Source organism: Micrasema longulum, unplaced genomic scaffold, assembly GCF_059751315.1.
Source record: "Micrasema longulum isolate JH-2025_06_02 unplaced genomic scaffold, ASM5975131v1 h1tg000278l, whole genome shotgun sequence".
Classification (NCBI taxonomy): domain Eukaryota; kingdom Metazoa; phylum Arthropoda; class Insecta; order Trichoptera; family Brachycentridae; genus Micrasema; species Micrasema longulum.
In genome coordinates, this window is record NW_028277482.1 from 542726 (window position 1) to 756896 (window position 214171).

Genomic DNA, 214171 nt, shown 5'->3' on the forward strand with positions numbered 1-214171 from the left:
CGATGACAGGTCATAAGCCCTGTAAACGCCTATACTTCCATATTCCCTTCTCAAAAATGTTTTACCTCTTTGTTGAAATAAATTTAAATGTGAATAACTCCCTAGGGCGGAAATCCAGCCAGTCTGCAAGCATTTGGACATAATCAAACATTGTTGGAAGCATTTTAAACTGCTCAAATTTGATGGTATTTTTCCATAAATTCGAGTATAAATAATAATGCCCACAATAATTGTTTAAATTTATTTTTTTAATTACGCTTTTTATTTCTTACTTTTAAGAATAATATTTTGGTTGTAAATATTGAATTTCAACAGTTATGTTTTTGGCAAAAATTGAATGCCGTGCGACGACCGATAAAATGATTGTTTTTATCTCAGAAAGATAAGGCGCCACAGCTCTAGAGCCGCCCATACGGACAAAAATCATTCTAGGATTATCGATCACGAAGTTAGCTATAGTTTACAGCAAAGCAATGGGCCGTAGGTACTCAGATCAGAATCGCAAGCGCAAACCGAAACCGTCCGTTTCGCCAAAACCCAAATAAAAAATTGCATTTTTGTAGTTCTATGAGATAGAGTAAAATGCCGTGCCTACAGCTGTGGTGTTTTATTACCTACTCTGAGGTTTTTATAATACGCGAGCTGAACCCGGCAATGCTTTGCTATTGCTAGTGTCGAAAGTGTAATATCAATCATTGTATTTACTCCAAATACGAAATGTAGGTACATTATCACTCTAGTGTATGGGAACAAAGTATGGAATTGGAAAAATAATGATGAAAGTGGGTTAAATGCTGTCGAAATGCGATCCCTCAGGCGAATATGTGGTAAAACGATGTATAATAGGTGCACAAATGTTGAGATCCATGAACTGTGTAAGGCTGAGGCATGCATTATCGACAGAATCAAGAAAGGGATGCTGCATTGGTTTGGACATATAGAGCGAATGGACCGCGAAACAACGGCTAAAAGGATCTACGATGCGAATGTTGATGGGTGCATAAAACGAGGAAGACCGAGAAAGCCATGGCACGATCAAGTCCATCAAACACTTGAAGATGGACATGTCAAGAGTAGGAATAATCGGCGTGCGTGCATGAGAGAAAAGGAATCGAGGTCTGTATGCAAAGACAGAGTGATATGGCGTTTTATCCTTTCTGCCTTATCCTACGGGGAAACGGCGTGATGGTTTGTTGTATTATTTTTTTGTTTCGGTTTACATCAATGTGAGAACAGGGAATTTCGGTACATAGGTATTCTAACATTGTTTTCCTTTCACTGTCTTGCAGATGCCTCGATGATACTGTGCGAAAAAGAAAACTGCATGTCTGATTGTGCCCAGTGAGGTATTCATATATTTTTTTAAGCTTTATGTAAAAACGTGAAATAATAAATAAATAAATACGTTTTGTTAGAATAGACAAAATCAATGTTTCGTTGTCCCATTTTCCACACCTCAAAACTGAACCGATTTTGTTCTTTTTTGAGACAGAGTATCAGAATAAAAATTTCTGTTACGGTACGTTTTTAAAAATATTTATATTTATATACCGTGCGCCCGAGAACAGTTCTCGCCAACAAGGGTGCACTTAATTTAGAATCGCGATTTTCAGAAATGTATTAAATGTTAATATTATTTTAGTAAATATTACCAAAAATCCAGTAAAAAGAAATAAATGGGTGGAAATTATAAGGAAATAATCTGATTGGGATCCATAAAAACGAATGTTGTTTTTACAACTAAAACAGTGTAAGTCAAGAGTTAGTCTCTTTTTTTGGAGAGTTACAGTGATAACATTTACTAGATGTGTAAAAGTAGATATGTTTAGAATTTTACAAAAACATATACTATTTCAAATAAAATAATTTTCCTATGTAACGTAAAAGCCAACACAATATCTTGTAGAGCAAAAAAATATTTCAAATGACCTTTACCATTTTGTTTTACTTTTGGTTCTCATTTTTGGATTTGAAAAAAACAGACAACTTATTTTAACAAATAATAAATAATATTGTGATAATAAGTCCATATAATTTTTTCAATAAATTAAGAACTTAATATAACAATGTGTATCGACAAACTTCAAGCTTTCCAGATACTGCAGCGCAAGTTTTTTAAAATTATTTTTATTAATTAATATAGTTACGTAAATGATGAATGTTTTTTTTTTTCTATTACAATCCACTTTAATATATTTCGTTAATGTTATAACTGTAATTTTCTAAAAAAAAGACTAGCTCTTGTGCTTGGAGAGTGACTTACACTGTTATAGTTATTTAGAAATTTGAAGTACATGAGAAAAAAAAAATTCTACAAAATAAAAAGAAAAACAGAAAACAGTAATACAGTAGTACGAATTAAAATAGAATGCTGTTTTTACTTGGGTTAAAAAAAATTATTTAAATTTACTTTAAATGCATTTACTGATATATTAGTTTTAATAGTTTTTAGTTCATTGGGGAGATTATTGTAATTTGTTATTCCATTGAAAACAAAACTATTTTGACCATGACTTGTGTGGAATTTAGGTTTTTTTATATTATTTTAGTATCTGAGTAACTTATTCATTTCAAATTCGAATGGAATTGAAATTGAATAAATAATAAACTTGTGTTTTTGATAAAAATTTTATTTATTTTGGTAGGCAAAATATGTTTGTAGAAGGAACATGGTTTCATCGAGTTGTATTTCTGCACTGCTCAGCTTCTTAATCATCTCTCTTATTCTTTCTAGAACCACTTTTTCAGGGGGCGTTACCGTTTCCTCTATCTGCAAAAATAAAATTATTTAATAACTATGAACATTGTATATTGAATAATCAACTAGGTATATAATAAGGCATAATAAACTGATCCGCGCATGTAAATACAACTTACATCTTGGATATTTTCTTCTGGTTCCCCGCGCATTCTCATCCCATGCACAATGGTGTCCACCCTCTGTTGCTTTTCCACCATTCTCTTGTTCGAGAACCTCTCGTGGTCTCTTCTGGTCACGGCGTTGTATAAAGCCTTGTATGTTAGTTCCAGGACCATATTCGCTACCTACATTTAATAATAACAACAATTATTAACCAGTTTGGTGTGAATGTTCCTATTTGGGACTCATCACTATTTATCGAATGGGCATGGCCAATGGAATCACCATTTTGTGGGAATTCAAAATTACAAATTTAAAAGTATTTTTTATGCTACTAATAACTAGCAACAAAATATTCTTTTTTATTGGACAGTATTTCATATACCTTTATTACTTTAAATATGTAAAAAAAAAAAGGGATATTTTACTATTGACCCTTGATTGAACGCGAAAAGAAAGAGGTGTCAAAAATGCTCACATTCGTCTACTTGACATTCCATTTTGAAGGCTTGTAATAAAATAAAATAATATATGGAACGACAACGCAAACACAATACTCTGTAGAGCAGAAAATTTTCTTTCAAATGACATATAACCTTTAGCATTGTTTTAACTTTTGGTAATCATTTTTAAATTTGAGAAAAAAGGGGACACAAATTATGTTAGCACCTAATATAATTTATATCAAATAAAAATACTTACATGATTAAGAACTATATGATATAAGTAGAATGCTTTTGACGGACCGGCGCTTCCGGATGCATTTTTACGTAGAACCTAAAAATAAATTCAAAGAATGTTATTTTGAGTTTGTCCAAATGTTTTTGGACAATCTAAGGCCCAAGAAGAAGTACGAAAATTGGAAAAAGTTTTCAGGTGTTGCCTAGCAAATGAAATAATTCAGTCGGGTGAATCTCACCCAGATCAATAAAAGTTTCAGCCCTTTAGCTTAAAAAAAATCAACAGATGGAAGAAATGAAGAAATATGGTTGCTGAAATACAGACAAATGGTTCATGTTACACAGTGGGTAAAGTGGCCACTTAAATCAACCAATGACAAGTCATAAGCCCTGAAAATGTCTAGACGTCCATATTTCCTTTGCTTAAATATTCACCAGTTCTGTTGTAATATGTTAAGTATAAAGGAATTCAAATTAACAGTATTTTCAGTACATCAAAATCTTTATAGAAAAATACTTGATTTAACCTCAGAAGCTCCCTGTGACCAATCTCAAAAAAGATGTAGAACCTCTTTAAAAAGGGAATATGTCTAGGCACTTACAAGGTTTATGACTTGTCATTGGATTACAAATTGAGGCATTCTACCCGTTTTAATTATAAAATTAATGAGTTTTCTTACTTGCACATCTATAAAATGCTCTTCCAATAATCTGTAAGTGAGCTGTTTGGCTTCTTTGGCGGGAAGCATTGCATTTCTTTGAATGTCCTCTTCTTCGATATACTTCTTGGCCTTAATTAACCTGAAAAAAATTCACACATAAAGTTAAAAATATACAAAAAAAAAATATTCAAATATGTTAATAAAAACAAACTACTTTGAACAATGTATATAAGTTAATAGGTATATAAGTTACATATACAAAAAAAAACTAGTAGATAAACACAAAAAAAATCCACGAAGGCATGGCCTGTGTGTGGGTATACATTTATTTTTAATTGAAATAAAGGCTACTGGAAAAATACCATAGATATCAAAAAGTTTAAAAATGAGTGGTGATATTAGAACACAATTTTTTGTCACTAAAAATGAGAAAGTTATAATAAAAGTATATTCTATTCATTAAAAAAAAAAAGATATTTAAATTTGCTTTTTTATCCACAATTTCAACAAAAATTTTAATCGAAACAAATTCAAATAATTAATCTCTATCATATTGTCCTTATGAAATGCATTGAACAGTTTTGAAGCTATGAAAAATGAGTGTCTTTGCCAGAGTCTGGATTTACAATAAGGGATTTCAAGTAAACTATTCAATCTTTGACTACATCTATTAAAAATTTTAGTAGGCGCTACTCAGAGATGATTTTGTGGGGTTACTAATATTAAACAATACTTATTAAGTGAGAGATAAATTAAAAAACACTTGTGTTTGCAAATCATCCCAAATGCATAACGAGTCAGCTTTTTACGAATATGCATCCAAACTGTGAAAAATTATAAAGGATTACATGCCCTGTAACCCACCGATAACCAGTATTTTATATTTGTATCTGTGACTGTTTTCAGAGCTGTAACAATACCGAAATATTCTAGCAGCTTTGGTCCCCAGCCTCTCCTGCACAATGGAGCAAAGAGTGTCCCACAGCATAAGTTCCACAGCTCGGGAAGCCTTCAGGGTGTATTGACCACCACCGGCTGATCCAGTACAGGATACTACTCCACTAGTACTCTCCTCTGTAACGAGAAAAACACGCATAAAAATCATTTAATTTCATCATTACAATGCCATTTATAAAACTGTTAATTTAAACTAATCTTACCCATAACTTTCAGATATTGTTCTAAATACTGAAGCAGGAGCGGATGATCTGAAGATGACCTCTTGCAATAATCTTTTAATTCTACAAAGGGAATAGGATTAGAGGAAGCTGCCCACGGGTCTGTTCGAAGGTACATCTGCTGGAGAAGTTGGCGCATTAGCTCACCGCCTGCAACAAAAAAGGGAAATAATTATTTTTATTTTAAGCGAGCCGCTTAAAGCTGATATGCTTAAATGTATTTTAGAAAACGTTAATTGTTGACGCGCTTTAACCTTTCCAAAAAAAAAACCTAGTTCATTTTTTAACTTATCGAGACTACGCGTTGAGACCAGCTCTTGTGACAGCTTATTCCAACCATCAACAACCCTATTGCTCAGGAAATGTTTCTGAAGATTTAGATTGAATCTGGTTTTCACCTGCTTGAGACTGTGGCCTCGGAGTCGAGCATCTTGTTTAAGATTGAACATATGATCCAAGTTTGGGCAGCTATAGTGACTGTTGAGTATCTTTTGTGTCTCTATTAGGTCACTTCTTTCTTACCGTTACTGCAGCGTTGTGAGGTATATAAAATTAAAATAATATAAAATTGTTTGTCACTAATTAAATCAAGACCATTCCACAATATATGTATTAACCAATTTATACTTATGTGGGACTCGTCTGCAAACCAATGCCCACTGTAACCTGAACTATTGTCTTAAGGACAGCTGAAGGTGAATTGTGCATTTCCTATACACAAACAAAAACAGAATCATAACATCCAATATACTATTACCTAGCATGGATGTCAAATTTCTGACGGAGATAACCTCAATTTTCCACTCGAAAGTAAAGGAAATACTAGAGACTGATGCAGAGATCTTCTCCAAACGTGTTTGTGTGAATTTTCTCAAACGAACTTACATATTATTTTAATACAGCTAAGGTTAGCAGGACAAAGAATATAATAGTTAGGATTCGGGACATACCACATTCATCTATACATCTTGTCATTGCTGTGACCATCAACTCGTCCCTGAAGTCCTGGTGGAATCGGTCCAAGTTGCACCTCCAGTATGTCACTAAAAATAATATAATATTGAATACCAATACCAGAAGATCATAAAATGTAATTTACCAGCCTTATAAATAACTATAAGATATGGTAAAGAGGACGCCAACGCTGACTATTACATGTTAAAAATAGGCCTAAATCGGGGCTGCAAGTCTTAATCACACGACCCTACGGGCCTCATATGACACATAACCTTTACCATTTTGTTTTACTTTTAGTGCTCATTTTTAAATTTTGAAAAAACTAACATAACAATATGTTACCACCTAATATATTAAAGGTCTCAATCCTCACCATCTTTGATTTCAATCTTTTCGTCGGTATTAATAAATTGTGTAATAGCTCGGATATCCACTTCAGGTAGAACTTGTCTATTTGCTTCGGAAGACACCAGAACAGGAACTTCAGAATCCATGGATTCTTCCGTCGGAATAGGACTTCTATGGATGTACCCAGCTGTCACTAAAGATATCAAATTATCCCTAAGGCTTGTGGGTGTAACATTTCTTTCCTGAAATTAGATATATATTTATAAGTCATGTTTATTGTAATGTATATTGCTAATAATTAGAATAAAGTCTCCAGAATAGGTTTTACAACTCTACGACTCATATTTGTTTATTTTTGGAACAATAACAATTTACTAGCGACACTCACATGTATAACAAAATACAACTTAGCCGGTAACTTATTATAACTGTTTGCAGCATGTGAGTAACAAGAATTACAAGAAAAAAGTAACAAAATAATTAAATAGAACATAAATATTAAGAAAGAAACTTAAAATAAAAGTAAAGGCATTTATAAAAGATGATTTAGGGCAGTGATTGGCAAACTCGTTAGTCAAAAGGGCCAAAGATCAGCAGAACAACTATTAAGATTTCTTTAGAGAGCCAAATTTCTTTTCGTTTTAAAAAAAAAGAAAACCCTATAAAAAGCCCAACTCTCTCTGTGCCACAAAAACAACGAAGACCGGGAAGGCCAAAAATGTGATGGGTAGACTCATCAGTGCAGATAGGACAGTGAAATGTGAAATGACAAGTGAGGAACTAGAGAGAAAGGGCAGCAAACGGGCAAGAGCGGAGGAGACTCCTGGATTCAGCCAAGACCCACTCAGGGCTGTCAAGCTTATGATGATAAAAGATCTACGTATTTACTCTATATTTCAAGTAAAAATTCATTCAATTGGCAATGTTAAAGCGCTTTAGTGACAATTGTGTTGATAACCTTGATCACCAAATACGTTACATTGATTTTTTTATATTCTTTTATTATATTTGCACAAAGCGCTTCTTGATGAATGATGCTATCTACAATCTAAGGCAACAATAATTGCAAAACCCTGCTGCAAAGATATCAATGTTTCTTGCAGTGTCTTTGGTTAACTTGATTTTTTTAAATTTTTAAGTTCAAAAACAAAAAACAGTAAAGCTTGTTTAAACATTTCAAAGTCGATGATCGGCCATGCGGCATTTTTAGCAAACACCAGTTAACAGATGCCATTTTTAAACTTGTTTACCTTGTCATCTTTTGTCTTCAACACAATATTAATTATCAACTGAGTAACTGTGATGGAGCCCTGCTGTAGAATTTCCTCGACAATTAATTCAGATTCAAATCCATATTTATTTTTAATTAGAAAGAGGTATTTTGGATATCTCAAGAGACATAGTACATTATCCTTAATTAATTTGTATTCTGCTATATTTTCGGTTTTTCCCTGGTCAAAAGTGACGAGACCATATTTTATGAGAGACCTCAGCGCTTGAATAATCTAGAATAAAATAAAATACATAAATTAATAGTTTAAGATTTAATTATAACTTAAATATTTCATTTAGTGAGGTGAATAAAGCCACAAAAAAAAAGAAAAACAAAAGTAAATGTTTATTTTTTTGGAGATAATGGGCTAGGCTAACTAGTGTTACATAGGTCAGAAAATTATACAAGATCTTGTGGAAGATTTGACCCAATAAATATTGTGTTGTGCAATACACAAATTGGGTGAAATCTGTGGTCAAATTCATAAAATTAGAACACATCCTAGTTTCCAACAAATATTTCATACTGATAACTGTCAATGCGTTTTTGTCGTTGATTGTGTCACTTTATCCTCAGTCTTTTTCTGTTAAAAGATGGCCATAACAAAGCTTTAAGAATCTTCGAGCTTAAAGAATCATTTTGAAAATAAACCGATACACAAGTGTAAATTTGATGTTAAATAAATTAAAAGTACTAACATATAAGAAAATAATATTTTACAATACAATGTTTCTGAATAATATTATTAATTTTGAAAAAAACACAGATTTTTTTTTAAAAAAAACATCAAATGAACAAGTTTACAATACCAGAGAAAAGGTAAAAATCAGACTCCCATTTAGAAAAAAGGCAAACTCGGAAAATTTTATTTTATATAAGGCGGTAAAAATATATTATGAAACTTGAAAAAACATTTATGAAGAAGAAAAAAACAAAATTCAAACAGATGGTTAAGAAATATGAGTTAAACACCTTATAAATTAAATATTCTATGTACATTGTTATTATTAGAGTACACATAAGAACGTGTTTATATGTGCCCTATTTCAAGATTCAAAATATTTATTTTAAAAAATATGATATGTAATTTTTTGAAAAATCCAAATTATGGTTTACAAGCCTAATTGCCCGTAGATGCATTTATTTATTTTACACTTCATATATATACAATTTATATACATATAAGGGCGGGCATATTGCCTTAAGGCAATTTCTTCCTACCTATCCAAACCTAGTTTGAGAAAATTACAAGTACGTGGACATATTTTAACAAAATCTTATAATTTTATATAACAATTCAAAACAAAGATTAACTAAAAAATTTACACTTTACTATGAGGAGAGGAGAGGTGATAGGATAGAAAGAAGAAGGAGAAGGAACAACTCAAACATTTAGATAGTGACATTTCAATCTTGATTTAAATGTAAATAAAGAAGGGACGTCTCTAACATGAGTGGGTAGATTATTCCACAATCGAGCAGCTACTACTGTGAAAGAGGAGGCAAGAAAATTAGAGCGGCGAATTGAACTTTTTTTTTTTCACCATAACATGTTTACAGGAAATGCTGAAAAATCCGGTGATATAATATAACTCAATATGCATAAAAAGGACACATCAAATTTTCTTTCTTTCTTCAGATTTTCAACAGATTTGTTTCACTGCACTTTTTCACATCACACTTGCCTTTCTTTTCCAAGTAGGTACGGGTAAATAATGATTTTTCAATAAAGTTCACGGTCCATGTTATTTTATAAACCTGATATTGATTGTTGATCGCAGAATAATATATTGTTAGTTTTCATTAGTCGCATCGTCATAAGATGGCTCGTTTTGTCAACTGTGAAACTGCCCGCTTCTACGTACTGCGCATTCTTACGCGTAATTTTCAATCCTAGAAACTGCCCCAAGTAAAACAGTAAATAAAATGGGCCAAGATTTTACACACATTTTACAATAAACTGCATAAAATCTCGTGCCATTTTCTGACCCATGTAACAATATATTTAGCTTGTAACTCCGCTTTTATATCCACTTCAATACAAGCGTCGGGAATTAAACAACATTTATTTCTATAGTTTCAAATTCAAGTTACAATTTAAAATTCAAATTTGAGTTGATGCTTAAATATTCCTCATTACATACTTGCGTTCTAGGTAACGAAATTGTTTTGGCAATAAGCGGAATCGGCTTACTCCCAAATCTACACAAATCACTTCCAACTTTCTGAACTATTTCACCAAAATGATCGAATAAAATTCGTGAAACAAGGCTGCCTAACTGAATAGACATTTTTTTATTTAATATCTAGAACACAAACTGAATGTGAAAATTCAATCACTTTTCGCGAAGAGATTTTAAATTTTAACCATGTTTACATTATTCGGTGTTTGGAATAAGGTAACCTTAAAGTTAAAATTTAAAATTGTGACGTACGATTGACAGAAGCAAGTCTTGCCATAACATTAAAAATAAAAAATAAATACACGTGGTGATTAGTGTTGAACACGGATGATAACTAAATAGCTCCATTTCTACAACAACAACAACAAATCATCACGCCGTTTTCTGTAAGGGTAGGCAGAGAGGATAGAACGCCACGTTACTCTATCTTTGCATACATATATCGCTTCCTCTACATTCATACATCTTCTCATGCACGCGCGCCGATTATTCCGACTTTTAACATGTCGGTCTTCAAGTATTTATTGGATTTGGTCATGCCATGTCTTTCTCGGTCTGCCTCTATTTCTGCATCTGATGATTATGTTTTATTCAAACGTTCATTTTTATTATCAATAGATCCAGAACACCTTTAAATTTATTTATATTAGATACATTTAATTATAATAATAACAATACGTATATAGTTTTATTCCACTTTTATTTGTAATTTTTTATTATTATATTATTATTTATAAATAAAAGTGGAATAAAACTGTGCGTATTTTAATTAGTAAAATAAAAATGCAGTTTCACCAAGAAATGTCAGTGGAAAAACTCAAAATACTTATTATAATATGAAATGAAACCATAAACGTAAAGGTAACAGCTAGAACCTATATATAGGTAGTTTAAGTCCAAATAATATTTGGACTTTGGAAGATATCTTATACTATTATATTTCTGTTTTTATAAGATATGTATTTATCTGTTAAACAAACACATTTCTATTATTTAACGTACATAATATTTCAAAACTAAAATACTTACAGTAAAAAAAATATGTTTTAGGTGATAAGGATTTTAACAGACTCACATTTTCTATTGCCATCCAAATTATAGATTCTCTTCCTTTTTCCCTAAACTATACAAACACTTTCTCCTCTCTGCTTCTTCTTCTACTTTTTGGTGGCATTTTTTACCTCGCTAATGGGGTGTTCTAGCAAGTGTATTTTTTATACACATTTATATATTTATATATATGTTTCTGTTACCAAGTTATATTTATACAAATAAATATGTTAGTATCTTAAATTACACCACCTACAACTTATTTGCAACTTAGTTCCATTAATAACAAGATATAAACTCAAGATTGTGTACACAAGTTTATTGGGTAAGTATCTCTTCCCCATTTACATACAAGGAGAATATTGTGAATTGTTTTTCTTACTAATCCCAATCCTCAATTTCTCTTCAAATCACGCGCATCACTAATTTCATATAATAACAACACTGGTTTATTGTTGTCAAACGTGAGAAATGTCAAAGTCAAAGTTAGCTCGAGTGTTGGAAAATGGATTGCCAGTTTTTGTGCTTTTTAAATAAATTCTAAACAGCATAAATATAACAAAATGAGTGTTGAAAGTGCAGCTAGTGCTCTTTTGCAAAGAGGGGTTCATCTGGACAGTAAAAAACGCTATACAGAATCTCTGATATGCTACCAAGAAGGAATACAACTTTTAGTTGACATGATGAAAGGTAAACAATACTTTGACCAGTTTTAAAAAACGTGTTTTAAACTCCCGTCTGCTTGTTCATCTTGACAGGTATTTCAAGAGGCAGATAACCTTTTTGAGAAGGGATTTTCCACAAAAATTATCATATGGAAGAATTGAGAAAATACAGCTATTAAAACATAAGTGGAATAGTAAATGTTCATAATGTGTAAAGCGATTGCTTAAACCAGCCAATGACAGGCCCTGCTAATGCCAATACTTTTATATCACCTTCTCAAAGGTGTTCTCCATCTGTTGTGTAATATATATATATATATTTATTTTTTTTCCCTTATAAACAAAGATTAATAATAAAATAATGTGACCTCACTAGGGTTACCCGTGCCGAGGACACTTAACAATATACTTTATTTTGAATATTTTTACGTGTGAGAATAAACAAAGAAGACTTAATATACAGAGATACTTAGCAAAATGTTCAGAAAGTTTTTATTTATTTTATGTACACCTATATTATTAATACTATAAAACATTCAATAAAATAACAAAAACAAAACACAAATTTTGCATTTGTGGAGCAGTTTATTTAATATTGGTTTGGGCGAATGAGACAATCCGTTTTACTTCTACCCAGCTCCACTATCCATTTTTTTATAGCCTTTTTAAACATTTTCTTATTTCTAATGGTTTTAAGAGACAGTGGAAGTAGGTTATATATGTTAATTGCATAATACTCAATATATCTTTGTCCGAAAGTGGTATTAGTATGTATGTTATATATCTGTAATAATACTTAAATTGTGTTAATATTGGAATAAACAAACATAATTTTACAGTAGTATCCATTATCATAATTTAAATTAGTTGTGCCCTGAAATGGAATTTGTGTAAGTTTAATAAGCGTTTACTATATCTTAATTAATTTAAAGTAGCTATTAACTTTAAAATAAGCATTATTTTTTGCATGATTATGGAATTAATATTTTGGCGACTTGTATAAAAGGTGTCGGAATGAATTATTCTGTTAAAATAATCCTTTTAATATACAGGCTTGAGAAAAAGTCACATTTAATTTTTGTTTTTCCACGGAGAATCGAACCCGGAACCTTCCGTGCGTGAGTCAGGTGTCTTAGCCATTACACTACGGAGACCACCATGTTGCTGTTAAATTATACGTATATTAAATACCTTAATGGTAATGGATTTTTGTAACTGGATTATACAAGTGCTTTCTTTTTGCTACCATTCATGTAATCGAAATTAGTTTTTTTTTTAAATAATTTTTATTTTATTTATCATATATTTGGCCTAAGCGATAACAACAGTTATATGAAGAAACATATATGCAAGAAACTTAACAAAAATAACATAAAACTATGTAGCAAAGACAAACAAAGGCAATAATATAATGATATATAATAAACACAATCAACATATTATGAAACTTCGAGCTAAAAGCTGGAAGATTTATCCCAAAGTATTCCAAGTTGTGTGATGAATTGACTAATCTACACATTCTGAACATTGAGGCATAAAAGCAAAAGTTGCTCTTAGAAGATTCGATAAATAGCAGATTTTGACTTCTGGTGACAAGGTTGGGAACATGAAAAGAAATTGATTGCAACAGAAATTGGACATCACTAACATTTTTAGCATTAAGTATTTTGAAAATGCATATAAGGTCCATCTCAGTTCTACGTTTCTCCAATGATGACATATTAAGAGATCGCTCTATATTTACCTCTTTGCAATCCGAGCAACCATGCCGCTTTTCTTATAAAACGGTGTTGGACAGACTCGATATGGTCAATATGAGTCCTATAGAATGGAGACCAAATTGGAGAAGCATATTCTAGATGGAGTCGAACTAGTGAGCGGTAAAGAGTTTTGATAGCATTAATATTTTTAAAGTCTGTCGTCATTCTATTAATAAAACCAAGAAGTTTTAGAGATTTGTTTACAATATTATCAATGTGTTAACGATAGGAGAGTTTACTGTCTAATGACAATATCCAACATAAGCCTTCCATACAATTTGCCAAGCTCATCATAAATGGGGCAACTAACGTAGTAGATTTAAATTCAAATAACACATTTGTGGAAACATTATTCTCGTAGGATCCACTTATGGAAACTTAATTTGTTAATCTATTCTATAAGGCGATCCTTGGTCTTTAAAACAGTATTTGAAGTGAGTTCTTTCACTATACCTGTTTGACAGACAAACAGTAACATGTTCGTATCACTTTTAATCAAATTGTCTTTACTACTTTTAGCCGAGCTCGATACAACTAAGCGAAACTATTTGAGAACTAAAATTGAAGGATACATGCAGAGAGCAGAAAATATAAAAAAACATGTATCCGAACAAAAGGAAAGTGGTGTATTTCATGAGCAGTTGCATATAGAAAATAACTCTACAGGGCACAGTTTTAAAACTTTATTTGGAAGATTCCTTGATGAAGATGTAACCAGTGTCCATGTTGAAGATCCTTATATAAGAAGCTTCCATCAGGTTCGAACTATTTATTTTATTTGATAGATATTTCAACAGACATCTGTAGAAAAATTTTGAGAAGGGAATAAGGAGATATATTATTCAGTCAACAGCTACAAAACCAATTTACCAAACTCCTCCAAAGTGGTCCATCGAGCCGGATTCGATTTCTGGCTGGACAATGTAAAATGTGTGTTTAAAAGCAAAAATTTTAATAAAGCATTTTACTACTCAAATGCCGTTCATATAAGTTTTACTAAAAAGAAAAAATATAATCAACACTCACTACATATTGTTCACCGTCTCTAGATAGTAAAGTTTTTATAAATGAATTACAAAAGTTTTTTAGAGGGACTGTCGTTTAGAAAACATAGAGTTTTCATTAATTTGTTCTTTTAAGATTATTTCTTGTATCATATTAAAATATTTGTGCTGAGTATTTTTTACTGTGTATATACATAAAATGTATGTGCTGTAACGTAAAATTGATTAAATCATGTATACCTACGCACAGGCTTTGCCTATGTGGGATTTTCTTTTTTATTATTTTTTACGTTATGTTTGTATGCTACGTAATGTAAGAATTTTTTTTTAACTAATAAAAAAACAATTAAAAGTTCCTGAATTGGAGCATAAGGTCAATCTCCTTGCCTTATAGGGACCTCAGACATAGTAAACAAACCCACGACAAACATTATTTTATGACTTCTAACCAAAAATAATAATTTTATTTCCCTGTCAGCATTTTTACAAAATATTTTAAATTGTTGAAAAAATATTCATTCATTTTTCTCATATTGAAGAACTGTACAGCCACATACTTAGCCTTCTTAATTTTTAAATTGATACCTATTGCTTGTATTTACAGTGATTTTTTATGTATTTTAGTGCCAGAATTTCTTAAGACTTTGTGAGTTGCTGGTTAAGTCTTGTGAAAATCTAAAAAGGATAAGTTTGGTCACATCCTTCGAAACTAATGGTCGAAGTGACAATTGCAAACCGGAAGAACAGTCAGGATGGTTCAGACAATTAGGCAATGATTTGAAGACAAGAAATGTTGAATTTTACGTAGAATTTTCAACAACACTACACGATAGACAAATAAAGTAAGTAAAATATGTATTCAATTTATTTATTTAAAATATCATATACATTACAAACAAAAATTCAAGACGTACATATTATAAAAATAAAAAATACATTGAAGATACTCTTGTCCGAGTAGTAGGAGAATCCTACTCCGGTAAATCCCTTCGAATACATGGAACAGATCGACATCCAGAACGATGTTGTTCAGCATGGCGGTAGCCCTTCCAACAGCATAACCATCAGCAGGTTGGAACAATATATGTTTATGTTACCTTAGTTAATATTCGGAAACATACAAACCAATGCTCGTCATAATCTCAGAATTATCGACCATACCGCCCAACATTATAACATATTAAACATATTAAAGTTTTTTTCGCCTTTCCCATGCACGGATTTTTAATTCAACAATGTTTTGAGTATGTCCAAATGTTTGCAGACTGGCTGGATTTCCTCCCTAGGGAGTTATTTAGATCTAAATTTGTTGCAACAGAGAGGGAAAATATTTTTGAGAAGGGAATATGGAAGTCTAGGCATTTAGCCACTTACGCCACTTAAACCAGGCAATGACAGGTCATAAGCCCTGTAAATGCCTAGACTTTCGTATCTCAAAAATGTTTTCCCTCTCTGTTGCAACAAATTTAGAATACTAAGATTATTCAGATAGTCTGTAACTTTATAAAATTAAGGTTGTTCAAGATAATATAATTTAGTTATAAATAATTATGTAACAAGACTTGTTTTTTATTTGTACTCAAGAGTTTAATATTTATTCATGTATTATCTATACACGCCCAGAGGGCTTTTACATGACAGTTATAAAATTTTAATTAAAGCGTTTTGTCTTTAATATATACATATCTTCTTTTTGCAGGCTAAGTTCAGGCTGGATTATCAAGATAGGCAGAGGTCTAGATATATACAAGCCCCCAGAGAATAAATTCACTTTAGGAATGTATGATTTTGACTTGAGGCCATGCCACGAAACCCAAATTGATATCTTCCATTCAAAAGATGTGAAAACTATTACTTCATAGTCTTAATTTAAGTATGTAAAATATTTTTCTACGTCCGCTTCTAAGCGGACCGAGTGGACATCACCAGGCGCCCCCAGGAGACCCTATCGCTAGTCGCCTCTTCCCACGTCAATTCCACGTCCCTTATTTCTGTCAACTAAAAAAGATCACCATCAAAAGATTTTAAACTTTCCTCCGACATTTATAGTAAAAGGGCACATTATTATTATTATTATTTAACTTTTTGTACATTGGCCGGCTTATTGCCAAATGGCAATTTCTTCCAACCAACCAATAAAATAAAAGTTTTATTTAAATTTATTTCAACAGAGAGGGAAAAAGTTTTTGAGAAGGGAATATGGAAGTCTAGGCATTTACAGGGCTTATGACCTGTCATCGGCTGGTTTAAGTGGCCACTTTACACCCTGTGTAACATTCACCATTCTGCCCATGTTTGAACATCCACATTTCCTCAACTCTTCCATCTGTTGACTTTTGTGAGGTAAGGTTTCCCTTCTCAAAAACTTTTTCCCTCTCTGTTGAAATAAATTTAAATACAAACAACTCCCTAGGGAGGAAATCCAGCCAGTCTGCAAGCATTTGGACATAATCAAACATTGTTGAATTACTACCTGGTAAAAGAAGAAGTATAAAAATTGGAAAATTGTTTCCAGGCGTTGCCTAGTAGGTGATTTGGTTCAGCCGGATGAATCTCACCCACGTGATAAAGGTTTCAGCTCTTTTACTTCACAAAAGTAAACAGATGGAAGAGTTGAGGAAATGTGGATGTTCAAACATGGGCAGAATGGTGAATGTTACACAGTGTGTAAAGTGGCCACTTAAACCAGCCGATGACAGGTCATAAGCCCTGTAAATACCTAGACTTCCATATTCCCTTCTCAAAAACTTTTTCCCTCTCTGTTGAAATAAATTTAAATACAAACAACTCCCTAGGGAAGAAATCCAGCTAGTCTGCAAGCATTTGGACATAATCAAACATTGTTAAAAGTTTTATGTTTATAATTCAAGTTACAGAACATATTCAATAGAAAAAAAAGATTAAAAAGCTAAAGATATATAAAATAGAAATAAACGTTTTTGTTTATAAATTACCTTAAATCAAAACTATTACTCAATGAGAAATTAGTGACTGTCAGTTCTTATAGTCACTTGTTACATCATATTATAAGTTGACTGTCATAAGAAAAGGAACAGAAAGGAATTATTGGAAAGAATAGATCCGCTGTATAGCGGTTATCATTGTGAATGCGGTGCCAGACAATTTTGATGAATAAGTACTTAAACATTGTATTTCTGTCACTCTCGCGCAAATACCTCCCCGATACTGTGCGAAATAGACAACTGCACGTCGGACTCTAACTAAAATATTTTTTTTTAGATGGTTCTAGCTCCCATAATAAACAATTTACCAAAGAACGAAACAATGTGGACACGCCAATAGTAAATATCTATAGTGTGTAAAAAAATCATGATCCAGGGAGAAAATACTAGAATGCGTTTGTATGAAGAAAAGCGAGACCGCATTTCCTCTTAACAACATCTCTTTAAAACAATAATGTATTTTGATGGCATTGTCAATTGCGTATAATTTAATTCACATGTTTCAAGCTTAAAATAGAAGGCACATCAATTCGTCGATAAATTGCCATCCTTGTATTGATATTTAAACACTCACATTGTCATCAAACGGGACAGGACAGGAAAATGTCAAATGGAAAGGCAATTGCGCTACAATTACGAAGAGCGTACAATTACTTATTGTTTTATTTGTAAATATAATCCTGAAAACAATTTAATAAAAAAATATTTTAATTTTTATTAGTACATTTTGCACAAATTCAGTCTCATTTCTTAGATTAAAAAATACTTGAGTCCAGTCTTTGTTCTTACTTTTGATTTGACTTTTTTTTGTTAAATCAAAAATCATTACATTACCGTTTCTTGGTCATTTTAAATAAAAAATAAACAAATGTCATGTGTATATAAATATATAAATATTTGGAAGCCATTTTACCAAAAACTGTTTGTTAAGCTAGGGTTTCCTAGGACAGCGGTGCCCGTATTTTAACGGCCGTAGTGAACGGTGATGCGGTGGATAACCGTCGTAACGGTGACTAGAGTGTGGTTTCCTAGGAAAACGGTGTTATCAACACCATTTAACACCGTTTCACTAGGAAACCACTCTCTAGTCGACGTTACGACGGCTGTCTACCGCATCACCGTTCACTACGGCCGTTAAAATACGGGCACCGTTGTCCTAGGAAACCCTAGCTTTACATTCCCCTAGCTCCCAGTCTGTCATTATGTTTATAACTTTTTTTTAATGATTATTTTTTTACTCACATTTATTGGAATCAATCAACAGAGGAGAATTTAAGGAAGGAAAAAAACGGACTGAATTGTTATAAATATAAAGAATTTTGGTATTTTTGAATAAAATTTTATTTACACGATGAATAAAAATTACATGGAATATAATATTTAAGAGTTTAAAACACTTTTTTTACATTAAAAGTACTGGAGCTATCTTTTACTAACGATACATATAAATAAAATAAATATGGCACTCTTTAAAATGATAATACATACAAATATGTACAGCTTTTTTTGTAAGTTTATGTCAGTGTATCAAAATAATTACTTTATTTTATTCGTCGTATAGAAATATGTTACTCAAATCTTCACGTTGGGAAACAAGGTTCTATGTCGATTCATAATTTTTTTGAGACATGAAAGTTTGAAATGAAGGCAGTATATAATCTATTTTTTAAAATTAATATTGTCTTAATCAATTTAATAATAATTAAGGATTGATTTTGATTTTCTTTAAAATTTTGATGCAGATAGAACCGATATTTAAATATAAATATAATAAAAGTTAAATGTAAAAAACATATTTTGTTAGATAGAACCTTGTTTTCCCAACGCGACAAAATCTTGCTCTTTGAATCAATGTTTCATTTTGACCCAGTCAGGAATTAAACGAGCAAACTTCTGCATAGTTTCACCCTTTCCTAGTCCTTTAGGATTTTTCATATGTAATATTAAACAACTGTTTCTCATGCCTACATATTTTAAAAATTTACAAATAAAACATTGTATTTTTTTATCAATAAATAACCTAAATGACTAGATTGTTTTATTAATAAAACTGATAAAAAATATACATCAATAGTTTAAATTAAAATATTATATTACCTACATTTTTATCAAGGAAAACGTTGAAAAAATATCATAAGGAGTATTGACAAAACTTTTTTTAATTCTCATAATTTAAAAATATTATTTAAGGATTAACTGTTTTTTCAGACAAATAAATCCAATATATTTAAATAAAATAAATTAGTTTTTTTTATGTACCACTTTATTTTTTTATAATTTAATAACCAACTAAAAAACATCACAAACATTTCAAACTAGAGTTAAAGACCGTATGAGATTTATTAAAAACACTAATTTTTCGGAGTTTTCAGAACATACTCTTACAAATAGTCACCCATTTAACTTTGAAGATGGTATTTAAATATTACACATAAACAAAATTAGAAAGGCTGTAAATAACAATTTAAATATTATTAATAATTAAATAAATTTAAGCAGTAGTCCTATTTTGAATATGTTTCCTCCTACTAAATTCACACAGCTAGTGTCTCGGACTCACGGACCAAAGGTCCGTCGTTCGAATCCCACTCTACCCCAACTTGATTCCATTTTCTAATAGTGAGTTATTTACAACTCGTTGAGAATGGCCCTCAAAATTAAATATTTGGGTAAATCATAAGAACGCAAATATTTCTTTTTCTAAAAAAAAAAAAAAAACCCCCAGTTTCTACCCCTCTCTTCTCCCTTAGCCGCACCCACTCTACCCTCACTGTGTAAATTTTATAAATATTATGTTTGTTTGTAATAACCCTGAAGAAGGCAGGGTGTTTTTGCCGAAACTAGTTGGTAATTATCATAAAAAATTAAGTGGTACATTAAAAAAAAACAAAGTTATTTCATTTTAATATATTGAATGATGATGTTCCACAAAGTAAGTGCTTCAAACATTAAAATCGATTATCGTCGGGTTTCTGAAACAAGTTAGTAACTATAAACCAGATTTCTTTATAATTAGCATAAAATAAAATGGTTTGAAAAGTAAATATGAATATTTTATGTGTACAAAAAATAATATTTTATAATATTCAACTTGCTGTTTTATTTGAATTTTTTATTTGGGATAAGCTTTTGACTTTAAAAGTGCAATATCTCACAACTTGTAAAATGTTAGTTATCAACTTATTCCAGAAACCCGACGTTATCATCCACAAGCTAAAAATATTGTAAAAATTTATGCTCAAAATATTTGTAATTGTAATTGGATTCTCTTAGACTAACTGCATAAAATATTTTTTTAAATTTAAATAAGTATGTTAATAAAGCTTACCTACTTTAAAATTAAAGTCAATAATACTGTATCTCCCATATTCAAAATAAATATATTAGATCATAGACACCTTATTCTAAATTATTTTTATATTTTCCATTAATTTGTATACTATCATGTTCTCACTTTTGAAATATAATACTTTTGAAAATAATACACACGTAATCAATGCTATCACTATTTTTAATTTTTAAGAATCCGTTTTCATTAACTAATTAATTGTTTCAAAAAGACTGTTAAGTTTTTTGTAAATACGTAATATCGACTACGATAAATTAATTATTTAAAAAATACATGGTAATCCAAAAAAAATATTTTTTTTCACCCCTTTTGGGATCACTTCTGGAATTTTACTGTCTATATTCTACAAAATATTACTTTCTTAAAACAAACATTAATAATTTTTTAATAACTAAGTAAAATTACAGCAATTTCCATTCAAAATTGTATTCTAATCAGTGCTTTAATTTTTATTTTACGTATTATAAACATTCACCCAATTAAATCTTATTCAAATCTAAGGAAAAATCTGAAATATCTTATTTCGCAATCAATCTTTTAGCACCTGTTAACGTTATATTGAGTTCAATAATTGTAATTATTGTATTTGTCAATATTACATTATAGAGCTCAGCTTTTTGGTAATCAAGTACATACTTCGTAAACACAAGAACCACAATTTATATAGACAATTCAACAATCATCTTCTTTATGTGAAAGATCATTGCTAAATTGTCTACATGCACAGAATAAATTAAAAAAATAAGCTTCAATATAAAAGCTGTTCTTAATAATTGAATCAAGCCAGACAAATGTAGTGAAATGAAGTTGATTTGTATAGCTTCTAGCGCCACGTATAAATTCTGTACTTCTGGACATTATAGGTGCCCTTTCATGATGAATAAATTGATTGTTTAATTCAAAATTATATTAATCATCATTTTACAACTCTTCAATGTGTGACAAAAAATATGTTTGTAAATTTTGTCATTTCGATGGATTATCAATTTCTTATTCTGTTATCCACGAAAAAATTTAAAACAATTTATTATGGATGTGTGTAAAGCTAGGGTTTCCTAGGACAGCGGTGCCCGCATCTTAGCGGCCATAGTGAATGGTGATGCGGTGGACAGCCGTCGTAACGTCGACTAGAGAGTGGTTTCCTAGGGAAGCGGTGTTAAATGGTGTTGATAACACCGTTTCCCTAGGAAACCACACTCTAGTCACCGTTACGACGGCTGTCCACCGCATCACCGTTCACTACGGCCGTTAAAATACGGGCACCGCTGTCCTAGGAAACCCTAGCTTTAGAGGCAGCTAACTTAATACATCAATAAGTTAGCCCTTTGCATTGTTGTGTTCTAAAACTACAATTTTTCACAATTTCATCATTAACATCATCGTGTTCCTTTCCGCACCCTGTGATACATAGGGCACTGCATTGGTACACTTAAAACAACCTATGTTGATCATCAATTACATAAAGGCAAGGTGATCAGTTTTATGTTTCAGGTGCCACTCCAGAAACAATAAAATATTAAGATGGAAAACCACCTTTTAATTCAATATTTCATGGCCACCTTACCATGAATCGAACCCGGGACCTTAAGTATAGCAGGCGAATACCCCAACCACTACACTCCGAGGGAGACTTATTTCCACTCCGTTTTCTTATTCAGAATTTATTTTCATCCACTCGGGCACGAACCAGACAAAATTTATTCGGAATCAATCGTTTTGAAATCATACTCCATGAGAAACATAACTTTACTCTTCATATTATATAAAATAAAATTAAAAGTCGTTTTTCATCAAGTAGTCGTAGATGTGTTTACCGTATTACTATGTATATTTATTTATTTATTTACATACATAAGTTTACTGTAAATTATTTGAGACAGTATGCGTACACAGTTTTTAATAATAGGTCTTAAATTTTACACATAACTCTCTTGTTTAGCTGAGTATATTTTGACGGACTCCATCAATGTAGGCTTTATCATATCCGTGACATCACAGTCTATGTCGTCGAAGCAATCTTTATTTATTTTAGCAACAGCACGTAGAGCTCTTAGACAGTTTGCCAATATCTGATCAGAACATTTTCCATCAGTTTTCAATTGCTTCTGAGCCTGTATCACTCGGACCAAACGACAAACTCCCTCGAGTTGGATTATTTGCAATGTCACTTCAGGTATTGTGCAGACCCTGAAAAAAAAAACAAAAAACATTACTAAAAAATGATATTTTATTATTACCGTTTATAATTTTTGTTTATGAACGAGCAGCCACACTCCATAATCCGTGGCCGATTACCCGTCCACGGCGTTATACAATTGACGGAATTTCTGCTGAGTGTGGTGAATTCCATTAGAAAACATGCAATGCAGAGTTGCCAATTAGACGCCGACCAAACCCGCAAAGATCGGAACAGACGCCGAAGGCGAGCACCTAACCCAGTCTGCCGACAGAACAACCAAACATCCGTGTAGTGTGGCCGATAACAGTAAATCAATGCTATAAAATGTATTGGCGTTCCGCAAGAGAATTTACCCAGCGGAATTTACGCTGAGTGTGACGCTATCCTAGGTGATACGAAAAGTGTAAATCTTACAAGAAATCTATTGATCCGTTCTTAAACTACATTACCGTATGAATTTATTGAAACATGCAGTATATATCGTCAAAATTACTTTATAGATTGAAAAAAATAGAAATTAAAGTATTTAAAGCTTTTGGTTCTAATAATGAATCAGCCCCTCTTTGTTTTTCTGCTTATAATATATATTATCCTGCTTACAGATCCTGGACCTACTATCCTACACTAAACATTTTCCGCTATTTACCTGTACGTCATAGAAGAGTGCTCAGAAAGTGTAACAATATATTTGCGTTTTTTAAGTGTGATATCAATATTCAAAATTCCTCCAAATTAGGCAACAGTTCTATAAATCTACAGTTCACAGTTCAAAACAACCTCTTGTGTATAGCAAATGTACCCATTTGGCACATGACACATGACTAACTAACCGAGGGTTGATGAAAAATTTCCAGTGCAAAATAACTCTGACGTAGGTAATTGACAACAAATAACAATTAATTTTAAATGTTTTGCTTGTCTCAATTAATTCGCATAGTCTGTTTATATCAAGACAAAATATAAATTATGTTTTCAAATAATCTTAGGTAAACAATGGTTTGACTTGGTAAGAAATAGAAAAAAAGACAACTAACGCAGAAACCCCTGTCTCAACTACATCATTAAATGGAGGCGATATGGTTAGCTATGCCACATCATGCTGCTGTCTCCCGCGAGCCTTAACCATGCTTGCCTAATTGACAAACCATTGGGTTTTTTAGTCCTGGACGTCAGCAGTTCAAGTCTGATCTATGAGACTTGTACCTTGTTAACCTTTTAAATATTTCATCTCAACTTTATCAGAAATCGAACTGAAGTGACTTCTTGCATGACAAACGCACTAATCTCCACTCGATTTCCTTTTAACCTAAGTAAATCGAAAATACTCACCCGTGCTGTGGTTCTTTTTCACACACAGTATTTCTCTGTCCTGACATGGCAATAACCAGTAAAATAATACCCTGTAAATTATCAATTGCTTACCTTGCCAAGGCTTCGGCTGCATGATTGACCAGCCTGAACTCGGCCTGGAGCCGGGCGGGGCGAGCTGGCGAAGCTCGAGGGGTCCGCAGGAAGCAGACCAGCGCTACAGGGGCTGCGGGACACGCTGCCAGGAGGAGGCGACCACGAGATGAACTTGACACCGAGTTCAAAAGAGTAGCAGTTTGTTCCTATTTGGTAATTGACATAAAAAATATAATTTTTTTTTTTTCATATCGTCTCCCCTAATTTGAATACAACATAAGTTTTTTTTTTCTGTATTTGAGATTATTATTGAGAAGGAAGTATGGAAGTCTAGGCATTTACAGGACTTAGACCTGTCATTGGCTGGTTTAAGTGGCCACTTTAAACACTGTAACATCCACCATTCTGCCTAAGTGGATGTTTACCACATTTCCTCAACTCTTCCATCTTTTTTTCGTTTTTTGTATTTACTTTTATTTAAGAAGGCAAACATAAACAGAAAATATAAAAGGAAAAATAATGAAACCCACTAAACCGTGAAACCGGCTTGTCAACCAGTTTCTTATTTTTCCTTTACAAAGAAAAAAGTTAAAGAAATCATATAAATTTAAAAAGTAATAGGTATAAACATTATTAAGAACTAAAAGCATACGTATTTTTTACACAAAATTTACTTACAAAAATTTAAATAGATGACTGTTAACATAAAATAATAATCAAAATAAAGTCTCATTACATATTAGCTATTCAATATTTTTTTTCTTAAAATCGTCAACATTTCCTTTTAAGATCTGCTTAGGAATCTTATTAAAAATTTTAGGAGTTGTATAATGAAGTGTTCTTTGGCCATACTTGTTTACAAACCTCGGTACCGACAAGCCTTCACGTTGTGCTAGCCTTGTATTATTTATATGTATATACCGATATCTAGTAACTTTGAGCCATAGAATAGCATTTACGGACAGGCACCCTTGCTTTTTCAATAGTTCAGGTACCTCTTCCTTATCAATTCTAGCTTATCTGTTGATTAATTTAAGAGCCTTAATCTGTTGACTTAAATCATTTTATTACCTGTAAAAAGACAGATGCGTTGGGGCCTCTTGTCTTAACAGCCTGCAATAGTCCCTCTATAGTCTTGTGTTTAGACAGGATCTCTATAATGTCGGGACACTTATCTCGCGAGTCTCGACTGCCCAGAGATTGGCGCTCCCTCTTCTTAACAACGTTAACCAGATTTACTAAACACGCCGTGCAAAGGAGCAGAAGCTGGCAGCATGATGTACGTGAAAGGATTTCTGAAATAGACACATTAAATTGTTATAAAAACAGCGAATTTAAAAAAAACTATTTTAAACTTAAACATAGTTATAATACTATTTTCTTTATTACAGTAGAACTCCGTTTATCTGAACTCCAGTCATCCTGATTGATAAATATCCGGATCGCTATCAGGAAATAAAAAAAGGAGATGTTATAATAATTAATAGATGCTCGTAAACCAGTGCCTTCGTCAAAGCAATTAATTTTGATGGACATGTTTAAGCGAGTTTTTAATGTGATTCCAATCGTTGTATTATTTCAAAAGCAATAAAAAGAGCAAATTTTGTATTTTCTTTCAAAGCATTGCCTTAATTTAATGATTAGTCTAACTGGCACTCATTAATCTGGATAATTGGGAGTTTTACTGTATTATCACTAGCAGAAGGCTGCTGTGTTTAGGCTGTTTCCTATTAAGGATGGAATACGGATCAACCATTTGGAATCCACATTACAATAAGTATATACAGGTGTTCTTTAAACCCTGTCACATTCGAAACCACGATGATCAGTATGAGCAAGAAGACATATTGGCACATTAAAATATTTTTTTAGAATGAATAAAATTTTAAAAAATTAAATATAAAAAAAAGCAAATGGTTGCTTACTTCTACGTGGTGAAACGAGGAGGGGGAAGGGGGGAGTCTGACACTGTGCCGCGCTCCCCTCACTTCTCCCCTGCAGAAGTAAGCAACCATTTGTTTTTTTAAATATTCTATTTTTGTAAATTTTATTCGTTCTAAAAATTAATTTTAATGTGCCAATATGTCTTCTTGGTCATACTGATAATCATGGTTTCGGATGTGACAGGGTTTAAAGAACACACTGTATATGTTGTTGAATCTATACAAAAAAAATTCTTAGACTTTTATCACAGAAATGTCAATTGGGTTCCACACTAAATAGTTATGAAAAGAGACTCCAACACTTTAACTTCAAAACTTTAGAAACTAGAAGAAAGATAAATGATTTGTTATATTTACATAAGATTGTAAATGGTGGTTTGGAAAGTTCAAGCTGTTACTATAAAAATTTGTGTTCCTAATAGTCATACCTTAAGGAACCCAAAAACATTCCACATGGATTCATTTGAGAATAATGTGTCCTTCTTCAATCCAGTGTCAAGAATGTGCAGATTATACAACACCGTTGAAAACGTAGAGATCGACATTTTTGGCCCTGGATTATTTAGGTTTAAGAAGTGTATACAAAATGCCAATTTTTATATTGATATATTAATTTTGATAGATTACATTGCTGGTTTTGTTTTGATGCATATTTTGCTTATTGTTTTTATTAGTATTTTATGAATTGTTTTTATTCGTTTTATATTATTGAATGATTTTTTTGAGTAATTTAATTTTGATAATTTTTATTGTTAATTTGATTTAAATACTTATTTTATTATTAATTCGTACAGTTTTTGCTATTTTTTTTTCAATTTTTACAATAATTTAAATTCAATTTAATCATTTACTTTGCTCATTTTATATAAATATGTATTTAGTTAGTGTTTACATGTAATTGATGAAAAATGAGTAGTCTATTTTTTTATTGTTTCAATACTTATGTGTATTATGTATTATTTTTCATTGTTTGTAAACCAAATGAATAAATTATTCACTTTTGTTTAAGATGTTTTCAACAGAGATGAAGCTTAACAGAGAATATTTAAGAGAAGGAAATATGGAAATCTCGGCATTTACAAAACTCATAACCTATCATTGCCTGGTTTAGATTCTGATTTGATTTCTTGAGAATTTTCAAACTTACCACTTAAATTCTTTATAATCTTGTCTAAATATGTATCCAGTTGTATCAGCTTATAGTCTCCGTGTAACCACGGAGCTGTTATTTGAGTAAGAACTGTCACGGCTTCCCTCATCTGGGGCTCTGGATTAGAATCTTCACTCAAAATATCGGACAAGATTTCAACTCCACCTGCCTTAAAGAAAAGAAAAAATATTTTTTTAATTATTTATTTATTGACTTGGTCTTTATTTTGTTCAACTCCACATTATAATTTTAATATTAAAATCAAACACTGATTTATATCAGGCTTATGTCTCCTTAAAATTGTTTATTTTATTTTTAAACCCAGAAACAAATAACTCGGACAGTTGTTCGGCCATGTTAGAACATTTTCAAACCAATGTCAAGATTAAATGGACTGAAGGTCCTTATACAGGGTGTTCTTTAAACCCTGTCACATCTGAAACGACGATGATCAGTATGGGCAAGAAGACATATTAGCATATTTAAAAAAATATTTAGAATGAAATTTATTTTTTAAAATAAAATATTTACAAAAACAAATGGTTGCTGACTTCTGCAGGGGAGAAGCGAGGGGGGCGTGGCCGCGCGGTTGACAGTGTATCTTATAAATACTGAACTTGCTCATTGCTTAAGACTACTTAAATGAAATGGACTAAAAACCATAGACAAACTGCAATTTGAATATTATAATATTCCAAAATAATTATATTTTACAAAGATCTTGTGGTGTGCAAAACTAGACATTTTCTTTATTATTCAAATATAACTTTATTTTTTGTCATATCTGCCTACCAATATTTTTTACAACATTGCGAAACCCGTAACACTTTTTTTGTTTACCTTATTATGGTAATAAAATAGAAGAATGTTGCCAGTATTTTATTTTACCTCTTCGAATTGTTCCGCTGCTTCTGCTGTGATGCAAATGGTCGCCAAAGCTCTCAACGAAAGTGCTTTAATTGAACTCTTGGCAGTTTCAATTATGACTGTCAACAGCGCTCTGGGGACCCCGCACTCTACGAACGGCAGATCCGTGATGAACTTCATGGCGTCTCCTTCCATTCCCGACATGTCGAAGCTCATGTCGGCTTCGGGTGACATCAGCGCTCCGAGATGGCCGAGGGAAGTCAATGTTGACTTTAGTATCATGTCTGACGGAGGGTCTTCTAACATGGTAACTAATGTCTGAAAAAAAAGAATCAATATTTATAAAAAATAATATTTTAATCACAGAGCTTATGGCAATGTAAAAAACCGTAAAATTACTGTTCTTTGAGTCCGCAACACTAACCACGGGACCACAACCCGATCCAATTGATCTTATATATTAAATTAATATGTTTATAGGCGGATAAATTATCGAGTTAGGAGTGTGCAATAGAATCAGAACCCTTGATGAGTGTTTTCCACTCGATCACCACTCTCAGGTAAAAATCCCGAGAAAAGAAATCTAGCAAAGATAATTCCGCCTCATAGTGTGGTGGTTGGGGCATTCGCCTACCGTGCTTGAGGTCCCAGGTCCCGGGTCCCGTTTCTACACTGACACCTGAAGCGTAAAACTGATCACCTTACCTTCATGTAATGGATAATGGAGATGCGCAGAATTTGATATCAATAACATATCTTTAACTTCCTTTAAAAATGAAATTTCCAAAAATAATTCAAGTTATGATGTTGCGCTTTGAATCCGCAGCCTATATTATGCAGGTTATGTGCAGTTCTGTATGTAGGCACATTATAAATGTACACTGTATGGTCAACTATAGTTGTATTATATATTACAATGTGCAACTGTGTGACCAATATTCAAAAGTAGATATATTTTTAATATTATGTATTACATTTACATTTTTAGTAACATTGTAAGTTTTGTATGATTAGTTATTTTATGTTATGTATAATTTTTATGTGACAACATTTATAATAACAATATTATGTAGAACCCTCTAATTGGACTTTATGATGTGTATTTATAATATAATTGAATCTTATATATTTATAAATGTCTGTTTGCGCTCCAATGAAATAAAATAAAAATAAAAATTGGTGTACCAATACAGTGCCCTATGTACTACCAGGTGCGAATAGAGGAGAGGTATGATGATGCTATATATATTTTTTAAAAATAGAAATTACTTCTTGACCAAAATAATTCAATTTTACATTGTCTCACAGATTCAAACCATGGATGTATAAAAAATATATCAATACCACCATAATAAATAATAAAGACCCCTTCCTCTTTTTTTTTATTTATATGTTCAGACAATGGCCAAGAAAGGATTTAGTAACATGATTATCGCTAAACTGTGTATTAAATCTGTACCTTAAAGCTGAAACGCTGGGAGTCATTTTTTACGTTATGAATGTCATTTTGTTCATTGGGCCGCGATTATGAACGACTATCTTCATCGGTAAATACTGAGACGGTATAAACTAATATCGATATTTATGTACGAAAGTGTGCATATTTGTATGAAAATTCAAAATTTCGTTGGTAACTGGTAATTGAACATGTTTAGAAAAAAAAAATTTGAATAATATTCTATTTTTCCTACAGAAAACTTTATTTTACTTTGTAGATAAAATTAAAGATAAATTTTAACTTCCATCAGAATACGTACGCTGATTCTATTAACGCTAAAAACATTGGAGTCCTCTGGTATACCACTACCTACTGAAATAGCTTGTTCTAAAACACCGGTAGACCAGTAATACTTAAGAGCTGAATACCCTGATGTCCATTTACATGCTTTCGTCTGTTAACTCAAACAAAATTCGAAGGCGCAAAAGCACGGAAGTCCATCATACGGCATTTAAACACTTACAAAAAACTTTTGTAAATTTATTTAAACGGTAATAATTTGACTTTAGTAACTTATCTACATATCTATTATCTTTCTATAGACTGAATTTGTTGTGTTTTTTTGCTATCAATTGAGTTTTATAAGTTCAAAATCGAGAAAAATTGACAATTTAAATTATGTCAAAGCAAATAAAACATATTAAAAAAGCAGTTGATGCTGGTACTATGATTTTCGCAATTACCCTCCTGGGGTGATAGCACCTAGAATAGTCTGAACCACTCTCATGGCACGAAAAAACTGTTTTTCTTGTGTATTTTGTATGTAAATACACGAGATAACACGGCCGCTAGAGTGATTGGAATACCAGCCCTGGTAATTGAGACATCAGTTCTTTGCATTCGTTATTAAACGTATCAGATGAAACACATTGTCACCGAAATAATGCACAGGAAGGCGTATATTTTCCTACCAATATTGCTTTGAAATCAACGATATTACGATTAAAGTAAGTAATTTTAAAATTCTCAAAATGAAAGATAGCTTCTTTCATTCGGCAATATCTAAAAAGATTAACAATTAAGGTGGTATTGTCGCGACTCTACAATACTATTTATATTGAAGTTTGAGGAGGAATTAGGGCGCAGGCCGGGCGGTTAGAACAAAAAACATTGAAGTCCCATAGTTATTTTAACAGTCCACATTTTAAATGTTTTTTTTTCTTATTTTTCGTAAATATCCTTATCAAAACCATATTAACCCAAAAAAACAGCAATAAATTGGTTTTTACTTCGAGAGATACGTTTGAAACTGTTTTACAACTTCGAACCGCTTACCTGAATAATTTACCAAATGCGACTTACAGCATTTCAGCTTTAAGGTACAGATATTATGTGATAATAACCATCTCTACTTACCCTCATTTGTTGAACCAACACAGCTCTCGCCGTTTCAATGAAAATATCAAGCAAAGTCTTCAAATTCCTCTGTAAGACATTTAGCTCCGGATTCGTTTCATTCAGCTCTATTTTCACATCTTCACTCACATCAATGACCTTTTGAATATTGTGTTCCAAAGCGTTTGTTATTTTATTCCACCTATCCGGACTTTCTCTGGGAGGTTTTATTTTCAGTGTAATACTGTGGGCGAGAATGAACTCGTTGATATTTGCAATCATTACATTTACATCACTGTGACACTGTTTGACAAATTGTATGTTCGCAGTTTGAAGGTCCCTAAAAAGAACAACATTTGAACATCACAAATTTTAAACACGGAATCAACTAAAATTATGGTGTTAGTAAGAATCTACTAGATTCAAAAATGTATTCACATTTCAATTGATAGGGTGATAAAAGGGTATGTCTGTCATTTTAAAAACTGCACAGGACAATAATTCCTTCTGTCGCGTAACAAAAAGTGTGAAAAGAACAAATTAACCTCATATTTTAACCCGATATATCCTTTTGTCATATGAAAGAGCATCAGATTTTAGCATGTTTCGGTGTAAAAATGTGTGTTTTGGAAAAAGTGATATATCCTCGATATCGGGAGTTTCATTAAAGAATGCGAAGGAGTTTGTCTACATTGGAAGTAGTAAGATCACCAGGGATTATTGGTTAAAGAACGAGGTTAACAGCCTTATGCATCAGGTAAGTCTTTCGTTTAACAGAAAATCTTTTTTTTTTTAATCAAATAATTTAGACCTGAAACTACACAAGCTTCTTGTACATTAAAACATTCCATACGTATGTCAAGACCTATCATAGAAATGTAAGGCTGCGAGACATGGTGCCTATCCAAAAGAGACAAAAAGTGACTAGAGGCTTTCGAGATGTGATCCTATAGAACAATCCTGGAAATTCCCTGGAGAATACGCATCATGAATAACGAGGTTCTTAGTAGAATCGAAAGAGGAAGGTACCCACTTAAAACCATCTCCGTAACAAACTTAGGGGGGTCCCCTTACTGAGAATACCTCAGGGATTTATGTAAAGATATTTATTTATTACATAATATAAATTTTACATTAGTGAGCTTATTGCTAAATGGCAATTTCTTCCAACCAACCAGCTACAGGTCATATGAAGACCTAAAGAGGGCCGCAAAGGACATATCTGAGTGGTAGAGGAGATGCAAAGCTTTGCTGCAAACCAATCCAAAAGGATTGAAACCAGAGAAAGAGAGATACCATTTTGCCATCACACTACCAAATTCCTCTTTTAAATTAAATGTAGTTAATATTTTGTGCTTATTTCTAAATTTTAGCACATATCAATCATGTTTTACTTTATAAATATTAAGTATTTAACGGACAATTGAACAAAATACTCACGTACAAAAATTATGTAATAATGAAACCAATCAACTATGGAAGCACGTTTTTTTCTATTATAATGAGAAGTTTAAATATAATAATAATATTAAAAGTTTAATTAAATTTTTATATAATCATAAAACATTTTTGATTAATTGAAATATTATGGTATTATTGCAAACATTATAATCAAATTTTTATCAAAGATTTTACCTCACAACTTGTTTAAATTGATGAGCGATGATCTGTCCATGTGTTTGCACTTTCCTAATATTCCCAGTAATGGTAGCGGAACTGTTAGCTACTTTGGTGTCAATTTCCACTCCGATAGCCTTACTTTGCAGTGTTGTCATACACTCCGGCTCATACAACCCAATCAGGTCACACAGCCAATGTTGTACTGAGGCGGGTTGGCCATCGCCAATCTTCTCTAGAGGAGAAAATGGCGCATCACTGTTTGATGTGCTGTTTAAGATCTCCCTTGAAGTTGCTTTGGCAGATCTAAAACAATAAAGGTTCAATCAAATATTCTCGTATTTTCAATTACAATTATAATACTGATAATGGTTTATTAACAAAAATTTCAATTTATTTGTCTACTACATACATACTTAAGTAATGGATTTCTCTGGATTTTGTCTAGTCTGCCTAACTAGGTACAACCTGTTTTAAGGCAGACATTTTTATGCAAAAATAAACAATAACACTACTACCTACTAGTTAATTTATTATAGTTCATAACTTCACGTTACTCTTTTTTCTATTTCCATAACATCATTATACAATATACAAAAATAGATGTACGAGTATCTGTGTACTTTATAAAGAGTAAAAGAGGTTTTCTTTCTTTAAAAGAAAATCAATCTTGATTTTAAAAACCAAAAACCTTTAGTCATTTCTTTTAATATCTTGATAGTTGCATGGCAAAAAGATACAGTATCTATCAAACTGCTCACGACACGCAAATAATTCCTTCTATCTCAGATTCTTAAGGGTGAAAGGAGCAGATGAACCCAATATTTTAACAGCCATTTTGAAAGAAGATTTAGAGAGATAATATTCTTTTGTCATATGAAAGAACTTCAGATTTAAGCATGTTTTATGTAAAAATGAATGTTTTAGAATACTGTCAGATATTTCCTTTTGTCATCACACTACCGATCCAGAATAATAAAAAACCAAATGTTAAACCAATATTATGTATCTTTTTTGGGTGATACCGTGTATGTTGGATTTGATCCGACGTTTCGGCTACCATTGCAGGAGCCATCTTCAGGGAAAACTGTGTGTTTTATAGAGAAATGTATGTGTTTATGTACTAGTAATTTGTACCGTGTCACAGTCAGCAATGTACCTATTGCTGACTGTGACACTGCTGACTGTGACATTTCAGAAATGTACCTACTGCTGACTGTGACACGGTACAAATTACTAGTACATAAACACATACATTTCTCTATAAAACACACAGTTTTCCCTGAAGATGGCTCCTGCAATGGTAGCCAAAACGTCGGATCAAATCCAACATACACGGTATCACCCAAAAAAGATACATAATATTGATAACAGTGACCGTGAAAACCTTCGCACCTATTTAAATGTTAAACCTCTCACAAAAATGAAGCCACTGCGGACATACATTGACTTTCTGAAGACCTTAGTTATATAAATATATATATTTTTAAATTAGGAATTCTAAGACCTAGACCCGTGAAAAATAACTGTTTTACAATATATATATATATATACGAGAATACGAGTATACTAGGAAAGAAAGCTTTGTTTAAAAAGCAATAAATAACCAAAACATAAGAAGAAGAAAACGAAAAAAACATTAAACCTCAGGATCGATTCTTTTGCGACTATTTCATATTGGATTTTCTGATTTTAAAAGAAAGTAAATATGCCAAACAAATTTATATCAATATTGGTACTTACTCGTTAAAATTGGTGAGTAAGTTGACAGGCTTGATTTTACTGTTTTGTCTACCCGGAGTATTGGCTGGTGGCCTCATATAATCCAAAGACATGAAAGACTTAGGAGTAGAGGTACAAGCGGCATTCAATTCTTGCTCACAGAAATGAATATCTTCATTCGAAACTTCCCTTTGTAAAAGAAAACCATTTCCATTTTTACAGTCTAAAATTCCATTGCGCAGAGAAGCGGTTCTTTTAAAATTTTGATGAATTCTGCTTTCTTCTAGATCCTGGAATTGTATTGGTGGAGTTATTTTTCTCGTACTTCCTGGAGTTTTGAGAATTCCTTTAGGACTTTTGGTAGCACTGGCGATGCTTGTGTTCAAACGATTTTCATCTACACTTCGTTCATCGTATGTTTCAATAAAGCTTTCTCGTTTCATGTCTATTATTACCCAGTCGTTTTCAGAGTGTTTCGGTAAACCGAGCGATGGAACTCGATCTATTTCATCAGAGCTTTTGGTGATGTCATAAATTGTTTTGATTGATTCGTTCCTTTTAGGCAGGAAATTAAAGAAGCTCTTGTTGATTTTTGGTGATGTTTTTATCTTGGTTGCTTTATGTTGTATCTTTTGTTTTGTTCGCGATACATTTTTCTTTGGTGTTTTTAAATTAAGGCTATCTGTGATTTTTCTAGACGAGAATGGTTTTACTCCAACTTCGTCAGAAGCATTTTTTTGTATCTGCTCTGTGGTTTCTTGCTGTTTCATAACTTCTATGTAACCCAACGAGTGCGAACCTTCATCTAAAATCTGTTCGTCGATAGTTTGCTTCGCATAGTGAAATGATCTATTTATTCCTTGGCGCTGAAAATATTGCGTAGACATTTTAAAATCGTATTCATCATTTGTATTAAATTCGTTGTTTGGAATATTTGGGTCTGTTTTGGACTTTGACAAAATACCTGGGGTTTTGTCTTTCGAAACAAAATGTACCGGAGGATGATAGTTGATCCTAGTTACTGGTGATCGCATTCTTGGTTGGTTGTTTACGGCAATTTGGTGAGAAGGCGAAACCTGAATATATTCAATATTACTATTATTTCCATTGGGTAAATTATCATTCTCATTACCATTGCATATTTTTCCGCCTTGTTTATTAAATGTGTCAAGTAGATTTTTCTTAGTTTGACATTTTTCAAAAACAATATTGTTATTGTTAATATTTTTATGGGGCGTAACCACAACTTTGACAGCATTATTCCTAAAATGCCCATCATCTTGTTGGACGGTATCGAAGGATGCATGTCCAATATCACAATGTGCTTCCAAATAATCCTTTAAATCTTTTGGCGTTTTGATTATACTTCTGATTGGTGTACCTGTTTGATATTTGCTCATTCCAGATTTGGGGGTTTGTAAATAGTTAAGAACATTATTGCTTAGATCTTTTTTGGCTGGAGTGTGGTTTTCATCTTGTTTGCAGCAATGATTTTGGTTTAGATCTGCGTTTTCTGGTGTTTCTTCGTTTTTCTTTGGTTTGGAGTTGTTTTGTTGCATCGGCGGTGAGCTGTCTGAATCTGAAAACCCAGAGTCTTGGCTTTTGTGGCTTCCCGGGCTATTCTGACGTGGAGACCAGACATTGATGGCGGGGAGAGGAGGAGATTCATCAAGCTCTGGGATTCCATTCTCGAGTGGAGCCCAGTGAGGTAGCTGAGGTTCCCAATCATCAGCAGGCCTATTGACCTGTTGGAATCTTCTGTTCTCCCAGTTAGAGGCCTGCGCAACTGGGCTGCCAATATTGGGAGGAGAATCTCCCCACCAGACCTTACTTCTAGTCCTCTGAAAGTTTGACATTTTCTGTAACAAAAAAGAAAGTTTGATTAGTTTAAGTTAAGTAAGGGCCGGTTGCATGTAAAAAAGTTAACATAAAATTAAGAATATTTTCAGCACTTTTAAATGTTTGTAAACAAGGCCGCATTGTACACCTTAAAGAGTTATCAAGATTGGCACAATTGGATGTTGCTACAGAAATGGAACACATTTTTGAGAAGGGAATATGGGAGTCAAGGAAATATTTTTATGTTTTGCCTAGGCAAGAAGGCTTTCTAGAAAGTTGAATGATTCAGCCAGATGAATTTCACTCACGTCAATAAAGGTTTCAGCTCTTTTACTTCACAAAAGTCAACAAATGGAAGAGTTTAGGAAATGTGGTTGTTTAAAGATAGGTAGGCAGAATGGTGAATGTTGCACTGTATAAAGTGATCAGTGATCACTTGCCAGCTAATGACAAGTCATAATCCCTGTAAATGTTTTTCTTCTGTCGTTATGAGTATCAATTTTATTAAATTTACTTAACGACAAAACGGATTACATTTTTAAAATTCACACATTCCCCCATTTCAAGAAATCAACAAGCCATAAGCAGAGAAAACTTTAGATAGACAAAACTTATAGAAAACAGAAACGCAAAAGTTTTTGTACTAAGAAAAATCCCTTAAAATTGCCTACAAATAGGCACAATTACTTTTCAACGTGTTTTTATTAAATACAGAGAGATATTATGGAAATCTAGACACCTAACGGCAATAAAATAATAGTTTATATAAAAGCTTAATGTTACGAACTCATAAAACAGGGGTTATTAAATATTTAAATGGACTGTACCTATATCTATTTCACATGCATCGCTTTAGATTAGATATTATTTTTCGTCATTATAAAAACACTTATAGTATCTGTCCATATCTTTTGTTAGCTGCCTATAAAAGTATCTATATAAAAAGTAAGTGATGACTCTTCGTAATTACATATTACGTTCGCTGAAAAAGTGCTCACGCTGAGAAAATCCGCTATACAATATATTTTATGATTATAGAAAATCTTAGAGTTTTTTCATAATTTAAAATAACGGCGAAGCGAATTTTAAAAACATGAAAATCGTAATCATCAAAAATAGTTGACAGGAATTAGGTATGATAGGATGGGAAAACGTTTTAATTTTTTTCGGATTATTTATGTAAAAAAGGTAATCGATTTCTTTTAAATACCACAGCGCCAGTACAAGTAGCGATGGAAATTGGCGTTATTTTTTTCGATTTCGATAGCGTGCTAATATAAATAACCCTACGTGATAAACGCTACTGCTAAATGTAGGATTCTTTTCCAAAACCTTAGAGTATTTACATATATACATATATATACTCTAAGTCCAAAACCGACTTATTCTAAATTTGAGTTTTATTACTGATTGATTTTTTTGTTTCAAGAAAATATCAGAAATTTTAACAAAAATAGAACGTTTACAAATAAACCAAAATTATAGACCAATTGGTTGCCCAATTTCAACAAATGCCTAAGTCTATTTTTGCAGTTCTGAGATATTTCAAGTTTAATAGTTTATTTTGTTTCTGAAATTTTAAATGACAGAATTTCGAAAAATTGAAAATACGGATTGTAACGTTATTATTCTTTTTTATTTTACGATTTTTTTATTTTTTTTTACATGTTTAGTTACAAAATTATTGCTTGTAAAAAAGTGGACTTAAGCCTAAGGTCAGGACTTTAAATTTTCTAAAAGTATTTAAAGGACTAAGGGATTTTTCTCAGGGAAAAAACTCTTGGAATATGAGATTTTTAGGATTTGAAATTGAAATAATATGTTTAAATCAATTTTTAAATACAAAGTTCGATATAGGCATTCTTTATTGAAAAATTAATTAGGTTAATGTATAGTTCACAAAATGCTCTACACGGCAGTGTTGCCAACTCAAAACCGATAAAATTGAACTTGGGCATTTTTTTAAATCGGGCATCCAATTTTAATTTTATACATATTACTTAATTCAAAGCAAAAAAAAGAAAGAAAAAGCGAACTTGTGTAAAGTCACTCCGTATCACTCCACTTGTAAAAAGAAAAAAAAACAATAGTAATGAAATAACCAATATGAAAAAAAAATGTTTCACTCAGTCTTGAAAAACCTTTTTGCCAACAGATCCACGCGGAATGACCTCAAATTAGCTTTCCTTTGTTCTTTTTTAAAATAAAATAAAATAAATATATTATGAAAGTACACATACAAAAAATAGATTCATATCGTATTTTTTATTTTTATTTTATTGTAGACAGTTTGAAGTGAGAATTATGTGGATACAGTTAAGTGGGTTAGATAAGTATTTTTAGTTCCAAAAAAAAAACAAATTAAACTGGTCCACCTAATGCACCAAAAAATGTCTGAAAAAACCCTTTTTTTTGTTTTGATTTATTCTAAACCTGACTTTTTTTCAAAACTATATTTTTCTATACACTCAACGTCAGAGCGCTTCGACGAAAATTGAATATTGCAAAATGTTTAACGTTCCTAAATATAAACGACGTGATATAAAACTCGATTTTCCGGATTGTGGAAAAAGTCAACTTTAGAAAGTATTGTTGATAGATAAGTGAAAATTTGCCTTTAAAATGTTTTTTTTCATGTAGACCTAGCCAGGAATTGAACCCGGATCCTTAAACATGGTTGGCGAACGTGCCAACCTCAGGCGGACGAATCACAATTCGATTTTTTTTTGAGATTTTTACCTGAGAGTAGCCATCGAGTCGAAAATGCTCGTCCAGGGTTCTGGTCATAGAAATAGAAATGTGTCTAAACACACATAATTGTATTCTTCATACGCCCGGACACGCAACTACCTCACTTTCGTTCTTTTTTAACAGGCTGTACTTGAAATTTTTCCATTTTACTCAAACAGTATTTTTATGAGAAGTTTTACAAGAAAAAATATTCTCAAATTTATATTAGCAATATTAGTTGATGAAAATTTTTTTTTCTTCAAAAAATCATCATGCTATTGCTAATATAATATCTAGTACTAACAAAGGAGCAGTTTTGAACTTTATAGACATGTAACTTTTCACGGTATGTAAATATCATGACAAATTATTTTAGCGGCACAATGATTTTGCTTTGCGCCATTTTTAACAGTCATGTTTCGATAATGAGAAAGTGAAAAAAACGAAATGCTATCAGCTGTTTTTATGAGTTTTGAAATTGAATCAATAATATAGCGGATTATATTCTAACTGGAATCTAGATTGAAATTACTAAATGGTCATGGCCAATTTATGAAGCGCTGTTTTTATGATACATCGTCTCAAGGGCGCTGTAGAATTCAGTTTACACTTTACACATTTTTCATAGCCTTTAGATACAGATTGGCGTCTAAAAATTTCGCGAATTAACTCAAAAATATATAAAATACAATGGATTATCAAAATTAATATAACTAGAATCGACACTTAGAATGGCACTGATGCCTATGTACTTGCTACGACTTGTAAGGGCTAAGGGCACGTGTTAAAAGAATATTCGTAGAAGAGCGGTTTGATGAATAGGTATTTCAATATTGTTTTCATGACACTCTCTTGCAGACGCCTTCCCGAATACTGTACGAAAACGACAACTGCAGTCCGCGTCGGAATAATCATGCCTAATTAAAATCGACCAAATCGTGGACTCGTTTTCCCGTTTTCCGCACCCCAAAAAACTGAGCCGATTTCGATTTTTTTTATAGAAAAAGTATCCGAACAAAATTTTCTATGTCAACGCGTTTTGCTTTTTTCAAAAATAGTTATCGTATTTGTATGACGTACGTCCGAAAATGGCAGATAAAACTTTTTCATGTTAACGCTTTAAGGAGTTTTAGATGGTCTTAGGAAGAAAAAAAAAACAAGCCATAGGGACACGCCAATAGGGGATGTCTAGAGTATGTAAAAATTCTCGCTTTCGAGCCATACGCCAGGGAAAAAATACGGGTATACGTTTGAATGAAGTAAAGTCAGGTAACTTAAGGCATTATAAAGCATTTAGAAAAAGAGTAAATAATAATTATATTCAAAGAAAATAAAACATAATTATATAAGATATTTACAAATAAACATATATAACTATGTGCTTTCCGTGTCCGGGTTGAACAAGAATACAGTTATGTGTGTGAAATAGAACCAGAACCCTGGAAGAGGATTTTCGATTCTCAGGTAAAAATCCTGAAAAAGAAAATTTACTAGAAAAAAGTCCGCCTCGTAGCGTGGTGGTTGGTGCGTTCGCCTTCCATGTTTAAGGTCTTAGGTTCGTTTCCTGGGAGGGTCGACCTAAATTATTTAATGATAAGGTGGTTTTCACTGTAATATTTTATTGTCCCAAAATGTAAGACGGATCGAAACTCCTTACCCAGCTGTAACCGATGACCGAAATACACTGCATTACATATTACAACAAAGATGGAGATCATTTAAGATAAGATAATATGGAAGTCTAGGCATTTACAGGGCTTATGACCTGTCATTTTTTTTTTGTTTTTTTACAATATACATAAAAGGTAAAAAAGAATTTTAAAAAAGGATAATTACATGGCAATGAAATACATATTAATAGTAAAAATAGTAAACAAAAAATCCCACAAAGGCATGGCCTGTTCGTGGGTATACAAGAAAATATTAATGAATTTTTGCTCCTATAATAAATAGACAGTTATCATATGTTTTTGTAACATAAGAAAGAGAAAATAAAATATTTTGTAAAAAATTATATGGTATTTTTTTTAGAGTAATTAAAAGGAAATAAAAAATATAAAAAAAACATAAAAATTTTCCTTATTTTTAAAGGACAACAAAATATATCATAGAAAAAAGAGTTCATATCTTTTGTTTGAATCCAGGATAGTGCGTGTTTTTTAAAAGAAGGAAAATTTTTAAAGTTTGGAATCAATGAAATGTTATCAGTAAAAAAAGAATTAAAAAATTTTGGGCCTATAAAATATGCATGTCTCTGTGCGAGCCTCGTTTTGCAATGAGGTATGTCTAAAACACGATTCCTTCTTTGACTTGATATATTTGAATTAATTGTAAATAAATTTTGGTTCTTAAATATATATTTTAAACATTGAAAACAATATATTTGTCTTATGTCTAAAAATTTAGCTTCTTGGAACAATTGGACTGGGAGAAAAGTGCGATTTTTGTGAAGCATTATTTTTAATATAAATTTTTGAACAGTTTAATATGGCTGATTTATATGGCCAATTTACACACTATGGAACATTAACCTTGTCTGAACATCCAGATTTATTCAATTCTTCTATTTGTTGATTTTTGTGAAGTTAAAAAGCTGAAACCTCTATCGATGATAATCTTAATAACTCCGCAGGGGGTGAAATCCAGTCTTTTTTTTTATTATTGGAAAATTTATTTATTAACCCTTATGGATTATTAAATCAATTTTACAAAAATAATATATGATTTTTTATTCATACTCTGTTGTTGATGCCCAAAAACTCCTGAATCTGTCAAATCAAATCATCGAAAGGGTCGAGAGTTTCAAATACCTGGGAGTATATGTTACGAAAAATGGCAGCTTTCAAAAACAACTGGGAGTGCGGCTAGGAACAGCAGGCGCCACATTCAACAGTATGAAGGCTGTCTGGAGATCGGATATTTACTCAATGAGAACCAAATTACAAAGCCTATATAACGCCTGCATAACACCTACTCTCCTCTATGGATACGAATCGTGGCACCTCAATAGGGCCCAAAAAAGAAAACTATTGAGTTTTGAGAATAGGTGTCTCAGAAGAATCTTGGGTGTGCGGTGGTTTGACTTTGTGTGGAATGAAGTAATAAGAGAACGGATCCAGCAAACTCCGGTAACAACTGTCATCAAGCGGAGGCGATATGGTTGGCTTGGCCATATACTGCGGATGCCTCCCAAAAGCCTCAACCATGCTTGCCTACTTTTCAAGGCGTCAGTTTCTCGACGTCGTGGACGTCCACTGCTGACTGTTCATCGGCAGTGCATGTCGGAACTACGGGACGCGAACCTGACTTGAGGAGACGCACGGGATCTGGCAGCCGACAGAGACGCCTGGAGGATTTTCATGGACACTATATGCTCCAACTAGGGAGCGGACATGGAATGATGATGATTGTATTTTTTACACCTTTTGAAAAGTTTGTCCGAGTCTTCGTCTACAAACATTTGTACACACTCAAAATACTGTTGATCAATACAATATTACGTACAGATAAGGGTTTGACGATGATGATGATATTTTAGGTATTTCTAATTCCTACACAATGTAAGTAGTAGCGATTGTTTGTCTCGCTTGTTTTCAGCCGAAATTATCATGTATTGGTAAAAGGCTAAATAAAGGGAAAAAATAAAATAGCATTCATTTGTTTGGCTTCTGAATAATAAGTACCTACCTCCATTATACACCCCCTTCATGTCGGTTAAGTAATACCTATTTAATTATGGTCACTGGGGTAGAAATCTTAAGCGCGTTAACGATTTAAAAAAAAAATAGAACAAAAATAAGCCGTGAGAATCACAAAAAGTGCATAGGCCAACGAACGATTATATGTTTTTTATGCAATGGCAATACTACGATTTTTCATGCAGACCGGGAAATTTTACGCATTGACAGCTCTGAATGAAATATGGCGGATATTTCAAAAGTTTTTTTTTTCTTTTTGTTATTTAATACACAAAGGGGCTCAGAATTAAGAATAGTCCAGACAGAGCGTAGAATCATGTTTGAATACATCGGACTGTGTCCAAAAATTCCCTTATTTTGCCCCTCTTTCCCCGCGCGCATGCGTGAAGTCGCCGCGTAATGTTACCAGATCGCGAAAAATACAGTCATAACACAAATGTAAGACAATCATATTTAAAAAAAACCATTTGTTAATTTCTCTAAAATCTTATTGTACACGCGGAAACATTGATTGACACAACAGAGTAGATAAGTAAAGGGTCATTTAATAAGAGTTATTGAATTAATGAACTTTGTACTTAAAAAATAAAACAAAATTTATTTTACATGAAACTGATATTTTTATGTCATGTTAAATAGAGGTCCAATATGCATTAGTTCTCTCATTAGATGAGCAAAGTATCGTAAAAAACTTGACTACCTTGGCAACATTAGCAAAATGTCAATTTTGTTTTCTTTGACAATCCGACAGATGGAACAATAATTTAATTTTTAAGTAATGCATTTACTACTTATACATGAAATGTGATCCCATCCTGTTTCTTTAAGATCCCAGCAGTTTTATATTTCTTCACTTTAAAACGGCACAACACAGCATAGTTAAATTAAAATCGGCAGTTGCGTACTGAGCGACGTCTAAAAATAAATTAATGGGTCAAAACGTAAAACTACTCCTTCAAGAGTAGTTAAGTCGCCTTCTGTTTCATGCGCGTATGCGGTTTCTGGACTATTATTAATTCTATGTCCCAAACATTGTCTGTGGACAGTTGTTCCATAGATAAAAAATGCTTTCTGTAGATTGATCATGGATTTTTTTTTCATTTGTTTTAAAAACATATGAATCCGCTTCAACAATGTAATACATAACTGACTATCATGTAAATATTGTTGTTAATCTCCCACAGCTTTCTCAGCACTAAGACGAATACAGATGTGTGTGAGATGAAATGTCTTTGTGTGAGTTTTCCCGATACTTATTAGCTGACAAAAAACGATAATTAATTAGTATTGTACACGCAGAAACTGAGTTTTTACAAGAAGCGAAATTGCTGCATAGAACACTCTCGATATGCGAGACCCGTGAACGGGAAACTTAACAAATTAAATAATACAATTATGCATTCCTGCACGCACTCACACCCACGTACAACTTCACTATTAATAAACCACTGATAGAATGTTTCGACGTAAGAACTCCTGAAACAATTGAAAAACGTTTTTTTATTATAATGGCGCTCGCGCCGCGCCGTACCTATTACAGATTATACTTATATCTTCAGCAGTTACATATTATTATTGATTAATTTAATAACGGCATTCAATGATTCCGTATTTAAACTATATTTTAAGGATGCCAAACATATTTCGTTGTAATTTAGATTAATTATTAAAGTAATTCAAAAGAAACCCTCAACATTCAATACGGAAAGTCTATTAAAATATTTAAGGTTCATACAGTAGACACACTTATATAAAAAAGAAAAAAGAAAAAAATTTGAGATGAATAAGTCACTCAGATACCAACATAATATTAGAATTCCTAAATTCCACACAAGTCATGGTCAAAATAGCTTTGTCTTCAAAGGTGTAAAAAATCATAATAATCTTCCCAATGAACTAAAAACTATTAAAAATAATATATCAATAAATAAATTTAAAGTTAATCTAAAGAAATTTTTTGAACACGTGTAAAAACTACATTAAATTTTAATTAGTAAGAATATATTATTGTTTTATGTTTTTTCTTTATGTATCCTATGTTTTTATTTTTTTCTCATGTACTCGTATTTAAAACTATATAAACTCTTATAATAAACAATAAACTTTTTCGGAGAGTTACAGTGATAACATTTACTAGATGTTTAAAAGTTAATTTGTATAGAATTATATAAAAACATGTGCCTTTTATGAAATTTATTAATAAAAAAAAATATATAAAAAATTTAAAAAATTAAAACAATCAAGTTTGTTCGTGAAAATTCTTGGTGGAAAGATAGTTCATTTTAATTTATTGTGGAGATAAAAGACGAGTGATACTTAAATCCACAAATTTAGAATAAACTTCGTACAGAAAACATTTTTTTTGTTTCAGTGTCGAAACACAGCGTTTATTGGCAAAAATATTACTTACAATTTACTTGAAATACAAAAAAATAAATGCCAACATAAAAATTTACGATAATGTTCCTAGCATCTTCACTTGTACAAAAATACCTGTTCTGAATCTACTAATAGGTATAGAATATAATAAAAATAATATAATTATGTGATAATAAAAGAAATTATAATAATTAAAAAAAAGAAATTTAATAACACTAATAACGAAATTCATAAGCAACTAAACAATCTTATTTTGAACTTTGATTTTTGTATAAATACATTATTTTTTATGATAAAGATATGTCTTGAAGATGAAGCGAAAGCGATGAAACCGGTCACTGTTTATACTAAATTTGTAGATTTAAATATCACTTGTCTTTTATTTTTATAAGCAAGTAATTTAAATAATTCGTTGAGTTGTATTTGAAGTTTTTTAATAGTTTATTTATTTATTTCAATCTTATTACTTTGAATAGGTACTTTGGCGGATTTATTGATAAAAACAATATCTTCCAGCCAACCAAAAACAGGCTGGTCAAAAGAAGAGTTGGTCAAAAATTTGTATTAAAAAAACATAAATAGATAAGTAAAAAATCATCATAATTTCCTTTTCGCACCGAGTGGTGCATATGGCACTGCATTGGTACACTAATCGCAGCGTATCTTGATCATCTTTTTTTTGTTACATGAAGATAAGATGATTAATCTTACGCTTCAGGTCCAGAGACTATGAAATATGATAATGTGAAATACCCTTTTAAATAAATATTTCATATCAACCATGTCGAGAATCGAACCCGAGACCTCTTGCATGGTAGGCAAACGCGCTGAACATTATAGCACGAGGCCGACATAAAAAATACATACGTTAAAAAACCAAATTAATTAAAAATAACAGCTGTATTTCAATTGGGAGATCAGGCTTGCAATTTTGACTTTAAAAAAGACAAGTATCTACATTATGTTATAAATATTAAAAGATAATGAATGTGGAATCGGGTAATGAGTTTGGAAAGAGGGAGAAAGAGGAACGAAGGAGTGAGAAAGGAATGAAATTAATTATATAAAAAAACAATAAAATGAAGGGAGGTCAGGGTTCTAAGTTTACGGGTAGTTTATTTGAATTTGAGACAGATCTATGCAAGTGTTATCTTAAGATTACTAATTGTAAATCAAAGCCAAGTTTAGGTACCCACATACATAAATGTCGACATATACTACGCGTGAGAGCATACGTAGTTTAAAAAATCCGTTAGATCTAACAATGGTGAGACTTTTCCCCCTCTTTTCGCCATAAACCACCCCATAGGCAGATGTTTCTCAGTCACATAAAATACACCACGCCGCTACCCCTTGATTTGCCATTATTTCGGTACCTACCTTCACAGTACTAGTTATTCTCGAACAAACATTATCTACATACTTGTATTGTGTTTTGCAATTCGTTATTTGTGAGAATTTAATAAATAAAAAATCATGTCAATGGCTGAATCGAGCAGAGCTAATTTCACCAAATAATTACTATTAAATTATTACTAAATTACTAAGTAGGCAAAATTGTTCCAAAAAATAAAAACATTAAATTGGCACAAAGTTAGAGCAAAATCAACTATTGTTATTTTATTTTTTAATTTATTCATACATATATATATACTCGCGTTACAAAAAATAATAACGTGTCCCTAACTCTATGAAGCTAAGAGCCCTGGGCTGGTATTCCGAACGCGTTTACAGCGCGCTATAATGCGTATTTAGTACGTAAAAACGCGCTATACCGCGCTATAATTTCGTTTAGAATACCAGCCCTGTGTTGAGTTGGGATACAATATAATGGAAAGTGGAAGCATGCGTATTATTAAAGAATACTAAAAATAAAAATTGTAACACAAGCATAAATTTGAATTACATCTGGACAACACGCTTAATTGTATATAAATCTATGCAATATCTCGCAACAGTCTCCTGTAAAAGTCTCTTCCCTTAGACAAAATCCAAACTTGTATACTTCTCCTGAAAATAGCTTTCAGTTTGGAGAACTTAATATATTTATCCAGGACATTGAAGAAAAGAAGCATTGACAAAAGGACATCAACACAAGATCTGAACTATTTATTTAGTGCTTGTTATTTTCAAAATAGTGTTGGTTATATCATGCAGTGCCATTATCTTGAAAGCGAAAATCCTTTTCAAAGTTATTATTTCATGCTGTCTATTATGTTGCTCATCGTCATCAGCAGTATTCCCAAATGGTGCATAGAGCACTGCGTTGGTACTGCAATCGTAAACCTGAGACTATGCAAACCAAGGGCTCAAAAGATGTAAGTCATGTTGGGATATTAATTAATTGAACAGCGCTCTTTTAATTATTACTAAAATACCACTAGGTATAAATTAAATATCTATTTTTTTATTAACACTATTGTAATTGGACTCCAATATTACAATTTTGTTAATTTTTTTTCCAATATACATAATTATCAATGCGTTTAGTATGTATTTTGGTTTTTATGTCAAGGTTTTCACTATCTTAAGTGCCTTCAAAGTGTTCCCATTTAAATTACACACGCAGGTAAAATTTAGCTCTGAACACAAGTGATGTCTTGGGTAGGTGTATTAAAAATATACAATTATAAAAACACATGTCTTCGTATGAACTTTATCTTCAATATTCTGATGACTGTATTGGATCAAAAATACTTCAGACTTTTGGCTAATAAAAACGTACCAACGCCTACGTTGCGTCATCATCTTATAAAACGTTCTGATTTTTACATAATTTTTACTCAGATTCTGCAAGATCATACAAATAACGTTTGACAAATTTGAAAACAGTCACCGTGAAACTTTATATTCTCGTAATGATGTAGATTTATTAAGACTAAGTATAAAAAATAAATTAAATGATAAGGCAACATAAAAAACATAACGAAAGAAAAAACTGAACAAAAGTTTTTTTTTTTAAATTCTAACGTAATCTTAAATTTATTTTAAACGTAATTTTTTAAATGATAAAATAAAAATTTGAATTAAAAACCGATTGCAACTTAAATCTACTTATTAATGGTAAAGGTATTTATGCAGATCTACCAATGAACAAAATGACTCGCCTACGGTCTGTAATAAATGCTGCAGCGAGACTTATTTTCGAAATCTCTAAGTTCAGTCATATCACTCCACTACTTCGGGATTTACACTGGCTAAGTTTTCCACAGAGGGTGGAATACAAACTCTGTTGGCTTATGTATAAATCACTGCACAACTCTGCTCCGGATCTAAGGGAACAATGCATTCCAGATAAACAAGCTGACAGGCGTCTTACGCTTAGATCAGCTACGTCTACGGCGAGAGAAAAAGTTATTATACCTCTACGCAAACAGCGCACCGAATTCAGTGAACGCCCATTTGCGGTCGCAGGCCCTATGGCATGGAATGCTCTCCCAGCAGATGTGCGAGTGCGAAGTGATGTTTCGAAAAAAACTTAAAATCCACTTGTTCTTTAAATCATTTGAATAAATCCGGAGCATGTGATAACAAAATAAATTGTTTTATTAAAATTAGAAATTTAAACGCTTAAATTAAATTTATTTGTCCATAGATTTACTATGTCAAACGCCCTTAAGGTATTATATTACGAAATAATAATAATAATTTTGATAGACCAACCTGTTATCCATATTTTTTTATTTTATAAATTACAATGAACTTCCAAATGAGCTGTGAGTAATATAATATACGCAAATCAACTTATAAACCTTAGATAATAAAACGCGGGAGTCCACTTTTTGCCGTTTTGAAGGTTAAAATGCAGAAATTATCTCAATAAGATATTTTATACGTAAATAAAACAAGTCCAGTTTCATTGTAAAAATGCTTTTTTAAGTTGAAATAAAAATCTTAACGCCACTTGTTTTCATGCGAAAAACATCAGTAGTCCCTGATACACTATTTTTAAAAGTTTTTGACAGGTTGAAATCATCTGATTTGGTTAAAAAGTCATGATGTTTTGGAAATTGCACAATAACCAAATCTTGTTTCCTGAACATTTTGTTCAATGTGACTCGGTGGTTTATCTTTTAAGGTACAGATATAAGTGTACATACAAAAAATAAGCATAGTTTAAAACCCGCATACGTGCATCAAACAGAAGGCGACTAACCTACTCTTAAAGGAGTAATTTTACGTTTTGACCCATTAGTTTCTTTGTAGGCGTCGTACAATACGCAACTCCTGATTTGAAGTCAACTATGCAACTATTGCGTCGTTTTAAAGTGCAGAAATACTGCTGGGATCTTAAAGAAATAGGATGGGATCCCATTTTACGTGTAAGTAGCAAATGCATGTGTAAGTAACAAATTCATTGCTTAAAAAATCAATTATTTTTCCATCTCTGTCAAATTGTCAAAGAAAACAAAATGGACATTTTGTTAGTGTTGCCAGGGTAGTCAAATTTTTTACGCCTATTTACTCAGCATATATTATTTAACATGTCATAAAAATATTATTTGTTTCATTTTTTAAGTTTAAAGTTCATTATTTCAGTTACTCTTATAAAATTACCCTGTCCTTATCTACTCTGTCGTGTCAATCATTTTTTCCGCGTGTACAATAAAATGATAGAGAACTTAAAAAATAATTATTATCTTACATTTGTGTTATGATTATATTTTTCGCGATCTGGCAACATTACGCGGCGACTTCACGCATGCGTGCGGCGAAAGTGAGGCAAAGTGGGGGGATTTTTGGACATAGTCCGATTTATTCAAATATGATTCTACGCTTTTTCTGGACAATTCTTAATTCTATGTGTATATATAAAACAACAAAATTGACATTAGAAAAAAAGTACAATAAATGTACAATATTGTTTTAATAAGAATTTACAAATGTAATATTGTGTTGTAAGTATTATATTTGACTGTGGTGAGTCAAAGAACGAAATAAATTCAATAAAAATGTACTTTATGAGTAGTAAACAAAACATTGTAATCTTTTTCTTAATTATGTTAAAAAAATAAATATGTTTTCGTATTAAATGGATTAAGATGAATACGAGTTTATTACAGCGAAAGCCGTTGTACGAGTTTTTCATTAAAAAAAGATTCGCAGTAAATCTTTCAGTTTCTAAGTCATAGATAATTTTGAAATAAGACATATTATTCGCGCTAAAGAATGACAGCGATTTCCCGGGAAAATAAATAGAGAAATGGCAGGAAAAGAACTATCGTCAAGATGGCGGGTTACACATGTTCATAATATCTAATTAAGCATTTTATAATTGGATGGTAAAAACGTACATATTTGTCTTTACGTTTTTGAAATATAAATCTTTATCTAGAAATTTTATACCTACGAGTACAAACAAGAGACCTATTCTCTATATATAGATATTATATCATTCTTCTGTAGGTACCTGTGTATGTCAGTACACGGCTGGACCTGGAAAAAAAATTGTGTGTGTTTGAGTGGGTCCCTGGATGGTTTAGATTTACATTAATTGAACCCGGACAAGATATTACACTCTTATTTTATTTTGCTTTGGGCAACAGTAAATCACAAAATGTCGAAACGAGAAGGTTGAAATGAGAAGGTCGAAAAAAGAAAAAGATCTCAATCTTAATATTTGAATCAAATACGCATTTTTTTAAAAACAATAAATTAAACAATTGTTTCGCCTTGTTAAGGCATTTTCAAACGAATGTATTCGTATGATGAAGAAAGGTGTACGTCTCTAAACCGGTAGATATGGAAAAGTCGGTTAATACACAAGTATTTACTAACATGAAATAAAATGTTTGACCTCAAAGTCAATGCTTCAAGTATTAATGAGTTTTTATATTCTGTTATTTCTTGTCAAAATGTAAAAATTGGACTACGTTCGTTGATTAATGAAGAAATGTTTTAATTTGTGATATTTGAAAAGGAAAACAGTTATCGTTCATAATTCATTACCGTTTCGGCTGTCATTACTAACTGAGTTTTATAACTAGCTGTCAATTATATTATGGACTCAGCAATTTGATTTCCTGTCCTTAAGTTCACGACTGGATAACTGTCATTCGAAATACTTAACTGTCCTCTCACAACATGATTATTATCCACCAAGCATAGTTAAGCGTTCACGGGCACAGCTTAGCGTGGATAGAAACGCGTAGCATAATAAAAATCACGAACAGTCAACTATGTCAACTTTTGTTCCTTACTCGTCATCATGTCAAAAAAATGGACTTCATGTAAATTCAACAAAAACCCAAATTGCACTTGTTGGTAGTAAAAAATGTTTTCAAAATTGATTTTCCCACTCTTCCTCTTTTCAAAATAGATGGCGCAGAAATTCCATTCATGACTTCAGTCAAAAACTTAGGTATTGTCATTGTTAACGGCGGCCTCCGTGGTGTAGTGGTCAAGACGCTTGACTCACGCACGGTAGGTTCCGGGTTCGATTCCCGGTGAAAACACAAAAAAACAAATGTCATTTTTCTCAAGCCGAGTGTTCTGTGATGTAATTCACCACTGTAATTGGGCCTTCTGGCCTGTTGTGGTGCAAAAAAACAGTTACAGTAAACAGTGGCGAAAAGGCGGACTGTTAATGAAAAACAAATTTCATTAAATTTTGTGATAGGGAAATATTTGAAGAAAGGATAGGAACATGGAATGGATACTTACCTTTAATATGATCTGAATGTTCTTCAATTTCGGGCACTGAATGACAAAATAAACTTTTGAATGTAACAATGTTTTCAACGACGCGCGACGATTCTAATCACTTTTTATGTGAAGTCAAAAATGTTTTTTTGGTTTTTGTTTAAAATCCGAATCTTCTAATTTTGAATTTCTTCTATCTTGATTTAAGGTAGGTACCATAAGGATGGGTCAAAGGAAGGATGGGAACGAAAGGTAATCGGCCAGGAATAGTATCGATAAATGCTGTTATTTACTTAACAATCATACATAAGCATTCAGGGTGGCACGCTCAGGTTAACGAAGTTAGTCTACAACTGTATAGCATCTTATGTCAATCAGTCGCTCCGTTGAGACGTGAAGGAAACACAAAAAAGCAAGCAAACACACATTAGCATTTATAATATTAGTATGGATTACGTTCGTATGATTCATTTCAGAGTCAAATTATCATATCTAGATTTTATCAATATTACAGGAATTTATAGAAGAGATTCTACTTTAGTAGCATTCAAAGCAGAAGGTGTTACACCTAGAATAGCTGTTTATTTAGTGACTAAAGCAGTAAAAATTTAAACAGGTGTAGTTTATATTATCAGGCAGAGATAGCGAATTATTTCGTAACCGGTAAAGTAACAAACTAAAAAGTCTTTACATTTCTACCAACCAAACCGTTATTTTATATTGAAATATCATGTTAATTTTACAAATGTTTTTTAATGCCTATTTACACATTACTTTAACTAAGTTTAACCTAAGTATGGACAAAAACAGAATAAAAATTATGATATTCCACAGAAGCCCGAATATAAGGCGATACTTTTTTCTAAAAACGTTTTTCTGAAAAAAGCATTCGCGGTTTAAGAAGTGATTTTTTAAACTTGCAAAATATTTTTTGGGAATATCTATTATTCTTTAGGTTAGCAACTCAAAACTAACCACGTTCTTTTACCTATCACCATGCTATATGTATTTTTTATTTTATTTCTACATGTATTTTAAAATATTTTAATTGTATTTGAGTTTATATTATAATCCAACACAAGAGTTTGCTTCTTTTTTGTTGTGGTATTTTCTTAGGTTTTTTATGTATTTTTCGCCTTAATATATACCAATTAAGTCATAATTGTACTTAAAAAACATATTAAATACGTTAAATATATTTTGCTCATATTTGAAAGGTTGGAAAATTCTCAAGCAACAGAAAAATACAGGAATCAATAAAAACATATTGTACTTGCCTAGTTCTTCGCGTATGATTCGCTAAATAAAACATTGTTTTTTCGTGTCATGTTTCTATATAATGCCAGCCAACCTACCTGACTAGTTTTAAAAATACAATATTCTATAAGGGTTGGTCTTGATTTTTACATTCACGTTTTGCACCCTTCTATAAACGTAAGAATGGGCATACAAGTGAACATAAGATCGACCAATCCTGAGCATCCTAAAATAATTTTCAACCAATGAAAACTATCAACCTAAAATATGTCTATTCTGGGGTTCCATTCTGAATTATTTGAATAATGTTTAACAAATATAAATATGTAGGTAAAAAAGTACCAAACATGCGTTGTGCCTAAATGATATTTTCGTTTGATTTCTTTCATTTATGAGGACACAAAATTATTTTTAAATTACTTAGTTTCGGGTCTGATAAAATTCTAAAATATCTAGTTTTATACGTTATACCTACATAAAATATTTTGTTTTTTTTTATATTTGTGTTAAAAAATGATAATTATGTAACAAATGTGTCATAAAGATTGTTCAATAAACTTCCGAAAACCTTTATTTACAAAGAATATTTCAAATGAAAACAATTATTTTTTTTGTTCGTGTGTTAAAAAAATATGTCCCACCGAAGTCTCTTATGTAGTATGTAACTAAAATAAAATGTGACAATATAATTTATAAACAGTTCCACAGCACTACATACAAAATGTATACACGAGATCCAAAAATATTATTGTACATCTATTTACATAATATACAAATATGTTTTTAAAACATCTAAACTATTTTTTAGTGTTATCAGCGTTTTCTATGGTTGTAAGTACAATCATATAAACTAATCAATTATTCTTATTATAAATATAGTACATATTTTTAGTTTTGAAAGAAACAAACCATCATGCCGTTTCTCCCTAAGGGTTGGCAGAGAGGATAGAACGCCACATCACTATATATATGCATACAGATCTCGCTTCCTTTACATTCATACATCTTCTCGTGCACGCGCACCGATTATTCCGATTTTCAACGTGTCCATCTTCAAGTATTTGTTGGATTTGGTCATGCCATGACTTTCTCGGTCTTTCTCTATTTCTGCATCCATCAACATTCGCATCGTAAATATTTTTAGCCGTTCTTTCGCTGTCCATTCGCTCTACATGTCCAAACCAGCGCAGAGCTCCTTTCTTGATTTTGTCGATAATGCTTATCTCAGCCTTACATAATGTACGGATCTCAACATTTGTGCATCTATCGTACATAGTTTTACCACACATTCGCCATAGAAATCGCATTTCGACAGCATTCAGCCTACTTTCATCCCTGTTTTTCCAGGTCCATACTTCGCTCCCATACATCAGGTTTGGGACCAGGGCTCCATTGTGAACTGCTGAAATTACAACGGGCATGGAGAACATTTTACAGAAGATAATATGGAAGTCTAGGCATTTACGGGGCTTATGGCCTGTCATTGGCTGGTTCAAAAGGATACTTTACAAACTGTGTAATATTTACACATTCTGCCTATGTTTAATCATCCTCATAACTGGTATGAGAAGAAGTATGAAAATTGAAAAATTGTTTTAAGGCGTTGCCTAGTAGGTGAATTGGTTCAGCCGGATGAATCTCACCCACGTGATAAAGGTTTCAACAGATGGAAGAGTTGAGGAAGTATGGACGTTTAAACTAGGCAGAATGATGAAAGTTACACAGTTTGTAAAGAGGCCACTTAAACCAACCAATGACAGTTCATAAGCCCTGTAAAAGCCTAGACTTCCATATTCCCTTCTTAAAATGATTTCCCTCTCTGTTGCAACAAATTTAGAATAGGCAAAGCATTTAAATATTCCATTTAAATAACATGGCCAAAATAATGAATGTTACACAGTGTGTAAAGTGGCCACTTAAACCAGCCAATGACAGGTCATAAGTCCTGTAAATGCCTAGAATTCCATATTCTCTTCTCTAAAATGTTCTCCCCATCCTTGTTGTAATTTGTTAGTTTATTTAAATATTCACTTTATATTTTATTGTCAATACATATATTATCGAAATCCAGACTGTCTACAAACATTTAGGCATAGTCAAAACATTGTTGCTTTGCCTATTTACGATTTGAGTTTGTGTATATGTGTTCAAACGCTTTTTTTTCTTCAATTTTTAAGTAGATACTTGAAGATTCCATGGAAGGTAACAACTGGTAATGGTCGTTCTTCAAATTAGTATGAATATTTATTTTATTAACGTAAATAATTTTGTTTAAATAAAATTTAATTATAATAAATTTATCTATGACATTTTACTCTTCATTCACAAAATATTACTAGTAATTCTTAATTTACCTTTTTTATTTCTCTTGTCGTAGATCATTTAATATATTTTCAACGACTAATTCACGAACATGTCCGTTTCAAATATAAAATAAAATTTAAAAACTTGATACCTGACATCTAGTTAAACAATGCAAAGAAATCGTAAAGCAACTTATTTATTTTTCACCCTCGTCCTGATTCAAACAACCCTTTCAAAGTGTCGATTATTCCCTTATTATGACGCGTTTTTTTCAGACAAAGGAAATGCCTACATACATTATTTATATTACTCAACCTGCAACAAAATAAAAATATGTAGGTGCTTAATTCATATTAATTTTGAAGGGGTAGTTTAACGATTTAGCGGAAATGCATTACGTGTATTTTATTCGCCTTAATGACAATAATTTTAATGCATTTTCGTCTTTACACCTGTTCAAATGTGATTTCAACTATCCAGTGCACTCCGTACAAAATCGAAGATAATGTCATTAATATTTTGGATGTTTTATACAACACCATAATTGTGTTATAAATAAAAAATAAAATGTAATATTTTAGTTATTCAATTTCACAATATGCTCACGGGGCATTTACAAAAATAACACCAAAGTGGTAAATATGTACCAGTAGCGTGCCTAGGGTTTACCAGTAAGGAAAGCCCATAAATATATTTTTTTCATTCACTTGTGGTGTAATTCACCTGATGGCCTCGTAGTATAGTGGTCAACGTGTTTGCCCACCATGCAAGAGGTCTCGGGTTCGATTCCCGACATTTTTGACATAAAAAAAAAATTTAAAGGGGTGTTTTTACTCTAGAATATGTTATAGTCTCTGGACTGGTACCTGAAGCGAAAGACTGATCATCTTACCTTCATGTAACAAAAATGATCAATATACACTGCAATTGGTGTACCAATGCAGTGTTCTATGCACCATTAGATGCGGAAAGGGAATAATGATGTATGCTTTCTTTACTACAGCAGTTGTACAGTCTACAAAGCATCCAGACGGCATATTATAACGAATAACAATATCTTATGAAAATATACATAGGATAATCTTTCTGATTTCGTTTAAATAAACGAAATAAAGAAAACAGAATATTATTGTTTACAAAAGTTATTCCTCAGATATCAACCATTACCAATCAAATGCAACATCAATATAATATAGCATGCGTAGAGTTGGATAATAGTCATCGGAAGCCATAGATACATAAACACAATAATGATAAATTATTATTGATATAGGATATAGGAAAAGGTTCATTGTAGATAGGCAAATAAAAACGGAACGTTGGCCATCTCTGAAATCATTTTATATATGACGTTTGCACAAAAATGCTAGTGAATTATTATAAATCTTAATCAGTACGGGTCTTTTATTAATTCATATAAATAACTGTTTTAAATTATCAAATTCCGTAAAAAAGAGCATAATAAACAATCTTAAAGTACGTTCGATACAAAATAAGAGAGGCGCTCTCTGCTAACTTTACCTCAAAGAAGCTGGCTTCAGTTTCCCATATAAAACTCAACATATACAGACAAACATTTCATGCATTTACTGTTTGCATCACAGCGAAGGTAACCCCGACAGAAAATTCACCAGAGAAGGCGACGGAAAACCACTATGGTCATTTTTTCCCAGGAATCACTACGGCGAGTACATTAATAAGCAGTCGTCCTGGCCTGTTAAATATAAAATTAGCGCAGGACAGATACATATGCTTTCGCTGTAGTGATCGCCAACGTCGGGGGGCCCGGTAAGGCACTAGAAGAAGAAAGAATCACATGCGAATTGCGACGTAAAAGCAGCATAAGAACCCAACATCAGTGAGTGACATAAGAAGGCATATACCCGTATGCAGAGACAAAACTTAAGGTGAGGAAAGTACATTCTAATTTCAAATACAGAGAATAACCCGCAGGTGAAGACAATAGAATGTACTCTCCTCACCTTAAGGTTTGTCTCTGCATACGGGTAATAGTGTCGTTCGCGCACATGAATTTCATACGGTTTGGATCTCGGGATGCAAACAGAACGAACGTCAAACAGGTCTCTTTATGCGGCGCGAAATTTAAACAACGAAATGAATTATTTTTAAGCGTTAGATCCAGATTTGATAATTTTGAAATAAAATTAATAGACAAGTCCGGCTTATGGGTTTCTATGGAAATACCGCCACTGATATGTACATATACCACCCAAATTAAGGTATTTATTTTTTAAATATTTTGTATTTAAGTAATTCTTATGTCACAAGAGAATCGTTATAACGAACACTGGTAGATCAGACTTCCACTCAGATTCTTCTAATGCAATAGGTTTAATATGCAGTACCATGGAATAAACTCTCTTAAAAATCAAAGAATAATGTTAGGCCAGTAAATTTTAAACAAATTAATAAATAATCAAATTGATTCCCCTAATCTACTTGAAAGACTTCCATTCCGTGTGCCATCTAGACCGACAAGACACAATTTTCTGTTTTACACAGACAACGCTCAGCAAATTATTTAAAACAATCTACAATACCTAGAATATGCGAGCAATGTAACAATAGATTTACCGAGGCTGATATTTTTTATAACAATGTAGGGTAAACCAGGGTATTGTCGGCACTTCTCCGATATTTGGCACTCTCTTATTCAAACTCAAAAAAGATGGTTAATAATTTTAGTATTAAAAACAGAGTACTCAAATTTATCAAGTTTAATTATAATTTTAAATACTGACCATAATTAATCGTTAATTATGTTGGTATTCCTATTTAAAACCACATGCAAAATGTGCTCTACTAAATTTTCAAATAGAAAAAGCGTTGCTATCTTCATCTGATTCAGATTGAGTTATACTTTGTCTTTTTGTAATAATATTAAATCCATTCAATAATCATAAAAAATAGCATGTCTTTTATTTTTTCCAAATACACGGAAATTTTAAAGGCACCAATAAATGTCAGAATTTCTGTGCCAATTAATAACTAGAGGTGCCACTAAATGGCTGAAATAGTATATTTTCAATCATCTTTATTTATCTTTAAATATTGTAAGATCCTCTGAATATCAATTATCAACTAACATTTGTTGATGCAATAAATAAACGATTACATTCAAATGATTATTGTTTAATTAAACAATCATCATAAATAAATATTGACTCAATCAATACGCTTAAAGTGCCAATCATTGGTGGTTTTATGTAAATGTAAATTTTAGTCAAAAATCATAGAAATATTGTGAGAACCAGATATTTAATTATTTTTTTACATATTTTTTATTTCTTATCTTTTACATTTGTTATATTTAACCTAATTTAAATTATTGTCTTAAGTGTAAACATTTTTTTCTGGTGTGCATGAGTGTCCTAAATTAATATACTACGAAATTATCGATATTTCTGTACATACTGTTTGTTTACCCTATATAATAAATAAATATCTCAAAAAGGAACATATTTTATAAAGTTCGCAAGACGTAATTCAACAATGAATACGTTTCCTAAAAAGTGCCAAAATATGTGTAGGAACTAAAAAATAATGCTGAAATGCAAATAAAAAATTAAAGTCGGCGTTAGAAAAAAAGAGAAAAAATGTGAGACATTATTATTTACGTACACGGTGATAAAAAACAATGCATAAAGAGAAAAAAATTGGATGACATAGGCAGAATGTTAAACATTACAGTGTGTAAAATGATGACTTAAACCAGCGGCAGATCATTAGCCCTGTAAATTGCCTAGACCTCTATATTTCCTTCTTTAAAATGTTCTCTATCTCTGTTGCAATATGTTGAATAATTATAAGATACACATTCTATAGGCACGCGTGTCACTTAAGAGTACACTCGGTACCCGCATACTTTTAAAAAACACATTTTGATGTAAGAAGTTACTACTTTATTTTATGGTGGTTATCATGTCCGTTCCCTTGACTGAGCGTGAGGCGTCCACAAATAGCCTCAACGCGTCTCTGTCGGCTCTTGCGGGGGTAGAGAACGTTTTGCTGGGGCGTAATTCACGTACTAGCAAAGCGTTCTCTACCCTCGTGAGAGCGTTCAGAATTCTATCCCAGGACTAAGGAACTTGATCCCTTATAAAAGATATTCTGTCCAATTCTTTACTATCTTATAAGCCCACAATATCAAGTTTATTTGTAGCTGCTCGTCAAACTATTATTGACAATTCAATTCCATAAATTAAAAAAATACTTTGTTTATTTTTATTACCATAAACTTGTTTTTTATTTTTTACTATTATATCAAATTGCATTGTAGTATTGGCAAATTCGCATTTCATAGATACATATTTTTATTTCTTATTTTTTCGTGATAATATATGCTTGCTTGTTTATTCATTTAACTTAAAAATGTCTTTCTTGCTTACCGTAACACTTTATTTATTGTTTGCTTTACATAATTTATTTCATAATCTTTGCATTTTTTTTATATGCTTACTGATTTTTCTTGCATACCTTTGTTATAATTGTTTTTTTTTTTTTTACCTTGTAAAACTTTTTATTATATCCTTTTTAACTAATTTCACATATTTTTTCTATATATTCTGTGTTTATTATTTAGTATGTAAGCATGTATTTCATTTTTTGTAAATGCCTTTTGGGCGTTAATGAACAAAATAAATAAATAAATAACTAGGAAAGCATTTGTATAATTAGAGGCAAAGAACACGAACAACCTTAAATTCTAGTTTTAGCATTTTGGTACATATTTGAAATGACTGATTTCAGTAGAAAATTAATCGATTGTCAATTAATTAACGAGTCCGGGCAGGGCCCTATTTGCAATGGGAAGTTAACAGAAATTATGAATAAAGTAAAATGGAAATTTCTGTAGGAAAAAGTTTAGGATCTTCTATTTAAATCGTGCTCATTACATGTTACCGAGGAAGATATTTCAAATTTGTATAGCTACAAATATTTACATTTTCTAAATTTATTGCAACAGAGAGGGAAACACTTTTGAGGAGGGATTAATTCACCCGCGTCAATAAAGATTTCTGCTCTTTAACTTCATAAATATAAAAAAGTAATATTTATTACGAGTATATGGCCAAAAAAAAGTTTAGTTTTAGAATAGTAATTTTAAGGTTGTTTGATTGGTTATAATTTATTTAATTATTTATTTATTTTTGCACCACAACAGGCCAGGAGGCCCAATTACAGTGGTGAATTACATGACAGAACGCCCAGGCTTGAGAAAAATCACATTTTAATTTTTGGGTTCTCACCGGGAATCGAACCCGGAACCTTTCGTGTGTGAGTCAAGCGTCTTGACCACTACACCACGGAGGCCGCCAATAATAAAGTATTTAAATGTGTATTCTAGAAAATACACACTTAAAGGATAGATTTATTCTTTATACCTTCTAAAATTCATTAGTACATTTTTATTTGTGGTAATTAATTTTATTGTACACAACATGTATTTATTTTAGGTTACTCTGATCATTGTTGATATTGAAAGGAGGGGAAAAAAAGTTAAAATTAACTGATTTAATTTATATTTTTGTAATGGTTTTGCAGCAATCAAAAGTTACATACGTTCATAAATAATGGAAAATCTAAGACAAAAGATGAATTAAAGTAATATTGATATTAAAACATTGATTTCAAGACAGAATGGTGAATGTTATGCAGTGTGTAAAGTGGCCACTTAAACCAGCCAATTGCGGATCAAAAACCCTGTAAATGCCTAGACTTATATATTCTCTTATTTAAAATGTTCTTCATCTCTCTTGATATAAATGTACAAGTAAAAGTACTAACATGTAATAAGCAAATATTTTTTTACAATGACATTAGTGTATAATGTTTTTTATTCTAAAAAAACACTGAATTTTGAAAAAAAAATTGATCAAAGCCAACATGAACATGATCACAATACCAGAGAAAAGATAAAAATTAGACTCCCATTTAGAAAACGGGCGAAGTCACAAAATTCAATTTTATAAAAGGCAGTAAAGAAATATTATCGACCTCGTGGTGTTGTGATCAGCGTTTGCCTACCATTCAAGACGTCTTGGGTTCGATTCCCGACATGGTTGATGTGAAATATTTATTAAAAGGGGTGTTTTCACAATAGAATATTTCATAGTCCCTGGACTGGTACCTGAAGCGTAAGACTGATCATCTTACCTTTATGTAACTAAAATGATCAAGGTACGCTGAGATTTGTGTACCAATGCAGTGCCCTAAGCACCATTAGGTGCGGAAAGGAAATAATGAAAAAAATATATATTAAGGTAACAGGAAAAAGCATTTATGATATTTTTTTTATTAAAATTCGTCAAGGATCGTAAAACAACGATGCATATGATTTTTTCAAGTTTACGTGAGAGCAGTTTGATTTTTTTTTTGGGATTTTATGTCACAATAAGTGCAAAAGTTTACTGTTTGATACTCCGGTATATAATATATATATGTATATTTTATTTTTAAACCTGGAAAAAAAACTTTATATAACTTTTTCAATATAAAAGAAAGTCAATGTCCAATTTTTTGCACATCCGTCGTTGTTCTACGATCCCGACGATATGTACATACATTTTTCTTAGTATAAAAATATGTTTATGTGTGCCCAACTGCAACATCAAAAAAAACAATAACAAAATATAAATAAATTAATAAAAATACACTAACTACTGTTCTATTTTCGAATAGTAAATGTTTGTGTCCCCTTTAAAAACATCTGCGATAATGTTATGGAACAATTTCAAATATTGCACCTGGACATAACGGACGTTTGGCGCGTGGCAACACCAAACATCACAAATCCATACTGTTACGCGCTCACATACACATACACCCTCATATCAATTTATCCGAATATCTATGTGTCGGTAAGTGTCACAGTACAAACCCAAAAATATAACAAAGACGACCATTGATCAAATTTGTGCCGAATCTGTAAGAAATCGGTTATATTTTTAGATAATTTTTGAAATTGAGTTTAAATTTCGCACTCCCAGTTAAATTAAATTATTTTTCAACAATTCTTAAGTTTGTCCAAATGTTTGTAGACAAGAGGATCAAAAATAAAAGACTGGAAAAATAAATCAAAACAATGTCCCAGATCTGCCTTATACGAGTATACTCGTATTTATAGAATTAAGAATAGTCCAGAAGGAGCGTAGAATCACATTAGAATACATCGGACTGTGTCTAATAATTCCCCCACTATGCCCTTCTTTCGCAGCTGGCATTCGTGAGGTCGCAGTGTAATGTTGCACGATGGGAAAAAAAATATCATAACACAAATGTAAGGTAAAAAAAAAGCAATCTGTTAATTTCTCTAAAATGTTATTGTGCACGCGGAAATATTGATTGACACAACAGAGTAGATAAGTAAAGAGTCATTTAATAAGAATAATTGAATTAATGAACTTTAAACTTAAAATATAAAACAAATTTTATTTTACATAAAACGGATTTTTTTATCTCATGTTAAGTAATATTTGATGTTTTGAAGATAATGTCGGTCAAATGTCCACCAAAGAGTTTTTTGATCCGAGATCCAATTTTCATTAATTCTCTCATTAGATGAGCTAAATAAGGTAAAAAAAATTACGACCCTGGCAACACTAACGAAATTTCCATTTTGTTTCTTCGACAATCTGACAGATGGAAAAATAATTCAATTTTTATGTAATGCATTTTTTACATACACATTAATTTGCTAATTACTCATGAAATGTGATTGCATAGCAGTATTCCTACACTTTAAAAGGACACAACACGGCATAGTAGAATTCAAATCAGGAATTGCGTACTGAGCGATGTCTACAAAGAAACTAATGGGTCAAAACGTAAACCTACTCATTTATGAGTAGTTGAGTCGCCTTCTGTTTGATGTGCGTATGTGGTTTCTGGACTATTCTTAATTCTATGCTTGTACCATACAAGGAAATAAAGTTATTTGAAGAAATGCCAAAAAACATAAAAAATTTGAAAAGTGTAAATATATTTAAAATTGAAAGTAAAGAGGATTTTATGTAAAAAATACCAGGTGAGGTGTATTGTAAGTAGTGAATATACGTAGGTTTATATATAAAGAAAACACTTTAAATATTATAAATTAAGACAATAAATGCACAATAGTGATAAGTAATGTTAGATTAAGTATAGATGTAAATATTGTTTTAGACTATGTTGATCATAGGAAGCTGTTAATATTGACATATTACAACAGAAATGAAGAACATTATAGAAAAGGGAATATATAAGTCAAAGCATCTACAGGGCTTATGACCTGTCATTGGCTCGTTTAAGTGGTCACTTTACGCACTGTGTAACATTCACCATTCTGCTGCTCCTTGGCCCAGGTAATATTGTAGATAAATCCAACTGGTCCAAGACGAAGTATAAAAAATTTAAAATATTTTTTGCATCCATCAACGTTTGCATCGTAAATATTTTTAGCCGTTCTTTCGCCGTTTATTCGCTCTACATGTCCAAACCAACGCCTTTCTTGATTTGTTCGACATTTATGCACCTATCATGCATAGTTTAACCACACATTTGCCTGGGAGATCGCATTTCGACAACATTTAGTCACATTCATCCTCGTTTTTCCAATTCCAAACTTCGCTCCCACACGTAATATTTAGAACCATGACTCCATTTTAAACGACTAATTTCGACTGTGTGACTAACATTTATTTTCCAAGGTTGATTTTAGTCCACTGTTCACCCTGTTCTTTCTCAGCAATTTCATCCCTAGTAAACATATTTCCCAGACACACAAATACATCTACCTGTTCCAGGACAACAGTGTCCTCTTTGATTAAAAAAAAAAACATTAAATTCATAAAAAAAAGTAAGGCAAATGACTAAACATTTTTAAGGTGGAACAAAAACAAGTGATAAGCAGTTAAACTATGTCAAATGAAGAAAAATTTTATTACAATATATTAATTCTTGCTGATCTAGTAATGTTACGAAATTGTACAATGAGCGATATGTTATGTTTTGACATAAAATGTTGGTTAAACAAAGCGTTATTTAGCATTTTTAAGGCTTCGTTTTGACATTTGGAATCCATATTGAATTACACAATGCTATGTAAAATGATAAAAGGTATTTAAAAATAATTTAGGTAACAAATAGACAATGTTGCCAGCGCTAATATTGCCGTAGATAAGCCTATTAGTCTAGAAGAATTTCGCACGCAAAGCACGAGTAGATACCTGAATATTTTTTTTATTTTTATTAATTTAACTTTTCGTGCATACATATTTGTACATTTGCGGACTTGTAGCCTAATGGCAATTCCTTCCGACCAACCAATAAACTAAAAGACGTTAGGTTTTTACATATTTTTTTATTTATTTTGTATCTTGAAGCAGGACACAAACAAACATATATATCATGCTCTAATAATAACAATGAACATATATTTGATTTATAAGTTGTTTAACAAAAAATTCTTAACCTTGAATTTTTATTTTGATATTTTTATTCTTCATAAATGTTTTCCCCATACCATAATATTTTTTTACTGCCTTAAATAAAATTTGGATCTGATTTTTACATTTTCTCTGGTATTGTAATCATGTTCACGTTGGCTTTGAACATTTTTTTTCTGTGTTTTTTTAGAATCAAAAACATTATACACAAATATCATAATATTGTTGAATATTATTTGCTTTTATGTTAGTGCCTACTTTTAATTCATTTACAAATATAATTTAAATGTCAAGACGTATGCGAGAAAATATAAATTAATAAAACATAATTGATATTATGGGGTTCAAACTGTCAGTAGGGTCTCAGTGAGTCATATCTTGCTGGAGGGTGTGATTTTATAAAATGCTGCGAACGCCCAGTTGCATTCCACCGGCAACACTACTGACTAGTCCTACTCGTTAGCGTCCACGTCGAGAACTTCGGGCAATGGGATCACACTCATAACGGTGTGATCACAGCAGATAATGAGAGGACGAAAGGCGAGTTTCTGGCGCCTCCAAACCAGAACCAACCAGAAGGTGACCCCGACAGAAAAATCCACCAGAGAAGGCAACGGGAAACCACTCTGTTATTTTTTTCCCAGGAATCACTATGGCGAGTACATCCAATAAGCAATTGCCCTGGCTGCGGAATACAAAAGTAACGCAGGACCGAGATGCTTTCGCTGTGGTGATCGCCAACGTCTAGGGGACCTGACAAGGCACCGCAAGAAGAAGAAGAATTGATATAAAAATAGAACTAGAAAGATAAGTAATACATAAATTTATCGATATTAGTCTTTAATGGGAAAAGGAAATAAAGAGAAAGGAAAAAAGAAGAGATTAAGGAAGAAAAGGGAGATTTTTCTTCGGCATAATTTATCAAGATTGGCGAAATTTAAATACTAATAATTATCATACTCTTATCCGGTGCAAAGGGCACTGCATTGATGCACTACATTCAACATCTATCGATCATCTGTTCCTTGAAGGTTAGGTGATCAGTCTTACGCTTCAAATGCCAGTCCAAAATATCAAAGTTTAAAATATTATTTTCATCAAATATTTCACATCGACCTTCACGTCAGAAATCGAACCCAGGACTTCATATTAATGGCAGACGAACACGCCAACCATACACAGCGAGGCGGACTTATATTCACTCGATTTATTTTTAAAAGATGTAAAAATATATTTTTAAAGTTTGAAAATTGCAAAGTTTTAGATGGGCAGCTATTTGCTAAAGAGGCACTTGTGAACTTCTAGAAATCTGTAGATAAAGTCAGGACACAGCGAAATATATAGACGCGATCAGCGGGAAGGATTAATTTCCTTGGCCCTGCGACTCACTAAAAGCTTGCCTAAAGAAACATTACCTTCCTGGCTCCGAAATTTTTTAATCAACTTTCGGCAGCCATAAAAAACTCCACAAGTGCTAATGTATTTAAGAAAAATGTTTGCAATTGGTTGCTGCACATCGATAGGGACGAGGTTGTCAATCTTTTTGATCAGCGAAAATTGACAAATCTGCTTTCCTTCCATACTTTTATTTGCTTTTTATATATCTTAATATTTTTATGTTTTTTCACTACGTATTTTTGTATGATTCAATTAAGTACTCACTGTTATTTGGCATATTATTCATTACTCTCATTTCATACTATAGTAAAAAGTGAGTTTCTAGAAACCAGACCTCAATTATCATTTCAATTATGCTTTTTTTCGATTGATTTCAATGAAACTATTATTTTGTATATTTGATTATGTATGAATCTACATTTGTATAATTTGTATTTTAATATTTATATCTGATTATTTTTTTACATTGTCTTCTTTGGAATTTTATTATTTATTATTTATACTTTGTTTTACTGGATCGTTATTCTATTGCATCACATATCATTATAATTTAATTGAATTAATTTTACAATGTATTTTTTATTGAGTTAATTATTATGGCTTGACACAGGCACAACCTTAATTTTTTAAATTTGTTCATTAATATTTAAACGAGTGTAATTTTGAATGAATAAATAAATAATTTTCTTTTTTAGTAATTCTCTGGCAACACCATCTATCAGCTGTCAAAAATGTTTGAACGCGTTCCATTCTTAATTTTAAAATCCGTTAAAATTACTTGCGGCAGATGTCCATACGGAATACTGCACACACAGTGCAATAAGTCACCCTAAGAAAATTACTAGAGCACAAAAGACGCCGCTCACATTCCCATTGCGATCCCAGTGCAATGTACGATATGTTTCTCACGTGGAATGCGTTTATAACCATCGACTAACATTGAAGTTGTAAAATGATTTAGTGTTGGTAAAAAGGTAGTTTTTCAATGCGTGTTCAGCGATATTACGAACTAAATTTAAATAATACTTTTTGATTAAGTGGTTTTATTTTGCTTGGTCGTACGCGCATTTCTTTTCGTCTACGGCGGGGACAAAGGCAGATGTTCAAAATATTATAAGGGTAGGTAAAAGTGGGAAACGGAACTTTTATTGTTCTATATTTAAATTTAAAATCATTCATCATCATCATCATTCCATGTCCGCTCCGTAGTTGGAGCATATGGTATCCACAAAGAGCCTCCGTGCATCTCTATCGGCTACCAACTCATTTGCGTCCTCCCAAGTCAGGTTCTCGTCCCGAAGTTCTGACATAAACTGCCGACGAACAGTCAGCAGTGGACGTCCAGAACGTCGAAAACCTGATGCAATGTAAATTAGGCGAGCGTGGTTAGGGCTCTCAGGGCCCCGATTACAATAAGAAGTTATCATTTATCTTCAATTTTGTCAACAAAGTAAAATTAAGTTTTCTGTGTGAAAAGCAGAATGCATGCATTTTTTTCTTACAAACATGTTCAATTATAGGTTACCGACGAAGACACTTCAAATATTCATGCAAATATACTCATTTTCGTACAAAAATATCGGGTTTTCTTTATTCGACTACCAGTTAAACTTAACTATACTGAAGGTATGCATACCATGGAATAAACTCTCTTAAAGATCGAAGAATTATGTTAGACTAGTTATTTTTATACAAATTAATAAATAATAAAATTGATTCCCCTAATCTACTTGAAAGACTTCCATTCCGTGTGCCATCTAGACCGACAAGACAAATCTTCTGTTTTACACAGACGATGCGTCAACAAACTATTTGAAACGATCTACAATACCTAGAATATGCGAGCAATATAATAATTGATTTACTGAGGGTGATATTTTTTACGAAAATGTACGTAAATTTAAGTAAAAAATCATTGAAATATTGAGTGAAGCAGATATTTAATTAATTTTATTATTATATACATATTTTTTCATTTCTTATCTTTAACATTTGTTATATTTAACATAATTAAAATTATTGTCTTAAGTGTAAACAATTTTTTTCACTACTCACATGAGTGTCCTATACTAATATACAAAAAAATTGACAATATTTCTGTACATACTGTTTAATAAAATAAATAAATCATAATTAGAGGCGAAGAACTAGAATCCCAACCGTCCATGCGCTCTGTAGCTGCGTAAGACGTGCTGGGATATTTATTTATTGTGCAGCGGCCTTGAGGTGATTTTCACAAAAATGGCGCTATGTAAATTATCCTAATATCAACAATATTTCGAGTTTGTCAAAATTTTTGTGAGACTTCTATATTACCTTCTCTAAAATGTTCTTCATCTCTGTTGCAATATGTTAATTATCCAAATATAATTTGAATAAATAAATAAAATAAATTAAAAAATTATTAATTTAATTATCTGCTCAATAATCAATAATTAAAATATTTTTTTAAAAGCCCTTCAGGTACTCCAGCGTCAAGTTATTTGAGGAATTTGAGATCTTAGATGTTAGACAATTATATATTTTTAGAATAATGATGTTTTTGAAAGCAAATTATTCTATCAAATCCTAAAAGGAACACTCCCACACTACCAGAAGTCAAACTAGAGGATGGGTCATGGGGTCTACCACAAACTCTGAATTCGGGCACAGAAATTTCCGGTTACTGGGCCCTAAAATATTCAATATGTTACCCGAACATTGCAAAACCATGACCCGGATTCAATTTAATTAATTTGTAAAAAAAGTTACTGGGTTTAGCTCGAGAAAAAACGGTAAATTTACTCAAAAACATTCTTAAATAATAAATAGTATAAATTAATATTGTATAACTGTATAGTTAATTAACTAGTATGTAGTAATATTATTGTTTATTTTGCATTAAAATGTCTGCCTTAAAACAGGTTGTATGTACCTAGTTAGGCAGACTAGACATGATCCAGAGAAATCTATTACCCAACTGTGTATTCAGTAGATAAAGTGATTGTTAGTTTTGTTAAAAAAAACCTTATTATTCATTACATATAATTATTATTATACAAAATACACTATAACATAAATAAATCCAACAAGGACGGACATGTTATGTACGTGGGAAGATGACAGCGATATTTTATAACCGCCAACATGTCTGTCTGTAATCATCCCTCCAACTCATCCCTGCCCATTGTAGCTTGTAATGTAATAATGACATAATGCGAAGGCGCGACGCAGCACGTGGGCACACGTGCTTCCGTGCATTATGCCCCGTGTATCAGTTTAGCGAAACACGCGCCAGTTATGGCATATGGCACGCCTACCCGACCGAGAAGTCACAGGTTCGTTATTCACTGCCACAAATTACCATAATAGTTATACTTTTAAAAGCCATTCGATAAAACCACCCTGTTGCAATAGATTCCAACCTTTATAACCTTTTTGGAGATGGAACCTTGCTATGTCTACAAATACTTCAGATTTTTATTATATAATGTATTTTTTATTTACCTACATACTAAAAAAAAATTGGAGTTCTGGTGCTAACTCTTTATTATGGGAACTACTACTACTATCACGCCATTTCTCCGTAGGGGTAGGCAGAGTAGGCACACGTCCATCCTGGCATACATTCCTAGCTTATTTCACATTTATACATATTGTATCTTGTCATACATGACATGACATTTTGACATGAGCAGACTTAAGATTTTGGTTTATCTGATCATGCCACGTCTTCCTTTCCCGTCCTCGTCTCACGTTGCAGTTCATTTTCGCCGTAAATACTTGTTTTACCAGTCTTTCGTCGTCCATTCGTTCTTCATGACCAAACCATCTCAGAGACCCTTTTTTAATCTTATCAATTATACTTGACTCAGATTTACACTCTCGCCTGATTTCATTCGTAACCCTGTCATACATTTATTTCCCACACATTTGTCTAAGAGATCGCATTTCAACCGCGTTCACTTGGCTTTCATCCTTCCTCGCCAGTACCATGTTTCACTTCCATACATAAATGTTGGGACTAAAAATCCGTTGTGCACTGCCAGTTTAGCTTTGGGAGCGAAGTATAGAATAGGGAAATATCATTTTTTTTTGCATTTTTAAAGTAATAAAGGTCTATGAATTACTGTCCAGTAAAAAAAACTTTTTGTTACATAAAAAATATTTTTAAATTTGTAGTTTTTAATCCCCGAATAAACGGTCATTCCATTGGCCACGCCCCTAATACGTCACGATTCATGTTTATTTGTTCCTGCCTATTAAAATTTGTTCAGAATTTTTTTATTTGTTTACTATTTATTTATATATGTATGTGTACATTTCATCATTCCATACGCCCTTCGTAGTTGGAGCATAATATGGTGTCCACGAAGATCCTCCAGGCATCTCTGTCGGCTGTGAGGTCCTGTGCATCCTTTCAAGTCAGGTTCGCGTCCCGTAGTTCTGACATGAACTGCCAACGAACAGTCAGCAGTGGACGTCCAGGACGTCGAGAACCTAAAGCCTTGTAAAGTAGGCAAGCGTGGTTAAGGCTCTCAGAAGGCATTCGCAGTAGATGGCCAACCGCATCGCCTCCGCTTGATGACAGTTGTCACCGAAGTATTACTTCATTCTGCACAAAGTCAAACCACTGCACACTTGAGATTCTTTTGAGACACCTATTCTCAAAACTCAGTATGTTACTGTTTTAAGCCCTAGTGAGGTGCTACGATTTGCACGAAAATAGGTGCTATGCAGGCGTTATAAAATAACTAGCCTGTTTTTGAAAAAAATAAATATGAAAAACAAAGACAAAAAAAACTTAATCTCCTATACATATAAAACAAACACCACATTTTACACACATCACTCCATGAGCCACACTCCACACCGCAGATTTCAAAACAATGGAGATGTCAACACAAATAGAGTCACGTGCACATTTTGTTGTCCTGTTCAGAAATCGTATTATATATTGTGTTGTGAGCGTAATTGGCGCTGTGTTAGGTTTATGTTTTTAGTAATAATATAATAACAACAATAGTATTATAACAACAATAGCACTACATAATATAAATAAATAAATAAAATAAACAAATTTAAATATGAGTTTTTACACTAAAATATTTCATACCGGGGAAAGGGTAAAAATCAGACTCTCATTTAGAAAAGGGGCAAAGTCAAACAATTCGATTTTATATAAGGCAGTAAAAAAATATTATACCATGGGAAAAAACATTTATGTTAAAAAAAAATAACAAAGTTTAAACAGAAGGTTAAGATATGTGTTAAACAACTTATAAATAAAATACATTTGGACATTGTTATTATTGGAGCGCACGTGAGAATTAGTTTATGTGTGCTCTATTTCAAGATTAGAAATAAAATAATTAAAAAATAAATAATCCTAAAACTGCAACCCGAAGCGTAAGACTGATCATCTTACGAATGAAGATACGCTATATACATACATAGGATATCCGTAATTAAAATAATATTGTTACTTACTTGAAAAAAGGGAGACTTCTAAAGACTTTAGAAAAAGGTGACCATCTGCAAAAAAAACATATTTCATTATTGGTTCGGCATCACTTCGGATAATTGGAGTGGATAAAACAAACAAATAAAGACAACATTAAAAGCGTTATACGGTGTGCACATAGGCCAACGACTGGTCATCAGCCCTTTACATGCCTAGACATCCGAATTCCATTCACGAAAATGTTTTACATTACTGTTTTATATAAATATTCCGAATTTTGGAAGCATTTCTTGAAATTTTTATTTAGGTATTAAAACGTGATTGTTATTTTTTTATCATCATCGGCAGAATGGTGAATGTTACGCAGTGTCTGTAAAATAGCCATTTAAACGAGCCAATGATACAAATGAAAGGTTCACTTTTTTTTCTATATATTAGTGTCATTTTGTTTTCTAGAATGAGTTCAGTAAAATGTAATAAAAACTAACATTTGGCTCCCCGTCTCATAAATTGTATGAAATAAATTTGGAGTCGCAGGTACCAAAAATCAGTCAAATCAATTTTTATCAGTTGAAGAAAGTTTTTTTTAATATAAATTAGACGTTTTTTGTATTATTTTCTATAATTGTGTATTATTCTTTTAACATAAAATGATATATGTTTTTTTCTATTACAATCGACTTTTTTTACATTTAGTTAATCTTATAACTTTAACTTTTCAAAAAAGAGCTATCTCTTGTGCTTAGAGAGTGACTAACACTGTTATAGTTATTTAGTTATTTGAAGTTATACAATTTCAAATATACATGAGAATAAAAATAAAATATTATAAAAATAATATAATAAAAAAAAAATAATAACACAGTAATACTAATTAAAATAAAATGCTGTTTTAACTCGGGTTATAAATAAATAGTTTGAATTTATTGATTCATATATTAGTTTTAATATTTTTAGTTCATGAGGGAGATTATTACAATGTTTTATTCCTTTAAAAACAAAACTATTTTAACCATGGCTTGTGTGGAATAATATAAATATAAATTACACTAATTGAAAAAAGTTTCAATTTTATTTGTTCATGTATATATAAATACTACAAAATAGAGATCTTAATTCATACATATGGAAATAATTCAAATAAAATGTCAGTAAAATGACATATTTATAAAAATAGCACGTACGTTAACATAATATCTAGTAACAAAAAACTCCCTCAAAGGCGTGAAAAATGTCAACATCCAAAGTAATATTGTTCAACAAAAAGATAGCCCTTCCAACAAGCATGTCTTGTATATTGAAATGTGAAACAGTCTATGTTATAAAATAAAAGCTAATGCTTCGCATAATTTCAGGGTTACCAACATGAACGCAGTGTCTTACAAATAAGGTTTATTTATCGTTTTGCTCTCCTCTAAAATTTAGCCCATTCTTGCCGTGCCCTTTTATATCATAAGCCCGGTAAATGACTTCACTTGCGTTTTCCCTTATTTAAATTGTTCCCTGTCTACGTTACAATATGCAAGTTAAAAGCAATTATTCCACTTCGTATCTGTAAATCTATAAATAACAGTCATGTCATACTTTATTAAATATATTTAAAGCGGTTATTCAATTGATCGAATTCAATATATTGTGTCAACATACTCCGATACCCTCTTTGATAATCAAATGCCATAAGTCAATATTAATAATAATGAAATAAAAATGCTATTAACTCGGTGCAAACTGTTCCACTTATTTAATCGGAAATTTTAATTTACACGACACAACAGTGTTTTTTAGTTATGGGTGTATGCAGCGCTTCTTCTTCTTCTTTTTTGTGGCTTTTTCTTCCTCGCTACTTGGTCGTTCTAGCCAGCGTTTTGTTATACATTTTTTTTTTCATATTTCCACTTTTTTATGTTAGTAAGTTATAATATATATATGAGGGTAATATAAGCAAACTTAGAAATCTCCATTGAAGGAATAACTGAGATATTTGCGAAAAACTTTGGAAGAAGAATTGTGAGATTTAAAATTTGTGTAAAAACAACATTAAATTTTAATTAGTATGAATGTATTATTGCTTTATGTTTTTCCTTTATATTTCCTATGTTTTTTTTTTCTCATGTATTCGTATTTAAAATTATATAAGCTCCTATAAATAAACAACTCAAACAGTGTAAGTCTAGCACAAGAGTTAGTCTCTTTTTTTGGAGAGTTACAGTAATAACATTTACTAGATGTGTAAAAGTAGATATGTTTAGAATTTCACAAAAACATCTACTTTTTATCAAATTTATTAATATTTCTTTTTTTTTTTATTAAAAAAAAAATCTAATTATGCTTCACTAACTCAATGGAGAATGCTAAGTTTGCGGTGTCAAGTAGCGTAATTGAAAAATTTGAACAATTTGTTTCTTTTTTGGGTGATACCGTGTGTTAGATTTGTTCCGACTTTTCGGCTACCATTGCAGGAGCCATCTTCGGGGTAAATTAAGATTGTGTTTAATTACTAGTAATTTGTACCGTGTCGCAGTCGGCAGTAGGCATATTTCTATTTGTTTTTGTAGTACGTAGAACGTAGTGCTGGGAACCATGTTGAGTTTAATTTAAGCCCGTCGTCTTTGTTTATGTTATTTGGGTGTCTGTGTATTTCAATTGCCTCTTTTATTATTCGTGCACTGTAATTACTGTGTTTATGTAAAATTTTCGGTTCGAAGGAAAAAATGACCGGTATCTATAAAGTGTTCCGCTATTGCGGATTTGTCAGGGTGCCCAAGTTTACACGCTCTTTTGTGTTCGCCAATCACTCGTTTTCCCCTTAAGATGGCTCCTGCAATGGTAGGCGAAACGTCGGAACAAATCCAACAAACACGGTATCACCCTAAAAAGAAACATATTCATAACAGTGACCGTGAAAACCTTCGCACCTATTTAATATATTTTCCAAATTTTCGTAGACAAGAACTGGATTCAACCCACCGGCGAGTTAGTATTATTAATACAGAAATTAAGTATTATTAATACAGAAATTAAGCATTATTAATACAGAAATTAAGTATTATTAATACAGAAATTAAGAACATTACACAGAAAGAAATAGGCAGTTACATGGATTAACCAGCCAATAGCGCGTCATAAGCCCTGTAAATGCCTTCTATGCTATAAATATTCCCTTCTATAAAATGTTTTTTAGATCTGTTTTAATATGTTAATATTAATAACCCCCCAACAGGGTTGAATCCTGGAAAAAATTGAACAAACTCATAATATATTTTTTTAAATATCACCATTCCCCTTTTAAAGCAAAATAATACGTTGCACGTTGATACACATGTCTAATATTGCCTCATGGTGTAATGGTCAGCGCGTTAGCCTGCCATGCAAGAGGTCTCGGGATCGATTCCCGACATGGTTGAAGTAAAATATTAATTTAAATGGGTGTTTTCACACTAGAATATTTCATAGTCCCTGGACTGGTACCTGAAGCGTAAGACTGATCATCTCACCTTCATGTAACAAAAATGATCAAGATACGCTGCGATTGGTGCACCAATGCAGTGTCCTATGCACCATTAGGAGCGGAAAGGGAACGATGATGATGATGATGATATTTAGTTTATTGTACAAACGTAATATGCAGACCTGCATATTTGTTATTCATATAAATTGCATAGTCATAGTAAACATAATATTATTAATTAATAATGTTACATATTCAATTATACCTACTAGCTTACGATTCGCAACGTATTATTGGAAAACCTTGAAAATAATACATTTATGAATAATTAATTGCTAGAAACTGTGTTTATTAATAACATTATTCTAAATTAAAATCATCATATTTGATATCACGTGTTTATGTTTATTCGAGGTTTAATCATTAGTGTTGCCATATATTATATACATATACTCCTCAGAGGGTGGAATACAAAGGCTTATGTATAAATCACTGGACAACTCTGCTCCCGAATAGTGAGTGAACTATCTTATCTGAGAGAGCTCTTCCAACCTCTTTCACAACACGGACTATCTCTTCGTTCTAGTAACTAGAGAACCCTTTTAATACCCTGTCATCGCTCTAATTTTCTTGCCTGCTCTTTCACAGTAGTAGCCACTCGATTGTGGAATAGTCTACCCACTAATGTTAGAGCGCTCCTTCTTTATTTACATTTAAGTCAAGATTGAAATGTCACTATCTAAATATTTAAATTGTTCCTTTATCCCACTTCTTTCCTTCCCATCCCCTCTCCTCTCTTCATAGTATAGTGTTATTTTTTTATATTTGTAGTAAATTGTTAATTTGTTACATATTTTTATTTTGTTGATCTTTGTTTTTAATTTTTGTATAAAATTGTAAGATTTAATATGTCCATGTATTTGTAATTTTCTCAAACTGAACGGTTTAGGTAGGTAGGAAGAAATTGCCTTAAGGCAATATTCCCGCCCTTATATATATAAAGAAATAAATAAACTATGCATTCCAGGTGAACAAGCTGGCAGGCGTCTAACGATTAGATCAGCTACGTCTGTGAGAAAAAGTTATTATACGTCTACGCATACAGCGCACTAAATTCAGTGAACGCGCATTTGCGGTCGCAGGCCCTATAGCATGGAATTCTCTCCCAGCAGAAATGCGAGGCTGTAAGAGTGAAGTGATGTTTAAAAAAAAACTTATAATCCACTTGTTCTTTAGAACATTTGAATAAATCCGTAGCATGCCATAACTAAATAAATTGATTTGATTATATTACAAATGTAAAAGCTTCAATTAAATTAAATTAAATATAGAATCACTTTGTTAAGCGCCTTTGAGGTATAATATTACGAAAATGGCGCTGTATAAAATATCAATATTATTAATAGTAATGAAGCAAAGTGTATTCGCATGCAAAAAATAGAAATTCCTAAATTTCTTTATTCTCTACCTCCGCGATAAAATCCATAATAGCACCCTGGTATTATAAACACAATTTCAACGCGTTATAGCGCGTATTTAGTACGTAAATAAAAAAAAAATGTATATAATAGTATGTACATACGAGTACACATATACATTGACAGACGCCTAGGCGCAGTTGGTTCGAACTGGTGTCGCGGGTTCGATTCCCGCCAGTTGCAAGAAAAAAAATTAAGAAAGATTTTTATCTCAATTGTTTTGGGTGTTGTGGTGTATTTTTCATTACTTTTTTCCATATCCCCTCTATCCTATCTGATGACATGCCTCAAAATAGTGACTTACCGGGTTATTCCTATAATTTTTATTTTATTTTTTAAACATTTCGGTATTTAAAGAAAATTCGATTAAAGGTGCAAGAATTATTTCTTTGGCAAATTGTTATATATGTATATATTTACATACATAAGTTTATTGTACATTATTTGAGACATAAGTCCTAACTCCGTGAGACTAAAAGTCCTGTGTTGAGATGGGACTAGCGATTAGTTGACACAGACAAATGAGTATATCACCACAAATATAGGATCAAAAACATAAAAAACATTTTTACATATATATGGCACATCAATATGGTAAACAGTAAACTCAAACATTCTGACGGAAGGCCTGTTGACTACTGTCAACAGGCCGGCTTCTCCTGAAGAGTTTTCAGTGGTTTCTTTTCCACATGAGCAAATGCTGAGAAGTACCTAATTGGTCCACATTAGAATATCCTTCCTGATCCCAACAGTTTAGCTAAAATAAAGTAATATAATAGCAGAAAAATCCTATTTTTGAAATGTAAACTTGTATATTATAAGCAAGGTAAACAATAATGCAACTCTTTTATATTTTTTTTAAAACTCATACATTTGGAAAATCATCAAGGAGTTTCCTACTCAAATCCCTCCCACTGAGGAAAATCCAGTCCTTAACTACTTTCTTGAAAATAGCTTTTGTCCTTGAGAGCTTAATACGCTCTTCCAAAATATTGAACACTCGCGGTGCGATAAACGAGATATGTCTCTGAGCAAAAGTCGTACGGGTTTTGGGTATGACACAATTCATGCTCTGGGAAAACCTCGTACGGACATTTTGCTGAGACCTCTCCTTATTGTTCGACCAGAAGTGTGTGAGTGCTTCTTTTAGGTACAGTTGTCTCATATCAAGAACCTTCATGCTTCTCAAAGAATTTAATTGATAGAAAACAAAGAATCATCGAAAAAAGAAATCAAAATCTGTCTGAAACTCACTAGCGTAAAAGAAATAAAAAAATGTGTATAAAATAATTGAACACTCTACACATATATACACGCATCTACTATAGTCCTCTTTAGAACAGATAATCGTAGTGAAAAGGACTCTTAAATCGATTTTGTATGCGTTAAAAAAAAAGCAAACAAACGATCTTTCGGTCGGTGCTCTCAAATTGCATTTTATTCATTCTACCAATTAGCGTACAAATACAAATATTTGTTTTGTCTATTTTTAAAGATGCTAAAATTGTTATTAAATAACTTATTGCAATGTGTTTGTTACATATATAAATGCTAGCTTTCATAAATAAATTGACAGACCAATTATCGAAGACGTGTGAATTTTGCTCTCTACTGCGGGTTCAAATTCGAAAGTTTACAAAAAATCGGAATTTGGAATCATAAAATAATTAAATAGGTTTTTACAATGTGCCCACACCTTCACATTTGTTTTATTTTGTAATTAATTTAATAGCACCAGCAAATTAATCTTTTTTGTCGATGGTTAAGAAAAACATATTTTGTGAATCCAAACAAAAAATTAATGATCTCTTTGTTTTATAGTACAAGATTCTATTGATGATTCTGCGTTTAGATATATATTTTTTATTTATTCATTTTTTTCCGTCATATTCGGTATCAAACAATAAAACTTATGTGTCCTCACCGGGTCGACGATCTCCACTCAATTTCTGTCTCCAGGATTTTCACATGAGAGCAGCTAAAAACACTTGTCCATGGTTCTGCTTCCATTTCACACACAGAACAGTATTCTTCACCACCCGGACACAGACATCATACTTCTCTTAAATTATTATAAGTAATTTGCTAAAAAAATCTCTAAGGACGTAAAAAATAAATAAATATATCTGTTTATATTGACGAAATCTTTCTATGGTTAAATCCACTGTCTACAAGGATTCAAACATACTAAAATTATTGAAAATCAGACTTATAGGAGTCGCATAAAATGGGTACTACATTTTGCGCAAAATAGGTAGGAATACAGTTTTAACAAGTCTTATCCGCCATCTTAATTATTATGCGTTTAGACATGTTTATTAATTTCTATAATTACATACTTACATATATTATTCCGTTATAAATATCGATATTACAGACGTGTATTCCTCCGTTATATACACGTTTCTTCGAATTAACCAAGTACCCATTAAAATAATCATGATTAGTAGTGGCGGCTAAGAAAATTGGTCATTTTTATTTGCTTAATTGCAATTTATTAAGGGGGGAAATCCATATATTTTATCATAATATTTAATCTAAATTTATTGCAACTGAGATGGAAAACAGTTTTAGAAGGGATATGGTAGTCTAGGCATTTACAAGGCTTAAAACCTGTCATTGGCTGGTTTTTGTGGCCACTTTACACACTGTAACATTCACTATTCTCCACTTTAAACATCAGTTAGTTTAATCAACGATGTTATGAGTATGCTTAACTGTTTGTAGACATGCTGGCTTTCTTCTCTGGGTATTTATTCTGATAGGAAGTTAAAATTTATCTTTAATTTTATCTACAAAGTAAAATTAAGTTTTCTGTATCAAAGATATAGAATACGCTTACATTTTTTTTCCTAAATGCTTATGACCGTTATTGGCTACTTAAGCAATACACTTTGATCTAAATAACTCCCTAGGGAGGAAATGCAGCCTGTCTACAAACATTTGGACCTACTCAAAACATTGTTAATAATATTTTATGTTTTGTTTCTGGCTAATATTACAACGGGATGGTAAAAGCCATAAAAAGTTCAACATTCATATTATATCAACAATATTTTGTATTTGTCCAAATTTCTGTTGACAAGTACTGGATTCAACTCCCTGGGGAGCTGTAATTCATATTATATTCGGAATATTATAAAAATCATGTTAAATGTAAATGTTTATTTGGTTAGTTCTTTTATTCATCTTTATTCATTTTTATTTGAAATAATTCGTTAGGGTTATTTGAACATATTTTAATACTTAAACTGACATTCTAACTAAGCTAGCACATTACACAGTAGACTAGCTGATATAGTTTTTATGTTTCTGATCCTATATTTGTGGTGATATACTCATGTGTCTGTGTCATATAATTGCTCGTCTCATCTCAACACAGGACTTTTATTCCCATAGAGTTGGGAATTATGTCTCAAATAATGTACAATAAACTTATATTTGTAAATAAATAAAATAAATGGGAACCAAATAAATAAATCAAATTATTTTGGCATTTCATATGGCGGGATGAGTCCGCAACGCTTTGGATCTGTTTATAGTTTGTACAATGTATATAAGCCTGAATACTAATAATAAATTCTACGAAGGAATTCGATACGTCACAGCACGATGAATTAATTATAAAGAGTGTCATAGTGATTACATCGCGCTGCAGGCTCCAAACCTGTTTCTTGCCTATAAGAACTCATAACAATAAAACTGACAAGAACCGCTTGCTGCCCTGCCGCCTAGCCGGCTAATTCTATGTACGCGACTGTCAAGACATTTTTTTAAAAATAATTTTTAAAAAAAATACAGATATTTCAACAGAAACGGGCAACCATTTTAAGAGGGGGAAATGGCATTATTAGTGTGACATTTATATTATTTGATGAAGTTTGGATAGATGATTTCATTGTGATCGAGGCAGTGAGTGAGTATTTTTATTTAATCTCAATTTTTATTACTATCGGTAGATTTTATTTATTTATTTATTTTATTTATTTTATTTATTTTATTTATTTTGATTTATTTTATTTATTTTATTTATTTTATTTATTTTATTTATTTTATTTATTTTATTTATTTTATTTATTTTATTTATTTTATTTATTTTATTTATTTTATTTATTTTATTTATTTTATTTATTTTATTTATTTTATTTATTTTATTTATTTTATTTATTTTTTTTATTTTTTTTATTTTATTTATTTTATTTATTTTATTTTATTTATTTTATTTATTTTATTTATTTTATTTATTTTATTTATTTTATTTATTTTATTTATTTTATTTATTTTATTTATTTTATTTATTTTATTTATTTTATTTATTTTATTTATTTTATTTATTTTATTTATTTTATTTATTTTATTTATTTTATTTATTTTATTTATTTTATTTATTTTATTTATTTTATTTATTTTATTTATTTTATTTATTTTATTTATTTTATTTATTTTATTTATTTTATTTATTTTATTTATTTTATTTATTTTATTTATTTTATTTATTTTATTTATTTTATTTATTTTATTTTATTTATTTTGTTTATTTTGTTTATTTTGTTTATTTTATTTATTTTATTTATTTTATTTATTTTATTTATTTTATTTATTTTATTTATTTTATTTATTTTATTTATTTTATTTATTTTATTTATTTTATTTATTTTATTTATTTTATTTATTTTATTTATTTTATTTATTTTATTTATTTTATTTATTTTATTTATTTTATTTATTTTATTTATTTTATTTATTTTATTTATTTTATTTATTTTATTTATTTTATTTATTTTATTTATTTTATTTATTTTATTTATTTTATTTATTTTATTTATTTTATTTATTTTATTTATTTTATTTATTTTATTTATTTATTATTTATTTGTTTTATTTGTTTTATTTGTTTTATTTGTTTTATTTGTTTTATTTATTTTGTTTATTTTATTTGGGAAATCAACAGTTCTACATACATATTTATAGTAAACAAACAGATATAGTGTATAATCTCAGAACTAATAACAGATTTCCACAAAGTATACAAAGTTAGTAAAGAAAATATATTACATATTTAATAAATGCATATAAGTTTATACATACAATAATGTTATTTTCATGTACTCGTAAATCTTTTCAATAATCAAAGAGTTTTTTATAATTTATTTTAGATTTTTTTAAATCATTATTATTATTTGGATATTTACAGCATCATTTAATTAATAAAAAGGTCATGACTTGTAAAAAAGAAAATTCTGCCTAAACACGAAAATGTCCTAGCTAGTCGGAGCCTGAACAAAAAACCTCTGTACATTTTAAAACTGCGAAATAAATTATATAATATTGTTGGTGCCATCAATTTGATAACAATTATTGGCTACTATTTTTTTTATATATGATGTGTTATTAATATTATTGTACAGCTGTAAATTCTCTCTTTAAATAAATCAATAAAAAAAATATATAAAAAAATGCCATTCGACGACCGACGTGTGTAATATGAGCATTAAAAAATAGCCAAAAACACACTGTTTAGCAACCAAAAGATTATTCATAAATTTTTTAAAAAACTAGATGTATAAAAAAGGGTTAAAACTAAAATATTTTAACTATTTTGTTATTTTTAAGTGCTTATTGTAAACATAATTTAACACAGAATTTTAGGAAATATAGGAGAAAAAAATTGTATGGTTTAAAATGCTTGTATTTCTTTTTAAAACCCAAAATTTAAGCTTATTTTTATATAACTGTCTTGTTCAATCTATTATTTTATATTGTTTTAATCATAAGAACAATTTTTACTTAAGAACTTTGTCTCTGTGTGAGTTTCGAAGTACCTAAGTTTAGTCTAAATTTCAAGAGCCTCTGTCGGTCGAAAAGTAATTAAATTTTAGTAATACAAAACCTAAGGTTTATTTTTTATCAGAAATACCTTTGAAAGTTATTGTTTTTATGTAACGTTTATTTATTTTAATTTTTTAGTAACGCGATTTCGAAAGACCGGCATTTTCAAATGGCATATTCATATAGTTTCCTTACTATCTAAAAATATCGTTTTATGAGTTTGAAATTTAAATTTCACCTATATTTGAAACAAAGCATGGCTAGGAACTAGATACTATTGTGACTCAAGACATTAGAGATAATGTGACTGTTTATTGTCTACAAAATGACTAATTTTGCCCAGGTGTATGGTTTACATTACACATTATCTTTTCTACTCACTACGCTACTCATATAACGCACTACCGTGACCATAGACCCTGACCAAATACAGAAAACTGTGATGTCAATAAGTTCCTGACGTGTAAAATATAAGAAATTCAAAACAATCGGAAAGTTTCTGCCGAGTTTTCACGGGTGAAATAAGAAAATGTAAATTTTTTTCATTTTTCAATCATCGGCCAAACGAGAAAATGCGATCTCTCAGGAGAAAGTGTAATAAAAATATGCACGATAGATGCACAAATGTTGAGATCCGTACGTTACGTAACGCTGAGATAAGCATTATCGACAAAATCAAGCTCAGTGCCTCGATTATGAACGCTATCTTCATCTGTATAAATCGAGACGGTATACTTAACTTCTGTACTATATGTATCTTACCTCGGTATGTTCTATCTACTTGTCATATCGACATCATATGATCGAAACAAGCCAATGGAATGACCCCAAACTATTAGTCCGCGTTCCTTACGTCATTAACATTTAAAATAGTTTTCATTTATATTTTAAATAGGCTTCTGTAATAAAAAGTGCTCACTTCAAAGCGATTATAAACTCCAATAAATCCCTATTTAAGCAAAAAATGCTCGCTTGAACATGAATATTGCACGACTAACTGTGGCATATAGATTTTATTCCGGGAACCTAAAGTTATCGGCTTTGTTTATAATTTTTGGATGGTTTTACAGAATGACAAAGTTTCTAATCCAGTGCGTGTAAACTCGCCTATAGTGGGCAATGAAAGGTTAACGAACAACTAATGGACACGATTTTTTAAACAATGGCACTCTTGAACAAGGCTAATACGACAAATTTAAATTACATAGCAGCTAACCTATGATTACAGAAAAAAAGCCTTGTAGGTTTGATACCACGCAATGAAGCTACAAATTTGGCCAAATACTTGATTTAAAAAATCTTTATTTGGACAAACAATAGCTACAATTACTGTCAAATATAAAAAATCAAAACGAATAAATAAGCCAATTACAGTTTTTCACGAGTAGCTCCATGGTAAGAAAATTAAAAAATACTTTTAAAATCCAAGATTGAAGAAAAGGTCATATTACTCGTAAAGCAAACGCCGCACGATATAATGATTATTCTCAAATAAATCTATGTTTAATGCAATATTTTGAGTTTGCCCAAATGTATGTAGACGAAATACTGGAATTTCAACCAGCCAATGATAGGTCATAAGCCCTGAAAATGCCTAGGCTTCCATATTTCTTTATCTTAAATGTTCTCTGCCGTTGCCTTAATTTATTCATCTGCGTTTAATAATTTCATAATTGCATTAAAGTTAGTGAAAGTTCGCGCTAATACATGTTATTTTCAAAATGTTAATATTATTTATGTCCCGAATTGAGTTATTGTAACTTCTGGGAATGTAATTCAATGTATTATATTTTGTGTTATATGATTTATAAATAATAAAAAAAATATTAAATATTTTTTTTTTAAAAACATTTTTAATGTAAAAAGGGTCCATGAAATACTGTCCAGTAAAAAAAATATTTTTTTGCTACTTATTAGCAGCATAAAAAATAATTTTAAATTTGTTATTTTGAATTCCGGCAAAAACTTTTATTCCACTGACCACGCCCCTAATACGTCACGATTTCTGTTCATTTTAAACTTTAACGTATAGTTTATGTTTTATCTTTGTTTTTTTACTGTGCCTTTTATAATAAAAATAATATTGGTATACAGAAATTAAATATAAACATAAATACGTAGTGTTTGAAACTGTCTTAACATTTTGTAATTGCTTATACTGAGTCTTCTTTGTATATTCTCACATATTAAAAAATAAAAAAAGGGCATTGTTAAGTGTCCTCGGCACGGGAAACCCTAGTGAGGACATATTGTTTTTATTATTTATTATTGTTTACAATGTAAAAAAAAATAACGGGTTTCCCTGAAAATAAGTACAATGTAATATTGTGTTTGTAAGTATGCAAAAAAATCTAATAAAAAATTTAATAAAGACGATAGACGATGGAGTAGAAATTTTGAAATTTCTTTTCCGGGGTCAAGACTCGACCCAACGTGACGTCACGGCGGGCGGCATGCAAGCCAAACCGGATTAGAACCCGCGACCTTCACAACGATGATATTAATCAGAGAATCGGTGGATACTTATGTTTTACCACTCGACCTAGTCACCGGCTGACGTCACCGCATGCGCATTCCTCTAAGCTTATTCAGCAGAGGAAATGCATCAAGAAATGTGTTATGTTGATTCACAACCTACCACGAGGCTACCTGTTGTACCGCACGGGCCCTTATTCTTTTGAATATTTATTTTACACTGATTAATAAAGGTTTCAGCTCTTCAACTTCACAAACATCGACAGAATAGGGTATTATCACTCGGGAGGAATATCGGATTTAACTTACTCTACAAATAAAGGATTTTTAAAGATTCTCTTAGTGTTTACAAAAACCCTTATAATGAACATTTTCATTCATTATTTTCGTTTCGAAAATAAGGTCTTTTGAAAACGATAGTTTTGTAAGTTGGTAACGAGTAATGCATTTATTTTAATGTTGGTAATGCCACAGGTCACAGATAGAAATATAAGCAGAGTTGTATATGCATGTTATCTAAAGCCCCCCCCTTACTCACTCCAGTTCCAGGCACTGACAGATGAAAATGAAAACGGATTACATCTTACATCTCGATTTTTTATTTTTATTTTATGGTTTTTAAACTCTTCTAAATATTAATTTATTATGATAATGATAAATTGAATTATCAATTTATTATGAAAATTATAAATCACAACTCGTAGCGTTTGATAAGTGACAAGACGCCGTAAATGTAAACACACGACCCATAGAAAAAGAAAGCCATCTACAATACTCTATAAAATCAATAGACATTGATGAAAAAAAATCCGGTGACGTCACAAAACATCCGAAGACGTCACACTTGATGACGTCACGAATTGTTTGTTTTTTGCACCATTCAAATAACTAGAATTTAATCATTTTTATCTCCCTAATTTCTCAACAGATTTTAATAAGAACAGAACCGATCGGCTTTTTTAGATTAATTTATTAGCTAATAAAAAAAATCTATAATAATTGCCCATTGAACAAATATGGATATGTTATACAGTGTGTAAAGTGACCACTTAAACCAGCCAATGAGAGGTCATAATCCCCGTAGATGCCTAGACTTCTATATCCCTTCTCTAAAATGTTCTCCGTCTCTGTTGTAAAATGTTATTATTAATTCTTCTTTCTGTGCCATATCAGGTCCCCCCGACGTTGGCTATCTCTCTAAAGTAGGCATTCCGGTCCTATGGCAAATGAAACAGCTCCTCAACCCCGCGCACTCCCGTCTAATCGCGGATGCTTTTCAGCCAAGACATTTGTCGCACTCCAACTCCACGATTTCCCTCGATCTTTCCTATCATGATTAGCTGTAGAAGCGCATATTTTTTTCCGCGCGTGATATGGCCCAGATATGCAAGTTTTCTCTGTTTTATAGAGGACAGTAGTTATTTTTCGGCACTGGCTCGTCTCAGCACCTCTTGGTCACTAAATCTGTCCACGGGATTCTCAGCATTCTCCGGTGCAGCCACATTTTAAAAGCCTCTAATCGGTTCACCTTGAGAGTCCATATTTCAACCTCGTAAAGCAGTATTGACCACACATAGCAGTTGACCATCATCTGTCTCCGTTTTAAATTAAGACTATCCCTGCAAAATAATCATTTCATGCCATCGAATGCTGATCGTGCTATCTCTATTCTGCATCTAATTTCCCTATCTGGGTCCAGATCAGAAGCGATTTGATTTCGGAGATATTTAAAGTTAGTCTCTTTCTCGAATGTTCGATCATTCAGTCACAATACAGCATTATTTTGAGGGTTTTGGCTAAACGCCGTCATCTTTGTTTTAGCCACATTGATCAAGCCTAGTACTCTAACACCTTCGTCAATTATACTAAGGTATTCCTGAAAGACACATGCGTTGTCAGCCAGAATAGCGGAATCGTCAGCATTTATAATTTCTACGTTAATTCTTATTCCCTTGCACTCTTAAAGTTCTTGTCCGAGTATAAGTTAAATAGTAAGGGCGATAGTATGGAGCCTTGTCTCACTCCACGCTTAATTGCAATATCTCTCGTTACATTGTGACCTAATCTTACCACAGCTTTTTGCTGCCAGTAAAGATTCTTTATGAAATTAGCATCCTCGTCATCTAGCTGGCACTCCTGTAATAGTTTCAAGAATTCTGAGTGCTTTACTCTATCGAATGCCTTCTCGTTATCAAAAAATCAAGCAAAAACGCCTTTTTGCTGATCTCGAAATTTTTGTAGGACATTAATTCCAAATAGTACTTCGCGCGTACCAAAGGCCTTCCTAAATTTACTATTAAGTAATAATAAAACACATATATCATAACATTCGTGCTTCTTGTACTCAATTAATTTTTGTAATAGGTGGTTTCCTAGATAATCGATAATTGCTTTCAATATCAAATTTTTTAAATCACCTCAAATAAATTATTACTGATTACCAATTCCACTCAGATTATCACTTCAGGCTTTACGCATACTTTTAAATCACTCATTATCAGCGCTTAGTTTAATGCTTTATAATAAAACGTGAGATGGTTATAGGTGTGCAAGTTAAATAATCATTATTTAAAAACAAAAAATACATTCGTTTTATAAATAGTTAGATCGTGATTTTTATTGGTCAATCAATCAATGTTTATTGGTGTTTATTTATTTGCTCCTTTTGAGTGAAAAAAGAAGATACATGTTTCATACGCGATGAAATATCGTATTTAAGCATTCAATTTTTAAAAAATCATCAAAACAGAAAAATCAATACCAATCAAGTAGAAGTTTTTTTCTTCTGACCGGCCGAAGTTTCAGTTTCGTTTCGGCCAGTTTCGGCCAGTAAAACGAGTTTAGGCCAAAAGTTGGCCGAAACCTGCGTTCGGGATGTGTCGAGTTAAGCTCGGCTTCGCGTTACGTGCATCTTATGCCTCGTGACCTGTGACCTGTGGCCTTTAATTTTTTATTCTTATATGTTTATGATTCTTGTATAGTTAATAAGTTAAAGTTCCTACAGCGTACATTAAAGAATTGTAACAGATACGCTGTATGTATAAAATAAACGAACCAAAAAAGCGCTAAAAATAAACCAATTTACTTAATGAATTTATGCCTTTTATTTCATTGTGTATATTATTTGACACTTTTTTAAAATGAAATTTTGTAAGGTATCAAAAAAAAACACTTTAACTGGATTTAATTCTACTTTTTTTTTAAACTTTGTATCCCAGAGTCGTGTAAACACGTGATTATGTAACCATGCGTTGTGTCCCGGTCCCGGTCCCGTGTTTTCACGTGGTTTACCAGCAGCGTAAAAGTAGGGGAGGGTGGGGCACGATGGGGCCTTTAAGGTAATACGTCAATAAAACGCGTTTCTTTTTTTAAATCCTTTAAAAAAGTTTATTTTTATAAACTTTGATCTTTAATCTAACAAACGTGTTACAAGAAAACTTAAGGTGACTAAATATTTTTTTTTTACGAATTCGCAAACCATCTGATAGAAAATAATCTTAATTTCAATAAATACACTGGATTAAAAGTTCATGTTGAAAATAAAATATTAAAATTAGACAACTTGGAAATTTAAGAAATTAAAAAGGCGATTCATTAAAAGAAAAAACTAATACATGTCCAAATAAACAATATTTCTTTAGTCCACTCCTTTCTTGTTTCGAACGTATCCATCTCACATTACCATCCTTTTAAGACAAAAATACTTGATTTATTAGTTAGATTAGCAGCAAACTGATCAAATAAAATAGGTAAGAATTCATTAGTTAAGTATACCTTGAGAAAGAAGATTGTTTAGCTTTGAAACCGGTCGGTGGAAAAAAAAAGTGGTTAAAAACAAAGTTAAATAGGTGCGAAGGTTTTCACGGTCACTGTTATCAATATTATGTATCTTTTTTGGGTGATACCGTGTATGTTGGATTTGATCTGACGTTTCGGCTACCATTGCAGGAGCCATATTCAGGGAAAACTGTGTGTTTTATAGAGAAATGGATGGTATTATATTTTGGTTTTATGTTTCCCCGTTTTATTTTACGATTTCAAAGCGGGTCCTTAACTGAATGGACTCTTGTGATTCAGAGGCAGAGTGAATCATCTACAGAAAAGGTTTTGTGGGTATATAATTAGAGATTCGGGTCACGTGACTGTTTCCAAAGTATTGTTCACTTACTGCTTCGTATATACGGCATAAATCTTGCAATTTCAGGCTGTAAACAGCATAATTTGACTGCCAAACGGCATGCTGCCGGTTTTGGAATAAATAATCTATCAGGACATAAAATTACTTTAATAAGATGAAACGCGGTCCGACTATTCTTTATACAAACGTATTCCGATATTTACTCTCTGGGTTATGGCGCAGGAGAAATGATTTTTTACACTCTATAGATATTTACCATAGGTGTGTCCCTATTTATATATTTTTATTTATTTATTTATTCATGCAAACACGTATATATTACCAAAAATAATTAATTACGTATCCCTAACTCTATGAGGCTAAGAGCCCTGTGCTGAGTTGGGAAACAACATAATGGAAAGTGGAAGTATGTACATTATTAAATAATAGCAAAAATTAAAATTATTACATAAGCATATATTTTTTTATATTTTTTTATTTATTTACTTAAGTTAGTTAATTATATATTAATTGTATATTAACTAATATATTTACAATTATAACAAATACTTATTAAATATTTCTTACATAACTACATTATTACAATAAACATAACATTTTTTTTTTAAATCCGAAAGTTTTCTTTCATTCTTCATACTTTCAGGCATCTCATCATACAGTTTTAACCCTTTATACATTAAGCTATTTTGTGATTTTGTTTTTTTCTTAAGTGGTAGTCTTATCCTATTTTTATTTCTTGTCATATATTTATGTACATTTCTATTTAATATAATTTCACTTATAAAATACTTTGGCATGAGATTATTAAACACTTTATATATAAATACAAATACATTATACAATAGTCTTTTCTTTATTCCTATCCAGTTCAATTGTTTTCTCATTTTTTCAACACTATTATATTTGCTTTTTTTCAGTATAATTCTCATTGCTCTATTTTGTAGTATTTCAAACTTGTTTATGTCTCCCTCGTTAGCTAAATATAATATAGTAGAGCAATAGTCCCAATGAGGGGCAATCATTGTTTTGTATATAAGTTCTGCACTCTTTTTATTATTTTTTTTTCGAATTCTTCCTAGGAAGAAAATCTTTTTTGAAATTTTCTTATGTATATATTCAAAGTGTGATGTTAAATTTAATCTGGAGTCAAGAATAATTCCTAAGTATTTCATTTCATCAACCCTTTCAATAATTTTACCATCAATATTTACATTCATTGTTATGCCATGTGCTTTATTACCTATTTCCATGTATTTTGTTTTACTAACATTTAATTTCAATTTATTTATCTTTAGCCATGACGATATGTTCTGTAGATCTTCATTCAATTTATTAATTGAGTCTTCATAGTTTTCTCCCGCTATATATTTCAATAAACATCTGGACAACGCGCTTAATAGTATATATATATATAAATCTATGCAATATCTCGCAGCAGTCTCCTGCAATGGTCTCTTTCCTAAGACAAAATTCAAACTTGTACACTTCTGAAAATGGCTTTCGTTTTGGAGAACTTAATGTGTTCATCCCGGAAATCGAACACTCTTGGGGCCACAAAAGATAAATTTCTCCGAGTGAAAGTCGTACATGTTTTTGGTGTTAAATAATTTAAATTACAGGAAAACCTCACATGAGCAATCTGCTGGGATCTTCTCTCTAACCGCAAGACCAGAAATGTGTCAATGACTCTTTTTTTTTTAAAATGTCTAATGCCCAGCACCTTCATGAATTGAAACAATGTCTCAGTTGGGAAAGTGGGAGAACATCGAAGAATTAAAGAGAACATTAAATAATACAATTTTTTGTACTCCCAGGAGTTACAACAAACTCATTTTTGGACAGAAAGATAGTTACATAAAGGTTTAGTAATAAGAAATTATATATTACATTAAACTGAAATAATATACGAGTGGCACGTTAAGTATATATTAGTTTTATAAGTTTTCAATTGTATTTATTTTATTTGGATTGTTATTTTTCATTGAATTGTTGTTTTGAATATTGTATCATGTGTAAATATTAATATCAAAGTATTTAATGTTATTTCTTGTATTTCGATTGTTTTTTTTTTTAAATTTTATCTAATTTTTTTTTAAATAAATATTTGCGTTCTTATAATTTACCCAAATATTTGATTTTGAGGGCCATTTTCAACGAGTTGTAAATAACTCACTATTAGAAAATGGAATCGAGTTGGGGTAGAGTGGGATTCGAACCTAGCCACTAGCCACTAGCCACAGGACCACAACCCGATATTGTTTCATATACCTTATACAAATGTGTTTTTTAAATTTACTTTATATTTTGTTGTTAATTATTATGACTAAACACGGGCACAGCCTGAAAAGCCATAATACTCGTATATTTGGGAATATGTACTAAAATGTCATTTGAAATGAATAAATAAATAAAATAAATATAATGCAACGAGATAAAAACAAAACATAATACATACAGATGAGGTAAAACAAACACTTATGACAAAATTTTGCCTTCCACGTATTTGCTTATGGTGGTTTCAAACAAAAAAATACTATAATAAAATGTTATCATATCAAGGTTAAGGAAAACAATCATGGAAATTTAAGTTACACACCGCTTAACACGACTCAAGCACACGAAATGATAATCTCGGTTTCGTGTTTTCTAATAAAAAATCCTAATGTGTAAAAAATGTTTGCCTTCAAAATTGAGAACCATGTTTAGTGAGTCATTATTCTTGATTTCTCTTGAAGTGCGTCTTATCTCGTATCTACGACATGTTTATTTTATTTTTATTGGACCAAAATAACATTTGAATGAAACAAAACATTTAAGACGAAACGCGGTCTCTCTTTTCTTCGTACAAACGTATTCTCGTGTTTTATTATCTGTGTTGAGGAGTGGACGAAGTGCGACGAATAGCTCGTCCTAGGAGGAAAATTTAGAGTGGACTGTATTGTCAGGGAAGGAAGGTTGCGCAACTCCACTAACCTACCGATGATGAGGCGTGACGTGTGCTGGAACCTGGCTGGTGAAGCTGGCGGTCGTGAGACGCTGGCACAGCTTGTATTGTATAGAGCTGGCAGTCTAAAAGGACACAGGCACAGGTTTTTTTTTCGCTTGAGAAAAGATTAGTTAAGCACCTCACTCGGTTGATGCTAGATTGTGTACTGTTAATATAATGTTGTTTCCGGCATTAACACGTAGAATTATTGTTACATGGAGTGCGCTAGGAAATACGAAGGTGGTTAAGTAACTACAGATTTAGTTGAGAGTTTGTCCGAACAATATGGATTATGGCACTGGAGCAATATTTTTTGACTGAAACAAGATTTTCAGCCGAAACCGAATTTCGTCTTCTGTTCTAGTTTCAGCTAAATAAGCTAAAAGTCACTCCAAAACGCCCAAAATTAGGCGTTTTTATTAAACTTTTTTTAAAACTATTCTGTTAAACTTTATAAGTTCATCTAAATAAAGTGTTAAATAAAATACACAATTAAATAAAAGGCACATATTTGACGTGACTACTAACAACACTAACAGACCGAAAGCCGAAACAAACTTAAGCTCACAGTTCACAGATAACGTCATTCCCGTCATGGGTATGTATTCTGATGGACAGTTGAAATGTATCTTCAATGTTATCTACAAAGTAAAATTAAGATTTTTGTACGAAAAAAATAATATTTAATTTTTCTAAACATGTTCAATGAGGAACTTCAGCCCTACGGGAAATTGGATACTAAAAAAGTTTTCTTGCGCGGGGTAAAAATTAGAGCATTAAATTGTACGGCAAAATTTCTTGAAAATGTACGGAAAAAATAATAAAAAATATTTTGATAAAAACGCACTACTTTAATGACGTCACTGGATCATGTGAATCAACCTATGATCCGAGAGCTATGGAAATTTCCGGTCTGCTTGTCGCTTCTGGACCAATGGGAAGAACCGAATGAGAATAAGCGGAAATGAACCTCTGACGTTACACGCGGAGTTATTTCAGAAATACAAAACTTTAAAAAGTCGTAGCGCTGATAATACGAAATATAAAAATTAAAAAAAAAAATTACTTGGTTTAATAGTCTATTAACAAATAAAAAAATATAAAAAAACCGCTGAACTTCCTCATTACCGGTTATCGTCAAAAATACTTTGAATTTTCATACAAATATACACACTTTCGTACATAAATATCGATATTAGTTTATACCGTCTCAGTATATACCGATGAAGATAGCCGTTCATAATAGTGGCCCTGGTTGACGTAAAATGTTTATTTAAAAAAGTGTTTGTACACATTGATATATATGTATGTATACACGGGATCCAGCACTAAGCACCTATCTTGTGTTTCATCTAACCTAAGTTCCGGAACCTAACTTGTATCCAGTAAACGTGAAACAGCGTAAAAAGACGCGACAGACAGCTTTGAATTCACAGTAAACTAGCATAGACAACAGGGAAATATCACATACTACGAATACCGATAAAAATACTGAATTTAGGATACTTAAGTATTTTCAAAATCAAGATATTGTGTAGAAATATTTTCATATTAATTTATATATATTTTTTTTTTAATACGTCACTAAAAAAACGCGACATGCTTACCCTTATAATTGTGACGTCAAGATTCGTGACAATGTTCTAAACAAATTCGAATGGTCAGAAACAAATAAACATAAATCGTGTCGTATTAGGGGCGTGGCCAATGGAATGACAGTTTTTGCGGAAATTCAAAATTTCAAATTTAAAAAAAAAAATATGCTACTAATAAGTAACAAAAAAAATTTTTTTACTGGACAGTATTTCATAGACCTTTATTACTTTAATTTTTTTTAAAAAACCTGATATTTCCCTATTAGTTTTTTTTACTCTACTACGCGTTTTGTACGGCCTTGTTCAGGCGACAACGCTTATTTTCAGAACATTATTACAAAATATCGTTCTTTGAAGCATCATATCTATTTAATTGCACCTCAGTGTTCGAAAATGCGTTTATTTGTAAGAAATTTAAGGTATCTTCGTCAAATGGTTAGAGCGTTTGCCTAACAAAATCGAATTGAGTAAAGTCGTATATTACAGCAAAATTATAAATCTAGCGACCTGTAATTATTTATTTTTAGAAATTCTCACGTTGCGTTGATACGCAGTACGCACATTTCAAATATTTTTGGAGTGATATATGCTTATATAATACCAGTATTTAGCGGCATAAACCTGCTTTATCCGTGTGATTTCCTTGTAAGGCGGACGTCGAGCATCGGTTGATTTCCAATAAAAAATCTTACTTTTCCGGAAACTTAATAGTAATGTATAAAAAAATACTTTACCACACTACTGTGATTTAATATCTATTTTTTATTAATCTTCTTCTTCTTCCTCTTCTTCTTTCTCTTCTTCTTCCTCTTGGTCTAGGTCGTTCATGATTCGTTTGTAACGATAATACCATTGTAATTCTAGCTTTTTGCTCCGATTAATATAGGAAGTTAACAGAGTTATCTTTTTTTATACATATATATATATTTGGACCCCTGTATTTAGTAGGCTTACGTGTCATGTACAAGGCTAAGGTACTCGGAAAAACACGTTTTTGTTTGTCTTGGAAATGGGATGTTCGATCACTGATTTTGGTTTATTACCTTTATGAGTCCAATCACCATTTTCATTTTATCATTTCATTTTTTTTTTCATTTTATCATTTATTTATTCATATATATGCTGCAAAGTCCAAGAACAATGGCGCGTGATAACTACTTTTAACTACAGTGTGGATATATGTTAAGGATGTTCCATCTTTCCTGCATTCTCCTTCAAGATTATGGCGTTATAAACTGAAAAATGGGCACCGAATTAACAGATGTTCGATACTCTGTGAAGAAATATCATCGCATGGACAATAGTCATTATTCCTTAATTTAAACCTATATAAGTAACTTCTTATACCTCCGTGTCCGGCAAAAATTTGGTTCGTTCCGGAAGTACTTTGGTGATGACGACGGAAGTTTGCTGCATCAGCCAGCGTTGGGTTTAGTGATTTTACCTGTAGAAGAAGCGCGGTAATGATCCTCCCAACGCTGCTGCGTATTTTGTTTTATACAGCGTTTAGCAAAGCTAAGGAGTTTTAAGATAACAGAGTTATCATCAATTATCAAAAAACTAAAATCTATATTTTTAAACGAACATGAGAATAAACGTATAAAAGTTAGAAGTATATTCTTCGGTAACATCTAATTGGACATGTTTTTAATTTTTTTTAAACATTAAAATATACACATTTTAGTATTTTGGATACCCTTACAATAATTATGACTGTCTCTGACTATAACTGTCTCTGTCTATGACTGTCTCTGTCTATGACTGTCTCTGTCTATGACTGTCTCTGTCTATGACTGTCTCTGTCTATGACTGTCTCTGTCTATGACTGTCTCTGTCTATGACTGTCTCTGTCTATGACTGTCTCTGGGCGACATCACCGGCAAAATTTTGCGTATGCATTTGATTTGTTTTAGTCGGTAGAAGCATGAACTTATCGCCTTTTGAGCAATATATGAAATAACATAATTAAATGTATTGATAATGCTTCGTGGCCATCGTGCTAACAACCCAAAGAATAATAATAAAATAATGTAAATTAAATAACATGACTGTGTGTATGGCTTCCTCTTTAAATTCATAACTTAAAAACCTTGCATTTCCTTCGAATAACACGCACACGAATTAGAAACAAAACCAATGTCTGTAAATATCTTTGTTAACCAGTCATGCGAGAAATTATTGTTTCTTGTTTTATATAGATAAGTGCTCTAAATTTTTTTTTTTTATTTGAAAATTTATTTTTAAACCCTTGGGGATTATTACATTCATTTTACATAAAATAATATATACATTTTTCATTCATACTCTGTTGTTCAAAATAATATTTTTTACTTCTTTTGAAAAGTTTGTCTGAGTCTTTTGTTTAGTTTTGTCTGATAGTTTATTGTATAATTTCAGTCCCTGGTTCATTAGTCTTAATTGTCCTTGTCTTGTTTTAGAAAGTTGTTTATAGTATTTGTCTGATATTCTCGTATTATGTCCATGTTGACTACAATTTTTTACAAGTTTTAGTTCTTCGTCTACAATTACATTAGTGGCTAATTTATGGATAAATTTTGATGATTCTAGTTGAAAGAGTTCAGTTATATTTAATTGCTTAGTTTGTTTAAAAAGTTCTCTAGTTGCAGTTAAATAGGGAAGGTCATATACTAACTTTAATATTTTATTTTGTTGTCTTTTGTTGTCTTTGTAGTATGTCATTTTGATATCCTGCTCCCCATAGTAGTTGCGTATAACATATTTCAGTTTTTACATAGGCTTCATACATTAGAATTTTTTCCGTTTTTGGAATAAAATTTTTGATTTTTAAAAAAAGACTCGATAATGTTGCCCCTTTGCTAATTAAATTGTTGATATAAATTGTCCGTGTTAATTGTCTGTCTATTTTTAGTCCTAAGTATTTAACATGTTCAATTTCAGTAAGTCGTTCATTATTTATGTAAGCGTCTACTTTATGACATTTTTTTCTAGATTCAAAATGGATAATATTGGATTTTTTTTCATTAAGTGTAAGTAAGTTTGTGTTTGTCCATTTAGTCAACATAGTTAGGTCTTTGTTTATGTCATTTTTTGTTTATATTTGACCTAAAATCAATCACCCCGCTTTATATTTATTTATTTTTAGGAATAACTCAGTGATCTTTTCTCCGAAGTCAGCGAGCAAACCAATAAATCCTTCGCCATTTCTGGACGACTTCGTAATATTATTTGGAGCAACAAACACATGCGTATAGAAAACTAAGGACGGGTATATTATAAGACATGTATCAGGCCAATCATGACATATGGCGTAGGCGGCCTTCGTGGTGTAGTGGCCAAGACGCTTGACTCACGCACGGAAGGTTCCGGGTTCGATTCCCGGTGAGAACACAAAAATTAAAAATGTGATTTTTCTCAAGCCTGGGTGCTCTGTGATGTAATTCACCACTGTAATTAGGCCTCCTGGCCTGTTTTGGTGCAAAAAATGTAAATGTCATGTAAAATAAAACAAGAGCTAACACAACCAGGACAAATAATCTGCTTAAAACATTGGAAATACAAACTTTAATGGTAATCACAGGGAGAACGCTTTGAGATCGAATCTGCAATGAAGAAATAAGATCAGACCTGCAGCACCGAAGATATTGTGCGATAGAGCAGAGCAAGAAGAAGATTTTAGAGAGACCATGCAAAGATAATAGACAACTCCTGAAGGAAATTCCTTCTGGTAATCATCTTCCTGCTAGATCATCTAAAAGATGTGGGGACAGTTGGATCTCGGCGTCCCAAAAGTAGCAGCTTTCTTCCAAAACGTATCAAACCTATCTGACTGAATGAAGAGGAAAAAGAAAAAGAAATAACCTGCTAAGCCTCTATTTTAGAGGCTTGTTAGCAAATGGGGATACACGACAAAATACCTTGATCTGTAAAAGTCGAATAGAACGTACTGACGTCTATCGATAGTCCGGCTTCTCTTGAATGAGTTTTCTGTGGTTTTCGAATCGAATCCAACATACACGAGATCACCCAAAAAAAGACGATACATATTAAATCTAATGATACCATAAAATGGTCCAAAGTGTCTGGGGTAGGTAAGACACCTAACTCGATTCTTCCTCGTTGATATTCACACAGTATTGCATACCTTCCTTGTAAATTCTCGAGAAGGAGCATGATTGGAATAACGATTTTATTCTAATCCGTTGGTGGCATTTAAATTAATTTATCTGTTGTTAGTGGCCATCTATTCTTCGGCCGCACGTAATGTGCTCGTAACTTGTACGTAAATAATGGCCGTCAGGCAGATGCGGCACCCGCATGAGACAAGCGCCGACATAGCTTACGGAAGAAAATGTCGGACGGACGCAATGAATACACACATTTACATAATATCAGAAGCACCAACTTTTTAGGACACTAGCTGACCCAACAGACGTTGTCCTGCCCGAACGTTGGCTTGCCTTGGAAAAAGACTTTTTATTGATAAGTAGGTACCTATGTACTTGTTTGTGATTGAATTCCAAAACTCAAAAAATTTCATATTCAAATATTAAATTTAAGTAGGTACTTGTTTATGGTTGAATTCCAAAACATAAAATAAATATATTTTCAAATATGGCATTCTTTTTGCAAACGTCAAACTCCGGTCTTCTCACCAACAGAGGAGTGTATTTATGTGGGAATACGATTTTTTAAAATATATTGAATTTAATATCATTTTAGTATTACCAAAAATCTAGTAAAAAGAAATAAATGGGTAGAAATTATAAGGAATTTAAGGAAAGAATCTGATTGAGATCCACAAAAAACCAATGTTGTTTGTAAACATTCAAAAGCAAACTTTTTTGTACATGAAAAAACAAAATCTTTCCATTTTTTTGTCAATGCATTATCCTCGAATGCAACCCTAGTAGATCGATGAATAAAACATTTATGCTCTTTACTTATTTTTCACACATTAGATTGAAGATTTTAATATCTACGAGTACGCACAGCGCAAAGATCTACATTTCTCTAACAACCGCACGTACATCGGTTAAGCCGTTTAGAAGGAGTTCAGTGACATCACACGTACAGAGGAATTATGTATATAAAAATTATAAAGCAATAGATTAAAATAAAATAACTTTGTCTTAAACGCACCACTCTTTTTTTTTATTTATAAATCAAATACTTTAGGCAACACGTTGCCTTCTTCAGGGTTAATTACAAACTAACATATTATAGATTGATAGACTTTTTTTTATGTAAAAAAACATTTTACTTGACATATTAAATTACATATTTTATTTGTACAAAATATTGCCAATCAGTAAAAGTGCTAGTATAAGGGGATCTAATACATTATGACCCCAATAAAAGTAGATAAAATAACATCACATATCACTCGTCACATAGGCTCAAAGAACAGTTTTTAAAGGTGTTTTTAAGTACGTATATGTTTTGTAAAGCTTTTAAATCATTAGAAAGTGAATTGTACAACTTTATTGCTGTATATACAAAACTGTTTCTTTTTCTGTTAGTCCTAGATTGTTCGTAAGTTAAATTATTTGACCCTCTTGTATTTCTTGGATACATATTGTAATTAAAATTTAATTTAATATTCGTCTTTATTTTAATATTTTTCATCTTAAATAGCATCTATACTTTTTCTATGTAAATTAATGATTTTAAAATTTATATAATAAAATATACACACACCATAAAAAAAGTTGACCTTACAATTTGGAAATTAGAATGGCAGTAAATAACAGTTTAAATATTATTAATAATTAAATCAATCCAACCAAAAGGTAGTCCTACTTTTAATATGGTCCCTCTCATTAAACACACACGAAAACTAATCTCTATTTTCCGAGGATATGTAAAATGGGAAGTTAACAGAGTTATCTTTATTTGTCTATAAAGTATTGGCAATCTCCGTGGTGTACTGGTTAAGATGCTTGACTCACAAACGGAAGATTCCGGGCTCAAACCTCGGTGTTCTGTGATGTAATTCAAATACTGTAATTCAGTCTTCTGGTCTGATGTTGTGCAAAAAAAAGTAAAATCGGTCTTACGTACGAAAGTGAGTATACATATTTGTTTGATTTAAAAATCGACAACAACAACTATAAGTTGATAGTATTTTACGTTTTATTATGTAAAATATTGTTTTGACCCGTGGTAATGGTAACCTGTATTTAAGCATACCTGAAAAAAAATATCTCAAAATTTAATTTTTCATGCTTAAAATATCAAAAAGACAAATTTAAAATCAACCTAAAAAGCACATGATGACTACACTAACCAACAACAACAAACCATCACGCCGTTTCCCCGTAAGGGTAGGCAGAACGCATCACATCACATCACTCTATCTTTGCATACAGATCTCGCTTCCTCTACATTCATACATCTTCTCATGCACGCACGCTGATTATTCCGACTTTCTACATGCCCATCTTCAAGTATTTGTTGGATTTGGTCATGCCATGTCTTCTTCCTCTATTTCTGCATCCATCAACCTTCGCATTGTAAATTTTCTTAGCCGTTCTTTCGCTGTTTATTCGCTCTATATGCCCAAACCAGTCTTATTTCATCTTATTTTATTTTATTTTATCTCTAATTCTTAATATTATATATATATATATATGTATATATATATTTATATTTTCGACACTTGACACTTGGGCAATATTAACACACATGTCCACCCTCATTCCAATATAACACCCACTCACTCACCCTCTCACTCACTTACACTCACACAAACACACTAGTATGTATTGTACGTGTATTAAATGTATTTCTGTGGATATCTGTCATTGGTTTTATTCTCTGTATATTTTATTTGTTATATTTTTGTTACATGTATTACTGTTGATATCCCCAATAAATAAAAAATAAAATAAAATAAAAAAAATAATATATATATATATATATACATACATACACATACATACACATACATACACATACATACATACATACATATACATACATGAACATGCATATATATATATATATATATAGTATACACATACATACACACATGAACATATACGCATACACCAATGCACATACATACGCGTACATATGTATAATTAATAATAAAATAATGAACACTAACAAGTAAAACGATAAAAAAATAGTAACTAAAAATGTTGCTCTTATGACGTCTCTATCGCAATTTTGATATATTTTTTAAAACAGTTTTTTCTCGCTAAAAAGAAATATCGCGCTAAAAAGTTTATCATATAACGAGTATACTCGATAAATGTATTCATTTTTACCCAGATTCGATTGTTGAAGAGATGTTGAAAAAAGATGACTGAGTTTACTATTAAACCTGGGTATTCTAAATTTTATTAGTGATATAGTTTAGCAGAATCAATTTCGTTATTTCGGATTTTGTATAAATACACCTACTCTTTAACAATTCTTCGATATTTAAGAGAACTGATTCCAAAGTTTACTTTATGGAAAATTGAAGATTGTTATCTTCCCACTGTAATACGGGTCCTGGATTATGAAGAATGCGTTTAGGGTTCGTATGGTGTTCATATTTCGTGCAAGTACCCCGCACCATGATCTATGGGGATTCGAGGAGAATATTTCCCAATTACATCCTGCTCACGGGTGGGTTCAATGCACACGAAATGATGGGATCTACATGGAATTTTAATAAACACCATTATTATGTTAGGCTCGAGGCTCGACCCTAGAGAACTTAATAAATCTAATCAACTTCACCATAAGCCTTAAAAGGTTTTTAAAAGTAGGTACGTACACTCAGATTAACTTCATTTTTTCAAATAGGTACACCCTCCACGGATAATGCATTGTTGCTCTTAATGCATGATTACCTATATTCTAAATATTAGGTACACACTGCATATACCTGATCTGGTATTCTGAATTTTCTTTCCCCCCTAGAGAGTGGTTAATTTGTGGATTTTTATTTTTTGCATGCGTTTACACTTTACTTTATATATGGCCACACTGATAATTAAACGTCGAACTTACTAAACGATGAAATATTTTCATCTGTGTCTAGCATACGAGAATTAGGTAATATGTATTTATTTTATTTTTTTATAAAAAGAAATATTTGCGTTCTTATAATTTACGCAAATATTTCATTTTGAAGGCAATTTTTAACGAGTTGTTAATAACTCACTATTAGAAAATGGTAATCAAGTTGGGGTAGAGTGGAATTCGAACCACGGACCTTTAATCTGTGAGTCCAAAACACTAGCCACGGGACCACAACCCGATTCACTTGACACTAAACTTTCTTTTCCAATTCACATTGAACATGTTATCAATAAATCCTTAAAACTCCTTGGATTTATTAACAGAAGCACAACTGACTTCAAAAATATCAATACCCTTAAAACTCTCTTCTGTTCCCTAGTTCGCCCGCACCTAGAGTATTTCACTGTTAACTGGTCTGCATATTATGATGTTCACATCAAAAATATTGATTCAGTTCAACATCTATTTTAAAGAAAGATAGGCTGGAGGTTGGGCTTATCCAGAGACCAATATACGTATAGTGAGTTAGAAACTACCTTAAATATATCTTCTCTTCGAGACCGTCGAAATAAATCCGACCTTCTAGTCCTATTTAAAATTCTCAACTCACTATTTGATGCGCCTGAACTACTGAGTTTAATAAAATTAAATATCCCAACTAGAAACCTCAGACAAAACTTACTCTTTCATACCGACAACCATAGTTTTCTATGGTTTTCATTCCCCTATGCCCAGAATTCCTAGGTCTGCCAACAAACATACCAGTCTTGATTTTTTTGATAACAAGTTGTCTTCTTTCATACGATCACTGAATCAAATTTAATTATAAAACAAGTCTACTATTTATATATCATTGTGTCTTTCTCCTTTCCTTTATAATATTTTTTGATTGTGTATAAATATGTCTTTAAAAATGCCTATTGGGCGTTTATATAAATTAAATAAATAAATACGAACACGTGAAACCAAACACGATGATTTTCATTCATTTCAACAGAGAGGGAAAAAAAATTTGAGAAGGGAATATGGAAGTCTAGGCATTTACAGGGCTTATGACCTGTCATTGGCTGGTTTAAGTGGCCACTTTACACACTGTGTAACATTCACCATTCTGCCCATGTTTGAACATCCACATTTCCTCAACTCTTCCATCTGTTGACTTTTGTGAAGTAAAAGAGCTGAAACCTTTATCACGTGGGTGAGATTCATCCGGCTGAACCAAATCACCTACTAGGCAACGCCTGAAAACAATTTTTCAATTTTTATACTTCTTCTTTTACCAGGTAGTAATTCAACAATGTTTGATTATGTCCAAATGCTTGCAGACTGGCTGGATTTCCTCCCTAGGGAGTTGTTCATATTTAAATTCATTTCAACAGAGAGGGAAAAAATTTTTGAGAAGGGAATATGGAAGTCTAGGCATTTACAGGGCTTATGACCTATCATTGGCTGGTTTAAGTAGGTGATTTGGTTCAGCCGGATGAATCTCACCCACGTGATAAAGGTTTCAGCCCTTTTACTTCACAAAAGTCAACAGATGGAAGAGTTGAGGAAATGTGGATGTTCAAACATGGGCAGAATGGTGAATGTTACACAGTGTGTAAAGTGGTCACTTAAACCAGCCAATGACAGGTCATAAGCCCTGTAAATGCCTAGACTTCCATATTCCCTTCTCGAAAACTTTTTTCCCTCTCTGTTGAAATAAATTTAAATACGAACAACTCCCTAGGGAGGAAATCCAGCCAGTCTGCAAGCATTTGGACATAATCAAACATTGTTGAGTAGTTAGGTACCTACGATCTAATAATTTTAATTAATATAAATCCAATACCTTACAAAGCACTTCAAAAATATCTATGGTTTCCTCACATTCGAAAATTCTATGATTAAATTCAAATTTCAAATCAAGTTTTTTGTGTTCTCTTAGTGAGCGTGAACGCGTCCATTTTGAAATAAAAATAAAGTATGACATTTTCTTCGCGGTAGACGAAATTCAATATCTTCTCATAAGTAACAAGTGTCTGTCTAATTAAAATCATACGAATTTGATACTAATCTTCTCACGGTGTCAAAATTTCAATCTCCTGTTTGGTTTTGTGATATGTCAAATTTATGCATATAGATATAATCTACTATCTAATTATTTTTATCTGTTACCGAGCGGTAAAATAATTGTACCTGTAATTGAAACAGAACCAGAATTCTGAACGAATGTTATCGGCTCGAGGGCTACTCTCAATTTTATATTATAATTTTAGTCTTTATTATAATTTTCTTTTTTTTATTGACAAAAAATTGTGTTCTAATATTAGCACTTATTTTTTAATATCTTTGAAATTGAAATTAAACCTTTAACATCGGCCATGCGTTTGTGGGATTTTTTGTCTTAATGTCATAGTATTGTATCATGTAATAGTATCAAAGTATTTCTAGTACCAAATTATCATTTTTTATCGATAATTATAGCTGGTAATATTTTATTTTTTTACACGGTTATCTTTTTTAGACTTTCTTAATTTGTAAATTAATAATATTGTTTTCAATGCTCTGTATTACTTATAATTATACTTACATATATGTATTTTTAACTGTATGTGTAACTTATATGTAAAAGGCACTAAGTGCCGTTCATTTCAATAAAATAAAATAAAAAAATAGTGTTTTTGAAAATGCAAAGAAAAATGTAATTAATAAAAAATAAAAAAAATAGTGACAATATTGAAAATGTAAATTTAATGGTTATAAACTAGCAGGCTACAGTGTGCTATGGTCGACTGTTACATGCTAGAAAATGTAAAAAACACAGAATTTCGAAAAAAAAAAAATATCAAAGCCAACATGAACATGATCACAATATCAGAGAAAATGTAAAAATCAGACTCCCATTTAGAATAAAGGCGAAGTCACTAAATATAAGTTTATACAAGGCAGTGAAAAAATATTATACTATGGAAAAAAACATTAATGAAGAAAAAAAAATCTAAATTCAAACAGGAGGTTAAGAAATTTGTGTTAAACAACTTATAAATAAAATTTATGTAAATTGTTATTATTAGAGCACAAATAAGAATATTTTTATGTGTGCCCTATTTTGAGATTAAAAATAAAAAAAACATCTTAATGGCAGAGTGCGAACGACACACTGCACCCAGAAAAATTGAATTCACAACTGAACGTCCGTAAAAATCCAATAGAATTAGCTTCTTATGGGGAAAAAGTCAGTGTTGTCTACAAAGGTTTTGAATTCAAAATATTTTTAATTATTTCTTACGCTTATTCATACGCATTAGTATATGGATCACCGTAAATTAGAAACATTTACCAGGTGATTAAGCCCAATAATGATATTAGCACGATTCTAGTCAGGTTATTTTCTTTTCTTCGTTATTGGTGCCATGGCAACATTATTAAGTTCAAAATGATGAATACGCTTTATTTGAATTCATTCGAATTTAGACTAAAATATCTTGCACATCACAAAATGGCGGCCGTTGATCGACAAGTCGTGCTACATGAAAGCGAAAACGAGAATTTAAATATCAAGTATCCACCTGACCAACCTTAGCGTGTAATTTTGTCTACTAGCTTTTATCGTATTTTTTATCGAGACAATATGATATTAATCAAATTAAAAAAAAAAACTATTTAAAAATCATAATGGCAAAAACATTTAGTTTTAATTATTTTTGTCTTTTTAATTCATGTTTTATATTTGTTATATTATATTTTAAACTAGCGGACCCGACAGACGTTGCCTGCCCGAACGTTGGCTTGCCTGCTATTATCTTGGAAAAATACTTTTCACCTAGGTACTTGTTAGTGATTAAATTCCAAAACTAAAAATTGTTGATAATAAAAAAATGTTGAATTTAAGTAGGTACTTGTTTATTGTTAAATTCCAGTACATAAAATAAATATTTTTTCAAATGTGGCATTCTTTTTGCAAACGTCAAACTCCGGTCGTCTCACCAACAAAGTGGTGTACTTATGTAGGAATACGATTTTTTAAAATGTATTGAATTTAACATTATTTTAGTGTTACCAAAAATCCAATAAAAAGAAATGAATGGGTAGAAATTAGAAGGAATTGAAGGAAATAATCTGATTGAGATCCACAAAAAACAAATGCTGTTTGTAATTATTCAAAACCAAACTTTTTTTTTACACAAAAAACAACGTTTTTCCATTTTTTTCAAATACATCCTCCTCGAATGCAACCCTGGTAAATCGATGAATAAAAGATTTTTGCTCCTAACTTTTTTCTTACATATTAAATTGAAGATTTTAGTATCTACGAACACGCACAGCGCAAAGATCTATATTTTTCTGAAAACCGCACGTAAATCGGTTAAGCCGTTTAGGAGGAGTACGGTGACATCACACGTACAGAGGAATTTTATATATAAAAGATGCATTCACCAAAATACTTCATATATTATTTACCACGAATCAGCACCGGGATTAAACTAGATTTACCCGAATTTATTGGTAGCATAACCGTCTTATGTCATTGTATCTCTCAGTAAATGAAACAAAAAAAAGATATTAAAAATCTATTTAATCTACCAGGGCGTGTGGTGAGTTTTTCAATTAGTGAAGCAGTCGCTTGATATTAGGTTCATGCATACGTAAAATATGTCCACCACTAGCACAGTAATTCGAATAAAGCGCTTTGAAATAAACGAAAAGCAATTTTATGGCATAATTTCAACAAAGAATACGTATATTTATCAGTTTAGTATTATGATACCATCGTGTCAAAGTGCTAAATCTATAAATATATATATATGATGGAAATGTCTTAAAATTGTCTTTATGTACATTTGTCATATGTCTAGTACTGGAAGTTCTGTAAAAAGTCTGTCTGTAGAGTATTGAGGCTTTTTGTTGGCTACTCTTAGTAAGGCTTTTTGTGCTTTTATTAATGGCTCTAATGTGGTTTTACTTGTTCCTCCCCATCCTATTATTCCGTAACTGATAGTTGATTGTGCTAGAGCATAGTATACAATTATTAAAGTTGTTTTGCTTACGATGTTTCTATTTTTTTAAAATAAATATATTGTTTTTCTTAGTTTGGTTGCTGTCTTATCTACGCGTATGTTCCATCTTAAGTAACTATCAATGTGTATACCTAGATATTTTATATTACCAACTTTTTCTATAGTTTGACAGTCACAGTCTTCTTGCATTATGAATTTTAAGGGTTATTTCTATTTACTTTCGTACACAGTTACTTTTTATACAGTGAATTTTACTTCAACTGGCGGATCCAAATTCAATCTATGGACGGACCATGCGTGGTATCTACCAATTACACACAAACTTCTCTTTTTTAAAAACGTTAATAGGCTTTATAATGGCATTTTTTTCTGTATTAAACGACGTGATTCCACCTTAAGTAATTTTTGTTATATTTTACCAGCCCAAAGGTGAATGCTCCGACTGAATACACTTTCTTCTAGCGAGTCGAGGCAGGTCCATAAATACATTAATGTATTCCTTTGCGTCTTTGCTGTATTGCATACAAATATATTAAACTGACGCTACAGAAGCTCTCCTCGGATCAACCTTTAGATTTTAACTCTCAATACATTCTCATAAGTACCTTGCATATTATTTATAATCGCGGTATTTTCGTTGGGCTGGAATTAGAAGATCAGGTTGAAGAGAAACCGACTTCGTGCCTTGAATCAAATTAATAAGTTGATAATTGCACGGAAATCACTTTAAATGTAACAAGTTCGATAATTTCTTCGTGACCACGGCATGTCGTAAAATATAATAGTTATTTTGATGAGGGGGCATTTGAAAGTAATAGTTACTTTTGTATCGGCTACACTCGTATTTTAGTATTTACATGTTAATGTAGTGACTTTTCTGTGTCCGGGAGGATGAAGAATACAACTCTGTGTATGTAATATAACTAAAACCCTTGGCGAGTGTTTTCGACAGGATGGCTGTTAAAGGTAATAAGAAAAGAATGATATTTTTATTTTTTTTAAATTTGTTTGTTAATAGACTGAAAAAGAATTTCAAGGCTTTTAAAAAGTTTCGTAATCATTTCGGCGAATTGATCATGTCCAATCAATTTAATCCCAGTCAGTGAAAAATTCACTTCCCTCTCTTCTCAATCCAATGAGGTACATATTATGTACTTCTGGATTACTTTCTTTTATCACAAAGATGCTAAAGTTACCAGGTTTCAGAGAGCTTCTTCGGGCATCTTTTCTCGTTTGACAACGAGCAAATTTTCCGTGTATGTGGGCACTACCAAGGAGACTTGTGTCCTCAGATGCGGTGTGCGGTATGTGGTGGACAAGCTGTCAAACAATGCCAAAAAAAAAATTGTTTTTATGTATCGTATTATCATTGCTCCGATTTTAAGTTTTGTAATTTCATTATTACCCCGCAGATGACGTCACTAGTTATCTTCGGTGAGTTGTACGATTGGTGGGTTGGGTTCCCAAAAACTGGAAATCTATCACAACAGTCTATCATTGGTTGATTTAGAAGGACTTGTGACGTCATTTAAAGTAATTCATTTTGAATAAAACCATTATGATATTTTTTTCATGTATTTTGGAGAAACTTCACAGTAGAAATGAATACTCTAATTTTTACCGCGTGTAAGCAAACATTTTTTATATCCAATTTCCTGTAGCACTGAACTTCCCCATTGATTGTAGATAAGTCCCCCTCGTTGTGAAGTGGCTGGCGCGTTTGCCTACCATTCTTAAGATCATGGATTCGATTTCTGGGAGGGTGGACGAGAAATATTGATTTTGATGGTTGTTTGAAATAAAGTTTATTATTATTAAATTTCACCCAATTTGTGTATTTTTTTATTTTTTTTTATTTATTAAGGAAAAACAACAGTAGTTACATAAAAATATAAAATAAAAAAAATAGTACATACATCCAGTTAAAGTTTTTTTACAAATATAATGAGAGAACATGTTACACAGTAAAGAGAAAAATAATATATTATAAGACATGAGAACAAAAAAGAGCTCGTAAGAAGGTTAAGGGATGAGGAAATAAAGTGGAGGAGTAGAGGAGAAGGATTTTCATAATAAAGTTGATCAATTAAAAATTTTGAAATAATAAAATAAACCTATTTAAATGGACATAAACTTATTACTCACTGACAAATGTTTCATTTTACAGTGTTTCAAAAAGTTTTCACTGTAAAACTGTTTCTCGGGAGAACCTTAACCCAAGCTGCCTCTTCTTTAAACCTGCGGCCTCTCGCCGTCCTGGAAGGCCGTCGATGACGATCTATCGACTTTATTAGGCGGAACTAAGGGGCGCTGGACTGACGTGGGAGGAGACGAAAATACTGGCTGGCGATTGGGTCTCCTGAAGGCAACTGGTGATGTCCACATTCTCCACTTAGGAGCGGATGTGGAAAAATGAGAAGAAAATTTTTGAAAATCTGAACGTTTTCTGTTTGATTGTTAGCCTAAATTATTTAAACAAATATATTATTATAGCTCAACTCAAATAAAAGACACAGAGTCATTCTTTTGAAAACTGAATGAAATATTATGCACAATGGCTAAAATATTCTACCGCTCTCTCACAAAGAAATATTTTACCTTCATTAAAATACAATATAATATTTACTACTCAAATAATAATAAATATGTCACAAAATCCATCTCAAGGCATTGAGTCATATTCATAATATAAAAATGCTTTCAAAACCACAAATGGAAATGATTTTTTTAAAATAAGAAAGTCTCAATCATTACAGTTATTGTCATAGTATTTGCAATTAATGTTCGTATCATTAAATAAACGACGAAGCCATTAAATCGTCATTATTATTAAACAATGATTTCTTTCTGTTAATAAAAACAAATACACTTTAAAATAAACATTCCAGTAATTTACTAGTAAGTGAAATAATTCAGAGAATATGAGGAATATAATAATATGATCGAATCCAACCAATGAAAGACCCCAACAATTTAGTCCGCGTTCCTTACATCATTTAAATTTAAAATAGTTCTCATTTATATTTTGAATAAGTTTCTGTGTTAAAAAGTGCCCACTTCAAAGCGTTTATAAACTCCAATAAATCCCAACTCAAGCAAAAAATACTCGCTTGAGCATGATGTTTTATATGACTTTTGACAATTACCAAGACGATATGCTTAACGATCGTCTGTATTTTTCTTCCGAGTGATTATAAAGCCGGCTCCTTTGACGTTTCGATACGTACACGCAGGAAGATAGTAAAAGATGGAAAAAATATAATAACTAAATATACTTTTTATAGTGGCAACATTTTACGCTTAGATGCTTTTACCCATACATATTACTCGTATAATCAAGCAGAATCTAGCCACATTATCTGTGCATCTAGGCGATTCTTTTCAAAACTGACAGTTATGTCAGAATTCAATTCTACTTCAAAATTTATTTATTTCTCTCTCATATTAGTGATAGGCTTTTAAAAAAAAAAGTGCCAACCTCAGAACGATTATAAATTTAAATAAATCAAATTAAAGGAAAAATTGCTCGGTGAAACAAATGTTTCGTCAATTTTAATGCGTAGATAAATATATCGAAGGGTTCTAGACCCATCGGTACAAACCGATGTACTTTCATCTAAACGGGGGGATCGGTAGTGTATCTTCGTAATCACTCGGGAGAATTTAAATTCAACTATAAAGTCATAATGAAGCTATGTCACTTTAGTGCGTAGATATATGTAGCGTGACGTACGATTGCCCTTGTTACATATCGATCTACCTATCCAAAGCTTGAAGGTGGGGGTTCGGTAGTGTATCTTAGTAATCGCTCGAAAGAATTTATCTTCAACTGTTCCGTCGTGGTGAAGGGATGAGGTCCATAGCTTCCCATCATAATCGGGGCCCAGATACGCTATTTTAAAATGTACTTTTACAATCAAAATAATCATCATTTTACATTGAATGTTCTTTTTATATTGAAATTATCTCATTGGTTAAAAAATTTTTTTTTTGGAAATCGCACAATCACAAAATCTTGTTTCCTGAACATTTTGTTTAATCTGACTCTTGTGGTTTATCCTTAAAGGTACAGATATTTTGTGTTGTTCATAACTGTACCAGAATAAAATAAATTGAAAAGTTATTTCTGTTTTTTGCTTTCCGGTTTCATTTTCATTTGCTTATGCATTATTGAAAGATAATTATTTAATAAACTTTAAAGGCAAGTACCTGCTTATACCCAGAAGCGATATAATATGGTAAATGCATACCTATTGCCTTTAACGCAAAGGTGATCGAGTAATTTATCCGCTGTAAAATCATTACCTACAGCAATAAATTTCTCCTTACTTTCACCAAACAATAATATGTAGGTACTTGGGAATCATTTGATTGAAAAAATAATATGAACAAATAATATACTAACAGATTGATGTTTTTTTTAAAATTATTATTACCTATTTTCTCTTTCATTATTACATTTGTATTTCTCATTTGATTTATTAATATATTTCAACAAAAAACGCAAGAAAAACGATTTGTTAAGGAATATTGATAAATCGAAATTGATAGTTTTTGAAAGGGATGAAATTATAATCAAATGTGAGATCAGTGTGAACCTTTGAGTAAAAATACGCCACTGGCTAATAGAGTTGCCCTTACGAACAAAAACAATTATAATTGCAAGCGCAAACCGAAACCGTACGTTCCGGGTTTGTTGTTAAACTAAAAACCAATCCGAAATTTTGGAACGCTTTTGTTCAATGCAACAGAGCTAAAGAGCTTGTCTTTAAACTAGAGCGAATTATTACCCTAAGGTGTGAACGGAGATATTCTGAATCAGGCAGAAGAATTTGTGTATCTGGGAAGTATGCTTACTAGGGGTGGAAACACTGAGAAATATGTTGAAAGGAGTGTGAGTGCCGGGAACAGGGCGAACGGTGCACTTAAATTTACTTTGGCAAACAAATGTTTGTCGCAGGAGGCAAAACTAGCAGTTCACAATAGAGTTCTGGTGCCGACCCTTATGTATGGGAGTGAAATATGGAATCGAAAAACAAAGATGACGAGTGTTACGAGTGATATATGATGTTATTTTATTGACTTTTTATTTTAACTATTGTGTTATTATATATAATATCCCCTCATACCAGGACTTTTGCTGATTGGGAATATTTCGTACAAATAAAATGTGTTATATAATGTAATATGTAAAGTTTAAAAACCTTGTATTTTGTCATAAATAAATAAAAAATAAAATAAAATAAGATGAAAATACACCGAATGCTGTCGAAATAGGATCTCTCGGGCGAATTTGCGGTAAAACGATGAATGATGGGTGCATAAATGTCGATATCCGTGTATTATGCACAGCTGAGACTAGCATTATCGACAAAATCAAGAAAGGGGTGCTGCGTTGGTTTGAAAATGTAGAGCGAATTGACAGCTAAAGAACGGCTAAAATGGTATGTAATGATGATTGGTGCAGAAAACAAGGAAGACTGAGAAACATGTGGCACGAACAAATCAAGATATGCCAAGAGTCGGTATAATCGGCGCGTGCGTGCATGAGAAGAATGCAGATGAAGCGATGTCTGTATGCAAAGACAGAGTGATATTGAGTACTGCCTACCCCTGCGGAGAAACGGCGTGATGGTTTGGTTTGTTTCATTTTTCAACAAAAAATTTTGGTAAATAATTAAACAATATTATTACCCTTCCATAAGTGGTGATGGGCGGGGCGCGCGGAAAGAACGACCAGCAATAGGGCGCTAACAGTTCTCACCTAGCGGGCCCCAACGGAAGCGGCTGAGAGGCGGACCAAGGAAAATATTGTCACATGGAATTATCTTCTTTATATATATAATTCTTCTGTACGTGTGATGTCATTGAACTCCTTCTAAACGGCTGAACCGATTTACGTGCGGTTTTCAGCAAAATGTAGATCTTTTCGCTGCGCGTGTTCGTAGATATTAAAATCTTCAATCAACATGTAAAAAAGAAGTAAGGAGCATAAATGTTTTATTCATCGATCTACCAGGGTTGCATTCGAGGAGAACAAAACATTTTTGAGAAGGGAATATGGAAGTCTAGGCATTTACAGGGATTATGACCTGTCATTGCCTGATTTAAGTGGCCAATTTACACGCTGTGTAACATTCACTATTCTGCCCATGTTTAAGCATCCACATTTACTCAACTCTTCCACCTGTCGACTTTTGTAAAGCAAAGGAGCCGAAACCTTTGTCATGTGGGTGAGATTCATCCGGCTGAACCAAATCATCTACTAGGCAACACCTGAAAACAATTGTGGATGCTTATTTTCATTGTGCGTTTTGTAATATAAATAATATAGATGTACAAATATACCTTGTTTTTAAAATTATGAATATTTTGTTAATTATTAAGTTGGTCTTCTTTGTTTATTTTCTAATGTAAAAACATTTCAAAAAAGTATATTGTTAAGTGTCCTCGGCACGGGTAACCCCAGTGAGGACACATTATTTCTATTATTTATTATAGTTTGTAAGAGAAAAATATGAATATATATTTTTTTTAAATTAAATTTAAAAAAACATGGACCGAATAGAAAATGTTACACATTATGTAAAGTGGTTACTTAAACCAGCCAACGACAGGTCATAAGCCCTGTAAATGCCTAGACTTCCATTTTCCCTTCTCAAAAATGTTTTCCTTCTCTGTTGCAACATATTTAGATATAAATAACTCCCTTGGGTGGAAATCCAACGGGTCTGCAAGCATTTGGACATACTCATTTTTAGGTACATAGTGTCTAAATAATTATTTTAGGGGGTCGGGGATTAGTATGACGTAGTATTTCTTTAAGGTTCGTAAATTATCTATTATGACAAAAATGTTGGTAATTCTTAATTTAAAATTTTTACTCGCCCAGAATGATTTGGATACTTATTTATTTCTGATTAAATTCTTAAAGATAAATAATAAAAATATTTGAATTTCTAAAAATTTTATTTGCCAAATCTAAATAATAAGACTAATTGAATATTAACCGCCCACAATTTCATGTGATGTTCATGTTTAATTTATACGGTTATAATATTTTTAAAGCAATACTGATTCTAAACATATCACATTATATAATTTTGTCCGGGGTAGGTTGTTTCTGTCGTGTCATTAAAGCGTATATTTTTTTACTTTCTTATTTTTGTTTGTAAGAGCCAAAATCACTCGCAAACGAGTTGACACGTATAAAAAAATATTTTAAAAAGATGTTGGGTATTGGAAGTATACGCCTTAATTACAAAGCACCGTTTTCATTCATTCAGAGTAAAGTTGCATGACACATAACAAAAATATAAACGTTAGGTCAGACATCAAACCCGAAACACCTATAATATTTATACTAAATGTAATTAAATATTTGTATGTAACGACTTACCGACTTTTATTTTATTTTATTTCATTGAAAAGCCAACATACATTTATAAATTTATAAGATACAATTATACTATAAATATATATCATAAATTCCGATTAGAGGCTTCCACATAATAGTATTATAGTATATTTTTTTTTGTATTTTTTTTTTGCACCACAACAAGCCAGGAGGCCCAATTACAGTGGTGAATTACATCATAGAACAACCAGGCTTGAGAAAAATCACATTTAATTTTTGTGTTCTCACCGGGAATCGAACCCGGAACCTTCCGTGTGTGAGTCAAGCGCCTTGATCACTACACCACGGAGGCCGCCATAATATAATATTGTTATTGTAAATGTTGTCACATAAAATAAAAAAAACTAATCATACAAAACTTATAATATTACTAGAAATGTAAATGTAATACATATTATCAAAAATATATCAACTTTTGAATATTGGTCACACAGTTGCACATTATAATATATTTTTATTTTATTTTATTTTTTATTTTCTTTTATTCAGGAAACATACAGTACAGTTACAAAGTTTAATATTTTACACAATTGGACTTAATTCTAATGGACCAGTGAAGTTTCCATATTAAAAAGCAATTAAATCTAATGTTAATTATGAAAGTATAAAAAAGAGAAGGAAAAAGAAAACATAAATGAAAGTTATTTAAATATTAAAATTTAAGTGAAAAAAAAATATATTTTAAGGTTTGTAGTTTGTAGTGAGTATTTACAAATGGAAATAATATTAAAAATGAAGAAAACTTGTAAGAGTAATTAAGAATTAAGAATGGAAATAAAGAATGAAAAAAATACTCAGATGTAAAAATAAAATAAAATAGTAATAACATTTTTTTTTTTTTTTTTAAAAAAGGAAAAACATAAACACATATTTATTTTAAGAGATTCAAAGAAACGATGAGAAGAATCTTTAAGTGAAATATAAGACAGTAAATTTAAATTTAGGTCAATTTAAAAAACATCTTCAAAATTAATGACACATTATAGTAAGAGCAGCAATATATTGATTTTATTAACATATATAATATAAGTAATTAAAAGTAGTTTAAAAGTATAACAAGTATAAAAACATGCCAATGGCAGCAGAGAAAAAAGAAAAAATAAAGAAGGAATAACAAGTATGGCAAGTAATTATTTAAAATTTGAAAAAGCAATATAAGGAGAAGATTTTAAACCAAGAAAAGTCGATAAAATTTCATTAAAGCGATTTTAGAAGTAATACAAAATTTCAAAAGAGAAATTTAATTTATAATAATAATATGAATGTATGTAATTTGAGTGATATAAGAGAAAAAGGGACCAACCGGAGTTTTATTCAAAAGTTTTCAATACACTATTTTTAAATAATTGTAATCCTGTATGATATATATCTATATGGTTAAAAAAGCTGTTAAAAGTGGAACACGATCTGTGTAAAAACGAATTCTGGCAATAGTTCGTATTGACACTAGGTATTCTAAAGGTTGGGTGATTTCGTAGGGCACGTGATGGACAGTTAATTTGAATTCTATTTAGGAGCTGGGATGAATCAGCTAGACTGTTAATAATTTTATAGAGGAATGTGAGGTCCATTAATGTTCTCCTTTTTTCGAGGTTAATCAGTTTGTGAAAACGTCCAGATAAGTCATGATTTGGAAATATAAGAGAGCATCGGAAATTCAAATGTTTTAAAAATTTGTTTTGTACTTTCTCCAGCCTGTCAATATAAGTAATGTATTGTGGATTCCAAACGATAGACGCAAATTCAAGATGGGTTCTTACATAACTATAATAAAGATTTTTTATTGTTAGATCATTTTTAAAAGGCTTAGATACTCGTATAATAAAACCTAACATTTTATATGCTTTTTCAATAATTTTATCAATATGTGATTGAAATGTCATTTTTGAGTCCAGAACTACACCTAGATCTCGTATTTCTTGGACACGGTGCAAGACTGTACCCGATAGAGAATACGAATAATCTATCGGATTTTTTATTCTCGTAAAGGTAATTGTTTTGCAACTATAGTATAGTTAATAATACAACTATAGTTGGCTATACAGTGTACATTTATTACGTGCCTACATACAGAACTGCACATAACCTGCATAATATAGGCTGCGGATTCAAGGCGCAACATCGTAACTTGAATTAATTTTGGAAATTTCATTTTTAAAGGAAGATAAAGATATGTTATTAATATCAATACAATTTCATTTCTGGTTACACATATTGCAGGTTAAGTTATAATACCTAGAACAATGTTTGACTACAAAGTTAATGCTTTAAATATTAATAACTATAATATACTTAATATCATCATGATTTCATCATCTTGGGAACATTTCATTCATGACTTCAGTTAAAAACAGTGATGTCTTATGCTTCAGGTACAAGCCCAAGGACAACGAAATATTGAAGTGTTAAACCACCATGAAAACAAATATATATGTTTTACGTCGACCCGCAAGGAATCGAACCCGGGACCCCAAGAACCACAGGCGAGTACGTCAACCACAACATTACGAGCCAGACTTATCCCCACTCGATTCTTTTACTAAGATTTTTACCTGAGAATAGCCATCGAGTCGAAAATGCTCGTTCGGGTATTCTTGTATTCGTAATCCGCCTGAACACAGAATATTATAATGTAGGGACAAAATAATTTGAGTGTTCGTATTATCCTTCACATTTCTGATAATAGGTAATAACTGATATCGGTAAATCCATTAATTGTAGATATTCAGAGTAAAATTAAGCATTTAAAAATAAGAGGGATGATCATTCAAATATGCTGGATAAGAAGACATGCTGGTATTGTAGGAAATGAGAGAGCGGATAAACGAGCAAGAGCCGCAACTTGTAAAAGAACGGCACCTTTCCTCTCAGAATTTCCCCTTAGCTTTAAATATATATAAATTTATAAGACAAAATACGCAGCAGCGTTGGGAGGATCATTACCGCGCTTCTTCTACAGGTAAAATCACTAAATGTTTTTCCCAACGTTGGCTGATGCAGCAAACTTCCGTCATCATCGCCATAGTACTTTCGAAACGACCCAAATTTTTACCGGACACGGAGCTGTGAGAAGTTACCTATATAGGTTTAAATTAAGGAATAATGACTATTGGTCCATGCGATGATATTTCTTCGCAGAGTATCGAACATCTGTTAATTCGGTGCCCATTGTTCAGTTTACAACGCCATAATCTTGAAGCAGAATGCAGGAAAGATGGAATATCCTTAACAGATATTCACACTGTAGTTAAAAGTAGTTATCACGCGCCATTGTTCTTGAACTTTGCAACAATGGTGATTGGACTCATAAAGGTAATAAACCAAAATCAGTGATCGAACATCCCATTTTCAAGACAATCAAAAACGATTTTTTCCGAGTACCTAAGCCTTGTACATGACACGTAAGGCTACTAAATACAGGGGTCCAAATATATATAAAAAAATATTTTTAAAATCAATATGGATATTAAATAAAAGAAATTTAATAAAAATTCGTTGCGAGAAAAATACGACGTGTTTGGCCTTGGTTGTTGTGACGTCAAGATTTGTGATATTGTTTTAAACAAATTTCAATGGCCAGGAACAAATAAACATGAATCGTGACGTATAAGGGGCGTGACCAATAGAATGACAGTTTTTGCGGGAATTCAAAATTACTAATTTAAAAATATTTTGAATGCTACTAATGAGCAAAAAAATATTTTTTTACGGACAGTATTTCATAGACCTTTATTACTATAAAAAAATAAAAAAACGTGATGTTTTCCTATTCAAATGAATTATTTCCTGATTTACAGTAAGCGATACTTACATAATAATAGATCAGATCAAAGGGAAACGTTATTTTTGTTACTGTACGAGACTCAGATATAATCCTTCATAGTTGGAATTTAACTTTTTTCTTCCTTATTGAGGCCTTCTACTAAGACGTGATTAAATCCGTCGAAAACAAGTCAAATGTATTTGTTTACAAATTACTATGAGCATAAAAATACGAAGTACCTAACTATTTTAGAATCTTTTTAAAAATGTTACCAAAACATGATAACATCGACCTGAGACAAGTTACATGCAATTACAAATTAAAATAAGCATACGAGTATAAAAAACAAAAACAGAAAATACAAATTGATTTATTTATTTATTATACAGGGCGTTCTTTAAACACTGTCACATCCGAAATCACGATGATCAGTATGACCAAGAAGACATATTGGCAAATTAATATAAATTTTTAGAACGAATAAAATTTATAAAAATAAAGTATTTAAAAAAACAAATGGTTGCTTACTTCTGCACGAGATAAGCGTTGTTGAAGCTTGTTTGCTTTGAAACCGGTCGGTGGAAATAAAAACAAAGTTGTTTTATTTATTTTATTACAAGAAATATGAATATGTTTATTTTTTGGGTGATACCGTGTGTGTTGGATTTGTTCCGACGTTTCGGCTACCATCGCAGGAGCCATCTTCGGGGTAAGCTAAATGTTTTGTAGAAAAAAGTGTGAGTTTAAGTACTAGTAATTTGTATCGTATCGCAGTCGGCAGTAGGCACATTTCTATTCATTTTGTAGTATGTAGTACTGGGAACCATGTTGATTTTAATTTAAGCCCGTAATCTTTGTTTATGTTATTTGGGTGTCTGTGTATTTCAATTACCTCTTTTATTATTTGTGCACTGTAATTACTGGGTTTATGCAAAACCAACTTAGTTTATAAGGATGTGATAAAGTGTACATAATTTTTTCGCCTTTGAACCGAAAAGTTTACATAAACTCAGCTTACCCTGAAGATGGCTCCTGCAATGGTAGCCGTAACGTCGGAACAAATCCAACACACACGGTATCACCCAAAAAAGAACCATATTCATTACAGTGACCGTGAAAACCTTCGCACCTATTTACAAGAAATATGTTTTTAAAAATAAAGAAATAATTGAAACATATTATTTCAATGAAACAAATATTAAAAATTATAACAAGGAATTGTTTCAAAACAAAAAATATTACTTTATAAAAACGTTAGAACAAAAACCCTCCAAGGAAACATTCCTATTATGATTTCCTATTTTAAAATGACGCAGAACTAGGCGGGTATCATTTTAAGGCTGCTGAATACGGTGAAGTGTGACTCATAATAAATGATGCTTCTATTATCTGTAATGAATTTGAAATAACGTTTCTAAGAATTTCGATACGTATCTTCGTACTATATAGTAATAGAAATTATAGGTATGTCTATTTATTTTACGAATAATTAGGTAATTGTTTAATTTTTAACCCTATTGCCAAATGCTTAGTTATATAATAAATAAATCAAAATAATTCAATTAAACTACACTACAATTACAACTCCCTCGTATATGTGAAACATTTAACAAAAAATTTAATAGTCTTGATATATTTAACACTCCATACAATATGTACATAAGAGAATTAATGGGCTTGATTCATGCTCTTCATTCATAATTCATTTAATCATTAAATCAAATGCAATTTTCCACTCTCACTTTTCTTCAATCATCCTTTACCACTCCTTATCAATTTCCTTCTTTTCCTTTCCACTATCTCCTTGTTTTGTCCATATTTATCTTATTTTAATATAAAGTATATTTTTTATTTATATAGTTTAAACTTCAAGCCGTCGTCGCTTTATTACAGTATTATTTAGTGAATACATATAATTGGATGGCAGGCCCTACTATGTATACATTTTATATAGTTTTTTTTTTTTTAATATTCATTTAACCTGTTTGTATTCGAAATAAATAAAATAAAATAAATCTCTTCCTCGGCACAGGTTTTTATAGCGAGAAATACATTGTTAATATAGTAGCATAATGTATTATTGTGAACTATTAAATAAATAAATAAATATAGTCTACTTTTTCGATTCAAAATGTAGTTTTCCACTGCAATATTTCGTTGACTTTCTTTAATATTTGATCCTAAAAAGGTTTTACAAAGGCTTTATATTTCAGGTTTAAAAATAATTCATAATATAAAACTAACACAAGTATCAAATTATATACTTTTGAACTTATGAACCACGGACCTTTGAGCCATGAGTCCGAGACACTAGCCACGGGACCACAACCCTATGTTGGCATATTAATACCTACGTACCCCTGTAATATCCTAATATAGAAACTTCTCTGGGTCTCTATTACGATGGAAAAATAATTTATCTTCAGTTTTCTGTGTGAAAAATAGAATATGAACACTTACATTTTTTTTCTTAACATGTTCACTTACAGGTTACCGGCGAAGATACTTTAAGTTTTAATAAAAATATACTCATTCTAGTAGATAAATATCGAGTTTACTTTATACCGTCTCAAATTAAGTTGAATATTTGATACCTTCAAATTATGTAATTGTACTTTTTAATTCTCTAAATAAAAAAATAAAAATAAATATACAAAGTAAAAGATGATTAAGGTACGCTAAATTTGGTTTACCAATGCAGTGCCCTAAGCACCATTCAGTGTAGTTATCGACGATGACGGATTTACTATGATGAAGAATATTTTGAATTACCCAATGACGCATGGATTTTGTTCAACGTAAACAATGTTTTGAAGAACAATACTTGTCTACTAAAGCACTTTTTATTTATGATTATGCAATAAATATTATATCTGATTCCGAACGTTCTGTCTTGAAATATGCTATACTGTATTGTTTCCTCTTCCGAAAACTTCATGTCTAAGAAAATAAACATGTGTTTTCTTTGGAATTTTCTTTATGTTTTTTTAATATATATGTAAAACACGATTAATTAAACAATAAAATTCAAAGAAGCAAGCTCTTTTGCTTGATGAGTGATTATTTGTTGCAACAGAGAGGGAAAACATTTTTTGTTGAACTAACTACCTGGTAAAAGAAGAAGTATGAAAAAATTGTTTTCAGACGTTGGTTGCCTAGTAGGTGAATTGGTTCAGCCGGATGAATTGCACCCACATGATAAAGGTTTCATCTCTTTTACTTCACAAAAGTCAACAGTTGAGGAAATGTGAATGTTCAAACATAGGCAGAATGGTGAATGTTACACAGTGTGTAAAGTGGCCACTTAAACCAGCCAATGACAAGTCATAAGCCCTGTAAATACCTAGACTCCCATATTCCCTTCTCAAAAATATTTTCTCTCTCTGTTGCAACAAATTTGAATATTAACAACTCCCTAGGGAGAAAATCCAGCCAGTCTGCAAGCATTTGGACATACTCAAAACATTGTTTGATTATTTATTTATTTATTTAGTTTACGAACAATAAAAAATAATGGATGCGTAGGTTTTCACGGTCACTGTAATCAATATGTATCTTTTTTCGGTGATCCCGCGTAAGTTAGATTCATTCCGACGTTTCTGCTACCATTGCAGGAGCCATTTTGCCCTACAGACCCGGCGTTATCATACACTCAATTTCAAATATGGAAATATAAAATATCACTTAAGTTTAGTTAGAATGTAAGTTTAGATATACAATTGTAAAGCGCCCTTGAGGTGATTTTTTTACAAAAATGGCGCTATATAAATCAGCCAAATATTATTATTATTATTATTATTATTACCTGAGAACCTGAGACCTCTTGCATGTAGTTAAAAAATACAGTAATACGCAAAAAAATATGGTATCCGCTAAAACAAACAATCGAAGATAGAACGACACATCACTCTGTCTTTGAATATAGACCTCGCTTCCTCTATATTCATACGTCTTCTTACGATTTTTTAAAAATAAAATGATACATATTATAAGGTTTGTCCCTATCAGAAATTGAATAAATTAGTATTTCATTATAATGAACCATTAAATACAGTGTTTTCGGCTTACTCAATATAATAATTATATTTTATTAAGTATTGTCCTGACGATAAAACGATCGCTCTGTATCTGGCAGACAAATAATGAAACGGGCAACCAAATACACACATAAAAATTATACTTTTACGCAAATATTATGGTACCTACCTTAGTAAATAAATACAAAATATTTAAAGGAGTATAATCAAAAATTAACTACTTTTCATCAATATTTGAGATATTATGAGAGATAAATCACAATTAAAATATAGTATAATGATCTGTATAAATGCACAATAATATACAATGAAATGTTATATAATTTCATTATTAAATCCAAAAAAAGCGTACAGATTTTTCATGAAAATGCATGAATAATTTTCTAAATCTTTCAACGCATACAATACATTAATTGAAATTGTAACAAAAAACATTACTCACGTTTTTCGATGAGAAATCTCAAAACAACACGTATCACAATGCAATTATGATATTGTTTGTTGCAAAAACAAATCTAAAACGTAAATCACAACACAGTAATAATTTTTCTCACAAAACACATACGTGCGGCACGAACGTATTGAATTTCAAATCAACACTGAATTCGGTACCCAAAGAAAAATTCGTATTGCCCTCGTGTGCGGCGCGGCGCATATTAAAAAATGACAGGTGATATGGCGGGAATACGCGCTCGTTTCATTGGCTAGAATTTTAATCGCGGTAGACGGAAACTGCCGAAATGTCTTCGGAAATCTCCGGTTTTTAGCGGAGACTACAACCAAACATAAACAGTATTCTGTTTTTTCGTGCAAATTAGTTTCATGGTCTTTCGTTAGAGGCCTTTGCCAAATGGTTTCCTTAAATTAGAAAATATTTTATCGAAATACGCTGCATTTGGTTTACCAATGCTTGGTTTACCGATGTTTACCCTATGCACCACTGGGAGGGGAAAGAGGAATGATAATGATGAAATAATATTTAAAATCACTAGTCGTAAATTTATACTAAACCACGCTTGCATAAATGTATATAAATTTATATTAGATAAAAAAAACTAAATCGTAAAATAATAATAGTAATAGTAATTTAATTTATACGGTTTATATCATTTTAATAAAGAGTAAAAGATAAACAAACAAACCATCACGCCGTTTTCCAGTAAGGGTAGGTAGAGCCCCATATCACTCTGTCTATGCAATAAATCTGGCTTCCTCTACATGCATACATCTTTTCATAAATGCGCGCCGATTATTCGGCTTTTGGCGCGTCTGTATTTAAACATTTGTTGGATTTCTTCATTACATCTTTCTTGGTCTTCCTGGATTTCTGCATCCATCAACAGTCTTCTCGTAAACCTTTTTAGCCGTTCTTCCGCTGTCCATTCACTCTACATATCCAAACAACTCAACTGCTTATTTATGCCTCACAAAATGTACGGACCTCGACATTAATTTGTATATTCTTATCATAATAATTATCTTGTCACTACTCCCAAAATAAACTACGCATTAGATGGAAAATTCAAATTTTCAAAAATATAATAATCGTGCTTTTCTAGATACCTACTTATGGGCGCGTTGAGTTTAAATGTGTCTATGGTCTTATGTCTATGAAGATTTTAAATAGAAGTTCGCCAATTTTTCTTGTCTCTATTTCCTTCTGAAACAAGATGTCGGCGCCAGCAGTAAAGGTTAGCTTTCCGCTGTTCGTTTTTTTACGTATTAGTACAGTTTTCTCACCGTTTAATTAACAAATTGATTCATTTTTCCAATTATTTTTTTCAGCCTAAGCGTGAGCCAGTCCAAGCCGTCCAGGTCTTCGGCAAAAAGGTGAGTAACACCCCGTAACGCTGTATCCACGTGGTTGTGCTTGTGATTTTGTGGCACGAATTTGACTAAATTCAGTGAAAATGGGGTTATTTCGACAGTGTTCATTTATTGTGCTTATCGTGAATGTGATTTTCATAAGAAATATTCGTTTACAAAACAAAACGTGACGCTTCTGACATTTCCATACACCCGTTTGACATCTTGCAATTAGGGTAAATTTGAGTCGGCATTCCATATAAATAATATAGTTTTGACGGTATTTCTATATACGTAAGATATTTTCGTGTATTACAACGTCAATTAACGCCGCCGGTGTGCCACAAGGGGGGGTACTTTCTCCACTTTTATTTTCCCTTTTTATCAATCCAACAACAAAAAACCTCCCCTGTTCGTACCATTTATATGCCGATGATTTGCAATTGTATATTCATTTCGAACCCGTCGACATTGTTGAAACACATAGAGTAATGTCATTGCACTCGAGCATTTCTCTTCATGGACAAAAAACATGGACTTCTCTTAAATCCAACAAAAACACAAATTGCACTTGTTGGTAGTAAACAAATGTATTCAAAAGTGAATTTTTCCACATTTCCTCTTTTCAAAATAGATGGTACAGAAATTCCATTCATGACTTCAGACCAAAACTTAGGTATTATCATTCATAAGCATTTAGGGTGGCACGATCAGGTTAACGAAGTTAGTCGTAAAATTTATAGCAGTTTGCACTCACTTAAAAAAATTACAGAATTTCTTACCAATTAATGTTAAGCAAACATTAGTCCAGAGCTTACTTCTTCCACTCCTTGGCTATGCGGATGTATGTTATCCTGATGCTAACTCTGAATTGGTTGATAAGTTAGAACGATTCCAGAATATTTGTATTCGTTATATCTTTAATCTTCGCAAATTTGACCACATAACCGAGTATCGCACGCAACTACACTGGCTCAGTATCAGGCATAGAAGAAACATTCTACCACTTCTTCACGATATTTTTAATAATCCCACTTTGCCTGTTTATCTGAGTGAGCTCATCCAACCTCTTTCACAACACGGACTATCTCTTCGTTCTAGTAACGAGAGAACCCTTTTAATACCCTGTCATCGCTCTAATTTTCTTGCCTCCTCTTTCACAGTAGTAGCCACTTGATTGTGGAACAATCTACCCACTAATGTTAGACGCCCCTTCTTTATTTACATTTAAGTCAAGATTGAGATGTCACTATCTAAATATTTAAATTGTTTCTTTATCCTTCTTTCCTTCCCATCCCCTCTCCTCTCTTCATGGTATAGTGTAAATTTTTTTTAAAATATATTTATTTTTGCTAATCTTTCTTTTAATTTTTGTATAAAATTGAAAGATTCAATATGTCCATGTGTTTATAATTTTCTCAAACTGAACGGTTTGGGTAGGTAGGAAGAAATTGCCCTTAATTGTATATGTATATAAAGTGTCAAATAAATAAATAATTCACAATAGTTAATTTTTTAAAAGTGTTTTTCTTTATGTGCAATCTAGTCACCAAACAAAACGTTCATCTTGCTAAAAAAAACTGAAGGTAAATCCAAAACAAACTAACGCTCTTTCTCAAATACAGTATCATTTCGTGGGGTAATTACTACAACTAGATAACTTCAAAATCAGCATTTTTGGGTTAACCACTAACACATTTTTATCCTTGATGAATAATTCTACAAATACTAATTACCTTAATATTATTTTAATGCATCACGACTTGTCTATTTGTAGCACTATAGAAAATGTAAAACTATAAAGTGGACATACCTGCGCTCGATATCTTTTTTTCAGATTTTTTTTATCTAAGATTAGCCATTGAGTCAAAAACCCGTATCCAGAATTCTCGTTCTATTTCACACGGAATTGTATTATTCTTCATCTGCCTGAACACAGAAAAAACCCAGTCACTATAGCAAAATCCTAAATTGAAAGTGTGTAAAACTAAAAAACTTATTTTGTTTATTATATATATATTTTTGTTTTTTTCAGAAAACTGCTACTGCAGTTGCATATTGCAAACGAGGCAATGGAAACCTCCGAGTAAACGGGCGTCCCCTGGACATGATCGAGCCCAAAATTCTCCAGTACAAACTGCAGGAACCACTGTTGCTGTTAGGAAAGGTAACACTTATATACGGATGTTGAAACTTAGGCTGGATTGCGGCCGTTAGTGTTATAAATAATAACCTTAACCAGCCAACATTCTTGGTGAAGCGTGCAACTAGCTTCATCCTTTGCGGGGAAAATAAATTTGCAACAGTGGAAGAGCAATAATAATTATTTCTTTTTATTTGGAGGGACGATAATTATTTCAAACTGACGTTATGATTTACTAAAATATTTCAATTTTAGTGGTTATTTTCAACGAGTTGTAAATATCAGAAAATGGGAATGAAGTTGGGGCAGAGTGGGGTTTGAACCTCAGACCTCTGTTCTGTGAGTCTGCGACACTAGCCATGCGAACACGACCCGATTCTGTTAGATTTATTTTATATTATTTTACTTGATTGGTCTTCCAGTTTTTTTCAAATTTACTTAAAAAAATATTTATAATAAGTTAGCTACCCTTGATTTTATTATTCAGATAGCGAGGTGTGCATTTACAAGACACCGTCAATACTAAAAGTATGCTACAGAGATCGGAAAAGAGTATTCTGCATGCTATTGCTGGAAAGATGTAGCGTGATAGTGTAAGAAACACCACAATCCGAAAGGTCTGTTAAGTTCAGAAGATGTGGTCAGATTATGATTGCGTCGAGAATACTGGTACCAACATATATAGAGAACGAATTCTACCAAAATTCCGTATATAGCTCGGCATGGAATACCAAATGGGCAGCGTCCACCAGAGAAACCCTTAAAATGGTAGAGAGAGCTGGAGTTTAGCATCACAAGAGGATAATCCTGTGTGACTTGAGTCTACAGAAAGTTGAAGACGAAGATTTTATAGTACTCCAGTATAATGGTAGCTTTTAAGAGCCTGCCCTGCCCCAATAATATGTTTTTATACTATGAATTCTATCCAAAAATTTCCAAATCAATAGTTAATTTTTTGTTCTCATTTATTAACATTCTTTTTATTAATTTGCAGGAGAAGTTTGCCAATGTGGACATCAGAGTTAGAGTGAACAGTGGTGGTCATGTCTCCCAGGTGTACGCCATCAGACAAGCCATCTCTAAGGCGCTCGTCGCATACTATCAAAAGTGTACGTCTTCTACAAATTTTTACTTCTTCAACATAATATTTATTCTTTTATATTTTTTATTTTATTTATATATTTGCGTTCTTATTATTTACCCAATCGTTTCATTTTGAGGGCCATTTTCAACGAGTTGTAAATAACTCTCATTAACCCTATGATGTCACATGGGCCTACATAAAATACAAGACTTGATATATATTATGTATTTCTTTTTTTTAATAATGATATCATTTATCTTGCCATAACAGGCCTAAATTATATGATTATTTTTACAAATATTGAAATTTATAAAATGCATGTTTTATGATGCATCATCCCAATAATGCCTATTTAACGTTTTTTTTTATTTTTTTATATAGGTTTTACTAGTATTTATTGCTCTTTACAAAAATTTTACTCAATTTCACTTTCTCACTTCACTTTTTTTTAATTCCGTAAGTTTTAGTATATTTTATAATACATTTGTTTAGATTTCCGGTTATATGTATAACAAAAATTAAATTAAAAGTTTCTTAAACCTAGGTTTTCTGTGCTGTAAATCACCACTAATAGAGCAACCTGGAATGTTATAGTGCAAATAAAAATATGAAAAACCACAAGCTTTATATTTATATATTCTGTTAAAATTGAGTTGTTCTTGATGATTCTTTTTATCCCGAATATGAGCATCCACGGATGTGAAATGCAAACCTTATCTGAGGTAACAAGCCTTTCCTCTTACCAGTCCCACTTCCTTGAACACATCTAACCCGAATGTCTCCTTCCAGATGTGGATGAGGCCTCCAAGAACGAGATCCGGGATATCTTCATCCAGTACGACAGAACCCTCCTGGTAGCCGACCCCAGGAGATGCGAACCAAAGAAGTTCGGAGGTCCGGGTGCCCGCGCTCGCTACCAGAAATCTTACCGTTAAACTTTGGACAAGTTGGAAGATGTCTGAGTTTTTACCATCGCTGCCTCTGGCAGTCACTTCCCACTATTATTTATTATTATTGGAAAATGTCGGCCAGGATCAGCCCATGTACCACACTTTACACTGTACATTCTATTTTAATAATATAAGGGTAAAACAATACTTCTGTGTTTTATTTATTTGGATTAAATATCTGTTATGTTTTTTACACTGTCTCTCCATAATGCTTTACAATTGCACACTGTTATTTGAAGATTCATTAATTTAGCTACTTGTTATAACAGTAAGTCAGGTGCGAATACAAGAGTTAGGTATACACCACTTTCCTTCCCTTTTACTCGAATGAATAAAGCACGAGTAATTATGGTGAAATTCTCACTTGAAAAGCTTACAAAATCATGTCTCATTTAGGAAATCTTGGCTATGGTCGCCAAAAGACATTGGTAGTGAAAAGATGGCTTTAGCCTACGGGAAATTGGATACAAACAATGTTTTCTTACATGCGGTAAAAATTAGAGCAATAAATTGTATGACAAAGTTTCTTGAAAATGTGCAAAAAAATAATAAAAATATACTTTGAATGACGTCACTAGTTCATATGAATCAACCGATGATAAGAGAACTGAAAGATTTCCCGTTTACTTACTGTCAACGGACCAATCAGCAAAACTGATCAAAAAGAAGCGGAATAGAACGGAATAATTTCAGAAACACAAAAATTTGAAAAACCACAAAACTTCCTCATTGTAGGGTAGGAGAAGATATTGTGCCCCTATAAAAGCAGTGGATACCGAATAAATTTCACAATTTTTATAACAAACTACCTCTGACGCAGCGGGGGATTTTGCACAAAATTAAGTCTTATTGTCATAATTAACCATACTTAACTATTATGTCATTTCTTTTGCCGTTAATTTCATTATTTTACTTTGCTTTTTTACAAATACTGTTTACTTTTAATTACTGTTTTATTGCTATTAATATCATGTCATTAAATTTGCCTGTTATTTTCGTAAATAATTCATGTTTTTATTAATGGCAGGTAATTTAATGTTTTTGTCTAAAGGGGGTTTTATAAATATATTGTTTTTCATTAAATATTCTGCTAAATTCTATGATTCTATATGAGTTTTTATACTAAAGTCCGAGGAGGAATTAGGGCGCAGGCAGGGCGATTAGAACATTTTAAATGTTTTTTTCTTAAATATTATTATCAAAAGCCTATAATTTCAAAATAAACAGCAATTTATTGTGTTTTTACTTCGAGATATACATTTGAAACAGTTTTACAACTTCTAACAGCTCTCCTGAACAATTTACCAAATGTGACTTCCAGCATTTCAGCTTTAAGGTACAGATATAATGAGGTAAGAAATGCATTGAATGTGAGATTGGATATGGAGTTTAGTAGGATACAGCTTAGATTATCTAGTAAATTAATAAATGTCTCAAATGTAAACGTTCATCATATAAAGTCGCGTTTTGTTGTCCGAAATTTTAACTTACAAGCTAACTTATAAAGGTTATCCGAAAACTCTGGTGAATATTTTGAAGAAGTTTTCATATGGAAAAGTTTTAAGTGTTAATAAAAGTTTTGTCTGTTTTTTTCCAAATTTAAAAATGAGCACCAAAGCATAAAATGGTATAGGTTATATAATACGTCATTGTGAGAACATTTTCAACACCTCCTGCTCACATTCAATCGATGGGAAAAAAGCTGCCAAAGCTGCTCGCGATATTTATGGACTAATTTGTAGTAAAGTAGTGAAGGAGAATATATTATTGACAAATTGGTTATATTTATTTCTTGGTTGTGCCCTTTTGTTCTCTTGATTAGGAAACACACGAACGCAACTTATTAATAATGTTTAAAGCATTACTTTGCGATCAAACATTTTACTAAATGATACTAAATATTTGCATAAAACCACTTAACGATTTTTCAATGTCTACCGATTTCGTGGGCAGATAAAATTGTTTTCCAAAAGTGTAAATGGAAAGATGTGAGAGTATGATTTGTGTATTTACACCAAAAATAAAAATATCTTTAAACTTGCCTGAAGTCAATGCCCAAATATTAATAAATTATAAAATCACTATTAAAATGAATAACTTATACAGCGCTATTTTCGTAATATAATATCTCAAGGGCGCTTTACAAAATACATTTCGAAGAACACTATTTTATTTTGAAGTACTTTTTTGCATATCCACATAATAAAGAAGTCAAGCTTAGATACTTCTTTATGGCATGCATAATATTCAGAGAATTATTTTTGAAGTCGGGTTTTGGTAAGTGGATTCTTCGTTTATGTTATCAAAAAATAGTATCAAAAAGATTGCGAATGCATCCCTGGTGGGGATCGAACCCACGACCTTTGGATTAGAAGTCCAACGCGCTATCCTCTGCGCCACAGGGACAGATGGTGTGCACGCCACAACTATTGTATTTAAACATATTTTCAATTTCATTCAACCAGATGGCAGCACATACGATAAGAAAATATCAAATCTTTTTAAATCCTGATATTAAATTATTCAGCTAAAAAAAATATACGTATAAGTAATTGAAGGCGCAGGAAAATAACGTTTTGTTTGAAACATTCATAAATAATATTTATCATAAAATAAAATATATAATCTTGATATGTTCAGTGAGTATTCTCTTACTTGAGTACTTTACTTATTTACGTAAAGATGGCGGTAATGTCCACGTATTTAAAATACTGTTAATTTTTCTTTTAGATTTAAACGTTTAACCGACATTATTATATTTTGATAAAATACCTCAATAAAAAGAAAAAATATCATCGTTTATATACCAAATATTCACTGTCTATTACAATATTCTTAATTCTATGATTACAATATAAATTAATTGTTTTCATTTCCATGACAACCGCATAAACGACACAAAAGGTGAAAATAATTTGACACCACCTGTCAACATTGTTAGCATTGCGCGTTGTTGACGTTACAAAGTGAATTCAAGCATGTTATTTTCACTAGCACTGGATATTTATATTGGTCTATCATATAGTTATTAAAGTAATAAATTAAAATGGCTACTGAGCAACGTAAAACATGTAACGAGAAGTTGTTTGGAAATATGACAGCGGATGAGTTTCAAAATAAACTTTATGTGTGGTTTGAGGAAAAGGGAGTCTTATCAGAATTAAGGACTCATCTGAGACATCAAATGATTGAAGCATTAAAAACTACTGAAATAGGTATTCAAAAGAACAATTTCAATTTCAATTTTGGCGCTTAAAACGTTAACCGATTTCACAATATTTGCTCATTTTTTATAGGACGCAAGGTCGCTACGGAGCAAAAATTACATTTGAATTTATCTCCAAAATATCAAGCTTTAAATTTAATCATAGCAGAATATTTACTACATCAGGTAAGTCATCAAATTCATTATTTTGTTAGTGTATAAAAAGATTATTTTTGGATGAATCCATTTAGAACCTAAACAGAAAAAATGATAAAATAATTTTTCATGTAAGTATTGATTTATTTTAAATATTATTCTATAACAAGCTCAAAGTCATAACAATATGCCCGTTCTAGGGATTTATTGAACACTGAATTTATTTATTTTTGGATTAGGTATAAAAAAAAAGGAATTATTGTAACAATACATTCAAATGTTCGAAAATACATATACGTATATAAAATAATGCATGTATTATTATTTAAAACATGAACATGATATTATACTCCCAGGAGTTATAAAAAAAACTCCCTTGGATTACATTAATTATTATTATTATTACACATTAACAATGAGGAAGTTCAGTGTTTTTTTTATTTATTTGTTAATAGACTATTAAACTAAGCCAAAATTTTTTTTTTCAGTTTTTATATACATTATTATCAACGCTACGACTTTTTAAAGTTTTGTATTTCTGAAATAACTCCGCGTGTGACGTCATAGGTTCTTTTCTTGTTATTCTCGATCAGTTCTTCCCATTGGTCCATCCACGGCAAGCAAACCGGAAGTCTTCCATTACTCTCACATCATAGGTTGATTCATATGAACCAGTGACGTCATTCAAAGTAGTTCGTTTTTATTAAAGTGTTTTTTTTTTTTTTTTGTACATTTTCAGCAAACTTTGCGGTACAATTTAATGCTCCAATTTTTACGGCGCACAAGAAAACATTTATTTTACCTAATTTCCTGTAAGGCTTAAGTTCCTCATTCAAGATTTCAAAAAATCATTTTGCTATGTGCCATTAATAAGTAATTATCTGCTGTCCAGTTGTCAATAAAAACAGCGTCGAAGATTGTGTTGTTTTATTTGATTAACTTTAAAAGAAAACAAGATGTCTCCAACTACACTTGTTCGCTTTACTGTATTTATAATTAATTAATATCTTAGTTTATATTTTATAATAAATTATCGTAGTCACGACATACTGAGTAGAAATCTGATTTCGAATGTGTCCGAACCCATCCTACAAAGATGATTTGTGCCATTAGTGCGCTTTAATAAAAAATACAAAAATATTTCATTTCAAAAATTTATATGCCTCGTCAACCCCACATCTTGATTTTAAACAAATATTTATTCACAATACGGTGGCCAATCCTGTCTAATAATATTGGAGACGAATCTTATGGACAGTGTGTAGGCATGATGATACCAAGGAGAGGGTCGGATTGGATTTTGGTATATTTTCAAATCGAATTCCCTTGTTTGAATTTGAGATTTGCTAAAACTGATTCCATCCAACAAAAGTTTCTTTTTTTATCTGACTGAGTTGATTACAATTTTGAATGTTGAAATTCAAGAGGGGACTTTCATTGAGCAAGACCCCTCTAGCAACTTCATCAGCCATTTCATTTCCCAAGATTCTACAGTGTGACGGAATCCAGGCAATCATTACAAAAGTCGTAAAATTTAATATTATAATATTTAAATGGGAACAGTGTAAGTTAAATTTGGTGCAGCTATGATGGATAAATAAGTTTGGAACATTTTTTTTTTGAGCAATGGGTTATAAAAACAAAATTACCTGTCGTATTGATTTAATGAGACAATTTATCAAAATGTGCTCTAAGAGATAGGGACTATCAATAAAATTGATCAAAATTTTGAACAGAAAAGACGCATCAGAAATTCATGTACATTTAGTTAGAGAAGTTAAACTGGGAAAGGAAGAAGAGTCTCTTGATGAGTCAAAATAAATTGCAGATTTAGATTTACCAATCAGAAGTTTCAGGAATGGATTGAGGATTCCAAACAGCAGAACCAAACTCAAGATGGCTGCGATGCGCATAACAAATAAATGACTACTTTAGTATTGTAAAAGTTAAAAATGGTTCTGATTTTAGGGTTTTCACTATGCATTGTCCGTGTTCAGTTCAGAAGTGCCGATGTTATCATCTCTCCCCACATTTACACATCCGGTCAACCCGGACGGCGGTGGAACAACCCCTGATGAAGAATCGTGGCATGTAAAGTTCAAAGCACAAGATACATGGGACATACTTGAAGCTCTAGGTATTTTGTAGTGTCCTTAGTATTGTTGTCGAACGGATACCTAACTTACGAATTTGACCAACCGCATAATATCTTAGCCCTGGCGATCAATAGGCCTAATTGCCGTGTTTGACCGGTTGTCCACCACTGGTATATTCTCGACTTCGATCATAGTCTTCATAGCGCATTAGTCACATAGCCGTTTAACCATCAATATTAATTTAGAAGTATCTTCATTTTAGGTTTGCCGATTGGTTCTGATGAAGCCAATATAATCCACTCGTTTTACCAATCCAATGTTCCTAATGATACTCTTCTCCTCTGCCTTATACGCATGCTGCCAGCAGCTTTAAGGAACAAGGAAATAATGCAAAAAAAAACGGGTATTTTATTTTATTTTATTAACATAAACGGCAAATCTGCCTTTTACAAACATTTATAATATTAACATATTTGGATTAATATTTTTTTCCTTTTTTTTCAAAAACATGAATTTTAAAAACAAGATTTATAAAAAAAAAAATCAAATCAAAAATTATACAAGATTTATATATTTTTTTTTAAATGTACCATGTTTTTAAATAAAGTTTATCTTAATTTAAAAATGGTAATAAAACCATACGATTTTGCTATTTCAAAACATTATGTATGTATATACATATTAATTTTTCGTAAAATCTTAAGCAAATGTTTCAACGCTTTGAACTAATCAAATAAAGTACAGTTTACTGCGTCCGCTAAATCTATAAAGGTGTAAAAGCTCTACAAAAAAATATTTTGAATAAATCCTTAGCATATATGTATACTGAAAATGTTTACTTAAACTTTAAGTCAAATTAAACATAGAAAAAGGACGGCATTAAGAGGTGGGTAGGAACTAGGTAACGCCGGCCGGAAAGGAGAGCCATCTCACAAACATATTCTGGATAAGAGAGGAAACATAATATGAGTTTTAATGGTAGGTAAAACTCTTACATTCATATTACAAAAAATGTCATTTTGTAAGGTAATAATTTAATAGTCTGCCAAAAAATGTTCGGTACATACCAAAATGCTCAATATTCATATGGAATATCTTCTTTCTGTGCCATATCAGGTCTCCCCGACGTTGGCGATCACTCTAGAGTAGGCATTCCGGTCCTGCGCCAACTGGAACAGCGCCTCGACCCCACGCACTCCCGTCCAGTCGCGGATGTTTCTCAGCCAGGACATCTGTCGCCTTCCAACCCCACGCTTTCCCTCGATCTTTCCCATCATAATAAGCTGTAGAAGCGTATATTTGCTTCCGCGCATAATATGGCCCAGATATGCGAGTTTTCTCTGTTTTATTGAGGACAGTAGTTCTTTTTCGGCACTGGCTCGTCTCAACACCTCCACGTTGGTCACTAAATCTGTCCACGGGATTTTCAGCATTCTCCGGTGAAGCCACATTTCAAAAGCCTCTAATCGGTTCATGGAGTTCACCTTGAGAGTCCATGTTTCAACCCCGTAGAGCAGTATTGACCACACATAGCACTTGACCATCCTCTGTCTCAGTTTTAAATTAAGGCTATCACTGCAGAAGAATGATTTCATGCCATTGAATGCTGATCGTGCTATTTCTATTCTGCATCTAATTTCCTTATCCGGATCCAGATCAGAAGTGATTTGACTGCCGAGGTATTTAAAGTTAGTCACTCTCTCTATTGTTTGACCATTTATTCGCAATACAGCATTATTGTGAGGGTTTCGGCTAAACACTATCATCTTTGTTTTGGCCACATTGATGTTCAAGCCCATTACTCTACCAGCTTCGTCAATTTTATCAAGAAGTTCCTGAAGGACACATGCGTTGTCAGCCAGGATAACGGTATCGTCAGCATATCGGATGTTATTGACAATTTCGCCGTTAATTCTTATTCCCTTTCTGACATCAGAGAGAGCATTCTTAAATATCTTGTTCGAGTATAAGTTAAAAAGTAAGGGCGATAATATGCAGCCTTGTCTCACTCCACGCTTAATTGCAATATCTCTCGTTACGTTGTGACCTAATCTTATCACAGCTGTCTGCTGCCAGTAAAGGTTCTTTATGAAATTAACATCCTTGTCATCCAGCTGGCACTCCTGTAACAGTTTCAGTAATTCTGAATGCTTTACTCTGTCGAATGCCTTCTCGTAGTCAATAAAGCAAGCAAAAACGTCTTTTCGCTGATCTCGACATTTTTGTAGAAGGACATTCATTCCAAATAGTGCTTCACGTGTACCAAAAGCTTTCCTAAATCCAAACTGGGCATTGTCCAAATCCTGTTCACATTTGCCTCTTATTCGAGCATGAATAATTTTAAGGAGTATTTTGAGCATATGGCTCATAAGACTAATGAGTCGATAATCACTACATTTTTTGGGATGCTGTTTTTTAGGTAGTGTGATAAATATTGACTGGAGCCATTCTGATGGAATTCTTCCTGTGTCATAAATTTTATTATAAAGTTTAATGATTTGATCAATGTTTTCTTCATGGATAAGTTTTATCATTTCTATAGGGATTTCATCAGGTCCACTCGCTTTATTATTTTTTGATGTGGCTATAGCGTGGAGAAGTTCAGATTTTAGAATAGTAGGACCCTGATTTGGGATTGTCAAATCAAAATTTTCTCTATCGTCTGCAAATAAGTCTTTTATATATGATTCCCATGTATCTGTCAGTTCATCCTCATCTAGTATCAATTTATTATCGTCATTTACTAAGCTCATTGGTCTATGCTTTCCTTTTGTCACTCTGGATATCTCCTTCACTTTCTTATGCAAATTAAATGCATCATGCTTTGAACAAAGGATATCCAATTCATGACACTGTCTCCTCATCCATTCTTCTTTAGCCTTTTTTATTTCGGACTTGATTATTCTGTGTATAATTTTATATTGGTCAGTATCATTTTTATTTTGTCTACGATGTTCCATGAGTTCAAGAATATGATCAGTCATCCAAGACTGTTTCTTTCCCTGTTTTCCTCTCTTAAGGTGTTCATTACCGACATCTTTTATTATAATTTTGAAGTTGTTCCAGCTCGTATCAACATCAATTTCACTATTACTTTCACTTGCATTGTCTGTCAATTGTGCCAATTTTTGGTTTAAATCGGATTCCACTTTTTGTTTGACAATATGATTCTGCAGTTTAGTTAAATCTATCTGATTGTTCGGATGCTTTGTTTTCAATTCTTTCAACTTCAGTTGGATATCCGCTACAAGTAGGCTATGGTCAGAACCAATGTCAGCTCCTGGATAAGTTGTAGCACGTTTAACACAGTTTTTAAATCTATTATTAATAAGTATATAGTCGATTTGGTTTCTTACTGGTGGAAGGTTATCTCTGATGTCCATTGGTGCTTTCCATGTATAGAGTCTGCGCTTGGGCAGTTTAAACCATGTATTTGTAATGATCATTTCAGTTTCCTGACAGAATTCATATAATCTATCTCCTCTTTGGTTGCCTGCGCCAAGTCCATAGTCACCTACTATATGCGATCTTCGACCTTCACCTACTTTGGCATTAAAATCACCAATAACAATTGTGATTTCGTCTCCTTTTACCGAGTTAAGGACACTTTGAATGGCCTCGTAAAACACTTCCACGTCATCATCGTACCTCCTTTCAGATGTTGGGGCATACACCTGTATGATATTCATGTTGAATGGTTGGCAGCTGATCTGCAGCAGCATAATTCTGTCGTTCACAGGAATGAAGTTCTTAACAAACTTGGTGTACTCTTTTGTAACAAATATTCCGACACCATTCCTATGGTGTTTGTCCTGCGGATCACTTCCAGAATAGTATATTGTGCCTTTTTCATGATGTTGAATACCGGCGCCAGACCATCTCATCTCACTAATTCCCATAATGTGTATGCTACACCTAACAGTTTCCTGTATCAAGTTCTCCAATTTACCTGCAGCATACAGGCTCCTCGCATTCCATGTTCCTAGTCGCATTTTAGAGTTCACCATTTTGAGCCGGGAGATTCTTCGCACCCCTGGTCCATTTAAGGACCGCCCGGGACTCGGGGCCATGGCTTTTGGTTTTCTCTCCATAGTGATTTCCTGGGAATAAGTACCGGAGTGGTTTCCCGTTGCCTTCTCCGGGGAATTTTCTGTCAGGGTTACCTACCCTTAGCTGGATGCTCTCAGTTTTATGGCGCTAAGAACTCGCCATTACCCTCTCATTATCTGCTATGACCCATACCTATGTAAGCATAGAGGGATCACATTGCCCGGGGTTCGCGGCGGGGACGCTAATGAGTCGGGCGGTTGGTAGTGCTGCTGGTGTTATGCAGCGAGGTGTTACACGACATTTTATAGACATAAACTTCCCAGCAAAGCATATGACATCGTGATTCTACCAACCTTCGAACCCCGGATATATGGAATATAAAAAAATATATTAATGGATAGAAATACAACAAACCTGGAAACTATAGTCAGCCTATAATTCCTCTAATCCAAGCTAGCTACACTTAGTTGTGATTTGTAGCAGTATATTTTTATTTAAAATCGATGATTTTTTGTATACCTATGTAAAAAGTCTAAAACAATCAAACTAAAATTGTGAAATGTCTTCCTCGGCACATGTTTCCCCAGTGAGGAATACATTTTTAGTTCAATTATATTATGTATTCTTGCAAAGTATTAAATAAATGAAATAATAATGTCAAGATTCTCCTTTAAAATATTTTTTTTAGTTGATGCTACATACACCCATCAAAATATATACAACAATCAAATTCCTGATACAAAATCACTCGATCCTTGTGAAGCTAACGGAAAAGTGTCCGTTAGAAGCGATCCAACAAATGAAAAAAAGTTGAGCAAAGCAGAGAGGGTTTTGAAAAAAAAGAAAAAAAAAATACTGGAATTAAATATCAGCAGCAGTGACATTACCAAGAGTAGTCCAGAAACTAGCAATGATGATACGGAGAGTAAAAATTTACATCTTAACCATGTTGAATTTGAAAATACATTAGCGCAAGTAAGTATGCATAATTTGTGTCCGAGCGGAAAGTAAAGATACAGTTCTGTGTGTGAAATAAAGCCAGATCCCTGGATGAATATTTTCAATTCAATGGCTACTCTTGGTAAAAGGCCCCCGTGGCACTAAGTTCGTTAAGATCCGTTGGAAGACTATCCCGATTGAAAATAAATAATTACAACTATTAACTAATTACACAAACTGACAATACTGCAGTGAGGGGTACAATGAAAGTTTTTAAAGTTTATTTGTTTTGTTATTTTCGCGGTTTGATTGTAAAGAAATATTAAATTTTCGCTTAATTAGTTTTAAAAAAAATTGATATTGATATGCGAAACTGAAGAAAGATTCAAGTCTTTATGAACAGTTTCGGGAAAGGGGTGGATGCTTTCATTGTATTTACTTACATGTACTTCAAACTCCTAACGCTTCTATATACCTGCGTGAAAAATTTCAAGGCTTATCAGTTCATGGTTTACCTCTTCGTTCTAATTCTCAAAGCACTCTCTTAATACCCATCCACGATTCCTCTTTCTTCTCTCACTCATAGTGTTCATGCGGCTCGACTGTGGAATCATCTCCCATCCACCATCAAAGATGTTACTACAGTATCTCTGTTTAAATCACGTCTGAAGAAACATCTCCTTTCTCCTCCTTAATCTTTCCTTCATTCCTCTTTCCTCTTTGTTCCTTTTTCCCATTGAGTAATATTATTGATTTAAGGTAAACAAATACGTTTATTTCTATTTTTATACATCTTTATCTTTTTAATCTTTATTTTCTATTGAATATGTTTTGTAACTTAAATGATTATAAAAATAAAACTATTATTTTATTGATTGGTTGGAAGAAATTGCCATTTGGCAATAAGCTTGCCAATGTACAAATAAAATTCTGTACAAAAAGTTAAATAAATAAATAAATAAAATAAGAATTATGTAGGTCATAATTATTAATATTAAAAGAAGCCGCATCCTCGGGGGACCACTGGTTAAACCTCGAGATGTTAGAGAGCTCATCCCCTACCTATCGATACTTTATGGATCTGGGCTTGGAGGTTTTATATTCCCTCTTCATAAAAAGTGCCGCTCTCTTCATAAAAGGGGACGCCCACTTCGTTCGTCATCATGCGCAATATCACGACCTTAATTGAACTGTCTCGCCCGTGTCCTTACCATTGAATCACATGTTCTCCGTACACCTATATGTGTTGATGAATGTGGGCTGGTTTAATGTTCTTTGCATTAAGGAAACGAATTGCAGACCTTATCTCACAAACGGCGGGATTTTCAATTTTATTCAGCAATTCAAACAAGCACCACGAAGCGTACACAACAGTCAGCTAGCTCATAATGGGTCAAATCAATAGGTCAGGGTAAGTACCACTGTGCGATGGCAAGAAATACAAACATATTTACTTCTGGATATTTCTCTTATTTCATATTCAAAACTGTACACAGATAAATCTATTAAAATGGATTCATATTTTTAATAATTTCTGAAGTTATTTAATATTTAAAGAAATACTTGAAATCCTTGACAAATAGGAGGAAAAGTGACATTTAAAGATGAGTGATAATCATAATCTTAGTCTATTAATGCTGATTTCATTTCTGCAGATTCATAAAAGGATGCAGAGAGCGTTTGATCACGAACTAGAAGTGGCAAGACAAGAAGAATGGGAAAAGTGTAGAAATGTCATAGAAAATAGGGAACAGGAAATAGATAACGAACTCCAACTAGAAAAGGCAAAGATAAAATCAATTGAAAATCGTGCCCGAGAGAAAGTTCAAAGTGAAGTTCAGTTAGAAAGAATTAAACTAACTGACGAAATGAGAGTCAAACATTTAGAAATGGAAAAAAGTTTAGCTAAAGAACTGGAATTAGAGAGATGTAAGTTACTGTATGAATATAAAACTATATTTCAAAATAAAGGAGAAGATGCAATGAGTCATCAACAGATAAAGTTGGAACTGGCTTTGGATAAAATTCAAACACTGTCAAACAGATTAAAAGAAAAGGTAATATATTGTTCTTTGAATATTTTTACTCTAATAAAACCCTCACTAAAAATAGTTTAACCTTCATTATCATCAAACTCTTATCCACACCTGATGGTGCATTTGTTATGTAAATGCACCGTATCTCAATCGTCTGTTACAGGAAGGTAAGATGATCAGTCTTACCACTCAGGTACAATGAAATTCTTTCTTTCTTCTTTCTCAGCCTGTTTCCGTCCACTCCTGCATAAAGGCCTCCTCCGTTCCCTTCCATGTCGCCATGTTCTATGCAGACTGCATCCAGGTCACACCGACATGTCGGTCTAGGTCATCTCACCAACATGTTTTTTTATTATTTCTCATCCGAGCTTCTAGCTACGTGTCCTGCCCATTGCCATTTTAGGGTCGTTGCGTGGTGAATGATGTCAGTAACTTTCGTTCTTCTTCTTATCTCTTTATTTCTGACTCTGTCTCTCAAACTTATCGCTAGCATGGCTCTTTGTGTCACTCGTAGTTTCTTCGTGTGACCGTTTCTAGGCCATATCTATCAACGTTCGTACACTTTCCTCCTCGGGTTGATGGGTTTTTCCATTTTTTTTAGAATATAGATAATTTTTCCAAACGCTGCCCAACTTAATTAATTAATTTATATATACGCCCGATGGGCATTTTTAAGGACATATTAATACATAGAAAATTATTATAAAGGAAAGTAGAAAGACAATGGTATATAGTAGACTTGGTGGAAGTGGAAGCGGGAGAGAGGTGTTTATAATCGAATTTGATTCAGTGATCGTTTAGCGCAGTTCACTTGATTGCAGCAGATGTAGAAGTCCAACAGCTCTGCAGAGCCAAGGGAGAATGGTGGCCGTAGTTTTTATTTCAATTTGATTTTTTTTATAGGAGGACCTTCTGAATAGGAAACTAAATGAATTAGAAAACAATTTTCCAAAAATAAATAATGAAAATATTTCAAAAGATAAACAGGATATTCCAGTACAAAATGTACATCATTTGGCATCACAAGATAAAAATGGCATAGAGTCTTTGAGATTTGAAATCGGTAATATCAGAGAAAAGATTGAGAAAGATTCTCAGTCTGGATTTTTTAAATTGACCATAGACAAAGCAGTGCAAACTGCGTGTTCAAAAAATGTCCAAACGAGCTTTGAAAATAGCGGCAACATTGAGTCAGATAAATCCATCAAATGCGATGATGATTTTCAAAAATTATTACAATCTAAAAAAAGGCTGAAAAGCAAATCTAAAAATGTGAATACCGATGATGTTAATGTGACACAAGCAGCTGATGAAGACAAAACTAATTTGAATCTTAACAAAAACTTTAAACATGATGAAAGTTCACTAAGTTTTGTTTTAAAAACCTTGCATGATGAAAACACTTACCTCAAATCTTTTACAAATCAAGTGAGTATCATATCATTTATTTGTTTATTGCATCAACATTTAAAATGTCATTTCTTCATCAACTGAATTACTTTTTCAACAATGTTTTGAGTATGTCCAAATGGTTGCAGACTGGCTGGATTTTCTCCTTAGGGAGTTATTCATATTTAAATTTGTTGCAAAAGAGAGGGAAACCATAATGAGAAGGGAATATGGAAGTCTAGGCATTTACACGGCTTATGACCTGTCATTGTCTGGTTTAAGTGGCCACTTTACACACTGTGTAACATTCACCATTCTGCCTATGTTTGAACATTCACATTTCCTCAACTGTTCCATCTTTTTTTATTTTATTTTATTTCATTGGAAAGCCAACAGACATTTATACATTTATAAGAATCAATTATACCATAAATACATATCATAAAGTCCAATTAGAGGCTTCCACATAATATTGTCATTGTAAATGTTGTCATATAAAAATTATACATAACATAAAATAACTAATCATACAAAACTTATAATATTACTAGAAATGTAAATGAATATTGGTCACACAGTTGCACATTACAATAAATAATACAACTATAGTTGACCATACAGTGTTCATTTATTATGTGCCTACATACAGAACTGCACATCACCTGCATAATATAGGCTGCGGATTCAAGGCGCAACATCATAACTTGAATTATTTTTGGAAATTTCACTTTTAAAGGAAGTTAAAGATATGTTATTAATATCAATACAATACAAAATAAAAATAAAATACAATTTAATTTTTGATTACACATATGGCAGGTTCTATTTACAAATGAATTTTGAAAAGATTTAGTTTTACATTTAGAAATTTTTGAAACTGTTGACTTTTGTGAAGTAAAAGAGCTGAAACCTTTATCATGTGGATGAGATTCATCCGGCTGAACCAATTCACCCACTAGGCAACGCCTGAAAACAATTTTCCAATTTTTATACTTCTTCTTTTACCAGGTAGTTAATTCAACAATGTTTTAAGCAATGTTTTGAACAATGCTTAAACCAGCCAATGACAGGTCATAAGCCCTGTAGATGCCTAGACTTCTATATTACTTTCTCTAAAATGTTCTAAAATAAAATAAAAAATGTTAATGTTTTGAGTCTTCCATGTTCCCTTCTCATATAGGTTTTCCCCCTCTGCTGCAACAAATTTTAATATGAATTATTTTTTATTTTAAATTTGCACCTCGTCTGTACTGAAATAAGAATAAAAATTCAAACTCAGCATTAAATTAAGACACTTTATTTAACGATCTCCTCAACGGTAAGTCGTAGCGATGTGAAATTTAGAAACAACATGTAAAATGCTATTTCCAAATCAACAGTGCCATTTTTCAGTCAATTTTTTGTTGCCCTTCTTTGGTAAAAAAAATAACTCATTAACGGTTAATCACTGCGGCGTATAATTTGGACACAACATTTTAAATGCCATTTCTAGAAAGAAAAAAATCTCTTTTCACGCCAATTTTTTTTCAGCCTTCTTCGGTAATAAAATAATTTCATTAACAGAACAGAATTTACATTTACTGCTTTAAATGTCTATCACTGTCAGTGTATCTTGGTCTGTATAGTAAATTTTTCTGTCACCATTAATCGCCCCCCCTTTCTTGGAAGAAAAAAAGAAGAGTGTGGGTCTGCTCCTGGCGGCCCCTAGCTACGAGGCTGTGTGATGGTGATATGCTAGTTCATTAGCTTGTTAATAGACCATATTTTATACAGACATATATGTATTTTTTCAGCAAAGGCAGCAGATTACCGAATTGATAACGAAGCAGATGTGTATGGGGAAAGAGGTCAGCGAAGCAAATGCTCAAGTGCAAGAATTGTCTGCTCAATTAACTGAACTAGGAAAGTGTATGAAAACTGTCCAGTCCGATAAATATAGGTATGTTCATACATCTTAATTTCATTTCGATTTTAACAGAGTATCAATTAAAATTTTATGCGTCTTTATTTTATCACTTTTAATTATTTTTTTATGATTTGTAAAACAATACACAGCGCAACAACCCATAAAAAAATCACAAGTAACCAACTTTATTGTTTTCTTATTGCTTTAGAATTAAGTCAGCCCCAGTAACATTTCGCAGGAAGAAGTGGAGAAGGGATTCAAGAGACCAGCAGGATTTAAATAGAAACGATCCTACAAATTATAGTGGTGGTTAGTAAAATATGTTATGTAAATCTTAAATTAAAATACCTTAAAATTTATGTAAGAAAAAATTCCTAGATATAAAAAAATATTATGTTTTTTTTTTTAGATTCAAAACGTTTTTTTCAAAATTTAGTTGCAAAACAGCGTTTATTTATTAAATTTGTTACATGTTTTAATTTTATTGGGGACTTGAATAAGTTCTCGATGTTTTTTCATGAAAATTAATGCTTTATTTAAAAAATCAGTAAAAAACATGTCATCGAAAGTATTCTCCATGACTAGCAATTGCTTTCTCCCATTTTTCTGACAGCATACGAATACTGTCTCGAATAAATGACTCATCTTTTGAGGTTATCCATAATTAGAGCTATTTTTTGGAATCTTCGTAAGAATGAAATTGCTGCTCGGCCAGGCCACGAGTCATCGATCAGAAGAGGTGGTAATGGAAGGAGCATTATCCGGTGAATACGGCGGGTGGGGTTGGACTTTCCATAACAAAACAAAACATTAAAAAATCGTAGTGCTGATAATACGATATATAAAAATTTAAAAAAATAAAAAATTGGCTTAGTTTAATATTTTATTAACAAATAAAAAAATTAAAAAAAGATACTGAACTTCCTCATTATAAAGACCCGGATATTTGGCAATTTGGATAAACGGTGTTCTACTGTATGTTAAAATGTATAAATGAATCTAAAAAAAAACATTTTTTTTATCAACACTGACACAAGTCTAGCCTTTCTAGACTTTATCTGAGAAACTTGATGCAGTGTATGTAAAAAATAGATTGCAAAAAATGTATTCGATTGTATACTTTAAAAAAAAATTAAATCAAGAATAAATCATTGTAGGTACTACGGATCCCTCAGGAGATAAATCTAAACAACAATTGGCCTCATCTGATGAAAGTGAATTGCAAGAAATTTTTCAAAGGTTTGTAAAATAAAATCAATAAATATTTAACAATAAATAGCACCTCTGTAAATTTCTTAAATCCTCTTTTTTTACATCAATATTTATAATGTTGAAAAATCTTTTATCAATGTCTAGGAGAAGATCTTTACCTAACAGTAGAAAGGCAGTTAGAAAAACAAAAAACAGCAATCAAGATACAAGAGATTCCCAAAGTAGTCCAATCGATGATGTCCTCAAGGAAGCACGCAAAAGACTTAAAATGTAACTATTATTATTTATTATTATCCAATCATTCTACATATCACTAACACAAAGCAACCGTGAGATATCTCTGAAAAACACTTTCTGAGATCATCTAACTTTAAGGCTTGGAAATGGCATGAGTGATTATATTTTATTTTACTATCTAACTTCAATATTTTATTCGAAAACATGTATTTAATTTATTAACATACCTGCGTGTTTATCTTAAAATTTAAAATTCCAGGTTTGTCTCACTGGTACTTTGCGGTAACGATATATAAAAAACGTAACAAATAAGCCAATTACAAGTTTTCATAATTTGCATATTACCTATTCTTATATAGTAATAATTTGCTGCCAAAATAAAACTGCAATTTAGTATTTTTCAATTAAAATTGTTTTCCAGAAGTATAAATGGAAAAATGTGGGAGTGATTTGTGTATTTACACCAAAAATAAAAGCGTCTGGTGATGTTCACATGCTCTACTTAGGAGTGGATGTTGGAAAAGAAGGCATATGTTAAGCACATCTATTAATTTTAATAAATTTCCTAAGTATTAGAATCCAGTACTTGTCTGCAAACATTCGGACATACATACTCAAAATATTGTTAAAAAAATAAATATTACTGAGTAGTAAAATACGTAGTTCTAAATTCCTTATTCCATGCTGTCCCAAGTCTGAAATAATTCTCACAGTTAGTCAGTATTCCCTTTAAATATAAATATTTTTTTAGGTTAGAATTAGAAAGTGATGCCGTTGATCGTTCTTACCAAGAATTCAAACAGAAACGCTTGAAAGATACAATGAGCTTCCATCTTAAGAGAGAAATGTTAGATAGAAAATCATTAGAATCACGAGCACAAACTAAGTCCGTGTGTTTCGGGGAAGTCAATAGTTATGCCAAAAACATACCATCAACTAGCAAGGACGCCATCAAAGGTAAAAATCTTTAATTATTTAAGAAAATCTGTGTTTTTTCAACAAATTAAAATTAAGATGTTACCTAAATTTTCTCAAATATTTTTCACCTCTTTTGATATTCATTTTCAGATCTTTCAAATTCCAGAACTCGCATTCCTCCAGAATCGACTCTATCGTCTGATGTAGCAAAAGTGATTCCCTTTCATCAACAACTAAATGTTTCTCCCGCTTACAATGTTTTAAGGAGAGTTCACGAACCAACCATGAACATTGATAAAAATGTTTTGCAAAGCTACATCGCGACGGTTGAAAAATTGAAGCATTCTTACATAGGAAGCCGAAATATCCCTGCCAAATTTGCGGCTCACGAAAAATTGTTGAGAAACATTAAGTCCGTCCCAGATACATCCTTTCCTAATAAATTTTCTGGAACTACAGCTTTTTTATTGGAAAGAATCGAAAACTGTTCATCTAGTAGTAAGAAATTCACTCCAAAACGCTTTGAAACCAAAAGAGTCAATATATCTTCAGAACATAGTTTTTTCAACAGATCCAAATCAATTGAAAGTCAAACTGAAAGTAAAATTCCTCGAGGTCCTACAAGTTTACAAAAAAAGGCGCAATTTTCTAGTAACAATAACGGAAATATTGATGGTTCAATAAAAAATTACCTCGGACATTCTAATGAACATTACAGAATAAAACCGTTGCCACATCATACTAGTGATCAAATTTCAATTGGTGAAAGAAGGGCAGGTGAAATGAAGAAAATTGATGAAACCAAAGATATGTTTTTGAAAAATGATATGAATGAATCTCAAAATAAGAAATTACATTTAGTGTGTTTAAAAGAAGATTCAGGGGTTGTTGTAGAAAAGGAACATTCTGGTATTAAAAACATGATTAGATCGAATCAAAGGGATGTTCTGAATTCAAATGAAAAGAGTTTAACTCGTCCGTTGCTGGATAGAGAGAGTGTAAGAAGAAAGTTGTTTATTAGTGAAAATTTGGATAGTAAATTAAGTGCCAAATCAACAGAAAATAACATATTAGAAACTAATTTTCCAAAAGAAAATGGTTCAAAAGACGGTGAAAAATTAAAAGATTTAAGTTTGAAGATGGCTGTTGTTAACACAACAGAAGTTTCTGAAATCGAAAAATTACGAGAACTGACTGAATCTCTTCTACAAATTAATATTAATGTTTCAGAACCTACAAAGGATGATTTTGATACTATGCCAAATCAATCCTCACCAAATAAAGTTGTTTTTCATTTGATTGAAAAGGAGACTAATGTAAAATCAGATGCTACAAATGAACTGGAAACAGTTGAAATACAACAAGTTAATGTCATAACTAATGAGATCAATTCAGAACAAAAGAAAAATGAATTAAAAAATCTGGCAATAAACAATACTGTTGACGATTGTGTAACATTGAATAATATGCACAATAAAAGTATTGAAAAAAACTATTCACCCGAGCAAACTGACACTATTCAAACTAAAACAGATATTGATGATTATAAACTGGTTAAAATCAACAAAGAAAATAAAAATACAGTTCCAGAACTTCTTCCAGAAGATTCTAGTAGTGTATTAGACAAGAAATTCAATGTTTCAGAGGAAAGTGTAAAAAATGAACCCAAAAACCACCAAATTCAAATATTGATTGAAGAACAAAAATCAACTGATAGAATTAATGAGGATTTAATAGATTTTAATGATGTTTCAACTCCTGCAAATGTCGAAACTGACATACAAATAAATGGAAAAAAAAATAATGTCATAGTTGCTCTGGAAGAAACAGAAAAAGTGTCTGAAGGAACGGGGAACGAAGATCTTGCTAATGATACACTGCCCTCTGAAGAATTAATTGTTCCTTCCAGCATTGACATGAGCAGCGATCAAAGTCCAATTTCAGCTCCTCAAGTTTCAGATGAAAATGAAAGCTTTTGGAATTAAATAAGCTAGTTTTCTCACACAACCAAAGAAAGAATGTTATATTTATTTTCTCATATTTCCTACATTTTAGAGTAGAGTAAACATGATCAATAATATATTTTGTATGCTTATCAACTATCATGTATTTTTAATGGGACAATAAATTATGTATCACATTATTGTTATTTCATTATCTTTGTGTTACATACCTACAAATTTCTTGAATATATAAAAGTATAGTAGAGAACGGACGCAGCAAACTCCGGTGACAACTGTCACCAAGTGGAGGCGATACAGTTGGCTGAGAGCCTTAACCACGCTTGCCTACTTTACAAGGCATCAGGTTCTCGACGTCCACTGCGGACTGTTCGTCGGCAGTTCGTGTCAGAACTACGGGACGCGAACCTGACTTGGGAGAATGCACAGGAGCTGGCAGCCGACAGACATGCTTGGAGGATCTTCGTGGACACCATATACTCCAACTAGGGAGCGGACATGGAATGATGATGATAGTAGATTTCAAAAAGTTATTTTATTGGTTATTTTTAGCATTTGGCTAAGGAAATCTCATAAACTTCCAGCCGATGATTGCGCCATAAGACTAACTTCTCTAAGAGAGCATGGAATAGTAGTTGCATATTTGATTGCCGAATATTTAATGATGAAATATTATACATATGCCAAACTGTGATATACATACTGCAGACTGTGAGCACATATGCTAGACTGTGATGCACATATGTCAGACAGTGATTACGCATATTCACAGGTGTGATACACATATTCCCGGCTGTGATACACATATGACTGACTATACACATATGTCTGGCTATAATCTGGTTATATCATCACTCTAAACTTGTAAGTCCACAAATGGTAAAAAAGAATATTTTGGCGTTTTCTGTTGAAACTTCAAATAATCTATGTGTGTATAAAACTTGTATAATCGTACAATGTTGCATTATTTTATTTTTTTTAATATTGAAAGCTACAATTTGCTACTGAACTAAAAACTGTTTTTACTCTCCCCTGAAGAAAAGTAAATTCGGGATTTACGAGTTTTACAAGGCCAGCGATATGATAGATTCCGGTGACTTCACAGATGACTTCGATCATTACAAAACATGAAAATTGTTACCTAACAAAATAGGAAAATGGGTAACAAAAAAACTCATAAATTAAAAATCATTCATATTATTTATTTACAATATTAATTATTGCCATGCTAAACCATTTACAAAATGGTAGAGAGTAACTCAAAATTAAATATTAGTAGAATATCAATTGATAAAAAAATTTGGTCCCTAAAAATACATTTTCATAATAAAAACCAATCAATATTATAAATATAAACTTCTATAGAATCTTAAAAGGATCATTTTGATTTGTCGAAAACTTTATCATTAGATACCTAATGATAAAAATTTAACAAACAAATGAACGCAAAGTCAAACCGTTTTACGTAGCCTTTGACTTTAACCTAGCTTCTTATTTATTTAAAAAGAAATACCAAAATCAATTTGAAAGATTTCGATTCAAAAATTAAATCCATATACGGTGAAAATAGAAGCTTTTCAAATACATATTATATTATATCGCCACTGTACAAATAATTGACCAAACAATCTGCGTGTTAACAATCCAAAACTTCTTTTTAAAAAAAGTGTTTCTTTAAAATACAATTTTGTGCGTAGAATCATCTAAGAAGGCTCTTTTGATTGCAAAGAAAAATACATTTTGAAAATATTTCAGTTATCAAAAAAGGTAGAAATCTGTGAAAATCGGAACTACGCTGGCAACGCCAAATTATAAATAGCTACTTTTGTCTAAATTATAAATTCTATTTTAATACTGCTTCATATTTTTATAAAAGGAAAGGTATAAAAACAACGGTGCTCCCAATTATTTTCTACTTTGTTTTGATAGACTGCATTCTTATTTTATTTCCAAACATATTTTTTCCGTGGTCAATTTTTCATTGTAACAGTGATATGTCGGTTCTCCAAATTTCAAACAATTCACATACATATTTCAAAATGACATAACAGACAATAAAATGATTATATAAAAACAGCTTTGATAATTACCATTTCGAATTGTACAAAATACAAATTTACAGAATATATTTTATGATTGACAACCTGTCAAATATTGTCTCACAACCTTTTCTATTTCATATTTCTCTACATTTTATACACATAATAAATTGTATGCCGATTGCTTTTGGAAACATCAACAGATGAAAGAATTGAAGGAATATAGATGTTCAAATATGGGCAGAATGGTGAATGTTACAGTGTGTAAAGTAGCCACTTAAACCAGCCATTGACAGGTCATAAGCCCTGTAGATGCCTAGACTTCTATATTACCTTCTCTTAAATGTTCTTTATCTCTGTTGTAATATGTAAATATAAACAGCTCCCCAGGGAGTTGAATCCAGTCCTTGTCTACAAAAATTTGGACAAACTCAAAATACTGTATTTTGTTTTATTCCACTTTTATTTATGATTTTCACCGGTGACCGGGTTTCGTCGTGACCGATATCGTCGACTGGTGGGAGACGAAACAATGATTTAACTATAAATATTCAAACAATACTTAAATTCATATAATTATTATAACATTATATTTGTTAACTAGCACTTTTGTTGCGAAATGCTGTTTTAGTTCATTGTTTGTCCAAACTCAACAGAGGACTTAAGTCCTATGGAGTTGGAACTTATGTCTCAAAAAATGTAAAATAAAGTAAAGCAAAGGTGCCGACAGTGGCTCAGGTGGGTGCAGTGAATCAAGTACCCTGCGCGTAAAAATATAAGCAGTAAATTTAATAATGCTCACAAAAAGAAGGTCTCATAGGGGAAACACATCACCACTAGGGCTGGTAGCTGTGGCAGTGCGTACACGTGGTGCGTCCATTTAATTTTTTTTGCGTTCAAAACTAAATTTTAAAGGTAAATTTTCTGTTTCTTATCTGATTTGCATGTAACATTTTTATAAAGCATTCATTTTACTGTAAACTATGAGTATTCTGGTTACATGTAACAGCATCACTATCACGAACAAAATTAATAATTTGTGTTTGTTTGACTAGAAAATCAAAATGGCCGCATAGGGATAGTGGATCACATACCGTAGTACACAGTAAATCATGATCCACGTACCTAAGCTATTAGAAGTATTTCTTACGCTACCCACATATTCACTAAATTATAAATACATACATATTTACTAACAGTGTACTAGAATGAACCACTGTTGATTTATTTGTGATCCACTGTACCCTACCTAGAGTACACAGTAAGTCATTTCCCATTTTTTTAGCAAAACCATTGTAACTCTTTATACTGTCAGTAAATCTAAAAAAAATACAATGCAGTCCAAAAATATGATAATTATGCTACAGTGATACCAAATTTTAGCTTTCGTATTCAAACCATTACAAAATTACAGCTCTCCAAAAAAAAGGGTAATCCACTGTCGGGCACCCTGACCCTACTCTGAATAAATAAATACTTCCATTTGTTTGATTTAAACTCGCTTATTCCCATAATTATGTAAAATCATGATTAACATCCCCGTGCATAACATAATAATTTTGTTTAGTCTACCACCAGTCTGATGTCGGTCACAATAAAACCGGTCACTGGTGAAAATTATAAATAAAAGTGGAATAAAACTAAATATAGTTTTTTTTATTATAATTAAAATGCAATTCCACCAAGAAATGTCAGTAAAGAAACTCAATCTATTATGGTGATTTTAAATGAAATATGATCTTAATACTTACTTTATTCACAATATGATATTTCCCTTATTTCGGTTTGAATTTGAAGACTTGACACTTAAAATCCAAAACTGACGTTTGGTCTAATGTTTTTATTGACAAAAGCGGATCGGGGAGAATTCGGACCAGTGACACGCATCCACTTGGAAACTTGCATAGGCGGAGTGGCGCTGTTTTTAAAAAAATCCTCTTTACTAAGACTGCTTGATTTAGGGGTCAGCATTACTAAAGGATTGACGACTATTCCATTTGGCCGTTTAGGAGTTGTGTTTCCCGTACTCTCGGCATTCAGATCTTTGCTGACTGTGAAAATGTTTGTGATTTTCTTAGAAGGGGTGCTAGTTCCAAAGCTTGAAATATATCCAATGTTGAACGAGCAGGAGATAGGAGAGTTTATGTCCTCGGTACTCTCATCTGGTTGAGTCGAGGGCCAGCTGTAACAAGACTATTTGTTAAGACATACTTCTTTTTGGATTTCACAAAAGCTTTGAAGGGATTGCCTAAATTAAATTTAAAACTCTAAAAGTGCTTTTTTCACATGCAATAACTTTTCTTATTAATGAATATCATAATTTTGTCTTCTTGTGGACATTTTAAGCGGTAATTGAGACAATTTTATCAGACAGAATTTCACAGCGATTGTAAGACGCCGTTGATTATAAGACACACCCCGAATTCAGAGACACCAAAATGGGAAAAAACATGCCCTTATAATCAAGGTAATATTGTGAATAAATTAAATTTAATAATATTTATACCTCTCCATATTTTCAGGGGTATACAGTCCGACAACATGTTTCCAACTATATACATAGGGGTATTTTGCTCTATCAACTGCACTATCCCGTATTACATCAAACACTGCTTTGTCCATTTTATTTGGCTCCTCTCTGAAACAAATAAAGCGTAAAATAACTACCCTATATGGCCTAGGCCAATTACAACAGTTGTATGAAGAATCCGAACAAAAAGAACGTAAAACTATGTGGCAAAGACAAATAAGGGCAAAAAAATAATGGTATACAATATATTCAAAAACACAATCAACTTACAAGACTTCAAACAAAGCCATGCCAATCTTTCTTCCATCCCACACAGTGTTAATGGCAAAGAAATCTACGAAAAGGGGGAAGATCTATCCCAAAAAATTGCAAGTTAGGCAACGAATCGACTAATCTACACATTCTGGACATCGGGGTATATAAACAAAAGTTGCTCTCAGAAGATTTGATAAATAGCAAATTTTGACATCTGGTGACACGGTTGGGAACATAAAAATAAATTTATTGTAACAGAGATTGGACATCACTTATAGCATAAAGAATTTTGAAAATGCATATAAAGTCCATCTCCGTTCTACATTTCTCCAATAAAGACAGATTCAGAGATTGTCTGTGGACGCTGTCCCCCACATCTGTATTTCAGAATATCCTGTCTTTTGCTTTAATTTAACACGACATTACAGCACCGTTTCCAGAGGATTTTTTCAGCAAATTATTTCAAGAGTTAATAGGGTATTTTCATAAATCTGAAATAATGTTCAAAATATTTAAAGTGGATTTTTACATCATGCCCTATGTGCCACCACCAGGGGGGTATGATGATGAATAATTAAAATAATTTCTACTTACCCATAGATAAAAACAGTCGAAGGATGATTCTCTACACCGGGTTTCTCTTCTAAGTCAAGAGGGAGATCTCCATAGTCAGATTCCTCGCTCAAAAATTCTGTCCTAACACTCGAAGGGGGAGTCAGAAATACTTCATTATCGGAATCACTCAAGTCTTCATTCAGAAATAGCACTAGGTTTTCTCTCTTCAATTCACTTGTGTCACTATTTATATTGTTTGTACCGGGACTCGTGGATAAAGGATTGTCGATTGGTAGATTGTGATTCCTGTCACTTTTCGGATGTGACCTGGAGTAAACTGCATCTCCTCTATCATTATCTAGAATGTCGTAAAGTTGCAATTTAATATTATTTTATTTTATCGACATCTTTGTTTACGTTATTTAGGTGTTTGTGCATTTCGATTGCTTCTTTTATTATTCGTACACTGTAATTTCTAGGTTTATGCAAAATCTTTGGTTCAAAAGCGGAGAAAGATGTCCTGTATAAAGTGACCCGCTATTGCAGATTTTTCAGGGTGCCTAAGTTTACAAACTCTTTTGTGTTTATCAATTATTTTATTTGCCATGCGCCATGTTTGTCCAATGTACACTTTATCACGTCCTTGCATAAACCAACAATTACAGTGCACGAATAATAAGAGGCAATTGAAATACACAAACACCTGAGTAACATAAACAGAGACGACGGGCTGAAATTAAACTTAACATGGTTCCCAGTACTACACACGCAGAAATGATATGGATGTGATACTGCCGACTGACACGGTACAAATTACTAGTATTTAAAAAAATATTTTTTCTACAAAACACACAGTCTACCCTGAAGATGGCTCCTGCAATGATAGCCGAAACGTCGGAACGAATCAAACTTACACGGGCTCACCCAAAAAAGATACATATTGATAACATATGGTATAATAGAATATCTTCAATAACATATGGTATAATAGGGTGGGGAGGAGTCTTGGACGTGCGTAGTCGCTCAATAGAAATTGCACAGAAAAATATAATTAAAATAATTTACAAAAAACATAGACTATTCACTATTAACAAATTATACGTAGAGTATATAAGTAAATACCTGAAATATGTTTACTTGAATAGGGAATTGTTTAGTAATAATTTAAATCGTATTAGTAATAGATCTGATAGTGTACTGTCAGTTCCAGGATGCAGAACTAAGTTCGCACAGAGGCACTCCTTACATGTTAGTCCAAGATCCTTCAATCTTCTAACTAAGGAACTACAAAACATTAAATCACTGGTACAGTAGTAGGTTTGAGGTCTTGAATTAGCATGGAAGGAACAGATAGACACATTCTTTAAAAATTTTTTTTTATTAAAATTAAAAATAAATGCATACTGAAAATAAATCATGTTTTCGTAATATCACCATATGTTAGTTTGGTTTTTATTTTCTTTTCATGGTCATGTCATACCATATTTATATGCTATAAACTTTTTAATAATTAAAAAAGGAATGGCCCACGCTCAGACGCTGAAGTCTTTGTGGGCATTTTTTCCAATTTATGTTATAGCTTAATTTTAAGATGTATTTTTCTAAAGTGTATTTTTGTAATTATATTTCTATGTAAATAATATATGTATGGAAAAATAAACAAATTAAAAAAAATAAACAATAAAATAAATAAAACAACTTTGTTTTTAACCACTAATTTTTATTTTCCACCGACCGGTGTCAAAGCAAACAAGCTTCTTCGTCAAGGTTTACGTAATGATAAAAAAAAAAATTATAAAAAGGAATCAATTCATCAGTTACGTAAACCTTGACGAGGAACCTTGTTTCCTTTGAAACCGTCGGTGGAAAATAAAAATTAGTGGTTAAAAACAAAGTTGTTTTATTTATTTTATTATAATGAATAACCACAAAGTTAGTGCTTCAAATATAAACTTTATATAAAAATAAACATTTGATTAAGACGTAAATGAAGAATTTTTTTTTTTTTTTAATTTAGAATTTTAGAAACCCGCTTTTATTATTACATGTGGCATCCGTCAACCTTTCCGCCCTGCGGAAATTTAAAACAGGCATTTGTGTAATGTATTTATTTTAACAACAATGTTTTGAGTCTGTCCAAATTTTTGGAGACAAGGACTGGATTCGACCGGCAAATATAGGAAAAATGGTGAATGTTACACAGTGTGTAAAGTGGCCACTTAAACCAGCCAATGACAGGTCATAAGTACTGTGGATGCCTAGTCTTCTATATTCCCTTCTCTAAAGAGTTCTTTATCTCTGTTGTAATATGTTAGTATTTATTTTAGATAGCTGTACAAAAAAAAATTAAACCCTAGTTACGCCTTAACTAATAAACAATATAGGTACTTACAAAAATAATTTCAAAAACAAAACATTGTTATAAAATCCAGACACTTTCCGATGACTCTATCTACCCATATGGATGTTTGTTTTTAACAAAAATCATCGCCATCCCACGAAATTATGCGATAGACCCAACATCGCTAATCTCTTTTGGCAACTCTTCAAACATCTTAACTCCTTTATGATACAGATTGCCTGAATTCTTGTTTTGGGGAGTCTGAAACCTCCACCTCCTCTCGTAGGATAGTGATGAATTTCGTTATTACGCTATTTATGATGGGCAAACTAATTTGTGAATGATGACGAATGATGTGTTAATTTTTCTATGGTTTTTATGTCAAAAATCTTAATTGTTTAACTTAATTGGAGGGAATTCGTTCAGTTTGTGATAGGAACAGATCCTACTGTAATTTTCAGAAACATTATTTGGTTAATTTTTACAACTAACTAAATCAAATAACCAAACCAGAACAATATAATTTAATATACGAAGTATATCCAGAGCTCAAGTTCTGGAGCGATAGCAGGTTCACGCATGCCATGACCTATTGCAAGGAGTTGATACCATTGTGAGTTAGCTGACTGTTGTGTATGCTTCGCGGTGCTGTAATTCGTTTCTTCAATGCGAAGAAGATTAAAACATTCCACGTTTATCAACAGATCCGAGAGGCGCAGGGGGAAAATGTGATAAGTGATTCAATGGTAAGGAGATGGAAAGTTCAATGAAGGTCGTGATAATGTGCACGACTAAATGAAGTCCAAATGGCGTCCCATTTTGCGACGAAAGCTTGTGCCGCCGCACTACGACAATTTTTTACAAAATAGTGGTAATTGTGTAGAAATTTTATATAATTTAAGGTCTAAAAATTTTTTTAGAATATTTTTTTTCTGTATGCGTACTTTTTCTTTTCTTATACGTCAAACGGAACTTACTTTAGGATACACCTAGTACCTTTTAGGTTAAACTATTATCAAATAAATTAAAACTTACCATTGTCAAACACAAGTTTTCTTGAAACTATATCGACGCCCTTAGGACTGGTTGAAAGTTCTTTTGATTCTAATTTCAATTGATTCCTCTTCATCGAGGCATTCTTCCGGTGATTTCTAGAGAACTGTTCCATCTGCCACGCACATTGACACTTGTACAGATTTGACCAAATATCTATACACTCTTCTTCGGTTTTATATGACCTGATGGGGTCTTGCGCCTTTGTGTTGGACACCCAATCCAAAATACTGCTCGCTATACAGCTAACTTGCGCGTTAATCTCTTTTTGCTTCCTGTCTGCGAAGTATTTATTTTCTTTCGGACTCGAGCGATAAGGGAAAGCCATTTCTTCTTCGTCCGATGAGTAAGAATCTAAGCATCGGTTACTAAAGTGCGCGACTTTTTTTAACGGAGACTTTAATGCGTCTAAATCGTCTTTGTATTTTAACTCCGCTATGAGTGTGTGGGTTATGAGCTGTGCGACTCTTGAATGGATCAAATGAAAGTCGACTGTGTGAAATCGCGGATCATCCATGAAGCTCGCAACAGTTAGTTGTAAATATTTCGTTTCGGTTTTGAGGCACTCGAGGACCATTTCTGGTTCCGTGGCAAGAGAATGGGTCAGCCCGAGAGCTATTCTCTTTGCGAATACAAGACAAGATTTTTCTACATTTAAATATGGATTAAGACCGGGATTTAAAAATAAGCTAGCTGCCGATTCGTCCTCTGCGATTTGTTGCGTGCGTTTGTAATCCGGTAATGTCTTTATTTGAGCGTTAGATTTGTAATCATTGCTGCGATTGTCAGACAGATTACAAGAATCTAAAGCGTTACACAGATCGCTCATGGGACTTAATAGATTTTCCGCATTCTGATTTCCTGTTTTGAGACTGGCGCTTTTAGACTGAACTTTCGGGGAATATAGGAAACTGTCTGAAACTATGACTGAATTTGAAGAATTGTTCCATTGGGCAACAAATTTGTTTTTCAAATAGTCCTCTAAAAGGCCAAGTCCTTCTTCAGTAGTGAGGTCGGTGAATGTATCAAGAAAGGGCCAGTATTCTCTCCAGCCAATGTTCATCTTTTGTGCCAAATTCCTGTTCAAACAAATAAGAGTATTATAAACTTTCACCACTCCAAATTATACTGATTTAGTTTTGTTAGTTTAAATTTTAATTAATTTTTATTGCATGTTTCTTTTATATGTTGATATGCAATGTATTTTTTTGTTAAAGTGTTACACATATATTCTTCCCAACTCAACACAGGACTTTGGTTCCATGAAGTTGGGATTTGTGTCTCAATTAAATGTTACATCAATGTATTGTAAATAAAATTAATTAATTAATATAATCATCTCATTTTCAGAAAAAATAATTAAGGACTTAAAATCACAACACACAAACACCACATACATCTGCCCTGACAGACAGTCCTAACATCATACATGCCCTTCAACTGTATTTGCTTTTGACATGACTCTCTCTCTCTCTCTCCGGTATCAATCCTCTATTGGTTTGCAGCAAAGCTCTGCATCTCCTGTCACTGGCCTGTCCAGTGCGGCCTTCTTCAGCAGCCTCGCATAAATGTTCAAAGTGTTTATCGGCAAGGGCGCCCTATGTAGTTTGTCCTCTCAGACATCCCCTCTATTACCTTATGTAAGAGACCCTCGTGATGCACTGTGTCGAATGCATGACTTGACTACACTTGAGAATTTAGTTTACCTGATCATCCCAAAGAAATCTAAAGATAGAATAGCCTTATCCTACGCTACACGCAATGTGTCTCAACTTGTTAAAAACTAAAATAAATTTTGCTGCAGCATAAATTATACAGACTGTAGGCGCATTATTTAATCAAAAGGTAAGTTTGAATAAAACTTAAGTATTTATATAAACCAACCTTCCAGCTTTCTCTAAGCCTTTGTGGACATCTTCTAGTCGGAACTTTGCGGCAGCCAAAGTTCCCCTCTCTCCTGGGCCAGCCCTGGGAGGGGTTTTCCACTTCCTCCTGAAGCTCACCGCCTCCTCCCTCTCCATCGGGCCAGCAAAGGCCCTGATCTCCAGCCGAGGGCTGATGGGATCAGCGTTGAGAACCTAAAGAAAGACATTATCGGGAATTAATTTAGAGTTCCAAGAAGGTTCCGTGGAGGTAATTTAAGAGTACATACAATGTACTCTTAAATTACCTTCCTTCGGGCAGCTTTTCGGCAGCGAGCTATTTTTCCTCAGCGCCACGATTATGAATGCTATCTTCATTGGTACATAATGAGATGGTATAAACTAACATCGGTATTTATGTACGAAAATGTGTATATTCTTATTCTTAGAGGTGGGGGTCAGCGCTATTCAAGCTCCCGACGTCGCTGCGACCCGTGAATATCTATTGTGACAGATTACTGTGAATAATGAGTACTTACATATATATATATATTTATTGTTTTTTATTACTTTTCAATTTTTTTTACATAATTTTAAATTTGGATTTTAGACCGGAGCGTTCTTAACAATCTTAACAATTTTACATCGATCGATAAGGTGGTTGATAGGTTTCCTCATTAAGGTTTTAACAAAACAGATATTTTTTTGATAATCATTGTTCAATAAGTCCACTTATATTCACTACACACTCTCGCATACCTACAATACTCACACACCTATACACATATACCCTCACACGCCCTAAATATATATACCCTCACTAACATGTACAATAATAAAAAGGATACACTAGATTTTTTGTGAGTAAAACTAGTACTTAGAGTAAATATTATTATGTTATAATAAAAGTTATACTCATCATGTAATTGAGACACATTTAATGTATATATTTCTACCGACATATTGTAACCATTGTATAAATTCCGTAATGTGTTTTGTTTTTATGAGAAAAAAAAGAAATAAATAAAATAAAAATTATTATTATTAACGCCGGTAACCTGTAATTGAACATGTTTTTAAAAAAAAAGGGAATATATATTCTATATATAAAGTTTATATTGTAAGCACTAACTTTGTGGTTTTTATTATAATAAAATAAATAAAACAACTTTGTTTTTTACCACTAATTTTTATTTTTCACCGACCGGTTTCAAAGCAAACAAGCTTCTTCGTCAAGGTTTACGTAACTAATGAATTGATTCCTTTTTAAAAAAATTTATTTCTATCATGTTCACTAAATACTACACGTGGACCCAATATGATAGAAATTTTAAAAAAAGGAATCAATTCATTAGTTACGTAAACCTTGACGAAGAAGTATGTAAAAATTAGTGGTTAAAAACAAAGTTGTTTTATTTATTTTATTAAATATATTCTATTTCTGATACAGAAAACTTAATTTTACTTTGTAGATAAAATTTGAGATAAATTTTAACTTCCCAATAGGATAGGGGCCCTGATGTGGTATGCGGTGGCCAAGCTGTGTAGCGATTAAGTTGCCAAGTAAAATATACAAAATATGAAATAAATAAATAACCCAAATGGGAGACATACAGGAGGAACTGCAGGAGAGAATGGTTCTCCGATAACCGGCTGGCGGGTGATATCCTCGCTGTGCAGAACAGGAACGTAGTATCTCTCTCTCAGCATGTGGCTTATCTCGGAAATGAGCGCAGTATTGTTGCTTTCGGCGCGCTGACATATTATCTGAAAATATTTATTTAATATTTTAGTAAATTGCTAAGAAATAATTAACACAACATTTTTTTAGTTCACAAAGGACAAAATAAATTACACTGGGACCTGTTTTCACACAGTTTTGAAATAACACAATGCAAAAATTAAAGAAAAAAAAAAAAAAAAAACATTAATTTGAAAATGCGTAAAAGTAATAAAACACTGCAATTTCTTTTTTAAATTCCCTGCATCACCCATACCTACTATATAGGAGTATAATATATGCTAGTGATAGTATTTTGTTATCATGTTATACTATTAATAAAATGAATGTACAACATAAAGTAAATAATTTCATCCCGAATTGATTTTTATACAAGGAAACCTATCCTATTTATATACTAAAACAATTAGTAATGAAAAAATGTTTAAAATTGCTATTAAAAAATGGATAGTGGAGGTAGGTAGAAGTAAAATGGATTGCATCATTCGGCCAAACCAATTTTAAAATACCTGCTCCACAAATGTATTGTTTGTTTATTTAATTTTCTGCACATTTTAATATATAATATAGAGAGAAATTGCAATGTTTTAAACTGTTTCAAAATTTTGTAATTTCCTCTTTGTCCATGTCATTATTGAGCTAGTCTGGGCCCCACATAGTGAATCGAAGCGGATGGTCATTTGCTTTAAACTCCTGAGTCATCTGGACCTTGTAGGCGAATAATCCGAGATCTTTGTGCAGTATTCTCCTCAGGCTGGTGCGACTAATGGCCAGTTGAGGTCGATGGATTCTGTCTCGGGCGTGCGCAATGTCCGAGCTCGGGGACCACTTCTGTTATCCGATAGCAAGCCTGTCTCCCGAACTTCCTTCACCAATTTCACTACAGCGGTTCCGCTTGGCGCTTTTTCACAATCCATATTTATTTTTTAAATCGCATGGTTTCGGCTACACAACACTGACGTTGAAAATAAGTTTTTAATATTTCGAAACGCTCCTGAAGCGAAAACATGTTTATTTCGTGCAGCGGAATATCAGACTGACGAGTTGTCCAAATTTCAAGAAAATCGGTCACTCCAGTGTTGCCGTACCCTATAATTTAAAAGCAAACCACTAGATGGCCCACCCTGTACAAAAATTAATGGTTTGTAATATTCTACTCCTGGTTTTATTTTATTTTATTATTATTATTTTTTTTATTCCAGTAAAATGGCTACATAGTGCAGAGCCAATTCTACCATATAAACATAAACATAAATATAAACATAAAACAAAATTTTATATTTGCAGCACTTATGGTGGTCTTAGCATATCCCATTATTTGAAATGTGGATTTGGGATAAGCTTTCAACTTTAAAAGTGCAACATCTTACGACTAGTGTAATGTTGGTTACCAACTTGTGCCAGAAACACAACGATATAATGCAAAATAAAACAAAATATTACTATTCATACGTTTTTAGGCAGATCTCCAAACTTGTTCTTCACATTAAGGCTGCACTGCGGAAAGGACACTAGTAAGTCTACTATTTCCTTAGCACCGTATTTGACAGCAAAATGGAGTGGCGTCTCATTCATCGCTTTATCTGGCATGTTCAAGTATAGATCTAACAACACACCAGCTCTCGTCTGAAAGAAAAAATTTATACATGTAAATGCTAAAACTTCCATATTCCTTCTCAAGAATATTCTTCATCTTTGTTGTAGTATCTATTTATTTATTTACTTAAAGACCCGTTTATTACACATTTTTTGTGACATAGGTCCTAACTCCGTGGGACTAAAAGTCCTGTGTTGAGTTGGGACTATAAAACTCAAATAAACTGTTACAAACTCGGCGTAACCCGGTCGAAAGAGACAGACCGAAAGGGTGAATTAAAAGGATAGACAGGGGGTGAAAACTTCGATGAATAGGTATTTGAACATTGTTTTACTGTCACTCTCTCACAAATACCTCAAAAAATTTACAAAATTGATGTTTTGCTGTCCCGTTTTCCACACCCCAAAACTGAGTTGATTTGGTTGGTTTTTTTAAGAAAGAGTATTAGAATTATCGGGTTGTGGTCCCGTGGCTAGTGTCTCGGACTCACGGACCAAAGGTCCGTGGTTCGAATCCCACTCTACCCCAACTTGATTCCATTTTCTAATAGTGAGTTATTTACAACTCGTTGAAAACGGCCCTCAAAATTAAATATTTAGGTAAATCATAAGAACGCAAATATTTCTTTTTAAAAAAAAGAATTAAATTTTCTTTGTCGGTATTGTTTGCTTTTTTCAAAAACAGTTATCACATTCGTTTACCGTACTTCTGAAGACGGCAGATAAAACTGGGCGCTTTTAAGGGTTTATATATGATCCCAACTTTCGTAAGAAATAATTTATCAAAAAAATGAAACGATAAGGACACGCTAATGGTAAATATCTATTGTATCTTAAAAAATCACTGCTCTAGTGCCATAATCCAGGGAGGAAATACAGGAATACGTCTGTATGAAGAAAAGTCAAACCACCTTTCTTCTGAAGAATAAAAAAATTAAAAATAATTTAAACATAACTTACCTTCGAGCTCTCTATATTCTCATCACCATACAGTAATTGTATGAAATGAGGATCACTAATTGTGGAGAGAAGACAGTCGCACATGAGGGCATTAGAGGACCTCACTGCTATGTGGAGGGAATTGTATCTAGAGCCTTCCTGTGGAAACAAAATACACAACAAATAAAATGTTAATTACATCTGCAAAATATGTACTGTGACCCGGGACAGAAATATTTCATTATTTCACTGTTTGGTCAGGTCCTGACTAGCTTGGAATTTTCTGTGTTTAAGCAGGACTTTTTCATTAGATGTGTTTTTATTGAATGATGCTAAAACTAATAATAATAATAAAATTTTAATCATAAATACAAAGTTTGTATATTCACTGTTTTACGCACCCAAAAGCCGTACGAATGTAAGCCAGAATTGCTTGACTTATTTATTTCTTTACGGACATTGTCCATTTATACAATTTACAGGGATAAATATTACAATATAAGAACAGTTGAAAACATAAAAAAAATAAGAAAAGAAGCATTGACAAATATACGGAACATCGAGACAAGATCTGGACTATTTCTATCTGGATTATTTAGTGCTCGTTTAAATCGTTGTAAACTTAAACCAAAAAAGTCCAGATCTTGTCTTGATTTAAGAATTTGACAAAGGCGGGTCATTGGAGAATTGGGGCCATAGTTTGTTCTAGGCTGATCGATGAATAGCACTTCATTGTATGAGATTGCTTCGGGAATAAATGCATAACATCGCTGCTGTTTTCATTATTATCCATATACGTATTTCGTATATGTGTATGTCATCACTGTCATTCGTATTATTATATAACTTTTGATTCCATTATCGACATGTATTATAAATTTTTATTTTTTTTATTATTTTGCATATTGTTTTGATTACCTGTATATTGTTTTAATATGTAAATAAATATTTTTGATTTATATATCGAAGAGTCCTGACTTAACACGGAATTTTCGAACAAGTTGGGATATAAAAAACATATAATTGTGTCTATGTAAAATTGTGTATTTTGTGCATTAAATAAATAAATAAAAATTGTTTCTCAATCTACGAGTCGGAGTATGGAATTTTACCTGCCCCAGTAATGATAATATGGATAATTGTCATAATTGGACATAATTGTCTGTACATATCGGCAGTTAAGCATATTTTCATTGACTTTACACACTGTGTAACATTCACCATTCTCTGTGCCTGGGTAATTTACCACTGTAATTAGGCCTCCGGGCCTGTTGTGGTGCAAAAAAAATAAATCAAATAAGATTTTTTTTTATATCACTAAAATAAACCAGATTACAATTTTTTTGTGGTAGCTTTAATTTTCTTTAGTTTTAGTTTAGTTTTTATTGTACCTGTGTATAATTTTTTTATGTATTTATCGTAACGGACAGATCAGTCCGTAAATAAATAATATAGCTCTATACAGAACTCACCCGAAGTATTGAGGGAGTGTCTCCACTGCTGACCAGGTATCGTGGGTTGCCCCACACCGTACTCCGTACTTCCTCCACGTCCCCAGATTCTATCAGCTTCCGGAATTGGATCATATCTTGACACTTTGGCCCTTTGAACTGCGATGGCTTCTCGCCTCCAGCGAGCTGGGAAACGGGCTGCATGGCTGGAAAAATTTCAATCATTAATAGAATTCAAAATATGTACAGGTTTTTCACTTAAATTAAATCTTTTTCAAATAAATATAACCAAATTACAACTGATTTACATAAAAAATTGCTATTTCTTTACGGAAATCAAATGCAGGTAAAAAACACATCAACAATGTTTTTAGTATTTATTTATTTAATTATACATTCAACCATATTTACATATTTTTTTATTAGAAACTTTGCACAGCTTACAAGAGTACATAGCTAGGCAATTATGTCTAAAAGTTTGTAGATAAGGGATTTCACTCCCAAGTTAAGGAAGTTATCAAGATTCAAATTTGTTGCAACAGAGAGGGAAAACATGTTTTTAAAAGGTTATATGGAAGTTTAGGTATTTACAGGGCCTATGACCTGTCACTGTGTAACATTATCTTGATAAATATCTACTGAGTGAAATCCAGCCATGTATACAAACGTATGAACATACTCAAAATATTGTTGATTAAAGTAAATGGTATAAAAAGAAGTACAAAATTTTTTCAGTCATTGCCACATCACTCGCATTTTAATTTATGTAATTATAGATTATATAGTCATTATTTATTATTTATGAGCTCTTGTGTGGCTATGATATCACATAAGTCTACACAGAATACAAGACTTATATCTATAACTTAAAACCTTACATCTGTAACTTAAAACCACGGGAGTCACATTGAATGAAATGTTCAGGAAACAAGATTTAGGGATTTTTCCATTTCCAAAAGATCATAACTTTTGAACCAAATGGGAATTTCATAAGCAACTTTTAATGTAAGAAAATGATTATTTTGATAATAATAGTGGATAAATATTAAAACAGTATATCTGGGACTATTGATGTCTTTTGCATTGAAACAAAGTAAACTTAAGATTTTTATTTCAACTTGAAAATGCATTTTTATGATGAAAGCGGCCATCGGTGTTTTATTCGCATGTAAAATGGCTTATTGCGATAATTTCTGAATTTTAGCTTCAAAACAGCAAAAAAGTGGACTCCCGTGCTTTATCTTCTAAGATACACATAAACAGGGTGTTCTTTAAACCCTGTCACATCCGAAACCAGTATGACCAAGAAGACATATTGGCACATTAAAATAAATTTTTAGAACTAATAAAATTTACAAAAATAAAATATTAAAAAAACAAATGGTTGCTTACTTCTGCAGGGGAGAAGCGAGGGGGGCACGGCCGAGCGATTAACGGTGTATCAGACTCTTCCCTCCCCTCTCCTCGCTTCTCCCTTGCAGAAGTAAGCAACCATTTGTTTTTTTTAATATTTTATTTTTGTAAACTTTATTAGTTCTAAAAATTTATTTTAATGTGCCAATATGTCTTCTTGGTCATACTGATCATCGTGGTTTCGGATGTGACAGGATTTAAAGAACACCCTGTATATATCTTTTTTTTTAGTACAACAAACTCAGAGTAATACTTGACTAGAGAAGCCCTTTAGCTCTATTGCATAGAACAAAAGAATTCCAAATTTTTGGTTTGGTTTTTAGACAAACAACAAACGTGTAGCGGACAGTTTTAGTTTGCGCTTGCAATTCTTAAACCGAGTCCTTACAGCCAGTTGTATTGCTGTAATCTGTGGCTAACTTCGTGGTTAATAATTATATAATGGTTTTTCTTCATATGGGCGACTATATTAGCCAGTGGGTGTTATTACTCTAAGATTACAAAGAAATACAAATGTTTATATAAATTTAACTGATACATTTATATTAACGTTTCCCATTATGTAAAAGAAAAAAAATATTTTGTACATAAAGGGATGTGACGCCTTACAAAAATGTGTTTTTTTTTCGATTAATAAATATTTTCAATGTAAAATATAAATTACAAAAAAATATACAGTATCTCTCTTATTTTTTTTAAATAATGAAGTCGTATTTTGCTCTAACGGGCCTAAATTAGATAATTATTTTTATAAATTGTGGAAAATAGATTATTAAACAGCATATTATGTGTGTATTATTTTTTTGTTTTTAAATATCTGTGTTTAAAAATATCTCGTCATTTGCTTAACATAACACAATATTACGGCACAGTTTCCATAGGGATTTTTAGCACACTCTTTTAATAGTTAAAATCAATCATTTTTTCAAGATAAATTTTACAGATTTAAATGAATTTCATTTAGAAAGCATAGCTTAACTACCGTCATTGTTGGCATCGACCAGGAGACTGTCACCGATACTTTGGTTAGTTTTGTCCGAGGAAGGTTCCGCCCCCCTCAGGGCGAAGACAACAGCTTCCCTTCTATTCCGAAGGGCCTTAAATCGAGCTTCCTTGTATTTCTTAGCAACTTTAAGGGCAGCCACCCTATCAGTGTACACGTGCAGCTCATTTGCTTCTGAAAAAAAAAAATTGCTAGTAAACATAATTATCATGTTATATTGGTACAGCAGACGGAAAACAATTTTGAGAAAGGAATATGGAAGTCTACGCATTTACAGGGCTTATGACTTGTCTTTGGCTGGTTTAAGTCTTCACTTTATACACTTTGTTACATTCATTATTCTGACAATGTGTTTTTTCAACACTCTGACATTCTAATAATTGTGCTACAATAAAATTGTGTATTACATTAAAAAGCAATGTTTAATTAATTTTATTTTAAATCTTGAAATAGTACACACGTAAACATTCTTATGTGTGCTCTAAAAATAACATGATAAATATACTATTTATAAATTATTCCAACACATAGATGTCACGATAAGTTTAAATTCAGATTTTTTTTCTTCATAAATGTTTTTCCCATTTTTTCACCGCCTTGCATAAAATTTGATTTTGTGAGTTCGGAGAACTTCTTTCCAAATGGGAGTCTGATCTTTACTTTTTCTCTGGTATTGTCTGATTGTGTCCAAATTGACTTTCTTTAACATTCATCTTATGTATATGTTCTCCATCTCTTTTGTAATATTCATTTATTTATTACACCTAAGCGGATACGGCGAATAACTTGAAAATTTAAGAAGAATATTTATTTTATTTAAAAAAAAATTATAAGTATGAAAATAAATGTGCAAATATTACTGAAATTCTCATAGATAACTTTTGGGCGCTTGCGATTACCTAGTTCAAACAATATTTTCCCGAAATCAAACAATATTTTTCCTATTTTAAACGAGTGAAAAGGGGCTTAAAAAACAATATGAATAGATTTAGTTGCTTAAAAATTAATTTGGGATTTCAAAAAAAATTGATTGTCTATTTATTGTTCCTTAATTTTATTGAATAATAGAACATGACAACCAAATACTTTTAAAATCCTAACAAAAATTATTCACTATCAGACAATAGACATGCCCGTTTACGCACATTTGGTAAAACATCACATTCATCGCTCAAGATGTCCAAAGCCTGAGCGTAGCGTTTGACGTGACTAGGGTTCGATTCCCGACATAGGTGACTTAAAAATATTTATTTAAAAAGATGCTTTCACATTAGAATATTGCATAGTCCCTGGACTGGCACCGGAAGCGTGAGACTGATCATCTTACCTTCATGTAACAAAAAAATATTAAGATATGATGCGATTGGTGTGCCAATGTAGTACCCTATGAAACAGTAGGTGCTGAAAGGGAATGATTATGATGAGTAATATTTTCATTCAAATAAAAAAAACGAATAGTATAATATTCCTAATATATTACAATAGAGATGAAGAACCTTTTTTGGAAGTCTAGGCATTTACAGGGTTTATGACCTGCCATTGGCTGGTTTAAGTGGCCACTTTCAGACAAACATTCACCATTCAGACAATGTTTGAACATCTATGTTCCTTCAATTCCTCCACCTGTTGATCTTTGTAAAGTTAAAGAGCTGAAACCTTTATTGATGCGGGTGACATCCTGACCGAATTATTTCACCTACATACTAGGCAATGCCTGAAAATATTTTTCAATTTTTATACTTCTTTTTGAACTAGCTGGTTTTATCAAAAATACTTTAAATCCATCGATTTTTTGTAGACAAGAACTGGATTCAATCCCTTTAAGAGTTATTGATATTAAAGTGGCCACTCCAACCAGCCACAGACAGGTCATAAGCCTTTTAAATGCCTAGACTTCTATATTACCTATTACAAAATGTTCTTCATCTCTGTTGTAATAAATAAATATTAATAACTACCAAGGGGGTTGAATCCACTTCTTGTCTATAAAAAATTGGATAGACTCAACATATTTATTTATTCATATTTTTTGTCTTACAAACTATAATTAATAATAAAAATAATGTGACCTCACTGGGGTTACCCATGCCGGGGATACTTAACAATATATTGTTAAATATAATAGTATATTACTACTAAGCATTGTTAAATAAACATACAATTTTATTTTATTCATTTTTTGCACCATTTAATAAGAGATTTTGGTATATTTTTAAAATATTTTTTTTGTACAAAGAAAATTTGCTATAAATTGAAACATATTCTCTGTACCGTCCAGGGCGGTGTACTACGCACCATTTGGTGCAGATAAAAGAAGATTATGATATTTATTCATTTAAATATAAATAATAATAGATAACATTGTTGTGATTATTAGCACATTATAAACAAAATCCGGATTTTTTGATAAGAAAATTTTGTCAAGGATCATATTGATAATGAGTCAATAGATTGTAAACACATTAACTGTATGAATGCGTTTGTTTATAACCTATAAAATATGCAGACTAAATCATTTTGTGTTTATCGAGTTAATTTATATATTTAAAAAATATATATTTGAACGCCTGTAGTTGGTAGCCTTATCGTCGCTTCAGTTCGTTTTTGTTCAACAAACCAACACACAAATCTGCAAAAAAGAGCTGTAAAGCTTTTTTTTTACTAAATAGGCATAAATAATGACCACAACTCAAGACAAAATTTATTAAAAAAGCCCTTAAAACATTTTTTTTTTCATTTGAATTTTATAAAATAAAGACTTTCTCAGAACTCCCGTACACTTAACTCAATTTTGTTAAAAATGGTCTGTTGGACAAAAACGAACTAAAGCAACGTTATGCGTCATGTACTACAAGACTATGGTTCTGTGAAAAAATTTACTATTTATACTCTTTGCAATGGGAAGAGTGATCATCAATTCTGGTTAATTACTTTAATGCGTTGAATAACCATCGTTGCAAAGTCCAAGAACAATGGGTTGCGGTCCCGTGGTATTGTGGACTCACGGACCAAAGGTCCCAGATTAAAATCCCACTCTGCTACAACTCGATTTCCATGTTTCCAGCACAAGTTATTTACGACTTTAAGAACTCACGTATTTTTCTTTATTTTTTTGAAAATGGCGTTTGGTAACTACTTTCAATAACAATGTGATATTCCATCTTTCCTGCATTCCGCTTCGAGATCATGGCGTTGCAAGCTGGAAAACCAACATTAAAATGACCGATGTTTGATGCTCTGTAAGGAGATATTATCGCATGGGCAAAAGTCATAATTCCTTATTTTAAACCTATGTAGGTAACTCCTCATATCTCCATGTCAGGTAAAGATTTGTATGATCTCGGGGTTGGTGATGACGACGGGAGTTAGCTGCATCTGCCAGCGTTGGGAAAAACATTTTAGTGATGTTGCTTGTAGGAGAAGCGCAGTAATGATCCTCCTAATGTTCCTGCATTTTTTCTTTTATACAGAAAAAATCACTAACAGAGATGGAGTTTTGAAAAAGAAATATGTAATTCCAGGCGTTTACAAAGCTTGTTAGTATATCCGCGTTACAAAGTTATCACTTTACAGACTGTACCATTCACAATTCTCATTATGGAGCATCCATATTATATACCTTGAATTTCAAACTAAAATGTCCTCATAAACCTAGAACTCCATGTTCTCTTCTCAAAACATATCCTGTATTTGTTCAGATAAATCCCTTAAAAATATAAAACTTTACCACACAAATTTTGACACAATAATATTGTAAAAAATTCTATTAATAAGATTATTATTACCTTCTCCAATTCTATTCTCGCAGGGGATGTAGACTCCATAGTATACTTGTGAAGGATCTTCACTTTGAGGGGATTTTAGAGCTGGATTAGGCCCGAGTGGACTGAATGAGAGCAAACCAGCCTTTGGACTAAATGATAGCAAACGCGTAAAAAATCCCACGGGCTTCTGTGTGGGAGAAACTGATAGACTGTTGTCTTCACTACCCTCCGGGGCAAGCTGCTCATCCCCGGCACTACCCGACATAATACAGAAATATTTACAAAAACACGAGCAATGATAAACAAACGCTTTGTTCGAAATATGTAAACACAGGGACGCAAAAGCTAAACGTCAGAGACGAATCGTCATGCAATCGCGTGCGTTTTAATTTAAAACAAAACAAACGTTACGAAAATATTATGGCAGACGTTCACAAATTGGCACAAACCATCTGCGCCCTGCCTTTGCCTCGAAACTAGAAATAAAACAGTTTGTCAGTTTTATTTTAAACGACACATCGCAGAAAGTCCGTTTAGTTCCATAACAATTACACTTTGTAAAAAAGAATTTGTAACATTGTCTGCATTCATAGAAATGGTTTTCATTTTTTCAATTTTTTTATGCGGGTCCTCTTAAAATGGCGGCCACAGCTGATGCGACGTTGTCACATCGAATGCTTTTTACTTTTTACTTTACGTAAACGCTGAAACCCAAATCTACACTAAAGAAATGTGACGCATAAAATGATAGTAGATCAATGAAAACAATGCGAAATCGTAATTCAGGAGTTGAATAGAAATTAGTAGCAATGCCGAAAAGTATTTTTTGTGCATCATATGTACACTTGCCAAACTTATTACTTTTTTCTCAATGTTTTTTTTTCTTGTAAACTTTATAAGAATTTCACTTTTCTGTAGCCTTCGTAGCTGCAAGACTTTTAGAAATATTATAGCTTTTATATTATATAAATAAAATAAATATAAAATTATTTTCAATGAAAACTTATGCTGGAAATAGGGCCTAGATTTTCAACCACCCGTGTGCCCTATAGCTATTCTTAATTCATGGCTGTGGTAATTTGGATTCTATAAGAAAATGATTGATCATAAAATTAAAACCCTTCTTAGTTATCTTTTGTGCAATGTAAGTAGGGGCTAGATTTTTAAACTTCCGTGCGTTCCGTAGCTGCAAGACGCGTTTTAATCTTACTCTCATTTAATTATTAAAAATTAACCTTATTTGAAATGAGGAACTACAATTTCAACCGCCCATGCGCTCTATGGCTGCTAGGCGTGTTGGGATCTTATTGTACAGCGTCCCAGAGATAATGTCAACTATGACTAGTTCAGCGCCCTTAAAGGAATTTTCACAAAAAAAGCGCTGCGTAAATTATCCTTAGTAAATCAAATAAAAGAATACTGTATCATGTTAAACAATTTTCTTAAAAATATAGTTAAACACCGAAACGACAATTCAACATCGTAATGTCAGTTGCTTTTTTCGGAATTCGGTAATAAATTGATTTTCATCCGTACAATTTGTTATACTTACACTTTTAAAGAACTGTAGATAATAAAACATTTCGTTTGGTTTTTCACATTTCTGAAACATAATCCATCTGTATTTAATACAGGTTGTTAAGTAATTTATAGAAGTAATTTATTTCATAATAAAATCGTTGAAAATAATCGGCTATCCACATCCACCGTTTTTGATAGCCCTAGATTTTAGATTCTTGCCTTTTTTTCAATTTCGCCCTTTATTATCGTTGCCATTGTTGCCAATATTGTCATTTTTGTGCAATTAATCAGTGTTGCCATTTGCTCTGCCGATTTTGCCATCACCAATCTGTTTTGTGTTTTGTAGTTTTGTATAGAGATGAAATAATCGACTAAATTTACTAATCGAATGATTAGTAATCGAATGAAGGAAATAATTGAATTAATCATTCGAATGAATAATTTATTTCCGGTATACCATAGACAATAGACACAGAAATTTATTTAAAGACAAACTCCGTTTTTCGGGAGAAACATCCATGCTTTGGGAATGTTAGGCACTTTTTTTCCTTTATAAGAAAAAGAGCCTTCTATCAAAATGTGATAACATCGGCCAAAAACAAGTGACATAGATTTACAAATTAAAATTAAAAACAACACAAATATAAAGGAATAACAATATGAACACAAACAAAAAACGATACCTACATTGTATGAAAACTTAGAGTTGGTTACATTCTAGAATATTTTCAAATGTTTTGAATTTTTATTTTGCTTAAACTAATAATAATAATATATGAAAAACAGAAGTCACGTTCTATTACGGATTTTATTTCTAGAAAACCGGGATGTGAATATAAAAAAAGTCGTGTGTTTATTGTATGTCACCCTATTAAAAAAGTAATTTAAAAAACTTTTTTTCTTAAAAACAAATTAATACTGATTTTTAAACAAACAAATGGGAAAATGGAGACATGGTTTGAAAATTAAAAAATACCACTCGTAGAGCAACAAATTATAAACCTACATAGGAGGTGATTTTCACAAAAATGGCGCTATATAAATTATCCAAACATTAGGTACGTCAGTTTGTTTTTTTTTACTATGGCAATAATAATAATGTAAACCATGATCCTTACTTTATGGTATTTAGAATATTTACATGGGTATAATTATAGTCTGTGGTTATCATTACTTGACATAACCTAATATTTATCTGCCAAAGAAAGGATGAAAATTAAAATATTTTTCTTCCATATTTATTTTTTAGGTCATTAGAGTATATACTTTAGGTCACGCATGTAAAACTACAATCAGCTGTTATTGTGTTGATATTTCAGATCGGATGGATTTGATATAAATTTTATAATTATTAAGTACACAATAGGCTAGCAGCAGACCTATAAACAAACGTCACTTTATTTTATTGTTATTGTAAAATGATGCACTTTATATATTAATATACATTTTTATTTTATCTGTGCTGACATAACTACAAAAAACAAACGCATTTTATTTCAACTACACGTCCGCCAGATCCCAGCGCCCATTACGTAACTATATAAAAGATATCTGTAATCTGTGGTAACAACCAGTAATCTGTGGTTATAACGAATTAGTTAGCGATGAAAGTAGTCGGCGTAAAGCTCGCCAATTGGTCTATTTGTAGTCGAATGAATTTAACGCACGCCTATTGGTCTATTTGTAGTCGAGTGAATTCATTAGTTTGGAAATTACTAATTCATTCGATAGTCAGCGTGAGACTCGCCCATTGCTCTATTTGTAGTCGAGTGAATTCATTCTTCTTCTTCTTTTTCGTATTTTCATGGCCTTTTCACATCTCAACTTGGGTGTTCTGGCCAGTGTCGAGTTTTTTTTTTTTTTTATACATATATACACATGTGTTAGTAATATAATATGTACAAGTTAGCATGTTAGTATTTAATATAATATATACATATAATAATAAAACGTATTTACAGCTTAACACCATTTTCAACTAGATATTCACATAGGATTTTAAATACACGTTAATTGGGTGAGGACAGGAGAGTTAGAATATGAATAGGGAATGGGATATTAATATCAGAGAGGTCGGATAGGAAATCAGGATAACAATCATTTATGGGGCATCCAAAAAAAATATGATTTAAAACCTCCTCATCTAGCTGACATTCGCAAATGGCAGAGTCCCGGACATGGATTCTGAACAGGTGAGAACCATTGCAGCAGTGCCCAATGCGCATTCTGCATATGGAGGATGTCTCAAAATTGTTCAGAATCACTTTGGAAAACCAAGGCTTTTCTGTTACATTTGGTTTCAGTTGGAAGAGATGTTTACCCTTGGCTTGGGAGGAGGCTACCCAATATTCTGAGTGAATTCATTCGACTACATTACTGCATTCGGGCTTTCAGTCGACTACATTTACCCATCGAATGTAGTCGACTACTTTCATTCGACTACTTTCATCGGTAGTTTTGACAGTTTTGTGAGTTTTGTGTTTGTTGGGCGGGTGAATTGTCACAGTCAATTTCTAATAAAAAGTACCACAAAACTCGTTGTTTAAGCAGACACTGTGACGGTTAGTTTTGCATAATAATAAACTCAACTTTATTTAAATAGTAGTACGTGAAAACACAATACTACATGTATTTATCTAAACAACAACACACCCGCAGTATGAATCATCTTTCAAATTTGTCAGTGAACTGTCACCGACTGTCAAATTCTGATGTTTTGTTAGTTTTCAGTAAATTCAACAATGGAGTGGTTATTTGGAAGGAAAATGTCTCCCGACGAGATGCTTAGGAAAAATCAAAGGGCATTAAACAAAGCAATGCGAGATTTAGATAGAGAAAAAATGAAAATGGAACAGCAAGAAAAAAAGGTCATTGCAGACATAAAGAAACTTGCCAAGGAAGGTCAAATGGTAAATTGTCTGCTTTTCTTTTGATTTTAGTGAAGTAGATGGGAGGATTGACGAAATGTGGGTAAAATTATCACTGAAATCAGTCAATAACATGTCATCATCGACCTATTAATACACATAGACGCCCCCTGGGCCCTCAAAAGTGATGACACTTAACTGATGCCTAAATGTTCAGTAACGCCCGATGCGTTATTAGCCGTTTTTTGACTGCCAGCCGGGTGTGATGTGAGTTTGACATTTAAAACCAAAACCAAAATGCCTCCTTGTAAAAACTGTTCGAATAAACATTACAAATAGGATGGTGTAACTTTTCATTGGGAAGTATTTGTTCATATGTGATTAACAAAGCTTAAAATTATTCATATTCAAATATGTTTAAATGTGCCTTACTTTCAAGATTCAAAATAAAAATAAATAAGTATTATTTTCAATATTTTGAGTTTGTCCATCTTTTCTATTAATATATTTAATTATAAGTATTATTTACATCGTTTCGGCACAAATATATATATATTATTTTTATTGGATATGTAAACTTTTTTATTTTTACTGTGAAAAATTGAATAGCGTATTATGTATTTGGTATTGTTATTTTTTTTAAATGTTCTAGTGTTATTAATATTCATGTACCTATGCTATTTTATCTCCTTAAATGAATCAAATACCAAAACTGTACAATTTAATACCAGCCAAAAATCGTGAAGAAAAAAACCTAATTTCATTAAAAAAAATAGTCAAAAAATTATTAAACAGCAAGTGAAACTTAAGTGTATAAATATATTTTATTCCTCAATTATTATTAAACCATGTACTTGCTTATAAATTTAAAAAAAAAATGTAATGTAACCCGCAGACAAGCTTCGGCTTTGCGGGAACAAAAATACAATTATGTATGTTACTTATTTGTTAAAATGAATAAAACTATAAAAAAAAAAAAAAGTAGTACAAATTTAACGATCAACAATTTAACTCATTCACCGCGGTGCTCACATATGTCTGTGAGTGCCTATGACAGCACTACTATGCAGTTCTCACAGCATATCTGAGTAATTTTTTTTATCAAAATGGTTAGTAACTTAAGTATTTACAAAGTAAATAGTCTATATATTCACGGTCAATAACTAAATTAGTGTTTAAACTGTTAGATAAAATATGTAAATAAGTGTTTAAAGTAATAAATAAAATGTGTAAATTTTGAACGTGGTATTAAAAGGGTAAGGGAAAGGGTTAAAGTATTATTTATGTTTAAAGCATTAACTTTGTGGTCAAACATTTTAATGGTAAGTGGTTATATACTAATATTTACTAACATTAGTTAACAATTTAACCCCTCAATGACAATTTTTTTCTAATTCTGACTAAAAAAAATTTTTATGTATGTTTTTTTATGCAAATACTGGGAAAAATAATGAAAAAAAACTTTAAATTTTTCAGTTTTAATTTCATATTTTAGTTTATGTGGACAATATGCTACATTGGGCATTAAAAGGTTAAAAAATACAAGAATGTAAGGAAAACAAGAAATAACGATTCTTATGAACATCTTTTTTATACAATAATGAAAATTGCGGAAACAATTATAACTTCAAATTTAAAAAAAGAAATCACCGTCTGAACTTTAGCTAAATTACACTTTTGACAGAATACGTGCAACTGACTTTGTTACAAATTTTTTCGAAAAATTTTACTCTGGTGGCGACTTTTTGAAATAAATTATAATGGCTAGTATGTATACAATATAATAAACTAGTTGCTGAGTGATAAACATGTTAAAAATCACTTTTATCACCGATTATCAGTATGTAGCAGATCATCTACATTAGTCATTATAGGGTTAAAGCATTAATTTTGTAATCAGACATTTTATTAAATGTCAGTTAATAACTGTAATAAAACCACTCGCTGACTTTTCTATCTCTACTGAGTTCAAACCATACCCGTCTCATTTTCAGGATACTAATTATACTAACATGCAAATCCCATTAGTATAGTGATATTTGCATGTTAGTTTCTCAAAACTGTAGACAAAAAAAGTCGGTTAAGTGGTTATCTATCCACCATTGTTCTTTTTTTAGTATACTTTTTTTTTTTACATGGTACTGCGTGGAACTTATCAATTGTGCGAAAAGAGGTTCTGGTGTTTCATTGTCATGAACCCTTTTAATATCTAAACATCCATAATTTCTTTTTAAAAGAGTGTAATAGAAAATATCAGATGTCAGCGAAGATATTAATTATATTGTATTATGCCTTACTTTTCTAAGAATATAATTTTAAAATTATAATTACATCATTGATTTAAAAAATATGTCGCACTTTTAAAAAAAAAAAATATATATTTTTAAAAGCTTTTTCGCCGACAGAAAATGATCTTCATTAGACAGTTGTCAAAATATTTTTTTTTGCACATTTAACGATTGTCATTTGCTACCAATATATTTGTCAAGACAGTGTCTGTTCACCTGTTTTTTTTTTCAGGATGCCGTTAAAATAATGGCAAAAGATCTCGTCAGGACTCGTAGATACGTGAGGAAATTCATGCTGATGAAGGCAAATATACAAGCCGTCTCACTTAAGATACAAACCCTGAAATCTCAAAATACAATGGCCGTCGCAATGAAGGGTGTCACACAAGCTATGATGAATATGAATAAACAATTAAACCTACCTCAAATACAGAAAATTTTACAAGTATGTTTATTTATTTTTATTCAATTGAATACATACTCATTTTTTGTCAGTTTTTGGGCGATTAATGGAGAGAAGTATAAAATAGTCTGTATCATATTACTAGGAAAAGTTGAAGGATAACGCAGTGTAGAAAGACGACGTATCTACTAGCTTAAAAACATACAAGAGCGGTTCTGCTGTAGCTCCAAATCGTAATTCGAACCGGCTGCGTGCAAAATAAAAATTGCCGTGATGATAGACCACCTTCTCCGTGGAGTGGCACCATGAGAAAAGGAATTATAATTATTGTTTGTTTGTTTTAGTTTATTTGTTCAGCTGTATTATTTTTATAATTTATTACGTGTAGTTATAAATACATATCCAAATACAACAAAATATGTTAGTAACTGCATATTTTATTAAATGCAAGTTTACCGTACAAAAATTTGACTAGCGTTTATTTTTTATGTATTTTTTCAGGAATTTGAAAAACAATCAGAAATAATGGACATGAAAGAAGAAATGATGAATGATGCAATGGATGATGCAATGGAAGATGATGACGAAGAAGAAGAGACGTAAGCAATTTTTTTATAATATGATACATAATTATTATTCTTTAATTTTGGCTTAGTTTGATAGAAGTGAACTCTCGATTGAACTCGCCAATCAGTAGAACTCAACGAAGAAAACTTGTGACGCCACAGGCGGAGTAATTACAAAACTTTAAAAAATAATTGTGCTGAAAGTACTATAAATAATTGTTTTTTTTAAATTTTATGTTAGCTCGATAGTCTATTAACAAATAATAAAAAAACACAACTTCCTCATTGCTGCATAACTTATTGATTTGTTACATGACAAGTAAGCAAGATGACCAGGCGTACTCAGAGCTAGACCTACCACAAGCCCAGTTGTCACAATGAACCGGACACTTGCTCACAAGGCAGGGAAGAACAATATGCTCGTATTAATTTGCAAACGTATATATTCCCGTCCCTTTTAATTAAGTGACGAGGCGCTAGAAACCAATGGATCCGGCGCTGATACTCAATCACCATCACATTAATTGATACTACTGTATTTTTAGGCATAAAATTAGATCCCAAGCTTCAATGGGGTCCACATATAGCTGGTTTATCGAACAGACTTAGTTATGCAGCCTACGCTGTTAAAAAGATTCGACATCTTACTGATGTAGAAACAGCTGGGTCAGTCTATTTCACTTACTTCCACAGCGTTATGTCTTACGGTATACTACTGTGGGGAAATGCTACAGATATTGATTCTGTATTTGTGCTGCGGAAGAGCGCTGTTCGAGCAATTCACAATATGAATCCTAGATAGTCACTTACATATAATTTGAAAGAAATCAATATATTGTCAGTCACATATCAATATATTTATATGTACTTAAAAATATTGATGATTTTAAGAGGAACAGATATTTCCATAGGTTCAATGCGAGAAATAAAGATGTGCCAGTTGTGCCCACTACTAGACTGCAAAAAAATATGATTCTTTTGCCTCAAAATGCATACGATTCTACAGGGTATCTATTGAAATTCAATCTTTGCCAACAATTTTTCAAAAATATTTGTCAAGCACAGGCTGTTTGGAAAAAGCTACTATAGAGTCAAAGAATATTTGCAGGACAAGATAGCTTGGCATTTGATTCGTGTTTATTGATTGATTTTAATTGTATTGTAGATTTGAATTTATTCATTTGTTGAGTTTTTTTTACTAATTGTTGGATTGTATTATATCATCATCATTCCCTTTCCGCACCTTATGGTGCATAGGGCACTGCATTGGTACACCAATCTCAGCGTATCTTTATCATTTTTTGTTACATAAAGGTAAGATGATCAATCTTACGCTTCAGGTACCAGTCCAGGGGCTATGAAATATTCTAGTGTGAAAACACCTTTTAAATAAATATTTAATATCAACCATGTCGGGAATTGAACCCGAGACCTCTCGCATGATAAGCAAACCCGCTGACCATTACACCGCATTGCCATTTATAAGTGATTCAATGAATCCTATGTAAAGAATATACCAAACTAAACATAAAAAATAATCACATATCGCAAGCGGAGAATAAAAGAAATTATCAAATAACAATGTGTCAAAATATCTGTCAGTGTCAAATGGGGCAGAGGCAGTGGCGTCTTTGATACCAAATTTCTAGTGAAGCTCTGATTTTAAGGATAAGTATAATATGCGTAAATGTTCAGTAGGTACCTACAGTAAATAACACAGTACGGACCATGTTTGTAGGCATCTTTGAGCATTTTTATATTGGTTGCTAGTTTTTTATCTTCATAATGTGTTGATATAATGCGAATTAAAATTCATATTAGGTACTGGTGAATAGCAATGATTTCTTAGTGAGGCTCAGCCTCACTTGCTTCATATGCTCCTTCGCCCCTGGGCAGAGGCAATGATAACCGATCGTAATGCATTTCCGGTATGACCGGCCGAAATTGGGTAGTATCCATTAAACCATTATTTTAACGACCCATAACTCTATGAATGTTTATAAAACAGAAGCTGTACAAATGTTAGTCAGAATTCACCCATTAATAGGGCAATTCGCTTGCTGAATAAGGCTTCTGCGGATCAAATGGATCTATTTTTCTGTACATATCAGCAGTTTTTATCATTTCTATTCATTAACTTCTAACTCATATATACAGTCTGCATTACGTGATGGGTTAAACAGCACGTAAAGTAATGCAGACTACAATGAGGAAGATCAGTGTCTTTTTTATTTGTTAATAGACTATTAAGCTAAGCCAAAATTATTTTTTTATTTTTTTACATATCGTATTATCAGCGCCATGATTTTTTAAAGTTTTGTATTTCTGAAATAACTCCGCGTGTGACGTCAGAGGTTGTTCACTGTTAGTTCTTCCCATTGGTTCGTTTACGGAAAGCCAATCGGATATCCTTCACAGCTGTCACATCATTGGTTGGTTCATATGAACCAGCGACGTCAATCAAAGTAGTGCGTTTTTATTAATTTTTTTATTTATTTTTTGTACGTTTTCCAGAAACTTTGCAGTACAATTTAATGCTCTAATTTTTACCGCGCTCAATAAAACATTTTTTGTATCCAATTGGAGATTTACATGGAAATTGACAATGGTCAAATAAATAAAAACGGGACCTTATCGTACGATTTCATCCCAACTCAACACAAGACTTTGATAATCAAATTATTTATGAATAAATCAATTTATTGCCTCAGGTAAAACCAACACAAGTGCATTTTTGTATATATAGTTTTTTATTGTTTTAGTGATGCCGTTGTCTCTCAGATATTAGATGAGTTAGGATTACAACTCAACGACCAGCTATCAGGGTTACCTCAGGCCACAGGATCATTATCGGTTGCAGGTGAGTTTTATTGATATTTATAATATTTTATTTCACTTATTTTAATGCTAAATCAATTACATAAAATAAAAATTAAACAAAATGAAGTAAAAAAACATATTGAACAAAAATTATAAGGAATTAAACAAAATTCAAATTACGTACCCATAGATACATACGCAGTTAAAATAACATAAACAATTCTGAATTAGTTTTTATATTATTAGTTACAAATTAAAAATATTTGCTATGCTTTCTTATACTTATTGGACCATACAGTATTTAAGTAATAATAATATTGTTCTGCTTTTGTTATAAATTATCTAATGCTGAATAATCTTAATAAATATAAAATATTCAGTATTGTTATTGATTGATTTCTTGTTTTTGGGCTAAAATTCTACAAAAATAGTTGAATTGAGAAAAAAAATTCTTCAAAGATACCAAAAAGCAATAAAATTAATTAATTTATAGTTAAAAAATAATTCAAAACAAAATAATAGTGTCAGGTGCTAAGCAATTAAAATTTTCCTGCAGAGATTATAATAATATAGATTTTTTCCTGTCAGTTTTTTTTCAGTGTTGCCAGTAAGAAAGAACATTCTGGAATAAAAATTAAGTGCCTACTGCCAAAATGTTTTTTTTTCTAATCATAAATTTTTTTATAGGCACTAAAGTTCCAGCGCAGCCAGCCGCTGCCGTGGCAGGTGGAGGGGGAGGAGTCAGTGATGCTGACGCGGATCTCCAAGCGCGACTGGACAATTTAAGAAGGGAATAATTAAAAATACAACCAAAAGCTGTGTTATATCTCTTATATCTACGTTTGAACTTTCATTGGAATCCCCGGCACTGTTAAAAAAACTTACAAAATGTCTTTTGCCCTGATTTTACAACACGATGCCAGTCCATCCAAGCAAAAATATGTATGTTAAAATGAGGAAGTTTAATGCTCTCCAAAAATATTTTTCAAATTTTATTCACGGACATGATTACATTACGAGCGTTTAATTTTACATTGAGTTTTAGGAGTCCTAAAACTCAATGTATTCTTTTTGAGGGCTGATATGCCAGTTCATGATTTGCCAGAATATGTACACATGAACCCATGATTAAACGCGAACGCTGAGGTGTCGAAAATACTCACTTTCGTCCACTTGACTTTTAAAGGCTTGCAATCAAATAAAATAATATATGTAACGCAAAAGCAAACACAATATCTTGAAGAGCAGAAAATTTTCTTTCGAATGACTTTACCGTTTTACTTTTGGTGCTCATTTTTAAATTTGGAAAAAAAGGACATAACGTATGTTAACATTTAATATTTTTGGCCCTAAGGGGCCAAAATTAATTTTAAAAATGGTGCCCTAGATGTTGTTCAAATTCATAATGCTAATCTGCAGTTTAGCAACTCATATTGTAAGATATTTTGTATATAAATATATCCAGTCTGATTAATTTGCAGAGTAACTCCGCGCCTTATACAATATTATAACATTGCATAATGTTACTTTCAGTATTTTATAGATTTCTTTTTATAATATATTTATATTTTACAATATAGAGTTTTATTATGTATAATTACAATAAAATTTCCACCGTTAATATATATATGCGCTTAATTTATTTTCTCCCTAATAAACTATGTGAAAATCTTTTATAGTTACAATTCAGTCTGAACCAGAGATTTTATCTGCGCCTTAGATCTAAAAGGATCAATGTCAGATTTTATAGTTTTCTTGCCAAAATTTTGTAGAGGGTCACGACGTCAAATAAATATATATAATTAACTCTTTTAACATATGTGGCAATGTTTTTTATTAATATTAGTTTAAGATCCAAGCCACGAATATACAGTCAAACTTGGTTATTACGAGGAAGATGGGACCGAGTGAATTTGCTCATTATAAGCATTACTCGTTACACCAGAGACAGGTTTTTTTAAATCCAATCGCCATTGCATATTGTCACTAAGCAAACAAATAAATATACATATAGTTCATACAGATAATTTAAAAAATAAAACTATTAAGGAAAATTATAATAAATGCTTACAAACATACTACTTTCACTGTGGATAAGAAGATTTTTGAAGAATAATTGCCACTTTTTCACGAATCGAGAGACACTTCCTCTTCCTAAGTAGACATTTTATAATTCAAGGGTTAGTTTTTAACTGATCTGACATCACCCACTGGTATCATTAACTATGCACTGACCATAAAACATTTTAAACAACTTTAAAGCGATGTAAAAACCCCCGAAATAAGGATGTCATTTATAAACTACAAAAGAAGTTGTAAATTGTATTGTGATGCCGAGCCGTTACTCACTGGGTTCACAAAGCTTGGACTTTTTACACGCAATTTCAACCATGTGTGATATTTTTTCAATGTCGGCGAAAACACCAGTTAGGTACTTAGACACTTGCATAGTGTCATGTCATGTTAGCCGCCTGTTTAGATTTTATTACTTGGGTTTTAATTTGAAAAGTTATGTTTTTAAATGATTGAAGAGTTTTTGCTCAACTGTTGACAATATTTTTGTTCGGTATGTCCGAGAAGTAGCTCGTTATAAAAGTGAATAATAGTATGGAGAAAACCATAAACTTAAATGTGGATGAATGTTTCCTCGTTAAATCCGAGATCTCGCTATTTTTGTGATCGTTCTAACCAAGTTCGACTGTATATAACAAGTTCAGATGATGTGCCGCTTAGAACAATACTGCTGTGACAATTTTTTGACGTTTATATATTATGATAGTTGTCCATAACTCGCATAGACGCTAATATCTCTTTTAAAAAATCCATGGGAGATTCAAAACTTTAAATACCATAAATGTTTTAATGCCTCGTTATTTAATTATAAGTGATAGATAAAAGTCATAAATGGCTGTAATAAGTTTAAATTTTTTCATGAAAAGAAAATATTTTTTTAAAAAAAGGTTACTTTTAGCACTGATTTTTCATTATTACTCATCAAACAAATTTATATTATCAAAGAATTGAAGCTTCTCTATATATATAATAATAATGTTACATTTCGAAAATACTGAGATGTAAATTTTGGTAATTTATTATCAAGACGTGAAATGTAGTAAAAAGGGTTAGCTGTTTTTTAAATTTAAACTGAATACACCACACCCCTTTAACAACAAACTTTTAAAATTAAATTAAAATCGTCCTCACATACATAGATCATTGATGGTGGAGAGGAGAGAGAGAGGAAATAAAAAAGACGCTCTTCAGATGGAACACGTTTTTTACTATGAAGCTGAATGTGTTTTGTAGGTACTTAACCATATTTTATTGAAATTTTTATAAACAACGAATTTCAAATGGGTTGCTTTAAAAAAAATCTTAATTGGTTTATTTAGTTCTTTATTGTAAACCAAAAACATTTCAATAGTAATAAAATAGAATAAAGAAGTATAAAATTATACTACTAACAATAATAATTGAACACTTAGAAATCAGTTATCTAATAATTCAAAACTTGGAACATTCATATATTTTTTTTCATTCAATCTTTTGCTATTTCTGTAAAGTAAAATGATTATTTTTTTATTTACTTCGAATTTTTAAAACCCGTCATGTCTATAAGGTAAAGTCATATTACGTCTTTTGTGGTTAGTAGTCACCATGTGATTTTTAATTTTTCTGATATAGTTTTTATAGTATTTTCGACTGCCCTGTATTTGTCTGGTATATATGTCGGCATTTTTGGTTATGTATCATCTTGTCCATTTCCCATTTTAGTTTTGTGTACAATTTTTATTGTTGCAATTTTTTTCAAGTATTTTATATCAAACTGGCAGATTTTTGGTACAGTTCAGTCGTATAGGTCAAGTAAAATAATTAATAAATTATATAGATTAATTATTTATTTGGATGCTGGAAACATTTCTCAAGTCAAACCCTGTATAGAAAAAGGAATTGAGGTGTGTTCGGTATAATTTTCGGGCGATATGTATTTTTATAATAATACAATACTTAAACTTGAGTTTACTTTTGTTTTAGTTTTGAAATTGACAACTAATAAATAAGTCATTTCTGATTAAAAAATATCATTCCAGAAAATATATTTTTTTTTGTATCAGTCTTATCCTTAAAAATAATATAAAAAATAATGACATCTATACTGCCATCAAAGCAAAAAAGCAGTTATTTGCAAAAGTCATAGTTTGAGATTTAACACTTTTTAATATTTATCAACTTTATGCTAAATTTAAAGAAAAATTAATCATAAGTTAAAACACAGTATGTCAATTGTTTCTAAAGCATAAAACCTGAATCTCTAGGTATTGTGTTATTGCTTAAAAACAAAAAACATATCGATTTTTAACTGGAATATTTTTTTTTACAGCTCTTTGCTATGTATCAAATGGTTCGAAATTTCTTGTAGAACATTACCTCATATTTAAACTCATTTGGTGATTTTTTATTTAAAAAACTGCCTTTTCGCTTGTGACGGCAGTATAATAACAAGATAGTGAAAAAACATTGATTTTTTTTTCTTATAAATACACATTGGCTACACATTTTTCTATATGTGGTAATACAAAATACATTATACGCAATATTATATACATTTTATAATATAATGGTCAACATTGAGAAGTCAAAATTTGCACGGCAATTCATGGAAGTACTACAGCAAAAACTTTCAACATTGGACTAAGAGAAAAAAACATACTTCTGTATTCATTTAAAACCAAACATTATGATGTTTGGTGTTAATTGGGGGTACATCGGACTCCCATTCAACATTACACGGAGGTACTTTCCACGCGATATCATGTAAAAAAAGTATACCAAAAAGTTAAAAAACTAATACATACTGTTCTGAATTATTAAATAAATGTTTAAAAAAAAACTTTTTTTGCACCGTGTAAAACAGGAGTCCGGTGTATTTTATGATAATTATTTCATATGCGAGATATTTTAGTATTTTTTATATTTGATTTGACAAGACAGTGTGTAAAAGGCCATAATTTTAACTTAAATATTACATATTGTGTATATCGGGCAGTCATGAATTATATAAACTGCTGTGCAATATTTAGCCACACTTAAAACTATACACTTTGTGTCATAGTAGCTAACATATATTCTTAAATCTAGAAAGCTTTGCAAAATTTAACTTAACATACAAGTATATGGATATAATGTTTGTCTGCCGACAGCTTAATTTGACTATTCGCTTAATCATACATTCATTCTTACTACGAATCTGATGGTGTACATTGTCTGCAGTAATAACTTGTGAATGACATGAAGACGGGTGAACAGTCTTACTTTCAAAGTACAGTTCTGAGTAACATTTAAAAAAAATAAAAATTACACAAAACAAATATCATTTAGATCAACTTTAATTTTCGCAAATATCTCTGTAGATGGCAATTTGGAACCTTTCTCAAAGAATTTAAGCTATATTTTTGTTGTTACTCAATTTACAAACATCAAGATTATTATGATTAGGATATATTAGCGTAAATTCTACATTTGGATACATTTTCTATATCTAAACTTATATTAGCACAATATATCTACACCATAATACAGCCAAAATAAATCAAAAAGAAAAATAATTGTGCAGTGAAAACGGGATGACAAAACCAGAGCAAAAAAAAACAATTTCTTGACACATTTTTTATAATCGATAACTTGAGAATTTTATAACTTTTTCTTTAGTGTCAGTGTTATTTTTTCTTATAAAATTTTACTCTTTTCAATTAAAAGGGGGGTTAGGAAACAAATAATACTTTCATGAAAAAAGTTATAATATTTTGGCTGTAAGGCGAATATGAATTTTAATAAATCTATTATATTAATTAGATTTAAATCATTTTAATTGCACAAACCGTCTAACAATATATTAAAATATAATAATTACCAAATTGTGTTTATTATTATAAAAATGTAAAAAAATATCAAATAATATTTTCAATCTGTTTTTTTTATGAAAGCAACACATCTAAAGAAAAAAACCTGAAATACAAAAGCCCTTTACATAATATACAAGCAATATTCACCATAAAATTTGATATACCTACTGGATATTAATATCAATAATGTAGAGTTGAAATTCACCAAGAATTATGATCAACATCAGAGCATGTAGAAGAGATCAAAAATAGTTCTTACATTTAAAATCTATTTTCAAAATATATGCTAGCCATTAAAATAAATTTAATAGCCATTAAAATCATGTCTCACATTTAGGAAATGACAGCTATAGGCGTCAATCCAAGACATTGGTAGTTGAAAGACAAATATAGGCTACATGAAACTGAAGTAATTATAAGAAGAGAGAGAAACAGTCAGCAACAAAAGTATTCCAGAATGTTAGTCAAATAAGATGTAATTCAAACCATCAATGTTAATTGGGAAGTGAATTTTTTTTTTAAAGTTATGATATGAGTGGATCCTATGAGGAAAAAAAGTGTCCGCAAATGTGTCAAGTGGATAGAATTAACATGGCCCTTTGAATTAAAAATAGTTTTACAAATTAATCTTGTTTCAAATTTTATTTTCAATTAATATATGGCAATCATATAATTCATAGATTTAATATGTACAAGTATAAAAAATGACAAATAAAAATTTGTCATGGTATAAAAAGACATAGGGAAAATAGTTCGATCATTTTTAATTTTTCACAGCTGTGTGAATAATTTATAAAAAGAGAGTATTACTAATAAAAATCTATCAAAAAAATTAAAAATCAGTCGGATATAGTGAAAAAAATAGATACGTAATTTTTTTGGTACTAATTAAAAGAAAATAAAAGGCATAAAACCCTTCAATATCGCAACTCATAAATTACAACTAAAATGAATATTGAATCAGGTTTAGAATATTTATGTATTTAGGCTCATTCTTCCAGTTTATCTTAATGGAGTGGGGGACTAGTAAGTAGGATTTGCGTTAACTCAATATCAATGCATTTATTGTAAAAATAAATATAGATATATTCCAGTTAATTTAGCCATGTTTCTACTTATTACGTGATTAATAGTCTCTTAATCTTATAGATTTATATTATTTTGAGTGAGCTCTTCATCGCAAAAAAGGAGTTAGTCATGTCTTACTGTGGTCAGTATTTGTGAAAAACAGTATGATCTGTACACATTAATCTTTGATATTGTTGGAAATTATTATTTCAAATATCGCTGAAGTTTTCAAATTTAATGAATCAGAGACATCTATTAGTGGGTAATACAACTAACAGTGACAGCTAACTGTATTTGTAGATTTTCGTTGTAGTTTTGGGTAAATCCACATTTTTTTCTTTTTGATATTTTTTGGTTTCCTTTACAGGGGCTGTCTTAAAAGTTTACCCAAAAATGACTACAACTTTTGTGACAGATGACTATTATGAATATTATATAGTCATTCATAAAAATGTACTTATGAATTGATTTAAAAATAAAGGTGATAAAAAAGATTTAAAACCATAGATACATTTACATTTTTGTGTTCAAAATTACCCCTGTTTGTTCAAGTTTGTTTAACTAAAATAATAATCCTGTTTTAGAAGATTTATATAAAGTTATGTGAATTAATTTGTTTTCACGGCGGTTCTTCTCATTTTGGCACCGTCTCTTAATTTTGCGTTGCGTTCCTTTTTGAATTGTTCCAGAAGTTTTTCCTGCGCCAGTTTGTATGTAGAACTGGAGTCCACAACACTCAGAGCTATTCCGAACTGAGAAAAGTAGTACGACACCATGATTATCAGCTGAAATAAAGAAAAGGAGTCATCAAAATATCGAATCAAATTAGGATTATATTTAATGCAAGAAGCTTAGTTTTAATATGCTTAGCCTGTATTATATGGCACAGGAAATGGTACCAGAACTTATACCATTTCTTATATTAACAAAAATAAACCATGTAACAATCTAGTAAGACAATTAATTTAAAGATGTTAATTAAAATATTTTTGGTATGAACAATGCCAAAATAAAGAAGGTAATTAATTAATGAATTCATTCATTATTTAAATGCGAAAATCTAGGTTTTTTTTATCCGCTGTACAGAGTCCATTTGGAACCATTTTAAAAACATTAATTAAAAATAGAAAATAATCTATAAAATAGTCCACTGTTAAAAACATTTTAAATAGCTATTCATATGGTTTTCTTAGTTATTTGTGTGTTTTGCTGGCAAGTCAACTAAGTATCTTTTATGATTAAAATCTTACTTGAGCATTTGGGATTGGAGCAACGAATCTATCAAATCCAATACAAGCATCGGACACTGCGAAGGAAATACCACCAATGCAGGAACATATCTCTGTCCATGGCCAGCTGTTATCCTCAGACTTGTGGACACGACAAATGGCCGCCAAGATCATAGTGCTTAGGAAGATGCTGTATATCGGTACGCCAACAGTAAACACTCCCGTTGTTCCTGGTATGAGCTTGCTAACAACTGTAATAAAAAAGTTCAATTATTCCAACTGTTGATTTTTGTGAAGTAAAAGACCCGAAACCTTTATTGATGTACGTAAGATGCTTTGGAATTCTTACAGCTCCTTTCTTTTTATTTATTTTTTATTTGTTTATTTTTCCATACATATATTATTTACATAGAAATATAATTACAAAAATACACTATAGAAAAATACATCTTAAAATTAAGCTATAACATAAATTGGAAAAAATGCCCACAAAGACTTCAGCGTCTGAGCATGGGCCATTCCTTTTTTAATTATTAAAAAGTTTATAGCATTTAAATATGGTATGACATGACCATGAAAAGAAAAGAAAAGAAAAATAAAAGAAAAACAAAATTAACATATGCTGATATTACGAAAACATGATTTATTTGCAGTATGCATTTATTATTTTTAAGAATGTGTATCTATTCCTTCCATGATAATCCAAGACCTCAAACCTTCTTTAAACTGTACTGATGAAGAACATTTAAGAGAAGGTCTAGGCATCTACAGGGCTTATGACCTGTCAATGTCTGGTTTAAGTGGCCACTTTACACACTGTGTAACATTCCCCATTCTGCCCATATTTGAACATCTATATTCCTTCATTTATTTAATCTTTAATGTTTGTGAAGTTAAAGAGCTGAAAACCTTATTTATGCGGGTGAGATTCATCTAATTGAATTATTTCCCCTACATACTAGGCAACGCCTGAAAATGTTATTTTTTCAATTTCTATACTTCTTCATGGACCAGGTGGATTTATCAACAATATTTTTAAACTTAAACCAGCCATTGACAGGTCATAAGTCCTGTAGATGCCTAGACTTCTATATAACCTTCTCTTAAATGTTCTTCATCTCTGTTGTAATATGTTAATAATCAATTTAACACGCAGATTCAATTATAAACAAGTTGTTAACCTTTAAGGTGCTCAGTACTCACTCACCCATGTGTTTTTTCCTCAATCATTTTAGTGGTCATAAATTTAATTAATTATTTTATTCTCTACCACGTAAGGTGGATAAGTTTACGACTGTTAGATTAATTTTTAGAATGATCTAATGGATTCATCTCATTAATCTTTTGTAACCTCTCTTTAATCCATGCCTCATGTCTGAGGATGGGGATTACGCTTGATTCCAGACATGGCTCGTCTGCGGACAGCCTTCCTCCATCTGGAATGGTCTTGTGCTCTTCTAAGCTCTTATATGAATATATATTTAGTATTAAGTTTCTAGTGAAGCTACAATATATTTTATACTCCAATACTGCTAGTCTTTAATAATCAATATTGATTACCTCTAGTAAGTCACTAAATTAAAAATAAATTAAAAAATGAAAAGCGTGGGTACGTCCTTTTGAGTTTTGATTATGGGTGTAAAATAACGTAATTTTACCAAAAGGCGCGGTAAAATACCGTAATTTATGGTAATTTTCAGTACAAAACTAATATTACGTACTAATTTTTATTTTTCAAAGACAATAAATACGAGAAGTTTTGTTTTAGGACATTTTACATGATAGTGAAAACCAGGTTTAGATCCATCGGGTGGTTGTTGAGATTTATTATTAGTGTAGGTATTACAGATACTTCAAATAGTGTACTCGTACATTATAATGTAAAAATAATTTTATATTACATGATGCTACTTCAGGTTTGCCTGCTTTACAAGGCATCAGATTCTCGACGTCCTAGACTTCCGCTTTTCAGAAGTATGGGGCGTTCAAGGTCATTCGGTGTGTACTTTTTTGATAAAAAAAGTTATAATGTTTTGAAATTTAACAGGATCAGTGGACATAGGGTCCTTAGTAAAACCTTAAGTTTGTGACCTTGAACAACCACCGCTCATGCCGTCATTTTGAATAAAATCAGTTTTTTGCAATTTTCAGTAAAAACTAATATTACATCCTAATTTTTATTTTTCGAAGACAGCAAATACGAGAAGCTTTGTTTTAGAACCTATAGATTATACAGGTGTTCATTAAACCCGGTCACATCCGAAACCACGATGATCAGTATGAGCAAGAAAACATATTGCCACATTAAAATACATTTTTAGGATGAATAAAATTTAAAAAAATAAATATAAAAAAAGGAAATGGTTGCCTACTTCTGCAGATACGCCGCCGCCGATAGCTGCGCGACCGCGCTCCCAACGCTTCTCCCTTGCAGAAGTAAGCAACCATTTGTTTTTTTTTAATATTAAAAAAAAAAAAAAAAATTGTTCTAAATATTTTTTTTAATATTCTAATATGTCTTCTTTCCCATACTGATCATCTTGGTTTCGAATGTGACAGGGTTTAAAGAACACCCTGTATAGAAAAAAAAATACGAAAGTCTGATAAAATAAAATTTACTAAAAAATCATAATATTATTTTTTTCTTCGGACCAATACTTTCCAAGATACACGTTTGAACATCAAATACATTTTATCAAAATAACGGAAAAGCGGTATTTGCACCAACTTTTTACTAATTATTTGATAGTTGACTAATCTAAAGTCATCATCATCATTCCATGTCCGCTACCTAGTTGGAGCATATAGTGTTCACAAAGATTCTCCAGGCATCTCGGTCGGCTGCCAGCTCCTGTGCATCCTCACAAGTCAGGTTCGCATCTCGTAGTTCTGACATGAACTGCCAACTAAATTTGCAGCGGACGTCCAGGACGTCGAGAACCTGATGCCTTGTAAAGCGGGCAAACCTGAAGTAACATTATTTGATATAAAATTATTTTTACATTATAATGTATACTGTTTGAAGTATTTGTAATACCTATCACCTGTATATTTGTAAATTTCAATACTTCAATCTGTGAACAATCACCTGCAAAATCGCCACTGTTAAATATACTAAATTTTGTATATTTTTTTTTTTTTTTTAATTTATTTATTTTTTACGTATTTATTACAGCAATTTACAAGTAATTATTTATGAAACAAATTGATTAAATAGTAAAAGCAAACATATGTATTTTTTATTTTTGCTGTTGGTTCATCTAAACTGCCTAACTAGGGATAGCTTCCCCGTTCTAAGGCAGTAAATTATGTATTTTATAATAATATCAAAAAGTATTTACAGTTTTATCATAATGTGTGCTTTTTCAGTCTTAAAAGTAAACAATGAATATCCAGAGAAAACATAAATAATACCAAAATCTCTATATCCTAAGTCATTACTAGTAAAACAAGAAACCAGCTTACGTCCTTCTACATCGGACAACAATTTCTCTGACTCCCTCCGACCAATATGGATTAAAAATGCAGTCAATACCTTCCTCAGCCTGGCAATCCCACCACATTTCCACGAATCTGGGATAAGGTTATATACCCTCGGGCCTATATAATATTGCTGCCTTTGAGCCAAAAAAGTATTAACTCCTCTCTGTAGAATCAGATCCTTATTGGAGTGTCTGGTATTATGAACATGACAAACCCTTGAGTATTTTTCCCTGTTGAGATGTGTGACCGCTACTGACCTCAATATATATTGTGGACGAATAGCCAGCACTTGAAATTCTTTGAAGAGCGAATCACTCGGGTATCGGTATGGTTTTTTTAATATAACTCTTAACACTGATTTTAGAGCTATAGCTGCTGAAGCCATAGTCGTTTTAGTGCAGCTTTCTCAGCCAATCAGACCATACGTCAGTATTGAATTTACCAATCCATAATACAATTGTTTTAGTTCTTTAATCCTTAGTATATATCTCAATTCAAAATAAATATTTGATGCTCAAGCCATTGAAATATATTTGTGTACTGCGTTCAATTTGTTGAATTATTCATAAGTATAATAAAAATACATAAACTTTGCACATTGATATTTTACTCAAAAAATATTATGTGCTGGTAAATAACAGAATTATTTGATTACATATGCACATAACTAACAATATTTATTCGGAAAAATATGAGAAACAACTGTTGTAATGATATGCTATGAGACATAAATACATTTTAAATTGCACATTGCCCAAGAATCAAAATAAAATGTCTGTATTAATATTATATCAAAACGAGAACAGAATGTTTGCTGGTCTGTGCAATTAGAGGTAATTACGCAGTATTTATTTTAATTGTTAAAGATATTTACCATCTTATTATCCAATTATTCTATAGTTTAGCAAAGGTGAACCTTTTCCCTTGAACATATGAATGAAAATATTGTAATTACAATAGTCCCTAAACTGTTTTAATTTTCTACGTTAAAAAAAAATTATACTTCTTTCAAAATGGGGTGTTAAACGGTGGAATGGTTTTTTTTTAATGCAGGTATTTGAAAACAAAATCACCCACATGATAAAGGTTTCAGCTTTTCTGCAAACATTTGGACATACTCAAAACATTGTTCAAATATTACACATCCCACTCTCTCACTTCTGTTCACTGTACTTCATAGTCCTAACACTTTTTTAATTTTTATTTTATTTATTGAAGATATCAACAGTAATACATGTAACAAAAATATAACAAATAAAATATACAGAGAATAAAACCAATGACATATATCCACAGAAATACATTAAATACACGTACAATACATATTAGTGTGTTTGTGTGAGTGTAAGTGAGTGAGAGGGTGGGTGAGTGGGTGTTATATTGGAATGAGGGTGGACATGTGTGTAAATATTGCACAAGTGTCAAGTGTCGAAAATATAAATATATATAAAATATTAAGAATTAGAGATAAAATAAAATAAAATAAAATAAGATAAAATAAGAGTTTATTATTGAAACTTAGTATAAGACAAAAAAGTGTGTTTTAAGACGCGCATTTTAAATGTTATTTTTTTACAATCAAATGGATCAATAAGGGGAAAGTTCAAATTATATTCACGAGCAAAACGTATAAGTGGAGAGTTCTGGGCATAGTTCGTACGAACTACTGGCACATGAAATAGAGAGCTCGATATGTGACGGGTGCGGTTTGTATATACTTTTGTGATAAATTTTAACGCTTATAAGTTCATGGTTAACCTCTTTCTTTTTATTATCAAAGCACCCTCTTAATTCCCATCCACAATTCCCCCATTAACTCCAGTTTCCATGCGGCTTAACTATGGAATCATCTCCTATCTACTATCAAAGATCTTTCTACAGTAGCTCTGTTTAAATCACTCCTGAAGAAATTACTATATTGGGGATTTGAATAAATTCTCACTGCTTTTGTTCAACGTCCCTCTGATTTAATTCACACGGCACCCAATTTCCTTGCTTTTGAATCATTTCTTATGTTTTTAAATAAAAAAATATGTAGTTTCTTTCACTTTGGCAGAATAATATTTTACATATTATTATTCTAAAAATGACTGATTGCATCTGTCATGTACGGGCCTGTTTCACACGTATCGCGCAAATTCACTCGGTCCGGTAAAATTATGGTGGGTCTCTATTAAATAACACCATTCATTTTATTGGTTGGTTGGAAGACATTTATCACTTAACTTGACACCGGCAAAAACATCCAGCTTCTTTGTATAATTGCCAGGTAAACAATAAATAAAAAAACCATTATCAATAAGCCCGCCCAATGAACAAAAAGTTAAATAAATAAAAATATTAAAAAGTACAGAGAAAAAATCGTAGTACACTAAAGTTTATTGTTTATTTTTACTAGTTTCTTATTATGAAATACAAGTCTGGAATAAATTAGCATAACTTAACAAACATGTGCTTCCAAAGCGGTCAGTCTGGTTTTATACAACTGTTAATTAAACGAAAACCTTGAATTGAATAAGTATTTTAGGTGATGGACGAATAATGGATGCAATGTGAATAAATTAACTCTACGTTATATTAGTATCACAGATTCTTATCTTTCAAATTTTTATTTATTTAAAACTTAAAAAACTAAAAAGATTGTTGATTTAGTCTAAAATTAAATAATAATTTTGATAAAATTATCACTAAAATCGCTTTTGTTAAGTTTTATTATTTTAATCGGATTATGGTCCCGTGGCTAGTGCTATCAGAGGTCCGAGGTTCGAACCTAACTCTACCTTAACTTGATTTCCATTTTCTAACAGTGAGTTATTTACAACTCGTTGAAAATGGTCACCAAAATTGAAATATTTGGGAAAATCATAAGGGATTTGGGATATTTTTATTAAAGTCATTATATATGAAGTTTTATAAAAAAAACGAAAAATATAAGTATTATCAAATTAAAATAGGTACTAACACATCTAATAAATGTCAATCCACTATAATTTTACTGTGCCGTTTAGATTAAGATGATATGTGGGAAATAGGCTATCCTCCAGAGGGTATCACGCGGCTGATTTGTTTATTTGAAAATTCTTGTAATAAGGGACAGACTTTAGTCACGTCGGGGGTAGTATAATTTTGATGTTTCGGTTTGGATTTTCAAAATTACAAAAAAAAATCGAAGTGATGAAAATACGATACACAAAAACCTATTTTTTTGGATTAGTTTAGTAGGGTCTATTAACAAATAATACATTTTTTAAAACCACTGGACTTTCTCATTTTTGTTGATTTGAGGACCTTGCATCTGATGCCCTGTCCACCTTGGTCATAAATACATACATAAATCTCAATGAATGATTATGTCCCAATGTTACAGTAAAATAAATTTGCAGTAAAAAATCTGGTTACATAAAAGAAATACCGAAAAGACGCATGCTTGATTCATACATAGATAATTTATTCAAAAACTGTTAGAATTTTCGTGTTACCATATTTAATGTTACAAGTTTCTTAGAAGCAGCAAAACTAGTATCAAGAAAAAGATGGCCAATAAACTCAAATTAATACAAAGGAAATGGTGGCATAATCTACATTTATTTGACGTATAATGACTTACTAAAATTTAAGAAAAGCAATAGATGATTCATATATTAAATTTATTGTATTTTACTAATTTATAATGCGAACTAATGATGATTGAAAAAAATAAACCACTATTCTCCCAAAACAGCTAAAACGGTCACAAAAAATTATTACTGTAAAGAAAATCCTAGTCAGGATATTATTATAATTAATATTTAAAGCATTAATTTTATGGTCAAACATTTTGCTAAATGTTATTAAATATTTGTATATAACCACTTACCAATTTTCTATATCTACCGGTTTCGAGACGTACCCGACTCTTCGTCAGGACACCGATTAAAACAACATGCAAAACCCACTATACACCTTCACCATAGTTGTACAAAAATATAAAACCAACACGACATGCATTTTAATAGGCAACCCTTACATGCACTGATTAGGTTATGAAAATATTTTATGTTGTGGGAAAAATAGTTGAAAAAGAAGGGGGTTGAAGGGAGGGCGTGAGTTTAATAGGTATATGGTGACCATTACAATGGAAAAGTATAATGGGCTATTTTGAAACGTTGTTTGATTATTGATCAAAGGAAAATATTTTTTTAAAGTTTTCCTAACGTGAAATATTTCCATATTCAACATGTTTGAGTATGTCCAAATGCTTGCAGACTAGCTGGATTTCCTCCCTAGGGAGTAATTCATATTTAAATTTGTTGCAACAGAGAGGGAAACCATAATGAGAAGGGAATATGGAAGTCTAGGCATTTACACGGCTTATGACCTGTCATTGTCTGGTTTAAGTGGCCACTTTACACACTGTGTAACATTCACCATTCTGCCTATGTTTGAACATTCACATTTCCTCAACTGTTCCATCTGTTGACTTTTGTGAAGTAAAAGAGCTGAAACGTTTAAATTTATTTTAACAGAGAGGGAAAACATTTTTTGGAAGAGTTGAGGAAATGTGGATGTTCAAACATGGGCAGAATGGTGAATGTCAGACAGTGTGTAAAGTGGTCACTTAAACCAGCCAATGACAGGTCATAAGCCCTGTAAATGCCTAGACTTCCATATGCCCTTCTCAAAAAATTTTTCCCTCTCTGTTGAAATAAATTTAAATATTTCCATTTTATTTACTTAAACCCTTTATTATTTGTATGCAAGATTTTAACTTCTGTTTATTTGTTAAAGTCATGATTAAAATTGATTAGGTGATTGGAGAAATTTGGAGAAATTGTTATTGTAAAGACACCTCATATTATGTTCTCTACCACAAATATAAAAAAACCTTGATTTTCTTCCAACGTAAACTGAAGGACAAGAATTGCAATTATGGTAACAGCTGAATCATTTTATAAACTGTATTTATCTTTATTATAAAGCAATAATTTAGCATATTGTTATTTGTATAAAAAGCAGGTTTGACATTATTTGATAAAAATTCGGATACATTTTATGGATACAGTATTTACATAATGAATTCTTCTCTATTCACTATCATTTTTAGTACGTATTATTATAATTACTGTTACCAGGATATAACAATTGTTTGATTGATTTTTTCTTTGGTATTCTATTTAAAGTCTCGAAACCGGTAGACATAGAAAGTCGGTAAGTGTTTATGTACAAATATTTAATAATATTTAGGGATATCGTAAATTCAAAAATTAAACTGCTTCATGAAACACTGTTTTTTTTTAAATAACAGTTTAAAGCAGAGTGGGCAAAACCGTGGACACCCTCCCCCAGGAACGTTTCAGGAGTCGCGGCTCGCGGTAACAAGCGAACAGCCTTCAGGGTACGTTTTATTATTATATATTTTTTAAGGAATAGCTGAGCCTCCATTTTGAGGCTTGTCAGCAGGTGGGATAGAGGGGATATGAAAGGAGGTGATGGAAAATACACCACAACACCCCAGACCAATTGAGAAATAATTTGAGATTGAGAAGAAATAAATCTTTCAACTGGCGGGAATCGAACCCGCGACGCCAGTTTCACAGTTGGCCGTCTAACCAACTGCGCACGGCGCCTGTCGATTCTGATGGGAAGTTAACATTTATCTTAAATTTTATCTACAAAGTAAAATTAAGTTTTCTGTATGAAAAATAGAATATGTTTACAATTTTTTTTCTAAACATGTTCAATTACCGGTAACCGATGAATATGCTTTGAATTTTCATACGAATATTCACACTTTCATTTATTTATTTATTTTTATTTGGGAAAAAACAACAGTTTTTACATACATTGTATACAGAAAATAAGAATATATATTAACGAAAATTGTGAAAACAGTCAATATAAATTTTCCACAGTGGTGTAAGCTATTGATTAAGTACATTATCGGTATCAAAATAAAAGCAATTGAACAATTAAGAAATGTTAGGCTCTTAGAAGTTACAAATAAAATAAAAATACATATATTTATTAACAGTAATAAAATAAAGTAAATATAAATAAGATAAATTTAAATTAAAGAATAAGAAAGAAAAAGTTATATAAAAATAATGTAAAAGGTACAAAATATAATAATGAACATACAAGTTTTCGTACATAAATATCGACATTAGTTTATACCGTCTCAGTATATACCGACGAAGATAGCCGTTTATAATCGCGGCCCTGGGGTGATAGTCCAAACGCTCTTCACGGCCGCGGCCGTACAAAATCACTTTTATCTCGCGCATTTTGTATGTAAAAATACACGAGATAAAAAAGTTTTCTACGGCCGGCGAGAGGTTCAATATAGACAGTGGGGTGGTATTCTGAACGCAAAAGCGCGCGTAGAAAACGCATTTTAACGCGTATTTACGTACTAAATACACGCTAAAAGAGCGATCTCTTCGCGCGCGATTTCGTTAAAAAAAAAAACCAGTGGCGGGTGGTTACTGGTTTTGTCCACGCTGCTCCAAACTGCTATTAGAAACTGTAATACGAAAAAATAATTTGTGAAACGGTAACTGTAACTGTTACTCCGTTTAAATAATGTGAATATGCTTGTAGAGTAGGCCACATTTCGGAAGAATCACACTTGTGTATCATTAAACATTATACAGGAAATATTATAATACACAAGCAAACACTCCCGTTTTCTGAAGGGGTGGGGGAGCAAGGGGATAAAAACACCACATCACTATTTTATTCGCAAACAGACTTCGCTTCCATACATCTTATGCACGCATCCCGATTATTGGAACTTGTGACATATCCATCTTCGAGTATTTTGTTGGTTTGCATGTCTTTCTCGGTCTTCTTCGATTTCTGCGTCCATCGACACTCGCATCGTTAATCTTTTTAGCTGTTCTATCTTTTATAGTAGAAAAAAAAGAATTATTACTTATACGACGGCGGATGATAGTGACGCTTCCTAGCGTAGATGGCAGCACAAACACAAAATTTTTTTTTTTTCCAAATTGCGATCTGTTAAACGGCAGCTGTTAAAATGTCACCCAAATTCATCTATTAGTTTATTTTTGTAGTCGTTTGAAGTAAACAACTTTCGTGTTTCTTGGAAAATGGAAAAAAGCGAATTTCGTGCAGTGATTAAACACTATTATTTGAAAGGGAAAATGGCGAAAAAGACAAAAAAAAGCTCGATAAACATTACGGTGAGTCTGCTCCGTCAGATTACATGGTAAAATATTGGATTGCTGAATTAAACGCGCCGAACAAGCTCTGCAACAATACCATCAACAGAAAGGCCAAAAGAGGTGGTTACTGAAGAAAATATCAAGAAAATCCTCGATATAGTTATGAATGATCGCCGAGTGAAGTTGCGTGAAATTGTTGAAATGGTAAACATTTCATATGAACGTGTGTTCAACATTTTGCATGAACATTTGCATATGAAAAAGCTATCGGGAAGATGGGTGCCGCGTTTGCTCAGTGTCGAACAAAAACGAGTTTGAGAGACCACTTCACAGCAGTGTTTGAACATGATGAAGCGTAATTCTGTTGATTTTTGGCGTTGATTAATAACTGTTGATGAAACGTGGGTGCACCACTATACACCTGAAACCAAAAATTAATCGAAACAATGGGTGGAAGCTGGTGGAAGTGCTCCGAAGAAGGCAAAGGCAGTGAAATCGGCTGACAAGGTTATATCCACTGTATTTTGAGATGCACTCGGAATATTGATCATCGATTATCTTTAAAAAGAATCCACAATCACAGGAAAGTATTATCGTGCATTATTGGATCAATTGAATGATGCGATCAAGGAAAAACGACCACATTTGAAGAATAATAAAGTACTCTTTCTTTAAGACAACGCACCGGTTCACACAGCATTAGATACGATGCTAAAATTACGTGAAATACACTTCGAATTGGTTGATCATCCACCTTATAGTCCAGATTTAGCTTCTAGTGACTTTTTCCTGTTTCCAAACTTGAAAAAATGGCTCGCAGGAAAAAGATTCAGCTCAAACGAAGAAGTGATTACCGAAATTAACACGTATTTTGAGAGGTTCCCGAAATCGTATTATTCAGATGGTATAAAAAAGTTGGAATATCGTCTTACTAAGTTTGTCGAAGTAAACGGAGACTATGTTAAGGAATAAATGGTTTTTGAAAAAAAAAAGTTTTTTTCCTACTTAGGTAGCTTCATTTTCAATCCGCCCTCGTATACGATAAATAAATACATCGTTGCTGATACTGCAATTCCACATAACCTGTTTTTTTTACTGAAATAAATTCGTCGTACGGACTAAGAGCCGTTAGTTTTTAATTATTGCTATTTTTATTCTAAATAATGATATAATAGTTTTTCTGATGCTCAAGTGGTATTTTTGATTGTTTAAAATCACAAGTAATATATTAACAGAACGCTTTTTAGGTTCCCCTGCCAAAAAAATAATTGATAGGTATTGCGGTATCATCGGCGATATATTTTTCTAAAATAATAATTATTTACTTAATTATCTGACAGATAATTTACGTACTTTATATTATAATGATCTTTCACCTTTTGAAATTTTGTCTTAGTTGATAATTTTAAATAATATATTCTATCCCCCGAGTTCACTTTATTTTATTAACCCTTTGGACTGTATGTACGTTCAAACGAACACGAATGAACAGTTAAGCTAGGGTTTCTTTACTGGAAAACGGTGTTAAATGGTGTTGATAACACTGTTTTCCTAGGAAACCACTCTCTAGTCAACGTTACGATGGCTGTCCACCGAATCACCGTTCACTACGCACCGCTGTCCTAGAAACCCTAGCTTAAGGTGACACATTTGTAGACACACAGGTGTTTGTAGGATGTACCCGGTAAAATTACTGGGCCGGGTGGATTGGCGTGGCATGTGTGAAAAGGGCCTTAAGCTAGGGTTTCCTAGGACAGCGGTGCCCGTATCTTAACGGCCGTAGTGAACGGTGATGCGGTGGACAGCCGTTTTAACGGTGACTAGAGAGTGGTTTCCCTGGAAAAAGGTGTTAAATGGTGTTGATAACACCGTTTTCCAAGAAACCACTCTATAGTCAACGTTACGACGGCTGTCCACCGCATCACCGTTCACTACGGCCGTTAAGATACGGGCACCGCTGTCCTAGGAAACCCTAGCTTTACTGTTCATTCGTGTTCGTTTGCGATATTTTCCCACTAATAAATCAAAGGATAATGTCGGGTTTTTGTGTTTGTTTATGAGGAAGTTCAGTATCTTTTTTTTATTTGTTAAAAGACTATTGAACTAAGTAGGGATGTAACGATTTCGATACCGATATATCGGCCGATATAATCGGCAGGCTGATATATCGGCATCGCCGATTATATACAGCCGATATTAAGAGTTTGAAAAGCTATAATACTTGTCTTATCAATAGAGCTCAGTTGCCTCAGAACGTCTGTTTTCAACTGCAGGTCTCATACAAAATGATTTGCGAAACAGATTGTCTGCTAATAATTTAAACAAACTTTGTTTTCTTAACAAAAATCTACCAAAACTTAACTTTAATTACAGATTTTATCTTTTGTATCGGTTTACTTTACCACTTAGTGTAATTGAATGATAATTACTCTCTTAATTAGCGCTTTGATTGCTTGATAATATTCTTGATTATTCCATACAAATAAATGTTTTCTTCGAATTTTAATTTAACATTTTGGTTTACAACCTTCTCAAGGTTCAGTCTCTAATAAATATAGGTAACTTTTATGCAGAATAAAGACAATTATTCATTATTTATTTGTTTTATTTTTTCTATTTCTACTAAGCCACCGATATCGGTATCACCGATTATTCACTCTAATGATCGGTATCGGGATCGTATCGGCAAAATTATGTATCGTTACATCCCTAAAACTAAAGCAAAAAAAATAATTTTTCAGCGCTATGATTTTTTTAAGGTTTTGAATTTCTTAAATAACTCCGCGCGTGACGTCAGAGGAGACGTGAGAGTGTGACGTTCTTCTCTGTCAGTTCTTCCGATTGGTTCGTTCATGGTAAGCAAACCTGATATCCTTCACAGCTCTCATACCATTGGATGGTTCATATGAACCAGTGACGTCGTTCAAAGTAGTGCGTTTTTGTTAAATTATTTTTTCGTACATTTTCAAGAAAAACTGCTGTAAAATTTAATGCTTTAATTTTTTCCCGCGCGCAAGAAAACATTTTTTGAATCCAATTTCCCGTAGGGCTGAAGTTCCTCATATATTTTGGCCGCTTGGTTTCCATACGTAATCCCGCCTAAAACGGCATTCACATTTTACAGTTCGACTCTCAATAGACCAGCTGATTCTAGTGATCGACTGAAGTTTCGGTTACGGTATCGGTTTCGGCCAGTTTTGGCCAATTAAACGAGTTTCAACCGCGGTGTCTGTTTCGGCCTAAAATTGGCCGAAACTTCGGCTCAGCGTACATTGAAGATCTGTTACATATAAATTAAATGTATATCATAACAACACACCAAAAAGCGCCCTAAAATAAACAAATATACTCATTAAATTTATGCCTTTTATTTAATTGTGTATTATATTAAACACATATTTCAATGAACCCGTAACGTTTAACAAATAAAAACGCTTAATTTTGGGCTTTTTGAAGTAACTTTTACCTTATTTTAATATGTTTCGGTTTCAGCCGAAACTAGAACAGAAGCCGAAATTTGGTCGATACCTGATTCCTTTCATTAGTATTTGCATTATTTAAGTCAAATGACAACTGATCTGAGACCTTAACATGTTTAAATTTATGTAGGTACCTGTGTTTTATAAATGTTTTAATTATAATTGTTACTTTTTTATTTAATAAAATGGATTTAAGCGTCCGGTATTATTTCCCATATTAAAATAATACCCTTCGAAACCCAATGTATGTTCTAACTAACGTAGCAATAATTTCTCAATAAGAAAAAATAAGAAAAATAACGAAAATATTTGAATAATTATCTCATATCAAATATTTTTCACAACCACTAGATTAAATTCATGTTTGAGGGGATAATTACAACATACATATTATTCAAAGACAAATTGTATTATTTAAATTATATTTTAAAGCAAAAAAAGACAGCGAATACTCGTATATTATTTAACTCATCTCCAAATGCAAGATGAACGTAAAAAAAAAAACATAATTTAGAACTTACAATAGAGCCATTACAATGTTTTTTTAATTATAAAAATGGCGTCATATAAAAATAACAGGAGCTCAATAAAAATATTGGAATAATTATAAAATGACAAATGACAGGTTTTTAAATGTATACGCATAGAATTATAATATAATATCAAGTTTGCATGCATCGCACGGTGTCCAAAAATTTGCCAAATGAAACCCCCCCTTGCACGCCATCCCACCTGCGCGCATGCGTAAAGCGGCCGCGTAATTTTTTATTTTATTTTAGTTGCTAATACAATATTATACATACATGTAAGTAGAATTGTTAGTAACATTTAAAACGAATTAATTTATTCTTACAAATTAAGAAGTGCCAAACCGCGAAGAATATAAAATAATTTTGTGTTATTTTTTACCAAAAAAATATTTTACCGAGAGAAAAAAAACATTTATTAGGCAAACGAAAAAAAAAATTAGTAATAATTTAGTAATTAAGTAAAATTAATACAATTTAATATTATACTAAGGCTTATCAAAAGAAAGTCGAGTAAAAAATTCGACTACCCTGGCAATACTAACAAAATTTCCCCCTTATTTTATTGAACACTCTGACAGACAGTAAAATAATCGAATTCTTAAATAATATTATTTGTGAATTCGCTACTCACACATGAAATGTGATCCCACCCTATTCCCTTTTATCTCAGCAGTATGTTGACACTTAAAAACGACACAACACGGCGTAATTCAATTTAAATCGGCAGCTGTGTATTAAGCGATGTCTACAGAGTAACTAATGGCCAAAACGTAAAAATACTCATTTATGCGTAGTTTTGTCGGTTTCAGTATGATGTGCGTACGCGGTTTCTGGACAATTATATGTGTATACGTATGAATGTGTAAGTGTTATGTGTGTTTGTAAGAGACACATAAGAGCCAGTGAACCAAGAAAGATAAAGTTTAATAAAAGAGATAATAACTGTCATGTTTATGTAAAAATTGTACATGAAAAATAGTAAGATGAAACTATCTATTTTGCCAATTTTGACTTTTATCGGTGCAACTATAGTCCTTAAAATGTAACATGATTAGAATGACAGTTGTCAGAAAAGGTGACGACATAACTTTGTAGTAACGTCAAAGGAGTTATTTATATTGGCACACGAAAAATCATTTGTATCTGGCGTGTTATTTTTTTTTATACAATGCTTGAAACATAAATCAACATTAATATATAAAATCAGCTTTAAAACTAAAAGAAAACTAAAATAAACCTTATTATTAACGACGTTCTTACAAGGTTACATCATTTTGCAAAAACGTTAGAGATGGGACAAATTGATCAATGTAAAGTGATCGAATAAAAAAATAATTCATTTGATGTTGTTCATGAAAAAAGTATAAATGTCTCATTTTTTGGTGAATAATTGTGTTAAACACACTATAATATGCTTTTTTTGCATTTTTTATATCAATTTTCGGGAACAGAGTTTCATGATTGCATGTAATAACTGATAAAATCGATTTGATCAGTGATCAGTAATTTCCCATCACTAATAAAATTAGTTTGACAGCTGTCATTCTAATCAAGCTATATTTTAAGGACTATAGTTTTAAATAATGTTATGAAATTGATTTCTTTATATATTAATTTATTTGATAAGTACCATAAAACCACTAATAATGTTTTTTCACTTACCATAAGCAGTGAGGACGTAGATGAAAATAGCCCATTTCTTATTAAAATCCCGTAGACCAAATGCCCTGATATAGAAGACATGTCCGATGGCAAAGCAGACCATTCCATAGATGAAAAATTGGTCCCAAACCAGGAACCCGTCTCCGAAGGTTGAGAATATCAACCCAAACATTACCCTCCGTGAAAATGTGTACCTGCAATATACAAATAGTTTCAAATAGTGTACTAGCATACATTCTAATTGATTATTTGTTTTTGGTACAATTTCAAAATATAAAGAGCATTAATAATAATTTTATTTCAGTGCCTCACTAAGATAACGATTTTGAGGAGTGGTGTATAATATTATATTGTTCACGAGCCATTCATAATGTTCTTATGATTTATGAAACAAAATAAAAAAGTTAATTTGATAACTTATGTTAAGAAAGAAAATCCGATTGAAAATATATGCATATTTTTATTTTTAACTATTTTTTTCAAAATCAAAAAAGTTAAAACAGTAAAAACAAATCGTATTTCTAAAATACATATATTTTTTTAATGAGTATTTAAAATTTTTTTTTTCAACATGGTACTCTTTTTTATATTATTTTATGTGTGGTTGCGAATTATGTGGGTATGCATTGGTCAAGTATTGTCACAACTTCTACAAAACATCCTTTGTACCCACAACCACTGTTCACTTCCCACATCAGTATCACCCGCCACATTAAGACCTCGTGTCGTACATCTCGCGTTTATTTAGTTGAAAGTGTGCCGCATCATAAACTTTGTTTCCTCTAACAACCAGTGCTGAGCTTCAGGTCGGGGGCCTGTCCTCGTGTTAGTGCCGCTCGCAAGTGACCAGTCGGAATACAGCAATTCCATCAAGAGCGAAGATAAGGTTAGTGACCTCTATTCTTAATCCATATCTCTTGTTCGGGTTGTGACCGATTGACACTGCTTTACCGCATATCGAAGATACTCACTTATTTTCATTAAAATTAAATACAATCCACTCCACTAAATAATATCATAGAAGCCCTAGGGCTTCGCTCCCCGAAATTTCTCGCCCCGCATCCGCGTGGGAATTCGTTTTCCCACCAATGGGAGTTGCATTATTATTGACATTGCTTTATATTTCCAAAGTGGATTTTATTTCCTGGCTATCATCCTTATCTGAGCAGTGTTGGAAAAGGGAGGGAATTCTGGATGTGGAACTTCTCAGCATTTGCTTAATGAAGAGAAAACCACAGAAAGCTTATTCAAGATAAGCTGGACTATTGGAAGACATCAGTAGGTCTTCCGTTTCATTTGAAGAGATCACGACATTTACACCATACTAAAACACCTTCCAGAAATCACTGACAACACGATTACATTGTAGGTTAGAACATAATAATTTATATCAGAGAATAATAAAATTCAGAAAAAAACACAGTATAAGCATTCACAACATTAAAAAACCTTCCACATTGTACTGCCTTGAGTAATATTTCTTAAAATTTTGCATTTTAAATTATTTTACCGTTCTGGAAGCTGTTATACTTGAAAGAAGATATTGCAGAGATTTTAGACCATCTTATTCTTCTTCAGCCTTGTTTCCTCTACTGGTAGATAAAGGCATCTTCCAAATGTCTCCACTCCTTCATATCACCCGCTTTTTCATCCGTGTTCAATCGGCTATCGAGGCAATGTCGTCGAGCCATCTTTTTTGTGCCCTTCCAACACCTCTTTCGTTTGCCCATGGTCTCCACTTTATTACTCTGTATGTCCACCTGCCACCATTTTGCCTGGTCAAGTGTTCTGCCTATTGCCATTTAAATTTTGCTGTACGATCCATGATATCTACGACTCCGGTTCGGCGCCTTATTTCTTCATTTCTTTTAGAAATACACCAAAAACCTGTCTTTCCGTGGATTTTTGCGTGCATTTTAATTTCTGGCTACTTTTCTGTGTCACAGACATGGTTTCTAGTCCGTATGTCGTCACTGGCAATATATACGATTCATAGACTTGACCATAAATAATCTAAATGGTATACTTACTCATCCTTCAATCCAACGCCATGTAGTGCTACGAAGAAAATGAGACTCAGCATTGGCAGGATCTTCACAAAAAGAGCCCATAGAGAAGGACTATCAAATGGAATGAAGAGTACGAAATACACCGCAAGGGATTTGAAAAAGGGAACCAGCTTGGGCCCTTCAGTTTTGAGCTGGAAAAAATGTATATTATAGACACAACTGAAGGCTGGTTGTTTTATCATTAGTTATAAATAAAAACCAGAAACAATAGTTTAAATTTTAAATCACTATACCTTGATTTATTTTTACTGACCACAAGGCTTTTTGTAAATAATTATTTTATTTAATGCCAGGTACTGTACTTAGGTAATACTTTATAAGGTGTTCTGTAAAAATATGTTATGCTATTTTTATGTTAAATTTTTAAATTAATAAATAATAGATATAATTATTTTTTCACCCTTTTTTGTTCTATTAAGTACATTTTAAATATTATTATTTATTTATTTATTTTACAGGAACAAACAGTCAACAATGATTAAATTACATATTAAAGACAGACCAGCGAAGTTTCTAAATAAAATCATACATATTTATTTATTTAGTTATATACGGCATTTCTGCCATTTACATATATGTGGTATAAAGAGTGCTTAGAAATAAAAAGATTAAAAATAAAAAAAATCGAGTATGAAATATTAATATACTCGTACTATACACATTATTAATTACTTGAAATACATACATATTTTAAAGAAATTATACAATAACAAAATACATTAATCAATCAAATTATAACTATTCCAACCCAATCTTCTGAAAATGATTTGCTCTTTTTGATAAAAATATGTTGGTCACTTTATGTTTTAAGTTAGGCAGAGATAAACTAAATATATCAAAATGTGATGCATATTCATTCCCGGTATTCTGTAATCTAACAATAGGTGAGTTAAATTAAAGGGTTAGGTTTAGGTTATTAAATTTATCGTACATTTTTAAATGTTTGCCTACGTATATACAGGATGTTATCTAAACCCTGTCACATCCGAAACCACGATGATCAGTATAGGCAAGAAGACATATCAACATATTTAAAAAACTATTTAGAACGAAGAAATTTTTTAAAAATATACTAATTAAAAAAAACAAATGGTTGCTTACTTCTGCAGGGGAGAAGCGAGGGGGGCGCGGACGTGCGGTTGACAGTGTTTCAGACTCCCTCCTCCCCCTCCTCGTTTCTCCCCTGCAGAAGTAAGGAACCATTTGCTTTTTTTCATATTTTATTTTTAAAAGTTTTATTCATTCTAAAAATTTATTTTAATGTGCCAATATGTCTTCTTGCTCATACTGATTATCGTGGTTTCGGACGCGACAGGGTTTAATGAATGCCTTGTATACAGGTTACTGGAACTGAACCCGCCATAGCAAATTCGCACATAGAGGAGCTCATTTGCTAATTATTGGATATTACTTTCCCTAGCTAAAGTTTTATAGTTTGGGAGATATGTTAATTTTTATACATTGTTGAGATTTTTCCAAAATTTGACCTTCAACCATTCAGAACTTTAAGTTTTTTCATTATTTTAGTATTTTTTGGTAGTCATCAACACTTGTGATTAAAATAGGTCGCAATTTCCTCAAACTAGGGTTAAAAAATAAGATATTACGCTTTAAAAAAAAAACTTTACAATCAAATTCCACCTGAAATAAAAAAAATACTACGGTGTTTCAATAGTTTATTCTAATCGCATGATAGCAAAATCTTGTTTCCTGATCGTTTAGTTCAATGTGACTCCCGTGGTTTATCCTGTAAGACACAGTATTAATTTTACTAATAAAAACTTGAAAAGCATATATGATAAAATTGCGGTTACTATGCAATCACAAAATATTGGTCACTTATACTATTTATAGTTCCCTAGTTATTTTAAAAAACAATTCATTTTTAATAAAAGATAAGCAGAAACATAAGATACTTTGTCTTTTGTATTATCTGAGATAACATAATAGTATATTACATATAAAATTTAAAACAAATTTATTTTTATTATTCGTCAGAGAGGAAAAGCATTTTTAAGAAGGGGCTATATTCTATCACAATATAATTTGTGTTACATAAGTATTTTAATTAATAGGTAATAACTATATCGATATGAAACTTTTCTTTAATATATCCAGTCTCTCACAACGTTAATTTGCATGTTTAAAATACTAAATAGTTTAATTGATGTCCAGACTATTCTCTAACAAATATCTCTTAATGTTCCTTAACGTAGACTCAGAAATAATGAAATTCTGTTCCTCGGTCATCGTAAGACTAATTATGGTTTCCATGCGCCTCTACCCAGAATGATTAGATTTATAAACGAAAGTAAAGATTAACATATAACAACAGAGATGAAGAACATTTAAGAGAAGGTAATATAGAAGTCTAAGCATCTACAGGGCTTATGACCTGTCAATGGCTGGTTTAAGTGGCCACTTTACACACTGTGTAACATTCACCATTCTGCCCATATTTAAACATCTACATTCCTTCAATTCTTTCATCTGTTGATGTTTGTGAAGTTAAAGAGCTGAAACCTTTATTTATGCGGGTGAGATTCATCTAATTAAATTATTTCACCTACATACTGGGCAACGCCTGAAAATATTATTTTTTCAATTTCTATACTTCTTCATGGACCAGGTAATTTATCAACAATATTTTGAGTTTGTCCAAATTTTTGTAGACAAGAACTGGATTCAACTCCCTGGGGAGCTGTTCATATTAACATATTACAACAGAGATGAAGAACATTTAAGAGAAGGTAATATAGAAGTCTTCAAATAAATAATTCAATTAGATGAATCTCACCCGCATAAATAAAGGTTTCAGCTCTTTAACTTCACAAACATCAACAGATGAAAGAATTGAAGGAATATAGATGTTTAAATATGGGCAGAATGGTGAATGTTACACAGTGTGTAAATTGGCCACTTAAACCAGCCATTGACAGGTCATAAGCCCTGTAGATGCCTAGACTTCCATATTACCTTCTCTTAAATGTTCTTCATCTCTGTTGTAATATGTTAATATGAACAGCTCCCCAGGGAGTTGAATCCAGTCCTTGTCTACAAAAATTTGGACAAACTCAAAATATTGTTGAAAGTAAAGATCTTAATTATTTTGATTGTAAATTGATTTTTTTTACAAATAAACTAAAAAAATATTCCCAATAAATTAACCGTATATTTGTAGAATTAACCTGGATTCCATAATGCCTGTCTAATGTACTAACTTGTCTTTGCTTTTATTTGTTGTAATGCTTCTATTATTTGTTACTGTATTATTTTTTTTTCCTTATATGATTTGTTTAAATTGGACATTGTCCGTAAATTTGTTAAATAAAATAAATAAAATATAGACAAGCTCTATCTACCCACTAAAAAACAACTGAAATTAGAAAATAAGTTTTATTTTATTGTTTATACATTAAACGCCCAGAGGGCTTTTACAATACAAAGTTTCTTATAAAATACATAATAAAGTTTACAAACAATAAACTTTTCAGTTGTGTATTTTATACATAGGTTACAAAGTAAAGATATGTTTAAAAAGATACAATAGGAGTAATTGAAAAGTATGAAAAATTAATAACTCAATGAATAAATACCGAAATAAAAAGTAAAAATATACACACACACAAACAAATATAGAAAAGTACATTCATCAATACTATAATCACTAAGCGGTAAGAGTGACTAGTTTAAGCATTAATTTTATTATTTTATGATAACTTTTTATGGTGTACTTGACATAATTTTTTATTTAATTAAAGCAGGCAAAGTATTAAATATATTTTTTAAATCCTTGAATTTGCTGGCATTTAGATGAAATCGTCATTTGTGTGTTTATATATTTTTTTAATTTAAGCAATTAGCCATCCAAAGCGCATGTATGTTTGTACTTGACGCGTAGGCATTTACAGGGTTTATGACCTCTCATTGGCTGGTTTAAGTGATCACTTACATATACGGATGGTGTCATGCTAAAATGTGTTAAGCCACGCCAACCTCAAACTGAGATAATTGATGATTAACATCAGGCGTATTTAAAAAAAAAAAAGATTAATAATTTTATATACAGAGTGACTGGAACTGAATCCGCCATAGCAAATTCGCATATAGAGGAGGTCATTTGCTAATTATTGGACCTTATCTTCCTTTGCTAAAGTTTTATAGTTTGGGAGATATGTAAATTTGTATACTTTATTAAGATTTTTCCAAAATTTTACGTTCAAGCATTCAGAACTTTATTTTTTTCATTATTTTAGTATTTTTTTTATTATTTGTTGGTAGTCATAAACATTTTTGATTAAAATACATCGGAACTTCCCTCAAACTAGGGTTAAAAAATAAGATACTAAGCTTTAAAAAAAAGGTGACGAACTAGAGAACTAACTTAGAGTAGAATAAATTATTAAAACGTCGAAGTTTAAAAAAAATTTTAGGTGAAATTTGATCATAAAGTTTTTTTTAAATATTTTTTTTTAAAGCGTAGTATCTTATTTTTTTGTCGGCCTCGTGGTGTAATGGTCAGCGCGTTTGCCTACCATGCAAGAGATCTGGGGTTCGATTCCCGACATGGTTGATATGAAGTATTTATTTAAAAGGCAGTTTTCACACTAGAATATTTCATAGCCCCTGGATTGGTACCTGAAGCGTAAGACTGATCATCTTACCTTCATGTAACAAAAACTATCAAGATACGCTGCGATTGGTGTACGAATGCAGTGCCCTATGCACCATTAGGTGCGGAAAGTGAATGATAATGATGATATGTTTTACTGTTATAGCATAACCTTGTTATTATTCCGTTGATTGTAATTTACAGTTCTTTTGTTTTTAAATATATTTTTTTAAATGGTTAGAAGCAGAAGTAAGCAACCATTTGCTTTTTTGATATTTATTTTTTTTAAATTTTATTCGTTCTAAAAGTTTATTTTAATGGGCCAAAATGTCTTCTTGCTCATAATGGTCATCGTGGTTTCAGAGGTGACAGAGTTTAATGAACATCCTGTATATTAATATTAGTAACTATTGTCCTTAAAATATAGCTTGATTAGAATGACAGCTGTCAAACTAATTTCATAAGTGATGGGAAACTACTGATCACTGATCAAACCGACTTATCGGTTATTTCATGCTATCATTAAACTCTGTTTCCGAAAATTAATATTGAAAACGCAAAAAAGCCTATTATAGTGTGTTTAACACAATTATTCACCAAGAAATTAGACATTTATTCTTTTTTCATGAACAACATCAAATGAATTATTTTTTTGTTCGATCAATTTACATTGATCAATTTGTCCCATTTTTAACGTTTTTGCAAAATGATGAACTCTTGTAAGAACGTCGTTAATAATTAGGTTTATTTTAGTTTTCTTTTAGTTTTAAAGCTGATTTTTTATATTAATGTTGATTTATGTTTCAAGCATTGTATTAAAAAAAAAATTAACACGCCAGATACAAGTGATTTTTCGTTTGTCAACATAAATAACTCCTTTGACGTTACTACAAAGTTATGTCGTCACTTTTTCCGACAACTATCATTCTAATCATGTTACATTTTAAAGACTATAATTTATTCGGATTATTTTACAATCGGATGTAAAAAAAACATAAATACCCTGAATCTACGCGGATATTCTAGTGGTTTTGAGCATAGGAATTGTAGGTATTGTTTTGTGTGCGTACGAGTATTTGTACCTTCCTTCATAAAATCTACAAATAGGCAAGTCGTGATGAATTAAAATTATATTATGATGATTTGAATGCACGACTTCTTTATTTGTATTGAAGCAATCATGAAGGAGGATACAAAAATGTGTTTTTAGTTGGTAACTCACAAATGCTGATGTTGTAGTAATTACCCCAAGAAATATTACCATCCATCTTTCTCCACCCAGTGGTACATAGGGCACTAAATTAGCAAACAAAATGCAGCTTATTTCAATCATGCGTTACATGAAGGTAAGGTGATCAGCCTTACGCTTCAGGTGGCAGTCCAGGAACAGTGAAATAATGAAGTTCAAAAAACCCCAGTCAGTCCTTAGTCAGAATAAAGAACAATCTGTGTTTTATGAAATGTTTAGGAGAGCTGAAATAAGGCCTTGATTTTTACTACAAACTAAAATATTTTAGCATTTTGTTCAGTTTTCAATAATAGGGAAATATCACGTTTTTTCAAACATTTTAAAGTAATAAAGGTCTATGAAATACTGTCCAGTAAAATAAATATTTTTTCTCTTATTATTAGTATCATAAAAATATTTTTTAATTTGTAATTTTGAATTCCCGCAAAAACTGTTATTCCATTGGCCACGCCCTAATACGTCACGATTCATGTTTATTTGTTCCTGCCATTCAAAATTGTTTAGAACGTTTTCACGAATCTTGACGTCACAACTACCAAGGCCAAACATGTTGCGTTTTTCTAGCAACGTATTTGTTTTAAATTTCTTTTTTACATTTATGTATGAAGTCATTTTTCCGCAATATCTATTTTGATTTTGAAAATACAATTAATTATTCTACATCTATTTAACATATTTA

The 214171-nt window shown here is 31.8% G+C and overlaps 8 protein-coding genes and 1 non-coding gene across 18 annotated transcripts; 4 read left to right on the forward strand and 5 right to left on the reverse strand.

Annotated features, from left to right (window-relative positions):
- Window positions 1-2614: 2614 nt before the first annotated feature.
- Polr3C (RNA polymerase III subunit C) lies at window positions 2615-10418 on the reverse strand. Its single transcript, XM_088224306.1, has 10 exons — window positions 10103-10418; window positions 7936-8190; window positions 6711-6927; window positions 6331-6423; window positions 5363-5530; window positions 5123-5276; window positions 4221-4341; window positions 3563-3637; window positions 2878-3045; window positions 2615-2770 (listed from the first exon to the last, which is right to left on the reverse strand). Exons 1-10 carry the CDS (start codon window positions 10247-10249, stop codon window positions 2630-2632), a joined length of 1539 nt encoding a protein of 512 aa, XP_088080432.1. The 5' UTR covers window positions 10250-10418; the 3' UTR covers window positions 2615-2629.
- A 1227-nt stretch (window positions 10419-11645) lies between these two features.
- Window positions 11646-20108, forward strand: LOC148282926 (MIT domain-containing protein 1-like). Of its 4 annotated transcripts, none has more exons than XR_015821987.1 (5): window positions 11646-11881; window positions 14136-14374; window positions 15245-15462; window positions 16320-16766; window positions 17471-20108. XR_015821987.1 is itself a non-coding variant. In XM_088224308.1 (5 exons), exons 1-4 carry the CDS (start codon window positions 11755-11757, stop codon window positions 16480-16482), a joined length of 747 nt encoding a protein of 248 aa, XP_088080434.1. In that variant the 5' UTR covers window positions 11666-11754; the 3' UTR covers window positions 16483-16493; window positions 17861-20108. The 4 variants fall into 4 exon arrangements, 3 of the variants coding, with proteins under 3 accessions (XP_088080434.1, XP_088080433.1, XP_088080435.1); XM_088224308.1 differs by having other exon boundaries at window positions 11666-11881; window positions 16320-16493; window positions 17861-20108; XM_088224307.1 differs by having other exon boundaries at window positions 11666-11881; window positions 16320-20108.
- A 2607-nt stretch (window positions 20109-22715) lies between these two features.
- On the reverse strand, window positions 22716-122624 carry insc (spindle orientation adaptor protein inscuteable). Of its 3 annotated transcripts, XM_088224298.1 has the most exons (10): window positions 122390-122624; window positions 71810-71854; window positions 34669-36506; window positions 32944-33231; window positions 31330-31648; window positions 28497-28793; window positions 27606-27777; window positions 25587-25810; window positions 24534-24721; window positions 22716-23119 (listed from the first exon to the last, which is right to left on the reverse strand). In XM_088224298.1, the coding sequence occupies exons 3-10, from the start codon at window positions 36501-36503 to the stop codon at window positions 22849-22851; spliced, it is 3594 nt and encodes a 1197-aa protein (XP_088080424.1). In that variant the 5' UTR covers window positions 36504-36506; window positions 71810-71854; window positions 122390-122624; the 3' UTR covers window positions 22716-22848. The 3 variants fall into 3 exon arrangements, with proteins under 3 accessions (XP_088080424.1, XP_088080425.1, XP_088080426.1); XM_088224299.1 differs by lacking the exons at window positions 71810-71854; window positions 122390-122624 and having other exon boundaries at window positions 34669-36512; XM_088224300.1 differs by lacking the exons at window positions 22716-23119; window positions 24534-24721; window positions 25587-25810; window positions 27606-27777; window positions 28497-28793 and having other exon boundaries at window positions 31125-31648.
- Window positions 122625-123537: 913 nt separating this feature from the next.
- RpS16 (ribosomal protein S16) lies at window positions 123538-128077 on the forward strand. The gene is made up of 5 exons (XM_088224301.1): window positions 123538-123638; window positions 123733-123777; window positions 125789-125920; window positions 126891-127005; window positions 127770-128077. Exons 1-5 carry the CDS (start codon window positions 123618-123620, stop codon window positions 127913-127915), a joined length of 459 nt encoding a protein of 152 aa, XP_088080427.1. The 5' UTR covers window positions 123538-123617; the 3' UTR covers window positions 127916-128077.
- Window positions 128078-130263: 2186 nt separating this feature from the next.
- TRNAR-UCU (transfer RNA arginine (anticodon UCU)) lies at window positions 130264-130336 on the reverse strand. Its single transcript has one exon. It is a non-coding gene; the product is annotated as a tRNA-Arg (tRNA).
- A 491-nt stretch (window positions 130337-130827) lies between these two features.
- On the forward strand, window positions 130828-148217 carry LOC148282930 (uncharacterized). 3 transcript variants are annotated; one of them, XM_088224310.1, is made up of 13 exons: window positions 130828-131145; window positions 131227-131321; window positions 133260-133428; window positions 133650-133790; window positions 138126-138412; window positions 140032-140433; window positions 141316-141840; window positions 143595-143740; window positions 143916-144016; window positions 144865-144946; window positions 145064-145189; window positions 145908-146113; window positions 146225-148217. In XM_088224310.1, exons 1-13 carry the CDS (start codon window positions 130977-130979, stop codon window positions 148057-148059), a joined length of 4284 nt encoding a protein of 1427 aa, XP_088080436.1. In that variant the 5' UTR covers window positions 130828-130976; the 3' UTR covers window positions 148060-148217. The 3 variants fall into 3 exon arrangements, with proteins under 3 accessions (XP_088080436.1, XP_088080438.1, XP_088080437.1); XM_088224312.1 differs by having other exon boundaries at window positions 130961-131145; window positions 133650-134365; XM_088224311.1 differs by lacking the exon at window positions 133260-133428 and having other exon boundaries at window positions 131127-131145.
- Window positions 148218-149260: 1043 nt separating this feature from the next.
- Window positions 149261-171237, reverse strand: LOC148282931 (ankyrin repeat and LEM domain-containing protein 2 homolog). 2 transcript variants are annotated; one of them, XR_015821986.1, is made up of 12 exons: window positions 170599-171237; window positions 166793-166987; window positions 164419-164603; window positions 162968-163105; window positions 161864-162037; window positions 160285-160437; window positions 158693-158886; window positions 156791-157887; window positions 153454-153772; window positions 152581-152712; window positions 151826-152256; window positions 149261-150485 (listed from the first exon to the last, which is right to left on the reverse strand). XR_015821986.1 is itself a non-coding variant. In XM_088224303.1 (11 exons), the coding sequence occupies exons 1-11, from the start codon at window positions 170840-170842 to the stop codon at window positions 151881-151883; spliced, it is 3207 nt and encodes a 1068-aa protein (XP_088080429.1). In that variant the 5' UTR covers window positions 170843-171237; the 3' UTR covers window positions 149261-151880. The 2 variants fall into 2 exon arrangements, 1 of the variants encoding a protein (XP_088080429.1); XM_088224303.1 differs by having other exon boundaries at window positions 149261-152256.
- A 3300-nt stretch (window positions 171238-174537) lies between these two features.
- Window positions 174538-182667, forward strand: LOC148282932 (charged multivesicular body protein 2a-like). 2 transcript variants are annotated; one of them, XM_088224314.1, is made up of 6 exons: window positions 174538-174659; window positions 174822-175007; window positions 177486-177698; window positions 178158-178255; window positions 180985-181082; window positions 181730-182667. In XM_088224314.1, exons 2-6 carry the CDS (start codon window positions 174840-174842, stop codon window positions 181837-181839), a joined length of 687 nt encoding a protein of 228 aa, XP_088080440.1. In that variant the 5' UTR covers window positions 174538-174659; window positions 174822-174839; the 3' UTR covers window positions 181840-182667. The 2 variants fall into 2 exon arrangements, with proteins under 2 accessions (XP_088080440.1, XP_088080441.1); XM_088224315.1 differs by having other exon boundaries at window positions 174542-174659; window positions 174829-175007.
- A 4788-nt stretch (window positions 182668-187455) lies between these two features.
- On the reverse strand, window positions 187456-207933 carry LOC148282933 (lysoplasmalogenase TMEM86A-like). The gene is made up of 4 exons (XM_088224316.1): window positions 207593-207933; window positions 205563-205756; window positions 189264-189493; window positions 187456-188798 (listed from the first exon to the last, which is right to left on the reverse strand). The coding sequence occupies exons 1-4, from the start codon at window positions 207811-207813 to the stop codon at window positions 188622-188624; spliced, it is 822 nt and encodes a 273-aa protein (XP_088080442.1). The 5' UTR covers window positions 207814-207933; the 3' UTR covers window positions 187456-188621.
- Between the last annotated feature and the right edge of the window lie 6238 nt (window positions 207934-214171).

Bases quoted from the DNA above. Each gene is read 5' to 3' on its own strand.
- Polr3C (XM_088224306.1), bottom strand. From the start codon at position 10,249: ATGTCTATTCAGTTAGGCAGCCTTGTTTCACGAATTTTATTCGATCAT. The intron at 6,424-6,710 runs GTGAGGATTGAG...TATTATTTTTAG, and splicing joins AAAGATTGAAATCAAAGATG to TGACATACTGGAGGTGCAAC. The intron at 5,277-5,362 runs GTAAGATTAGTT...TTCTCGTTACAG, and splicing joins ACAATATCTGAAAGTTATGG to AGGAGAGTACTAGTGGAGTA.
- LOC148282926 (XM_088224307.1), top strand. From the start codon at position 11,755: ATGAGTGTTGAAAGTGCAGCTAGTGCTCTTTTGCAAAGAGGGGTTCAT. The intron at 11,882-14,135 runs GTAAACAATACT...TACTACTTTTAG, and splicing joins TTTAGTTGACATGATGAAAG to CCGAGCTCGATACAACTAAG. The intron at 15,463-16,319 runs GTAAGTAAAATA...TTCTTTTTGCAG, and splicing joins CTACACGATAGACAAATAAA to GCTAAGTTCAGGCTGGATTA.
- insc (XM_088224298.1), bottom strand. From the start codon at position 36,503: ATGTCAAACTTTCAGAGGACTAGAAGTAAGGTCTGGTGGGGAGATTCT. The intron at 31,649-32,943 runs GTAAAATCTTTG...TGTTCTTTTTAG, and splicing joins CAATTTAAACAAGTTGTGAG to GGACCTTCAAACTGCGAACA. The intron at 23,120-24,533 runs GTAAGCAATTGA...TTTTTTTTTCAG, and splicing joins GCAGCCGAAGCCTTGGCAAG to GGTCTGCACAATACCTGAAG.
- RpS16 (XM_088224301.1), top strand. From the start codon at position 123,618: ATGTCGGCGCCAGCAGTAAAG. The intron at 123,639-123,732 runs GTTAGCTTTCCG...TATTTTTTTCAG, and splicing joins TGTCGGCGCCAGCAGTAAAG to CCTAAGCGTGAGCCAGTCCA. The intron at 123,778-125,788 runs GTGAGTAACACC...TGTTTTTTTCAG, and splicing joins TCCAGGTCTTCGGCAAAAAG to AAAACTGCTACTGCAGTTGC.
- LOC148282930 (XM_088224310.1), top strand. From the start codon at position 130,977: ATGGCTACTGAGCAACGTAAAACATGTAACGAGAAGTTGTTTGGAAAT. The intron at 133,429-133,649 runs GTATTTTGTAGT...TCTTCATTTTAG, and splicing joins GGACATACTTGAAGCTCTAG to GTTTGCCGATTGGTTCTGAT. The intron at 138,413-140,031 runs GTAAGTATGCAT...TCATTTCTGCAG, and splicing joins TTGAAAATACATTAGCGCAA to ATTCATAAAAGGATGCAGAG.
- LOC148282931 (XM_088224303.1), bottom strand. From the start codon at position 170,842: ATGTCGGGTAGTGCCGGGGATGAGCAGCTTGCCCCGGAGGGTAGTGAA. The intron at 164,604-166,792 runs GTAGTTAAGCTA...AAATTTTTCCAG, and splicing joins GGTCGATGCCAACAATGACG to CCATGCAGCCCGTTTCCCAG. The intron at 163,106-164,418 runs GTGAGTTCTGTA...TTGTTTCCACAG, and splicing joins ACACTCCCTCAATACTTCGG to GAAGGCTCTAGATACAATTC.
- LOC148282932 (XM_088224314.1), top strand. From the start codon at position 174,840: ATGGAGTGGTTATTTGGAAGGAAAATGTCTCCCGACGAGATGCTTAGG. The intron at 178,256-180,984 runs GTAAGCAATTTT...TTATTGTTTTAG, and splicing joins GATGACGAAGAAGAAGAGAC to TGATGCCGTTGTCTCTCAGA. The intron at 181,083-181,729 runs GTGAGTTTTATT...ATTTTTTTATAG, and splicing joins AGGATCATTATCGGTTGCAG to GCACTAAAGTTCCAGCGCAG.
- LOC148282933 (XM_088224316.1), bottom strand. From the start codon at position 207,813: ATGATAAAACAACCAGCCTTCAGTTGTGTCTATAATATACATTTTTTC. The intron at 189,494-205,562 runs GTAAGTGAAAAA...TTTTTATTACAG, and splicing joins CTACGTCCTCACTGCTTATG to TTGTTAGCAAGCTCATACCA. The intron at 188,799-189,263 runs GTAAGATTTTAA...TCTTTATTTCAG, and splicing joins CTCCAATCCCAAATGCTCAA to CTGATAATCATGGTGTCGTA.